Source organism: Elgaria multicarinata, chromosome 1, assembly GCF_023053635.1.
Source record: "Elgaria multicarinata webbii isolate HBS135686 ecotype San Diego chromosome 1, rElgMul1.1.pri, whole genome shotgun sequence".
NCBI classification, from domain to species: Eukaryota; Metazoa; Chordata; class Lepidosauria; order Squamata; family Anguidae; genus Elgaria; species Elgaria multicarinata.
In genome coordinates, this window is record NC_086171.1 from 96,963,133 (window position 1) to 97,251,490 (window position 288,358).

The 288,358-nt window shown below is 44.3% G+C and overlaps 3 protein-coding genes across 6 annotated transcripts; all 3 read right to left on the minus strand.

Annotated features, from left to right (window-relative positions):
- Positions 1-12,020: 12,020 nt before the first annotated feature.
- On the minus strand, positions 12,021-77,182 carry UHMK1 (U2AF homology motif kinase 1). Its single transcript, XM_063129377.1, has 8 exons — positions 76,921-77,182; positions 67,318-67,607; positions 65,555-65,746; positions 63,201-63,295; positions 47,302-47,378; positions 46,548-46,646; positions 28,612-28,700; positions 12,021-12,341 (listed from the first exon to the last, which is right to left on the minus strand). Exons 1-8 carry the CDS (start codon positions 77,180-77,182, stop codon positions 12,195-12,197), a joined length of 1,251 nt encoding a protein of 416 aa, XP_062985447.1. The 3' UTR covers positions 12,021-12,194.
- Positions 77,183-92,887: 15,705 nt separating this feature from the next.
- LOC134403118 (carboxyl-terminal PDZ ligand of neuronal nitric oxide synthase protein-like) lies at positions 92,888-214,738 on the minus strand. 3 transcript variants are annotated; one of them, XM_063133227.1, is made up of 12 exons: positions 214,545-214,738; positions 186,326-186,397; positions 162,427-162,519; positions 158,676-158,734; positions 156,651-156,759; positions 153,319-153,460; positions 152,663-152,805; positions 151,528-151,695; positions 149,451-149,616; positions 145,535-145,687; positions 97,817-98,123; positions 92,888-97,157 (listed from the first exon to the last, which is right to left on the minus strand). In XM_063133227.1, exons 1-12 carry the CDS (start codon positions 214,665-214,667, stop codon positions 96,683-96,685), a joined length of 2,010 nt encoding a protein of 669 aa, XP_062989297.1. In that variant the 5' UTR covers positions 214,668-214,738; the 3' UTR covers positions 92,888-96,682. The 3 variants fall into 3 exon arrangements, with proteins under 3 accessions (XP_062989297.1, XP_062989304.1, XP_062989312.1); XM_063133234.1 differs by lacking the exon at positions 186,326-186,397; XM_063133242.1 differs by lacking the exons at positions 92,888-97,157; positions 97,817-98,123 and having other exon boundaries at positions 143,819-145,687.
- Positions 214,739-276,226: 61,488 nt separating this feature from the next.
- On the minus strand, positions 276,227-277,958 carry LOC134403239 (transmembrane protein 121). 2 transcript variants are annotated; one of them, XM_063133310.1, is made up of 2 exons: positions 277,055-277,958; positions 276,227-276,907 (listed from the first exon to the last, which is right to left on the minus strand). In XM_063133310.1, the coding sequence occupies exons 1-2, from the start codon at positions 277,190-277,192 to the stop codon at positions 276,254-276,256; spliced, it is 792 nt and encodes a 263-aa protein (XP_062989380.1). In that variant the 5' UTR covers positions 277,193-277,958; the 3' UTR covers positions 276,227-276,253. The 2 variants fall into 2 exon arrangements, with proteins under 2 accessions (XP_062989380.1, XP_062989379.1); XM_063133309.1 differs by having other exon boundaries at positions 276,227-277,958.
- Positions 277,959-288,358: the final 10,400 nt, after the last annotated feature.

Genomic DNA, 288,358 nt, shown 5'->3' on the forward strand with positions numbered 1-288,358 from the left:
TACTATTCTATGAAAAAAACCCAACCACGATTGTGCATTTTTGAGGCTCTGAAAAAGAAAATAAAAAACCAGCAGTGAAAGAAAAGAGGTAGCGATCAAAGTGGGGATGGGGAGACAAGTTATGTTCTGCCACAAAGGACGCTGGCATTGCGACTGGAGGACCGATAGGGAAGGAGGGGGAGAACATGCCATGGTGAGACTATTTGTCTGTTGGGTGCACCATGGCTTTTTCCGAGGACAACCCACATTGCAAACCTTGTTCACAGGGTCACTTACTGTGATATACGAACTTTGTCACAAGCCTTGTCTACACCAGCCGTTTATTCCAGAACAATATCAGAGTCGTCCCTACCGGGTCACTTATTGCACAGCGGATCCTGCTGTGATCTTGAGTCCACCCCTCAGTTATTCTGGGATATCCCTGACTGGATTTGCCACATTTCCCCCACCCCTTTCTCAACAATCCTGAGGTCCATGACTAGTGTGCCCCCCCTCCCATGAAGTTGTTGCTATTCATCCTGAGTTCATGACTCAAGTGAACAGCCAACCAGATGTGAGGGGTTGGCTGTGTGGGAGTGAGTTGTGCGGGAGTGGACCAATGTATCTCTGCGCAGGAGCGCATATTCAACACAGTTCATACCCCCCAGGTGTTGTTGCGCATTTGCGCTCATGCGCATGCCTCACGTCAAAAAACCCTGTGCCCCATACGCATCCCCCTAGCTCCACCCACTTCTACCAATATACATGTGCAAGCACCATAAGGGGACATGTGCTCCCGCAACGGCACTCCTGTAACTGCGGGAAAGATCAGTTCTGTGTGCCCCGTGAGCGCAGATCGTGGAAGCGGGAAAATTTGGAAGAGGCCCTCTTCCATTGCGAAAGGGCTGCAGGTGTAGATTAGCCCACTGACTGGGTTTGCATGATCACTGGAATCCATGGTGGCTTATTTAAGCCACAGTGAGTTGTGGCATGTGCTGCCTGCCCTTTTGACTATTCAAGCTACAGGTGAGGGTGGCTTTTGTGAAAGTTAAACAACTTCTGTTAAACAACCCTTGCACAATCCATGGGCTCTTGTAGGATTATGTGAGAGTTGTTTAAGCCACCCTCGCCAAGTTAGCTTGCCACAATAAGCCATGGTGCCTGCCTATTCAAAATAGCCACTGGCACATGCCACAACATACCATGGTTTAAATAAGCCATGTTGGGCTGTTGTGGTCATGCGAACTGGCCCAGTGACTGGCTCAAGGACACCCAGTAAACTTTATGACTGAGTGTCATCAGAAAAATGTTTTATTGCATGCTCATTATCGGCCACTCAGTTTTTTTGCAGATCCTTTTGATGGAGCTGTCTGCCGTCTGCCTCCCTCAGGTCTCATGCTCTTTCTGCTCTATTTTCCATGACAAAATAAGATCCGGTAAATCCAATTGGGTTTTTTTAAGGTGAAATTTGCCACCATTTCCTGCTGTGTGCAGGAAAAGCAGCATGTTAAAAATGCCCACTGAATGGGCCACATGGTCTTTGCTGCTTCCTCTTCCTTCCCCATGTGAAGGAAGACGAAGCGGCTCGTCCCATTGCGGGATAGAAAAGCAATAGTAGGGAAATGCGATTTCCTCCTGTCTGATGACGCTCCGAGTGCCTACTATTGGTCAGCAAACTGGCTTCATAGGAACATCTTGCCCTGATGGGACAGGGAAGAAAAAAACAAGCCATCCCAGAAGGACAATAGATGCAGTGCAAGCCTGAATTCAGTTAATATATTCCCATCCATCTCAGCAACAGAATCAAGATCACCATCATGCTTTATTTATTTTAAAAAATGCCCTCTTTTCCCCCTCTCCCAATCCCTTTCCTCAAATATTTTTAGATTCCGAGCCAGAATCTTATAAGCTGCTTGGGAAGTCTTTTGACTAAAGAGCAGGATAGAAATGTTTTGAATAATATATATTACATTGGATAATAATGTCCAGAAACCAACTTTGCCTCTTTCCAGCCGCACTCCCTCCACTGCCTAACAAACTCTGTATTTGCCTGAGAGTTTGTCATTTACAGTTTTGGTAAATTGGGAAAACCATTACCTTTCAACAAGTCTGTGTGAACTGCACATGTGCTTGCTATTATGGCACGTCCCCTTAGATGGCTTCCACACAGAACCCAGGAGTGTAGTACACTATAATAGCTTTATTAAAAAAACAAACCTAGTAATGATTGTATTGTTCCTTGATTGGACCTTTCATTCTACAGATTCATGAACTGGCCTTTCATTTCAGCACCATTTTCTGGTGCCCAAGGATAATTGATTTCAAGGTTTTAAAACGTCTACATAGAAGCATCAATTAATCTATTTTCAGTTATTTAAAAGAGTACTTAAATACTTGATAATATTGAAATCCACAGAAGGCAATGTCTTTATGAATAATGAACAAGCTTTCATATTCTCCAGGTGAAGAGTTCTGAAGAAAGTGAAAGCTTGCTCACTATTTTGTAACATTTAATTGGTCGTAATAAAAATATTGCTTTGGATTTTGAGGTGAGGTCTGACCAGCACAAAGTAGAGTGGAGCTATTACGTCCTGTGATTATGAAACTATACCTGCAGGTTTGATAAGCCATTCCCCCTGCCCCCTCAGGCCCAGGACTGAACACTGCTAACCTCAGCTCATTTCTGCAATTCCAAGCTATCTGCCTGTACACTTGATTAGTGACCGGTCCCTCCTTCCACCTCCTACAAATGTTTTTTTTTATTATTATTACATTGCTAAGCTTTTTGTGTAGTCACACTGGCTTTGTCTGTGGTGTTCCATTTTTCCTCATTGGGATTGTTTCTCATTGTGCCTTTAGGATCTTTTTTTAGGAAGTTCCATTCCTCTTGAACTCATCTTTCTGTTAGGTTTTCCTGGTATTGAATTGTACTTATCATTGAGCTGAGTTTATTAAAATCACCGTTCCTGAAAATCTAGAACTCAAGCATTACATGGTCATTTCCTCCGATAGTTCTGTACTTCTACCTCATCAACTAACTCTTCCCTATTCTTCACAATCAAGGGCTCGTCCACACAGGAGCTTTGCACCTGCATTGCTTTAGAGTGGCAGCAGGTGATCTACATGATGCAGCTGCCACTCAGAAGCAATCCAGGGGCAAAGTCCCAAAACTCTGCTCTAAAAAAGTTGAGTACTTACTCCAACTTTTTAATTTTATTATTTATTATTGCATTTATATCCCACCTTTTTTCCTCTAAGGAACCAAAGGCGGCATACATAATCCTCCTCCTCTCCATTTTTATCCTCACAACAACAACCCAGTGAGTTAGGCTGGGCTGAGAGTCTGTGACTGGCCCAAAGTCACCCAGTGGGTTTCCATGGCCAAGTGGGCACTAGAACCCGGATCTCCTGACTCCCAGTCCAACACTCTAGCCACTATACCACACTGGCACAGACATTTTTTAGCTTGGAGCAAGGCTCTGTGCCTCTACGGGGCCTTGTTAAGAAAATAAAAATAGGGGGGGCTGGAAATCCCAGCAGGAGGGAGCACCCCATTCTTCCCCCTTGTTTCCCCCCTAGTTAGCTGTAAATGCGATCCTTCGCTTTTACAGCTTTTTTTGAAAAAAACACACACACTCAAGTTAGTCTCAATTTAAAAAAATAATCTACCCTTCAAGGAGGGGGCGCCGATGCTCCCAGGCGCCCCTGGACCAGCTGCGTGAGTGCTCACATGGGTGGGTGCAGCAGTGGGAAAGACCGCAACTGCGCTCCTCCTGATGTAGATGTTGGAAGGAGCATCAATGTGGCTGCATCCGCCACCAGGTGCAGCATTAGCAACATCGTGAAGATGAGGGCCAAGTCATGAATGGCTGATTACCTCGTTCCTTCCTCCACCCTATGAAGGAGAAAGTTGCCAGCAAGGTAAGTCAGGGATTTCCTGGAAATGCCGTGCTTGGGAAAGTTTGTTTCCCAATATTTATCAATGTAATTAAAGTCCCCCGTCACTACTATTGTTTTGCTGACATATCTACAATTTGCTTTTGGAAAGCATCATCTACATAGAATCATAGAACAGCAGAGTTGGAACGGGCCTACAAGGCCATCGAGTCCAACCCCCTGCTCAATGCAGGAATCCACCCTAAAGCATCCCTGACAGATGCTTGTCCAGCTGCCTCTTGAAGGCCTCTAATGTGGGAGAGCCCACAACTTCACCAGGCAATTGATTCCATTGTTGTACTGCTCTAACAGTCAGGAAGTTTTTCCTGATGTCCATCTGGAATCTGGCTTCCTTTAACTTGAGCCCGTTATTCCGTGTCCTGCACTCTGAGAGGATCGAGAAGAGATCCTGGCCCTCCTCTGTGTGACAACCTTTTAAGTATTTGAAGAGTGCTATCATGTCTCCCCTCCATCTTCTCTTCTCCAGGCTAAACATGCCCAGTTCTTTCAGTCTCTCTTCATAGGGCTTTGATTCCAGACCCCTGATCATCCTGGTTGCCCTTCTCTGAACACGCTCCAGCTTGTCTGCATCCTTCTTGAATTGTGGAGCCCAGAACTGGACGCAATACTCTAGAAGAGGCCTAACCAGGGCCGAATAGAGAGGAACCAGTACCTCACGTGATTTGGAAGCTATACTTCTATTAATGCAGCCCAAAATAGCATTGGCCTTTCTTGCAGCCATATCACACTGTTGGCTCATATTCAGCTTGCGATCTACAACAATTCCAAGATCCTTCTCGTTTGTAGTATTGCTGAGCCAAGTGTCCCTCATCTTGTAACTGTGCATTTGGTTTCTATTCCCTAAAGGTAGAACTTGGCATTTATCCCTATTAAATTTCATCCTGTTTTTTCAGTCCAGCACTCCAGCCTATCAAGATCACTTTGAAGTTTGTTTCTGTCTTCCAGGGTATTAGCTATCCCACCCAATTTTGTGTCATCTGCAAATTTGATCAGCGTTCCCTGCACCTCCTCGTCCAAATCATTAATAAAAATGTTGACGAGCACTGGGCCCAGGACTGATCCCTGCTCGTTGCCTCTCCCCAGTTTGAGAAGGATCCATTGATCCCACTGCGATCAGCAGGGCTCAGTCTCAGGTCAGTGTGCAGAGAAGCACAGTTCATTCAACTAAGAATTCTTGATGGACAAGAAAATAAGCATGATTACTCAATACTAAACTAGGGAAATTGTTGTGATCTAGTTAAAATAGGGAAGGGAGGAATCTGGTCAAAGGGGCTTATGGGTTTCATTTAAAAGTAACACCTTTCCAGCACTAGCTGTCTGCCAAACGGATGCCCTTTTAAGAAGCCAATATCCTAAACGCTGAAAACCAAGCTTGTCATCCCCAGCCCTACTCCTGTTTGCTATCGCGAACCCTCCATCCCCACAGTTTGGCAAAATTCCTACAAAACTGTCTGCCCTGTTTTCAGTGAGCATGGGAAAAGGAAGCCGGTTTTGGCTCCTCTCGCCACACAGCCCTCCTCTCTCTGTCCCTCCACACACACACTCCCAACACACAAGCTGCCTCCTCTCCTGGATACTCCCCAGAGCACCACTTGTTCGCCACATCAAATGTTGTTGTTAGGGAGCAGCAATGGCTAAAACAGGTGTGCTAGGGTGGCAGACGTGTGCAGCCCTTCCAAGGACCCTAAGGCGACTGCTGCAGCCGCTACGAACCTATCCACAGTGGCGTATGGCCATGGGCTTGGGGGCGAGTAATGCTGCTTGAAGTTAGGTGGGAGGTAGGGGAGGAGCAGCACCAGGGCACACATCTTTGCTGTGCTCGCTCTCCTTCATCTCACTGCACAGCTCACAGCCCTTCTCCGCCTTCAGGATGGCACCTCTGCAGTTTTTCTTCTAAACGTAAAGCTTCATCACATCTAGTCAAATGCACGGCTCCTGTCGCTTCTTCTGTCGCCACTCCCACGTCGCTTCCCAAAAACAGGAAGTAATTTGCCCCATTCAGTCCGGTAGGAGAGAGCAGCAACCAGACTTAATGAGGGGTTTTTTTGCGGCACAATCGCTGGTCGGATGGAGCTTTTAGTTGCCATGCAGAAGGCGAGGGGAGGGGAGGGGAAGCATTGCAGCATGTGGGAAGGCAGGCAAACCCTTCCCTCCCAAAGCTGCAATTCCCTTTGAGAATTGCTATGACAATTAGAGAAAAAAACCTTCCCTTGGCACCATTGGACACTTAGATCTTTGGGGAATATATCCAGGGCCATGGGAAACAGATTCAGGACTGGGGCCCAATGGGCCCAGGCCTAGCAATGCCCTCATGTCAGCTCTTAAGTTCATGTACATGACATGCTTTGAATACTTCAAAGCACAATGTACATGTTAGGCATTATTTTTGAGCTTAGGACCAAGAGCTGGTTGAACTTCCCCACCATCCAACCTGAATGCAACGTTGACTTCCTTCTCACAACCAAGCCCTGAATAGGGCAGCCTGGTCAACAAGTAATAATATTTCAACACCAGAACAAATTTGTTTATTTCTACTAAAATGGTACTTTGCCATCTTTTTCAAGTAGAGCTCCCCTTAAATAATTTGAAGAAGGCATTTGACTACAGAACAATTTGCAAATGAAACATGTAAACACTCTGAAACAGTCAGATACAATAAGACAGGCAGCGCTGCTATCTATCTCAGGGCAGACAGATGGAGATTAGCTGGGAGCAAAGTTGTCTCCAGATCAGATCTGTGGCTTGGCAAGTGCAAAGCTATACATTGATTTGGTCTTCAAATGCAGCCATTTTCCTTGCATCATAGCAAGAAGACTTTCGTTAGTGCAGCTGTAGCTTCTGGCTTAAAATGTGCTAGGGGGATTCCACACGTCTTACTGAGGGCGCTTCCATGCGCCCCCAGTGTGACCCCAAAGCGATCGTGTAGCTTACCTGGAGAAGAGACGAGGAAGAGGCGTCCTTGCCGCCGCCGCCGCCACCCACCTACTTCCTCGCCGGCCGGCTCGGAGAGCTCGGCAGAAGAAGGCGGTGTGGAAAGCGGAAGAAGCTCTCCACCCCTTCTTCCGCTGAGCTCTCCGACCCGGCCGGCGAGGAAGTAGGTGGGTGGCGGCGGCGGCGGCAAGGACGCCTCTTCCTCGTCTCTTCTCCAGGTAAGCTACACGATCGCTTTGGGGTCACACTGGGGGCGCATGGAAGCGCCCTCAGTACGACGTGTGGAAGGCCCCCTAGAAACATCTGGTCCTCCAGCTATTGTGTGCTATTGCTAAGCCCACAGTATGCTATTGCTAAGCCCACTTTTGTAAACCGCCCAGAGAGCTTCAGCAATGGGGCGGTATATAAATGTAACAAATAAATAAATAAAATAAGAGGAAGCTCAGACAGCAAACACAGGATAGTGGTAGCAAAATATTTGGAAAGGGTGGACCAGGGGGCACCTGAATGAGCTGATCCAACATGTCAGAAGTTCAGAAAGCATAAACAATCCTCTGCATCTCACATTTCATCTTAAAATAATAAAGTCTTCTGAGCTTTTGTCTCAAAAAGGTGCAATCTTGAAATTACATTCCAGGTCTACCAGTAACCAGACCTTCCTTCTCTCGCTCTCTCCATCCTCAAAGCCAGTGCCAGGGGGCTGCCTGGACAAGGGGAAAGCCCCAGGGTCAATCCGCATCGGCCATTGCGGAGCCATCCCAGGGCTTTCCCCTGAAGCTTCGAATTTTAGAAGTTGGAGACTTACCCCGACCTTTTTCTCTTGGAGCGAGGTGGTGACTGCCATCTGTTTCAGAGGCATGTCTGGGCAGATGGTCAACCCTGATTGGTTGTCACCTGCCTGGACGGGGGAAAGGGGGCAGGCCAGTGAGCTGAATGGCCACTGGCCCACCTCTGCACTTCTCTGGCATGGGGAGAAGCTGAAAAAAGGTTAAAAAAAACCCACTGGAACACAAGGAGGCGCAAGCTGAATGGCTGCCTCCACACCTCCTCTGGAAAAAAGGGTATAAACCAAACAAACTGGAGGGACTGAGGAGGCACGGGCGCCACTCCTCCTCGCCGGAAAACCCTGCGCTCATTCCTTTGAGTGGGGATAATGCGAAAGAGTGTGAACACAGGGCTTTGCGGACACACAGCACCAATGCGCCGTCAAGACGGGCCTCAGATCAGGGCAACATGGGGGTTTCTTTCCCTGTCAAGCCACCTTGTCAAGATGTTTGGCCCTCTGTTGGTCCAATGTAAGAGTGCAAGTGTGAACTGTGCATGTGTCTTTGATTGTCCTTTTCATTTTCAAGGAGGCTGGCCATCTTTCCTTGCTACCTGGCAGCTGCCCATTACGCTTATAACTGTATCCAAGTGCACAGGAATATTGTCTTGGTGTGCCTCTTATTCCTAGCCATTTGACAACATACTATTGCATCACCCCACATGGCCACTCTAATTTGCTCCTCCACCTTTCAATTTTGTATTGGCTTGAGACAAGTTGTGTTCATATTTATATGTACATGTGCATTTATAATAAAGAAATGTATCCCATGCATGTATAAACGCCATCTTCTAAGATGTACTCACTGCTCCCCCTCCCCACAAGAACAATGAATTCATACCAAAGGATTAGGAGTATTACCAATATCTGGATGGCAAAAGCACTTCCAGTGTCAGGAAAGTATACACAATGCAGGCATCTACTTTGCCATAGCTAAAGAATGTAGTCAGTGTTTCTTGGTTTATGTCGTGGCTGTTCTTCCAGGGGGCTGTGTATAGGCAACAAATGTCTGGGGTGGTGGTGCAGCTTCAATTACACAAAGCAGCAGCTACCATATAGCCACCCCGGGACTTCCCCTGAAGCTCTGAAGCAAGAAAGTTGGGGCCTTACCCCGACTGTTTTGTACAGAGTGCGGTGAGGACGGCACATCCACAGTCTGTCACCACTACGAGGTCACGGTAAAGGTGTGGCTGGGCAGGTGGCAAGCCCTGATTGTCTGCCGTCCACCCACACAGAGGGGAAGGGGCAGGCCCACCTGCCTGAAATGTGCATTTTGCTGCTGTGTGGGGATTAGCCAGCGCTCCCCCACAGCAGTGAAAATGTGGGGTTTCAATTATCGCAGCAGCAACCAGGCACCAAAAAGACAGCCCCCAGCTGTCAAAGTCAAGATCAATTACAGAGACTCCTATAGAATAAAAAGCTTCTGAGTGCTAATGCTGCGAATACTGGGGCATTCTAGTAGAAGACAGACTTTGTATATGTGAATCATCTGAAGTAGAAGATCTGGCCCACGATTTACTGGAATGTCGGTTATATTCCAGTTGTAGGGAACATTATTTGTCTCCATTTCTTGGGTGTATGAAATTTTATTAAAAGGAATATACTTTTATCTTTTTAAATATTTTATTACCTCAATTTTTGACTTTTTGGGCCCAGATTCATGTACTTATTGTTTGTTTTTAACATATTTATTGTGTGTGAAATGGTCTGACTTATTCAGTAAACTTTATTTTGATTTGAGTGCTAAGAAGAAATAATATGCAGAGCAACACTGAAGATAAAACCAAAGCATCCTTCTCGGCTTAATGGCACTCTGACTGCCTCCAGAGCCAAAGACTAAAGGTCACAGAGAGGTGGCCGTAGTCACTTTTATGGGGTGTAAGAAAACAACTTCAGTTACAAATAAGGAGGCAGGTAAGAATCAGCCCACTTCAGAATCCCAGGTACAAAAGGTAATGTCTGAAATGAGAACTCATAGAAATCGACCACTTCAGTTCTATTAGCCCCCCTCTGATATTGCTTGGTGAGGCTTCTACCATCTATTCTATTTTATCAGGTTATAAATACAGAAATCATTAAGAACCCAGGAGAACTGTGAAGGTATGAAGACACGGCTGCACAAAATCTCACTACAAGACCTGAGGCACTTGGAGGCTAAGAGGGTGGATTTTGCTTCTCCATCCAGAAACAAGAAGGGCACTCCCCCAAGATCTACATCCAAACAAAAAACAGCTAAATCTGTCAGTGCTGCAGACATCATCTCTTCCTGCCTCCCTCCCACCTGCAACCTTAAGGGAGGTCACAGCTCAGAAATCAAAGCAGGAGACAAAAGTCCATTGTGCATCTATGAATGGGAGCAGCTACAGGGAACCTCTGGGCTACAAATCAATGTTCCCTAGGGAAGAGGGGTTGAACTTCTTTCAGACTGAGGGCCTAATTCCATTCTGGAGAAGTTCGGGGGGGGGCACACTCCAGTGGTGGGCAAGGCTGAAGGCACAGGGGCAAGGCCAAAATACCAGACATACCAGCCTATTTTAACTTGCCACAGTAACAAAGCCTTAGGAGAGGCCTTTCAACCTTTTAGAATTGGGGGGGGGGGGGGGAGTACACAAAAGCTGGGAAACCACCTGGTCAGGAGAAAGGGGTGAGGCCCTCTGGGGAACCATGGAGGGCTGTACTGGGACCCTGGGCCTGGGATTCTGCTCTCCTGCCCTAGGGAACCCCCCGCTTTTGGAAAACATGATTCTATTATCATTGATCTTTGGAGTGCTTCCGCGTTGCATGAGAAATTGCCCGTGCAACAGAGACTTGATCCAGAGAAAGGTGAGGGGTATGTGCTCCACGTGCCTCCAAGCATAAGCTGCTGAAGGTTCTGCATACCTCTCATCTTTCCTGTCAGGGAAGGTGAGGGCAGCTACTGCTTCAGGGCAGGCAGAGCACCTCAAAGCACTGGCTCATGAGGAACCTTGCTCCACATGCCCCTCGCCTTTCCCAAAGGCAGGAACATGCAGGGTAGGCTTCCTAAATGTGTGTGTGTATGGGTGTAGAACGTACGTGTTTAAATGTTTTGTTTTTTTAAAAAAATATAGGGGGATGAGAATATATTTAAAAATGAAGAGCCTCTTTCTAGCTTTCTTGTCCTTTCCTAAGCCAGTTCTGCCTAATGTGCAGCATGAGAAGTACTGAAAAACACAAAAAGTAGGAGAGGTATACAAAGGGATGAACAACCACAGGGAGTTGGTGACAACACAGAATAAAGATAGACGAAGTTGCTACCTTGATACATATCCACAGAGCTTCCAGTAAATTCCCAGGGGCGACAGCAAAAGCAGATGGGAAAAATGCATAAAATGCTGAGAAACTTTGAGCTGGCAGGACCAGTTATGAAACCCCAGAAGTGTCAAGGTTTGTACCAGATCAAGGCATTAATTTCACCCCCTAAAATCTTATTTGAATTAGTTCAGGGAAATGACACTATGGAAAGCCTCCCAGGAGGAATCACATTGGACAACACCACAGTCTTCTGAGACACATGGCATCAATACAAGCAGAACGAAATCCTTTGTAGAGGTACCTGCTTAGCTAACAGATGATGCTGGGAAAACCTGACACTGTTGGTATCAAATCTATTCTTAAGAGACTTTTAGCTGCAAAGAATCCCACCTCCTATGCCTCGACTAGTTATAATTTAGTTATGAGCGTCCCTGAAATGGATCTGAATCGCAAACAACCCATTCAGTGTGTCCAACCCCACACTGCCTTTAAAAATGAGGTTTCTCTCTCTAGGAGTATTTTAGAAATAACTCTAGCTTTCTACCACAAGCTCACACATCCAGTTAACTCTAGTCTTGTGCCCAGTAGAAAGGGCTCCTCTTATTACAAAGAATACCTAGAAACTCCAAGTGAAATCAAAATGATCATTGGTCCAGCCACAGCTTCTACAAAAGCAATGAGCTAAAACAGCTTTGCCACATATCCCTGTGCTTAGGACAGCAATCCTATTCATGAAGCAAGAGAGTTTTTTAATCTATTTCTAATGACATTATTAAGAGTCCTTTTAGAGGAAGCCCTACTGGCTCAGATCTACTGTGTGAAAGCACAGAATGCTGGCTGGGATTTGCAGTCTCGTTCCTCTATATCAGGAAAAGCAACTTCTTCTGCTTCTTTGACAAGGAAGAGCTCCAATGATGCTTCATCAACAACAGCTCTCCACAACACTATTCGGTGCTTAGTGCCTGACTTCAAGTTAACCAGCAAAACTGCTTTGAGACTCAATTTTTTTCACACTGAAAACTTCTTTGCTTTCAATCTCAGACATCCATTTCATAGTAAACCAAAGGAGAAAGGGAGGCAGATTTCATATGCAGCAAAATAAAAACATCTGGGCCTTTCCTACAAATCACAAAATGGGAAAGAGGACACAGATGGATTCCATCTCTGGAAAACACTCAAGCAAAGCCAGGCAGCTTTGGGTCCATGCATCTTTCCTGACTGATGCTGCAAACTAAAGCACAGTTTGGTAAAGATATCCCCGCTTATAGGCACTCAGTGGATAAAATGTAGCCACAACAAACTTGCCATCGAATCTCTTCCCAGTCAATGCTCGCTGGGCAGCTTTGGAATCACCAGCATTTGCATACTCAACAAAGACCTGAAAAGAAACAGGAGGAATGTTAATCTCCTTTGTACTGTTTACAGAATCACCTATTCCAGAATGGGAGGGAAGAGGGAAATGCTTGATGGACACCCCGCTAGCAAGTGGTGTGGCTCTGACTCCATGTCTTTGCGTACCCTGCAGTGAAGAAACTGCTACCCTCACTTTCTGCAGGTACTTGGTCAACCTGTCCTTCTGGAACTAGAGGCTGATAGAGGGTGGTTCCCACCTTGAGCCGCTTGAGGCTCAGACCTGGTTGTGATGAGAAAACTCAGCAGCACCAAGCAGAGAGGGGCTTGCCCTTTCAGTAAGCACAAGGCAAAAGTCAGAAACCTTGGATCTTCCTTCTTTTTCAAGTTATGTGATTTTTTTTCTTAATGAAAAATGTTTGGAAGATGCAGCTGTCACATGCTGGAAAGCATTAAGAAACAAAAGATATTAAATATAGTATATACATTTATTTAATAACAAAAGACTGTAACACAATTTCATGCTGCTGTAATCTATTAAGAATCATAGAGTTAGAAATTACCACAAAGATCACAGAGAAAGGATCAGGCATTGCACTGATCAGATCTTTTGCACTGATCTTCCCAACTTTTTTGTTAATATTCATTATGTCATAGAATAGTAGAGTTGGAAGGGGCCTATTAATTTATTTTATTTATTTATTTATTTATTACATTTCTATACCGCCCAATAGCCGGAGTTCTCCTATAAGGCCAACAAGTCCAACCCCCTGCTCAATGCAGGAATCCACCCTAAAGCATACCTTACAGATGGTTGTCCATCTCCCTCTTGAAGGTTTCTAGTGCGGGAGAGCCCACAACCTCCCTACGTAACTGGTTCCATTGTCATACTGCTCTAACAGTCAGGAAGTTTTTCCTGATGTCCAGCTGGAATCTGGCTTCCTGTAACTTGAGCCCGTTATTCTGTGTCCTGCACTCTGGGACGATTGAGAAGAGATCCTGGCCCTCCTCTGCACGACAACCTTTTAAGTATTTGAAGAGTGCTATCATGTCTTCTCTCAATCTTCTCTTCTCCAGGCCAAACATGCCCAGTTCTTTCAGTCTCTCTTCAAAGGGCTTTGTTTCCAGACCTCTGATCATCCTGGTTGCCCTTCTCTGAACACGCTCCAGCTTGTCTGCGTCCTTCTTGAATTGTGGAGCCCAGAACTGGATGCAATACTCTAGATGAGGCCTAATCAGGGCCGAATAGAGTGGAACCAGTACCTCATGCAATTTGGAAGCTATACTTCTCTTAATGCTGCCCAAAAGAGCATTTGCCTTTCTTGCAGCTATACGCACTGTTGGCTCATATTCAGCTTGTGATCTACAACAATTCCAAGATCCTTCTCGTTTGTAGTATTGCTGAGCCATGTATACCCCATCTTGAAACTGTGCCTTTGGTTTCTATTTCCTAAATGTAGAACTTGGCATTTATCCCTATTAAATTTCATCCTGTTGTTTTCAGCCCAGCACTCCAGCCTATCAAGATCACTTTGAAGTTTGTTTCTGTCTTCCAGGGTATTAGCTATCCCACCCAATTTGGTGTCATCTGCAAATTTGATAAGCGTTCCCTGCACCTCCTCGTCCAAATCATTAATAAAAATGTTGAAGAGCACTGGGCCCAGGACTGAGCCCTGCAGTACCCCACTCGTTGCCTCCCCACAGTTTGAGAAGGTACCATTGATAAGTACTCTTTGAGTCTGATTCTGTAGCCAACTGTGAATCCACCTAATAGTTGTTCCATCTAGCCCACCTTTAGCTAGTTTGTTAATCAGAATATCATAGGGCACTTTGTCAAGAGCTTTGCTAAAGTAAAGATATATGACGTCCACAGCATTCTCACAGGTTACCTGAAGAAAAAATGAGATGAAATTAGTCTGACAGGATTTGTTCTTGACAAATCCATGTTGGTTTCGAATAATCACTGCATTGTTTTCAAGGTGTTTACAGATTGACTTCTTGATCATCTGCTCCAGAATTTTCCCAGGGATGGATGTCAGACTGACTGGTCTGTAGTTCCCAGGTTCCTCCTTTTTGCCCTTTTTGAAGATAGGGACAACGTTAGCCCTCCTCCGGTTGTCCAGCACCTCACCCATCTTCCATGATTTCGCAAAGATAATAGTCAGTGGTTCTGAGAGTTCTTCCACTAGCTCCTTCATTACTCTGGAGTACAGTTCATCGGGCCCTGGAGATTTGAACTCATTCAAGGATATTAGGTGTTCCTTGACCGTTTGTTTATCAATCTCAAACTGCAATCTTGCCCCCTCAACTTCTGCTTCACTTTTTCCAAGGGGTTCATAGACTCGCTTTTGGGAGAAGACTGAGCCAAAGTAGGAATTGAGCATTTCAGCCTTTTCTTTGTCATCTGTTATCCATTTGCCATCCTCATTAAGCAGTTGAACCACCATTTCTTTCCTCTGTCTTTTACTACTCACGTATCTGAAGAAAGCCTTTTTATTGCTTTTAGCATCCCTCGCTAATCTCAGCTCATTCTCAGCTTTAGCCTTCCTGACACCATTTCGGCACTTCTGCGCCACCTGTCTGTACTCTTCTTTTGTAGCCTGGCCTTCCTTCCACTTCCTATATGTATCCTTTTTGTTTTCAGGTCATAGAATCATAGAACCATAGAATAGCAGAGTTGGAAGGGGCCTACAAGGCCATCGAGTCCAACCCCCTGCTCAATGCAGGAATCCACCCTAAAGCATCCCAGACAGATGGCTGTCCAGCTGCCTCTTGAATGCCTCTAGTGTGGGAGAGGCCACAACCTCCCTAGGTAACTGTGGGCATCTCGAAGCTTTTTGTGGAGCCACATTGGTTTCTTCTGTTGTCTTCTATCTTTTTTCCTTGTTGCAATTGTTTTAGGCAGCTACAGTAGCTGAAACATATCTAATCATATGTACCAATACATACAATTAGTTTCAAATCAAGATCATGCTGACCAGCCCCACTTTCCTATTTGCATACAAGCCTTTGTACATAGATCTCCTGTATGACACTGGAGTATACATATTAAATGATTTGGGTCTACAATTCTTCCAACTTCTCAACTCACAGACTTCAACTCACAGACTCCTCAACTCACAGACTTGCTAGACCTACCTTAGAATCCGTGTGGGAGGAGGGGCCAAGACTAGAAGTAGCGTGGACTGTAGGCCCCATCCACATGTGAGACGCGACAGGGCCGAGGGAAGCCCCGTCGCGTCCGCCATTTCCCCCCTGCCTTAAAGCAGCCGCAGGAGCACACCAACGGCCAAGGTAAGTTTTTTTTAAAAAAAAAATAGGGACCACTGCCCCCAATTCCCCCCACCACTTCCCCTGTCCCCAATTTCCCCCCCACAACTTCCCCTGCCCCCGATTCCCCCGTCCCCACCTGCTGTGTCCTCTGCTGCCGCCGCCTCCGCCAATGTCCCCAGCCGCCCTGTCCCGCTGCCGCCAGTGTCCCCAGCCGGCTTTTCCTGTTGTTGCCATGTCCAGCCTGTGATTCCTGCTCAGCAGGCATCACAGGCCGGACATTGCAACAGGGATCGCCATGTCCTGCAGGTCGGACATGGTGACAACAGGAAAAGCCGGATGGGGACAGTGGCGGCAGCAGTGGCAGCGGTACAGGGCAGCTGGGGATAGCGGCGGCGGCGGCAGCAGAGGACACAGCAGGTGGGGACAAGGGGGGATGGCGAGACATGCACGTGGGGACAGGGAGGGATCAGAGGCCAGGGGAGGTTGTGGGGGGGAATCGGGGGAAGGGGGGAGGCAGTGCTGCAGCCCGTCCGCCACTTTTCCCGGCTACTCGTGCATAAGTGCAGTAGCTGAAAAAAGCGGTGGAACGCCCATGGTCCCGGCCTCAGCCCAACCTGAGGCCAGGACCGCGGGAAGAACCGCGGTACAAGTGGTTCCTGTTAGCGCGGTGCCAGGGCGGCTCGAGTCCTGGCTGAGGCCGGGATCCCCTATGCATCATCTGGACGCACAGGGACGAACACGGGCCTCGCACCGCACTAACCCCTGGTCTAGCAACGGCTCTAGTATGACTCCATATAACACTTCCCTAACCTGGTGCCCTCCCATCAGCCCCAAACAGCATCACTAACAGTAAGGAATTATGGGAGCTGTAGTCCAAAACATCTGGAGGGTGCCAGGTTGGGGAAGGCTGTCCTATAATGACTTAGGGAATACATTCTACTTCTCAAATTTTCTTGTATCATTACAGTCCTCTTTGGTTCAAGTTTTTATTTTCTTGCCTTTCCTTTTGAGATTTTCTGAAGGGAGCCTTCCAAAGCTGAGCTGATTTCTAAAAGAATTAAGTTCATGTTAAGGCATTCTCCTTACTCATACTTTTATAAACAACCACCATTGGAAGTTGCATCTGGAGGCCTTTGATAACAACTTGCTGCCTCAGGTAACATAATTGATTTGTAATGCTGAAGTAAATTTATATTTATTTTTTTACAGCAACATGAACTTCTGATAGAACTCTCACTTACTGTAAGGGTTATCATGCATTTGGCAAAGTGAAAACAATGATATGGGTTGCCCTCATTTTATTTTTATTTTCTGTCCTGTTTTCATAGAATAGAAGAGTTGGAAGGGGCCTATAAGGCCACTGAGTCCAACCCCCTGCTCAATGTAGGAATCCACCTTATAGTATACCTGACAGATGGCTATCGTACTGCTCTGTCAGGAAGTTTTTCCTGATGTCCAGCTGGAATCTGTTTTCCTGTAACTTGAGCCCAATATTCCATGTCCTGCACTCTGGGATAATTGAGATCTTCTCTTCTCAAGGCTAAACATGCCCAGTTTTTTCAGTCTCTCCTCATAGGGCATTGTTTCCAGACCCCTTATTATCCTCTGAACCCCCTCCAGTTTATCTGAATTGTTCTTGAAGTGTGGTGCCCAGAACTGGATGCAATACTCAAGATGAGAACTAGACAGTGGCAAATAGAAGGGAACCAGTATCTCATGTGATTTGGAAGCTATGCTTCTATTAATGCAGCCCAAGATAGCATTTACTTTTTTTGCAGCCACATCTCACTCTTGGCTCATATCCAGCTTACAATCTACGATTCCAATATCCTTCTCGCTTGTATTGCTGAGCCAAATATTCCACATCTTGTAACTGTGCATTTGGTTTCTATTTCTTAGATGTAGAACTTGGCATTTATCCCTATCAAATTTCATACTGTAGTTTTCATCCCAGCACTCCAGCCTACCAAGATCACATTGAAGTTTATTTCTGTCTTTCAGGGTATTAGCTATCCCATCCAATTTGGTGTCATCTGCAAATTTGATAAACGTTCCCTGCACCTCCTCGTCCAAGTCATTAATAAAAATGTTGAAGATCACTGGGCGCAGGACTGAGCCCTGCGGTACCCCACTCATTACCCCCGCCCGTTTGAGAAGGTACTGTTGATAAGCACTCTTTGAGTCTGATTCTGTAACCAACTGTGGATCTACCTAATAGTTGTTCCATTTAGCCCACATTTAACTACTCTGCTAATCAGAATGTCATGGGGCGCTTTGTCAAAAGCTTTGCTGAAGTCAAGATATATTATGTCCACAGCATTCCCACAGTCCACAAGGGAGGTTACCCAATCAAGCAAGACCCCAAAGACATCCTTACTATAAGACACTCAACACCCACCCAACCACTAGCCCTAGTCATTAGCAGGGTGCACAAAAGTCTTTCTTTTGCAAATGTTTAGAGTAAAGTATTTGTATTCCTTAAGGTAAGGGCGTCTTTCAGAAAATCTTTTAAAATGTCATCCTTGAAACATGTCATCCCTGAAGAAGGGAGTATTTTCAAAACACATTGGGATCAATAAATAATAGTTTTCGGTGCAGCTGCAGCTGTTTCAGTGCTGCCCCCCTTTGTTTCTGGTTCATGTGCCTTCAGACCATGCCCCAAGATCCTTATTATTATAGACACAAGACAAGATTTCAGCCCATCTAACAGCCATTTCACATATTAATTATTATTATTATTATTATTATTATTATTATTATTTATTTATTTATATAGCACCATCAATGTACATGGTGCTGTACAGAGTAAAACAGTAAATAGCAAGACCCTGCCGCATAGGCTTACAATCTAATAAAATCATAGTAAAACAATAAGGAGGGGAAGAGAATGCAAACAGGTACAGGGTAGGGTAAGCAGGCACAGGGTAGGGAAAAACTAACAGTAGAAAGTAACAGTAGAAGTCTGCACAACATCAAGTTTTAAAAGCTTTAGGAAAAAGAAAAGTTTTTAGTTGAGCTTTAAAAGCTGTGGTTGAACTTGTAGTTCTCAAATGTTCTGGAAGAGCGTTCCAGGCGTAAGGGGCAGCAGACGAAAATGGACGAAGCCGAGCAAGGGAAGTAGAGGCCCTTGGGCAGGCGAGAAACATGGCATCAGAGGAGCGAAGAGCACGAGCGGGGCAATAGTGTGAGATGAGAGAGGAGAGATAGGAAGGAGCTAGACCGTGAAAAGCTTTGAAGGTTAACAGGAGAAGTTTATATTGGATATTAAGTCATGGCAAACACATGTTTCCTACCATGTGTGCATGTAGAAGGAAGCTACTGCCAACCATGGCTCCTTAGCACAAGTACCTAAAAGTACATCCTTTTATGCATATACTAAATACTTTGGAGTGCAAACACATTTTACAGATATTTCTCAAAAAACTGTATGTGAGGCAGTCTATAGACTAATGGTCACCAGAATAGAATACAAAGTTCTACAGAGTATGCAAATTATTCAACAGTCAAAAGTAGGATCTACACTGGAGTCCCTTTTCACCATGTTCGTATTTTTGATAATGCAATTGTTTCTTCGTAAGCACGTCAGGAAATACCACACTAAATATCCTTAGTGTTGATCATGTCTTTTTGTGCCACACAACCATTTGTAGGGCTGCAATTGCAGGACAGTGGTGCTATCCAGACTATGCAGGCAGATTTGTAGCACTTTATAGCACAACATTGGCCATAGCTAGACCTAAGGTTTATCCTTGGATCGTCCAGGGGTCAAACCTGTTCATCTAGGTGACACACAGGGGATCCAGTGCTCAGGCAGGGGCGAACCCTGGATGATCCCAGGATAAACCTTAGGTCTAGCTGTGGCCATTGTGTCAAATGTTGCTTTGTATTGCTTCCATTTTGTTTGAAGTGGAAGGTGCATGTAAGATGAAACCTGCTGCTTCAGGTGTTTGTTTTTTTAAAAAATTGTTTTTTTGGTTTTTTTTACCTTTTTTTAAATTATTATTATTAGTTACATTACGTTAAATAAAACAACAGTGCACCCATCACCAGGACCAACTACACCTTCATCCCTTTCCCCAAAATTGTAATATTTCTTGTACAGGTGTACATCCTTTCCCTCTTAACAAAACAAATTCCAAAAATGGTTTTCATATAATCTCAAATTCATTATAATTGCACCTTCCTTTTTCTATTTTAATATTACATGTTAATTTATCATTGATAGCTATATCCCAAAATTCTTTATACCATTCCTCAATCTGATATTTACTTTGTATCTTCCATTTTCTAGCTATTATTAATCTTGCTGCTGTTAATAAGTTCATAATCAAATCCTTAATAGGTTGTGTGCAGTTCACCCCATCGTATATTGACAACAGTGCTACGCTCGGGGATAACTCTAAACTTATTCCAGTTATCTCTTTTATCTCTTTATACACCGATTGCCAAAATTTTTGTACACGTTTACATGCCCACCACATATGAACATAAGTGCCCACCTCCTGACATCCTCTCCAACATAATATTGAATATTTCTTCTCGATTTGATTTAGTTTAACTGGTGTTAGGTACCACCGCCATACCAATTTATAAAAATTTTCTTTTATCCTTACTGATAAGGTTTTCAAATTCCGTGCTTTCCATATCTTATCCCAACTCTGGTTACTTATTTGATATTTAATATTATTTTCCCATACCAATTTATAACCATCTTCCTGATCCTCTCTTGCCATCAATATTCTATATATTTCACTCGTTATTCCCTTTGTAATCAAATTCCCTTCTTTCTCTTGTCTTTGTACTATCATTTTTTCAAAGCTCGTATACTCTCTAACTTGTTTATTTTCTTTTATCCATTTCTTTACCCATTGTTCTAACTGCATATAGTTAAACCATGACAACTTTTCCCCCATCAATATTTCTTTTATTTGATCTAACTCCTCTATTTTAACCACCCTTTCCAACCTGTTTATATTCCGTTCCTTTAATATCTTCCCTACCACCTTTTTTAAATTTACTGGAAAATTCTCCATCATTACCACTGGAGTTAATGGGGAAATGGCAGGTATTAATTTTGTTTTATTTTTAGCCCAAATTTCCATAATATTCTTTAGTAAAGGATTCCCTATTCTTTGTAGAAATTTCTTAGTAATCTTATTAAAATAAATATTATCTAATTCCATTTCTAATTCTTGTGTTTCAGTTTCCAACCAAGTCCTTTCACCTACTCCCAGAATACCCTCCACCACATATCTTATTTGGTTGGCTATATAATATCCTTTTAGATTTGGGAGACCTAATCCTCCTGTCTTCTGTTGTTTATAAAAACTCTCTTGTTTACCCTAACCTTTTTATCTCCATTGCAGAAATTATTCAACATTATTTGCCACTTCTTTAACTCTGTATCCGATATTCTAATTGGCAACATTCTAAATAGAAAATTAATTTTAGGTAATATCTTCATTTTAATTAATGCTATCCTACCAAACCATGACAGTCTTATTTTCCGATACTCCTCTAATTTTATTTTAAGATCCTGCCTTAATCTGTTATAATTTTCTTCTTCTAACTTTCCTACATTCCCTGTTATATATATCCCTAAGTATTTTATTTTATTTTTAACTTTCATATCCCATTTCTTCCTAACTAAATCCTGTTCTCCCTCCTCTTTATAATTAAACAACATCATCTCTGATTTGGACCAATTTATTTGTAACCCTGTCAGTTCCCCAAACTCCTTCAAATGCTTTTGTACTTTCTCCATCGGCTTTTGAATCGTTAATAAGGTATCATCTGCAAACAAACTAATCTTAATTTCTTCTCTTATCCCTATCCCTTTTATACTTTCATCCTCTCTTATTGCATTTGCTAGGACTTCTATAACTATTGCGAATAAAATTGGGGAAAGGGGACACCCTTGTCTAGTACCTCGGGCTAAGGAAATTTGTTCTGTAATACCATCATTCGCTATTACTTCTGCTGTATTTTGCGAATATAACTGATTTATCAATCCCTTAAATTTCTCTCTAAATCCTATAGTGTCTATTAACATTTTTAGTGCTGGCCATTCCACGCAGTCAAAGGCCTTAAAAATATCCAGGGCTATTATACCCGCATGCAAATTATTTTTCTTTATGTTATTTATTATATTCAATACTCTACCACTCAAATCTGACATCTGTCTTCCTGCTACAAATCCACATTGATCCTTTTTAATATATTTAAACATAAATTTATTCAACCTTCTTGCCATTATCGCTGTCAATATTTTAGCATCTTGATTTAATAAGGATATAGGTCTATAAGATCCCGGGTCTGTTAAATCTTTATCCGGTTTTGGAATTAAAATAATTATAGACTGTTCCCATGATGGTGGGGCCTTTTCTCCGTTTATTATTTGATTAAATAACATCTTCAATTTTGGTATCAACATTTTTAATTTTTTTTTATAATATTCTGGACCCAATCCATCCATTCTAGGGGATTTCCTCACTTTTAAATCATCAATTATTCCCTCTATTTCGTTTTCTGTAACCGGCTGTTCCATAACCTCTCTATCTGTATCCTGTATCTTTATTTTCCAATTTTTCTCAATATAATCTTTGATCTCCTTTAAAGGTCTCTTATTTGATGTATATAACTTTTGATAAAAATTTTGGAAGACTTGTAATTTCTCTCTCATTAAATTATGCATTTTACCTGTATTGTCTTTTATTGCCCCAATTTGGTTCTTAATTTTTTTTTTATTGTGTGGATCTGGCCAACATTTTAGAATTTTTATTACTGTATTCAAAATATTCTCTTTTTAAATAAATCAGATTCCTTTGCACTTTCCCTATTTCTAAACTCTCCAATTCCTTCTTTTTTGCCTGTAACTGTACTCCAATATATTTATCCTTCTTTTTTATATATTTTCCTTCTAACTCTATAATATTCACCTCTAAATTTTTCCTAGCTTCTTCCTGTTGTCTTTTTAATTTAGATGACTCCCTGATACCGATCCCTCTCATCACCACCTTCACAGTGTCCCAAACTATTGCATGGGTCAATTGCCCTTTAATATTAATTTCCCATATGTCTTGCATTTCTTTCTCAATTTTCCCTATTGTTTGCTTAGATTTAAAAACCCTAGTATCTAATCTCCATCTTTTAACTACTTTATACTCTTTTTTAATTTTTATATCCATATTAATCAATGCATGATCCATCACTTTAATGACCCCTATCTCTGTATCTATTACTTTTGATAATAAGCTCTTTGATATAAAAAGGTAGTCTATCCTAGAGTAGGTCTTATGTACCGATGAGTAAAATGTGTATCTTCTCTCCTTCCCCTTAATCTCTCTCCAAACATCCACCATTTCTTTTCTTTTCATCCATTTATTCAAACTTGTTATATTTTTACCCCTTTCTTCTATGGTGGGGTTCGATTTATCCTTATTTTTATCCATTACCATGTTAAAATCCCCCACCATTATTATATGACCCTTTTGTATATTTTCCATTTCTTTAAACACTCTACAATAAAAGGTTACTTGGTTTTCATTTGGGGCATAAACATTCACCAATGTATAATATTCATCTGCTATCTTCCCCCGTTTGATTATAAATCTTCCCTTTTCATCTTTTTTTATCTCTATAACATTAAGACCACATTTCTTTGATATTATAACAGCTACCCCTCTAGACTTTGACGTTCCGTATGCTTTCTCATAAATATTCGCCCACCTTAACTTAAGCTCATTAACCCCTTCTCTAATTTGATGTGTTTCTTGCAGGAATACAATATCAGCCTTGTCTCTATTCAGTAGTTTCTATTCTTTTCCGTTTAATTGTTGTCCCTAGCCCTTTAACATTCAATGATGTAACTCTTAATCTACTCTCCATATTGTTGTTGATAAAATTTAATAGTATTTGTTGGTCCCAAATAGTGTCCTACATCCCCTCCCCCCCTCCCCTGCCTCCCCCCCATACAATCCGTACTCCTCTCCCCCTCTCTCCTCCCCGAGGTGGTTAGCCTCACTCATAGATCAATCAGATCCACACGGGGGGGGGAGAAGCTCTTTCGGAATCCCCAGCAGCAGCCGATCTTCTTCTCCCAGTCAATATATCTCTCATCCCCTAAAGTTATTGTCTTTAATATGTGTCTTCTACTCCTTATTTCCTCCGTCTGCTCCCTGTACTTCTTCCTCCGGTTCCAGTAATCCCAGCTTTCGTAATAGTTGTATTCCTTGTTCCAGCGATGTAATTCTGTGTTGTTGTCTCTTCCATTGAAATTTTAGAAAAACTGGGTATCCCCAAGTATATTTTACTTCATTCTTCATCAAAACCACCACACATGGTTTCACACTTTTCCTCCAGTTAATTGTCTCAGGGCAAGAATCATTATATATTTGTACTGGGTTGGATTGGTACATCAGTTGACCCGAAATTTGTCTAACTGCCTTCATCAAGAGTTCTTTTTTATAGTAATTTGCAAATTTAATAATAATGTCTCTGGGCATCACTCCTCTTTTAGGGCCAATACTATGCAGTCTTTCTATATCCGAATCCTCCCATGTGGCATCTGGTGCTATAACTGCAATCCATTGCATAATTTGGTCTCTCAATATTTTAGGTTTCTCGCCAGAGGTTTCTGCAAAGGCACGAAATCGTAGATTTGATCGTCTACCTCGGTCTTCCAAATCAATCAGCTTTAGTTCCCATTGCTGGAACTTAAGATTTTGATCCTGTATAGATTTTTCATTTGCTGATATACTTTTTTCCATCTCTCCCACTTTACCACTCACTTCTTTCAACTGTTTTTGAAGTTCAGAGATGGTTCTTTTCATTTCAATCGATATCTCAGACACAATTTGTTTTTTAAGAATCTCATTATTATCTTGCATCATTTCCTTGATGCTCACCAGCATCTGCTCCATCTGCATTTCCTCCTCTTGCTTTTTAGATCTATTTGCTGTTCCAGGCAGGCTAGCCCCACCTTCTTTCCCCTTTCCAGTTGTTTGTGAGTCCTTGGTATTATTATTATTTTTAGCATTTCCACTTTTCATCTCCGAGTCAATCCTGCCAAGTCTGGCTATTGTACGATCCGTACGAAGTAAAAAATGGTTTTACTTCTGCACAATAGCAAAGGTCGAAATTACTTTAATCAGAGAAAAGGAGGTTTTTACAATGTTTGCCATCTGTTTTGTTGATATGTCCCATTTTAAAATGCCCTCCATCTTTGTCCCACTGTTCTGAGGAGACATAAAAATACGTTGTTTTTGCTGCTGCAGCAGCTTTTCTTTTCATTATCTCAGCTAGAGTTTAAAAACTGTTTTACTCTCTCCTTTGTGGCTGCTCGGAAGCAGTAGCTATTAATGTGAAGAGTTCCCCTCACTCTCCTTTCCTCCAAATTCCCGTCTCCCCTGCACCAAGAAGCTCCTTCCACAAACCGACATGAAAGCCAGTGTGGTCCTTTCCTGGGCCACCACACATAATTGTCATGTCTCAGTCCTCTTGCTTTGTGCACTTCATCCTCACTTACCCCGAGTAGGCATCATTGAAGTCAATGTGACTTACTTTTGAGTAGACACATATATCATTGTGTTGTCAGCTAGAAGATTTTTGAGACTGGGGTGGGGGCGGGGAGAGGTGTAATTGGGAAGGCTTAAAGTTACTCCAAACCCTTATTGTCTTGGAAGGAGGCATGGGGGTGAGGGGAAGTAAGATTGATTTCCCTCCCCATTACACTGCGCAAAGCAGAAAGAGAGAGAAAAGGAGGGGGCATGGGCCTGAACAGCTATGGTGGCCTGGTAAAACGACTGTTTCACCACCTCCACATGACTTATGTGGGCCTTCATTGCAGCAGTGTTCTCAGTGGCATCACGTTCTCTCCCTTTCCTGTACCTCCTCTCCAAGCGGCAAACCTGGATTAGTACATGGAGACCACTAGGAAGCCTTGCAATGTCTCCTGAACATGTATTACAAATGGGATGAAAAACAGCTCATCTTTTCAGGAGTGGAAGGTAGCAATCGGCCTTCCTCCACAGTTTTCCTGTCTCCACTGAGTACAGTGCAGCAATGAAGGCCTACCTAAGTCACGTGGAGGTGGCGAAACAGTCATTTTACCAGGCCACCCTAGCCGCTCAGGCTCATGCTCCCTGTCAGCTTTTTAGAACTTTCAGGGGGCTTTGAGGCACGGCCTCCTCTTTTGATCCTCCAGATTCTCCAGCTCTCTCAGCAGTTCTTTGTGAATAAGGTGGCAACAATATCTGTCACTTTCCCTGCTGATGCCCCTCTTCCCCTCACCCTCCATTTGCTTATCCCCCCGGTGGCTTCCATTTTATTAAGGTCACTGAGGCCCAAGTCTCCCGAATTATTTGTTCCTCCCCAGTCACTACCTGCCCTCTTGATCCCTTCCCTTCATTCCTTTATACTACCCTGTGTCCCCTCTTCTTGACCTTTTTGACTCGCCTGGTGAATTGCTCCTTTTTCACCGGCAGTTTTCCAGGCTCCCTTAAGCTCGACCTTCCTTCATTCTTTGTTGACGAAACCTTCCCTGGACTCTTCCTCTCATGTGAGTTACGGTCCTGTTTCACTTTTACCCTTCCTGTTTAAAATCCTGGAAAGGGTGGCCCTCTTCCAATTGGCCCTTTACCTATCTTCCTATGATTTCAGGGTTCCGAGCTGCCCGTTCAACAGAGACAGCACTGTCTTGTGTATTGAATGATGTCCTCGTGGTTAAGGCACAGCACTGTACATCTGACACAGGATACTTCTGGCTTGGTTGGTTTCCTTGGGCGTTACCGGCACTGCTCTTTCTTGGTTCTCATCCTTCTTGTCAAACAGCTTTTTCTGTCTCCTTTTCTGCAATGGTTTCAGATCCTTTTCCCCTCACTGTTGGGGTCTGTCCTTGGACCTCTTCTTTTCTCTTTCTACCCTTCCTCTGGGCCTCCTCATTTCTGATTCTGGTTTCTAGCATCACATCTATGCTGATGATACCCAGTCCTTCAATCGGCTTGGGGAAGGAGAGGGGGCATCTGTGGGAAATTGCCTGTTGGAGATTTCCTCATGGATGTCTGCTCACCACCTCAAGCTGAACATGGATAAAACTGAAATCTTGGATTTTCCATCCTGACCGCCCTTCCTCCTTCCCCTCTCTTCTGTCTTCAAGTACCCAGTTGGTCCCAGTCCCTGTTGCCAGGGACCTGGGCATCCAGATGGATGATCATCTTTCACTGTGTTCCTTCATTGAGAACACAATGAGGGCCTGAAATTTCCATCTACTGAATATCTGCTGGATTCACAGGTTCCTTTCTCAGGCAACTGCGGACCTCTTGGTTCGGACCTTGGTTGTCTCACTCCTGGATTACTGTAATAGCCTCCTACCGTGTCTTCCTCTTTCCTCTCTCCACCCTTTGATCCTGGCCCAGAACAGTGCTGTTAGAACCATTCTGGGCCTCCCCTAATTTGCCCATACCTCCATTGAAGGCCAGGGCCCAATATTTTGGCCTTTAAGGCCCTTTGGTTGCAGCACCTAGCTTACCTTTCCTTCCTTTTGTCCTGGTATGTTTTGGGCTGGGCCACCAGATCCATGCGTCAGGTCCTCCTGACCCGTTTTACCTCATGGATTGCAGTGTCCCAGTATTGTGCATTCCAGGACTTTGTCCCTCATCTATGGAATTCACTCCCCCTGCCATTGTGGCTGACTGAGAGTTTGGAGGTGTTCAAGAAAGGTTTGAAAACCTTTCTTTTTGAATAGAGGGGGTTGGCTGGCTCTTCCTGAGATAAAAATGCTGATGGTTTTTGTAGTAGCCACGACACATTTTATATGGCTCCGTCCATTTTCTTCTGCTGCCCCTTACGCCTGGAACGCTCTTCCAGAACATTTGAGAACTACAACTTCAATCGCAGCTTTTAAAGCTCAACTAAAAACTTTCCTAAAGCTTTTAAAACTTGATGTTGTGCAGACTTTATACTGTTAGTTTTACCCTACCCTGTGCCTGCTTACCCTACCCTGTGCCTGTTGGCATTCTCTTCCCCTCCTTATTGTTTTACTATGATTTTATTAGATTGTAAGCCTATGCGGCAGAGTCTTGCTATTTACTGTTTTACTCTGTACAGCACCTTGTACATTGATGGTGCTATATAAATAAATAAATAAATAATAATAATAATAATAATAATAATAATAATAATAATAATAATAATAATATGGGTTTTTAAGGTTTTATTGTTATACTCTTTTAATTTCAGCTAGGTCTTTTTTTTAGAACTATTGTACTTATTCCATTTTTGTAAACTCCCTGATGTATTTTAACTCATGTACAGCACTTTGTTAGAAAGTGCTATATGAATCAATAATAATAATAATAATAATAATACATAGTGAAATGGCCCTGATCCTCCTTCCTTCATTGGTGTTCCAGCCACTACTGCTGCTTGTGGCTGGAACAACAACAGCAACAACAGCAGGGGAGGAGGAAGAAAGAGGGAAGGCAGAAAGAAAGGTTGCCAAAACAGCTCTGTAGGCTTCCTCCTTTCTTCCTCTGCTGTTGTTGCTGGTCTGCCCAGTTTTGGGATGGAATCAGCCTTGGTCGCTCTGATGGATGACCTTCTTTGGGAGAGAGACAGGTGGAATGTGACCCTGTTACTTCTTCTGGATCTCTCAGCAGCCTTTGATACGATTGGCCACAGTATCCTCCTGGACAACCTTCATGAGTTGGGGGCACTGTTTTACAGTGGTTTGACTCTTACTTGCGGGGTCAGTTCCAGAAAATACCATTGGGTGACTGCACATCGGCCCCATGGCTGCTGAACTTTGGGGCATCTTGTCCCCAATGTTATTTAATATTTAAATGAAGCCATTGGGGCAGTCATCAGGAGATTTGGGGCAAGGTGTCAACAGTATGCTGATGGATGGACAATTATGGTGCTAAAAAAAAAACCTCGCAAAAATCAGCCCAAGGTAAAATTGCAGATTAGTGCAACCTTAGAGCAAAACAGTACTTCCGTTACACACGTCTCAACTGCCTAATACTCACATGACCTTTGCCTGGATTTTCCTTTGGAACAAAGAGAGAAACAATCTGTCCATATTTGCAACATTCTTCTCTTATGTCACCCACCATATCTGTGTGAAATTAGAAAGACAATGAGAATATAAGGTCAAAGAGCTAGCATAGTGTAATAGAAAGATTACTGAGATGAAAACAGGAATCCTATTTCTAAAATGCCTTCTAAAAAGCCTTGTTGAGTGGCCTTTGGAAAATCACCAGGGTTAGTAGGATGAGTACAAAGCCACCCTAGCTGCATTGCACCATGCTTGGCTTGGACGACATGCCAATCCACGCCACATTGCGCAGAGAAGTATGCCATTGACGGTTGTGTGCACAACATGCTCGAGCAGGGGAGAAGCCACGATCGCTTATTTTATAAACACAATCAACTGAGCCAGTCACTATGTCTCAGCCTAAACTGCTGCATAGCACTGTTGCAAGACTAAACCTTTTATCTGTGTTCATTGGAGGGCAGGATGTACATATAATTAATAAATACATAACATTTACTACACACTACAAACATAATATGATAAATATGTTGTAGTCTACACATTTTGTCCAGTTTTGGTAGCTAGCAATTATTTCTACTAGTCAGCCAGGATGTAGCAAAATGTCCCTGAGCATATTCAAAATGCTCAGCCTCTCTCCCTCACCTGTCTGCCATACCCTGCTCCTCCTCCTATCCCAGGATTAAGAAAGTGCTTACAGTATATCCCTGCATGTCTCTCTTTAGAAACCAAGCATGCCCCCATCTTCCCAGGAAGTATTCCATACATCAGGGAGGGGCAGATCTCAAGCCTGCATGATCTATTTTACATTTTCACTAAAACCCTTCAGTCTACCAATCAGCGCAAAACCCAAAATGGTAGTAGTGTGGCTGGAGCCAATGAGGTACTACATCTCATAAGCCGTACTTTGGGATGACCTGCATATACTACAAATACAAATCACATTTTTTACAGAATAAGGGATTCTAACATCAACCTCATCCTCAAATGCCTCAGAGAACTGGGTAAAGAGCTGAGGGTAATGGCTGCTTGACGCTTTCCAAGTGCTGTTTATGCACTCGGTAAGAACAACTTACTATGACTGTGAGAGAATCTCCAGACATTTATTTCCCCTCGGAAATTTAAGAGGGTTGATCAGAGAGGAGATAGAGGCGGATGCAGCCATGATGGCCCGTTTGTTTGGCTTTTGACGGATGGCAGATAAAGGCTCAAGATTTATAACACCTCAGTTTGTCAGACAGAACTTGCATATTTCAAGGTAAAAGGCAGCATACCTTGAATTTTAATTAGGCTTCACCAGCAATTAACCTTGCAAATCATTTGGGGCAGCTATCATGACAGACGATGGCAAATAATCAACAGAAGACCAGACAGAAATTCTCTGAATCTTACTCAGAGAAGTAGCTACTAACCGAGAGTCTGGAACCCAGATAAATTAATAGAAGATATTTTACCTTTAACTCAGGGCCTTGCTAGACGAGGTCTTAGCGCGCTGTGAGGCCCGGTTGCCCTGCTGTGCGTCCAGATGATGCACAGGGGAATCCGGGGTCAGGCCATGCTCAGATCTCATTTGACGCGCCATAAGCGAAGTCGCTTATGGTGCAGCTTTTCCGCAGCCCCAGCCTGAGGCCGGGGCTGCGGAATGTCTAGCAGGGTCCGTGGCCTTTTGCGGCTAGTTGCTTACTTGCGAGTAGCCAGGAAAAGCCACGGACTGGGCACAGCGCTCATACGAGCGCTGTGCCCATCAGGCTGGGGGGATCCCGGGGGGGGGGGAAGAGAGGGGCAGGGGAAGGCCAGACCCGCCAGGAGAGAGGGGGGAAAGCCGGACATCGGGGATGGCACAAGGTGGGGGGACAGCTGGAGAGGCTGGATGGCACGGGGGGGGCGAGGGACGGACAGCCGGGGATGGGATGGAGACGAGGGACGGACAGCCGGGGACTGGATGGGGGTGAGGGAAGGACAGCCGGGGACGGGATGGGGGCGAGGGAAGGACAGCCGGGGATGGGATGGGGGCGAGGGACGGACAGCCGGGGATGGGATGGGGGCGAGGGAAGGACAGCTGGGGACGGGATGGGGACGAGGGAAGGACAGCCGGGGACAGGATGGGGGCGAGGGAAGGATAATTTTTTTTTTTTAAAAAAAACCACTTACCTTGTCCGGAGTCTTCGGGGCGCACCTGGCCCCTTTAACAAACAAACAAAAATGGCCAACGCTGCAGGGCTTCCGGAGTCCCTGCGCGTTGTGCGTGTAGGAGCCGAGGCGGCGCGCGCTAAAGTTATCGCGCCCTTGCCCCACCTCCCTGCCGGCTTATCCGGCATGGTCTAGCAAGGCCCTCAGTGGCACTGGCTAAACTCCAAATAAGTTAATGGGTATTTTAATCCATCTAAGGGGATTCCTCACAATAGTGGCTGAGACGCATTCCTAACATTCTTTCTGATGACCACAGCAATTATAACAATAAGTAGTGCAATAGCACCAACTGCTGGATAAGTGGAAAATGCCCTGAAATTGATTTTTTTTACTGAATTACTTTTAATGACATAGCCACCTGCTGGGTAAGTGGAGAAGTGCATGAATTGAAATTTTTCTAATATCAACATAGTAATGTCTAGCGCAACACCGGCACCTGCTGGATAAATGGAGAACTGGGTGAACTGAAATCCTTTTATTGAATTATTGTTACTGATACAGTAATAACTAGTGCACCAATGCCACCTGTTGGATAAATGGAAAATTAAGAATGGATCTGAAGAGGCCTTAAAAGTATGTTAAAGAGCTTGTTGAAAAAATGTACTATATCTGGATGCAGGGGTGCAAGACCTAAAAAAGGAGCTACAGCACCACTTGCAGGAGATAGCGATAAGGCTACTGAAAGAGACATTTTATTGAAACAGAATTCATTGGAACAGCCGTTTAGCTCTTTAATGCAAGGAGAGGGTCCTTGGACTCCCCTGACTACAGAGCAATACTAAAAGATAATGAATTCGTTAGAACAGATGATGGATGGGATCGCTGATAAACTACAAACTTTTGAGGACAGACTGGAAAAGAAGATACAAGAAGTCAAAGAAGAAGTTAAGGGGACGAAAGAGGAGCTAACACAAGGAATCAGAAAAATGAACAGTGCCTTAAATAAAGTGACGGAAGAGGTGCAGGCCATCACAAATAGAGTGGACACTCTGGAGACAAAGGCGGACGCAACAACTTTAGCCCTGGAACGTGAACAGGACCAATGGGCGTTACTTGAACTTCGAGCTAAGGAACATATTCTGAGATTTCAATCGGTCCCTCAGGAGATTAAAGATGGCGAACCTAGAGATGAGATAACAATGTGCTTATCAAGGGCAATGGATGAATCTTCAGACTATGTTGAAGAGGAAATAGACAGAGTGTACAGGGTGAATTCAGCTTATGCAAAAACAAGAGGATGGCCTGGAGATGTACTGGTCTACTTCATCAGGAAGATGGTAAGAGATCATAGAATCATAGAATAGCAGAGTTGGAAGGGGCCTACAAGGCCATCGAGTCCAACCCCCTGCTCAATGCAGGAATCCACCCTAAAGCATCCCTGACAGATGGTTGTTCAGCTGACTCTTGAAGGCCTCTAGTGTGGGAGAGCCCACAACCTCCCTAGGTAGCTGATTCCACCGTCGCACTGCTCTAACAGTCAGGAAGTTTTTCCTGATGTCCAGCCGGAATCTGGCTTCCTTTAACTTGAGCCCGTTATTCCGTGTCCTGCACTCTGGGAGGATCGAGAAGAGATCCTGGCCCTCCTCTGTGTGACAACCTTTTAAGTATTTGAAGATTGCTATCATGTCTCCCCTCAATCTTCTCTTCTCCAGGCTAAACATGCCCAGTTCTTTCAGTCTCTCTTCATAGGGCTTTGTTTCTAGACCTCTGATCATCCTGGTTGCCCTCTTCTGAACACGCTCCAGCTTGTCTGCGTCCTTCTTGAATTGGGGAGCCCAGAACTGGACGCAATACTCTAGATGAGGCCTAACCAGGGCCGAATAGAGAGGAACCAGTACCTCACGTGATTTGGAAGCTATACTTCTATTAATGCAGCCCAAAATAGCATTGGCCTTTCTTGCAGCCATATCGCACTGTTGGCTCATATTCAGCTTGTGATCTACAACAATTCCAAGATCTTTCTCGTTTGTAGTATTGCTGAGCCAAGTGTCCCCCATCTTGTAACTGTGCATTTGGTTTCTATTCCCTAAATGTAGAACTTGGCATTTATCCCTATTAAATTTCATTCTGTTGTTTTCAGCCCAGCACTCCAGCCTATCAAGATCACTTTGAAGTTTGTTTCTGTCTTCCAGGGTATTAGCTATCCCACCCAATTTTGTGTCATCTGCAAATTTGATCAGCGTTCCCTGCACCTCCTCGTCCAAATCATTAATAAAAATGTTGAAGAGCACTGGGCCCAGGACTGAGCCCTGCGGCACCCCACTCGTTGCCTCTCCCCAGTTTGAGAAGGTTCCATTGATAAGTACTCTTTGAGTCCGATTCTGTAGCCAACTGTGGATCCACCTAATAGTTGTTCCATCAAGCCCACTTTTAGCTAGTTTGTTAATCAGAATGTCATGTGGTACTTTGTCAAAAGCTTTGCTGAAGTCAAGATATATGACATCCACAGCATTCCCACAGGCCACAAGGGAGGTTATCCTATCAAAAAATGAGATCAAATTAGTCTGACAGGATTTGTTCCTGACAAATCCATGTTGGCTTCTAGTAATCACTGCATTGATTTCAAGGTGTTTACAGATTGACTTCTTTATAATCTGCTCCAGAATTTTCCCAGGGATGGATGTCAGACTGACTGGTCTGTAGTTCCCAGGTTCCTCCTTTTTGCCCTTTTTGAAGACAGGGACAACGTTAGCCCTCCTCCAGTCGTCCGGCACCTCACCCGTCTTCCATGATTTTGCAAAGATAATAGACAAAGGTTCTGAGAGTTCTTCCGCTAGCTCCTTCATTACTCTTGGATGCAGTTCATCGGACCCTGGGGATTTGAACTCATTCAAGGAAATTAGGTGTTCTTTGACCATTTGTTTATCAATCTCAAACTGCAATCCTGCCCCCTCAACTTCTGCTTCACTTTTTCCAGGGGGGTCATAGACCCGCTTTTGGGAGAAGACTGAGGCAAAGTAGGAATTGAGCACTTCAGCCTTTTCTTTGTCGTCTGTTATCAATTTGCCATCCTCATTAAGCAGTTGAACCACCATTTCTTTCCTCTGTCTTTTACTACTCACATATCTGAAGAAAGCCTTTTTATTGCTTTTAGCATCCCTCGCTAATCTCAGCTCATTCACAGCTTTAGCCTTCCTGACGCCATTTCGGCACTTCTGCGCCACTTGTCTGTACTCTTCTTTTGTAGTCTGGCCTTCCTTCCACTTCCTATATGTATCCCTTTTTGTTTTCAGTTCATCAATAAGCTTTTTGTGGAGCCACATTGGTTTCCTCTGTTGTCTTCTATCTTTTCTCCTTGTTGGAATTGTTTGTAACTGTGCCTTTAAAATTTCATTTTTTTAGATACTCCCACCCATCCTGCACTCCTTTTCTCATTAGGCTCCCTTGCCTTACTTATTATAGTTCTGAGTTTATTAAAATCAGCTTTCCTAAAATCCAGAGTACGTGTATGGCTATGCTCGACTTTTGTCTCCTTAATAATCAAGAATTCAAGTATGACGTGGTCACTTTCCCCCAGAGTTCCCGTGACTGCCACTTTATCCACTAAGTCATCCCTATTGGTCAATAATTGGTCAAGGATTGCCGATCCTCTAGTTCCTTCCACCACTTTCTGTAGGAGAAAGTTATCACCATACATGTCAGGAATTTCTTGGAAGGGCCGCTTTTGGCAGTAATGGTCTCCCAACAGATATCAGGGTAATTGAAGTCCCCCATCACTACTACATCACACTTCCTTGAAACACTGGCAATTTGTTTCTCAAAAGTTTTGTCCTCGTCTTCTCCTTGATTGGGTGGTCGGTAGTAGACTCCGATTATCATATTCTTTTTATTCCTAGCCCCATTTATTTTAATCCAGACGCTCTCGACGGGGCTCCCAGTCTCATCCGCCTGTTTTTCTGTGCAGGGATAGGTATTTTTAACATATAGTGCAACTCCACCTCCCTTTCTATTTCTTCTGTTCTTTTTGAACAAGTTATATCCTTCAATTGCTATATTCCAGTCATGGGAGTCATCCCACCAAGTTTCAGTTATACCTATCAAGTCGTATTTGCCTTCATCTAATAAGAGTTCAAGTTCATTCTGTTTGTTTCCCATGCTCTGGGCATTAGTATATAGACATCGAAGACCATGTGTTTTATAGTCTGGCTTTGTTCCTACCTTGTTGCAGACACTATTTTGGGACACTGTTGGAGCTGTCCTCTGTACTGTGGTGCATTGGCCTTCATCCATTGTTGCCTCAAAATTTACGTCTCCCGCCCCCGTAAGATTCAGTTTAAAGCCCTCCTGATGAAGTTCTTCATGCTGTGACTGAACTCATTCTTTCCAGCCTTGTGAGGTGCAACCCATCCCTTGCCAGCAGTCCATGTTCCATGTAGCGTAGCCCGTGGTCCCAGAATCCAAAACTCTCACGACGGCACCACCTTCGAAGCCAGTCGTTCATCCGGAGTATTTTTCTTTCCCTTTGTAATCCTCTTCCAAGAACCGGGAGGATGGATGAGAAAACTACCTGGGCCCCAAAGTTCTTCAGTTTCCTTCCCAGAACTTCAAAGTCTGAAATTATTTCTTCGTAGCTCTGCTTGGCGACATCATTTGTTCCCACATGGATGAGAAGAAAGGGGTATGTGTCCGTGGGCTTTATGAGCTTCGGTAACCCTTCAGTCACATCTCTAATCTGTGCTCCAGGGAGACAGCACACCTGGCGAGTCCATGGGTCTTCACGACATACTTGGGTTTCAATCCCACGCAGCAGGGAGTCTCCCACAATGACTACTCTTCGCTTCTTCTTGGTTGACCTACCTTCTGTCAATAAAACCCTCCAGATACATTAGGAGAAAAAAAATGAAAATTCGTGGCAAAGAAATCATCATAATGAAGGAGATTCCTATCACAATTCTACATAAACGGAAATACTATTTGTTTATAACAAATATTCTTAATGAGAAGATCAGATTCAGATGGGAGTTTCCAGAGGGAGTCGTATTTACCTACAAGGTGGAGAGATTCAAATTGAATTCCATAAAAAAAGTGAGAAATTTTGTGGAAAAAATCAAAGGGGACCTGAAACACACCAAATCAGATGGAGAGGAAGGAGCAAGCAGAGACTCTCTCTTTTTTTTTTTTTAATAATTTTTATTTGTTTTCTACACTATATAAACATACAACATTACAATAGTAATAATAATAAAAAAGAAAAACATCAAACAACTGCTACATACATATTGAATAAATGTTGAGTACATATATGTTGAATAAGTATTACCTATACATTATCATACTACAACATAATCATTCTTAACATAAAAGTGCACCCCCCACCTCGGGATCTATTCCTGAGTCCAAAATCTGATCGTTTCTTCTGCTGGCGGTTTCCCACTTCCCTTAGTAAACACAAATATTAGGAACTGTTTCCAGATTCCTTCAAACTCATTTATTTTAGTTACGCCTTTTCTCCACTTAATATTACATGTCAGTTTATCATTAATGGCTATATCCTATACTTCTTTGTACCATTCTTCAATAGAATATTCCCCTTGAATCTTCCAGTTCCTAGCTACCATCAATCGTGCTGCAACCAACAAACTCGATATCAGCTCTTTAGTTTCTTTTCCACACTTTATATCTTCAAATAGTGACAGCAATGCAATCTTTGGTGTTTGTTCTATTTTCATTCCCACTATTTCTTCAATTTCTGAAAACACCATCTTCCATAATCTTTGTACATATTTGCATTGCCACCACATATGTAGATACGTTCCTTTTTCCCCACAACCTCTCCAACAATTTGCTGAATGCTGATCATTTATCTTATTCAATCTAATCGAGGTTAGGTACCACCTCCACAAAATTTTAAAATAGTTCTCCTTTATTCTCACTGATAAACTTCTTAACACTCTTTGTTTCCATAGTCCCTCCCATCTCTGTCGCCCTATTTGTACCTTCAAATCTGACTCCCATACCATTTTCTCTGAGTTCTCTCTGAACTCTTTTTCTAACAATATTTTATATATTTCACTCATTAACCCTTTTAAAACTATACTACCTCCTTTACCTTTTTCCTTATTTGCTATTAACTCTTCAAACTTCGTCATCTTTCTACAAACTCTATTATCTTTAATCCACTTTTTATTCCATTGTTCTAGTTGCCCATATTCTAACCAAGATAATTTTTCTCCTTTAACAATTTTTCCATATCCTCTCTTGTTTTTATATCTCTTAACCAATCCTTTAATTTCATTTTACTTTTCTCTTTTAATATTTTACATAATCTACCCTTCAGATCCTCTGGGAAATTCTTTAACATTATTATCGGTGCTAAGGGAGAGTTGCTTGGAAGCAGCTTCCCTTTAAATTTACTCCAAATTTCCCATTGAGTCCTCAGGAGTGGATTATCTATACTTCCAACCCACTTTCTCCCTCCATCTTTAAAAAAGACATTATCCAAACTCATCTCTACATTACTTATAGTTTTTTCTTCCATCCAATATAAATCTCCTACTCCTATAATTGCTTCTACAATATGTCTTAATCTATTTGCTGCGTAGTATAATTTTATATTTGGGAGACCCAATCCACCCTTTTTTTGGCTTAGATACCAATTATTTTTATTCACTCTTGCTCTCTTTTCTCCATTACAATATTTATTAATAATATTTTGCCAACTTTTTATCTGTTTCTGATATTTTTATTGGTAACATCCTAAACACAAAATTAATTTTAGCTAAAATCTTCATTTTTATTAAAGCTATTCTTCCAAACCAAGATAAATTTAATCTTTTATATTTCTCCAATTTCTCTAATACCTCTTTCTTTAACCTCGTTAAATTCTCCTTTTCAAGATTCTCTAAATTTTTTGTAATTTTAATTCCCAAATATTTAATCTCCTCCTTAACTCTCATTTCTATTCCCTTATGTTCCCATTCCTTTTCTTCCTTCTTAGTATAATTAAACAACATCATCTCTGATTTAGACCAATTTATTCTTAACCCTGTAATTTCTTCAAATTCCCTCAACTGATATTTAATTCTTTCTACTTTTCTTATTGGGTTCTTAATGGTCAATAAAGTTTCATCCGCAAACATATTTAACTTTATTTCCCTTACCTCTCCAATTCCTTCTAACTCTTCATCCTCCCTTAGTGCCTTCGCCAATACTTCCATAACCATTACAAACAGGACCGGCGAGAGCGAACATCCTTGTCTTGTACCTCTGGCTAGTCGTATCTTTTCAGTGAGTCCATCGTTTACCACCACTACAGCTATATTTTGGGAATATAACTGTTCTATTATGTTTTTAAATTTATTTCCAAATCCCAATTTATCTACAATAATCTTTAATGCCTGCCAGCTCACACAATCAAAGGCCTTAAAACTATCCAATGCCATAATTCCTGCCTTGATATTTGATTTTTTTATTACATTTATTACATTTAAAACTCTTCCCACTAAACTATGCATCTGCCTTCCTGCCACAAATCCACATTGATCTTCTCTTATATATTCTGATATAAATTTATTTAACCGTTTAGCCATAATAGATGAGAAAATTTTGGCATCCTGATTTATTAACGAGATAGGTCTATAAGAATCAGGACTAGTCATCTGGTTATCTGGTTTTGGAATTAGAGTTATCAATGAGTGTTCCCATGTTTCAGGTATCGTCTCTCCTAATAATATCATATTATAAAGTTTCAATAACTTTGGAACTAAAAATTCTTTGAAAACTTTATAATATTCTGGTCCTAAACCATCTGCTCCCGGTGATTTACCAACTTTCAAATTATCAATAACATCTTCAACTTCTCTTTGAGTTATTACCTTCTCCATTAACTCTTTATATTCTGGTTTTATTCCATTCTTTATAAACCTTCCAATATATTCCTCCACCTTTTCTTGTTGTATTTCTTTACCCTTATATAGTTCCTGATAAAATTCCTGGAAAATTTTTATTTTATCTTTCATTATATGACAATAATTCCCTCGATTATCCTTCCCTCGATTATAACAATTTTCTAATTGTTTCTTCTTAGCTTGTATTTTTACTAATTTATATTTATTTTTACCTCGCCAATATTCTTCCTCCAAATTTCTAATTTCTATCTCTAACTTTTCCTGCTCTGCACGTTGTTGTCTTTTTAAGCTACACGTCTCTCTAATACAAATTCCTCTTACTACAGCCTTCATGGTGTCCCAAACGACTGACCCCGCTGTTCCTCCCTTTTCATTAATTTCCCATGACTCCGACAATTCCTTCTGAATTTTCTCTACCACTTTATTATATTTCAGTATTTTTGTATTCAACTTCCATCTATATGCCTCTTTATAGTTCTTCTTGACTGCAAATTCTAAACTTAACAAGGCATGATCAGTTACTTTTATTACCCCCATTTCCATTTTACAAATCTTTGTTGCAAAATCTTTTGAGACAAATATATAATCTATCCTGGAGTATGTATGATGAACTGGGGGAAAATATGAGAACCCAGGCTTAATCCCATTGAGTAAATGCCAAGAATCTGAATAATCATTTTCTTTTACTAATTTATTCAATATAGTTATATTATTCCTCTTTTCAACATTAGTGGGATTCGACCGGTCCCATCTATTCTCCATAACCATATTAAAGTCCCCAGCTAATATGACATACCCCTCCTTGAATTCTTCTATTTCTTTAAATAACTTTATAAAAAACTCTCTATGTCTCTCATTTGGGGCATACACATTAATTAGCGTATATACCTTTCCTTCAATTTTACCTTTTAACATAAGATATCTGCCACTATCGTCCTTTTTTGTTTCTTCTAATATAAACCCACTTTTTTTTGAGATCAAAGTGGCCACTCCATTTTTTTTTGACGTCCCTAATGACTTTTCATAATAAGCTAACCACTTTAATTTTATCATATTCGAATTCTCGGAGCCTTGGTGTATTTCTTGCACCATTATAATATCCGATCCTTCTTTATTAAACATTTGTTCTATTCTCCTCCTTTTCACGACTGCCCCCAGACCTTTAACATTGAGTGTTGATACTTTTATCTTTTTATCCATATTCACCCTTTTGAAGTCTCTTCCGATCCCTTGTGCTCTGCAACTCAAATTTACATACATAAAAACACAAACTCCATACAACTACCCCCACCCCCTTACCCCAACCCCTTCCCTCCCACCTTCCCCCCCTCCCCACCCCCCCACTCTAATCCCCCCCACATCCCCGTGAGTCTAATACTCCAGCCATTAACTTTAAAGGGAGGGGGGGAGGCAGTGCTGCACCTGGCCGGCAAGGTTTCTATGTTTAACATTTCTGTCTACAATTATCTCATAATATGATTAACAATTCTATTACACCCCAGATGTCCCAGCCTCATTCCCCCCCACCCGTTCCAGTCCCACTTACTTCCCCATACAGACCCAGCCTCTTCAGCAACTCTTTACCTTGATCCAGTGAGGTTACTCTGTGTTCCCCCCTTCCATGTGTGAATCTTAAAAAAACAGGATAACCCCACAAATACAGGATTTTGTTCTTCACTAGTGTTTTAGTTATTGGTTTAATACTACGTCTCCAGTTTAATGTGTGCTGAGAAAGATCATTGTAAATTTGCACTGCTTTGCCTTTATACTGCAATTGGACCAGAGATCTCAATTCTTTCATAACTTGCTCTTTTTTATAATAATTACCAAATTTCACCAAAATGTCTCTAGTCCCTTTGTAGTTTTGCCCGCCCCACACGGTGAACTCGATCTAAATCCGCTCCATCTATTGGTAGACTCTCAAACAAGAGTATAACTGCTAAAAAATATGACCAAAATGATGGATCATAAATTTTTAACGTGGAACATCAATGGCATTAATGCCCCCCAAAAGAGGAACAAAATATTTCACCATTTAAGAAAAAGTAAATATGATATCATATGTCTATAAGAGACTTATATTAGGAAAAGAGATATTAATTACTTAATCATCAAGAATCTGGGAGATGAATTTATCTCCACAAGTTTAAATAAGAAAAATGGCATAGTTCTGTATGTAAAGTCACATCTTCACTCAGAATTGATATTGGCAGATGAACATGGACGATTTGTAGGTATAAGGATCACTCTTGATGGAGTGCCAACGATGGTCTTGGGAGTATATGCCCCTAATGACTGTAAAGCGAATTCTACAAAGGGCTCCTGCCCAATTTGACAGATCTACATTATGAGAGCTGGTGTCTGATGGGAGATTGGAATGGAGTGATCCTACCACAGATGGACAGAACATCAGAGAAAAAGATGAAATTAAGCCAAGATAAACTCCCTAAAAGTTTTTTTGACCTGATCTGGGGCTAGTGGACTTTGGGAGATTACGAAATGGCACATCCAAAAAGTATACATTTTTCTCGGAAAGGCACAACTCTTTTTCAAGAATAGACATGATTTTGACAATTAGAGAATTCTTCACCAAAGTCAAAAAAATAGAGATCTTATCTAAATCCTTTTCCGATCATAACCCCATAAAAATGGAATGTAGAAGATAAAGAACTGCTTTCAAACGGAGACTCAGTGAAATGTTATTACATGATAAAAAATATAGTTGATAAAATCAAGAAGAAATTAAAAGAATATTTCGAACTGAATTTGAATAAAGGAATGGAGATGAGAATGGTTTGGGACACAAGTAAAGCATTTGTGAGGGGACAATTTATTCAACAAAATCGTCAACTCAAAAAGAAAAGAGAGGAAAAGACACAGAATATACTGGAGGAGATAAAAAAGAGAACAAGAATTAAAGCAGGACCCAGGAAAGATGAGTATTTTGCAACAAATTAAAATGCTACAGCAACAGCTATCTATGTTAACAACAAGAGAAAAGCAAATAAAGTTAAATTATGTGAAACAGAGAGAATTTGAATCAGCAAATAAACCAGGAAAATAAAAGGGAAAATAAAATGGGTAATCTCATTCAATCTCATGGCCTCCAATATCACCTGTATGCCGATGATACTCAATTATATCTTTCATCTCCGGAACTTTCTCCTGATGTTCACGATCGTGTCTCGGCATGTCTTTCAGATATCTCAGCTTGGCTGCTTCATCGTCGTTTGAAACTTAATATGGCAAAGACTGAATTGCTTGTTTTTCCTCCTAAACCTTCTCCTCATCTCTCATTCTCTCTTACTGTCAATGATGTTACGCTTACTCCGGTCAAGGAAGCTCGTAGTCTTGGCTTTATATTTGATTCCTCGCTCTCCTTTATTCCTCATATTGAGGCAGTAGCTAAATCCTGTCATTTTTTCCTGTATAATATTGCCAGGATTCAATCATTTTTGTCTGTCTCTTCTGCCAAGACGCTTGTTCATGCACTGGTTATTTCTCGGTTGGACTACTGCAACCTTCTTCTCTCTGGCCTTCCTTCTTCTCACATCACTCCGTTGGTTTCTGTTCACCACTCTGCCGCGAAGATAATCTTCTTGGCTCGCCGCTCTGACCATGTTACTCCACTTCTGAAATCTCTTCATTGGCTTACAATTCACTTCAGAATCCAATATAAACTTCTCCTGTTAACCTTCAAAGCTTTTCACGGTCTAGCTCCTTCCTATCTCTCCTCTCTCATCTCACACTATTGCCCCGCTCGTGCTCTTCGCTCCTCTAATGCCATGTTTCTCGCCTGCCCAAGGGTCTCTACTTCCCTTGCTCGGCTTCGTCCATTTTCTTCTGCTGCCCCTTACGCCTGGAACACTCTTCCAGAACATTTGAGAACTACAAGTTCAATCGCAGCTTTTAAAGCTCAGCTAAAAACTTTTCTTTTTCCTAAAGCTTTTAAAACTTGATGTTGTGCAGACTTTATACTGTTAGTTTTACCCTTCCCAGTGCCTGTTTACCCTACCCTGTGCCTGTTTGCATTCTCTTCCCCTCCTTATTGTTCTACTATGATTTTATTAGATTGTAAGCCTATGCGGCAGGGTCTTGCTATTTACTGTTTTACTCTGTACAGCACCATGTACATTGATGGTGCGATATAAATAAATTAATAATAATAATAATAATATGATAATCAAACCTCTATAAAAGACAGGAGATCCCAACAGAGCTAATGGACAAATATTTAAATAAACAAAATTTACCAAGAATAATGACAGAACAAAAACAAAGAATTAATGAATTAATGTGAAATGGTGGAGAAAATAAAAAAGATAAAACTTGGCAAATCTCCAGGACCAGATGGACTCCCTGGCCTCTATTACAAGAAGTGTGAGGAGGAACTGTTGCAACCACTATCTATCTATTTATTTATTTATTTTTTACATTTCTATACCGCCCAATAGCCGAACCACTACAAGCCACAATGAACTATATATTGATGAGTGGGAAGAGTCCGGATTCATGGCAGACTGCATATATAACACTCACACCGAAGGACAAGATCCAACCATGACCAAGAACTATAGACCAATATTGCTACTTAATAATGACTATAAGCTATTTGCAGCAATTTTGGCAGAAAGGCTTAAGAAGGTACTACAAGGTTTCATCCATGAAGATCAAAGTGGCTTTTTACCAAAAAGGTGTATGAGGGACAATGTAGGAGTGGTGTTAAATGTAGTGGAGTATTTGGAAAAACATCCCAAAAAGCAAGTGGCATTGATATTTGTAGACGCAGAGAAAGCATTTGATAATCTTAATTGGAGCTTTCTGTTTAAGATTTTGGAACTAGCTGACTTTGGGGAGAACTTCAGTAAATGGGTGAAATAAATTTATCACCTTCAAAAAGCTCAAATAATTGTTAATGGAGACTTTACTAGTCCATATGACATACAAAGAGGGACAAGACAGGGCTGTCCTTTGTTGCCCTTGCTATTTATTTTGATGTTGGAAGTTTTGAATCAAGAAGAGCGAATTAGTGGAATAAAGATTAAAAAGAGACCTATAAACTGAGGGCTTTTGCAGATGATCTAGTTCTTACATTGGAAGACTCTTTAAAAGGAATTGAGACCTTGATGAGCAAGTTAAGAGTTTGGAATACTAGTGGGTTTCAAGGTCAATAAGCAGAAAACGAAAATACTAAGAATATGGAAATACAAGAACAAAGAAAACTGAAAGAGAAGACAGGTTTCAAAATTGAGAAGAAGGTAAAATATCTGGGAGTTATTTTGACAAATATGAATGTATATTTCCCAATAATTATGTTAAAGTCTGGAATGATGTTAAAAATGACCTAGCAAAATGGGATAAGGTCCAATTGTTTCTTTTGGGAAGAATTGTCATGATAAAAATGAATGTATTGCCAAGAATGTTACTTTTGTTTCAAACAGTGCCTATTGTAATAGGGGATGTACTGTTCAAGCAATGGCAGAGAGAGATATCTAGATTTATATGGCAAGGGAAAAAGCCAAAGGTTAAATTTAAAGTACTACAGGACACCAAAGAAAGAGGAGGTCTGGAATTACCGGATCTGAAACTGTATTTCTCTGCCTGTTGCTTGGTTTGGATGAAAGAGTGGGTTCTGTTGGAGAATAGACGGCTATTGGAGCTGGAAGGCCATGAACTAAGATTCCGGCGGCATGGGTATCTGTGGTATGAGAAAGCTAAGGTCAATGTGAATTTTAATAGTCACTTTGTCAGATGTTCAATTTTAAGAGTATGGAATAAATATAAATCGAGACTCTGTCAGAAAACACCAATGTGGGTATTGGCCCAGGAGGCCTTTAATAGAAGAGAGTTGTCTAGTGGGCACAAATGGCTAAAGTATAGTGACATATTGGAGATGTCCCAAGGAGAATTTAAACTAAAAGCAAGAGAAGGGCTGTTAAAGGAGGGCCATATATGACAGTGGTTTTCTTACCTACAGATCATGGAGAAGTTTAAGAGAGACATAAAAGAATGCGGATTTGAGGAAACAAAGTCAATGTTTGAAGAAGCACTATGTACTAATGCCGAACATGTTCTCTCTAAGGTATATAAGCTATTGTTAAAGCTTGAGACAGAGAACGAACAAACAAAGAAATGTATGGTAAAATGGGATCAAAACTTTGGGCATAAGGTACCAATGGAATTATGGAAAAATATGTGGGTAAAAGGTTTAAAATATACATTAAGTACCAGACTTAAGGAGAATTTTTATAAGATGATGTACAGATGGTATATGTCTCCCTCAAAAGGAGGGAGCAAAATGTAGCAAAAATGTACAGGGCTTGTTTGGGAGACTGTTGGAAATATGAAGAACAAGAAGGAACCTTTTACCATATGTGGTGGTCATGTAAAAAAGCAAAATCTTTCTGGACTAAGATTCATTTTAAAGATAAATATACAAATGAAACCAGAAGCACTTTTGCTGGGACTTATGGACGGTCAACTTAAAGAAAAAGAAGACTACTATATGCGCAATACTGGAAAAAGACACAAATACCATCAATGGAGGAAGGCTGCTGAAGGTTTTGAGTTGGCGGAGATGGTGAAACTCACAGCGTTAGTAAGAGAAAAATCAACAACCTCATTTGTACTGGACTGGAAACCTCTGACATAGTACATACAAGAGTTGCAAAAGAATGATCTACTTGTTTGTGGATTCTATATATAATCTGTGGGGCTTTTTTACATAACACTGGGCTGGCTAAAGGGTAGTAATTGACAGCCTATGTCTGACATGAAGATTGCCTCAAATGGAATATGGCCTTATATGTTTTGTATATGTGTTTTTATTAGAGGTAGTGTACTATATTATTAGTTAAGTATGTGATGTTATGTAATGTGGTTTTTTTTCTCCTTTCCCCCCTTGTGCTTTGCTTTCTGTAGAAAATAATAAAATTGTTAAAACTTGAAAAAAAGGTGCTCCCCCTCTGTAGTAAATCACCCATGAAGATTAGAAACAGGTCATTATAACCAACTACCACAGTCAGTTTGTATGGAAAGCCAGAAATTTAGCAGCTGTATTTCTTTTTCCCCCAGTTTGTCTCTTTGGCTCTAAATTTTATTACAAATGACAAAAACAACAACTAATCTGGTAGTTTTAGGACCCTAGTAGGTGAGGGATATTACCCTCATGTCCTGTTTATGGGCTTTACATAGACTTCTGGTTAGTGACTCTTGGAAAAGGATGCTGGACTACATAGGCCTTTGGTCTGATCCAGTAGGGCCCTGCATATATGTCGGTATTTTTCATAGTACAACAATGGACAGGATCCTTCCTCGCCTGCTGATTCTCCCTTGCAAGCATCCTTCAATCCTAACACACACACAGCCCTAATCCTAACACACACACACCAGGCTACTAGAATCATGCTGAGTTTGGAGGTTTTGCAGAGGAGAATTTACAGGCAAGGAATAAGCACAGCTCCCTTCTACAATTCCCTCCACATTCCAGTGACATGGACAAGCATGGGGTTGGAACCATGCACCTGGTAATGGAACTTCTAATTCTACCCTATGAAGGCTGCTCTTCTGGAGAATGGTCTATTAAAAATGTTGCTAATGTACCTACTTTTTTATGTGATGACACTTTAAATATTCTTGAATGGAGATTATTTGCCGATTCTACCCACTGCAAATAAGCATGTGCACTCGAACATGCATCTCCCTGATCTGAAGCAGAATTTTCCTCCAGAGCTTCTGCCCTTTGGAGCAGGAAAGTCTTGAAAATAGTTGTCTTTTCCAGTCCTTAAGTATCTTAAGTCACCCCCACTTTGCTAGCATATTCTGCTGTGTTCTTCAGAGTAAGGAGCTATATAAAAATTGATAGTGCACTAACCTTCAAATTCTTCTTCACTTTGAAGAGAAGTATCACTCAAAATATTAAGCAATCTTAGCACTGGAGTTGGAAGCATCACCAGATCCTCAATATGGGGAGCTGTTTAAAAAATAATATTATATCAAGGGAAATTGGTAGGCAGAATTGCTAGGTCCTACCAAACCCCATGTTCAGAGTATTGAATGTTCTGCTCTTCTTTACCATGCTTTATCAAGTACAAATCACTGTAAGTCACATTCAGAGAGATGATGATGATGATGATTTATTACATTTATATACCACCCCATAGCCGAAGCTCTCTGGGTGGTTTACAAAAGTTAAAAACCAGTGAACATTAAAAAGAAATATACAAAAGTTAAAACCATAAAAAGCATAAAATACAAACAAAAACAGACAATATCAATTTAAAAACAACTATTCTGGGGTCAGTTAAAAAACTCAGCACATGCTGTTATGTTGTGTTCAAGCATCTATGGTGGAGGGGGGGGAAGCACTGTTACCAACTTTTGCTTCAGAAATGTACAACTGCACCCACTTGATATATGTGGAGAAAATAAGCGTTAGATGAAAATGGACCTCTTAAAGGTCTATAACACTCTTCCCTAACGACAAAGATTTATTCTTTAAATTGTTGGTTGTTAGCCAGTTCATAATGATGGAGAAAAGGGATAGAAAATGTTAAAATAAAAGGAATGAAAGGTTAGGGTTGGTTTGCTTGTGGTTATAAAACACACCAAGATGTTATACAACTTACCAAAAGGAATGCTGAAGAATGGACTACATAAGGCCTTTGAAGCCGTAGCTCTTTTCTCTTGGTCATAATGAAGCATGCTGGAAAGCAAAAGTATGTGAACAGAAGGACCACAGAAGATTTTTTTTAAAATACAATCACAGCTCTAAACCTTGATGGGCCAGACAACAGCTTGTCAGAAAATGCAAATCAATCTTTGGGTACTTTAGTTCTCTTTATGACAAAGGGAGGAGGGGAAAAAAAGATAAAACATTTTTCTTTTTCCACCAATTCCATGATCCACAGTAGGTAATCTGCTAAATCAGTCACAGTCTCTCAGATGGCAATTCAGGATTGGGACCAGTCTGTGTTATTTGACTCTCACACGATGGCATGCCCAGGAGTGTCTCCAACACTGGGTGGCCTTTCTAGAAGAATAGGGTCCTTGCCATAGACAACCATGCCCGACTACTGTTACACACTACAGGCTTCTCAGAGTTTGGGGTTGGGTTGCCCTGTGCATCATTGCCTCACAGGGCACAGTCCCAGTTTATTATCATCCAATGTTTGCCCTGAACTATTTATTAACACATAAGCATTCCCCTCAAGATGCAAAGCCCAGTCAACTTCCTCTGAGAAAAGCATGAGGAATGACTTCCCTGATGTCCTTTTTGGCAGTTGGGATGCAGGGAGCAGGAAATGGGTTAGAGACTTGCATTTCTGGTGGAAGCTGGGCCAGCAACCTGTGGATCCAGGGCAGCATGTGCTCCTCTACCTAATTTCAAAAGCCCCCTACAAGCAATACCTTCAGGGCTCTTCACTTCTCAGGGTAAGAGTGATTTCTCCCTTCACTGGCAGCCCAGTGGATGGTGAGGAAAAGGAAGGAGAAGGGAGGCAGAGAGAGGGAGAGCAAGAGAAGGGACAACCACACTCAATTTTGGCTCTGGCTCCACCCACAATCAGCATGTAAGCCCTGGCAGATTACCCTCAAGGGAATGTGGCCCTTGACAGAGAAAGGCCTTTTACTGTTGTTGGAGATGCCACCACTAGCAACTTCAGCCCAACTCTTGCTTCCCTTTGCTCTAGCGCCAGACCCACCCTTTTACCAGGAGATGGGCCATGTGCCAAGATTGCCACTCTATGACATCAGCATTTCTCCATCACTTCCAACACAGCAGCATTTATCAGGATAGTGGTTGCTAACAGTGACAGAGGTGTTTTTTTTTTTAAAAAAAAACCTTCATTAGGCCAACCCAAAAATCACAAAACTATGCAAGCTTTCAAGCAAGATGCTACAAAAAGTAAGTTGGAATGGGGTTACAACATAAAGAATGTCTAGTTTCTCTCTCTTTTTCACTATACAGGAGCCTGTGTGCTTCACCCATTTCTGAGTAATAGATGGATTTTGTTTTCAAAAATTTAGTTGACTTTCTTGCTCCCAGGCAGCCCTAGGGGAAAGCTCCAGGTAAAACCTGAAACCATCACATCACCTGCTAGTCCCTTATTTGAATGTCTGCAGTTCCTTCCTCCTGCATTCCATTTCAAGACTGTGGTCACACAGACACCATGACTTCAAGACCAATTCAGCTTTTTTCTCTCTCCCCTCCTGCAACCTTGCCCAACGAAGAGGTCTTGAAAGCTTGCACATTTTTTGTGATGTTTTTGGTTGGCCTAATAAAGATGGATTTTGGTATTTTTCTTATGGCCAAGACTGCTACTGTTGCTTTTGTGGAGTTTTTCTGGACACTTTTTCAATGCATTAAAATTTAGCACGTTAATTAGTTTAATAAATAAAACTAAACAAAGTTTGGAGAAGAGTGGTATATCTACCTTACGAAACAAATAATTATGACTAGTAGCTAATGGTAGACTTACCCTCCATGAATTTGTCTAATCCATTTTAAAGGTCATCTAAGCTAATAACTATCACTGTATCTTGTGGCAGCAAATTCCATAAATTATGTGTATACTAAGTACTTTCTTTTATCTGTGCTGTATCTACTGCCAATCCACATGTGCCCCTGAGATCTTGTATTATTAGTGAGAGAATAACTGCTTTTTATTTATTTTCTCCACACCATGAATCAAGTTCCCCACTGTTACATTGCTCCTCCCCTAAACTAATTGTATTTATACAATGGTTTATAAACATTGGGGTCGTCCGGATAAAATTCCCCTCCGGTTGGAGAGATTAGCAAAGTATACAGCGTTCCAGGCAGACTCAGAGAAAGCAAAGACAGCCACAGAGATAATTGACAGCAACAGTATTTTCTTCAGCAATATTTTACTGAGTTAAAGACATAGAGATCATATTTACAATATTATACAGAATACTCACAACGACATCATATTCACACAGGAGAGGTAAAGACACGCTTTTACACAAGACTTATATACACAGCAGTATCTTCCTCTACCAATTTACAACTTAATTGACAATCAATCACACTTGTCAGGTTGTTAACCAATTATCCAAATATCTTCTGACCTTTAAGTGGCTGATGTAACTCCTTGCAACAGTTGCACTAGTCTGGGCTACATAGAAACTATGGACATTAAAAATCAAAACCCGGACACCCCTTCATTTTTATTGGTCCAAATAGTTTCAATATTTACATTAATACAGCAAAAAAATTATTAGCACCACCCAGCTATTTTTCCTTGAAATTTAACATTTCACACAGCTCTGCATGTCTTACCATTCCCAAAGGTTTTGTGAACAAATCTGCCACATTGTTTTTTGTTTCACAGTACACCAACTTAATAACTTTGTTGTTTACATGTTCTTTTACATTCTGGTATTTTATGGCAACATGTTTCGTTTTTGTTTTAAACATATCAGCTTTAGCTAATGAGATACATGACTGTGAATCACAGTACACTGGCATGGGAAGATCGAATACAATACCAAAATCTTTTAACAATTGTATAAACCAAGTTAACTCACTACAAAGTTCAGACAATGCAGCATATTCAGCTTCACAGGAAGAAGTAGATACAAAACTTTGTTTTCTGGCTTTCCAAGCAATCAATGTTTTTCCATACATAATCACTAAACCAGTTGTTGATTTTTGATCGTTAAGACATCCAGCCCAGTCACTATCTGTGAAACTCTCTACTTTTTCATTCTGTTCTCCAGACAGAATAAGACAATGGTCTTGAGTTTCTTTCAAGTACCTCGGGCACAGTTGGAGCTGCAACTAGCCTGCTTAAAATAGATATGGCATTAGAAATATCAGGTCGAGTCCAAAATGCTAAATATAGCAGAGTGCCTATTACAGAATGATATAACTCTTGATTGCTAAAGCTTTCTCCTTCCAAATTTTTTCTTACATCAACTGTTAAAGGACTTTTAACAGTTTTACAGTCTTTCATTCCACAGGACTCTATCAAGTTTAAAATCTTTTGTTTCTGACTCAATCTGTAGTTGCCATCACTGTCTTTTGTGATGTCTACACCCAAGTAATGTTTAACTTCTCCCAAAGATTTTAATTTAAATCTTTTTTCCAACTGACCAGAAACTTTTTCAATTTGATCTGTGGAACTCCCTGCCACTAACAAATCATCAACAAAGGCTAGAATTAACATATAATCTTTGTCTTTTCCTTTGGTATACAGACATGGATCAGCAATACTCCTTTGGAAACCCAATTCATTTACTAAAACAGCATTTAGACACTGGTTCCAACACCTTGCTGACTGTTTGAGCCCATAGACTGCTTTCTTGAGCAACCACGTTTTTCCAGGCTCCCCACTGAATCCATCAGGATGCCTCATGTAGATTTCTTCTGGCAGATCACTATTTAAATAGGCAGTTTCAAAATCAAACTGAGACAGTTTTAAATTTTTCTTTGCAGCCACTGTTAATAACATACGCAAAGATTCTGCCTTGCAGGTAGGAGAGAATACTTCGTCATAGCTTTCTCCCTTTACATGGTTAAATCCTCTGGCAACCAAACGTGCTTTATATTTCAAACCTCCAGACTCTAGATTTTTTCTTTTGAAAACCCATCTACAAGTCATTGCACGCTTGCCCTCAGGTAACTGAGTTTCTACATAGACATTGTTGCGCTTGAAACTATCAAGCTCAGCTTGCATAGCATCTAGCCAACACTGTTTTTCTTTAGCTTCTAAAGACAAAACATCATTGTAACATTGTGGGCTTACTTCTGTAAAAAAGATTTGATCTGAAAAACGTTCCGGAGCAATTCCTTTTGTGGAACGATTAGACCTTCTAACTGACTGAGTTTCTTGTTGCCCTTCCCGCGCAGACTTAGTTAACCCCTCGGGTTCTGGAATTTCCTGCTGCTTGCTATCTGACAACCCTGCTGGCTTAGCAGACTCAGTTAACTCTTTTGCTGCTGGCTCTTCTGCACTGCTCTTTAAATCCATTAACACACTAGGATTAGAATGGATTTTCCCCCAATCCTGTTCAAAGAATTTTGCAGACTTTGTTATCAGGATTCTGCCATTTTTCTGCAAAAACCTCCAACTGGTTCCCTGATAACCAACAAATCTGAGATTTAGTGCATTGGCCCCTTTTTTGTGCCTTTCATTTAAAGGTACATTTACTGCAGCATAACTTCCCCAAACTCTAAGATGATCCAATCTTGGCTTTCTGCCATGCATAAGACAATAGGGAATGTTATTTATCGAGCTGCTCCATGATAAATTACACAACACATTTGCGGCTCTAAAAGCCTCTGCCCACAAACCTTTGTGTGCACCACTGTCTTCCATCAGACAATCTTTCTTGCTTTTTAAATAACCAATTTTTCTTTCAACTGTGCCATTTTCCCAAGGATTTTTTACATTAATAAGCTTATGTTTAATTCCAAGCTTATCACAAAACTTTGTAAAACCTTTGGACATAAACTCCCCTCCTTGATCACTTTGCAGGACATATATTTGAGATTTAAAGAATCTTTCCACATATCTCACCCAAGATTTCAAAGTTTTCAGACAATCACTTTTCTTCTTGAGAAAATACACCCAAGAATACCTTGAAAAATCATCCACAAGCACAAATGCATATTTGGCCTCTCCAAGACTGGTAGGAAAAGGTCCACACAAATCAATGTGTACTAAATCTAATTTTTCTTTAGCTCTCCAATTCCTGGACTTTGGAATATTAGCTAACTTAGATTTAGCCAATTTGCATACTTTACAATCTAGGTAATTTTCACAATTCTTCAATTTAAGTCCTCCAGCACATTCAATAGTTTTATTAAGTGCTTTGAAACCAATATGTCCCATCCTCCTGTGCATCAAATGGACACAGCTATCATGAGGTGATTTGTTGCCGGCCACACGATTCATCTGTGCCACGCACAGCATTTCCCCTTCATCTCCTGGCTCCATGTGGAAAAGACCGTTCTTCTTTATCGCCGTTCCATGCACCACTCCATCTCTCTCCATGCAACATCTGTTTCCTTCAAACTTCACTGAAAAACCGAGCTCCGTTAGCGTTGACACCCCGAGTAGGCAATATTTCAACTCCGGCATGAAAAGAACTTCCTCCAACTTCATCCTTAAAGAATTTACAGCGCAGACTCCTTTGCCAACGACCTTGGCAACGCGCCCGTCCACCAAACTGACTTCTTTTAAAGACATTCCTTCCACATCGTCAAATAAAACTTTCCTGTTGCTTATGGTTCAGCTGCACGCTGAATCTATTAACCAGATTCCATCACGCTTATTGGATTCTGCACCTGAAAGAAAACAAACTTTCCCTTCCTTGGTTTCCACACAAGAAGTTTCAGGCTTCAGATTCACACGGCATTCATATTTCATATGCCCTAGCTTTTCGCAATGATAGCACTTCGGCTTAAACTTTTTCTCTCTCCTTTTGCCACCGACAGATACATTCTCAGCCGTCTCTCCTCTTGGCAATGTATTAACACTCTCCTTTCCAGCCAAATTACGATCCTGGACATCAGCAGTGCTCCTCTCGAGCCTCCTCTGCTCCTCGCCAATCAATCTTCCATAGACATAATTCAATGTCAAATTTTGGACTGGAACATTTTCAAGAGTAGTTACTAATACATCATAGGACTTACGCAAACTTGACAATATAATGTAACACATGTTTTCATCAGACAACCGCATTCCGCTGGCACTTAGCTGGTTAAAACATTCTCTCAACGATTGTAAATGCTTAGTCATGCTTCCGCCTTCTTCCAGCCTGGCACGGTAAATCTGTCTGGTCAGCGTAATTCGACTCCCAGCAGTTTCCCTTACGTATACTGCTCTTAATTTGGTCCATATGACATTGGGAGGATCAGAGCGATCTATGTAAGACAATTGGTCATTACGTAAACATAAAACAATCATTGCTTTGGCACGCTCTGACATTCTGTCCCATTCGGCTTGATTATCTCTCTCCAACGCTCCCGGACGTGGATTAGCCACTGCAAACCATAAACCGTCCTTTTTCAAAGCCATTTCCATTTTAAAGGACCACGCTAAGTAATTGACGTCTGTTAACAGCTCCATAGGAACATTAGTACCCACGTTTTGAGCCATCTCTATGATCTCCTCTCCGCTTGACTCTCCTTCTTCCGACCGGCTCTGTGCTCCAGACACCTCGGCTTTTGAGTCAGCATCTTTTTCCTCACCGGTCAGCATTCAGACCACCGTACCAACTTCACAAGGCAAACAGCCTCCACAGTACGTCGGCTTCCTCGGCACATCCTAGCTGATTCCTGCTGAGAAACACTCACTGTTTTCCTGCTGTTTAATCTCTTTCCGGGCATCCGCTCTCTGACATCCACAGCCTCAGGTTTCTCTGCTCACAGGGGACAGATTTCTCCACTCCACAATCCGAGCACTCCTGGGCTTACTCTCTGGGTAGACCAGCTGGATAGACTTGCCTGGCTAGCACTTGCCTGGGCCCGTAACCCTGTTGGGGTCGTCTGGATAAAATTCCCCTCCGGTTGGAGAGATTAGCAAAGTATACAGCGTTCCAGGCAGACTCAGAGAAAGCAAAGACAGCCACAGACATAACCGACAGCAACAGTATTTTCTTCAGCAATATTTTACTGAGTTAAAGATATAGAGATCATATTTACAATATTATACAGAATACTCACAACGACATCATATTCACACAGGAGAGGTAAAGACACGCTTTTACACAAGACTTATATACACTCATGACAGAGACAGATGCTGATGCAAAAGCAAAGATGTTTCAACAGTCCCCCCAGTCATCAGATGTTCCAACTACAAATGTTGTAGCCTTTCCTCAGAGAGAAAGTTATTGTTGTTGTTGTTGTTGTTGTTATTATTATTATTATTTGTTACCCGCCTCTCCCTCTGGATCGAGGTGGGGCACAACACAAATGCAACATCATACAACTAATTAAAACATTTAAAACCAATACTGAACCTACTGATAATTTTGGTACACCTTTCTGCACCTTTCCCAGTTCTACAATATCTTTTTTGAGATATGGCCACCAGAACTGTATGCAGCATTCCAAGTGCAGACTCACCATAGATTCGTAAAAGAGTATGATACTGCCAATTTAATTTTTAATCCCTTTCCTAATAATTTTTAGCCCAGAACTTGCCTCTTCCACAGCTGCCACAATGGGAAACAACTGGTTACAAATGGAAGATTTGGACACCCCCATTCCCCCCACCCCCACTAAAATCCCGTGTTGCAGGATAAAAGTCTCATTGGGAAGCACTCTTTTCTGTGATTTGGGCAGGAGAGAAATTAGAATTCCCAGTTCTTATCTGAGTATTCAAGGTTTAAGGCAGGAAGTGAAAGGGGGCAGGTTTAATTATGTTAACTTGTTTTAATTGTTTGCCATCATGCCTAAAAGAGGTGGTAGTACAGCCACTTTTAAAAAAGCCCTCCCTGGATCCCCTGGACCTTAATAATAACAGACCAGTATCAAATCTTCCATTTTTGGGCAAAGTGATTGAGAGGGCAGTTGCCTTCCAACTCCAAGCAATCTTAGATGATACAGACTTTCTAGACCCATTTCAAACCGGCTTCAGAGCAGGATGTGGAGTTGAGATCACTATGGTCGCCTTAGCGGATGATCTATGCCTGAGTATTGACAGGGGGAGTGTGTCCCTGCTGGTACTTTTGGACCTCTCAGCAGCTTTCGATACCATCTACCATGGTATTCTTCTGGATCACCTGAGGGGACTGGGAATCGGGGGCACTGTGCTCCGGTGGTTCCGGTCCTACCTCTCAGGCAGGTTCCAGATTGTGATGCTTGGGGATAGCTGCTCCTCAAAGAAGGAGCTGTTGTATGGTGTACCACAAGGTGCCATCCTTTCCCCAATGCTATTCATATTTACATGAAACCGCTGGGAGAGATCATCCGGAGGCATTGGGTGGGGTACTATCAGTATGCTGATGACACCCAAATATATTCCTCTATGCCTTTGACAACAGCATCAGCTAAGGATAGTGTGTCTCCTCTGAATGAATGCTTAGAGGCAGTAATGGGCTGGATGAGGAAAAACAAACAAGCTGAATCCAGACAAGACGGAGGTGCTTGCTGTCAAAGGCCATAACCTGGGTTTGGAGGTGTGTCAACCAGTTCTGGATGGGGCTACACTCCCTCTGAAAGACTGCGTTCTCTGCTTGGGGGTGCTTCTGGATCCGTTGCTCCAAATGACAGGCCAGATAGATGCGACGGCCAGGAGTGCCTATTATCATCTTCAGCTGATACGCCAGCTGCGCCCCTTCCTAGAGTCAGAAGACCTAAAGACGGTAGTGCACGCACTGGTAACTTCAAGGCCCGACTTCTGCAATACGCTCTACATAGGGCTACTTTTGTGCCTAGTCCGGAAATTTCAACTAGTTCAAAATATGGCAGCAAGGCTGCTCACCGGTACACCTAGGGGTGACCACATTACACCAGTTTTAAAATCTCTTCACTGGCTGCCAATTAGTTTCCAGGCAAAGTATAAAATGTTGGTTAGGGTTAGGGTTGGTTAGGGTTAGGGTTCTGTAAACCGCCCAGAGAGCCCTGGCTATGGGAGCGGTATATAGGTGAAATAAATAAATAAATAAATAAATAAATATCACCTTTAAAGCCCTACATGGTTTGAGTCCAGGCTACCTGCAGGATCGCCTTCTCCTATACAATCCGCCCTGCACACTCAGGTCCTCTGGGAAGAATTTACTCCAGTCAACAAAAACAAGGCTGACAACTATTACCCAGAGGACCTTTTCTTCTGCTGCTCCCAGATTATGAAATGATCTACCGGGAGAGATTCGTCAACTTAACAGTCTTCCAGATTTTAAGAAAGCTATAAAGACTGATCTCTTCCAGCAGGCCTACCCAGTTGAATTTTAAGATGCCTTTTAATAATGAGCTGCTTTTAATAATGTATTAGTTTTAAATGTTTTAATTATATGTATTTTATGGCGTTTGAATTTGTGTTGTACGTCGCCTCAATCCGGAGAGAGAGGCGGGTAACACACACACACACACACACACACACACACACACACACATATATATATATATATATATATATACACACACACACATATATTATTATTTATTTATTTATTTAAGGATTTTTATGCCGCCATTCAGCCAAAAAAGGCTCTCATGCGGCTTACAAAAGTATTTCTTGACAGTCCCTGCCCACAGGCTTACAATCTAAAAGACATGACACAAAAGGAAAGGGGATTGGGAGGGAGGAGGAGGGGGGGGGAATTATTAATTATTAATTATTATTATCCCCATCCTGGATATACATGAGATAAATATATGTGATTAGACAGACAGTTACGGAATATCCTCTCTCTCTCTCCCACCTCCTTTCTTAAGAAGCTTTTACCTTCCAAGGCAAAAACAAAACAAAACTGCACAGCACAAGATCTGTCGAAGTAGAGGAAGAGCCACTTTGAATGCAATTTCTGACTTCTGGGCTGTTTCCAGATGAGCATTTATTGCAGAATTGCTATCAATCACCCATATTTTATATAGGAGGTCCACATGATGTTGTCATCTATTTGTAATCCTCCCATATTTTCCCAGTGCAGCGTCAGTCTTTTTTCTTAGTCTGACCTTTATGAGAAGGATGCCAGCCTTGTACCTAGTAGGTAGATTTATTAGGAAATAGTTTGAGAATGTCAGATGTCTCTGCAAGCTTATCTCTGTAAGAAGTTCCCATGGGATCTAGCTTGCTTACTCCCTGTTGCAGCCTTGAAGCTGCTGGTTCTCTGGGAACTTGAGAGTGTTTGGAAAGGAGGAGACCACTCTTAGAAGCTGTGACTCAGATTGTAGCGTCACCTTAGTGGGTGGAGCAGTTCCACCCTGTTGGCACATGGCCATGGGTTACAGGTCAGAGGACCTGTCTGTCAAGTGGCTTTGAATAGGCTTTAAATGCTGGTGCAAAGCTGAAAAAGCTTTGCTAGGTTTCATCTCTCGACGCAAGGCCTGACCTTCCTCCTGCTTGGGATTCCATCTCCAGTTGGGACTTTGAAAGCACTCTGCACATGGACAATTTCCTATTTGGACTTTGGATATCTAAGAACTGTGCCATGAAAAGTACTGTGAGGCTTTTCATAGACTTGGCCTTGCATTTGCTGTGGATTGTGTGTGTGTGGACTCAGGTGGCAAGAGAGCTTCCCTGGAGCTAACGTTATGTGCCAGGGAGCTCCTAGGCCTCAAAAGTTACTTTCCCTGTGGTCATAGTAACCAGGGTCAGTTCAGTTGTGGCAGGCTGAGATTGACTGGCGTGTGACCTATCTTCTCTGCTCGGCTCTGGTGGCTCAGAGCATACCACTCCCTGGGATTTTGTTTTAGGCTAAGGCCGTGTCCCTTGAGGTGCCGGCGTATGCGGTGTCTGGAGAAGCTCAAATCAGATGGTGGCTAACCCTAAAAAACAACAGACACACCCAAGTGATTGCCTTAAGGATCATGTCAGAAAAGGAGCCCAAAGCTTTCTAACCATTGTTCAGCTTCAAGTGTGTTTTGGAGACAATGTCACCATTACACTGCTTACCATGTGATTTCCTCGATAAAAGAAGTCTCACTGATGTGAGTGTCTCGTGCCAGCACACGTGAACGCCAGAGGGAACAGGCATGAACATGACAGTAAGAACAATACAACTTCCTCAGTGCTTACTGTTCCGCCTTTTTTTCAGAGCTGTGATTTTGATGTGGGCAGTGAGCTATTGGGAAAGCGAACCTACTATACCTCAGCACACATTCAGTGCACCTTTTGTGGTTGGTGCCATTTTTATCATCTGTTTAAAAAAACCCACCAACCTTTTAAGTTCACTAAATCAGCTTCTCCTCCTATATACTGGTAAAAATAAAATATTGAAATACTGCTTAAATGGAAGTGTTATAGCTCTATATCCCTATTATGCACTATATACATATTTTTAAATGACAAACACCTTTTTCTAGTTACCGCCATTTTTGCAAAATGATTGATAGTGGTGACAAAAAAAAGTCTTTTAATTTTTTTTTTAAAAAATGGCATTATAACACTATACATGTTAATAGAGCTTATACCCCTATAGTACTGCTTTAGATAAAAAGTATTATAGCACCAAACTTCTAAAATGCTAACATATAATCATTAAAAAATACTTTCCAGTCACCTCTTGCATTACTCAGCTTGCTTAAATGGGGATTTCTTTATATATCTACATTGTATCATAGGAGTATAGTGCTATAACATTTTTTCATTTAAGTGCCATTTTGCTATTTTAATGTTTAATGGCTCCCACTGCAAAAGGATACAGTGAATGTGTGCTGAGCCGTGATAGCTTCAACTATCTAAGTCACTTACATGTCAAAACCAGGTTCCTTAAATAGATGGAAGATGCTCCAATCCATGCAAAGCCTGATCTGGTTTCCGCAAATCAGAGTCATATCTTGTCTGTCAATAAGTGCAATCTTGTGGGAACTGCATTAAATTATGCATTACTACTTTGGAGGCTACAGCTTTTTTAGAGCAAAGTCTTCACAGACATGAGCTCTTAAAAGCTTTGGTTAGTATCCAATGCATGCAGCCAACCCCCACCGGTCCCGACACGCCCATGGCTGTCCCCCCACCAGCACTGGCACAAACACTTCTGGGGGCGAGTGCATTTATGCTAGTTTTGGGGACCAGCAGGGGGCTGGCCACATGCAGGAAGCCCCTTTGGATACTACCTCAGGTGTTTTGCCTGGGGGAGCATTAACTAAGAAATCATACACTTTATATGGAACAAAAATAAATCAAAGCAAATCAAACTTATCATTCTTTAAGGAAACATTAAGAACAATACAATTTGATTTATTCTGCACAAAAAAGAAAATGGAATACATCTATTCAGCTGTTAGGTTTTTAAAAGCGTTAATATTTATTTAGTAAGTTTCTAATATTACTTACAAACCATATAAAGCAAGGGTTGACAACTCATAGCCCTCCAGATGTTTTGGCTTATAACTTCCATCATCCTTCACCATTGGCTATGCTGGCTACGGTTGATGGGAGTTGTAGGCCAAAACAATTGGAGGGCCACAAGTTGCCCACCCACAATTCAAAGCTATAATTCAAAGCAACCTTAATTAAAAGTAAAGCCCACTGAATCTGAGGTAGAATTAGATTTCATAACTAGCTTCTAGAAAAATGTTGTCATTGCTTGTTAGAAGTGATTAAAAAACACAGTAACAAAGATAGTTTCTTTAGAGCATGGGTTCTCAACAAGGGGGGAATTCCCCCCGGGGGGAATTTTAGGGTTCTGGGGGGGGGGAATTGGGACCACTATTCAGCAAAGTATGATGTCCTGTAGATTATGTCTTCCTACACATGCTATTAAAAACGTTCATTGAAGTATGCTTCAGTAACTTCAGTAAAGTTTAGTCTGTTAAGTAATTAGTTTTGAATATTAAAAAAAACTAATTTTATTCAAGTTTTAAATTAAATTCTATCAACATTTTCTATTGCTATTAAATTTGTAAAACTCTACTATAAAAATTATCCAAACTAATATAGAAAAAATATAGTAATATATACTATATATTATATACTAATATACTAATTATATTAGTATATTAGTATAAAAATATACTAATATAGAAAAAAATAAAAGATTTTCAATATTATATGCATATTATTTGGAATGCACCTTTTGAGTTAGACTATCTTGGGAAGGGGGGAATTATATTCTGAACAATGGTGAAAGGGGGGAATGGAGCAAAAAAGGTTGAGAACCACTGCTTTAAAAGAATCATGTACCAATATTTTAAACATGTATGGCTAAATTGACTGACATTGCTAGTAGGGCTGTGCACGGACACCCCAATCTGTTCGGGATCCCAATCCACAACTTCTGGATCAGGTCTGCTCTGCCCCGCACTGATCCGCCTATGGTCTGCTCCAGGGCGGGGATCTGGATCAGAGCTCCATGTCCCCCCCCCCCATAGACTTGCATTGAAAATCAAACACCTATAACTTTTTTACTTTTAACGTTAGAAATCTCAAAATTGGCACCATGAGACCTTATCCATGTATCCACATTCATGCCAAGTTTGAAGCAAATCCGAGCATGCCCTGATTTTTAGTTATTTTTAAAAACTTTTTAATCCTCAACTCTAACTCCAATTAACAAACCTTTCTACATCTCCAGCACTTTTAATGTTAGAAACCTCAAAATTATCACCATGAGAGCTTATCCACATATCCACATTCATGGCCAGTTTAAAGCAAATCTGAGCATCCAGTGTTTTTTGGCAAATACGTCAAAATCCCCCACCCCATTTTCAGAAATGCAAACATCTATGTCATTTTTCAAGATACAAACTTGAAAATTGGCACCATCCCAGCTTCCACCTAGGTCCACATTCATGCCAAGTTTGAAGCAAATCCAAGCATGCCCTGATGATTTTTGGGGAATTTTTAAAAATATTCCCCCACCCCATTTACAGTAATACAAATATCTCAGGGATTTTTCCAGATACAGACCTGTAAGTGGGCACCCTGAGAGCTTCCACCAAAATCATTATTCATGGCCGGTTTGAAGGAAATCCGATCATCCCCTGATTTTTGGCGAACATTTAAAAATAATACTCCCCCACACCATTTTCAGAAATGCATCCATCTCAGGGATTTTGTAAGCTGCAGACAGCTAAATGGGCTTCTAAATAAATAGATCCCTATTCATGGCCATTTGAAAGGAAATCTGAACATGTCCTGAATTTGGGTGAATATTTAAAGGTAAACCTAAATAAGAATCTTCAACACTTCAAAAATTAACAAGGGTGAGCACAGCAGCAACGCAGCTGCCTTTCATCACCAGGAAGGACTAATCCCGAGTCAAAGCAAGACAAGCACAAACCGGCCCTGTGAGGCGGGCACAGAGGAGGAGAGGCAGCAGGCGGCTATGCCCCTGTAGCACTGGGAGCAAGTATTTATTATTTGTGGAAACGGGACAAGTGTGTATGCTTTGTCCAAACTTTGAATGGTCAAACTTTATTTGCTTTTTGCACTTAACAAGCATTGCACAGCAAACACACTCACACAATCACACATAGTCCCAACAAACACACCCACACAGAGTAAGAGAGAGAAATAGAGGATAGATATTTTTTTGTAATTTTCTTTTTTTTAATATTTTTTCATATAGAAGAAATAAAGAAAATGAATAAACACAGTCACAGAACACAGGGTTTAAAAAGACAGGGGTTGGGGGTTGGGAAACAAACAAACAAACACTCCAAAAATGAACAATTATAAATTTATATAAATCAAACTAAGGCAAAACAGAGCACAGGAAAGCTAAGCAAGAAGTCAGAAAAAACACACACAGCCCAAGCTAAATTCTATCTCCTCCAAACAAACACAGCTAACAGCACTAACCCTCCACTCTCTATGAACTCCAAACCCCACAAAAAGAGAGTAAGGAAAGAGTGTCTGGTGTCTCTGGCTTAGTCCCCCCCCCCCAACATTGGGATTGGAGGATGCTTCACATCAGGTGATCACTTCTCATCACGATTGGGAGTTGAATCTGCCTCTCATCGCTTCAAAAAAATGTTACCCCCTCCCGCTAAAGAAATTAACAGCAAGCAAACCGCACAATGAAAACTTCTGAAAATTAGCACAAATGACCCCCAATGATCACTCTCTAAGCACAGTAAGTTTCAAGGATGTAGCTTGAAAAACAAAAAAGTTATATGCATGTAGTTTGCACCATGCAATCCTATGGGGAAAAAGTTCCAAAATGGCAGGTGGATCGCTCCGCTACAAGCAGAGTGCTCTGCTTCGTTATGCTTTGCTAATCTCCCGACTCGCTTCTCCTCTGCCTTTAACGGAAGCGAATCAGGGCACTCTGATGCCGCTTCTACGACCCTAAGTGAAGCGGAGCACAGCCCTAATTGCTAGTCCAGCTTTCCAAATTTTATCTTGTGAGATTTGATTTTCCTACATCCCTAAATCAGCATACCAAACCCCAGTACTAGTTGCCAACTAGGGAAGGTTTGGCCTTGATTAACTTTCATTGGCTAGGAAATTGAAGCAGCAGCAAAAGGCACAACTGAGTTGCTATTTGAAGTGTGAAGACTGCCTGTGCTATTCCTAGATTAGATAGCTTACATATGGTGAGTTCACTAGGTTTGTGATAGCTTAACCAACATAGAGTATGAGGTTGAGAGAAGCAGTCAGAAAAAAATAGTGCAACTAACTTCTCTGAAATCATAGCATGGGACTCACAGGGACTGTAAGGATCATCTCTCTACCTTTCTACTATAACATAACCTGAACCATATTTGTCAGGTGGCTGTCCAACCTCTTCTTCAAAACCTTCAAGAATGACAATTCCACACCCTTAGCAAGTACCTTGAACCTCATTTACAGAGCTGGGCTACTACTGCAGGATGTAATCCTTTAGAAGAAGAAGAAAATTCATAATCAACTTTCTTTTCAAAGTAACAGGGGCAGCATACCTTTTGAGGAGGTCTCTGAGGTGATAGGCTGGGATTGCAGAATTTACCACACTTTTGTTAGCAAAAATGTGATCAATAATAGCAGAATTATTCACCTAAAGACGGAAAGAAAAGAAAGTAAGACAAAATCTCTTTAAAAACCAGGGGTCTATCAGAGCGTAGCAGAGCTTGATACTGCTCCAAGATCTCAAGATTAGGATAATATTGGAATTTTGTTCAACAATACTATTAACTTCTATTAAAGCAAATGAAACTGTAGCACAGGGCCTGGGAAGCTCAGGCCCATGAAACCTCCCTGGATTCCCCTAGTGGATGGGGCTTGGCCTGTTTTTATCTCAGATCTCCAATTGGCAGGGCAAACGCTGCACAGGAAAACACTGCACAGGGAAATCCCTGTTGCTCCTCCTGGAACAGGGAAAGTTCCTTTCTCTATGCCTCCCTCAGCATGGGAAAAGGCAAAATGGGCAGGGCAAATATGATCTCTATTCGGCCCTGGTTAGGCCTCATCTAGAGTATTGCGTCCAGTTCTGGGCTCCACAATTCAAGAAGGATGCAGACAAGCTGGAGCATGTTCAGAGGAGGGCAACCAGGATGATCAGGGGTCTGGAAACAAAGCCCTATGAAGAGAGACTGAAACAACTGGGCATGTTTAGCCTGGAGAAGAGAAGATTGAGGGGAGACATGATAGCACTCTTCAAATACTTAAAAGGTTGTCGCACAGAGGAGGGCCAGGATCTCTTCTCGATCCTCCCAGAGTGCAGGACATGGAATAACAGGCACAAATTAAAGGAAGCCAGATTCCAGCTGGACATCAGGAAAAACTTCCTGACTGTTAGAGCAATTACGACAATGGAATCAGTTGCCTGGTGAGGTTGTGGGCTCTCCCACACTAGAGGCCTTCAAGAGGCAGCTGGATAACCATCTGTCAGGGATGTTTTAGGGTGGATTCCTGCATTGAGCAGGGGGTTGGACTCAATGGCCTTGTAGGCCCCTTCCAACTCTGCCATTCTATGATTCTATGTCACCCGACCCACTCTGCCCACAAAGCCTCTTTGGGAGACAATTCAGACCTCTCTTAAAAGATGTTATCCATCTCTGTGGGTAAAACATGTTACCCACATTATGTATATTTTTCCATTCCTAAAATTAGCCCTTATAATAGATGCTTAGTCTCTGTTCTCTACAGCCACCTGTACTGTTATCTTCCAGTTCAGGCAGCACTAAGGCACACAGAGGAAAACTATGGTTGTGTGGATGGAGGCCTGGGGTCTAGTCGGTGGAGGATTCTACCTTAGGAAAGGGAGCAGATTTGATGACCTTCTGATACTACCCTACGACTGTTAGTATAGGGGTACCCTTGCCCTGCATTGAAGGAAGGCATAACCCTCTCAGCTGAGGAAGCAGTGAGCAGCTTCTGTCACCAAGTTGGCAGACTTCAAACGGTACTCATGAAAGCGGCCCAGGGCTACATTTAAACTATGACTTTATAGCAAAGCCACTGTACGTACACTGCAGAGAAGGGTTATAGTTCCCTGGTAGAGCACCTGTTCTGCATGCAAAAGATCCAAAGTTCAATTTTGACATCTCCAGGGAGGGCTGGGAAATACTCCTGTCTGAAATCCTGAAGCACTGCTGCCAGCCAGTGTGGGACAATACTGAGCTAGAATGGCCTGGCTTTGTATGAGGCAGCTTCCTATGAAGCTGTCTTAATGTTGTCTTTGCCCTGGGGTGGCTCCGAATCCGTGCTGCGCTGGTTATATGACACAGCTGGCAATTCAGAGCCACCCTGGGACAAAGAGCCAAAGACCTGCAGTGGAAAAGTTGATGACTTACCCCGACTTTTCCTGGACAAGTGAGGTCGGTGCAGCGCTTTTCCATCTGTACTCGCTCGGGCACAGTGCCAGGGGGCATTCCCAGGTGGAAGGTGACCTCTCATTGGTTGCTGGAAGCCATGGGAGGGGGTGGGCCCAGTGAGCCAAATGGCTGCCAGAAAGCTCGCACTGCCGTGGGGTGGCAACAAGTAAATAACCTGCCACCACCCCACAGCAGAGATACTGCAGGGTTTGGCAATGGAGCAGTGCCAACTCAGCACTATAAGGACAGCCCCCATGTTAAAATTACAGTTGTGCTGTTACCCCCAAGCTAACTGTTGCTTATTTCACAAAGTGTTACAATACTGGCTCCAATCAGGGTGGCTATCTGCCCATCAAAGCAAATTCAAGCCAGATAAGGTGCTGCCTTCCTTAAAACGGATTTTTTTAAAGTTCCTGAAGAGCAATTGCTGCCAAAGTTAAAGAAATCTTCTGGGGACTAAATCCTCAAATGTTATCTGATTACTTTGTACAGTTACTCACCCTCCATTCCTGAGATTGGACAATATGTTTCAATTTCATTCCTGAGAACATCTCCAGTAATACTATCCCAAGACTCCAAAGATCTACAGCAGAAGTACATTCAGTTCCACTTTGTATTCCAGCCCTGGATAGGTAATTCTGCAGCTCAGCCTCAGGTGCCCGATAACCGTCAGTTTGAATGTATTTCACATCCTGTTGAAGATCAAGGGCTTCTTTAGAACTAAAAAATTATAACCATGTACCATGCTGGTTTTGCAGCATTGGTATAGCCTTTTGTTTCACAGTAGTCCAGAGATCCTGCCTATTTAGCTTGCTTCACACAAAGCAAAAGGTGTTAACAATACATGTCTACCTTCTGCTACTCCCAAGAGTTTGTCAGAAACTGTTTTAGGAGTCTACTCTCCCAAACAGCAGCTGCATAGAAATTCTGTGCTGTGGTTTGTGTGTACATTTTTTCCAGAGGAAGTCAAAAGGAGTATCTTCTTGCCAATGGGGAACTACCGCAGCATAAATTTAAATGGTAATTTATGGGAATCAAATGAACTTCATACTGAAAGATGATTGACTGTACCTGTTGGCATTCTCTTCCCCTCCTTATTGTTTTACTATGATTTTATTAGATTGTAAGCCTATGCGGCAGAGTCTTGCTATTTACTGTTTTACTCTGTACAGCACCATGTACATTGATGGTGCTATATAAATAAATAATAATAATAATAATAATAATAATTGACTGAAATCCAAGTGTCAAGATCTCTGTAACGGGAACAGAGATTAACACTCTCAAACTCAAACATTATAGGGCAGTTAAGCTGAGTGTGGAGAGCATTTTCTCAGTCAACAGATATATCACTACCCCTAATCTACTGCCAGATTGTAGATTGTAGATAGGAGATTGTTTTATTATGGTTTTAATTTTTGTGAACCGCCCAGAGAGCTTCGGCTATTGGGCGATATAAAAATGTAATAAATAAATAAATAAATAAATAAATAAGGGGTTGCAAGTATGGATCTCCAGGTGATCTAAGACAAGACCCAAAATGAACATCACCGTTACCAGTTTCTTTCTTTCCATAAGAATTCAGGATACATTTAATAAAAGAATGTATGTATGTATGCATTGTGGAAGCAACTTAGCCCCATTTCAGAGCAGCATGCCTTCTGTTAAGTTCTTCCATCTGGTTCCCCCAGTACACACACACAACATCCTGTTTCTAGCTGATTGGACTCGATGGCCTTGTAGGCCCCTTCCAACTCTGCTATTCTATGATTCTATGATAAGGACTTGTAAACAGTTTCATGTTTAGATAGATCAAAGCTTTTTACAAGGTTGAACATCATTATCTTTTGAGACGTTTGATTTCCCATAGTGTATATGCATATTTCTTTTACCCAGCAGTTTTTTTAAAAATACAATCACCTGCAAAACTGTTTACCAGAGGCAAAAGTGGGATGAAGTATACACACCCATGCAGCAATCCCTCTTCCTGAAAAGAATAATAGCTCCGGCTATTGGGCAGTATAGAAATGTGATAAATAAATAAATATCATCTGTCTCCTCTTGCAGAGGATGTGGGTTTCCAGGAGGGAAATCCTGGGGAATGCAAGGGTGTGAAACTAGAGTTAAGTTTAAATGTCAGGGGCCACCTGAAAACACACAGCCTCATTTTCTGCATCCATCTTATCTCTCTGTTGAGCTCCTTGCCTCCACAGATAGCTCTCTTGAAATAATGCTGAAGAGGATTTAGGATAGTGTGACCAACCTGATGCCCTTCCTTGAAGCTGAGTCCAAAGTCAATAAGTTTAAAGCATTCCTCTTCTGCACTCCACAGGATGTTGCGCGGTTTCAGGTCTGCATGCACATAACCTTTGTGGTGGAGAAATGCCAGGGCTTCCAGGATGTCCCGGGCACAGTGCTGGGTTTTCCACATGGAACAGCCGTGCTGACTGGAATGCACAAGCAGCTCTGACACACTAACATCCAGCAATTCTAATAAAAGGCAGTATGATGGGCCTTTGGCAGAACAATTGTTGAACACACCATACAGCGTTACTGCAAATAGAAAATATCCAAAAATATTGGAAAGAGTTATACAATGTAGAACCACCATTCCTTGGAAGCATTTCTCTATTTAACCACTGCAGCAATTCCCACAAGAAGCCCTACCCTCTGCTTCTTCGTAGGGACTAACTTTCTAGCTAGGAAGTGAACTCCACCCCACAACTCCCCCACATTGACTGTCGAAGTAAAATTTATTAAGTGCAAATAAGATGAACAGATCAGGTTTTATGTTGCAACAAAAAAACCCTCTACTTTGGATTAGTGCATGGCTACTTTATAGAGAAGGTCAATGTCAGCATGAATCTTGGCAAAGAAGTAAATTAAGAATCCACAAACACATTGGTGGCAAATTGTGGGTTAACCCATCATTTGCTGTGGCATGTGCTCAGTACATGCTGCCACCATTTTTAATATACAACCTCCTATCTGCCTGATTGGACGTTATTTCATGACATGCAAACCTGGACACTATGGGTTAATTGTGAGTTAAACAACCTACCCTTAAACTTAAGAACTAATAGTAGTTTAATTGTGGCTTGGTTAACCCACAGTTAACTCATAGTATCATAGTTACCTAGGGAGGTTGTAGGCTCTCCCACACTAGAGGCCTTCAAGAGGCAGCTGGACAACCATCTGTCAGGGATGCTTTAGGGTGGATTCCTGCATTGAGCAGGGGGTTGGACTAGATGGCCTTGTAGACCCCTTCCAACTCTGCTATTCTGTGATTCTGTGATTCTGTGGGTTCACATATCATGAAATAAGCTCTGATTGGAGGTTACAAATTCAAAGTGGCAGCAGGACATGGCCCTGCAAATCGTGTGGCAATTAACATGTGAACTGAGTCATTGGATATTATGTGCAGATACCAAGCTGTCTGCAGCAACATGGAGACTCACCATTTGAGTCTCATTTCAACTTTTCCTGTTGAAATCCCCCTTCGCCATGGTTTGGCTATTTCCCCCTATAATACAGATACAAATATGCAAGTTGCTTACCTGTAACTGTAGTTCTTCGAGTGGTCATCTGTGCATTCACACTTAATGGGGATCTGCGCCTGTGCGGAGCCTCAGTCGGACTTCAATAGCTGAGAATTTTTGGGCGGGAACTCCTCCCCCACCGTCGAGGTGTATATATATATGGTGTTCCTGCCCACTCCCTCAGTTCCTCGAGACCGAAGTCGATCCCGGGTTTTGGGAGAAACCATCATCGGTATTGACAGAGTTACTGACACCGAAGTGGGGACGGGGGGGGGGGGGGTAGTGTGAATGCACAGATGACCACTCGAAGAACTACAGTTACAGGTAAGCAACTTGCATTTCTTCTTCGTGGTCTCTGTGCATCACACTTAATGGGGCGATTAGCAAGCTGACTTACCGGAGGTGGGTAGGTGTCTTTATTGCAGAATAGATGAGAGAACAGCTTTGCCAAAGCGAGCAGTGGACCTTGCTTGGACATCCATCTTGTAATGTTTGATGAATGTGGAATGCGAAGACCAAGTAGCTGGTCTGCACAGATCGGTGAGGGGAATTCCTCTAGCGAATGCAGTAGAGGTTGCTATCCCTCGTGTCGAGTGGGCTTTAATCCCGGTTGGAAGGTCTCTTCGTGCGATCTTGTATGCTAGTTGGACTGTCTGTCGGATCCAAGCAGCGACGCGTTGTTTTGAAACTGACGTGCCCCTTTTAGGTTCTCCATAACAGATGAATAGTCTCTGTGTGGATCTGAAGGTTTGGGTTCTAGCTTTATAGAATGCAAGAGCCCTGTGTACATCTAATGAATGTAATTGTTTTTCTAGGTCAGAAACTGGATTAGGAAAAAAAGTTGGGAGACATATCGTCTCGTTGATATGGAAGTTGGATGCGACCTTAGGAAGGAAGGAAATGTCTGGGCGCAAGTCTACGGATTCCTTATGGAATATCAGGTAAGGAGGATCAATCCTTAACGCTGAAAGTTCACTAACTCGTCTAGCCGAAGTGATTGCGACTAGGAATGCAACCTTCCAAGAGAGGTATTGGAGGGTGCAGGATGCCATGGATTCGAAAGGGTGAGCGGTAAGTATCTTTAGAACCAGTGGTAAATCCCACGAGGGCGCCCGCTCTCTGAGAGGGGGTGCGAAGTTGTTTAAGCCTTTGAGAAAAGATCTTACTAGAGGGTGGCAAAAAATTGTATAGCCATCCACGGAGGGGCAAGTGTCTGATATGGCTGCCAAGTATACTCTAATTGATGAGGGTTTGAGTCCTGAGTCGAAGAGAGTTGTTAGGAATTGGAGTATATCTGTTATCGGGCCATGGAGCGGATCAAGCGCGTGGTCGGATGCAAATTGTTGAAAAGCTTTCCATTTGGAGCCATATGAGCGTCTTGTTGAAAGTCTTTTAGAGGCGTCAAGTATTCTTTGGACTTTGGTAGGTATCAAAGTCGTCGGTGTACTCTCCATGCCATGAGTTTCAGAGTTTTGAGGTCTGGGTGATGAACCCTGTGGTTGGTGTGGGATATGAGGTTGTGTCGGAGCGGCAGGTTGACGTAATGTCCCTGCGCTAGGCGGAGGAGTGTGTGGAACCAAGTTTGACGTGGCCACCATGGTGCAATGGCAATGGCATCCGTGTTTTCTTTGGCCATCTTTGCTATTCCCCTCGTCAAGAGAGGGAACGGGGGAAATAGATAAAAAAGTGTCCCTGACCAATGGAGAGAGAATGCGTCTCCTAGTGATGCATGGTGCCGTACCCTTGAGCAGAAGTTGTTGCAGGCAGCATTCTGTGGGGAGGCAAATAGGTCTATGGTGGGTTGTCCCCATTTCAGGAATATGGAGTGACAGATGTCGGCTGCTAATTCCCATTCGTGGGAGGTCTTGGGTGAGCGGCTCAGGGAGTCTGCCAAGATATTGGAGGTGCCTGCGATATGCACTGCATTGAGGCGAATATTTTTGGACATTGTCCAGGTTAGGATCTTGATGGTGAGGTTGACGAGTGATGGCGAGTGAGTGCCCCCCTGTTTGTTCAGATGCCATAGGACTGATGTGTTGTCCATTAGGATTTGTATATGTCGGTTCGTAATGTCCAATTCGAACGCCCTCATGGCTTTCCAGACAGCTAGGAGTTCTAGCTTGTTGATGAGGAAGCATGTTTCTGATGTGGACCATTGGCCTTGAGCTTGCAGGGTGCCGCAGTGGGCTCCCCAGCCCGTGAGGGATGCGTCCGTTGTGATAGTCCTTGTGTGTGAGGGGACTAGGAATGGGATGCCCCGAGTCAGGTTCGATAAATCCATCCACCAAAGTAAGGATTGTGCTATGGTGTCTGGGAGAGAAACGCGGATCCGACAGCCGTCGGAGGCGAAGTCAAAGACCGTTGCTAGCCACAGTTGTATGGGTCTCATCTTGAGCCGTGCCCATTCTACTACAGCTATGGTCGCAGACATATAGCCCAGAAGCCTCTGGATGGTGTGTGCAGTTGTGCGCCTTTTGTAGAAAATGGTTGTAGCCAGGGAGAGAAGCTTGGTGGCTCTGTCTCTGGGGAGATATGCTTTTCCTTTTTGAGAATTCAGTTGCGCTCCGATGAATTGTATAGTTTGGCAAGGCTGGAGGTTGGACTTCTCGTAGTTGACGCAAAGACCGAGGGTGTCTAGAAGGCGAAGGGTATAGTTCACATCGGATTGGAGCTTGTGCTTCTCAGTCGCGACGTCCAGTCGTCCAGATATGGGTAAATTTCGAGACCCTGGGTTCTGAGAAATGCACATACGGGTGCCATGCATTTCATAAAAACCCTAGGAGCAGATGAAAGGCCGAATGGGAGGACTTTGAATTGGAAGACCTGTGAGCCGATTGCAAAGCGGAGATATTTTTGGTGGTTTGGATGTATCTGAATGTGAAAGTATGCGTCCTGAAGGTCGATGGATGCGAACCATATTCCTTGACGCAGAAGGGGTAGGATTGTACCTAGTGAATTCATCCTGAATTTTTTGGTTAAGATGAATTTGTTCAGGGGGCGTAGGTCCAAAATGGGGCGGAGTCCTCCATTGCTTTTGGGGACGGTAAAATATCGGGAGAAAAAAACGTTTATGAACGGATTGATAGTGACTTGTTCTATTGCTCCCTTTTGGAGAAGGATGGAGGTCTCCAATTTGAGGACTTGTGTGGGAGGGGTAATTTTTACGAATCCGAGGTTGTCGAATTTTAGACAGTAACCGTTGGTTATAATATCCAATACCCATGCGTCTGTCGTGATGGATGCCCAGGCATGATGGAAAAGGGCCAGCCTGTTGCCAAACTTTATGGGCGCAACCGAATGGTTGTCAAAGATGACGTCTCTGGGGTGGGTCGGTGCGGCCACGAGTTGGGCGTGGTTTCGGTGGTTGGTACTGTTTCCGTTGTTGTTGCGGTTGGTACTGTGGCGTGCGGTCTGTAAATTGTTTGTTATAATATGGGTTTTGCTGTCTAAACCACCTGCGGGGTCTGTTAGCACCTTGTGTTGATGGTTGGCCAATTCCCATCTTTTTGGTTGTGGATCGGGCTTTTTGCACGGAGTCCATTTGGTCATCTGTTTTGGAGTTAAAGAGGCCTTCCCCATTGAAGGGAAGTTCCTCAATTCTGGTTCTGGCTTCCGGGGTGAGGCCTGCTGAACGCAGCCATGCGTGGTGATGCAGTGCTATAGAGCCGACCATGGACTTAGCGTGGCAATCTGTTTGATGCCGAGCTGTATTTATCTGGTGGCGGGAAAGTTTCATTGCCTCTGATTGGAACACTCTTGCCAACTCTCCTTGGTCCTCTGGGAGGTAATCGCAAAGGGATCCCATTTTGTCCCAGAGGAAGAGTTGATATCTCGACATCATTGCTCCATAATTGGAGACACGGAGGCCCAGGGCTGCTGTGGAGTATAGTTTCCTCCTGAGGGCATCGAGCTTACGGCCCTCCTTGTCAATTGGGGCGCTGTGTTGCCTGTGAGTCTTGCCTTGTGCCGATTCCACTATTATGGAATTAGGGCGAGGATGTGAAAAAAGGAAAGAGGCATCTTTTTCCTGTACTCTATACATGGATTCTAGTCGTCTCGATGCCGACGTGATAGTTGACAGAGTGTCCCATGTTTGTTGGATGGTCTGGAGGAGAGTAGGTAGGAGTAGAACAGAAACTGGTACTGCAGAGGCTGTATAGATCACGTCATATACAGGATCCTTGACTTGTTCAACTTGTTGTTGGGCGTCGATGCCCAGACTCTGAGCCATACGAAGCACTTGGTCTGAGAAGATACCAAGCTCTTCAGACGGGGACACTCTTCCCTTAGTCGGTATCGTGTCGGCTGGCGACGGTACGGATGGGGTAGGTGACGCAGTCGAAGAAGAGTCGGACTGGTAGTCGTCCTCCGATGGAGGGGAGATTTGTCTAGCAGGTCGAGATGGGGCCTGCTGGTGGGCTGGTGGAGGTGGTAGAGGTCGGTCCCGTGACGGGGATCTTAACTCTCTCCGAGAGGCAACAAGCGATGCTTTCCTCGGTGGCACCGGTGGAGGAGGTGTAGGGCACCTCGGTCTCGGTGAGCCGGGCGGAGGTTCATAATATCTATCCTGGTATTTAGGACTTGGCCGCTGTGGGTATCCCCTCCAATAATCATAGAAATGATGACTTGGTGGGGGATAGTGCTCATAAAAACGGTCCCAGTCCCGAAGCGGTGACCTGGAGCGGGTACGGTACGGGTCGCAATCCGGGTGTGGGTAGGAGTATCCTCCTCTATCCTTTGAATGGGAATGTGAGGGTGACCGGACCGGTGGGCTTGCACGGGTGCGAGTTTGTTGAGGAGAGCGTCAACTCCGAGGGGAAGTGGCGTATGCTGCCTGATTTGGTGGAACCAGTTGGTCTGGCGAAACCTCTTGGGTTCGAGTAGCTGAAACGGGGGTTCGGTTACGAGGAGGGAATTCCACAATTTCCCCTTCCGATGCAGTCGAAATAGGTTCGATAACCAGAGGTAGTAATGGAGACCGTATCAATACTCGAATTGGCGAGTTGAGTAGAGGTGGAGGTGGCGGCAGCGTTTTCGGTGGACTAGAATTTTTAGTCTTGTCCTTCCTTTTCTTAGGTCGTGTTTCGGCTGGTGGTTTAGGTCTTTTAGCCTTTTTCGCCAGTTTTTTCGCCGCAGTTTGCGCCATGGAACCTCCAGAGTTCAGGGGGCCCATGGGCGGGTTCCTTGAGGTGGACGCGGCGTTTTCGTCGATGGACGCCATATTGGGTTGGAGGCCAGAGTCCACCGCTTGTAGCACTTTTTGCCACAAAAGAGATTTTAGTCTGTCTGCCCTGTTTTTTCTAGCTTGTCTAGAAAAAGACATACAATGTCTACAGGACTCGACGATGTGCGTTTCTCCGAGGCACAGAAGGCAAAGGGTGTGTCCGTCGGAGGGTGGCAGTTTACTGCCACACTGGCTGCACTTTGTAAACGGGGCCTTCGGGGCCACGCACCCAAGGTCGCAGTGGGCGACGTTAATTTTCTAATTTGTCCGTTGTCTTCTTCTTTTTAGGTGATAGAAGAGAAGAAAAAAGGAGAAGGAAGAAGAAAAAAGACGAAAATGGAGAACAGGATCTCAGCACTGGTGAGTATGAACACTCTGGTCCCGACGAGGCGAAGGCGACGGCGGTCAAAGAGGAACTGAGGGAGTGGGCGGGAACACCATATATATACACCTCGATGGTGGGGGAGGAGTTCCCGCCCAAAAATTCTCAGCTATTGAAGTCCGACTGAGGCTCCGCGCAGGCGCAGAGCCCCATTAAGTGTGATGCACAGAGACCACGAAGAAGAACTTGGCTCTCTCATTGCCTTTGCTGGCAACTATATTGCAGAGAAGCAGAGGTGAAACTGCAGCATTTGCAACAAAAAACCCAAAGCTATTCATGGATAGCCTAGTTATGATTTTTCTTGCTTTTTGAATTTGAGACAATACGTCTTCGTTGTTATTCAGTACTGCCTCCCAGAAACGGATGAAAAAAGTTTCCAACAGCTTCAACCACTACAATGGGTTTTCAGTTAGGTTGTGTTGGGATGCCTGTGTGTGAAGACTCTGGTACTAAGAATTAACTTCATTAATTGGCCAGACAGTGATAGACAATGATGTGGTTGCATACAACTTACAAAATCATAGAATCATAGAATAGCAGAGTTGGAAGGGGCCTACAAGGCCATCGAGTCCAACCCCCTGCTCAATGCAGGAATCCACCTTAAAGCATCCCTGACAGATGGTTGTCCAGCTGCCTCTTGAAGGCCTCTAGTGTGGGAGAGCCCACAACCTCCCTAGGTAACTGATTCCATTGTCGTACTGCTCTAATAGTCAGGAAGTTTTTCCTGATGTCCAGCTGGAATCTGGCTTCCTTTAACTTGAGCCCGTTATTCTGTGTCCTGCACTCTGGGAGGATCGAGAAGAGATCCTGGCCCTCCTCTGTGTGACAACCTTTTAAGTATTTGAAGAGTGCTATCATGTCTCCCCTCAATCTTCTCTTCTCCAGGCTAAACATGCCCAGTTCTTTCAGTCTCTCTTCATAGGGCTTTGTTTCCAGACCCCTGATCATCATGGTTGCCCTTCTCTGAACACTCTCCAGCTTGTCTGCGTCCTTTTTGAATTGTGGAGCCCAGATGAGGCCTAACCAGGGCTGAATAGAGAGGAACCAGTACCTCACGTGGTTTGGAAGCTATACTTCTATTAATGCAGCCCAAAATAGCATTGGCCTTTCTTGCAGCCAGATCACACTGTTGGCTCATATTCAGCTTGCGATCTACAACAATTCCAAGATCCTTCTCGTTTGTAGTATTGCTGAGCCAAGTATCCCCCATCTTGTAACTGTGCCTTTGGTTTCTATTTCCTAAATGTAGAACTTGGCATTTATCCCTATTAAATTTAATTCTGTTGTTTTCAGCCCAGCACTCCAGCCTATCAAGATCACTTTGAAGTTTGTTTCTGTCTTCCAAGGTATTAGCTATCCCACCCAATTTTGTGTCATCTGCAAATCTGATAAGCGTTCCCTTCACTTTTTCCAGGGGGGTCATAGACCCGCTTTTGGGAGAAGACTGAGCCAAAGTAGGAATTGAGCACTTCAGAATTTTCTTTGTCATCTGTTATCAATTTGCCATCCTCATTAAGCAGTTGAACCACCATTTCTTTCCTCTGTCTTTTACTACTTACGTATCTGAAGAAAGCCTTTTTATTGCTTTTAGCATCCCTCGCTAATCTCAGCTCATTCTCAGCTTTAGCCTTCCTGACGCCATTTCGGCACTTCTTATTAAATATAAAACACTTCTTACTAAATATTAACAAGCAGCCACTGCATAGTAAATACGCATCTGAAACTAATCTTTGACTAAAACTTTGAGAAGTACCGCCAGTATCCAAGGCAGTAAGCTTGCGCACACCAGTTGCTGGGGGACATGGGTGGGAGGCTGCTGTTGCACTGTGTCCTGCTTTGTTGGTCCCTGGTCAACAGTATGGATCCCCAGCAGCTCTTGGGATTGGCCCCCAACTCATGATAGATGCCTTTGCTTCAGGTCTCAGAGCTGATAATCACTTTGTTTGTGATGCAGATGTGACCCAAAAGATGGGGGGGGGGCTAGATTCTAACTGTTGGAAACCCAAGTTGTGGTTAAGGTTAAGGGAAAGGCTACCCTTAATGTTGCAAATTCGTTTGCAGCAGGAGCCTGTGGATGACACCAGCTCAGGCATCAAGGCTTGCAACATGCAGTCCCCATCCTCCATGCCAGTAATAATCACAACCAGCAGAGAACGGTGTAGGGGTTACACAATCAATGAGTAGTTCTATGACCACCAGTGCAATTCTATGGGAAACAGCCATTGCCCCAAGTGTGGGAAGACAAATTGCTTTTAATCCTGGAATTAAGGATTCCAGGGGATTAAGAAGATTAGACTTTTTTTCTCTTGAGTTTTTAAGGTTTCCTCCCTATAGTCTCAAAAGCGTGATGACAGTGCGGTTTCCCTATAACGAGAAAAGGAGGATGCTTACTCTACGTATGCGTTGAAGCACTTGCTTCTTTGCCATCTGCAGACAGCGCTAGCATTTTAGAAGCAGTTTCTGAACTGACACCAGCCAGCCTACAGCTGAGCTCCACCACCGGTTCCGGGCGGGCCTGAATCGGTCGAAACAACATTCTGCACATGGTCAGAAGCCCTCCTCCGTTTCCACCCACTGCAGGCAGGCAGGCAGGCAAGCAAGCAAGCAAGCAAGCAAGCAGGGCGCACGGGCACAAGTCCAAGCGCGTCCCCTCCCCGCTCCAAAAACACCCTGGCCCGGCTCAGCGGCCTCGCTCGCTCGCTCGCTCTGCCTCTCCCTCACCGATATTGCGGTGGCCCCGCAGCTCCTCCAGCGCAGCGCGCTCCTTGCGGAAGCCGTAATCGCCGCCGCCTCCTGCGCCGGGACTACCCGGAGTCTGCAGCTTGGATCCCGGCAGCAGAAACTCCTTGACGGCGGCCGGTGGAGCCCGGGGGTCGCCGAGGCAGCGCGCTTGGAAGACCGCGGCCGACGAGCCGCTGCCCAGCAGGGCCTCCACCTGCCACAACCGCCCCAGCGCCTCCACCACCGACGGCCCCGCCGCCATCCTGAGGAGAACGGCGGAGCTGCGCTCACATCGCCTGGTTCGTTGCCGTCTGCGCCTTGCAGGCCAGGCGAAGCGCAGGTGGGGAGAATCCTCCTGCGCCCCCCCACCCCGCGCCCGGGCGCGTTCACGTCAGGCGGCAGCTCCGCAGCCCGCTTGCCCGCCCGCCTGGCGAACCCGGGCAGGGGGCGGCGCCCACGCCTCTCTTCAGCTGCCTCCTGCTCGAGGGAAGCCGGGTAGGCGCAGGCGCACCCAAGGCTTGGCAACCGTGGGGACAGTCGGGGGAGGATCCTGGAAGCATTGGGGAAGCCGCTCAACTAAAAGTCTGCCCTCCCCTCTTGTCCGAATAGTCATTCATTCATTCATTTAAAACATTTATATCCCGCCCTATATCAATAAGATCTCAGGGCCGCGTACAGATAAAAGCATTGCGCAATTCTGGCTGGAGGACCATTGCCTTGCTGTGGAACAGAACACTTGTCTGAGAAAGGAGTACGGTGTGGGAGCCAATCTGATTCAAACTTGGGGTGGCTAACAAGTTTGTTACAACCTACAGATGAAATGCATGTTCTGTTTATGTGGAAAGTGCACAAGCAGCAGATTATTTAGCCGTATGCCTTCATAATGAGCAAGGCACTATACTGTCTGCTATCAAATAGCTGCTATCAACATAGTCACTCACACAATTTGTGAAGACAGGGTTGTTTTGTGTGCCAGAATCTTCCCAGGCAAAGATGGCGTATTTGCAGATGAAGTATGTGCACAGTGGCTAGTCATTTCTCAAGTGCCGCATCTTGCGTATGGCAGGGTTTTATGTTCAATGTCTGCGTGTCTTCAACAGCTGCTGCCTGTGACTTCTGGCATGGCAGCAACCACACCTCTCTCGCCACTCTCAATACAAACTGAAAGAATTGTGTCCCTGCATAACGAATATGACAATACTGACAGTTAATGCATGGCTAAACAGAGCTCTGAATGGGATTGGTACAGCCTATTCTGAACCCTGCTCTTCTCCATTTTCTTTCAACTAGAGACAGGAGACAATTCAGCTTGTCCCAGAGATTTATACTGAGCGGGATTTTGCTATCTATCTATCTATCTATCTATCTATCTATATCTTTGAGCATTCTGGACATTTTAGTTAAATTTTAAATGCCAAAATTCTTTAAATTGCAATCACTGGCTATTCAAATACATGTTTCATGATATTTCTTTATTTACACAAATGTGTTTACTTAAAATCAAGATTAAAAATGCCCTTTCACATGATTTTAAAGGGCCGTTTTGAGTTCATTCCCCCTTGGTGAATATTCCTTTTCAAGAGCCCCAGCTCAATGGACAAGTGGTCCAGGTTGGTCCGAGGCAGCTGCCTGTGCTCTTACTGCCTCCATACAAGCACCTACAAACCACCTTGCAGACACTCTGCACAGGCAGATTATCCCGCTGGGCTCCTCTCTAAGGGCTCCACCACACCTATTTTTTTATCCAGTATTCATCTGCATTTCCCCCCTCCGTTTCCTTAGCGAGTCGAGTGCTGGGCACTTTTACGTCTGTGTTAGGGTGACCATATTTTGGAAACCAAAAAGGAGGACAAGAAGGCTGCCTCAAGGGGCGTGCCCACCAACATGCCCAGCCCCCAAGGGAGCGTGCCCACCCAAACATGGCCTTGGTCACATGTCTGGTTTCACAGCACACAATTAAGACAAACCTGTTCTACATGACATCTTAATGTTAAAATTACTGAAATAAAGAACAAGTGAGACATTCAATGTATCTGAACAGATGCCTATTATCGCAATGCTAGTCAAGGAACTTTCCCTCTTTTTATCCAAATATCTCCTGAATTTACACTGCCTCAGTGTGCAGAGAACAGAAATCCCAATCAGGGACCCAAAGAAAACTGCCCAAAGAAATGACAGAAACAAGTCCGGGCTGGAGGGCTGCTGCAGAACCTGAGAGTGTTTGTTTGACCCGCCCACTCCTACAGGTACTAAAGGGACCAGGGTGCTGGAGGCGCGAGCCTGCGACGAGAGACAAAGGGCTCTCGGCCTGAGGCTCTCTGCCGTGGGCAAGAAGCCGTGCAAGAGGAACTGCCTCGTCGCAAATAAAGACGAGTGTGCTTTGCGATCAGCAAACTTGGCTGTGAGGAGGAGAGGAGTGAACACCCATAATATACAAACTAACAAGTCCCTGCTTGGAGGGAAGGGAATCGGCTCATGTTTTATGCTGCTCTAGTTTAATATTTTAATATTTTTAATATCTTAGCCAATATTTTAATATTTTTAATGTCTTAGCTATTTTGACTATTACTCTTATTTTTTATTTTATCTTTCAGCTTCAAGGAAAGAAAACAAAAATGAAATTTTAACGAATTACAGCTGCTTTGATCTTTGGAATTTATTTTCAGAAAGCATACATCTCAACTCTCTGGGACTATAAGCAGAGTTAATTTGTAACTGTTTTAAATTTTCTCATTTTTAGAGTCTGTCTGTCTGTATGTTGCTAGATTTGGGGGTGTGGGTGTAATTAAGTTGCTCGTTCTATTAGTCAGTGTATTTCAGTAATTTAATCTTATTTATTTTATTATTGTCTGATTGACGAGGAACCGTTAACTTCAATGGGTCTGAGAAAGCGTGCTCGTAGTAACTCCAGTTCGAACTATCCTTGTCCCCCCTCCACTAAACAGCTTAGAATTGATAAGTTTTATAAATTAGATACTTGCAAGCCTACTATCCCCACCTCTAACAGATTTAGTGTGTTGGAGGTGGAGAGTTTTGAGCCCCAACCTTTACGTGCTGGAAACAATGTCATAAATCAGAATAGTATAATAGAAAATATAGATGTAGTTAACGATAATGCTGATGAAGCTAAGGGAAAGTCTGCTTCCTTTTGTAATGATAGGCTTCTTTTGGAAGAGCATTATAACTTGGTGGCCCTAACGGTTAAAAAAATATATAAGGAACTTAGAGATATCTCAAATAGAGTTGATAGTCTTGTAACAGTCATGAAGGGGCAAAATTCTGCTCCCTTATTTAAGTCACCTATTAAAAAGATAGATGATACCAGGGCTCCTAATAAGATGGTACCTGATTACTTTTCTCAGTCATCTGCAGTCGTGAGTTCTCAGTTTGCTTCAAATCTTCTTCTGCAGCCTAACAGGATAGCTTTAACTGTATACCTTAACAGAAACCGTATTATCCAATGGAACACCTTGTCTTCTATACAGAGACATCTTAGTTATCTATTACAACTACCACTGAAGGAAATTGATTTAGTGTCTATGGATAAGCTGTATGCCCCTCCACTAGTGCAAAAACGTATTTTACTGTTTAGATCTGATAAAATAACAGTAATGAGTATGAAGGAGAAGGCTCTTTTAGCTAGGTTTGATGTCATCTCTACCCAAGTTTTTTTAGATGCAGTAAGGCTACCTCTTCTACCCCTTTTGTGACTAAAAAATCCCCAGTCCTCAAGAGACTTCCCTGGCCCATCTTCTCTACCAGAAAAGGCTATTTTACATGCTTCTTCATCTAATGCCTCTAGGATTCCAGAAGAAGAGCAGTTAATTAGTTCTTACAAATGCCTTCCTCTGAATGAAAAAAAGGCCATAATCGATAGATTAGATACATTAAGGTCAAGGTTAGCAGCATCAAGTAGTGTGGTGATGAACCCAGACCATGAACCAATGTCCCAGGAGGATTTAATATCCTTTGTGACTCCTTCTAAAATCAGGAATGTTATCTCTGACCACGCACGCCAAACAATGGCAAATTGGCTAGCTATGAGGAAACTAGAGCCACATGAAATGGAAGAACCCAAGATGGGGAAACAAGTCACCTTTACAGCTGATGTACATCAATTAAATGGTAGCCCTTCTCTGACAGAGAATCGATTAATAGCAGCGGAAGAAACTGTCACTGAAACACAGGTTCCAAACTATAATTGACTATTGACTCAACCTAAGACAGATTTTCTTTGCCTTTCTTGGAACATAGCAGGATGGAAAAATAAGCTAGAGGATGCTGATTTCCTATCCTATATTAACCAATTTCAAATTTTATTGTTCCAAGAAACTTGGTTAAATCAAGATATTTGGCTGCCAGGTTATGTGTCATACTCAAGTTCTGCATCCCCTTCTCTAACAAAGGGTAGGTCTAGTGGTGGGCTTGCTATATTGATATCTATCTCCCTTTCAGTTTCTATTATCTATCTTAAAGGGCTGACGCCATTTGCTATGGCCGTCTTTGTTAAAAATTCACAACAATCCTACATTTTTGTTAACATCTATGTCCCCCCCTAGGAGCTCGCCTTATTATGTTGAAGACTGTTGGTCCAAGCTTGAACATTATCTAGGTGAACTAGAACATGAATTTCCAACGGTCCCACTCATAATTGTTGGCGATTTCAATGCGCGCATAGGCTCCTCAAATCAAGCTATTGCTAGGGCTTCAGGCATTCCAACTGAATTGTGTGAAGCTACTGAACATCGGAAGTCCAAAGACAAAAAGATTAATGATTCCGGCCTTGTTCTCTTTGCTCTGGTCCTTAAATTAAGTTTAATGATAATCAATGGCTCACAACTGGACCAGTCAGATGGAGAATTTACTTATATAAACAACGGTGGTGCGAGTATAGTTGACTATGTACTGATCTCCTATGCCTTCCAGTCACTGTGCTCCTTCTTCCTAGTTGATTCCATAGCTGGCAGTGACCATCAACCACTTAGATTCTCTCTTCGGGGACTAAATGAGGTTTCTTCCTCAGTCAGTTATCATTTAGATTCTGATCAAGTGAAATTGACACCAGATAAAAGGATTAAGTGGAGTCCTATATTACAAGCAGAACTTCAGAAGAGGCTTTATTCATCTGAACTTCTGACCCTAAGAAGTGATCTCCTCCAAGCGTCCTCTATTGAGCTAGTGAACCAACTATTTGATAAATTAATACATTTTCTTAGATGTCTTTTTATTGAGGTAAAAAAGCATCCTCAGTCAAGAATCCATCAGACTAAAAAGGGAAATTCATGGTATGATAAGGATTGCAGGGCTCTAAAAAGGCAAATGGGGAGTATTATTAAAGACTATTGTACCAAAAACCTCCTTAAAATACCTTTGGTATTTTACAATTTACGTAGGAAATATAAAAATTTAATTAGAGAGAGAAAAAATAGCTATTATAGGGATCAGTGGAGGGAACTCGGTCTAGCACTTCTCCAAAAAGATACATCTAAATTTTGGAATATAATTGCGAGGTTAGAAAAAAGGTCGCAACCTGTGATAGATGGTTCCATTGCCAAATCTGAGTGGGAAGACCACTTTAGGAGGCTATTTAATTATTGTCTTCTCTGGACTCCCTACTGATGATTGTTTGGACTGTAATTGTGAATGTGATTGGGGTAACATCTCAGTCGAAAGAGCCAAATCTTTAATTTTAACATTAAAAAATGGGAAAGCTCCAGGTGGAGATGGACTCCCACCTGAGTTTTCACTACCTTTCCCAACTGGTGGGCGCCGATTTTCACGTTGCTCTTTTCCCAAATTAATAATTCAGGTATCACACCGTCCAGTTGGTCGTCTGCTATAGTGGTTCCGATCTATAAGAAAGGCTCGAGAAACAACCCATCCAATTACAGGCCAATAAGTCTTCTTGATGTACCAGGGAAGATTTATGCTCGATTTCTCCTTGATAAATTGGAGGATTGGGCTGAGGAACATGCTTTGTTGACCCCAGAACAGGCAGGCTTTCGCACCGGCAGATCCACCCTTGATAATTGTTTTATGCTGAAGCATGTTGTGGATAAGTACTTGGCCGGTATTGTAAAGTATGTTTATGTGGCGTACATTGATCTTAAAGCTGCCTTTGACTCTATCCCACGGGAACGCCTCTGGACCAAACTACAGTCTCTGGGTATTGACCAGAAACTTTTAATATGTATAAAGGCTCTCTATTCTAATACATCTTTGAAAATCAGATTAGATAGAGGACACCTAACAGACTCGATTCCAGTCACAAAAGGTGTGAGGCAGGGATGCTTGCTTGCACCCCTCCTCTTTAACCTCTATGTAAATGATGTCGTTGAGATTTTAAGAGGCGATCAATATTTCCCAGTTAAAATTGGTAGTCAGAAGTTTTCTATTCTTCTATACACAGATGATGCTGTGTTGATCTCCTATACCCAAATTGGCCTTTGCAGATTGCTGAATCAATTTAGTAGTTATTGCAAGAACGAACTTCTCTCCATCAATTATGGAAAGACAAAAACTATGATATTCGGTAAATCAAAAAAATATCTGCAATTGGCAACTTGATGGGAATAAACTAGAGCAAGTCTCCTCTTATAAATATCTTGGTGTGGTGTTTCATTGGACGAGCAACTGGTCCTTTCAGGTTCAAGCAAGTACGTTGCTTGCGGAAATAACTTTGAACGGGCTTTTAAGATTTTACCGGACAAAAGGGGGAAATTTGATTCAGCCCACAATGGAACTTTATAAGCTTAGGGTTTTGCCCATGTTGTTATATGGAGCCCCCTTGTGGGCGCTTACAAATTTAGATCAACTTGAAAAAGCGCAAAACAAATTTTTGTGCAGACTCTTGGCAGCGCCCAGCTCTACAAAGTTGGCACTCCTGCATGCAGAAGCAGGAGTTATGCCAATTAGAGCGGAAGCTCTTAGATTAGCCCTGCTCTTTTGGTTAAAATCCATCTTCCAACAATTGTCAGAGATTCTTCTGATGACATTGGCAGAGGAGGGCTCAGACTCATGGATGCACAGAATGCACGGGATTGTAATGAATCTGGGATTTTCAGTACCCTTTCTCTTATCCCAGGGCCATGATAAAGCTAAAACCCTGCTATTGCAAAGGTTAAAGGATATAGAGATGCAGTCTCAGTCAGAAGAGCTTAAGTTCTGTAAAACTAACCCTTTCTATAATTCTTTCATGCCATTTTATTTATCTCTACCAAGTTATCTGGTGGATATACCAAACATTAAATTGAGGATAATCTTTACACAGGCAAGATTAAATGTTCTCCCTTTAGCAGTTCAGCTAGGACGATATAAGAGATTACCAATTAAAGATCGAGTATGTGGATGTAATGCAGTCTCTATCGAAGACTTAATTCATGTTTTGCTTGAATGTCCTATGTATAACGATCTTAGAAATATTTACATTTCTCCCTTGCTAAAATCGCTGAAGGGCTCCTCTTCACATGTTAAAGTCTGTCATTTGTTATCAGATACACAAAAAAAAATGTTTCTTTTAGAGTGTCGAAATTTTTAGCTAAGTCTATGCAGATACGTTCTTCACAATGCATGAAGGGTTTGGGTAGTGACCCCTTTTATGATGCTCAATTATTTTTATTGTAAACTGTTCTCTTTTATAACTTGTGTATAATGGCTAACTGCTTGTAACACAATAAACTGACTGACTGACTGACCCCAAGTATAAACAAACCACTTCCCAAAGTTCAGAAACAAGCCCCATTGATTTCAATAAATACTCCCAGATAAATGAATATAGGACTGCAGCCTCTTCACATCTGCTCACCTGACTCTAGCAAGTGCAAGCCTCTCCTGTCAAGGATAACTATGCACTCACAGAACCAGGCCTCATGGATCATGCAACCAACAGGCGCTCTCCAGAAGATGCTTTCAGAGAGTAGGAGATCCAGACATACTCAAACAAGTCAAGCCAAGCTTCACTATGTTAGGACAGAACAATTCTGGGATAACACAATACTTTGCAACCAACTAGACATAACAGTCATAAACAAAAAAAGAAAACCACATGTACCTCATTGAAATAGCAATACCTAATGACAAAAATGTTGCAGAAAAGGAAGAGGAAAAGAGAGGGAAATATACACCACTAGCTATGGAAGTTAAAGAACTATGGCAACAGGGGAAAGTTACAATTATTCCATTAGTAACATCAGTCACCAGCATCACATCATTTTTTAATTATTATTTTTTACAGAAAACCTTCAGAAATTAGGCCTACCAAAATACATCCACACATCCAGAAAGCAGCCAAATTTAAAACATGGTCAATAGTCAGGAAATTTCTGAATAAGTAAAAGACAGCATGACTTGGCAAAACCCATCATGTTTATCTAGAAAAAAAACATCATGAATAAGAAAAGAGATAACAGCAACAACAATAGCAAACCTGTTAATTTTATTTTTTTTTCCAAAAAGGATGAACAATTATCAGCAATTGTTACAAAATATATGTCATGCCAATTATATCAAAGCAAATTTTAGAGGAAGGACTATGGGTCAAAATGCATTATATATATATAAAAAATACTATCTTCTAGCACCAGCTAGAGACTGTTGCACTATGGAGCAAGTAGGCACAAGTAACTCAAGGAAATATACATATGGTGTTGTATTTTTTATTAGAATGTGTGTTGTAGAAATCTGCTACTTATGGAGCAAAACTTTATACTTTTGATTAAATGTGTTCATTTGTAAACAATTTTAATCTCTCAGTACATGCAACAAATGGAGCTCCTAAATTAAAAGTGGGTCAAAATAATTTGAATTAGTTGTATGATTAAGTTGTTTCTATCCTGATATTTAATGAATTTTATACACTTGCAAATGTATATATTCAAAACCAAACATATTACAAGTATCTGATTTGCAAAAATGGGAAATTTATATGCATATGTAAAAACAGAGAACAATTAAATTTTGCATTTTTGATATGTTGTTATTTATCATTATTTTGCTGTATCCAATCGTGACTTTGCATTAACAGAAAGTGCTTCTTCATGGGGTATCCAATCTGAGCTTATCCCTCCTACTTATTGCAGTCCTCCACACAAATCCTATATTATTCCAGAGACTCCTCTAATCTAAGAAGTAGCTTTTGGCAGGTTGCCCGTAGTACATGCAACAATTGGAATTGGCAAAAATTAGGTGCCCCACATTTAGGGTGACCATATTTTGTAAACCAAAAAATAGGACATCATGGCCGGCCCTCAAGGAGGCGTGTCCACCCCAACATGTCCAGCCCCTAAGGTGGGTCCAGCCTGACATGACTGATCCCCAAGGCCTTGGTCACATGATTCTACAGCTCACAATTAAGACAAACCTCTTCTACATAACATCTTAATGTTAAAATCACTGAAATAAAGAACAAGTGGGACATTAAATGTACCTGAAATTAACATGTGTTTTTAGTTGCCGTACTGATTTCTTTGAGGTAGGTCTTTTTGCTGTCCTTATAAAAGATCAATAAAAAAGGAAAATCTATTATTTTCCATTTTTCTAAAAAAAAAAAAACCCAAAAAACACAGGTCCTGGATTAGAAAAAAATAAATAACTAAGAAACACTGTGGTTAGGAGGGGGCACAGCAATGCTAGACTAAACAGAAAATGGGAAATATGTGGGAAAGAAAGATTAGACAGGGAGGCAAAAGGTGCAATCCTATGTATGTTCAGACAGAAAAAAGTCCTACAGCTCCCAGCATTCTGCAGGCAGCATGCATAGGATTGGACCCTAAACTGATTTCTACCCAAATCCTAAGCACAAGGACTGAGAAAACGTCTAAATATTATCAATGAAATTTGCTTACCATTTCAACTTTGAACACTCAAGATTCATTTTTTTCTTATCCAATGCAGCCTGATCAAGTGAAACGGCTTGCATGTCTAATCAAAAGCAAGCCTCACTGTGTTTAATAGGACTTATTCCCAGGTAACTATGTATAGGATTGCAACCCCACTATGAAATATGTGACATTTCATTGTGTGTAGCATAATCCTACTCAGAAGCAAGCTCAATTGAGTTCACAGTATTGAGTTTACTTCCAGGTAACCGGGTCTAAGATCACAGCCTAAATAAGTTAAAGTCCATGTAAAAATGAGAAGATGACTTACCCTAAGTAGCTAAGCCGTTGCTGCTGCTGCTGCTGCTGCTGTGGTTCCAGGGCTAGTTGCCATCCAAGGCTGGACTGCAGCTCCAAGGCCAGGCCACACTCTGCGCACCCACCCACCCGGGTGATGTGCCAGGCTGAGCCACGGCTCCATGAGGACCAGGCCGAATGGAGGCTACAGGACCAGGCCGGGCCACCCACCACCACACTCGCCCACCCACCTGGCCGATGTGCCAGACTGCGGCTCCAGGAGACGCAATGCATGCAGAGAAGAAAGCTTTCTTCACTGCATGTATTACCACCCCATAGAAACGAAGATGTTCTCTATGTCGTGTCTTGTCGGATATGAGTCAAGTTTTCTGCCATCAGCACTCTAGTTGTCGTCCTTCCCACTTCAACACCCTGAGATCTTCTATATACCAGGGTGCCCGGTTAGAAGTGGGTCAGAGAGGATGTTTGGCCTGATTGCTGATTGTTGTCGGCCTCCCAGTGACCTCATTCTGCTTCCTGACTTGGAGCTGAGCAGAAGCAGAGAAGAGCAGCTGGCCCAGCTGAACTAGAAGCTAGAAAAGGAAGTCAGCTCCCAGAGAGAGAGCGATCAGAGCAAGCAAACAGGAGTTTGACAGGGGGAGTGTAGAGGGAGAGGAGACCAAGGCAAGGGGGAGAAGAGAGGCCTCAAGGAAATCCAGGAGGCTGCCAATTCAAAGAGGCCGTGTGCTTGCCATGTGCTCCTGAGTGCTGAGTGAAGAAGTGAAGGGGAGTGTGGTGAGAGTTGCTGCAGGGCCTGAACGGGAAGTGGCCTGATTGCTGATTGTTGTCTGCCACCCAGTGACCTCATTCTGCTTCCTAACTTCTCTAAGGGGAAAAATAAACCAAAAACACAAAACAAAAACACTAACAAAAAACAAAGAAAAACATTCTTTTTCTTCTCTTAAGACATACTCTTATTATTTATTTATTTATTTATTTTATTACATTTTTATACCACCCAATAGCCGAAGCTAATTGTGCATCTTCAGAGAGGACAGGACAAAGCACAGGCAATTCCACTATAATCAGCAAGGAAAACAAAACAGTAATAGACAATATGGATGGAAAGGAGTCCCTAGCGGTGGTGACCTGCAAAGGGTGTGCAATGTTTGTGTTCCTGCCTGAGTTCGACATGGCGTATATCTGCAACAAGTGCAAGCTGGTGGCACTTTTGGAAGAAAAAGTGAGAGGACTTGAGCAGCAAGTGTCCACCCTCCAAGGAATAAGTGAAGATAGGAGTTCTTAGACCGAATGGTGGAACTGCAACAGCAACAAGAAGCACACGAGATTGAAGAGCAACAGCCAGCTGAAGCAGAAGTGGAGTATGCTGAGGGGAGGAAAGCCAATGAAGAGGAAACTCCCTGGAAAAAAGTGACAGTTAGGAGCAGAAGACCTAGAAGGCATTCTGCACCGGTGGAACCATTAGAGTTAAGCAACCACTTTCAGCTACTGGAGGATGAGACTGGAGGACAGTTTGCAGAGGAAGAATTACAGGAGATACCGTGCAACAGTGAACAAGAGGCACCATGCAACAAGGAGAAAAGATAGAAGACAAAGGAAGAACCAATGTGGCTCCACAAAAAGCTCAGAGATGACCTGAAAACAAAAAGTATTCATATAGGAAGTGGAAGGAAGGCCAGGCTACAAAAGACTACAGACAGGTGGCACAGAAGTGCCGAAATGGCGTCAGGAAGGCTAAAGCTGAGAATGAGCTGAGGTTAGCAAGGGATGCTAAAAGAAATAAAAAGGCTTTCTTCAGATACGTGCGTAGTAAAAGACAGAGGAAAGAAATTGTGGTTCAACTGCTTAATGAGAATGGCAAATCGATAACAGATGACAAAGTGGGTCTTATGCCTCCCCTGGAAAAAGTGAAGCAGAAGTTGAGGGGGCAGGATTGCAGTTTGAGATTGATAAACAAATGGTCAAAGAACACCTAATTTCCATGAATGAATTCAAATCTCCAGGGCCCGATGAACTGCATCCTAGAGTAATGAAGGAGCTAGCGAAAGAACTCTCAGAACCTTTGTCTATTATCATTGCAAAATCATGGAACATGGGTGAGGTGCTGGATGACTAGAGGAGGGTTAACGTTTTCCCTATCTTCAAAAAGGACAAAAAGGAGGAACCTGGGAACTACAGACCAGTCAGTCTGACATCCATCCCTGGGAAAATTCTGGAGCAGATTATAAAGAAGTCAATCTGTAAGCACCTTGAAATCAATGCGGTGATTACTAGAAGCCAACATGGATTTGTCAAGAACAAATCCTGTCAGACTAATCTGATCTCATTTTTTGATCGGGTAACCTCCCTTGTGGAGTGTGGGAATGCTGTGGACGTCATATATCTTGACTTCAGCAAACCTTTCGACAAAGTGCCCCATGATATTCTGATTAACAAACTAGCTAAAAGTGGGCTAGATGGAACAACTATTGGGTGGATTTACAGTTGTCTACAGAATCGGACTCAAAGAGTGCTTATCAATGGAACCTTCTCAAACTGGGGGAGTGGGGTACCGCAGGGCTCAGTCCTGGGCCCAGTGCTCTTCAACATTTTTATTAATGATTTGGATGAGGAGGTACAGGGAACGCTTATCAAATTTGCAGATGACACAAAATTGGGTGGGATAGCTAATACCCTGGAAGACAGAAACAAACTTCAAAGTGATCTTGATAGGCTGGAGTGCTGGGCTGAAAACAGTGTAACGAAATTTAATAGGGATAAATGCCAAGTACTACATTTAGAAAATAGAAATCCAAATGTACAGTTTCAAGATGGGGGATACTTGGCTCAGCAATACTACAAACGAGGAAGATCTTAGAATTGTTGTAGATCACAAGATGAATATGAGCAAACAGTGCAATATGACTGCAAGAAAGGCAAATGCTATTTTGGGCTATATTAATAGAAGTATAGCTTCCAAATCGCGTGAGATACTGGTTCCTCTCTATTCGGCCCTGGTTAGGCCTCACCTACAGTATTGCGTCCAGTTCTGGGCTCCATAATTCAAGAAGGACGCAGACAAGCTGGAGCGTGTTCAGAGGAGGGCAAGGAGGTTGATCAGGAGTCTGGAAACAAAGCCCTATGAGGAGAGACTGAAAGAACTGGGCATGATTAGCCTGGAGAAGAGAAGACTGAGGGGAGACATGATAGCACTCTTCAAAGACTTAAAAGGTTGTCACACAGAGGAGGGCCAGGATCTCTTCTCGATTATCCCAGAGTGCAGGACATGGAATAATGGGCTGCTCTAACAGTCAGGAAGTTTTTTCTGATGTCCAGCCAGAATCTGGCTTCCTGTAACTTCAGCCCATTAGTCCGTGTCTTGCACTATGTGATGTTCAAGAAGAGATCCTGGGCCTACTGTGTGTGACAACTTTCAAGTATTTGAGAGTGCTGTCATCTCTCCCATCAGTCTTCTCTTCTCCAGGCTAAACATGCCCAGTCCTTTCAGACTCTCCTCATAGGGCTTTGTTTCCAGACCCCGATCAACCTCCTTGCTCTCCTCTCAACACGCTGCAGCTTATCTGCATCCTTCTTGAAGTGTGGTGCCCAGAACTGGATGCAATACTCAGGATGAGGCCTAACCAGTACCGAGTACAGGGGAACCAGTACCTCATGTGATTTGAAAACTATACTTCTATTAATGCGCCCCAAAGTAGCATTTGCTTTTTTTACAGCCATATCGCACTGTTGGCTCATATACAGGTTGTGATCTACAACAATTCCAAGATCCTTCTCGTTTGTAGTATTGTTGAGCCAAGTATCCCCATCTTGACATGATTTCTTCGTAGCTCAGCTTGGCAATATCATTTGTACCGACGTGGATGAGAAGAAAAGGGTATGGGTCAGTGGGCTTTATGAGCTTTGGCAACCCTTCTGTCACATGGCAACCTTCAGTCTATAGGAGAACATGAACAGCATCTAAATCTTCTTTTTTGTTTTCCCCAAATATAAACCAGGAACAAGCAAAATTAAAAGGGCATGGGGGGGGCATTTTGAGTTCACTGGGGAGGGAAAATTCATGAGAGCTGTGTGTGTGTGTGTGGGATATCCCCTGTACCTTTATGTGTTAAAAATGTCCTGCACCAAGTTCAGTGTTGTCTCCACTGACTGCCAGAGGCTCTGCAGGGTTTCCTAGCCCTCTGGAAATGCTGTGGATTGAACTTTGGACCTTCTTCATGCAAAGGCTTCTTCTTGTGGCAGAGCTTCTTCTTGCCCTCTACCACTTCTCTCTGGTCCCTCCTGAATGGTGCTTCAAGGTGTTCTTTAATTACATGCACAAATATAGTGGCCCTGTTCAAGCATCACACTAAGCCATGATGGTTAAGAATTTTGAGCTAACCATGATGGTTTAGCTTGCCACGTGTAGAGTGTTTTTCTAACCATGACTGTTAGGGCAGTACGACAATGGAATCAGTTACCTAGGGAGGTTGTGGGCTCTCCCACACTAGAGGCATTCAAGAGGCAGCTGGACAACCTTCTGTCAGGGATGCTTTAGGGTGGATTCCTGCATTGAGCAGGGGGTTGGACTCAGTGGCCTTATAGGCCCCTTTCAACACTACTATTCTATGATTCTATGGTGGCTACATAACTACAGTTTAAGTATCCTCACTAACCATGCATTACAAAAGGGTTAGTGGCCCTAATAATGGATTAGTGAGTCCTCTGTCTGGCTCCTATTGTTAACCAAGCACACTGCCATAGAGCTCGGCAGCAAGAGTGGCCAAAAGCAGCAGCGCCACTCGTACCATCGTGCAGGATACTGTATGTGAGTGTGAGTTAGTCAGAGTTGGGTTCTGTTAGAGTCTGGAATTAAGTTCTTTTGGAGTCAAGGGTTAGGGTCTGTTAAAGAGAGTTAAGATTTGGGGTTTGTCTGTGAAGGGTCTAGTAAGAGTGTAGGAACAACCACTTTTATTATTTTGGGAACAGAGTGATTGGGAGGAGAGAGTGAAGAACAGGGGGTGGCGCAGGCAGGATCGCAGTTGAAACTGAGTGAAACGAACAAGCATTTGAACCTGATGAAACCATAAACTTTGAAACTGCATAACCTTTCTCATTGTTAATGAAAGTTATTTCTATTTCACAAACTAGAGTGGATTGTTGGAATACCTGAGGTAGGGTACAGTGAACAATGGTGGTAGCAGTGAAGGAATAGGGAAAATATAAAGTGCTGGGCTGGCTGCTGTGACACCAAAAAAGGGCCCGTGAGTCACAGAGTCAGGGTGCAGCATAGTTGGGATCCTTTGATTTAAGAAGAGAAATAAAGGAGGACCAAAGGGGCGGCATCACAGTGAACACGCTGTGGAGTGTGGCTCCATGGTTGTCAGGCGGGAGCGCTCCATGTGCTTATTGCTGACCACCATGCACTGTGGTTAGCCGAACCACCCTTCCCCAAGCTATGTCTTAACAGGGCCAGTAAATGCCTCCTGTTTATAAGAAACAAAATTATTTATGAATTCACTTGCAAAGTGGGTGACATATCAACAAATAATAACTCTTAACTTTTTAAAAAGAAATATAATTAGTAAAGTTTTTACAGACTTCTTAAAGACCTAGAAAATTTGTTCAGATAATCTTTCCTTCGTAGAGTCTAGGACTTGCCCCTACTGTCTGGACATCCCAATATGAGGAGTGTTCTTGGCAGATCTTAGGGAATAAACAGAATTTACAGGAAGCTCCTTTGGATATCCTGGTTCCAGGCTGTTTTAAGTTTAGTCAAAACAACAACAAAAACAACATCCACAAGATGGAAATAACTTTAATTGTGCAATCTGAATAAGTAATTAAGAACTGCACAAATTTATTAACAAATTTAGAATATAGAGCTAAATAAAATCTGCTTTATACTTTGAAAAAAACTATGATTTTCAGGTGCTAGTTCTATTGCAGATTCTCCTTCATTCAATTTTTCTTCAGTTTCTAAAACCAGCATGTTAAAACATAAGAACCGCCATGCTCAGTCAGACCATTCTGTTCCATAGTGGCCAACCAGATGCCTGTGGGAAGCCCACACACAAAACGTAAGTGAAATAGCACAGGGACACTGGCTTACATGCACACCAACATCCCGAATACACAGCCTACACAAGTGCAGGCAAATGGCTGCATGGGGCTACATATATATCTGAAATAGATACATGGGTGACAGCATTAGACATCTGAGGGATGGATACATTTAAACAGAAATGAATTCCAATCTGTCGGTGATTGTTTCCTCACATAAGAACATAAGAAGAACCATCCAGCCCAGAATTCTGTTCATGCAGTGGCCGACCAGTTATTAACAGGAAACGCTCAAGCAGGACATGAATGCAACAGCACCCCCACACCCATGTGCCCCAGCAACTAGTGTACATAAGCTTAATGCATCTGGTTACTGATGGTAGCATAGAGGCATCAGGATTAGTAGCCATTGGTAGCCTTCTCCAGGAATTTGTCTAACCCCCTTTTAAAGCCATCCATATTGGTGGCCATTGTGACGTCTTGTGATAGCAAATTTTAGAGTTTGACTATGCACCATGTGAAGTACTTTCTTTTGTCTGTCCTGATTCTCCCAGTGATCAGCTTTATGGGATGGCCCTGGGTTCTAGTATTATAAGAGAGGGAGAAAAATCCCCACTGAACCCCATGGCTTTCTGAGTAAATACGCATAGGACAATGCTGCATGATGCCCTATTTGACCACTTGCCGTCAACTGTTTCTAAAAGCATTCATGTCCAAATAGTCCAGCAGCTTATAAGTACACTTTGATCAGAGTAGAAGATTTTACTTAGAATCAAACTTCCAAATGGAGGTCTGGATGGCTGACTCAGTCCAGTCTTATGTGGAGTTAGCTTGCTTGAGCTCACTGATTTCAGTGGATTTATTTGTGGAATAAATGCATGGGAATGGACTGTCTTTTATTTATTGTTTTCTTGACAAGAAACTCTGTGCCTTTAACAGCTAAACAGTAACAGTTCAGGAAGTGCAGTTTCCTCAGTACTGCAGCATCAGTGATGGAGAAAGCTTTACCTACTGAATTTCTGTCAGTCATATAGTTATTAGGAGTTCAGAGAAGAGCTAAAATACATTTGCTTCCAAAAATTGTCATAGTTATTCTTTACAAATTTTGCTAGGGAATAAATATTTGTCATCCAGATTTGACATTCAGTGATTTTCTTCTCCTAATAGTTTGATTGATATTGATAGTAAACTTACAGTGTTGTTTAGTATTTGACAGTATTAAGAGCTGAAATGCAACGGGATTCCAGAGTGGATTTCAAACTTTCTTCCCAAATCAACTTGACTGCTATGGAGCCCTACAAGTTGCAGAGGATCTTGGGCTTGTCCTAGGAATGCACAGTCAGTTCACAAGAGAACACTTGTGAGAATCACTATCCCCATCATGGAATGGGAATGTGCTCTCAAACATTCTGTGGTGCCTACACAATGCAGAAGAAGACCAGTGGCAGTGGTTAGCAAGCAGACTTTCAGGAAGCTTGTCTCCATTATGGATCTGTCCCCAATGAGGAACAGTTGAGACATTTCCAAAGAAGGGTGACCTGGAAGACAGTTGGAAAACTTTTTGATCTTTTAATGCCTTTTCTATTATATAGCATTTAACAGGTAACATGCAATCATAATTAGTACTTGGCAGTAATTGATCGCTGACAGCTTATGACATTTCACACCTGAAGACTACTAAATTCAAGAAATGCCAAAGAAGTCTAGAACATTCAAACTTTCAACATCTAAGGGAGGAAATAAAATCCCATGAATTTTAAATATTTGCGCATATTTGTTTCAGCTTTAGTAGAGAACCACTTGCAGAAAAAATGTAGCACAGGAATGATGAGACTAGTTATGGAGGTGCAAAGGCACAAATGAGGTGAAATTCCTTGACAAGGAAATTTTGTGGCCAGATTCCCATTTGAAGCCACCATTTAGATATTGTATGAGTGTCTGCAGTGACTGGAGTTTATCAAAAATTGAATGTTCATATGCATGAGGTTGACACCATTATGCTGGCATTTCCAGAGGGTATTAATGGATATTTATTTATTTATTTCATTTCATTTCTATACCGCCCAATAGCCGAAGCTCTCTGGGCAGTTCACAAAAATATGCACATGCATGTTACATGCAATATGAACATGCCCAGGCATCTGTAGTGCAACTCAGATGGAAGGGGCACTTTTGCAATCTCCCCCCACCCACAGTCCCCAACTCCACAAAGTAATTTAGTTGAAATGAGAGGGGGGAAAGGCCATCACCGCAAGTGTCTACTCCAGCCTTTTCCAACTAGATACCCTCCAGATGTTTTGGACTTCAACTCCCAGCAGCCCCAGCCAGTATGGCCAATGGTCGGGAATGCTCGAAGTTGTGGTCCAAAACATCTGGAGGGCACCAGGTTGGGTAAGTCTGATCTAAGTAAAGTGATTACAGAGAACACGTTAGTTTCAGTACAACCTGCTCAGCCGTCTTTGGCTTCAAAATGCCCACTTTCGAGTCTGGATGGCCAGATTATGGGATGGACTGGACTGGTAATCAAGGCCTAGGTTTCTTGTTCTGCTTACTAAGAACATCAAGTTGGCAAAAAAACACACAAAAAACTAAGGTCCCTGGACTTTTGGATGAAGAGAACTGCACCAGAAGCTCTAGATGGTTGTTATCTGGAGGACTGTGGAGGTCAGGTGCAACTCAGGTACAGAAGGCAGGTTTTGGCCCAGGTGGAGAAAAGGCCAAAATTGGTCTCTTCTCTGAAAGGGTGAAACACCTTTTCTGTTGAAAGGGTGGCTTTCAACAAAATATGCTCTTGCTTCTCAAGTTAAGACATTGAGGGATTTGTTCATGAACCTGATTTAAAGTGCTTCCTTGTGTAGAACTTCAACAGAAGGGACAAAAGTTGAGGATAAAAGCCCCTCAGCCCATGACAATCGGCACCACTGACTAGGAGGGATGCAATACCCCCATGTGTGCAGAGCAAGGCTAGCAATGGAAGGAAAGGGAGCTCTGCTCTTGGAGCAGTGATACCTGTCTCCTGGTGCTTGGATTTTGAATTGCACTTTGGGTCTCCAACAGCTTTACTACAGGTGAAGGCACCTGTAGTGATCAGAATCAAGGAAGGAAGGAAGGACTGGCTTGAAGCACTGCTGTATTCCAGCAAAGGAAGAGCATTATTCTGCTCTGCTCATGGAGCAGATCCAGGGAGAATTCTTTCTGGAATTCCATCCCAGGAATGGATCCTGAGAGAACACCTAGAGGGGTTTAATTAGCTGTGCAATTTCAGCCTCACTAATCCCCACATTCCCCACATTCAAGTTGTGCAGATTATCTTTGCCCATCTTGGTTTCCAGTCAGTCTACATAGAGGGACTGGTGCAGGGCCAGCCCAACTTGTGCATTCCCAATGGTTGGCTATTGCATAGTAAGTTCAAGTATGCTGATGGAAAAGGTAGCTGCTTTTTCTCAGGATACTTCTTGCCATAACATATCCAGAGGATATGCGGATGCGGTTTGTCCCAGCATCTGCCTCAGAACATCTTACAAGGGAACAGTTACAGTGACCTCCTGACTCTGCAACTGAAGCATGGCTACTGGTGAAAGGAGACAATTCTACTCGAAGGACAGCAAGTCTGGGCTGTGCCCTTCCCTTTCTAGAGTGGATGTCTTTGCCTTGGAGGGATCCGTGCTGCTTTGGAACTGGTGTTCAGGAAGGCTCTTGCCAGCACTTGAGTTGAGTTGTAGAGCCAAATTCTCTGGGTAAGGTGGAGAGGATATTCTGTAAGCAATGCTCAGCTTGGGCTCTAGGTTCTCCTCATGAATGAGGTCAGGTACACCAAAGGCCCTGCTGGGACTGCTTCCAACCTCCTCCTGTGCCAATGAACCAGTCTCTTGCCATGCCACCTCTGTCCTGGTGGGTTGGCATGCATGTTCCTGGCTTTCCCCTGGAAAGGAGGCTTCTAAGCTGCCCACCAATGGTTGGGAAGCAATCAGCATATCTTGAGTGGTCTTCAGAGCTCTTGGGGTGCGCTTTTTGGTAATCAGTGGAGGTGGGTTGAGCCGGGGAATGGCATCAGTTGGTGGCTGCCTACAAGCACAAGAAAACGTGTTTACAGGAAGGACAGTGCCAGAATGGTGAATGATCAAATCTTTCAAAAAGTGTGACTTGGAACCAATCCCTAATTTGCAGCTTCTTCCCAAACAATAATATGGTCAGTCTAAAAGCTGTCCCTGGCAGTGAAGAAATGGTTGCTGCTTTCAACAAGGCAAGAACATGAAGCCTTCAGAAATCAACAGTCACCATTTCTCCTGTCAGCATAGCACAGCTTGAAAACTGCCACAGCCCCTCTCTCAGCTCTCCTGAGAACAGCCCTCAAAGAGTGCCAAAAACTTCTTTGCCCCCCATGGAGTATCTCTCCATCTTCACCTAAACGTAGTGTGCTACTTTCTGGTACAAAAGTAATTCAAAGGCAGTGATAGATCGAACTGCTTAGTTCCACAACAACCCTTTCTTTTCACTGGCAGAGTGGAGAAAGCCATAATTCCAGTTTTGGCATGCCCTGAACCTCTAATTGGTTGCACCTGCCACATAACTGCCCATGGCATGTTTATAGCTGTGCTTGGTTTTAGAGGGGACAAGGGAACAGGAAGAGGCCACTGCTTTTCCTGCTGCAGCCCCATTTCTGTACCCCTGACCTGGGAAAGCTGCAAAGAATGGTGGCCAATAAGGCCCCTGGAGCCACTTACCCCTGTGCCCGGCCCTGGACTCCCAGCAGTGCGCCTTGTCCGCATGGCAGTGCTGCCCCTGCGCTCTCATTGACTTCTGTTGCTCCAAAGCTGCTGTGGCTGGTGGGCTCTTTCCTGCGCAGGAAATCGTTGACTTTTGCACCAACAGTCTTGCTGAGGTTCTTGAGGTGGTGGCTGCCACCTCCCCAATCTGGCGGGCCTCTCAGATTCACGCCTGGGGATGATCGGGTGTGCAGCGAGGCAGATTTGGCAACTGGCAGCTTTGGTGCAGAAGTAGTGTTTGAATTCTCAAACATGCTTTGGTCAACTATAAAAGAAAGCAAACAACACCTATATGAGTAGGGCAAGTGTCAGCCAGAGAAATCTGGCATGGAATTCTGAGAATCTCAGGTTCCCCTCCCCACCTTTTTAAAGAAACATTTTTAGCCCTTTTGTTTGTTTGTTTTTAATTTACATTGATATCCTGACTTTTCCCTTCTTGCAAGGAACCCAAGGTAGCTCACATGGCGGTCCTCCTTTCCACTTGATCCTCACAACAACCTGTGAGGTAGGTTAGGCTGAGAGTCAATGATGGCGAAGGTCATCCAGTGAGCTTCATGATCGATCATGGCATGACTAGAACCCAACTCTCCCAAGTCCCAGTCAACACTCTAACCACTACACCACACTGCTTTACAATGATATTTTTTAAAATGTACAAGTGTCTATAACTAGCTCTGGTGTCCAGTGTGTTTTGTGGCTCTCTGTTCCTCCTCCTGCATGTTCTCTGCTAACTTTTTTCTGATTTCTCCATCACTGGAGAACACTTCTCACTGCTGCTTGCAAATACAAAACCTTGAACTTGGTTTTCTGAGCAACACATCCTAAAATAGTTAGGAAAACCCTCTTCTTCTGCCTGAGAAGGACATTACCCTGGCTGAAGGCAAAAAAAAAAAGGCCTTGTGCTTCATAGCTCTGCCCTTCTGCTACAGGTCAGATCTCTCGTATGCCTTGTCAATGTCTCCTCTTCTATCAGCAACGTTCTGCTAAGTGTAAAGGACACTAAATAAACTAACTAATAGTAGTAGAGGTAATTGTAAAGCACATGGTTTCATATACAATACATAGACAAGTGCCAACCCTTGAGGACAACAGGAAAATGGGGAGACAAGGATGGCAAAGGGATACATGTGAGCAAACGTAAATATGTGTGATTAAACCTTGATTATATTTGTGATTTAGGGTTGAGGGGTTAAGCAAAAGGCCTTGTGAAAAGTACGTTTTAAGGAGGGATTTGGAGGAAAGGACAGAGGTGGCTCTATGAACATGTTCAAGGAGAGATTTGAGGCAGTGCAAGATTAGAGATGTGGCATGTGAAATGGTCCAAACAACAGAAGAAAGAAATAATTTTGACAGCAAAGTTTTGGTGGGGGTAAGAGGACTGACATGTGATCAGAGTTGAGAAGGTTGCAGTAGAACCATATACACAAAAAGAAATGTGATGCAATCATACATACAATCATATCAAGTTGCTTTTGCTAGCATGCTGTATAAATTCACACATATATGAATTGGTGCATTTTGATACAGTCACTTGTACAATCTCATAAAGATTGCTTTTTGGCATTTACAGTGGAAGTGGAGCACATTCTAGACATCTTGAGGCAAAGGGAAGAAGGGGCCCTTGCAACTCTGCTATTCTATGATTCTATGAGATTGGCTTGAGGGCGAGAATCAGTCCAGAAGAGTGATGGCTGTTGCTGTTGTTTTGGAAGAATGCACGAGACAGTGGTATGTTTGAACGCAGCAGGAAAAGAGCCAAAGCAGAGGGATACATTGGTAGAGAAGGAGATTATAGTTGGGGAGACGGCAACCAGGAGTTTGGAGAAAATGGGGTCAAGGAGACATGTTGAGGGGTGAGATAGGGTTGAAGTGGAAGGAATAGAGGTGAGGAGTGGAACGACAGGGTGTGGAGGGAGGTGGAGATATTGCACTGGAGAACGTTGCTTTTAGTGCTGAAGAAAGGGGCAAGATGGAAAGTGGGAAGGAAGCCGAGGGTCAGGCCTTAGGTGTGCATCAAAGGTAGAAAAGAGGCACAAAAGATGGTGAGAGTGAGCGTAGATCAGGGTAGTGTAATCTGGCAAGGCAGATGGAAGAGAAGGAGACCTAATTTAAAATAAAGTCAGCCATTGACTTGGGTTTCCTATAGAGGCATTTGGCAACCCAGTAGCACGAATGGAGATAACAACTGAAGGGAGCAAGCTAGGGATGAGAGTTAATGGGATCAACACTTTGATGGGATAGTGAGGCAAGAGAGTCAGGAGTTTAGGACAATGAGAAAATGAAGCTGTAGACTGCAGAGTTTATGGAGTGAGAACAAGTGACATAGAAGCTAAGAGAGCCAGGCTTCTAAGAAAGCCGCTGCATCAATGGTCATAGTAAGAACAAGGGGCAGAACAGGAAAAAGGTGACGAGGTGCTGAAACGGAGATAGTCAGGCACCAAGTGTATTTTAGGGAACACAAGACCAAGAGAGTGGCCATGGCAAGAAGTGAGGTATAAGGTCAAAGGCACAGGCTGGAGGAGCAGGAGGAGGGAGGCGGTGGCTCTATCAGTGAGATTGTGAATGACGCTTGGTGGAGGTGGAGGGAATGAAATCAAGGTCAGACATGAAAGCTGAAATGGCTCCAGGGGGTGGCAATATTGCACAGTGATGCCCGGGGTGGGGGGAATGAAAAGCTGGATAGGGGAAGCCAAAATGGCAGCTGGCTGGAGGAGAGAAGGAGCTTTAGGGGTGGGAGCGATTACTTCAATAGACTCCCCCACTCCCACCCCGCTAGCAAGGGGAGCATTTGAGTAGAGGATGAAATTGAGTAGAGGATGTCCTTGTCACAAGGACACTGACAAGAGGGGGATATTGATGTGCTTGGCTGAGCAGTGGACAAGTGCTCTTGCACTCTTAGGCACTTCTGCAAGACATAGAAAAAAATTGTGAGGGACCAATTTTAATTTTGTAATATTAGATTACTTGATTTTTAATTTTATCAGGTGTTAATTTTGTGTGTGAGCCTCCTTAGGAGTACTTTTCCTCTGAAAGGCAGATACTGGTAAAATATAATACAGTTTCTTCCCAATACATTTCCCTTTTTTCACTCTTAACCCAGATTTGATCTTCTGGCGTTGCTGTTCTGGCTCCCTTCCCCCTCCCCCGCTTCCTCATTTCCCAACAACTGTGAAGGTGGTATTGGGTTAATCACTCACCTTGCTGCTGCTACCTACTATTCTATTCCCTTTCTCTTTGTCGTTTTGAAATTATATTTTATTTTCTACATTAATTATTTGATATAATTTACTCCATTTCAAGTTTCTATAATCTATTGCCCCCCTGGATTTCCCTTCTACTCAGCATTTTCTCTGCTTGGTTTGTCTTGCTTTTTCTGCTCAGTCTGCCGGCCATATGAATGTTGCTTTTCCCCTCCTCTGATCGCTGCATTTCTCTTTTACCCAGGTTTCTTAATTCTTTTCTCTTCCTGACTTTTTGGTGCCTTCCTGTCTATTATTCTTATATCTCATCCTGACTCTGTTCTCTCTTCTTCTTACTTCTGTTCATAACTTTGTCAACCATTTACAATGCATGTCAATGTGGTCATGTCTCCCTTTTTTCCATTGACTTCCTTGTTCATTAAAGATCCACTATGCACTTTATCTTTCGTTACTCCTAGATTATTCGGGCTCAAATCTCCTTGTCAAGTTTAAGATTTCAGCCACTGCTTGCCTTCATCCTTTTCATCTTGGTTGCTCCGTATTACTGAGAGGTGGATGAGTTTCATCCCCTAAACCTCCCCAGTCATTTCATTTATGCATTTATTGCAAAACATCTAGGCTTTCCCTGAAAAACCCTCTTCCATCACCCACCCCCTTACCCTCCTTTCCTTTTGTTTCCTGTCTTTTTGTGAGCATTTGACCTTGATTGCTTCCTATCTTGTTACAGATGATAAATTAGATAGATGAAGCTACGGTGCATCACGAACTCCACCAAACCATCTTAATTAGCATATGCACTGTGAAACTGCAGCCTTCCTACACGTCGCACTTCAGGAAGGTTTCAGCATCAGATCCATTCAGAAATGCCTTTTGAACTTGCCACCACACTAAAATGGTGTGTGATGTCAGCAAATGATATCACAATGCCAGCTATCTGGGTAGTAATTTATACTGAAATATTTTTGCACAACGAAGGAGCCCGTTTAGTTGAGCAGTATCTGAGAGAAAATGGAACAATTTCCCCTGCTGACAATCTCTGGGTCACGTCTCTCCAGCTTTGCCCTGAAGGGTGTACCTGATTTAACACGCTCTTTACACACAACCAGCTTGCCAGGTGAGCTGGGGATGGGGAGAGAAGGGGTACCCAGTAAACCTTGAACAGGAGAAATGCTGTCTGAATGAAATGTGAAGTAATAGCAGGAGTAATCTGGGAAAAGCTTGTTGCTACCTTGGAGCTGTTGAAGCGATTAATTTTATCATTTTGTACCATGGTAGCATCCTTCTGGAAGTACTTTGCTCTTCTGGGAAGCACCTGGTCATTGGCAAGAAGGCTGTGGCCACAGGCCAAGAGAGGAGATGAAGGCTCTGATGCGGGAGCTCACTTCCTGCTCTGTAAGCTCTATTGTCAGGGTCATAGTTAGGCTGGAAGGGCCTCAAACTGACCTTTCCTACATAGCATGAGGTTGACATAGAAAGGCTGACATGGGGATGTGGTCAAACTGAGAGAACTAGGGAGCCCATGCTAGATCTTGAGATAGGTGGGTTCCTTTCTGCTTCTCTGTGGGTCTGTTTTCTCACAAATTAGCAAAAGAGAAGTGAAATGCCCTTCTGCTTTCCTGCTCTACTGTCTTGAGACTGGCAAAAACCCACACCCTTTCATGGAGGACAAAGTCAAAGCCAGAAAGGGGAGTGAGGAGACCTTCCAACCATCGTGTCTAGCCCCAGCAGCCTTAAGAAGCTGACTGGTATGTGTCCAATCAAAAGGCAGTAGGGACCAGGTGACTGGAAAAACTGGTATTCAGGTACAGGTTTATGGAGCTGCTAGTGGTGCTTTAGTTCTTTGACTCCTAAACTCCCAAAGTAGATTTCTAAAAGTTCCCAAAAGGAATGTTCTCAGATTGTATGTTGTCCAATACCACTGCTGGTGCATCAATGGCTTTCCTTGTGCTTGAAACACAGGCATTTCAAAGATATCAATTGTACCTGAGGTGCCCCATTTGGCCTTGAACCAATGTAGGCTGAGCTTGTTTGGTATGGCAACAACTGGTGAGATGTCTATTTTCTGTGGATGACAATCACAGCCCCAACATTTCCACATGTGCCCCAGTATGTGCCTCCTTCCAAGGCAAGGTACTATCTGGTCCATAGCCAGGCACTTCCTTCTTTAGGACCAAGGTGGCTCTAGGGAAGCCCCCGCAAACACATGTGGTCAGCTCAGTCCCTTCCTCTCAGGTGAGGAAGGATGGAAGCAAGATTAGCCTGTCATCCTTTGGTTCTGTGCATTTAGCGATCTTGATATGCTGTGACAAGTTTTTCTTATTTATCCATCACAAATTACAGAGGGCAGCAGAGCAGGGCAGCAAATAGTCCATCTTAATTTTGGGAAACAAATTTGGCCTGAGTGGATATGAATGTGCCTTGTACAACATTTTCAGTTCAGCATCTCTGCCAGCTTCCCCCAACGTAGTGCCCTCCAAATGTTTTGGCCAATGGTCAGTAATGCTGGGAGTTACAGCCCCAAACATCTGGAGGGCATCAGATTGGGGAAGGCTGCTTTGTGCCAGTTGTTGTTGTTTAAAGGGGAACAGCAAGGAAGGCCCTGCTGGTGAAGGTGCACTGAAAGCAGCAGACTGACAGTGTGAGCTGAAGGGAGATAGACGCACAGACTGCCCCACAGCAGAAGAACATAGACCTGAGATTAAAATAAACAAACATGGCTCTTAAACATAGGGCTTTGCTAGACCTACCTTAAAATCCAGCGGTGAGGAGGGGCCAGCCTGTGCTAGAAGTAGCGTGGGCTGTCACTCCTTTCCACACGTCAGACACGACGGGGTAAAGGAAAGCCCCGTTGTGTCCTCCATTTTGTCCGAGCCTTAAAGGGCCGGGTGCGCAGGAGTGCACCAGCAGCAAAGGTAGGGTTGTTTTTATTAAAAACAAAGTTCCCCGCCTCCCTGCCCCCAATTTCTCCACCCTGGCCACAATTCCCCCCAGCGATCTCCGGTTCCCCCTCCCCCGCAATCTCTGATTCCCATCCCCCATGGCTCCGATCCCCCCTGATCTCCCCCCCCCTGCCCTGATGGCCGTAGCACTCCTGTGGAGCGCTGTGCGCGGTCTGCCGCTTTTCCCAGCTACTTGCGAGTAATTGCGGTAGCCGGAAAAAGCGGCGGACCAGTCTACACACCCACGGTCTTGGGCTCAGCCTGAGACCGTAGGAAATATCGGGCCACAAGCGGTGCCGGTTACCCTGGGGCCAGGGAGGTTTGACCCCTGCCTGAGCCTGGGATCCCCTGTGCGTCATCTGGACGCACAGGGATGAGCCCGGGCCTTGCACCGGGCTAACCCCTTGTCTAGCAAAGGCCGAGTTGTTCATCCGTTTTAGAATTGAAGAGTCCCTCGGCATCGAACGGAAGGTCCTCGATGCGAGAGCGAGTCTCTGGAGTAAGGGTAGCTGAGCGAAGCCAGGCATGGCGGCGCAAAGCTATTGATCCAGTCATCAGTTTAGAATAGCAGTCTGCTTGGTGGCGGGTAGAATTAGTCTGGAGTTTAGACAGTCGGGAGGCTTGAGCCTGGAACGCGCGGGCAAGTTCTCGCTGGTCCTCGGGTAGATAGTCGCAAAGCGACCCGATTTTATCCCACAGAAACAGTTGGTAACGGGACATTAATGCTTGATAATTGGTAACTCTGAGACCAAGAGCTGCGGCTGAGTAGGCGCGGCGTCCCATAAAGTCTAAGCGTCTCCCCTCTTTATCTATTGGGGCAGTATGTGTCTTCTGGGACTTAGAGTGGGAGGATTCCACGATAATTGAGTTTGGTTTTGGATGTGAGAATAAGAATTCTACATCTTTAGTTTGAACTTTGTACATAGATTCTAACTTACGTGAAGTCGGTGCCATCGTTGAGGGTGAAGTCCAGGTTTGTTTTATTGTTTGAAGTAAGATGGGTGAAAAAGGAATCTCCACTGGAGTTGCTGATTCCGGGTATATCGCATCGAAAAAGGGGTCCTGGATCTGTTCCTGTTGCTGTTGAGCATCGGCTCCCAATGCTGTAGCCATGTGGAGAATTTGTTCCGCAAAAGACCCCATTTCCTCCGATGGAGATGGGTGGTCTTTAGTTCCGACTGCGTCGTCTGGGGACGGCATCGACGGGGGAGAAGTGGGTGCGGAAGATGCGTCAGAGTCATAATCTTCAATGGAAGGTTGAAGTATAGGTCTTGGTACCGTAGCCGCCGGAAGCTGAGGAAGCCGTTGGGAGGAAACCAGGAGCGAAGTTGAGCGTGGTGGAACTGGAGGTAGCTGTGTATCTTGTTCAACCTCATGAACGTAATGTTGCCGGTGATGTGTATCCGGATATGGATCATGGTATCTTTCTCTCCTATAGTGGGGAGAGTAGTCTTTGTGTGCATAATAGTAGTCAGAATATCTATCCCAATCATGAGGGGATCTAGACCGACTGCGATGTGGTACATGGTAGTACCGGCTGTAATGCTCCCTATAGTGAGGTGGGGAGCGTTGGCGTGATGTCGATCTAGGAGAGTATCGATCACGATAGTATAAGTCGTGCTCTCGTTGTATGGGTACGAGATTGTCTGAATGTGGTGCTTCTCTGTTCGATAGTTGTCGAGTTGGAGAGCGTTGGTGTCCACGATGTGCAGACGTAAAGGAGGGAGGTATTGCCTCGCCTTGCTTATCGTGTTGAGAGGCGGGAGATGGCGGGAGGGGTTCTGCTGTAGACAGAGGTTCCCTCATCTCGCCGTCGGACGTGGAAGAGAGAAGTTCAATGGTCGGGCGTTTAGCCAGGTTTGAACTCTCTGTTACTGCTGGCGATGCTTTCTTTTGTTTCTTCGTACGAGGTTCTGGAGGAGATTTGGCTTTCTTCGCCTTTTTGGAAATCTTCTTTGCTGTAGATACAGTAAGAGATCGCGAGGTCTATGCTGACGGTGGAATTGTTGTCGGTATCGACGTGGTGGTCGATGTCGAAGCTTTAGGTATCGAAGTTGTAGGGGACGCCATTTTTACGGGTTGGAGGGTTTGCTTCCAAAGTTGCGCTTTTAAGCGGTCTGAGCGATGGCGTCTGGTTTGTTTGGAGAAAGCCTGACAATGATGGCAGGTTTCTACAATGTGTGTCTCTCCGAGACAAAGGAGACAAAGAGAATGTCCGTCTGCTGCAGGTAGCTTACTGCTACAGCGGACGCATTTACGAAAAGGGGCCTTAAGGGCCATACAAAGTAGGATTTAGTAGAGGGATAGAGAGAGAATGAATAGCTAACTTTTTTTTTTTTTTAGGAGAAAAAAGGCGTGAGAATATAGAAGAAGATTGGAGTAGGAAAAAAGGAGTAAGATTGGAAGGAAAAAACTCAGCTACTGCAAAAAATCGAGGAGGAAACCTTTCGACGAGGCGCTAGGTAAGGCGGTCGCAAAGGAACTGAGGGTAAGGCGGGAACACGCTACGCATGCGCAGTGGATGGTGGGGGAGGGGTTCCCGCCTAAATAACGCTTTTTCTCAGCTACAAACCTTTCCGAGGCACAGGCTCGGCGCAAGCGCAGAGCCCATAGTGTGATGCACAGAGACCACGAAGAAGAAGGTTACCTGTTTCAATTGCTGAGGGGCAGAGTCAACTACCGGTCATGATCACATGATCCCAAAGTTGGAGGAGGGGATAGGCAAAACGGGTAACTTGGGATTCTGGGAACTTCTCTTTCTTAGTCTGAACGGACTTTTCCCAGTGTTTTTTAAAACAGTAGCCCCACCAAATGCACAAACACAACCTGAAATCGTATACTAAGCCAATAATAAGAGAGCACTGCTACCCACCCTAACTTTGGGGAACAACTGAAAAGATGTGGTGCAAGGGGATGAGCTCCCCTAGGGCATGCCATGTGGACGTGCCCCCACTCTCTCCTGTACTTGGAGGGCTATCAGAGCCCTCCAAAGAGAGTAACCCGGTGGAGCAATGCCTATCATGAGTTGAAGTGAGAGCTTTACTTCTTAGTAGAGCTCTCGTGGTGGAGCAATGGCTTTCATGAGTTGAAGTGAGAGTGTTGCTTCTTAAAAGACTGGTCACTAGGACCAGTCAAATTGGCAGCTGCTTCCCCCTCCCCTGGGCACGTCCCCCTATTACTGGTAAAAGACAGATATAGCCTTTTTAAAAAAGTTCTTGTTGTTTATTCAGCAACACTGCTGCTTTTAATTCCATCCCTCCTTTGTTTATTTATTTATTTATTCCATTTTATATGCATTACTGGCTTGTCCTTGGCTCACTTCCTTATGCCCCCAGAAATGTCTGCTGCCTGCCTGCCTTCCCTCCCTCCTCCCCTGCCCGCCTCGCAGGGATGTTGTGTGTGTCTGGCTTTGACTCAGGGGAGAAGTCCTTCCTGTGCTCAATTAGAGTTTTGGAAGTTCCAAATCCATTTTTCAAGTGTGGAAGAAGATTCATAGGTTTATCTCTACTCCCCAATTCATGGCATGTTGGGATTTCCTTTGAAATGGCCCCATTGAGATTTGCAGGTTTAAGCCCCGCCAAAAAACAGGGGATGATGGGATTGCCTTGTACCTTGGCATGATTGTGGGTCTAGATGGCATCTGTGAGTGTGCTCACTTCCCTTTTTTTTATCTGTCCAAAAGTCACAGAACAGTCCACGTCTGCAAATGGGTTGCCCAATTTTCATAAATTCCCCAAAAATCAGGGGATGATGGGACTGCCTTGAGTCTCAACGTGTGTGTGTATCCCTGGATAAGCTATCATGGTGGCGAGTTTGAGGTTTTTAACATGCACATTGACAGAGCTATCGAAAGGGGGTGCCCGATTTTCATAAATTACCTCCATGAGGTGTCATGGTGCCAATCTTGAGGTTTCTAACTTTAACAGAAAAAAAGTTGTATACTTTTTTAGCTTAATGCAAGCCTATGGGGGGGGGGGGAAACGGATCCGGATCCGGAGCTCCGCAGTGGATTGGAGCGGACATGGGCGGAGTGGGGGTGGAGCGGAGCAGCCCAATCAGCAAATCGCAGATCTGGAAGAGAAGCGGAGCGGGGGGTCCGTGCACACCCCTAGTAAAGAGATGAAACTAGGCTCTGTGAGAGCTCTTAAGTAGGGATTTAGCCATGCTAAGTTGGAAGCTGATCCCTTCATCCCTTATTTTTAAGGAAGTATTTTTTTAAAGTTTGAGGTTTTAAAATATTTTTAAAAAACTGGTCACTTTTAAAGATAAAGAGACAAAACTTGGCACTCTGGTAGCTCTTAAGTAGGATTTAGCCATGCCAACTTGAAAGCAGATCCCTTCAACCCTTGGTTTTTATTAGGATTATTCTTTTTATTAAAAAAATCCCCTAACCCCCACCCCACATCTGAAATTGTGCAGGACCTTTTCTCCTTTATTTTGCTGATGCACAGTTGTGCATCTTCAGTTTATTAAAACTGAGATCTGCTGTGTTCCCTCATCATTTGCTCTAATGGGGTGAAATGGGGGGGGTGTGCTCTCCCTATAAGAGGTCAGGCAAGAACAAACATAAAAATAATACCTTTATTATATATATATTATTCACAGCATATAAACTTGAGTCCTATCTTCAAAACAAGAGATACTAGTAGTAGTAATAGCCGACTTTTCTCTCCCTGCCCCTTCTTCTCTTGAGTTTGAGCTCTATCACATCATTTTTTTCCTGCTTTCCCACCGCTTTCTTACCTCCGATGCATAAGCGTGTTAAGCTTATGGGCCTTTTCACCTGAATATGCTGCTTTTTCGCTTGTTTGCTCTCCCACTCCACTCCGCCCCTTCTCTTTCTCCCTCCATTGGTTGCTCCTCCCCCCCTTTAACAGGACATATACAAGACAGGTCCTGTCAGATGAGTACTTTAATCAGATCGCCTTCCTGCCCGGCAAAAATGGAACAACCCTTTAGTCTAGCTTTTGGGGGGCATTGAGGGAGTACAATCCTGTCTCTGCAAAGATTTGGGCATTGTACGATTTAAAAAAATGCTTTCGAGCCTGAGATGCCAGGTTTGGATTTTATATTGAGGCTTGGAGCTGGCTGCTGCGAGAGATCGCTTTTCCCTGCCAGGACCTGATGCAATCCATTCAAGCCAAAAGTAAGGCTCCTGTCACAGCACATGACCCCACGAAAGGAATAAGTGGGAGTACAGCACTACACAGAGGCTTAAGTAGGGTGACCCTATGAAAAGGAGGACAGGGCTCCTGTATCTTTAACAGTAATGTAGAAAAGGGAATTTCAGCAGGTGTCAATTGAAGAGAGTAAAATTCACTCTTCATCACAACAGTTAAAGCTGCAGAAGCCCTGCCCTCTTTTGTATCTGGCCACTCTACTATAGCTAGTATAGCTTTAACTGTTGTGATGAAGAGGGAATTTCACCTTCTTTAATTGACACCTGCTGAAATTCCTTTTTCTACATTACTGTTAAAGATACAGGAGCCCTGTCCTCCTTTTCATATGGTCACCCTAGCTTAAGGGCACATTAAACATGCTTAGGGAAAATAATCCAGACTTTAGGCATTCTAGGAAAAGACAGAAAAGGCTGGGGAAGAGGCAGGGTGTCAGTAGGACAGGCATGGCATCATGTGAGTACCATGCTGCAAATCCACACACCAGGCATGGTGAGAATGCACTAAATCGTTGGTGTGGTGGAGCCCTTTACACCCAGCTGAGTTGCGTCCATACTTGCAGTACAGAGATCGGCCTTTGGCACAAGGTTCTTTTCCATATCCTAATATTGGCTTGTGAGACTGCATGGGTCTACACTGCCTGCCAGTCACTATCACCTCCTGGGACAACTCATTTACATGGAATGGTTTTCATTATTTTCATAAGCTGAGCCATTTCCCCCTAAATCCTTCCTTTCAGCCAACATCAATTTTTCAAGAAGTGAAGAAAATTGGTTGTAGTTTCATTCTAGTTCAGACACAGCTCCCATAATTTAAACATTTGGTACAAAGTCGACAGACATGGGGGACTTCGATTTTTGCAGGAGGTTAGTTTCTGAAAGTTCTGCAAGCTCTCTTGAGAGGTGAAGAGCATATGGGGAGTGGAACTTGGACTCTTTCTCGCTCCACGAGCTAGCAGACGAATGAGTTCCAGGGTGGGGAAAATGGGTTATATCATTTGCAATCCCTCCCCCTAAGCGCTGTGATTGGAGGGGGGACAGGGAGGAGACTGTGGCTATTGGTTAGCCACAGATGTCAGTCTCAAAACTACCCCTCCCTCACTCCTCGGTGACAGCGTCTTCCTAATATGGAAGCGTTCAGTTAGTTGTCCATCAACATGAAATGAGCCTTCACATCACCTAAAAAACCTTTGGATACCTATGGATCCATTTGGGGCTCTGAATGATCTTCTAATTGCACTGTGGGTTTCTGACAGTTTTAAAACTGCCCCCTAACCGCACCATGATTTTGGAGGTTCATGGGACCCCTGGATTTTTGGTGCGGAGCGCACCCCCCTCCTGCTTAACTATATATTGGTAACAAGAATGACAGTTTTAAGTTAAACATATTATTCAGACACACTTTGCTGCTTTCAAAGCTTCTCAGATTTTTGCAGTAGTTCAAACATTGTTGTACTAAGGACAGCCCCACTTTATGTGGCAAACATGTTTGCTGATTGTATGTTGGTTGTTCCTGCAGGAGAATGGAAGCTCTATGAAGGAGCTTCGGCTATTGAGCAGTATAAAAATGCAATAAATACATAAAATAAATAAATGTGGAGAACATATGTGTGTACAGGTATTTTTAAACATGCTGTACACATGGCTAGGGATCCTGGCCAATCAAGTTTCTGGTGCACAGATGTTTAAAGACAGGTGTATGATGCACACACTTTACATGTTTGCTGTGGAAACACTAATGCTTGCTGAGAAAAGTGTGGAGCAGCCCCAGGGACTGTCCTGACAGTGCCACATTGTTACCACGGGCACGAAAAACCTTGCGGTTCTGCTCCTGTGGGATTGAGCCAGGTAATCCCCACACCAAGGAGCAAGCATGGGGTTTACAGCACCCCCTCCCCTGTCCTTCCCTGGCTTAAAGAGAGTGTCTGTTGTCATAGAGCTGGAGCTGCTTTGCACTCTTGTTTCAAGGCTATGAATACTGGGATAAATAAATACACCTTCGGTTTTCTTCCATTTGTGATTGTCTGGAGAGTCTTCTCCCCACGCCAAAGACAGTGTATGGGTGTTCTGGGGCTATTTGGGTCGCCAATCGGGTCGCCATGTGCTTGGCCGTGCCTCCTTATTTAGGATGGAGCGAGAGGTTAGACAGCCCTGTTTTCCTCGCTCTATCCTGAAAAGTTGGGGTAGGTCCCCGATTTTAAAATGCAGGGTTTCTCTGGAAAGCTTCACAATGACTTCAAGGTGGCCACTGCATCGTATAATTGACACAGCACCACTGCAGAGACACCTCAGGGCTTCAAGAGGGTATAGGCAATCCCCGAGGGTTCTAACTGACTTGGCTGTTAGCTGGCAGTTGATCCTATTAGGGAGAGTTGGGAGATGATATGCCTGATTCCTTGCCAGCTGAAATCCCTTGCCAGCTGCAAAGGGGGTGGGGCTACTGTCCTGCCACCATTCTGCCAATATGGACAGTGCATTCATCTCTGGCTGCAAGAGTTTCCAAAGAGCTGTTAAGCATTTGGTAAAAGTAAAATTAAATTAGAAGCATGTGTGTGTGTGTGTGTGTGTGTGTGTGTGTGTTATGACTTGGAAGCAGAGGTGGTGGTGGGGAACACATATCCCAAAATAGGGTGGGATAGCTAATACCTCAGAACAGCCCTCCAGATGTGTTGGACAACAACCCCAAGAATTTCCCGGCCAGCTTCTGGGAGTTGTAGTCCAACAATTCTGGACGGCCACAGGTTGAGGAAGCTGCCTTAGAAGACAGAAACAAAATTCAAAATTATCTTGATAGGTTAGAAAACTTGGCAGAAAATAATAGAATGAAATCTAAGCTCTTCATTTAGGAGAAAAAAAAATCAAATACAGAGGTATAAGATGGGAGATTCCTGGCTTGGTAGTAGTAGTACAACCCGCCCCGCACACTCAGGTCCCCTGGGAAGAATCTACTTCAGTCAGTCAAAGTTCGTCTGACAAGTATTACCCAGAGGACCTTCTCTTCTGCTGCTCCCAGACTGTGGAATGGCCTGCTGGAGGAGACTCATCAACTTAACAGTCTATCAGCATTTAAGAAAGCTATTAAGACTGATCTCTTCCGGCAGGCCTACCCAGTGGAATTTTAGGGTGTTTTAATAATGTGTACTATGTTTTTAATCAATTTTATGTATTTATACTTATTGTTGTTCCCTGCCTCGATCCAAATGGAGAGGCGGGTAAAAAAAAAAGTATTATTATTATTATTATTATTATTATTATTATTATTATTATTATTATTATTATGGAAAAATATCTTGGGGTTGCAGTTGATTACAAGCTGAATATGAATCAGCAATGTGATGTGGCGACATAAAAGGCAAATGCAAGTTTAGGTTGCATCAATAGAATCATAGAATAGTAGAATTGGAAGGGGCCTATAAGACCATCAAGTCCAACCCCCTGCTCAATGCAGGAATCCACATTAAAGTACATAGTAGTATCCAGTGTGCACAGCCACGATATAGTAGTTCTGGAGGCCAAGGGCCCACGTGAGTGAAAATGTTGCTTTCGGGAAGAAATGGGCGTTTTCACTCACATGGGGGCTCACCCCCAGAAGTGCTGTCAGGACCACATGTGGATATGGGCTGGTGAGGCGCTGGGTGCACTAGACTGGGGCCCAGCAGGGCTGGATGAGCAAGCATGGCTCCTACTACCCATTATTTCTAAATCATGGGAAGTAATAATTCCACTCTACTCTGTGCTCACCTCTAATACCGTCTTCAGTTCTGGACACCACACTTGAGAAGAATTCAGATAAATTAAATGGTTTCAGAGAAGGGCAACAAAGGTTGTCAGGGGACTAGAACCTAAGTCCTACGAGGAAAGATTGAAGGAACTGGGTATGTTTACCCTTGAGAAGACTGAGGAGGGATATGTTAGCACTTTTCCAGTAGCTAAAGGGTTGACACCCAGAAGAGATCTGTTCTCCATTATCCAAGACTGTAGGACACAAAATAACGGGCTTAAGTTACACAAAGGCAAATTTCATCAGGAATAACTTTCTAATGGTCAGAGCAGTCAGACAATGGAACCAAACCAACTGCCTAGGGTGGTGGTGGGTTCTCTGTCATTGTAGATATTCAAGCAGAGACTAGTCAGCCATCTGTCAGGGATGCTTTAAACTGGATTCCTGCACTTAGCAGGGAGTTGGACCTGATAGCCTAAATGGCCTCTTACACAGCTCTGGCTAATTTGCTTATTTAATTACATGCAATTAACTTATTTTTCATAATTTTATGCTACTCTCTGGTAGCAAACTGAAGATGGCACAAATGTAGCACTTGTTTTACAATTTTCCTATTCTGAAATGTTTGTATGAAAATACACGGGATGCCAGGCAATCACTGAAAAACTATATAGGGTGGGAATCTACACTGGTGTTATTCTAACGCTTTGAATGGGTTACTGTGACGCATAGTGTCACGTGACCCTGGGTCTCCCACGTTGTAAATGAGTCGTACTTACAGGTTCTGTTTCTTAGTTCCAGCGTGGCTGCAGATTCATGTGCCTCCTTATACCGGTAATTCTCCTCTCGCAACCCAGAGCTGCTGAGTTTGCTCCGCCCACTTCCTGTTCTCCTTCCTTCGCCCCGTTTGCTATCTTATCTGCTACAGCAGATAAATCGCACCAGCCTTATACTGTGCAATCACTGACAATTGTATGCAAAGGACTCAGAAGTTTTCCACCTTAGAATCTGCTTTTATTGTGAAGTACTCCCATGCATCCTGCCTTAAAATTTGAATCAAATTGGGTCATCGGTTGATTTTTTATGATTTTTTTAAAAAAACATTTCCCCCCTCTTTGCAAAGGAGCTGTAGCTCCCTGCAGGAAAATTAACAAGGGTCCAAAGTCCAAAACTCATGACCAGCGGGGTTTAAATGCGGCTGCTGCTAAAACTTTTCAATTTGGTCTCCCATCCCAACCCTGACCAGACCCGACCCGACCCAGCTTAGCTTCAGCAAAGTGGCTGGCTCCTATGCATTCAGGCAATTCCCTGGGACTTGTGTTAAGATGTTTTGGGAGGGAGGGAGTTTGTGTGTGCTTATGACTATTGCCCTGTATCTTATCTGCTACAGCAGATAAATCACACCAGCCTTATACTGTGCAATCACTGACAATTGTATACAAAGGACTCAGAAGTTTTCCACCTTAGAATCTGCTTTTATTGTGAAGTACTCCCATGCATCCTGACTTAAAATTTGAATCAAATTGGGTCATCGGTTGATTTTTTATGATTTTTTAAAAAACATTTCCCCCCTCTTTGCAAAGGAGCTGTAGCTCCCTGCAGGAAAATTAACAAGGTCCAAAGTCCAAAACTCATAACCAGCAGGGCTTAAATGCGGCTGCTGCTAAAACTTTTCAGTTCGGTCTCCCATCCCAACCCTGACCCGACCCAGCTTAGCAAAGTGGCTGGCTCCTGTGCATTCAGGCAATTCCCTGGGACTTGTGTTAAGATGTTTTGGGAGGGAGGGAGTTTGTGTGTGCCTATGACTTGCCCTGCCCTGCTGGCTAGGAATGAGGCAGGCAGTGGGCGGAGCAAACCCAGCAACGAAAGGATTTAACAATGTGCCGTGCAGTAACATTGCAGCTACAGAGAACCGATACAGAGAACCACGTTAGAAAGGGACACTAGCAACGTTATAAGACTAGTGTAGATCCGGCCAGGGATACTGAAAGTACCGGAGTTGAAAATCAATGAATGTGACCTTTCTGCTTTCTCCCTCGTTTCTAACCCTTTAACATTTTGTATGCTAAACTTTTTAGTGGTTACTATAATGGCTACAAATGTGCTTTGACAAGTGGAACCTCACTGCAGCTCACTGATTACGATAAGCAGATTTCTTTTAAGAGGGTGATTTTCGTTTATATACAATTTTCCCAGTAAGCTGCAAGGGAAATTTCATGTCTTTCAACCACAAAATTGGACTTACAGCCGGCAAGTGATTCTTTAGAAACTAGGTAGCATCAAAAGCCAAACAACGACGTCCAGCCCTGCTTTCTTATGCATGAAGAGGTCTGATGAGCAGAGGCGTATTCGGCTCCCAAGCTCTGGCCAAGCAATGATCAGTTCCTGTATTCCATGGTGCTATGTAACCAGTGCTCCTCTCAACAGGCAGCCTAAGCAGCTCCTCTCAACAGGCAGCTCCTCTCAACAGGCAGCCCCGTACCAGGTCTCTATACACCGAATAAAGTGACAAGCCTGCATTCAGAAGAGATCTTAGGCCCCTGGCCCTTACAAATACCTCTCCCTCCTCAGTAACATGGTGTTCCTCACCTTCTCGCCCCTTCAGTGCTGGCAGGGCTGGGAAACCTAGTGAAGAAGAGCCCTCTTCAGATCTTTCCCTTAACCAATGCATTTGAAGTGGGTGTGGAAGCAGGTCCGAGCCAGCTAGCCCCGCCCAATGTCACACACAACGAGTAGTTTTCCCCCTGGAATCCACAGGTGCAGCATTAATGTCTGCAGGGAGTGGGGTTTCATGTGTATGGTTGTGCATGTGAAGGCAATTTTCACATGATCTTGTTTCAGGTGGCATGGGAGCCTTCACATGCACAGCTATACACACAATGGCCCCCTTCCTGCAGAAGTTCATGTTGCCTGCATCGTTGCCAGGGGGATTACTCAGCACATCTGATATTGGGGAAGGGGCTAGTTGATGTGATCCCCTTCATGTGCTGATCCAACATGTGAGGGAAATGCCTGAAGAGAGCTAATGAAGGACCTCTTTCTGCTGCATCTGACTCATCAGCTCCCTTGAAGTGTCGGGAAGGGATGGAGCCCCACCCAGTGATGTGGTGGTAAATTCATAGTGATTTGGAGGGTAAGGAACAAGCCAAATTTACCCCTAAATGACATCAAACCATGAAGGGTGGCAACATAAATATACAGGACTAGCAGACATGGAAGAGGGTAAATTGCAGAGAATTGTGTCCTTAACAAACAACAAAATGACTCTAAGGGTGCAATCTTATGCCTGTTTAGACAGAAATAAGTCCACAACTCTCAGCATTCCCTAGCACATGCTGGGAATTATAGGTCTTGCACCCTAAATGACAGTCCCCTGAAGAAGAGTCATTGCTTGGGTTTCTTTGCAGTTAAAAGATCTTCTCTAGGGAGTCTCAAATGCGATGGATTGGATTCCTCCCATTGCTGCATATTCACGGTGCAGCCCCTTTTGATTTAGCTTGTCTTTGGAGGCCACAGGGGAGCCCCAGAAAGGAAGGATTACAGCCCTAATGACAGACCACTGAGGAAAACAGAAAGCAGCCAAGTTAAGTACTTGGGCAAGTTTAGCAAAAGCGTGAAGAAACCAGGATAGTGAATATTTCCCCTCTAAAGAAAGCTCAAATTAAAACTTCTAAAACTTCTGATTAAAACCAACCAACCACCAAGCCCTTAAACAATGAGGTAAAAAGACAACAGAGATGTGGTGATATTCAGTCTTTTGCATTGACTGCTACTGCTACATGTATGACTGCTTGCCAGGTGGGTGGATGGAAGTCATGGGTGTGCGATTGGTGTAATGAGTTCCTGCATCTCTGGAAGCAAGTTTGTTTCCTTGAAGAAAGCTGACCCAGAGAAAGTGAGAAATGCAGAAAGGTGTATAAATGAGTCCTTCCAAGACAGGTTCCACTCCCATCCCAACAGCTCTTCTGCTGCCATGGAAAAGTTGGTCTCTTGTTAGCAGAATGCTGCAGAGAGGAAGACGGTCACAATCCCCTATCAAGGAGGGGCCTATTCTTCATGTGATGAACAGTTAACCTTTTACCAGTCATGAATTGGTTAAAGAATAAGATACAAAGGATAGGAATCGTTTTCACAATGGAGAAAGATAAACATTGAGTTCCCAAAAGATCTGTGTGGGGAATAAAGCTATTTAACATATCCATGAATGATTTGGAATAGGGTGAGCAGCAGGATGGCGAAGTAGGAAGAGGGCACTAAATTATTCAAGATGGTGAAAATCCAAACAGATTATGAGGAGCTCTAAAAAGACTACTCCAGATATTGCAGATTGACAACAAAATGGCAAACAAGAGTACCGTTGTTGCCAAAAATAAATAAACCCTATCAAGCATGCACTGATGAGGTCTAAATAGGTGAGAGTCATGGGGGACGGCTTGATGATAGTGTTGTCTCAGTGTGCTGTAGTGATTTAAAAAAGGAAAAAGTATATTCTATATTAGGGATTATTAGGAAAGTGATTGAAAATAAAACTGCCAGTGTAACAATGCCTTTATTTAAATGAATACTTCAGCCATATCTGGAATACTATGTAAAGTTCTGGTTGTCCCATTGGAAAAGGACATCGTTGTAGTGGAGAAGGTGTAGAAAAGGACAACTAAAACTATCAGGAGATTGGGAGCATCTTCTCTATAAAGGAAGGGTGAAGGGTTTGGAGGTATTTAGTATTTTTAAGAATATGAGGTGATAGAAGTTTATAAAATTATACATAATGTGGGCAGAGCGAATAGAGAGAGGGTTTTTATCCCTCATATTATGAAGCTGAATGGTGGGAGATTCAGGACAAAAAAACACCCCCACACAATTAATGTATGGAATTTAATGCCACAAGATGTGGTGATGTTCATTGAATTAGATGGGCTTTAAAAGGGGATTAGACAAATTTAGGGAGGCCAGGCCTTAGCTATGATATCTTCAAGAAGAGACAGTGTGGACTCTGCCCCCCTGAGAAGATGTTGCTCTGAGCTCTCCATGTTAGGTCTGAACATGGAGTTAACGAAACAGGTTCTAAAACCACCATGAGATAACTCTGGCTGGAAATCTCCCCAGATTACAAGGGGAGATAGTGAAGGGAATGCCAAAAAGGAATCAGAACCTCATCTCACGTAGTTCCAGCTGTCAGATGCCAGTGGATGCTGCAAGAGGGGTGAGATTTAATGGCGTTTACATTGTCCCGAGAGAAGTTTTGGAGCCCTATGACACAGCAGAAGCTGACAATTCTTACTTCTAATTAGGTTTGAACTATAGTTTTCTTTCTATCTTTTTGGCTCTCTTCCGGCCACAAATGTGATTGGCTTTAAAGATAACTGGAGAGTTTGAAACTATAATAAACTTGCAAAGAGAAACTAGAAGGGGATTACAGAGAAGAAATAAAATAAAATAAACTGTTACAAAGTATTTCTCTCAGACAAAAGTTTTTAATAGGGACAGTTAGCATTGTGGTCGCAGAAGATATATTACATTGTTGCTGTGTATGTTTTGCAAAACCTCTTTCTGCCTTTTTCTCTTCATACTTGGCTGTGAATATACCCGACCGCAGGAATTTGAAAAATGCATTTTAGAGATTACAGAGCAGTGGAGTGAAGACATCACCATGGAGACCAGTAAAAAGTCAATGGCCGGTTGACTAACGGCTCCTTAGAGACACCTGCTGGACATAATAAGAAAAGTATTGTGTTGGGGGGAACGCCTCCCTTACTGCTGGAAATAATTATGATGATAGATTACAAGTTCTTGACGTGGAATATTAATGGCGCGAATGCTCCTCAAAAAAGGAAGAAAATATTTCATTACTTAAAAAATTTAAAGCAAGATATTATTTGCTTAGACAACAAAAAGACATCAAACAGATAATTAATAAAAAATTAGGTGAAGAATTTATTTCAGCAAGTGGGAAAAAGAAAAATATATATCAAATCATACTTAAGTCCTGAATTAGTATTGACAGACGAACAAGGATGATTTGTGGCAGTAAAAGTTACCTTAAATGGCATGTCAACATTGTTGTGGGTTTATGTTCCCAACGATCATAAAGCGGAATTTTATGAGAAACTCCTGCCCAACCTGACTTATCATATGAAAATTGGTGTTTGATGGGAGATTGGAATGGAGTGATTTCATCACATCTAGACAGGACATCTGATAAAAAGATTAAAAGTCATCAAGGCAAACTACCCCAAAGTTTTTTTGATCTGATGGACAATTTGGGGTTAGTGGATGTATGGAGAAACAGAAATGGTAGCTCAAATGAGTATACCTATTTTTTCAGAAAGGCATAAATCCTTTTCAAGAATAGACATGATTTTGACAACTAAATAATTACTTACAGAAGTCAGTAAAATAGAAATTCTGCCAAAATCATTTTCAGATCATAATCCTATATTGCGGTTATATAGGAAAAGAGGCAATACATTCAGATGGAGATTAAATGAGACTTTACTGCAAGATAAAACGATAGTGGAAAATGGGGAAAAAAATTGAAAGAATATTTTGAACGGAATTTGAATAAGGGAACCAACCTGTGAATGGTTTGAGATGCAAGCAAGGCTGATATCAGAGGATATTTTCTTCAACAAAACAAATGATTGAAGAGGAAAAGAGAAGAGGAAACACAAAACATCTTGAGTGAGATTAAGAAAAAAGAAGCTTGAAAGAAAACGCCTGGAAAAGCAAGTATTATACGACAAATAAAACTGCTTCAACAACAATTATCAATGTTGACAATTCAAGATACGGAAACGAAATTAAATTGATTATAAATTATTTACGGCTTAAGAAAGTGTAACAAGAATTTATACATGAGGATCAAAGTGGATTTCTACCCAAAAGGCAGATGAAAGACAATGTAAGAACAATTTTAAATGTGGTGGAGTATTTTGAAAAACATCCGGGGGGGGGGAAAGCGGCTTTGATCTTCTTAGATGCAGAGAAAGCATTCAATAATCTTAACTGGAACTTGTTATTTAGAACTTTAGAAGAATTGGACTTTGGAGAAAAAATTATAAAATGGGTGAAATCAATCTATACCTCTCAAAAAGTGCAAATAATTATAAATGGAGATGTGTCTAAATCTTGTGAAATACAGAGGAACAAGACAGGGGTGCCCATTGTCACCGCTATTATTTATTTTAGCATTGGAGCTGCTGGGGGGGCAGAGCCAACGTGCCAATGGAGCAGTAGGAGAATCGTTCCTGCCGGTCGGTAGGTTTAAAAAAATCTTATCATCTAAACTATCTGGGCTGGAAATGGTGAAGAACGGTGAATAATGTGTAGGAAGCTTTGAGCTGCAGAAGGGGATTTAAAGAATAAAGCATTTTGCTGTGTAACGAACGAGTATTCAGAGGCAAAGTAAGGGGGGCAAGTGGAGGAAAGTTCCTCTAAGAACTTCAAAGAGTGGTTTCATAAGAAATCTCCCAGACGGAGTGCTTATCTCAAAGGGAATTTTAATGGTAGAAGCCAGCGTCGGGAGAGACTGATTGATAGCCACCCCTTCTTAGCAGTAAATATTGTTAAACACGGCAATAAACCCCTCTGAGCTCGCTGACTGTCTGAGTCAAAAGCGAAACTAACTAACACCAGCCGTATTTGCGGGACTATATGCCACCCAAGAAGCAGCCTTCGGTGAAACCGAAGTGGGTCTCGCATGCTTCAAACAACACGATCAAGAGATTACAAAGAGTAGCTGAATTAGAGCCAGAAGAAGAGGACAATCAAAAAGACAAACAAGAAGAATCCACAAAAGTAACAAAAGAGCTTAAGATGGCTGCCAAAGTTGGCTCAGAGCCAGCAGGGCAGGAAGTGATGATGGAACAAATCTCAGCTCTGTTAAAGGGACTTAAAGATGAGATATTTATGAAAATTGAAACGGAAGTTGGCAAAACTAATAAAAGGGTGGATGATTTGTCTGCAGAAATGGCTATAAGAGACAAGCAATTAGGCTTTTTGAAGACAGAGGTGGACCAGATGAAAAATCAAGTTAAAGAAATTAAAAAGACCCAGAATCAGCAAGAGGTGAAATTTAATGATCATGATAAGAGGCTGATCTCCTTGGAGGACAATTCGAGAAGAGCAAATCTGCTCGTTCGTAATATGGGGGAAAAGAAAGGCGAGGACCTCGGGAAGGACATCCTAAGCTGGTTCAAAGAACTAGTCCCAACCCTGCAACTAAGTGAAGAAGATGTGGAGCACGTTCACAGGGTTGGTGGCTTCAGAAGTGGCTCAACTCCCAGAGATGTTTTGGTGAAATTTTCAAGCTATTACAAGAAAGAACAACTGATGAGGGAGTTAAGAGCATTGGGAGAGCTGAAGTTCCAAGGAGCAACAGTGCAGGTCTTTAATGATCTGTGCCAACAAACTTTGGAATGGAGACGCAGTGTCAAGTCTATAACGGGGGAATTGAAGAAGAGGAAAATCCCCTATGCTTGGGGATATCCGATTTTTCTGCATTTCTCATATAAGGAGGAAAATCATAAGGTTTTTTCCTTTCAGCAAGGCATGGAGCTTCTTGAGAGCTTAGGTTTGGGTCCACAAGGAGAAGCCGGTGGTGACGCAAAGAGTGATGATGAAGAAGAAAGAGGTGCAGCAGGGGGAGTGGTGTAAAGTGGATAATATAATGATGATAAGAAGCATAATCATATTAGATCCTGCTGGCTCTGGGTTCCTGGCTGCCTTCCCCCCCCAGGGTTAAATTAATGGCCGGAGTGTTAGACTCCCGGGGATATAATGGGGGGAAAAGATTTGGGAGGGAAAGGGGAAGTGGGGTGGGAGGGAAGGGTATGTGTGGGTTATTGTATTGTTATGTATGTAAGTTAGGTTTTCAACGCGTATGGGATCGAAAAGAAGATCAAGAAACTGGATATGGATAAGAAGATAAGAATCTCAACGCTCAATGTTAAAGGTCTGGGGGCAGTCGTGAAAAGGAGAAGGATTGAGCAATTGTTAAATAGGGATGGTTCTGATATAATCTTTCTGCAAGAAACGCATCAACCTAATGAAAAAACCAATGCTATTCGCTTGAGATGGCCTGTTTATTATGAAGTGTCATTGGGGACGTAAAAAAAAAATGGAGTGGCCATTTTGATTTCAAAAAGAAGTGGGTTTATGTTGGAGAATATTAAAAAAGATGAGAATGGGAGATATCTCATGATTAAGGGTCAAATGGAAGGGAAAACGTATACTTTGATCAATATGTATGCACCAAATAATAAACAAAAAGAATTTTATGAAGAGGTATTAAGAGAGATAGAAGAATTCAAGGAGGGGTATGTCATTTTGGCTGGAGATTTTAATATGGTTATGGACAATAGAGTAGATAGGTCAAATCCCTCTGAGGTAGAAAAGAGAAACAACATCACTATTTTAAATAAATTAATTAAAGAAAAGGATTTTGTTGACTGGTGGAGAGTTCTTAGAGGGACAGACCCAGGATTTACGTTTTATTCTCCAGTCCATCATACATATTCTAGGATTGATCATATTTTTGTATCTAGAGATTTTGTAACTAAGACATGTAGAATGGAACTAGGGGTAATCAAGGTAACGGATCATGCATTGGTAAGTTTAGAGTTTGCAGTTAGTAAGGATTACAAAGAAGCATTAAGGTGGAGATTGAATACTAAGATATTTAAGTACGATAAAGTAATTGAGAAAATGCAGAAGGAATTATCAGAAACTTGGGAAATAAACGAAAAGGGGGGAACAAGAACTGCAGTGGTCTGGGATACCATGAAGGCTGTGTTTAGGGGGAATTGTATTAGGGAAACGTGTAATCTAAAAAGACAACAGGAGGCAAGGCAGGTTACTTTAGAGAAAGAGATAATAAATTTGGAAAAAGAATATTGGCAAACTAAGAATAAATATAAATTAATAGAATTACAGGCAAAAAAAGGGAATTAGAAAATATTAATTTAGAAGAGGTTCAGAGGAATTTAATTTATATGAAAAGGGAATACTTTCAAAATAGTAACAGGAACTCGAAGTTGCTTGCCAAGCTCACACAAAAGGAAAAGGCTAAAAATGGGATAGGGTCAGTAAAAAATAAGCAGGGCAATTATTGTCACATGATGAAGGATAAAATAAAAAAATTTCAGGAATTTTTTGAAGATTTATATAAGGAAAGAGATACCCAAACGAAGAGGATGGAAGAGTATGTGGGTAAACTTTTGAAGAAAGGATTAAAAAAAGAGCATAAAGAAATAATGGACAATAATATACTGCAAAGTGAAATAGAGGAGGTCATAGACCAGCTTAAAGCAGGGAAATCACCGGGGGTAGATGGTCTAGGACCAGAGTTTTATAAAAAAATTTAAAACATTAATGGTGCAAAAGTTGTTGAAATTATATAATGCAATAATGGAAGGGGAGAAGATTCCAGAGTCATGGGAGCATTCCATAATAATTTTAATTCCGAAACCGGATAAGGACTTGACTCCCCCTGATTCATATAGACCAATTTCGTTAATAAATCAAGATGCTAAAAAAATTTCAACTATTTTGGCTAAAAGGTTAAATAAATTTATAGCTAATTATGTAGGGGAAGACCAATGTGGTTTCATAGCAGGTAGACAGATGCACACATTAATAGGTAGAGTTCTGAATGTAATACAGGGGATAAAAAAGTCAAAGAATAAGGCGGGTATTTTAGCGTTAGATATTTTTAAGGCTTTTGATTGTGTGAGTTGGCAAACTTTAAAGTTGGTTTTAAATAAAATGGGATTTGGTATTAAATTTAGAGCAATAATAGAGCAGTTATATTCTAAAAACACAGCTGTAGTGGTAGTAAACGACAGAATAACGGATAAGGTACGACTAGCCAGAGGGACGAGACAAGGATGCCCACTCTCGCCAGTCCTTTTTGTATTGGTGATGGAATTGTTGGCAAACGCAATAAGAGAAGATGGGGAGAGAGAGGGGATAGGTAGTAGTAATAAAATAAAGTTGAATATGTTTGCAGATGATACATTGATGACTATTAGGGATCCTATAGGTACAATGGAAAGAATTAAACAGCAGTTGAAAGAATTTGAAGAAGTTACGGGGTTAAGAATAAATTGGGCAAAATCGGAATTGATGTTATTTAATTATACCAAAAAGGAAGAAAAAGATTGGGAAGGGAAGGCTTCAGTTTTGAAAAGTAAAGAAAGAATTAAATATTTGGGTATTAAGATCACTAAAAATTTAGAAGATTTAGAAAGTGTGAATTTAAGTGGATTGAAAAAAGAGATAGTAGAAAAGTTAAAGAAGTATAAGAAATTGAATCTTTCTTGGTTTGGAAGAATAGCTTTAATAAAGATGAAAATTTTACCTAGGATCAATTTTTTCTTTAGGATGTTACCAATAAGAATTTCAGATTTAGAGTTAAAAAGTTGGCAGAATCTTATAAATAACTACTGTAATGCTGAGAAGAAATCAAGGATCAATAAAAGTAAATGGTATTTAAGCCAAAAGAAGGGTGGACTGGGTCTCCCAAACCTTGAGTACTATTATATAGCAAACAGGTTAAGACATATTGTTGAAGCAATTGTAGGGATAGGGGACTTAGAATGGATGGAGGAAAATACATTAGGTAATATTGAGTTAAAATTGCAGAATGTATTTTTTAAGGAGAAAGGGAAGGGTAAATGGCTTAATGATTTAGATAATCACTTTTTGAAGTTCCATTGGGAACTTTGGAATAAATATAAAAAGGAACTGCTTTCAAGTAATTCCTCCTTAACACCCGTGATAATGCTAAAGAAATTTCCTGAAAACTTCAAGAATAGATTAAGCAAAGTTTTAAAAGAAAAAAACAAATTGAAACTAAGAGAATGGTTAAGGGGGATGAATACAAGAGAGAGGTTGGAAGAAGTTTTAAAAGATTTGAAATTAACGTGGTTAAACTATGGGCAATTGGAACAATGGACTAAAAATTGGGTAAGAGAAAATGGAGAGTGTGGAGAGAGGACGAAATTTGAGGAATTAATTGGAAAAAAAGAAATTGATAAGGGACAAAATATAGGGACAAAAGGGTTAATGAGTCAACTATATAATATATTAGTTGAGAAAGGAGTGTTGGATAGTGTCGGGAAAGTGGTTTGGGAGACCGATTTGAAGATACAAATAGGACAGCAGAGATGGGAAGGACTATGGAGACAGAGAGTGTTGAGAAATATGTCAGTAAGAATAAAGGAGAATTACTATAAACTTGTACGGAGGTGGTATTTAACTCCGGTTAGATTAAATAAGATTAATAATCAGCTTTCAGCAGATTGTTGGAGGGGTTGTGGTGAAAAAGGAACATATTTACATATGTGGTGGGATTGTAAACATGTGCAAAAGTTGTGGAAGATGGTGTTCTTTGAGATTGAGCAGATTGTGGGATTTAAAGTAGAGGTTACACCAAGGATTGCATTACTCTCACTGCAAGAAGAACTTAAATGTAATAAAGAAACGAAAGAACTGATAACGAACCTGCTGATGGCTGCGAGGCTGATTGTAGCCAGGAACTGGAAGATTCTAAGAGACTATTGTATTGAAGAATGGTATAAAGAAGTGTGGGACATTGCTATGAATGATAAATTGACATGTAATATTAAAATGAAAAGAGGTATAGTAAAAACGAATGATTTTGAGGGTATATGGAAAAAGTTCCTAGAGTTTGTGTTCTCTAAAGGAAGTGGGAAACCACCAACAGATGAAACTATGAGTTTTTGGAAACAGGAATGAGATCCCGAGGTGGGGGGAGCACTGTTATGTTTAGTACAAATGTGTTTAATAGGTTAAATTTGAATATTCTATATTAAGGCAATTTTATGTTTATGTATCAAGTGATTTTTATTTGTTGTTTTTGTTGATGTTGCTTTAAAAATAATTTTAAAAAAAAGCATTGGAGCTGCTGAATCGAGATATAAGTCAAGAAGAACGAATCGGAGGAATAAAGTTTAAAAAGGAGATATATAAACTGAGGGCCTTTGCAGATGATTTGGTGTTTACTTTGGAGGATCCTTTAAAGGGCATTGAAACTCGGATGAGTAAATTGAAAGAATTTGGGGCAGTAGCAGGTTTTAAAGTTAATAAACAAAAAACAAGGATGTTAACAAAGAACATGAATTCTCAAGAACAAGTAAAGTTGATAGAAAGTCAGGTTTCCAAATTGAAAAGAAGGTAAAATATTTGGAGACTGTATTAACAAATATGATTTGTATGTTATTTCAAAATAATTATGTTAAGGTGTGGAATGAGATTAAAAGGGATTTGGAGCGACGGGAAAAGTGGGGAGAATTGCAACAATCAAAATGAATGTACTGCCAAGAATGTTATTTTTGTTTCAAACTATATCTATTGTAATATCGGACTTACCATTTAAGCAGTGGCAGAGAGAGATAACTGAATTTATTTGGCAAGCAAAAACAAGAGTTAAAATTAAAATATTGCAGGATGCAAAAGAAAGAGGAGGACTGGGGTTGCCAGACCTCAAAGTGTATTTCTCTACCTGCTGTTTGTTGTGGATGAAAGAGTGGGTGACATTAAAAAACAGAAGTCTGTTGGAACTTGAAGGACATGAATTGAGATTTGGTTGGCATGGTTACCTGTGGTATGATAAAGCAAAGGTTAATGTGGAATTTAATAATCACTATGTAAGACGTGCTATCTTAATAACATGGATTTGGAATAATTACAAATTAAGGTTTTGCCAGAAAACACCGCTATGGGTATCAGTGCAAGAGGCTTTTCATAGAAGGGAGTTTACAAGTATGCACAAATGGTTGACAAATAATGATGTATTAGAATTGTCGCAAGGTGAATATAAGTTAAAAACAAGGGAAGAATTGTTGAAAGAAGGTTATACATGTCAATGGTTTTCTTACGCACAAATTATCGCAAGGTTCAAAATAAATAAGAAAAATTATGGATTTGAACAAACAAAATCAGAATTTGAAATATTATTATGTACAAATGATGAACATGTTATTGCAAAGATGTATAAATTGTTAAGATATGAGGCGGAAGATGAACAAGTAAAAGATTGTATGATAAAATGGGCACAAAATTTTGGACATAACATCTTAAAGGAAGAATGGGAAAGTATGTGGGAAAAGGGTTTAAAATTTACATTATGTGCAAAACTTAAAGAGAATTTCTATAAGATGATGTATAGATGGTATATGTCACCTGTAAAATTAGCTAAAATGTTTAAAGGTGCCTCGAGAGATTGTTGGAAATGTAAAAAAGAAGAAGGAACTTTTTATCATCTTTGGTGGACTTGTAAAAAAAGCCAGGACATTTTGAACTCAAACACATCCCTTAATTAAAAAAATATTAAAGACAAACATAGAAATGAAACCGGAAGCTTTCTTACTTGGACTAATGGACAAACAAATAAAAGAGAAGGGGGGAACTTTATTTTTGTATATGACGGCAGCAAGATTGCTATACGCACAGAACTGGAAGAATGAAACAATGCCAACAATGGACGAATGGATGTTGAAAATGTTGGAACTTGCAAAGATGGCAAAACTTACAGTGATAATGAGAGAAAGGTCAACAGCTATGTTTATGCTGGAATGGAAACCTTTGATAGAATATCTGAAAGAGATAGAGAAAAATGATGTATTTGTGGATTTTAGTATTAAGATGGGGAAAGAGAGGAAAGGAGGAGGAATTAGAGAGAAATGAAGTACAACTCTGTGAATCCAATGTATGAGACTCAGATAAATCATAAGAAAGAACTGAATTTGACTGACATATAAATGGTAATTAAGAAATTAGTGGCCATTTTTGGCATGAAGAAAAAACCCTTAAATGTTTTTTATTGTAATTGTAGTTGTTTCATGTATACCTTTGTATATAATATGTGATGTCTGTGTTGGTGCTGTTTAAAATATATATATATATATATATATATATATATATATATATATATAAAAAGAAGAGCCAGTGTAGTGGCTAAAGTGTTGGACTGGGAGTTGGGAGATCCGGGTTCTAGTCCCTGCTCGGCCATGGAAACCCACTGGGTGACTTTGGGCCAGTCACAGACTCTCAGCCCAGCCTACCTCACAGGGTTGTTGTTGTGGAGATAAAATGGAGAGGAGGAGGAGGACGATGTACGCTGCTTTGGGTTCCTTGGAGGAAAAAAGGCAGGATATAAATGCAATAATAAATAAATAGGGATATTCTGGGGTCACAAGCAGTATTCCTCTGAATACCAGTGGTTGGGATTACAAGCACTGATGGAGGACGGCCATATTCCTGTTCAGTTGTGGGCTTCACAGAAGCATCTGCCTGATTACTGCTGGCAATAGGATGGTGTGGACCAAAAGTGCTCTTATGTTCTCATATCTTCATTTAAGGGCACATTTTATTCCCGTTATTTTCTCTCCAGATGTTTCCCTTTCTTTTTGAATATACTCTAGATGAGGCCCTGGTTAGGCCTCATCTAGAGTATTGCGTCCAGTTCTGGGCTCCACAATTCAAGAAGGACGCAGACAAGCTGGAGCGTGTTCAGAAGAGGGCAACCAGGATGATCAGAGGTCTAGAAACAAAGCCCTATGAAGAGAGACTGAAACAACTGGGCATGTTTAGCCTGGAGAAGAGAAGATTGAGGGGAGACATGATAGCACTCTTCAAATACTTAAAAGGTTGTCACACAGAGGAGGGCCAGGATCTCTTCTCGATCCTCCCAGAGTGCAGGACACGGAATAACGGGCTCAAGTTAAAGGAAGCCAGATTCCGGCTGGACATCAGGAAAAACTTCCTGACTGTTAGAGCAGTGTGACGGTGGAATCAGCTACCTAGGGAGGTTGTGGGCTCTCCCACACTAGAGGCATTCAAGAGGCAGCTGGACAACCATCTGTCAGGGATGCTTTAGGGTGGATTCCTGCATTGAGCAGGGGGTTGGACTCGATGGCCTTGTAGGCCCCTTCCAACTCTGCTATTCTATGATTCTGTATCACTGAGAGGAGCTCCATCCCTCATGGCAACTCCAAGAGTGCCAACAACAACTATCCCGCCTCCCCCAGCATCCAACCACCATGAAGAACTTGGATGTAGGCACTTCCTATTGCAGAAAGTCAAATGGACTCTAATGATGGAATTTATCAACAGCTTTTGTAAAAATGTGACTTTGGTGCTGCATTTCACCATACAATTATTTCACATTATACTGGCTGCATATCTACTCCACACTGCCCTGTTAGTCCTCTTGGAGTCACTTTCTCGCAGGGACATATTTTGTTGGATCCTGGAACGGATCCTGGTTATGTTTTTCCATTGATTTGTTAATTGCTGAAGATCTGGAGGAACAGAAGACTCAGCAGAAAACTTAAAGGTCAACTCTGCACCTGGACATTGAGTATCATAATTGAATAATTGGTTAACTGATTGTCTTCAATTAAAGGTTGCAAGGAGTTGCATCATTGTACAGGTAGTCTATAAAAGGAAATGTATTTTCATGTGCATGATACATAACTGAACTGATGTGAAGCTGTATTGACTGAACGTTTGTAAGTATTATCTGTTTTGCCATAACTAAATTATATTCTTATATGCCAGTAAAAAGGTTTGTTTTAACCAATACAAATCTCTGTCTTAATTCATGTCTTTGCTGACTTGGCTGAAAACCGCTGTAATACTCTGCTAGTTTCTGTATGGGCCCTAACAAACAGAAACTTAATACAAAAGGTTATTTGCCAGAAGCCCAGTCTGTGCAATAACTAATAAGGTTGTAAAACCCATAACTCAATAGGTTATGGGCCCAGCTCCCCATAACTGAGCCATAACGCAAGAGTTTTTCTCAGCAAGTGCAGTAGGACTGAAGAATTAAGCCGTGGTTGATTAAATTCCTGAGCGTCTTTGTTGAAAGTCGTTGGAACAGACAGCCAAGAAGCTATTTCGTATAGCAGGCATCTGAAAATCACACGGAAAGAACTGGCAAGAGTGGTTTTGAATTTAAGAGGGCACTGAGGAATCTGAATCTGGATAGCTGGTCAGGCCCTAAGAGAAATTAAACCACTGAAGGGGTTGTAAACCAGAAACAACCTACTAAATTGAAAGTATGGCATTAAACGTTGGGAACACTGTCCCTATTGAATTACTTACAGACGAAAATTATATGTCATGGTCATTTAAAATAGAAATGAGCCTAAGAAATCTTGGTCTGTGGGAAGTTGTAATAGATGCCCCAGCAGAAGATTTGAATGCAGCAGGTTTATGTGAATGGGAACGTCGTGCTGAGAGGGCAAAAGCTCACATTGTTTTGTCTATGAGGAACGATCAGCTGTCTTATATAAGCAGAGAAGACACTGTTGACGTTATCTGGACTAAACTCAGAGCTGTATATGTCAGAGAGACCGCAGGAGCTAGAATAAGCTTAACCAGAAAGCTCTACCGTACGCTTATGAAAGAGGGAGAAGATATAAAAGCCCATTTGCAGAAATTAAGAGACTGCTTTGAAAGTCTAAGTGCAGCAGGCTTACCCTTAACTGACGAAATGAAAGTGTACGTGGTTTTGTCCAGCTTACCACCGTCTTGGGACGTGCTGGTGACAACGTTAGAAGCATTGCGGATCCAGGACATGACATTAAATACAATATCTGGCAGATTGATAGAAGAATGTCAAAAGAGGACTTTAAGAAAGTCAGCCCAAAGCAGTTCAGGCGACAAACCAGACGCATTTTCAAAATGGTCTGGGTATGAAGGGGTTAAGGCTTTGGTGAAGAAGGAGGAAGATGAGTCAGCATTTTCAACTTCGAGAAAGCCCAAACCTAAAAAGCTTCTATGGTGCTTCAGGTGCCAAAAGTTGGGGCATATTCAAAAGGATTGTAGAGTCAAATTACAATCAGAGCCCAACAAAGAAGAAAAACCCCGAGGGAAGAATAAATCAGTGCAGCTAGTCACGGCAGAAGTGAGGAGTCAGCTCTGCAAGCAAGCGGAAGGAAAGAGCTTCCGGTGGCTCATAGACTCTGCGTGTTCTACGATAATTTCGAATAGACCTGAGTTCTTCCGGGACTTCAGGGACTCTTCGGAAAAATCTATAACGCTGGCTGATGGCAAGAAGATCCAAGTATCTGGCGAAGGAACGTGCAGCTTACCTTTTTTGAAAGAGTGCTTTGAGAATGCATTGTTTGTTCCCAGTTTAAATTATTCCCTTCTAGGAGTGTCCAGTGTAACAGAAAAGGATTTCTGTGTGTCTTTTGAAAAAGACAAATGCTTTATTCGTAAGCATGGACTCCTAAGAGGAACGGCAAGGCTGGAAAATGGATTGTATTTCATAGATGACAATCCTAATGAGGAAGAAATTTCAGAGGTGCAAGCAGGTTGTATGGAAACTTATGAAAATGTCCCTAACCATGACAATTGCATCCATGTTTTACATAGGAGACTTGGACATTCAAGTTTTAAGGTTCTGAACAAAACTCTGAGTTTTTCAGAGGGTGTAAAAGTTCAGGGGTGCAAGAAATACCTAGATTGTAAGATATGCAAAGTTGCTAAGTCCAAGGTGAAGAATATTCCACGTGTCAGAGACTGGCGGAGTCAACATGTTCTGGGACTGATTCATATGGATTTGACTGGCCCGTTTCCAGAGAGCTATGGAAAAGCCAGATATGCTTTAGTCATCTTAGATGATAAGACCCGTTTCTCATGGGTATATTTGTTAAAGCACAAATCTGAATGTTTAAGCAGGTTGAAAGGATGGGTTAAATTTATAGAGAGAAAACTCCAGAAGCAGGTCCAGGAGCTGTTGACGGATCGTGGAGGTGAATTCCAATCGTTGGACTTCAAGCAGTTTTGTAAAAAGACTGGCATAAATCATAAATTCTGTAATCCGAGGACCCTGCACCAAAATGGCAATATAGAGAGGTGCATCGGCGTGTTGAAAGAGAAGTTGGAATGCCTGATGAAAGACGCAAAGGCAGAGCCACAGCTGTGGGGAGAAGCGTTTGTGGCAGCTAGTTACCTTTGCAACAGGACTTGGTCTAAAACCATTAATAACATTCCTTTCTCTTTACTTTACAGCAAAAAGCCAAACCTCAAGCACTTAAGAACTTGGGGGAGTTTTGCAATTGTAAATGTTCCACTCTCACAGAGACGGCAATTTTCTTCAAATGGGATCAGGTTACGCTTCGTAGGTTATGAATGCAACAACTGGCGGTTCCTGTGCGAAGGGGGTAGGATAGTGGTCTCCAGATCAGCTAAGTTTAGTGAGCAAAATTGGAGAGAGGTGCATGACAACCCGGAAGTCCTGGTGGAACTAGATAGCAGGCGAGAGCCTGAGTTACTAGTAACCAGTCCGAGTATAGAGGCTCAAGAGTTAGCAGAGCAGGAAAAGCAGGAAGAAGCTCCTAGACACAGTCAAAGAGTAAATAAAGGCATACCACCTAAAAGGTACGGCTTTGAAGCCTGCTATGTAAATTATGAGCCTAATTCCTACTCAGAGGTGAAGAAATTGAATTCTTTAGAGAGGCAACAGTGGGAACGTGCCATGCAGAGGGAGCTAGACAGTCTCAAAGAAAACGGAGTGTTTGAGGAGACGAGTTTGCCAGCAGGGCAAAAATCTCTAACTTGCAGATGGGTGTTTAAACGAAAGCAGTTAGAGACGGGGGAGCAAAGGTTCAAGGCTCAACTGGTCGCCCGAGGGTTCAACCAGGTTAAGGAGGTCGACTATGACCAAACTTTCGCTCCAACAGCAAAATCAGAGACTTTGCGTTTGTTTTTGACTATTGCAGCCAAAGAAAACCTTAAAGTGAGGCAATACGATTTTCAGACCGCTTATCTCAACGCGCCAATTGTTGAGAAAATATATTTAAGGAAGCCTGAAGGTTTAGAAACAGATGACAGCACTGTGTGGTTTCTAAAGAAGGCGATTTATGGGTTAAAGCAGAGTGCTAGGTGTTGGAATTCTTTACTAAACAATACTCTGGTGAGTGAAATGGGATTTGTAAGGAGCCTAGCTGACCCTTGTCTTTATACAAAGGGAAAAGGTAAAGCCTACAAGGCTATTTTGATTTATGTGGATGATTTAATAATATCTTGTTCTAGTGACGCTGAAATCAACAAAGTAGCTGAGCAACTGAGTACCAGGTACAATTTAAAATCCTTAGGTGTTGTAAAGAATTATTTAGGAGTAGAAATCAACAGGGCAGGAGATGGAAGTTTTTTGCTAAGTCAAAAGAAAAAAATTCTGAGTCTGCTGGAACGGTGTGGAATGTCTGAATGCAAACCAGCAAAAAGCCCCATGGAATTGGATGCCCTAAAGAATTTACAAGGAGAGGACTTTAGTGATCCATTCAGTGGTGGGAATGTTAATGTATTTAGTGAACTGGTCAAGGCCAGATTTGTCTGCTTCTGTCAACATTTTAAGCAGGTTTGTTGCTAATCCAACTGTGCCTGCTTGGCAAGCAGTGAAAAGGATTTTAAGGTACTTGAAAGAGACCTTAAATCATAGCTTGAAGTTATCTGCCGATGCAGATAAGGAGCTGTTATGCTATGTGGATTCAGACTGGGGTGGCTGTGTCGAGGACCGCAAATCCACGTCTGGATATGTATTGACATTTGGAAAGGCACCAATATGCTGGAAGTCCAGGAAGCAAGTGTTTGTCTCAATATCATCCTGCGAGGCTGAGTATGGTGCTCTATCTGAATTGTGTGGAGAAGTTACTTGGCTAATTCAATTAATAAAAGACTTTAAGGTCTCGGTGGAGAAGCCAGTAACTGTTTACTGTGATTCACAATCATGCATAGGTTTGGCCAACACAGAGATGTTTAAATCTAAGTCCAAACATATAGCAATAAAGTATCAAAACGTGAAGGAACACATAGCAAGTGGAAGTTTGAAACTAGTTTATTGTGAGTCTAAAGAAAACCTTGCAGACATGTTCACAAAACCACTAGGTCCCACCAAACACAGGGAAGTTTGTGAAACATTAGGTTTCAGGGAGGAAAAATGTAAATAACTGTACAATGTGTTGTTTAATCAATGTGTAAACATAAGAAGGGGTGTTGGATCCTGGAACGGATCCTGGTTATGTTTTTCCATTGATTTGTTAATTGCTGAAGATCTGGAGGAACAGAAGACTCAGCAGAAAACTTAAAGGTCAACTCTACACCTGGACATTGAGTATCATAATTGAATAATTGGTTAACTGATTGTCTTCAATTAAGGGTTGCAAGGAGTTGCATCATTGTACAGGTAGTCTATAAAAGGAAATGTATTTTCATGTGCATGATACATAACTGAATTGATGTAAAGCTATATTGACTGAACGTTTGTAAGTATTATCTGTTTTGCCATAACTAAATTATATTTTTATATGCCAGTAAAAAGACAGTTTGCTTACCTGTAACCGTAGTTCTCTGAGTGGTCATCTGTGCATTCACACACATATGGGCTCTGCGCCTGCGCTGAGCCAACCATCGGAACTTCTAAAGCTGAGAACGTTAATTTTGGCGGGAACCCCTCCCCCACCACCGAGTGCGCATGCACCGCGGGTTCCCGCCTACCTCCTCAGTTTCCGAGACCGACTTGCTGGTCCCAGATACTAGGAGATAGTATCTCTATCGATGCCAAAGCAGTCGACACCGAAGAGGGGATGGTGGGGGGGGGGGGTTGTGTGAATGCACAGATGACCACTCAGAACTACGGTTACAGGTAAGCAACCTGTCTTTCTCTTTCGTGGTCTCTGTGCATCAAACACATATGGGAGATTAGCAAGCTGACTTACCGGAGGTGGGTTGGTGCTGGCTGTAGTCATTGAAGGATCGCGGATAGTACAGCTCTGCCGAAGTTAGCGTCACTTCTGGATCTGGTATCCAATCTGTAGTGTGTGACGAACGTGGCTGGCTTCAACCACGTCACTGCCCTGCAGATCTCTGGAATAGAGACTCCCCTCATAAAGGCTGTCGATGTCGACGTTCCCCTCATAGAGTGGGCCCTCACTGGCTGTGAGAGCTGGAGGTGTTGGGATTTGTACGCCAGTTTTATAGTTTATACGATCCAGGAGGCGAATCTTTGAGTGGATACGGGTAGTCCTTTTTTAGGACCGCCGTAGCAAACGAAAAGCTGTTTAGTTTTTCGGTATGAAGCCGTTCTTTCTTTATAGAAAGCTAGTGCTCATGTCCTTTCTAACGGTGAAGAAGGAGATGGAAAAAAAGTTGGTAAAATTATCTCTTGGTTAATGTGAAAATCAGAGATTATTTTGGGACGAAACGTTGGGTCTGTCTGGAGCACTACTTTGTCGTTGTGAAATATGAGAAAAGGTGGATCTATGCGGAGAGCTGTAAGCTCACTGGCCCTTCGTGCAGTAGTGATTGCGATTAAGAAGGCTACTTTTAAAGTAAGCAGTCTTATATCTACTGTCGCTAATGGTTCAAAAGGAGCGTCCAGAAGAGCTTTTAGGACTACTGAAAGGCTCCACTGCGGGGTGAAGTCTTTTAGTGGTGGGACTAGGTTGTTAACTCCTCTGAGGAACTGTCGTACCAATGGGTGTGAGAAGACAGAGTATCCGTCGACTGTAGATCAGTTGGCAGAAATTGCGGCTAGGTAGACCTTCAGCAATGTCAATCGTAGGCCTTTTCGGAATAGCATATTTAAGAAGGTGAGTATTCCATGGATAGAGCCATGATGTGGGTCGATATGGTTTTCGATAGCGAAACGGAGGAAGCTGTTCCATTTGGCTGTATAGGCCTTTCAGGTAGATGGTTTTCTAGCTGCTTCTAGGATTGATCTAACCTCGTGTGGCAGCTGTTGGTTTCTCATTGGATATTCCATGCTGTCAGTCTCAGGGACTGGAGGTCTGGGTGCCGAGTTCTTCCTTAATGACGAGTCAGAAGTGGCATTGATGTCGGTAGGTGGAGGAACCGGTTGTTCGATAAGTTGAGGAGGGGGGCAAACCAGGCTTGTCTGGGCCACCATGGTGTGATCAGTATTCCCTTGGCTTTGTCTGTTATTATCTTGTGTAGAGTGCGGGTTATCAATGGAATTGGGGGAAACGCATAGAAGGGGATCTTGTTCCATTTGATTTGGAATGCGTCTCCTTTTGAGTTTTTTCCTATGCCTCCTCTGGAGCAATAGGTCTCTAGGACTGTGTTGTGTTGAGTAGCGAATAAGTCTATCTCTGGTTGTCCCCATCGACGAAAAAGTTGAATTAAGGTGGAATGGTCCATTTCCCATTCATGGGATGTTGTTATCTGTCTGCTTAGTGTGTCGGCTAGAATATTGTCTTGTCCTGGTATATGTATCGCTGTTATCAAGATTTTTCGTAGGATGCACCAGTTGAGAATTTGTATTGTCTTTCGAATTAGGGATGAGGAATGTGTTCCGCCTTCCTTGTTCAGATGCCACAGGACTGACATGTTGTCAGTAAGAAGCTGTATGTGGTGACCTGTGAGAAGGTCCTGAAAGGTGAGGAGGGCTTTTTGGACTGCAATCATTTCTAGTAGGTTTATATGCATCTTGTGCTCTGCTAGGGTCCACTTCCCTTGTGTCTGTAGATGTGCACAGTGCGCACCCCAACCGAGTGTCGACGCATCGGTTGTCAGCGTGTATGTCGGTAGGGTCTGTGCAAAGGGCATTCCTTGGGTGAGACTGTCCTTGTTTTTCCACCATGAGAGGGACGTTCTGATTTTTGGCGGAATGGTGACATGGAGATTCCTGGCGTCCATGATGTTTGGGAAAGACTTGATGAACCAGTGTTGAAGGGTTCTCATATGCAACCTTGCCCATCGCACCACCGATACCATTGCGGCCATATGTCCCAGGAGGCGCTGGATGTGGAAGGCCGTTGTCGGGGAGGGTTTGGATAGACGATGTGCTAGGGCTATTATTTTGTTTGTCCTGTCGATGGGTAGATAGGCTTTGGCCATCTTGGAATCGATGACTGCTCCGATGAATTGTATATTTTGAGTTGGGTTGAGTTTTGACTTTTCGAGGTTGATGTAAAGTCCGAGGGTTGTCACCGTTTGAATTACCTCTCTTAGCGCTGTTTGAAGTGCAGGGCGTGTATGAGCCATTATTAACCAGTCGTCTAAGTACGGGTAGATCTCTATGCCCTTCTTTCTGAGGGAAGCGCAGACGACGGCGACACATTTTGTGAAGACTCTCGGAGCCGTTGCCAATCCGAAAGGGAGAACTTGAAATTGGTACATCTGGGTTCCTACTAGGAATCTTAGGAAGCGCCGATGTGTTGGATGGATCGCTATATGGAAGTATGCATCCTTGAGGTCTATTGATGCAAACCACATGTGGCGTTGTAGGAGAGGAAGGATCGTGGGAAGAGTGGTCATACGGAATTTCCTGATTTTTATGGAGCGGTTGAGGTTTCTCAAATCTAGAATGGGGCGAAGACCTCCGTCTGCCTTTGGTACCGTGAAATACCTTGAGAGGAAGCTGTTTCTTACGTCTGGATAGACTTTTGTAATTGCACCCTTTTTCAGGAGGGTAGTAATTTCCTTCGCAAGGGGTTGAGATGGTCTGGTAGTTCTTATGGTACCGAAAGGGGGAAGTGTTTCGAATTCTATTTTGTATCCTTCCTGGATGTTCTTGAGGACCCAGGCATCTGATGTTATGTTTTCCCATTCGGTGGCAAAAGGTCGAAGTCGGTGGTTGAAGTCGTATGAGGAGCTGGTTAGGGCGGAAGGATATCCCGAGTCAAAGCCTCCGCTTTGAGGCAGCGTCTGGTTTCCCGCGAGATTGCTTGAAACGAGGGTACTGCTGTTTCCTTTGGCGATGTTGTTGGGTTGTGCGTTGGAATCGGTCAGAGTATTGTTTATTTTGTGGAAAAGGTTTGTTCCAGTATCTTGTTCTAAAAGTTTGGGGTTGGTACTGTGTCATGCCCATTTTCTTCGCAGTTTGTCTGGCTTTTTGTATCGAGTCCATTGTCTCGTCGGTGTTAGCATTAAATACCCTTCTCCGTCAAATGGTAGGTCTTCGATACGAGACCTAGCCTCAGGGGTTATTGAAGCAGACCATAACCATGCGTGTCGGCGTAAGGCGATCACTGCGACCATAGATTTTGCGTTGCAGTCAACCTGGTGCCTGGTGGTATTTATTTGTAGTTTTGCTAAGCGAGTAGCCTCGTCCTGGAAAACGTGAGCGAGCTCTCTCTTTTCTTCCGGGAGGTAGTCGCATAGGGAGGCAATCTTCTCCCAAAGGAAGAGTTGATAACGGGCCATGGTAGCCTGGTAGTTGGCCACCTTGAAGCCCAATGCCACTGAAGAGTAAATCCTTCTACCCATTAAGTCGAGACGTCTTCCTTCTTTATCTGAAGGGGAAGCATGGGCCCTCTGTGACTTTCCCTGTGACGACTCTACAATAATGGAGTTGGGTTTAGGACGTGTAAAAAGGAAACCGACATCCTTGTCTTGTACTCGATAAAGAGATTCTAATTTTCTTGATGTGGGGGCCATGGTAGCTGGAGATTTCCATGAGAGTTTGGCCGTTTGTAGTAGTGTCGGTAGAAAGGGAATAGATACCGGCGCTGCTGCTTCGGTGTAGATGGCGTCAAAAACTGGATCTTCAATTCTTTCTACAGGTTGATGGGTCTGGATGCCCAAGGATTGAGCCATCCTTAAAATTTGGTCGTTGAAGTGGAAGGTGTCCTGCGATGGAGAAGAGCCTTCTGGCTTTTCGACAGCCTCGACAGGAGACGGGATCGATGGCCGTGGTGACGACATCGATGTGGCATCGGAAAGGTAATCATCGTCCGAACCTGAATCCGATTGATTGTCGTTTGTGTGCCGTGGTGATGGTGGAGGGAGTGGACGGTCATCGAAAGATGGTGCCACTGATGCTATGGCCGTTGGTTTGGCTGTGAGGGAAATGCCCCGATGTGGGACCGGTGGTGGTTGGTCCCGTGGTCTCGAGGTGGTGTCCGTGGCGTGTCGGTGTGGAGTGGAGGAGCCCGATCGGGCTGCTCTGGATTCATAAAGATCATGGTCTGAGTCTCGAAAGGCTTGTTGGTTCGATGGGATGTCCGAGGGTCGCATCCAACTTCTGTCTCTTAAAGGGGATCTGTTCCCAGAATCATAAGCACTATGTTGAGGTGTATTAGATGCTATGGATAGGTTAGAGTCATAGGCCCGTTGTCTGGGAGATAGCTGCTGTGGCAAATCAATAACAATAATTGGGCCCGGTGGGGATGAGTTGAATCTCGCCCTCCGAGAGTGATGCGGTGTTGTGCCGGCTTCCTCTCGATGTATGAGGCTGATCCTCCCGCCTCGATGAGTGGTGGCTATAGGTCGGCATAGGTTCTCTCTGTGATTGAGAGACGCTGCCTTCCCGAATAGTCTGTGTTTCTCCATGGTCGACCCTCGACATCGAGCGTATCGATGTCGACGGGGATAGGCGTGGGCGTGGCGGCGAGGTGAAAGGCGCTGGGGATGTAAGAGCGACCCCCGATTTTTTCGCCTTTTCCCCCTCCTGCTTGGAAGTATCTGCCTTCCTCTTCTTTGCCCTCGGTTCGTTGAGGGATTGATGTTTGGTCTTTTTCTTCTTGGGCAGTTTTTCTGTGCCCGTTGAAAGAGGGGCAGGCGCCTCTAGCCCTCGTGAGGGTGTACCCGCTGGGCGTTCTGTCGACATAGTTCTCGGTTGGTCGACTGCGAGTAGTGCGTTCTTCCAAAGGACGGCCTTTAGGCGGTCGGAACGATTTTTTCGAGTTTGTTTGGAGAAACTCATGCAGTGGGCGCAGGAATCAACTACGTGCGCCTCTCCTAGGCATAGAAGGCAGAGGGAATGACCGTCTGCCGGTGGACGTTTGCTGTGGCACTTTACGCACTTCCTGAATGGAGCTCTAAGTGCCATGCGCTACTAGAGAGTAAAGGTAGATGTCGAAGGAAGAGAAGAGTATATAACGAAGGAATGGGAGCAAGTTGAAGAAAGAAGAATAGAAGAATAGAAGAAGAGTACAATAAAAAAACGTTCTCGAAGAGGTTGAATAGGTAAGTATAGGAGCGAAGTCCTGAGCGTGTTGCCAGCAAGGCGGTAGAAAAGAAACTGAGGAGGTAGGCGGGAACCCGCGGTGCATGCGCACTCGGTGGTGGGGGAGGGGTTCCCGCCAAAATTAACGTTCTCAGCTTTAGAAGTTCCGACGGTTGGCTCAGCGCAGGCGCAGAGCCCATATGTGTGTGATTCACAGAGACCACGAAAGAGAAAGGTTTGTTTTAACCAATACAAATCTCTGTCTTAATTCATGTCTTTGCTGACTTGGCTGAAAACCGCTGTAATACTCTGCTAGTTTCTGTATGGGCCCAAACAAACAGAAACTTAATACAAAAGGTTATTTGCCAGAAGCCCAGTCTGTGCAATAACTAATAAGGTTGTAAAACCCATAATATTTATCCCCACCTATGAGAGTACCAACATAGAAGTGAATGTGTTTTTTGTTGAGAAAAGGGGAATGAAGCAGCAGCACACTTCTGCACAGGACAACTCCCAGCCCAGATTTAGTGAAGATATTGTTGGCCTTTTGCTGACAGCCCAGAAAAGGTAATGCATGATCTTATAGACCATTCAAACTAGCACATGCCTTGAGCGAGACTTCTCTGGACAGTTGACTGAATAATGAAGAGTTAACTTGTACGTTGCCTGTGAATTAGAGTGTCAGTGGATCTGGATGGCTGAGGCGCCACAAGAGAGCTTTCCAGCCTAAAGGGGATGGGGACAATTCTAGCCCATAGGGTCTGGTCTCCACCATCAATAGTCAAGTGCCTGCTTGGCACATCTGGTTTTCGCATGCTGTGTTCTTGTGGGGAAACGGAGCTGGTATTTCAGTCTTTGGGTGTGCACAAATTCCTCAGACTTGGCCCCATTATCCATCAGTTCCCATGTGGCCTTTCCTCTTTTCCAGCCACCTTTCGATACTGAAGGTTCCTGCACTGCTGCTGGTCAGGACCCTTGAACAAATCAGCCATCTCTTTTCATGCTCCAGCTCACGGAAAGTAAAAGAGGCAAGTTTGGGAAGAGACAGAGAAAACAAAGGAAGCAAAGAAAGCAGAAACAACAATTTAGCTTTAGAAATAAGGAAGATTTATTTAGCAAAAGCCAAGAAGCTAACACCACTGCCCAGGAATTAAGTGCACTTACATAGAAAATAATTCCATAACAACCACTGCTCTAGTAAAGGAAAGAACAAAAAGATGGAGAAATCCCAAAATGCTTGATGAAGGAACCACCTATGTTGTAAAAGAAAAGAAAGCCAGGAGCCCCAGGCAGCCCATCTGAGAGAAGACACTTCCCTGGGACTAAGTCTTAAAACAAACAGGTGAATGGGGCTGGGGCTACCCCTACACAATACCCCATAACCTGCTAAAATGGACATTGCTGAGCTGAATAGGTGGTTTCCTTTTTGCATTATACATTCTTGTCTGGGGCACCTGCCAAGACTACTGCTGGGCTTGCTGGCATCTCTGCTTTGGCTGCTACCACTTGCAGTCCACATCTTGCTGGGGGCTGCCCTTTCCCTATAGCCACTAATATGTGCTTTCTCACACAGTCAGGCTACACATTCTCTTTCTGTCTCCAAACATTAACTTCACGTATTCCAGCTCATCGCATCTCATCACATCTTCCCTGCCTCACTTTTGTCCTTAGCAAGGCCCTGAGATGGGCATGATGTGAGGGACACCCAGCACTTATTGGGAGCAGTAGTTATCACCTCTCACATTACCTTGGTCACTGCTGTCAAAACACAGAAGTGGCTCTGCTGCTCACTTCCTACCCCTTAAGTAGATGAGCTGTGTAAAGAAGGGGGTGGGGAAATAAGCTCTCCACCCAGTTCATTCAGAAGGCACTTTCTCCCTGAGTTGCATCCCTGAAAATCTAGTTGATGGCCTAATCTACACCTACTGCCCTTTTGCAATGGAGGAGGGATAATAGTGAGGTTTCCTGCTTCCGAGATCGTCCCTCACGGGGCACACACGAAGGAAGTAAAGGAGAGCAGTTGCGGGAGGCCGTGCACCCTGTGATGGCACTTCCGAAGGTGTATCGGGAGAAGTGGGCAGGACTGGACAGATGGGTACAGGTCACGGATTTTTTAAAAAAAATAACTTCTCCGAGATGCACACCAGCGCAAATACACAGAAATGCGGGGGGGGGGGGGATAGGTACTGCGTCAAAGATGCACTCCTGCACATCAATATGGTTGTGTTAAAAAAAAAATACACATGGTCGGTGCCAACACAAGCTGACAGCCAATCAAAATCTGTGCCAAAAATGGCAGCCATATACGTCCAAAACCGCTGGACACGCCCCTCACAAGGGGTTGGCTGTTCACCGAGCCGGGAGCTTGCAGCGAACAGCAACAGCTGTCGTCCCTAGATCACCACGGGAGAAGGTGAACGTCATGTGGCACGGTAGAGACGACCTTGGTACTATTCCGGAATAAACGGCTGGTGTAGATTAGGCTGATGAGCAAACAATGGGCTTGCTGTTATAGTCCCTAATCCCAGAAATGAGCTGTGGGCCTGCATGTCCACTCTTTGCTCCTTCTCTTCCCTCATCCTGTCTCCTGCGAAGCTTCAGCAAAACATGTTTTTTTGAATTGGTTTCCTGTGATGTTCAAACCAGGAAACTGTGTTTTAAGGGCTCAAGATATGAAACCAAGAAAAAGTTTAGCACCACAGGAAACTGTGAATTATAAACCTAAGACAGATTTGTTGACTCCACAAAGGAGTGGGCAGGAAGGAAAGCTGGGGGGGGGGGCAAAGAGCCCGTTCCTGAGATAATAACCCAGACTGGATTATGTCTGAACTGGGCTTGGGGATGGAAGGTGTGGGTGAAGAACTGGGCCTCACAGACACAAAATGCCACTTCTTCCTCAGCCAGTCCCCTGCCCCTCAAGTGGGCAGGAGAATGTCCTACAGAGCAACATATGGCTTCTTACGCCTGCCCTCAGAGCCTCCATGCTACCAGTCACGCTGTCCCTCAAGTAGACCTGCTTAAAAAGCAGTCCCTGTTTCTCAAAGCCCTCCTTTGATATCCACAGTAACCAATGCTGCTCATGGAACACTAGAAACACAGACAACATTTTAGAACCATCTGGATATGGTGTGAAAATTGCTGTCCTTCTGCAAACATCTTTAAGAGCTTTTCAGTCATGTAATTGCACAAAAACTCACACAAATAAATCTTAATGAGAGCTTCATGAGCGTAATGAGAAAGCACTGCATAGCAGCTCAGCTTTGAACATGAAAGGCAACCTCCCTCCCTACGAAGCTGCATGTAGCTTTCCATGCTCACCACTGCAGGTGCACCTTGCGCCACTTCCCATAGCTAGTGCTTGCAAGCCCTGGCAAATGTTAACTGTAGATCTTCCATTATTGGCTAATTTCCCCCCAAGCCGGAAGATTGGAAGCCTTCATTCACTCCTCCATGACTGAAATGATGGCAAAGTTTCACAATAATTCAAGATAAAATTCAGATAGAGCGTTAAAAAAATGTTGAAGGAAAAGTTGGGGAGAAAATACTTGGGAACATTTTATATTTCTCCAAAGGAGTGAGGAGAATATGCAGCCAGGAACAGTTTTAAACTATTGGTGGTTCCAAAGATTACCTGAGCACATCTCAGAGGTCAAATCCAGGTGAGCTTGTAATGTTTGTTTCAAGACTAGAGATGTGAAGGCCTGAAAAAAAAACTGGAAAAATTCAGGGGGAAAACGTTTTTCCCCTGTAGCCTTTTTTTGGGAAAATTGAAAAAAATGAAGAAAAAAAGGATTATGGAATGTTTTATTTTAGCATGCTGAATAAAATGTTTAAGACAAGGTGTTACAGACTACAGGACTGCTGTAGGCTGGGCAGCGATGCCAGGAAGGGAGATGAATCGTTCCGTAAACTGCCCAAGGAGCGGTTTACAGAATGGGGCGGTATATAAATGTAATAAAATAAATAATAAATAAATCATTTCAGTAAGACTTTTCCAGAAACAGAAACAAACATCACATGTGGTGGAGGGAACTGATAGAAGTAGGATCAAAACAAGTTCAGTGTATGCCAGGCCCCGGTGGTGCTCAGACACAGCAATGGAGCAGATGAACTATTTTGCTTCCAAGAGAAAATGGCTGCTTAAGGTTCTGGAGCACTAACTGTTCTAGGAGATCGCGAAGACCAATGCAGAAGCTGCACTGCAAGGGTGGCACCCTGGAGCCCAATGCACTCTGGCCTGAGTGTTTGGAGGCAACAGCCTGCTTCAGACACAAAGGCCCCCTCCATGGACAGCTACTGTGGCACGGAGGCAGCGTCCCTTTGGCATGACTCCACGTTGCTGCAAGAGACATGTGAGGAACACAAGCGTATGAGTGGAGTCATACTCAACTCAGCACCGAGTTGTCAGAGAGAAAAACTCTCCTACTAAAAGCCCTGTTACATCTTTAACACCCAATCTGCAAATGTGTGAGATGAGATGAGGGAGAAGCCGGGCCTATGTCATGGGTGAACCCTGAAAACACATGCCAGTCTCTAAGGCAGCCTTTTTCAACCTGACGTCCTCCAGATGTGTTAGACTACTATTCCATCATCCCCAGTCAGCATGGCCATTGGGGAAGGTTGCTCCAAGGTGTCATGATGAAATACTAGGGTTACTCTTCAGGAATGGGGATGGGCATTACACGAATTCAAACGACCAGGCCCACAGTTCCAACCCATGTTAAACTATTTCTCCACAGACAACGCAGTTTCCAGCTGAACAGCTCACACGACCGTAAGGCTACAGCTCCTGTCTGGAGGCTAAACAGGGAAGGCAGCAAGGTTTGGCTAAGAGCAGGGCTGTGTATACTCAACTCTAAACTCACGCCACAACACACGCAATACAATTCTGTGCCAAAGTCAAACACTTTCTAAACAAAATAACCTCTGAATTCTCGTAATGCAAATTAGGCTAACATGCATTCACTTTCAAGTTCTGCCTAATTTATTCTGTTTCCAGTAGTTATAGGGAGGGGCAACGAGCAATGGAGGGCACTGAAGCCCCCCTTCCCCCTCCTGGTCACTGGCACCTCTGCTAACTCTCACTGCTGGCTTTTGAGATCAGGCTCTGGCCACACACTTTCAAGACAATAGTTTCATCAGCCTTAAGGGCTCAAAACTTGCTTTTTCTAAAAGCAAGCAAGCAAGTTGAGATTCTGAGGATGCCAAAATTGCACACTTTTGTGGAATTCCTAGGAAACAGGACTCCAACTCCCAACTGTCAACTTCGTACACCAGCCTGGGGAATTGCCACCTGTCACTGAAACTTTGTTTCCCAAGAGGATGCTCTCCTTCTCCAGTGAGGAGCCTGCTCTCAGACTTAGAAAACAGGCTTGTTCGGGCCTATCTGCAAGGAAACCCAAACCCCGGGTGCTCTCTGCCCTGTTTGCCACAGACCTAAGACATCTTGGCTTCCTTTCATATGGCAACCTCTTCACCCAGGCTATCTCCCAGCCCCTGCTTGTTCAGGACATGGATCAGGCGAAGCGGTTCCTCCTGGGCCCATGGGTCCCACTCCTCGCTCTCGTCTGTGGTGGACTCGTACTCGGAGGCGATCCCAGACTCACGGAACTTGATGAGCTCCAAGCTGCCCAAGGGAGGAGCTGTGCTGGGAAGGAAGCGGAAGCATTCCAGCTTCGCCAAGCAGTCACTCCTACCTAAGGGGCTGCCCAGAGAGCTGGCGACATTGGAGAAGCTGTGGCTGAGCTGGAGCAGGTGGCTGTCCTCAGGCATCGGAGTGGTGGGGTCACACAGAACGGGCAGGGCTCCGGAGCGGTAGGTGATCTCCAGCAAGCTATCTTGAGAATCCACTGAAAGGCAGGGAGAGAAAGAGCAGCATCCTATCAGTCACCTCTTCTGTTCTCTGGGGAGGGGGAGAGGGAGGGCAGCTCCCCCACCATCATTTGCTTCTTATGGCCTTTGGCACGGCTCAGCACTGAGCAGGGGGTTGGACTCGATGGCCTTGTAGGCCCCTTCCGGTTCTGCTGTTCTATGATTCTATGTGCAAATGCTTGAAGGAGACACATTCCGCACAAATTCTGCGACACGATCCTCCCCTCTTATGGAAATAAAACGTATCTGCTTCTGCCAGCCGCAGGGAAATGGAAAAGCAGAGGTGCAGAGCAATGTAGCCATGCTGATTCTGCCCTGGAAATACCCCCATGCTGCAAAATCTTGCCCAATGCCCTTCTGGTTTCTAAGATCTCACTGGGCTCCACTGACACATTTTAAGGCTCAGTTTTGCACCCCAAAAGACTAGAAAACTAATACTGACATTCCATTATGGAAATAAAGCCAACTGGTGTTATTTGCCATTGTGTATTCTGCTTCTCCCAGCCATTTTGAATCTTGAGGATCTGGAGTGTCAAGCCAAATTCCATGTTTGTGAGATGCAACTGCAAGTGCAAAGAACAGCCAGAGCTTGATCTGCCATTGAGCTGATCTACAGCTCAGAGGCAGAACAACTTTCTTCATGATCACAGTCAGGCTATGACATGAGAGAGGCAAAGAGGGTGTATGTAGACTGCACTGGAACTAAGGTAGGGTGACCTTACGAAAAGGAGGACCCGGCTCCTGTATCTTTAGCAGTTGTATTGAAAAGGGAATTTCTGCAGGTGTCATTTGTATATATGGGGAACCTGGTGAAATTCCCTCTTCATCACAACAGTTAAAGCTGCAGGTGCCCTGCCCTCTTTCAAATCTGGTCACTCTAGTATAGCTCCTGCACGGAGAGAGAAAAAGGGGGGATGATGTCAGGGGGTGAGGGCTATGTCCCTTATTGTTATGTCAAGGGATAGGGCCATGCCCCCAACATCATCTGGCCTATGGGGGGCCTGATGGGAGAAAATCTACCCCCCCAGCAGTTCTGCTCCTGTTATAGCTGATATGGAAATGTCACACTATTATTGGACACACTAAAGGAGGAGATTAAAGGCAAAAATCTGACTTGCCAAATCCTGTATTGTACCCTTTACATTTCTAGATTTCCTAAAAATCTAATACATGTGGAACTGGAATTAGAATGAATGAATATATATATATATATATATATATATATATATATATATATATTCTTTGGGACTGGAACTGGAATTAGAAGAATAGAAATTAAAATGTTTGCATGAAAATTCAAGTTAAGAGGAGGCCCTTTTGTTATCCAGCAGTTTTAGTTCGAATTCCTAAGTGTGCACCAACAATCTCAATCATGCTTTTATGAGTGCTGATTTCATAGGATTAAGGAGTCACCAAGGGTACTATTGTCCCAAAACTTCTTTGGTGAGATGGAAGAACAGGTTCCTTACCTGTAACTGTGGTTCTTCGAGTGGTCATCAGTGCAGTCACACATATGGGCTCTGCGCCTGCACGGAGCCTCGTTCAGGGAATATTATCTAGCTGAGTATTGTTATTTTTGGCAGGAACCCTCCCCCATCACCTAGTGTGCATGCTTCAGCTTGTTCCCGCGTTCCCCTCAGTTCCTTTGTGACCGTACTGATGTCAATGCAGGCACCAAGAGGGAAAAAAAAACCCTTCAATATCAAGCTATACTGTATTACGAGCAATGCAGTTCTCGATTTCGCCAAAGTTATCGGGACTGATCCAGATCACCTAGACGCGATTGGGACCGATATTCCAAATGGTTTTATCAGACGTCACTATGAGATTATAATCCTGACTACACCATGGGAAGGGAGAAGGATAGCTGTCGAGCTAGAGATAGACTACACTATATCCGACCACTACCTCAACATGAACTGCATGCCTCCCTTTACGCCCTGTTTTGCTACCGATGTCAACTCAACCTGTACATCCACAACCTTCTCTCGCATCTCAACAGGACAAGCCTACAGCCATGATGTCGAGACGACCACCATCCCCCACCTCCGTTATGGTGGTCAGGGGCAGCACTGCCAGCGGAGCCTGCATTGTTTCACGTCTCTTTTTCTTCTTTTTGGAATGCAAGTCGGGGGGTGATTTCGCCTTCTTAGCTTTTTTTGGTAATTTTCTTAGCGGTCAAGATGGCAAGGGAGCGGCCTATAGTAGGAGGGTCCGATCTAGCGATCGACGTCGAAGGCTCAGTCGATGTCAAAGCCTGTAAAGACGCCATCGTGATAGTGGCAGATCCTGTATTTTTTTCCATGATGGGGGTTGGGCTGTCCACCTTTTGAAGGGTCTGTTTCCACAGCTCTACTTTGAGCCGGTTGGACCTGTGTCTTCTTGTCTGCTTGGAGAAGGACTGGCAGTGGTGGCAAGTCTCCACTATGTGTGCCTCTCTGAGGCACAAAAGACAAAGTGAGTGACCGCCCGCCATGGGCAGTTTACTACCACAGCAGACGCATTTTTGAAATGGGGCCTTTAAGGCCATGCAAAAAAAATAGTAATCTATGCAGAGTAGAATTTTTTAAATTTATTTTTTTTACTTTTATAAGAAATATAGAAGAAAGACTACTAAGAAGAATGAAGGAAAATAGAGAATTTTGAAGCAAAAACACTCAGCTAACACAATCTCCAACACAGAAAACCTCCTTATGAAGCACCAGCTAAGGCCATCGCAAAGGAATGGAGGAGAAATCAGGAACGTGCTGGAGCATGTGCACTAGGCGGTGGGGTAGGATTCCGGCCAAAAATAACGGTACTCAGCTAGATAATATTTCCGGAACGAGGCTCCACGCAGGCGCAGAGCCCATATGTGGAATGCACAGAGAGCACAAAGAAGAACCAGGCCAATTTTTATAGTCTCAGCTGAATTTCAAGAATCTCGCTCAGGCAAAACAACCATAAGAATTTCCAGGGGAAGAATATTTTTTCTTAGCCAATGACCTAGGGTGGTGACAAATTTTATGCAGTTCTCAGCTACTACATAATTTTGATAGGATTACTGCAATTTTTCAGAGACGTTTCAGCACATCTCCATTTTAAAATGGCAAAGGGTCAGTTAAGGCAGAAATTGGAGTAAAATGTTAAATACAGGACTGACTGCTATTGTCAAGTCACACACTCTAGGCTTTGGTGACCTCTCTATGAAATGGCAATATGAACATAAGCAGCTAACCCTTATACTGAATCTGATCATCAGTCCAGAGAACCCAATATGGTCTACACTGATCGCAATGGGATCTTTCCCAAACTCACCACCTAATAGTATTTATCTGGAGGTGGGGGCTGAATCTGAGAACTCTACAAGCAAAGTGACATCATTAGAGGTCATTTATCTTTTTGGTTTCTTTATATAAGGGTTGTAAGGCCAATTTCTTTGGGCTAGCTTTCGAGTGAAGACTCTGTGACTTTTGATTACCAAATGTTATTGAGGTTTTATTGCTTTGTAAACTGCTTTTAGCAACCAGAAAAACTGTATAGAAATATTTTGTTTCCATCTGTGTCTACCTATCTGCCATAAAGAAAGATGGATATTTAGATAGATGCCCAAGCTCTACCACTAAGCTATAGTCTCCTCTCTACAAAAATGTCTGGAAGAATACGAAGACTGAAAAGGACCACCGCTATCAAATGAAAAGTATGCTATAAATGAGAGATGGAAGCAACAAAATAAAATGGTTCTACATGGATTGCTCTTACTGGTGCCAGATCTCAACAGCTTTGCTTCCAGTTCTTGCACCTGCTTCACTAGAAGTGAGATATGCTGGAGGAGGCCCTTATTCTGCATTAAGAGCTGGTGCACTCGAGCCTGGGCCTCAAGTCGGGCAGCTGCCTCTGTTGCCAGCTGTTCCTTCAGCAAATGCACCTGCAGGACAGAAACAAGAAAAGGCCTTGGTCATATGCAGCCATGTGGAGGAGGAAGTGGCCAGCAAGGGAGACTTTTCCCTGACAAAATCCTACGCCCATGCTGGTAAGTATATGCTGGGGCTGGATGTAACCTCTCCTGTGTTCCCAGATTACTAGTTCTCCAAATTGGGGGAACCGTTTTAAGGGGGTGGAGTTCCTGAAACATTGGGAATAATTGGGAAGGTTTCTTTCTGTAATGGCTTCCTTTTGTTGTTGTCTTCTTTTATAGTTTAAAAAATGTGACTTGCTCTGATAGCGGCTGTTCTTTAAAGAAAAAGCAACGTTTTAACATTTAAAAATGGATATATGTGCTATAGCTAGCCAGAGCTCTCCTCTGTCAACTGCCAACTCATACACCCCTTTTTAAAATCTTTAAAAAAGAAGAAGACAAAAGAACTACTACTGCCAGAACAGGCAGCATTTTTAAAGTCTGCCCCCCCCAACATGAGAAGCATCCCATTCCCCCTCAAAACAATTCACAATGTTCCTCCCACAGAAGAAAACAATGCCCTCTCCTCCCATTCATCTGCTCATGTATATGTGTGTGTGTGGAATTCTGGATCAGCCAGTGTGCACATACACACACACACTGTGCAAATGGCACAAACATCAACTACATTTTTCCCACCTGGCCACATCTCTGCCACTGTCCAGACAGAAAAAGAATGGATAGACATGGCTTTATTTTAAAGCAGCCTTGCTATGTTTTATGACACCCTAAAGGAACTACCAAATGATGCTAAATTCAGATGCACCAACGCAAAATATTCAGAACTAATAAATCAGGACTAGACAACAGTTAACCATGGCCATTACCACAATGCAAAAAATAGCACTACCCATAATCAAGGAAGCAACATGCAAAAACAGAGATAAATATCCACTCACAGCACAAAAATAGGAGAAGTCTAAGTGTAAAAAAAAAGATTAAAAAAGAACAATAACCAAGTACTTGTTCTGAAGTTATTCTTATTACCACCACTGATATGCCTAGTTGTTTACAGAGTAACGTAATGGCAAATCCCTTCAGATATTTCAAAAGAGGGGAAGACTAGATGGGACGGAAGGAGGAGGCCTGGTAAGGGAGGTGGCAGAAATATTGTGTGAATGCAGTTACATGTTCCTAGAGAGGAAGTACATATAGGTTCAGAAAAACTGGATTTTCACTATGCTGTATAGGACAAAGCAATGTGATGGTGACAGATTCCATGCTGAGAGAAAAAGTGAGTCTTCCATACTAAGAATGGATGGTGATGTTGGCAATGGATACAGGAAGTGACTCAGGAGAAGGTAGCTTAGGAGTAAACCTTATCCATTCCATCTTGGACATCTTAAGTTTGAAATGGTGATGAGATGTCCAAGTACATCAGATAAACAGTTGGAAATGCAAGACCAGTTGGGGAGGGAACGATCTAGGGCAGAGAACAGCTGGGCAATATTGAAAGTTAACAGATTTGTTGAAGTCACCTAGAGAGAAAACAGCAAGGGACCAAAAACAGACCCGTAAGCAACCCCAATGGAGATAATGCAGTTGAACAAGCTGTCCCCTAGTGGAAACATTGAACGATCAATTCAAAATACAAGAAGAAAACAAACTGAGATCAGTGTGATGGAAATTCTATCATGCTCTGTCATGTCACCAAACACCCAAGGCCCCTACATTTTCTGTAAGCTAATGGCAGAGAAGACAAGGGGCCCTCCTGGAGACTATCTGGTGAAGCCAGAGGACACCTTAACGCTCATGCTGGTTCCCAGCTAAAGGGCAGGAACTGAGTGCTCCGCAGACCTCCTTGCTCTTAAGATGTTTAGGTGAGCTCATGTATTGGCTCTGCTCAGATTATCTTTGTTGCCCCGCACAACGGATAGAGACCTGGGCCACAGCAACTTGAGTCTGTTGCTGTTGCTGTTGCAAGAGCTGCTGCAGAAACTGCATCTGGTGGTGAGCAGATAAAGGAACCCCTGGCTCAGGCAACTGGGCAGATGAAGGGAGCAGCATCTTGGGAGAAGCTGTCAGGATACTGTCTTTATGAAGCAAGCCCTGAAAAATACAAGCAGATACTGTTTTTAACTTTTGTAAACCACCCAGAGAGTGTCGGCTATGGGGCGGTATATAAATTTAATAATTAAATAAATTTAATAAAAATAAATAAGAACGGAAACCACAGGGATCAGAAGATAAGATCCCAAAGATCTCACCTGTGTGTCCCAGAGTCACACATAGCTGGAAAAGCAGAATAAGGCTGCCCACTTGCCCTCTTCTCTTTTTACTCCATCAGTAAAGGAGCAGCATCCAGGGTGAACCATGACTGCTCAGGGAGAACGGGATCCAGAGCTTGAATGGGAAGCTCCGAAAGACAGAGGCTTGTTGTCTGGCCAGGTAGCCACTTAAGTACAACTCCTTCCTGCCAGGATCAGGCCTAGAAGGAGCAAAGCATGCCTGGGAATGAGAGGGCGGGGGTTGGGCCTTTTCTCTATCACTTGGGCTGGTGGAAAACATTGCATCCACCTGTCATTGGGGTATCAAGGACAGAGAGAGTTTACTGGTGGAGTGGGATGGAGTGACATGAATCACAATAAAATTCCTTTTGGGGAAAACTCTGCAGAGGTGTTTTGTTCCTCTCACAACCACCTCCACTTTTTTTCCTAGGATTAAAACGATTTGCTACATTGAAGGCATGAAAGCAACTCCCCTCCCTGCTGATCAGATTAACCACTAAACATAAGTTCTTTACTTTCTAGAAAATTGTGTGGCTTGATAGATTTGCTTAAGTAGTTGGAACCCTGTTCTGCAGGTGCCTCCTTTGCTCCTGCTTGTGGCACAATGATGTCTGCTTTAGTGTGTTGGGGCTGGCTGGAGGGTATGTGTGTGGCTAACTTGGTTAGCTCCTGCTCTTTTCCGGAACCCCTGACTGCAGGAATCGGCAGAGTAACAGACACCCCCTGCTCAGTCTTCTCTAGGGTTACCATACTTTGTTCCTGGAAAAGACCAACAGGGATAAATGTACCTCAGTGCAAAGCAGGCCAGGCGACTCTCTACCCACAGCATCAAGGTCTGTCACTCCTCTGTTGAACTCCAAGTGATCGCTCCCTGGTAGTCCAATGTCCACAGCATCAATGTCTGTTTCCTCAGCAGTGCCAACAGGCTCAGCTTCAGGGAGACCACAAGCAGAGAGAGAGAGAGAGAGAGAGAGAGAGAGAGAGAGAGAGAGAGAGAGAGAGAGAGAGAGAGAGGTAGGAGGGGGGATTGTGTCAGCCATCCAGAGTCACTATAGCCCCTTCCTGGGCTGGAGGCCCAGCACCTTCAGTGGGGGCTTCAGACCAACAAGAACCTTTCAGCTGCCTTTCTGAAAGGTTCTTCGGGTTGGGAGTCTCAGTGTGGCCAGTAGCATGCCAAGGGATGAAGGGTAGGTGGAGGTGTTACTGTGCACCCTTTGAACTCTGTGACTGAGAGGTGGGAGCACTTCTCTGCCTGCCAAGGGCTGCCATCATGAGCACATTGCTGGTGCCCATGCTCCACTCCACAGAAGTTTCTGACAACCTTTTTGTGAGGGTCAGGTGGAGCCTCTCTTCAGGGCTTGAGCTCTGCTGTGTGACTACAGAGCCTTAGGAATAAGGACAGCAGGAGCCTCCCCTCCCCCATCCCTCCTACTTGCCCCCATACCTGGTGCCTCCAAATCGTCACTGCCCTTCTCGCTTTGGCTGTCCTCTTGGCCATCAGCATTCTGGTGAGTGTGCTGAAGGCTCAGCTTGTGGCACACCTCAAATGCCTGACCCACAGTTCGGACAATGCGCATGGCCTGACTCTGTGCAGAGAGGAGAGAGAAGGAGATGTTCCTCCTAGGCCAGAGAACAAGACCTCTTTCCAAGCTACTGCTGTGGGTCAGCATCCCCCTGCCAAGCCCCAACTCTAGGTATTACACCAAGGATTCATCTCTGGCTAGGAGTGGTGCAGAGGCCAATGGCAATATGCACCAGAGCCTGATCGGTCAGAACTCTACATAGGCCCAAGTTGCTGCCCTCTCCCATGCTCCTCTCAAGCATTTGATTCCTATGGCCTATGTAGGCCTTGCATAACACACTGACTCAGCAAGTGCCTGCTGTGGAGGCGATCTGGCCTCAGGGCCTCCTTGAAGGTGCATACTGAAGCCATAAGGTTTCATGGCACAATGACCATAGTTGGAAAGGATCATAGCTGGGAGATACCTCCAAAGGTCAGAGACTGGCCCTTGCTGTCTCTTCCTTGTCCTGGCTTCTGAAACCATTTATCTTTTTTGACAGGCTGCTAGCCCACCAAAAGCATAGGAGGCAGGACAAGGGTGATGTCTGAAAGAAAGCTTTGGATGGTCTGGCCACAATCAACTGGAGCAGGCAGGGCCAGCTAACTGGAACTCAAAGCCATGGCTACCACTCCATTCCAGTCTCAGAAGGGGAAGGAGCCATTACCACCCCAGGAACCCCTGTGGATCACTGTCCTAAGAACCCTTTCTTCAAATCATCTCTGCAGCATTCAAAGAAAACTCAATGGCTCAAGTTGGATGTTCTGAAGATTCCAACAGACATCCCTGCATGATTGGGTCTGAGCCCCACTGCAGAGGTTCCATTTATAAGAAAGAAAAACAGAAATTTCTGTTTCTCTCCTAGAATTTAAGAACATAAGAAGAGCCATGCTGGATCAGACCAAGGGTCCATCTAGTCCAGCATTTTGTTCACACAGTGGGCAACCAGCTGATGAGAAACAGCACCCTCCCGCCCATGTTCCCCAGCAACTGGTGTACATATGATTACTGCCTCTGATCATCACTGATAGCCTTCTCCTCTAGGAATTTATCTAAGCCCCTAGCATAGGGATGACAAAGGAGTACAACAGCCTTGGTCACAGCAGTGGCTGACTTATGCTGGGAGCTGGATGGGAGCGTGCTTCCCTATCGGTTCTGCTATACCTCTCGGCAGCTTTCAGTAGCATCAACCACAGTATCCTTCTGAGCTGGTTGGTAGGCATGGACTTTGCAGTGGCTCTACTTCCACCTAATGGGGGAGGTCCCAGAAGGTGCCGCCGGGATCCTGCTACTCAACCCTTTGGCTTTTAGGTTCCGTTCTGTTACCAATGGAACCACTGGGAAAGATCATTTGGGATTGGATGTAAAAAAAAAAAAAAGGAAAAAGGAAAAAAAAGGACCCATTGAAACAAAGTGGTAACGGTCATCAACTTGGATGGGTTTAAAAGAGGTTTAGAAAAAATCACAGAGAATAAGACGAATGTCAGTATGCCTCTGAATACCAGTTGCTGGAGAATACAAACAGAAGGGTACTATTGGTCCTCCTTGTGGGCTTTCCATAAGCACCTGGTCAGCCACCTTGGGAACAGGATGATGGACTAGATAGGCCTTTGGTCTCATCCAGCAGGGCTCTTCTATGAATGGATCCTTTTTTGGCAATGCATATTGCAGGTGGGGGTGGGATCTAGGGGGGGCTGCAGTGGGGTGTGTCAAAGGGTCAAAACCATCCCTACTCTAGGGTCCCAATCCAGATCAGGTTCCCCTATGCCTACTTTTAAGTAAGGGTAAGACATAGGAAGTAGCTACATCTTTAAAGTAATATGTAGTTTGATGGGAGAGTTGGAGGGTCTCTGCAAACCTGGCCAGGGAAACTGCAATGTAGGGAAAGTCTGTCCTGGGCTGGTTTATTTATTTATTTATTTATTTATTACATTTATATACTGCCCTATAGCCGAAGCTCTCTGGGCGGTTTGTCCTGTCAGCTCACCATCCTTCCTCCCTGAATTCTCTAACCCTGCCTAGGAGAACTGGGGCTGTCGGAGACACAGATAAAGAGCAGAGGAGCCCCCTGTGAGATACTTGGGTTTTTCCTCCCTGGAAGATCTGGAAAGTCAGGTCTAAATGTTTTATGTCCCAGTGGAGACTTGCAAATCTGGGAGTTTCCCTCTTTGTTTAGAGGTTTTATTATGCTTATCTCCCTGCCTCTTATGCATAGCAGACAAATGGGAAAATCACACCTGTGGCTACAAGAGCAGGATCCGGAGCAGGTGCAAGTGTGGGCCTCACTTGGCAAGAGTGGATGCAACTCTTTGCACTGCAGTAACCCTGTGGGCTGAAGGAGAGTGTTCTCAGTAGGGGTGGTGGCCGCTGCGGCCGCTGCACTGTCCTTAGAGCAACTGTGGATTAGTAGATCACTTGCTCCAACCTCTAAGAGGGGACTGATCCCTATGAGCTCTGAGAAGACATGGGGCACTCGAGGGGGAGAGCATTTGAACTCCTCATTCTATCTAGCAGGAGAGAAGGGAACAGAGTGGACTGGGATCCTCTCTCCCTGACCGAGAAGGTGGTATTTGTACTTTCCCCTACATGTGCCTTTGTGCTGCCCCCATGCCTCTTGAGAGGCCATTTCTCAGCAACATGACAGGTGAGACCCGCTGCTGAGGGAGGTGGCTGGAAGCAATGCATTGGTTCACAGATGGTCAGGGCAGTACCTGTGCAGCGGCAGCCCGAATATACTCCTTTGTCGCCTTGGTTGTGTGGGGAAAAGAAAAGTGCCCTGAGGGAGCAAGTTCTAATCCCTTGACTGTCAGTTAAAAGAGGGTTGTGGGGGATTTCTCCCTCACTGTTCCTGCTGAGGCTAAGACGCTTTCTGTCCCTGCCCCCAGCTACCCATCCCCAAGTTGGGATCTTGCAAACAGAGTTCTGCTGGAACTCGCATACCAGTGAGAAAGGGAGGAAGTTGTCTGGCGATTGAGAGGAGAGTCCTTTACACCTCTGGACTAGGAGGGGCCCTCCCTTAAGCTAGCTGTGCTTCTCCTCCCAAAGGGAGAAAAATGCATTCCTCATAACCTGATCACAATTCCCATCTAAGTAGGTCTCATCCTGCCTTGGGACACAGAGGCACAAATGCCCCAATATACACCTGAGGGAGATACTCAATTCACTAGGGAGACATCAGAGGCCCCCAAGCTTGTACATTGGTCAGCTTGCAGCTTACCTTCTTCTTGGACTTGAAAACATTGCAGTGGAAGATGTTGCTGGAGCCATCCCTGGCAATGTAACTGAAGATCTTCAGGTCCTGGGAATCGTGAGATACATAGAATATCCTGCAGGAACAGCACAACTGTATGTGTATGTGCATGTCCACACACTGTGTGGGAAACAGGCAACTTTGCCAATGTCTAAATAGGGAGGTCTACACAGGGGACTCCTGATTCCTGCCTTTCGAACTGTTTTGTTGGGCGGACTTTGCAGGTGGGATATCAGGCAGCAATGAAGGGCATCAGGCTCTATGTGAATGGGGCTGCCAAGGGCATGTTCACAAGCAACAGTAAAGGACTTTCTAGACTGTCTGTTTTCACCTCAGTAAATGGCCCATTGTAATGTCACAGCTGCGAAACAGTCCAGATCCCTCAAGGTTACAGTTCTGTGGGAGGAATATCACATTTCCCAGTATTAGATGAGCTATATTTTGACCTCAGAAATTAAAATTTCCCCATAAAAGCCCACCTGCCACTGGCATGAAGGGAAGTCTGAATATCATCAGCATCAATTGGCTCTCATGTCTGGTGACAAGCCAGGCCATTCCTTCTCCAAGCTTGCACCATTTGTTGTTGTCGATCCTTTTTAGAGCCTCTTGCGCCTCTCTTCCACTGCACCAAAAAGTGGTGAACACGAACTATGCCACCCTCTCTCCCTGCGTCGCAAGGCTCTGCTGCTCGTTTGCGGCTGCACGCGGCTATTGTAAGCTTTATTTTATGCTGGTGCCTGTTCTTTTTAGAAGGTTTGCTGCTGTTGCTATTTTTATTCTGTTTATTGGGGTTTAAAACCATTTAATACCACATTGGGTTTTATTAGTGTTTTAACGTTGTACACAGACTTGGGAGGGCTGTCCAGAAAGGTGGCCAAGAAATATTTCAAATATATAAATAAATTTCATCAAGCATACACTTTTAAAACCAGTTAGTTCTGGTTGTAATCTGGTTCCAGCAAAGGGAACTCTCATCTCCCCTGCTTATTTTTTTAAGAGGGCAAAAGGGGAAAAAACCCTCTTTTCTTCCTCATTATTATTTATAGTGATTATCATGTTCTTTTCTTTAATTGGGGCTATATAGCCATCAAGCAAAGACTAAAATGTGTATGGGGCATATATTTACTGATTGTCTGAATAAGTGACCAGGTGTGTTTTTTCGTCTCTCCAGTTTTTGTTTGAATGTGCTAATAGTGTTAGTGCATCTTTGCTACTTTTTAAAATTCAACTACTCCTACCTGTTCCATTAAGAGATATAGCGTTTAAATGGCTATTATTGGTCACTGGATACACAAAGTTACTGATTGTTATCTTGCATTGCAGTGAACAGAGCACCAGGAATTATAATCAGAATTCTAGAATTACATCTGTCAGTTTTCCAGGTTTTTCTGCATGTGTCCAAGGCCTCAAGAACTTGCCTGCAGGCTTCACGTTGTGTATAGAGCCTCCAGGAGAGCTGTAGGAAGAAGGGTTGGTGGGAGGCTGAAGCAGGGCACAAGCCTCTGGCTCCTGTCTCACTGCAATGATATGGCCATCACATCTGGATCTAGATGGCCTCTAGTCAATGCTAGCACTGCCCAGAGGTCCTCATCTAGATGCATTTGGGACTTGACACCAGAGTCCAGATGGCCTGGAGACTGGACCAAATCTAATGGGGGTGGTGGTGTACACCATGTACACTGATGGTGCTATATAAATAATAATAATAATAATAATAATAATAATAATAATGGTGGAGCACAGACCCACATAATCTGACAAAAACTCCCTCGTCTCTATCTGCCCTCAGCCCTTTGTTGTTCCCAACTCTGTGCCTCTATGATACAAGTTCTATCTTGTCTTCATCCTCCAAATCCTTCTTCCAAAGGCTCTTCTGCAAAAAGAGAGCTTCCCCTGGTTCATCAAGGACTTTCCTATTCCATGCAACCTGCTGCTGTAAACAATGCTGCGGCCCAGCTGCAAGCTCACACTCCTTTGCTCACAAGCTCTTACCTGTAGATTGGGTCATGCATCACCAGCAGCTTGCTTTCATTCCAGTCCCATTCTTTCTTCTGCAAAAAAAGAGCTGTGTATAAGCAGGACAGATGCCTCTTTGAGTGGCACAAAGGTTACACCCCCCCCTCCAGATGGTTTAATGTAGTGATCATCCTTCAGACATCAGTATGCTCTTTTTAGAGGCTCTGTTGTGTGGATTCAAGTCCTTTCATTACTACATTTTCCTGAATGCCTTAAAGCATGGAATGCCAACTTCTATATTATTGGGGAGGGTGTGGGGGAGTTGTCTTGTCAAAACAGTGATCCAGGCAGGATATTATTGACAAAACACAAAGAGGGATATAACACAAAGAGAGTTGTGGGGGGAGTGGGTGTTGATGTGGTCTATAGGAACTCCATCCCCCTCTGCAGGCCCACTGTCCATGTGACTACTGGTCTGGAGTGTTTGCACCTTGTGTTGGATCAGCGGGACAGATTAGGGATTCCGTTGGTGTACCGCCCCCGCTCCCCACTGCTCAACAGACTCTCTAGGTGAGCTGACGGAGATGATCTCGCATGCACTGCTGAGATCCCCCAGACTGTTGGTTCTGGGGATGTCAACAATCATGTCAAGGGCACCTTATCCGGGGCAGCTCAGGATTTCATGGTCTCCATGACAACCATGGGACTGTGCCAACATGCCATCGGCCCAACGCGTGTAGCAGGGCATACTCTAGACCTGGTTTTCACAATTGGACATGGAGATGGCGGTCTGAAAGTGGGGGACCTCACATGAGTCCCTTCGTCATGGTCAGAGCACTGCCTGCTGAGGTTTAGACTTACAGCAGCTTTTCCCCTCTGCAAGGGTGGGGGTCCTATTAAGATGGTCCGCCCCAAGATTCGGATGGTTTCCAAAGGGCTCTGGGGAGTTTTATTTATTTATTTATTTATTACATTTCTATACCGCCCAATAGCTGGAGCTCTCTGGGCGGTTCACAAAAATTAAACAGGGCTGTTAGGGCTGGTTCTCCTGTTGAAACAACAAAGTGCACAGTTAAATTATGGAACTCACTGCCACAGGATGTGGTGATGGCCACCAATCTCGATGGCTTTAAAAGCGGGTTGGATAAATTCCTGGAGGCTAAGGCTATCAGTGGCTACTAGCCCTGGTGGTTGTGTGCTTATCTCCAGTATTCGAGGCAATAAGCCTGTGTGCTCCAGTTGCTGGGGAACATGGGTGGGAGGGTGCTGTTGCACCAGGTCCTGCTTGTTCATCCCTGGCAGATGGCTGGTTGGCTACAGTGTAAACCGAGTGCTGGGCTAGATGGACCCTTGGCCTGATCCAGCATGACACTTTTTCTGTTCTTCTGTTCTTATGAACTGTGGAATGCAGAAATGACCTAAGCGGTTGATATGATTGCTCCTGAACACCCTCTCCTGAGTAGATCTCATACAGCTCCATGGTATACAGAATCATAGAATAGTAGAGTTGGAGGGGGCCTATAAAGCCATCGAATCCAACCCCCTGCTCAATGCAGGAATCCACCTCAAAGCATTCCTGACAGACCCCTGATCATCCTTGTTGCTGTCAGGTTCTGCCCTGCAGCACCACCTGGTGGCCGCAGTGCACCTTGCCGGCCGTAGGGTATTTGCAGGATCCAGGCCCATATCAGCAAGCACTCCCAGATGGGCTGATGCGGACCAGCTGGGAGCAGCCGGGAAAGGGCTATATAAGAACAGCATTTCCATTCCAGCCTTTGCCACAGCAACATGGTTTCCTGTGCCTGCTGTAGCCCGTTCCTGACTTCCTGTGACGCCTGGCCTGGCCTTCTGCTTCGCCTGACCATGCCTTTTGCCTCTGGCCCTGCTTGGACTCTGTTTTGCCTTTGGACTTTGAACCCTGCTTGCCTCTGGACTTTACCTCTTGCCTCCGGCCCTGCTTGAACTCTGCTTTGCCTTTGGACATTACCTGGTCATGCCATTACCTTATCATGCCTCTCTTGACATGAACCTACCTGTACACTATGCTCAAAATCTAAGACCCTCCTCAGGGTGCCTGCTCTGTTGAAAGCTTAGATGATGACGACAGGGGAGAGGGCCTTTTCAGTGATACCCCCCACACCCATTATGGAATGTTCTCCTTGATGAGGCTCACCTGGCCTCATCAAGAGGCCTCTTCCCTCATCAAGGGAAGAGTCTTAACCTGGTGCCGAAAAGATAACAATGTTGGTACATTGTTATCTTTTCGGCACCAGGTTAAGACTCTTCCCTTCTCCCAGGCATTTAACAACATATGTTGTGTTGATATGTAATCTGTTTTTATGCTTTTAATGGTTTTAATTTTTGTATATCTGTTTTTAAGGTTCAATATTTGTAATCTTTGTAAACCGCCCAGAGAGCTTTGGCTATGGCACGGTATATAAATGTAATAAATAAATAAATACTTTCACAACTTTTGAAAACTCTGATGTTTTTCACCTTGATTGAAATTTGCTATGGCCATTGAGAGCCAGATAAAACTGTTTCACGGGCCAGATATAGACAAATTTTGTCCACTCTTGCCCTTACAGAGCTGAAAATCCAATCCAATGCCAGTGCCTCATCCTGTGCAGCCCTCAGGACTTGTTAGTAAACTAAAGGGAGAAAAATGCAAGGAAGAGGGCAAGACAAACATTGGGGCTGACAGCAAGAGGCAACACCTCCAGAAAAAAGCAGCACAAAATGCAAGGAAAAGGGCTGGGCACTTGTGCTCCAATGTGCAGGTGATTGATTGCAGGTAAACAATCAGGGGTAGGACTGGTGGAGAAGTGAAACAGGAATACATGCAAAGGCTGGGAAATCCAGCACAGGGATTAGAAGCTACTGTTAGGGAATGGGTCACAGATAACGACACGGAAATCTGTGGACTAGGACACATTGCACACAGCAAAATGCAGAACCCCTAGTAGACAGGTGGCAGCCACCACCTCAAGAACCTCAGCAAGACTGTTGGTGCAAAAGTCAACGATTTCCTGCGCAGGAAAGAGCCCACCAGCCACAGCAGCTTTGGAGCAACAGAAGCCAATGAGAGCGCAGGGGCAGCACTGCCATGCGGACAAGGCGCACTGCTGGGAGTCCAGGGCCGGGCACAGGGGTAAGTGGCTCCAGGGGCCTTATTGGCCACCATTCTTTGCAGCTTTCCCAGGTCAGGGGTACAGAAATGGGGCTGCAGCAGGAAAAGCAGTGGCCTCTTCCTGTTCCCTTGTTCCCTCTAAAACCAAGCATAGTTTGAACTTTTCAGAGGAAGAACCACATTCATTTTCCCATTGTAAGGCTTTGTTAAAGGGCAGAGGAGTTAGTAGGCTGGGAAATGTGCTTTAAGTCTGTGAAGAAAAGAATACGATAGAGATTATTTACATCCAGGTCTCTTGCAAGCGAGATCGAATTATGCCCAATAATCTAAGACAGGCTTGATCCTGTTGTTAGCCTCCTGAGTAGATACAGGCAGGAAAAAAATCACATTACGATTTTCATCATAGAAACAACTTGCAAGACAGCAGCAACAACACAGCATTCGAAGCAACCATCAAGTTACAGGATGGGGGTAAAAAGAGACATGATGTCTGTTAAGCTTTGCTCAGTTTGCAAAGAAAGACTAGTAAGGGCTGCATGGAGAGCCTTCCAGAGTCTAGAATTTGCAGGGCAGTTCCGAAGTCTCTGTCCAATCCACAGGAGGACTTCCCTCTGCAGGGCTCAGGACTGACTGTAGGTTGAGAAATCAGAAACTCACCTTCTTCTTCTTTTTCAGCACCACCTTCACACCATCTACCGACACCATTAGATTCACCTTCTTCTTCTTTATACTTTTGGCTTTGAATTCATACTGAGGGGACCAAAAGACAGTTGGTAGTAAGCTCCTTTTAGCAATGTTCTCCAATTAGATCATAGGGCACAGCAGCCCACATTCTGACTTGCAGCTGAGACCCTTTTCACAGCCCCCAAGTAGTACTTTGCATGCACAGAGCTATGTGTGAGCAGGATCATAAGGTGGGTATGATGTGGACATTGGAAGCCACTGCAAGCATCAGAGAAAGGGATATGTTTAGAGGGAAGGGGGAGGAGTTCAGCACACCCACAAGGGATATTCAAAAGATCTGGCCCACACAGTCTGCCTAATGAGGAAAAGGGTTCCCTCTGATGAGTCAAAATAGAGAGATTCCGCCCTGAATACAAGGTGGATGGTGGCATAATCTGATGGGCCACAGCAGTTCCTGTGCCAGCCATGGTCTGGTCTGGCCCCACTGTCAACTCAGCCCCAGACTACCATATTTCTTCGATTCAAAGACACACTTTTCCCCCCATATAAACATCTCTAAAAACAGGGTGCATCTTAGAATTGCAGGTGTGTTTATTATTTCTTAGAATCAAAGCTTTTTTTCTGTGGGTGGTACTGAAATTAGTGTGTGTCTTAAAATCCAAGAAATACGGATCTTGCAAAAATGTAATAAATAAATAAATAAATAAATAAACTTAGTAGCCCTCACAAATACACCACATTTTCAAAGCAAGACCACGCTACATAAATTTTAAAAAAATCTGGAGCACAAAGCTACAATAAGTCCAGTCCCAATACCAAGGACATCTGACAATACTTCAGGATATCTGTATGGGCCACTAGCAGTAGTGGTGGGGATTAAGTCAGATGTGCATCTACTCCCTGAAGTCCACATTGAGCCTAATATTGACCAACACTAGGCCCTTCTTTCTGTTCCTAGGAAGTACAGACATAACTTCAGTCAGGGGCCATCACAGCACTGCAGTGGAAGTTAGCAGCAGGACCTGATGCTAATCTAATTTGGGACGATGAACAATTCTGTAACTGAACCAACAAGAGGTTCAGTTATGTAGTGAAACAATAGATTGCTCTAATGAACAGCACAGCAATGCCTCCTGTTGCCTTCAGTCTGTGCTGGAAGGTTATCCAAGTATGCTACTTGGGCATTATTATACCATATCCTTAATACCAATTATTAGACAGGTACAAATCCAGTGTGCAGTGTACAAGGCAGGCTTTTAGTGGCTGGCATTAGTCAGGAATAAGGTAACTGTAATCCTGTGCATTATTTTACTAGTTTATCTGGTTGTGTTTCTAAAGTCACCTATCATCTCAGCAGCTGAGTGGGTTAGGAGTTTCATTCTGTTTCCTGACTCCTAACTGAGCAGAACAGAGAAGAACTGCCCTAACTGGACTAGAAGGTACACTTTTAAAAAAGCCCTCCCTGGACCCCCTGGACCTTAATAACTACAGACCAGTATCAAACCTTCCGTTTTGGGGGAAGGTGATTGAGAGGGCAGTTGCCTTCCAACTCCAAGCAGTTTTAGATGATGCAAATTTTCTAGACCTGTTTCAAACCGGCTTCGGGGCAGGATACAGAGGTGAGACAGCTATGGTTGCCTTAGTGGATGATCTACGCTTGAGTATTAACAGGAGGAGTGCGTCCCTGCTGGTACTTCTGGCCCTCTCAGTGACTTTGGATACCATCAACCATGGTATCCTTCTGGAATGCCTGGGGGGGTGAGGAGTTGGAAATCAGGGGCACTGTGCTACAGTGGTTCCGGTCTTACCTCTCAGGCAGGTTCTAGATAGTGATTCTGGGGGATAGCTGCTCTTCAAAGAAGGAGCTGTTGTATGGAGTACCATCTCCAATGCTTTTTAACATCTACATGAAACCACTGGGAGAGATCATCTGGAGGCATAGGGTGGGGTGTTATCAGTGTGCTGATGACACCCAAATATATTTCTCTACACCTTCGACAACAGCGTCAGCTAAGGATAGTGTGTCTCCTCTGAATGAATGCTTGGAGGCAGTAATGGGCTGAATGAGGAAAAACAGACCAAAACTGAATCCAGACAAGACGGAGGTGCTTACGGTCAAAGGCCCCAGCCTGGCTTTGGAGGTGTGTCAAGCAGTTCTGGATGGGATTAAACTCCCTCTGAAAGACTGCATTTGCAGCTTGGGGGTGCTCCTGGATCCGTCACTCCAAATGACAGCCCAGACGGATGTGATGGCCAGGAGTGCCTACTATGAGCTTCAGCTGATATGCCAGCTGCGCCCCTTCCTAGAGTTGGAAGACCTAAAGACGGTAGTGCACGCGCTGGTAACTTCGAGGCTCGACTTCTGCAATGCGCTCTACATAGGGCTACCTTTGTGCCTAGTCCAGAAACATCAACTAGTTCAAAATATGGCAGCCGGGTTGGTCGCCAATACACCTAGGGGTGACCACATTAAACTAATTTTAAAATCACTTCACTGGATGCCAATTAGTTTCCGGGCGAAGTATAAAGTGTTGGTTATTACCTTTAAAGCCCTACCTGGTTTGGGTCCAGGTTACCTGCGGGATCGCCTTCTCCCGTACAATCCTCCCTGCACACTCAGGTCCTCTGGGAAGAATTTACTTCAGTCAGCTAAAACTAGGCTGCCAACCATTATCCAGAGGACCTTCTCTTCTGCTGCTCCCAGACTGTGGAGTGGCCTGCTGGGAGAGATTTGCCGACTTAACAGTCTTTCTGAATTTAAAAAAGCTATAAAGACTGATCTCTTCCAGCAGGCCTACCCAGTTGAATTTTAAGATGTCTGGCCGTTATTTTAATAATCTATTAGTTTTATATGTTTTTAATCAGTTTTATGTGTTTTTTATAATATTTTTGTATTCCATGTTGTTCCCCACCTCGATTCAGAGAGAGAGGCAGGTAATAAATAAATATTATATTATTAGGAAGCAAGCTCCGAAAGAGTGAACAAACAGGGAGAGCAAACAGGAATTTGGCAGGGGAGGTGTAGCGGAAGAGGAAGCCAAGGCAAAGAGGCCTCAAATAAATCCAGGAGACTGCCTATCGAAAGCTTCTATGTGATCCTGAAAGCTGTGATTGAAGGCGTGTGTCCTGAGAGCTGCTGCTGGGCCTGAAGGGGCGTAGCCTGATTGCTCTCAGCAGCTGAGTGGGCTGACTCCTAGCTGAACAGAGCAGAGAATCATAGAATAGTAGAGTTGGAAGGGGCGTATAAGGCCATCAGGTCCAACCCCTTGCTCAATGCAGGAATCCAAATTAAAGCATCCCTGACAGATGGCTGTTCAGCTGCCTCTTGAATGCCTCTAGGGTGAGAAAGTCCATGACCTCCCTAGGTTACTGGTTCCATTGTTGTACTGCTCTAACAGTCAGGATTTTTTTCCTGATGACCAGCTGGAATCTGGGTTCCTGCAACTTGAGTGCATTATTCTGGGTCCTGCACTCTGGGATGATCAAGAAGAGATCCTGGCCCTTGATATCAGGACCTAAAACAACAAGAGAATAGTAGTTGCTGTGGGAGATTCCCTGCTGCATGGGATTGAAATGCAAGTATGTTGCGAAGACCCATGGACTCGCAAGGTATGCTGTCTCCCTGGAGCACAGATTAGAGATGTGACTGAAGGGTTGCCAAAGCTCATAAAGTTCACTGACACATCTTCTCATCCATGTGGGAATAAATGATAATGCCGAGCAGAGCTCTGAAGAAACCATGTCAGACTTGGAAGCTTTGGGAAGGAAATTCAAGGACTTTGGGGCCCAGATAGTTTTCTCATCCATCCTCCCAGTTCTTGGAAGAGGAATAGAAAGAGAAAGAAAAATTCTCCGGGTGAATGACTGGCTACGAAGGTGGTGCTGACCTGAGAGATTTGGATTCTGGGACCACGGGCTATGCTACTTAGAAGATGGATTACTGGCAAGTGGGGGAAATGTGTTTGGCCACAGCATGAAGAACTTCATCAGGAGGGCTTTAAACTTAATCCTACTGGGGAAGGAAACATAAACTTGGAGGCAGCAATGGATGAAGGCTTATGCACCATAACAGAGGGAACAGCTCTAATAACATCCAAAAATAGTCTTCACAATAATGTAGGAAAGAAGCCAGACTATAAAGAACATGGTCTTCGATGTCTATATACTAATGCCCAAAGTATGGGAAACAAACAGAATGAACTTGAACTCTTAATAGATGAAGGCAAATACAACTTGATGGGTATAACTGAAACTTGGTGGGACGACTCCCATGACTGAAATGCAGCAATTAAATGGTATAACTTGTTCAAAAAGAAAAGAAGAAATAGAAAGGGAGCGGAGTCGCACTATACGTTAAAAATACTTATCCCTGCACAGAAATACAGGCGGATGAGCCTGGGAGCCCCATTGAGAGCATTTGGATTAAAATAAATGGGGCAAGGAATAAAAGGAACATGATAGTCTACTACCAGCCACCATTCAAGGAGAAGACGAGGATGAAACTTTTGATAAGGAAATTGCCAGTATTTCAAAGAAGTGTGATATAGTATTGGGGGACTTCAATTACTGTTAGGAGACAAATACTGCCAAAAGTGGCCCTTCCATGAAATTCCTGACATGTGTGGCTGATAACTTTCTCCTGTAGAAAGAGGAGAAAGGAACTAGAGGATCGGCAATCCTTGACTTGATTCTGACCAATAGGGATGACTTAGTGGATAAAGTGGCAATTACAGGGACTTTGGGGGAAAGTGACCAAGTCATACTTGAATTCTTGATTTTAAAAGAAGCAAAAGCTGAGTGTAGCTATAAACGTACTCTGGATTTTAGGAAAGCTGGTTTTAATAAACTCAGAAGTATGATAAGTAAGGTCCCATGGCAAGTGACCCTAACGAGAAAAGGAGTCCAAGATGGGTGGGAGTTTTTAAAAAAGGAAAATTTAAAGTCACAATTACAAACAATTCCAACTAGGAAAAAAGATAGAAGACAACAGAAGAAACCAATGTGGCTCCACAAAAAGCTTAGAGATGACCTGAAAACAAAAAGGACACATATAGGAAGTGGAAGGAAGGCTACAAAAGAAGAATACAGACAGGTAGCACAGAAGTGCAGGAACGGCATCAGGAAGGTTGAAGCTGAGAATGAGCTGAGGCTAGCGAGGAATGCTAAAAGCAACAAAAACGCTTTCTTCTGGTACATGTATAGTAAAAGAGAGAGGAAAGAAATAGTAGTTCAACTGCTTAATGAGGATGGCAAATTGATAACAGATGACAAATAAAAGGCCAAAGTGCTCAATTCCTACTTTGGCTCAGTCATCTCACAAAAGCAGATCTATGACACCCTGGAAAAAATGAAGTACAAGCTGAAGGGGAAGGATTGCAGTTTGAGATTGGTCAAAGAACACCTAATTTCTTTGAACAAGTTCAAATCTCCAGGGCCTGATGAACAACTAGATTAATAAAGGAGCTGGCAGAACTCTCAGAACCACTGTCTATTATCTTTGTGAAATCATGGAAGACGGGTGAAGTGTCGGACGACTGGAGGAAAGTTAATGTTGTCCCTATCTGCAAGAAGGAGGAACCTGGGAACTACAGACCAGTTACTCTGACATCCATCCCTGGGAAAATTTTGGAGCAGATTATAAAGAAGTCAATCTGTAAGCACCTTAGAAACAATGTGGTGATTACAAGAAGCCAGCATAGATTTGTCAAAAAAAATCCTGCCAGACTAATCTGATCTCATTCTTTGATCTGGTAACCTCCCTTGTGGAGTGTGGGAACGCTATGGACATAATATATCTTGACCAGCAAAGCTTTTGACACAGTACCACATGACATTCAGATTAGCAAACTAGCTAAAAGTGGGCTAGATGGAACAAGTATTAGGTGGATTCACAGTTGGCTACAGAATCGGACTCAAAGAGTACTTATCAATGGAACCTTCTCAAACTGGGAGGAGGTAATGAGTGGGGTACCGCAGGGCTCAGTCCTAGGCCCAGTGCTCTTCAACATTTTTATTAATGACTTGGATGAGGCAGCGCAGGGAATGCTTATCAAATTTGCAGATGGCACAAAATTGGGTGGGATAGCTAATACCCTGGAAGACAGAAACAAACTTCAAAGTGATCTTGATAGGCCGGAGTGCTGGGCTGAAAACAACAGAATGAAATTTAATAGGGATTAAGTTCTATACCCAAGTTCTATATCTAAGAAAAAGAAACCAAATGCACAGTTACAAGATGGGGGATACTTGGCTCAGCCATACTACAAGCGAGAAGAATAGCAAATGCTATTTTGGGCTGCATTAATAGAAGTATAGCTTCCAAATCACGTGAGGTACTGGTTCCTCTCTATTCGGCCCTGGTTAGGCCTCATCTAGAGTACTGCATCCAGTTCTGGGAACCACACTTCAAGAAGGACGCATACAAGCTGGACTGTGTTCAGAGGCGGGCAACCAGGGTGATCAGGGGTCTGGAAACAAAGCCCTATGAAGAGAGACTGAAAAAACTGGGCATGTTTAGCCTGGAGAAGAGAAGATGGAGGGGAGACATGATAGCACTCTTCAAATACTTGAAAAGTTGTCACACAGAAGAGTGCCAAGGATCTCTTCTCGACTCTCCCAGAGTGCAGGACACAAAATAATGCACTCAAGTTACAGGAAGCCTGATTCTGGCTGGACATCAGAAAAAAACTTCCTGACTGTTAGAGCAGTACGACAATGGAACCAATTGCCTAGAGTGGTTGTGGGCTTTGCCACACTAGAGGCCTTCTAGAGGCAGCTGGACAACCATCTCTTAGGTATGCTTTAAGGTGGATTCCTGCATTGAGCAAGACGTTGGACCTGATGGCCTTATAGGCCCCTTCCAACTCTACTATTCTATGATAAGTAGAATAGACATTTAGTAAGATAAATAAAATAAATCTCTTTCATACACATCTTTCTCTGTCCCTGTCCCACACACAAAAAGTTTATGGACAAGACTTAGTGAGAGATTGTGTGTGAAGTACAGTATAGTCTTACCCACAAATCTTGAAGTCTGCTCTGTGGGAACTTCCTTTGTCAGTCCCACTGTGATGAATTTCTCAAATTATGGCAGAATAAGCCTTGTGACCAAATAGCTTTATCTCCCGAAATATACAAGCCATTTCAACAGCACTATATCCACAGTACCTTGCACTATATGAAACTGTTTCATTAAATTTCTCCAGCACTTATTAATCTAGACCATGACTCTGTGAAGATGGTAACTGTTACAACTCCTATTTTGCAGGTGAGGAACTGAGACAGACTTGCCCAAATCCACTCAATTAGGAGCTAAAATGAAATTCTGCATTTCCAATCCCAATAGTCTGTCATATATTAACTATGCGAGGGCAGGAAGGGAGAATTACAATGTTTTAAAAAGCTGGATTTCTTTGTGGATAATATCAGTGCCAATAGGCCTTATGCCAAAATAAGTAGAAGGTTCTGTTATCTAAAGGGTAAGGGTAACAGAATCCATCAATTTAAAATGCAATGCTTCCAACATTTCTATAATTTACAAATTATAAAAGAACAAAAGCACACACTTTCCTGCCAGGCAGTTAATTATAAAAGAGCCTATTATTCATTAAAAAAAAACTGAAAGGGGGGGGAGAATCACTTGAGCTCCACTTCAATAATTTTATTTATTGGATTTTATTTAAAATATTTCTTGGCTGCTTTTCAAAACAGAAGCCCCTATCTTCCTTAGTATTTTCCACATAATTATAATATATAATTATTAAAAAGAACAGCAACCCTCTTGTCATTCAGGAGCAGACTGTGAGAAAAGAATGCTGCTTAATCCTAACTGACATCCTGTACAGTCCCTGCACATGCACAGAAAAACATTTCAGAACTTTTAAGACAGAGATGGGAAACTTTGGAGGGGTCCAGGGGCCACTTTTATCTTCCTCTGGTGGACGGCATTCCTCCCGCTGCAACCAGGCCACTACATTTAGCAGTGGCAAAAAAATATGCAGTTTGCCCCTGAAATTTGGCAGCAAACTACCATGTTGTTGTTTTTTGCCAGCACCATGGTAATTTTCAGCAGCAGAGTGGCAGGTGCTGCACTGGGGACCAGTGTACCAAAAACACCAGCATATTTTAACTTAAACCTTTTACTGCCAGCATTTAAGCTTTAGGAAAGCCATTTCAAGCTTTGAGAACGGGGAAAAAATATGGGGAAGCTGGAGAGCCAGTGTGGTATAGTGGCTAAGGTGTTGGACTGGGAGTCGGGAGATCCAAGTTCTAGTCCCCACTCAGCCATAGAAACCCACTGGATGACTTTGGGCCAGTCACAGACTCTCAGCCTAACCTACCTCACAGTGTTGTTGTTGTGAAGATAAAATCATAGAATCATAGAATAGCAGAGTTGGAAGGGGCCTACAAGGCCATCAAGTCCAACCCCCTGCTCAATGCAGGAATCCACCCTAAAGCATCCCTGACAGATGGTTATCCAGCTGCCTCTTGAGGGCCTCTAGTGTAGGAGAGGCCACAACCTCACCAGGCAACTGATTCCATTGTCGTACTGCTCTAACAGTCAGGAAGTTTTTCCTGATGTCCAGCTGGAATCTGGCTTCCTTTAACTTGAGCCTGTTATTCCGTGTCCTGCACTTTGGGAGGATCGAGAAGAGATCCTGGCCCTCCTCTGTGTGACAACCTTTTAAGTCTTTGAAGAGTGCTATCATGTCTCCCCTCCATTTTCTCTTCTCCAGGCTAAACATGCCCAGTTCTTTCACTCTCTCTTCATAGGGCTTTGTTTCCAGACCCCTGATCATCCTGGTTGCCCTTCCCTGAACAAATAGAGAGGAGGATTATGTACGCCGCCTTGGGTTCCTTGGAGGAGAAAAGGCGGGATATAAATGTAATAAATAAATAAATACAATCGCCAAACAGTCAGTGGAAAGGGGGTGGAGCTGCCTGGGGAACCCTAAAGGTCTTGCTGGGGCCTGAGGCTCCCCACCCCTCCTCTACAGCCTAGATGTGTGGAAACATAGCAAAGGGTAGAGAGGTAGTTGGGGCCAGGTGTCCCTCTTCCAGTCACAGCCAGGCAGCCATGGTTCTTTGCTTCCCATTTGAAAAGTCACAAGGGAGCAGAAATCACTTTCCACTGATACTGTATAAGACAGAGACCGCCAAGAGGCACTACAAAATCCTTTCAACATCATTTGCCCTGAATGTAGTGCAGAATAAAGTTTCCAGGCCTGGAACTCGGCAGCAGGTACAGGAGACACAGACAACAAGTCACTGGGAAAAATGCAGCTGCATTAATATCGATATATCCTATCCTGAGCTGCCCTGCACAACAACAGGCAACCCCAGGAATCTGGGAGTGGAGGGTAACAAACCCTGTTCTGTACGGAAGTCCTTGATCTCATGGGACAGTGAGTCCTCCTCTCCTAGGAGCAGGCAAGGGCAAAACTATAAGGGTCACTGACTTGCAAGGAACATGGGCCCAGTGCCCTCCTGTGACCAACACAGCCCTCCTTGCTTTCCCATCCCAATGGCTGCGGCCCCTGCTTTTTGCCTGGCATGTGGAAGGTAAACTGTTACTACATACCACAGCAATTCCAGGCATTCCAGTCAAATGCCAGAAGCCACCCTTTCTCCCCCGCTAGCTGCTCCTCTTCACATCAGGCCACAGGAGGTGGGAGAAACAAGAAGCAGAGGTTGCTGGAAATGAGCTGAGGGAAGGAGGAGCTGTGAAGTGCTCCAGCAGGCAAACCCACACAGACAAAAGAGGCCTGAGCAGAACACAGGCGCCTTCCTGCCCTTTCAAACTGCAGTGGAGACCCACCTGATTTGTTGCTGACTGATGGAGAGGCAGGGTGGGGGTGGGGGTGAAAGCACAAATAGATCAGTTATAGATCGCCCCAGAGCTGCAAAGCCATCACACAAAAGATATGTCTGTGTCAGCAATCCCCAACCCTTTCAGAGCAACCTGAGACTTGAGTCAAGAAACGCTCCCTCAGGATCAGGAGGAGTATCCAGCCTTGTCCCAAACCTGGAGAAGGTTGGTCAGACATTTGCCTGTGGCACTGCCAGGCTGGAATAGGGATCATACACTTGAGCCTCAGACAATTCAGGATCCTAATAAGTATATAGAATTGTTGATTCAGGGGGCTTAAAATTCCTATGATCATTTCTATCCAGCATTGTGTAAGCTTCAATGTACTTAAGAGTCCTCATTTACGGTAAAATGGGGAAAAATACTGAGGTCAAACTATTTGGGTTCAGACAGGTTGGTAGAGCTCAGAAGTAAAACAACTTATGGCACCGTGCCATTTGTAAAGGCTTTGCCAGGGAAAGGAACGAGGCAGCAAAGAAGGACGCCGGGGGGGGGGGAAGGAGCGCATTGCAAATGACACCCCTCCAAAAAGAAAACAGGCTTTTCTCCAAGGAGTGAGACGGGGACTGAACACTAGGGGTGTGCACGGACCCCCCCCCCCCAATCTGCTTCTCTTCCAGATCCGCAACTTCCGGATCGGCTCCGCTTCGCTCCGCCCCGCCTATAGTCCGCTCGGGTTCGCTGCGAAGCTCCAGATCCGGATCAGAGCTCCGCTTTTTCCCCTCATAGGCTTGCACTGAAATCCAAAAAAGCCTACAACTTTTTTTCTGTTAACGTTAGAAACCTCAAATTCAGCACCATGACATCTCATGCACATATACACATGCATGCCAAGCCTCAAGCCAATCCAAGCCTCCCCTGATTTGGGGGGAATTTTTGAAAATCGGACACCCCAGTATCTCAGGGATTTAAAGCTGCAGACAGCTTAATGGGGCCATTTCAAAGGAAATCCCAACATGCCATGAATTGGGGAGTAGATAACCCTAAATATGAATCTTGAAAAATTGATTTGGAACTTCAAAAAGTCTAAGTGAGCACAGGAAGGACTTGTCCCCTGAGACAAAGCACGACACACACAAACCATCCCTGCGAGGCGGGCAGGGGAGGAGGACAGGCGGGCAGAGAGCCAGGCAGAGATATGCCATAGATCTAGTATGGGGGAATCAGTCCCGGCAGATGCCCCACCACAGCAGCACCCAGTGGGGAAGGCAGGCAGGCAGGCAGGCAGCAGACATTTCTGGGGACACAAGGAAGTGAGCCAAGGATTGTTTCAAAGCCAGTAATGCAAACCATCCCTGTGAGGCGGGAGCAGCACAGAGAGATGCCTTTTCTTTTGCATCCCATAACTAGGAGGCTAGGAGGATAAGAGTAAAAAGGCCATTATTCCGTTCTTATTCTCCTTGATCTAACTGCAGCCTTTGACATGGTTGATCATGATCTTCTCTTAGATTCCCTTCATGACCTTGGATTTTGTGGCTCTGTCTATAACTGGTTTGCCTCCTATCTAGCGGGTCGCTCTTTCAGCGTGTTGGCTAATGGCAGCTCATCTTCCTCCTTTCCCCTTTCAGTAGGGGTTCCACAAGGCTCAGTGCTTGGCCCGTTGTTGTTTTCCTTATACATGTTGCCCTTGGGCAAGCTTATTCAATCTCATGGCCTCCAATATCATCTGTACGCCGATGATACACAACTATATCTTTCTTCTCCGGATCTTTCTCCTGATGTTCACGATCGTATCTCGGCATGTCTTTCAGATATCTCAGCTTGGCTGCTTCATCGTCGTTTGAAACTTAATATGGCAAAGACTGAATTGCTTGTTTTTCCTCCTAAACCTTCTCCTCATCTCTCATTCTCTCTTACTGTCAATGATGTTACGCTTACTCCGGTCAAGGAAGCTCGTAGCCTTGGCTTTATCTTTGACTCCTCGCTCTCCTTTATTCCTCATATTGAGGCAGTAGCTAAATCTTGTCGTTTTTTCCTGTATAATATTGCCAGGATTCAATCATTTTTGTCTGTCTCTTCTGCCAAGACGCTTGTTCATGCGCTGGTTATTTCACAGTTGGACTACTGCAACCTTCTTCTCTCTGGCCTTCCCTCTTCTCACATCAGTCTGTTGGTTTCTGTTCACCACTCTGCCGCAAAGATCATCTTCTTGGCTCGCCGCTCTGACCATGTTACTCCACTTCTGAAATCTCTTCATTGGCTTCCAATTCACTTCAGAATCCAATATAAACTTCTCCTGCTAACCTTCAAAGCTTTTCACGGTCTAGCTCCTTCCTATCTCTCCTCTCTCATCTCACACTATTGCCCCGCTCGTGCTCTTCGCTCCTCTGATGCCATGTTTCTCGCCTGCCCAAGGGCCTCTACTTCCCTTGCTCGGCTTCGTCCATTCTCTTCTGCTGCCCCTTACGCCTGGAACGCTCTTCCAGAACATTTGAGAACTACAAGTTCAATCGCAGCTTTTAAAGCTCAACTAAAAACTTTTCTTTTTCCTAAAGCTTTTAAAACTTGATGTTGTGCGGACTTTACACTGTTAGTTTTACCCTACCCTGTGCCTGCTTACCTTACCCTGTGCCTGTTGGCATTCTCTTCCCCTCCTTATTGTTTTACTATGATTTTATTAGATTGTAAGCCTATGCGGCAGGGCCTTGCTATTTACTGTTTTACTCTGTACAGCACCATGTACATTGATGGTGCTATATAAATAAATAAATAAATAAATAAATAATAATAATAATAATAATAAGAGTAAAGCTTTGTGATCCTTGCTTCAGAGTTGATTGACTGCACTGTGATCACAGCCATTATTAAACAACAACAACAACAATAGTAACGTTAATAATAGCAGTACTAATTAATATTAATAGCAATAATAATAACAACAACAACAATAAGGAGTTGAACCACAATGAAAGCCTGCCTGACTTCACTGAAGAGGAAAAGACAGGACAGCTTGGGCTATGGGGTGTAAATATAAAATGGAATAAATAAATAAATAAACAAAGGAGGGGTGGAATTAAAAGCAGCAGTGTTGCTGAATAAACAACAAGAAGATTTTTTAAAAAAACGCTATGTCTGTCTTTTACCAGTAAGAGGAAAGTGGACGTGCCCAGGGGGAAGGGGATATGCCAATTTTTGACTGGCCCTAAGTAAGTACCAGTCTTAAGAAGCTACCTGTCACTTCAACTCATGACAGGCATTAGTCTCCACTTGTTACTGTTTGGAGGGCTCTGATTACCCTCCAAGGGCAGGACACAGTGTGTGTGCACTGGGCATGTCCACATGCCCTAGGGGACCTCATCCCCTTGCACCACAACTATTTAGTTGTCCACCAAGGTTAGGGTGGGTAGCAGTGCTGTGTTTCCTATCTGTTATTTATTTGCTTAGTATATGATTTCAGGTTGTGTTTGTGCATTTGGTGGTGCTACTGTTTTAAAAAACAATGGGAAAAGTCCGTTCAGACTAAGAAACAGAAGTTTCCCAGTATCCCAAGTTACTAAGTATCCCGTTTTGCCTATCCCCTCCTCCAACTTTGGGATTGGAGGATGCTTCATCAGGTGATCATGACTGGGAGTTGAATCTGCCTCTCAGCACTTCAAAAAGGTACCTCTCCCGCTTTTTTTACCCTGTTTTTTAGAAAATTATAGCAAGCAAACTGCACCACGCAGAGTGCTGAGAGTAGGCTCAAAATGACCCCCAGCCATGACTCTCTAAGCACATGAAATTTCAGAAAGATAGCTTTAAAAACAACACAGTTATCCCCTAATCTTTTCCATAATGCAATCCTATGGGCGAAATTATCCAAAATGGTGGGCGGATCGCTCCGCGAAAAGAGAAGCGCTCTGCCTATGGCCGCTTCTCTTCGCCATGCTTCTCCAGGACCCTGGTTCGCTTCTACTCCGCCTTTGGTCAAGGCGGATCAGGCCAATTCGCTCCTGATTCTCCGCTCCGAGGAGAAGCGGCGCACATCCCTACTGAACACATCTCCTCCCTCTGGCTGCCCGTTCCCCACTCTTTGTTTTAATATTATAAACTCTATCTGTGAAGATCCGTAGAATCATATAACTTTAAATGAAAATGGTGGGAAGGAACAAGGGAGCCAGAGGACGCGATAGGTGGGAAGGCGGGAAATCGGCCATTCACTTTGTCCTGCCCTGAAAGCTCCACCCACATGTCAAAATGCAATTTAACTCCCCCAACGACACATAACCATAATGAGGTGCAAGCTGGGACGTTGATCCAAAAGTTGCAGTAAATTGCAAATGCGAATATGCACATTATTGCATTAAAAACCCGGCGCTAAGGTGAATGGGTGGCTGCGTCATGTGTCCTGAAACGCAAATCTGCGCATTTATGTCGGGGTAAAGACATAAAAGACATTTACTGCAACTTTTAGACAAGCCCCAGCACCAAGAAACATTGAAAAAGAAAGAACGAGAGAGACATTTTAAAAAAAGAAAGCAGTAAGATCACACCAGAAGGGGGTGGAGAGTGATATTCTTGAAACTGCCCCCCTCCCCTCCAGCCCCTGCTCAGACTGAGCTGGCCAGATAGGTAAAGATTAAATAGCAAACAGTATAACTTTAGCAAAACTATTATACACTGGGCAAAAGAGGCTGATACCAAAAAGCAACTAAACATTAAAAACCTCAAAACGCTAGTTTGCTGCCAGCACAGAAAGATTCTACTAACCCGATTCAATTCACAAAAAGGCAAAGTGGATTGATGGGGAGAATCTTTTAAAACATACTTAATTTAAACAGGGCGCAGTTGGTGGCCAGGAAAGCAGAGGCAGTGACCTGATGCCTGGTCCCTCTGGCTTGCTTTTTCTCTTTAGTTGGATCTCACTCCAGCAGGGATATAGAAAGGAGTGAGCAAGAAAGGCCTCAGCAGCATCCACTCACCGAGGCTACGCTTTTCATGGGAAGCCTCAGCCTGGCCTGCCTGGCACAAGGCGCTCGCTCTCCTCTTCCCTCTTGCGCACACTCACTCCTTCCTAACCTTCCCACCCCGCCCAACCTCTTTCTAAAACAAGCCACAATTAATCACCATGACAACGAGGCCTCGAAGAACCCCTCCTCCCCACTGCTGCTGCCTTCTTCGCTGTCCCAGAATGCAAGCGCTTACAACAGGAATCGAGCAACTAGGGTGGCAAGCTCCTTGTTTTTTTGGGGGGGGGTTGCCCACCTCTGCCCCCCACCCCCACCCCCAGCACTGCCACTGCAAGTGATAGACCAAGCGAAGGGAAATGACTGCCAGGAATGTGCAGAGTACCATGGAGCTGAGAGTCCTGCATGGTTAATGTACTACCTATTATATTCTTTCATATAAGATATTATATAGGCATGTGCTCCGCTCCGATTAGGAGCGGAGAAGCTGTAGCGAATTGGCCTGCTCCGCCTTACCCAGAGGCGGAGTAGAAGCGGACCGCGGACCCCTAGAAGCAAGGCGAAGAGAACCGGCCATTTTTCAGAGCTCCTATTTCAGGCGGAGCGCTCCGATCGCCATCTTGAAAACATTTCGCCCATAGGATTGCATTGCAGGAAATAATCGCGGATAACTGGGTTGTTTTTGAAGCTATCGTTCTGAAAATTCTTGTCCTCAGAGAGTCATGGATGGGGGTCATTTTGAGACTACTCTCACCTCTCTGCGTCGTGCGGGTCGCGTGCTAGAATTTTTTAAAAATCGGGTAAACAAATGGACAGCGCGGGTCAAACGGCGGTTTTCGCCCATAGGATTGCATTGAGGAAAAGAATTGGGGATAACTGGGTTGTTTTTTAAGCTATCGTTCTGAAAATTCTTGTGCACAGAGAGTCGTGGATGGGGGTCATTTTGAGACTACTCTCACCTCTCTGCGTGGTGCGGGTCGCGCGCTAGAATTTTTTAAAAAATCGGCGGGAAAAATACCTTTTTCAAAGGGCTGAGGGGCAGAATCAGCTCCCGGTCATGATGATCCCAAAGTTGGAGGAGGGCATAGGCAAAACGGGTAACTTGGGATTCTGGGAAACGTCTCTTTCTTAATCTGAACGGACTTTTCAGGGACATGCCGGGTGCCAATTTCCCCCAGAATTTGGGGGGCAGGCCTGGTTGCCCCAGAGACCCTTCCTCTTACTGGAGGTCTCCAGGGTTTTCTGGGTCATCTGGTCACCCTAGGCCGGGAGTGACCTGGAGGGAAGTAGATGTAATCTGGAAACACGGGAGAAAACTAGGGCTGGGGAAGCAGTGGGGAGTGGACTGGGGGTGTTTTGCCTGGTTCTTTTGTGTGTTGTGTGATTTGTGTTTGCCCCTGTGGTTGGTGTGTGGTGTGTGTGTGTGGGTGGGTTGGGGGGTGGGTTGGGGGCTGTGCAGCTGTGTGTTTTGCCCGTAGATTTTTGCATGTGTTTTGTCTTGTTTTGTGTTTTTGGTGTGGTGCATGTGTGTGTTTCTCTAAGCATTACCAGCTTAATTTCAATTAAATGAGTCAATGCCAGGTCCAGTTTTTTGAGGGCCCTTGAGCAAGACATCCTCAATGGGGCCCCTTTCCTCTACCTTCTCGCTGCCATTTGCACCAGTTGCTGTTGCGCTTTCTCATTATTTGCTTGCCTGACAGGCAGAGAGACAGTGAACAAGCAGGCAGCGGCATCTGCTGTTCGTCCTCCTAGCTGTCATAATTGTCTGGGCCAGAGTGAGAAGCAGGTGAACAAACAGTTTGTAATGGCAAAGAGGAGGAGCAAGTCCAGGGGGCTGTTGCCAGCAGGGCCCTGCTAGGTGTGGGTCCTTGGCAGGTGCCCAACCATGCCTACCTTGACCCCAGCTCTGAAAGGAGTATTTTGTAGGCATGTGCTCCGCTCCTATTAGAAGTGCAGAAGCAGGAGCGAATTGGCCTGCTCTGCCTTGCCCAGAGGCGGAGTAGAAGCGGACCGCGGACCCCTAGAAGCAAGGCGAAGAGAAGCAACCATTTTTCGGAGCTCCTCTTTCAGGCGGACTGCTCCGGTCACCAACTTGAAACATTTCGCCCATAGATAACTGGGTTGTTTTTGAAGCTATCGTTCTTGTGCTTAGACAGTCGTGGATGGGGGTCATTTTGAGACTACTCTCACCTCTCTGCGTCGTGCGGGTCGCGCGCTAGAATTTTTTAAAAATCGGGTCAAACGGCGGTTTTCGCCCATAGGATTGCATTGCGGAAAAGAATCGGGGATAACTGGGTTGATTTTTAAGCTATCGTTCTGAAAATTCTTGTGCTTAGACAGTCGTGGATGGGGGTCATTTTGAGACTACTCTCACCTCTCTGCGTGGTGCAGGTCGCGCGCTAGAATTTTTAAAAAAGTAGGGTAAAGGTGGGAAAAAGATTACCTTTTCGATTGCTGAGGGGCAGAGTCAACTCCCGGTCATGATCACATGATCCCAAAGTTGGAGGAGGGGATAGGCAAAACGGGTAACTTGGGATTCTGGGAAACTTCTCTTTCTTAGTCTGAACGGACTTTTCAGTGTTTTTTAAAACAGTAGCCCCACCAAATGCACAAACACAACCTGTGAAATCATATACTAAGCCAATAATAAGAGATAGAAACACAGCACTGCTACCCACCCTAACTTAGGGGAACAACTGAAAAGATGTGGTGCAAGGGGATGAGCTCCCCTAGGGCATCTCATTGTGGACGTGCCCCCACTCTCTCCTGTACTGGAAGGCCATCAGAGCCTTCCAAAGAGAGTAACCCGGTGGAGCAATGCCTATCATGAGTCGAAGTGAGCGTTCTACTTCTCTTAGTGGTGGAGCAATGCCTATTATGAGTTGAAGTGAGCGTTTACTTCTCAGAGCTGTTGGTGAAGCAATGGCTTTCTTGAGCTGAACTGGCAGCTGCTTCCCTCTCCCCCGGGCACGTCCCCCTATTACTGGTAAAAGACAGATATAGCCTTTTTTTAAAAGTTCTTCTTGTTGTTTATTCAGCAACACTGCTGCTTTTAATTCCACCCCTCCTTTGTTTATTTGTTTATTTATTCCATTTTATATGCATTACTGGCTTATCCTTGGCTCACTTCCTTATGCCCCCAGAAATGCCAGCTGCATGCCTGCCTGCCTTCCCTCTCTCCTCCCCTGCCCACCTCGCAGGGATGTTGTGTGTGTCTGGCTTTGACTCAGGGGAGAAGTCCTTCCTGCGCTCACTTGGAGTTTTGGAAGTTCCAAATTTTGCAGGTTTAAGCCCCGCCAAAAAACAGGGGATGATGGGACTGCCTTGAGTCTCAGCGTGCGGCGTATGTATCCCTGGATAAGCTGTCATGGTGGTGAGTTTGAGGGGTTTTTTTAACGTGCAAATTGACGGAGCTATTGGAAAGGGGTGTGAATGGGTGTTGGATTTTCATAAATTCCCCAAAAATCAGGGGATGATGGGACTGCCTTGAGTCTCGGCGTGCGTATGTATCCCTGGATAAGCTTTCATGGTGGCGAGTTTGAGGTTTCTAACGTGCAAATTGACGGAGCTATGGAAAGGGGTGTGAATGGGGTGTTGGATTTTCATAAATTCCCCAAAAATCAGGGGATGATGGGACTGCCTTGAGTCTGGGCGTGCGTGTGTATCCCTGGATAAGCTATCATGGTGGCGAGTTTGAGGTTTCTAACGTGCAAATTGACAGAGCTATGGAAAGGGGTGTGAATGGGGTGCCCGATTTTCATAAATTCCCCAAAAACCAGGGGATGATGGGATTGCCTTGAAACTTGGCATCCATGTGGACACATGGATAAGCTATCATGGTGCCGAGTTTGAGGTTTCTAATGTGCAAATTGACGGAGCTATTGGAAAGGGGTGTGAATGGGTGTTGGATTTTCATAAATTCCCCAAAAATCAGGGGATGATGGGACTGCCTTGAGTCTCGGCGTGCGTATGTATCCCTGGATAAGCTTTCATGGTGGCGAGTTTGAGGTTTCTAACGTGCAAATTGACGGAGCTATGGAAAGGGGTGTGAATGGGGTGTTGGATTTTCATAAATTCCCCAAAAATCAGGGGATGATGGGACTGCCTTGAGTCTGGGCGTGCGTGTGTATCCCTGGATAAGCTATCATGGTGGCGAGTTTGAGGTTTCTAACATGCAAATTGACGGAGCTATCGAAAGGGGTGTGAATGGGGTGCCCGATTTTCAAAAATTCCCCAAAAATCAGGGGATGATGGGATTGCCTTGAAACTTGGCGTCCATGTGGACACATGGATAAGCTATCGTGGTGCCAAGTTTGAGGTTTCTAACGTGCAAATTAACGGAGCTATCGAAAGGGGGGTTATGGGTGGTGCGTTAGAGGTTAGAGCTGCGCCAAAAATCAGGGGATGATGGGATTGCCTTGAGTCTGGGCGTCCATGTGGACACATGGATAAGCTTTCATGGTGCTGAGTTTTAGGTTTCTAACGTGCAAATTGACGGAGCTATGGAAAGGGGTGTGAATGGGGTGCCCGATTTTCAAAAATTCCCCAAAAATCAGGGGATGATGGGATTGCCTTGAAACTTGGCGTGCGTGTGTATACGTCCATGAGGTGTCATGGTGCCAAATGTGAGGTTTCTAACTTGAACAGAAAAAAAGTTGTATAATTTTTTAGCTTTCAATGCAACCCTATGGGGGGAAAAACGGAGCTCCGATCCGGATCCGGAGCTCCAAGCGGAGCGGAGCGGAAGTGGGCGGAGCGGGGCGGGGCGAAGCGGCCCGCTCCGAAAATTGCGGATCTGCAAGTGAAGCGGAGCGGGGGGTCCGTGCACACCCCTAATATTATAAACGGATTAATATCCCCTCCATTTCAAAAAGTAAACAGTATTCTTGGGAAATACTGGCATAGCTGGCAATTTTTCTCCTGAGCAAAATAAGAGTCAATTCTCACTTCATGTGTACCCAATTATAAATAGTAGAATACAAAACCCAGGTGGACCCCATCAAGGGTGGGGATTTTCATGCTTGTCCCCTTAAAATATATGCAAGTGACCTTCCAGTTACTATTCACATGCAATTTAAAGAGGACAAGCACCAAAATGCGTGCACATTTCTTGACTGAAAGGAACACTGGTATATGTTGAATGGGTAAGTTTACAAAAAGTAAAGTGAGACTCAACCCAGGAGTCAAAAACATATACAAGTACATTATATATACTTGCTTGCTTTTATGAAATTCGGACCTGGTAAATTAGAAATAATTGACACTTGCCGTCTGACACGAAGATCGCTTTAAATGGAATGTAGCCTTATTTATTTGTGATCATTTTAGTAGTTGTTTATGTTGTGATGTAGTTTGTACAGTTTGTATTTTTTTTAATCTTTCCTTATGTCTTGTTTTTGTGGAAAATTATTAAAAGTATTAATAGCAAAAAAAATTAAAAAATCCAAGTTTGGATAAACATTATTTTTTATCTTCATGAGCCAGGATTTACACATTTTTTTTAAAAAAAAAATGTTCTTGTGTTAAGATTAGTCCTTCAATTTCTAAACACTTAATTGTTTCTTTCCCATAATAGATTGTAAGCCTGTGGGCAGGGACTGTCAAGAAATACTTTTGTAAGCCGCCATGAGAGCATTTTTTGGCTGAATGGCGGCATAAAAATGCTCAAATAAATAAATAAATAAATAATTAAAAAAAAGATGGAAGAATCTGGACCCATGGAGGGAAGAAAAATACTGAAAGGCCCACCTCTCACCACATTTCCACCCTGTTGGCTTTTGTTGACAGGGCACTGGACGGAGTGGAGCCTTCAAAATGGGAGCCTCTGCTTAGAGAGAGTAGGAGTCCTCTCTAAAATGTCTTTAATTAGGTGAACTTACCTGTATTTCATGTAGAACAGCAAAAAACCCAAGAAGCTGTATTGACTTAGAGCTGTGATTTTTTACCCAGACCCACTTTTCTATTTTAAATGCTTCTTACGTAAGTATTTGATTATATCTTTTGTCCAGCTCTGGAAATTGAACACCTCCCCCTATTCTCTCTCATTCCTCAGCTTGTGACACACAATATGAGTTTGGTTGAGAAGAATTAAGCCCCTACTTTGGTGACCAATTACCTACCTTTCTACATTTACAAAGACTGCTACTGTCCCATTCCGTCCCACCCTTGCCTTGTAACTTCCCCAGCAGCACTTAATTCCAGAAACGGCTAGAGACCCTTCTCTTCCAAGTCTTCCAGGCTATACCCACTTTGCCTACTATCTCAAAATGGGATTCAGAGCAATAGGTTATGGCAGGAATCTCAGGAATTCACATGATTCTGCTTTTCTTTATTTGTACATGACTGAGCAGGGATAGTAAAAAACAGGCTGGATACCACTGATGCAGATCAGACACAACAGGTCAGCAGCCCTTAATTTCCAGGGAGGAAGACACCCCTGCATCAGTATTATACAGAACCATGTTCACTATCATATAGAAATGGAGAATGGCTAAAAACTTCTGAGCCTTCTCCAAAAGCAGATTAAATGTGCTCCTCAAACAAAACAGGTTACGTCACTAAAAATAATATTTATTAATTGACAAATGATATTCAGTAAATACAGATAACAACTCCGGAATGTGTTGTTCGTTTCAATGCTTCATTAGTCAAACCATATCAAGAAAGTGACGGTGCAATGTTACTTTCTTATTGTTTTTCTGGCACACTCTATATCACTCTCATTGATCTGGGAAACTGGGGGAGCAATTCTTTTACCTATCAGATTATCGGCCACCACAAACATGGACATGTAGCCCACAATCCCTTCAGATTAAGGAATTTCTTAATCCAGTGGATAACAAGAAATATCAACTAAGAACCTTTACCAATTGTGGCACACAAAATTTCAATCACATCATTAGTTGTTTTTGTCCAAATTATATGTAGGTTAAACTTCTAGACCACTCAGGATTCGGATCAATATATAGAAGTTCCATTGACTGCTCACTGAAAACAATTTCATCATCCACCTGACTCTTTAAAAGATTTTGTACTGGAACACATGCAACAGATGCCATTTAAACGCATCAAGCTGTCTGAAATCTTATCTAAGAGAGAGGCTTTCTGGATACATAGGTTAAATACATTGTTCCCAAGGGGCCTCAATGAGCATAGAATCATAGAATAGTAGAATTAGAAGGGACCTATAGGGCCATTGAGTCCAACCTCCTGCTCAATGCAGGAATCCACCTTAAAGCATATCTGACAGATGGCTGTCCAGCTTCCTCTTGAATGCCTCTAGTATGGGAGAGCCCATGACCTCCCTAGATAATTGGTTCCATTGTTGTACTGCTCTAACAGTCAGGAAGTTTTTCCTGATGTCCAGCTGGAATCTGGCTTCCTGTAACTTGAGCCCATTGTTCTGTGTCCTGCACACTGGGATGATCAAGAAGAGATCCTGGCCCTCCTCTGTGTGACAACCTTTCAAATATTTGAAGAGTGCTATCATGTCTCCCCTCAATCTTCTCTTCTCCAAGCTAAACATGCCAAGTTCTTTCAATCTCCCCTCATAGGGCATTCTTTCCAGACCCCTGATCATCCTTGTTGCCCTCCTCTAAAGGTGCTCCAGCTTGTCTGCATCCTTTTTTAAGTGTGGTACCCAGAACTGGACACAATACTCAAGGTGAGGCCTAACCAGTGCCGAATAGAGGCAAACCAGTACCTTGCATGATTTGGAAGCTATACTTCTATTAATGCAGACCAAAACAGCATTTGCTTTTTTTGCAGCCACATCACACTGTTGGCTCATATTCAGCTTGTGATCTACAACAATTCCAAGATTCTTCTCGCTTGTAGTATGGCTGAGCCAAGTATCCCCATCTTTAACTGTGCATTTAGTTTCTTTTTCCAGAGGGAGGGGTCATAGACCCACTTTTGGGAGATGACTGAGCCAAAGTAGGACTTTTTTTGTCATCTGTTATCAATTTGCCATCCTCATTAAGCAGTTGAACCACCATTTATTTCCTCTGTCTTTTACTATGCACATACCTGAAAAAAGCCTTTTTATTGTTTTTAGCATCCCTCGCTAGTCACAGCTCAATCTCAGCTTTAGCCTTCCTGACACCATTTCAGCACTTCCGTGCTACCTGTCTGTACTCTTCTTTTGTAGCCTGGCTTTCCTTCCACTTCCTATATGTATCCCTTTTTGATTTCAGGTCATCTCTAAGCTTTTTGTGGAGCCACATTGGTTTCTTCTGTTATCTTCTATCTTTTTTCCTCGTTGGAATTATTTGTAATTGTGCCTTTAAAATTTCTGTTTTTAAAAACTCCCACCCATCATGGACTCCAGGGTACGTGTATGGCTACACTTAGCTTTTGTTTCCTTTAAAATGAAGAGTTCAAGTATGACATGGTCACTTTCCCCCAGAGTTCCCAAAACTGCCACTTTATCCAGTAAGCCATCCCTACCGGTCAGAATCAAGTCAAGGATAGCTGATCCTCTAGTTCCCTCCTTCACTTTCTGTAGGAGAAAATTATCACCAACACGTCAGGAATTTCTTGGAAGGGCCACTTTTGGCAGAGTTTGTCTCCCAACATGGCGGTCATGCAGATATCCTGGACGCACAGACCACACACTATCAAGGAGCCAGCCTTCACAGTGCCAAGTTCCTTCTACACCCCATGGTATCGCTCCTTTGGGGTGACATCAGGGAATCTCCATGCCAGGATGGAGCACAGGGTTTCCAGTGGACATCTGGGTACTGGAGCCACTGCCCCCCTTCCAGGCTTCCAATGACTAATCACCTGTTGCCATCTGCCCAGAATGCCCCCCAGATTGACCACGGAGTGAAGTCAGATAGAGGAAGAGCCAGGGCAACCTCGATCCCATAAAAAAAGTTGGGATAAGTCCCCAACTTTTTAACAGTGCAACTTTGCAGGAAAGTCCCGTGGTGGCTGTGAATTTGCGGCTGCATCATATAACTGACACAGTGCTGATTTGCAGCCATCATGGGGCTTTGAACACGTATAGACAGCTCCCAGATAGATACAGTGAATCAGGCACCCCAAACTCTCTTTGGGATGTAGTAGAGATGTAAAATCAGGCTGGAGTCAAAGCAAAAACAGTGCCACCACTTACCCTGATTCGCCTCATAGCAGTCACAATCTCTACCCTGCTGTTTGGCCGTGGCACATCTAGGCTGCCAATATACTGGAAGGCAAAAGAAGAAGAGAGGTTAGGGCAGAATCCTCTATTACCAAAAACGTCCTGAACAAGAAAAACAACCTTGCAGGCAGCTTCCTTCGATGATAAACAACCATTATTCTCCTCCTCTCTGTACACAGCTTATGGAGAGGTATCTATACAGCAATTTACTTCTATGCTTGATCAATTCCATGCCACAGACCTCTTGTTTTGTGGACTCTACAGATGTTATGGAACAGGAGGGAAATCTTCAACTGGCAATGTGCCAGAACCCAGCTAAGTCTGCCATTGTGAACAATCATTTATCATAGAATCATAGAATCATAGAATAGCAGAGTTGGAAGGGGCCTACAAGGCCATCGAGTCCAACCCCCTGCTCAATGCAGGAATCCACCCTAAAGCATCCCCGACAGATGCTTGTCCAGCTGCCTCTTGAATGCCTCTAGTGTGGGAGAGCCCACAACCTCCCTAGGTAACTGATTCCATTGTTGTACTGCTCTAACAGTCAGGAAGTTTTTCCTGATGTCCAGCTGGAATCTGGCTTCCTTTAACTTGAGCCCGTTATTCCGTGTCCTGCACTCTGGGAGGATCGAGAAGAGATCCTGGCCCTCTGTGTGACAACCTTTTAAGTATTTGAAGAGTGCTATCATGTCTCCCCTCAATCTTCTCTTCTCCAAGCTAAACATGCCAAGTTCTTTCAATCTCCCCTCATAGGGCATTCTTTCCAGACCCCTGATCATCCTTGTTGCCCTCCTCTAAAGGTGCTCCAGCTTGTCTGCATCCTTTTTTAAGTGTGGTACCCAGAACTGGACACAATACTCAAGGTGAGGCCTAACCAGGGCTGAATAGAGAGGAACCAGTACCTCATGTGATTTGGAAGCTATACTTCTATTAATGCAGCCCAAAATAGCATTGGCCTTTCTTGCAGCCATATTGCACTGTTGGCTCATATTCAGCTTGCAATCTACAACAATTCCAAGATCCTTCTCGTTTGTAGTATTGCTGAGCCAAGTGTCCCCCATCTTGTTCTTCTCATTGTGGAATACAGTGTAAAGATACAGGGCTCCCCACCAGGTGGCCCAAATAGGTCATCCAGGAGCACTGGGAAAGGTGAAGTGGCTGCTTGGGGATGGAAGGAAGGAAATAGGAAATGCTTCCCATGGGCCACAGGCATGCACATTCTTTCCTGGAACAGGGACAAGGAAAGAAAAGCAGGAAGACAAGGGATAGTTGAGGAGGGATGTTCAGGAATCTCTCTTGGCACCCATAAAGAAAAGACTTCTGCTCCCAACTCCAGCAAGGAAAGGCCTTTACCCTAGGGGGACATAATGTGCAATGAGAGGAGTGTCCTGGACTCAAAGAGAAGCCATTTCTCCGACCAGAGGTCACTAGCCCTTAGCCTAGATTTCAGCTGTGTGCTCAACTCAGGCCTAGGGGTAGAAAGAACACCCAACCCCCATGCAATAAAAACAGCTCCTCTCTACCATCTGCCTGTGAGGATTTGAGAGACTGAGACAGATAAGGCACAGTCAATCCATGCCAGATTTCCCAACTAGGAAACTCATTTCAAAGACAGAACCACTTTACGAAATTGTTTTCTGTCAATCAATATCTTGCAAGCAGGATTATCTCACAGAACCAAAAAACAAAACCCCATTCAAATTACAGCAAATGGGCCAGTATTTTTTATTGGACTAACTAATGTTCAAACTATGGAAGAAAGGTTTTAGAGATACTTCCAGTCTTTCAGGGCATAAACATTCACAGCAGGACTTTAAATATGTATTAACCAAGTTTGAGCATTCTTCTTTTAATCAATACTTTAACTATTTATTTTCTTTTTTTATAATACATAAAGATGCAACGAAATGGCCAGTTAAAAACCATGTTTTTCTTTGTTACTCTGGGGGTGGGGGGGGTGGCAAGAGGGGGGGAAGTAAAAGAGGGGGTGGGGGAGGTGTCAGGATGGGTAGCCTCGGAGTGGCGGCAGACGAGTTACATGACGCTGCCACTCCGAAGGGATTCAAGGGCACAGCCCCAAATCTCCACGCTAAACAAGACGGGGACTTACCCTGACTTTTTTAGCTCGGAACCAGGCTCCGCACCTCTGGGGAGGCTTTTTAAGAAGAAGAAAAAAACTAGCAAAGGGACAACGAAGTAACCCACCCTCTCCCCAGGCCTGGGGCTCCTCTCCTGCTGTCGCCCGGCCATTACCTTGGATCCAGCCCACGGCCCAGCAACAACATGGTGGCGGATACAAGAGCAGCAGCTCTGGTGGGCGGTTGGTGGAAGGACCAGGGAGCATTCCAGCCCGTTCCTGGCGGTGTTTCTTCTCTCCCCGCCCCAACTTCCAGGCCAGCCAGGCGTGAGGTCTCCCTCGCTCTCCCTTCCCTTCCGAATGGGCTTTCCCCTCCTTCACGGGAAAGGAGGAGAGCTCATTCGGGCCGGCTCGCCCAGTCCCAGGTGCAGTGGTGGGCAGTATCACCTCTGAGCCAAGCCAAAACCATTCACTGTTTTCTGTGAACATTTTCAGTAGTACCCCCCCAAAAAACCACCCTCCATTTTTAGTTCATTTTTAGGACACCATGCAAAATGTTTGGTTATTCATTTCCATTGCCCTCTGTTACACCATCACACTGACAAATATGATTAGTTATGTAATTTTGTAGCATTGTATCCACTGTGTGATTCCCTAATTTGACTAATCTAATTTATTTATTTATTTATTACATTTATATACCGCCCCACAGCCGAAGCTCTCTGGGCGGTTCACAAAAGTTTATTTATTTATTTATTATTTATTTATTACATTTTTATACCGCCCAATAGCCGAAGCTCTCCTAAAGTTAAAACAGTAAACACTAAAAAAGTATACAAAATTTAAAAACTATCAGAAACATAAAAACAACAGTATCCATTTAAAAATGGATATATTAAATGCAACAAATTTATTTCCAAACAAAATGGAGACTAAGTCCTACAACAGAATCTACTTTCTGAGGATACAATTGTAACAGCATTTATTTTTAAGGTGAATGTGTTACATGTTCTTGCTCAATAGGTGTAACATTGCTCTTTTTTTGGCAGTTGTAAGGAGAATAATCTCTCTGCCCATCTCATGAAGTTTATTACATAGCACACAGAATCACAGATTAGCAGAGTTGGAAGGGGCCTACAAGGCCATCGAGTCCAACCCCCTGCTAAATGCAGGAATCCACCCTAAAGCATCCCTGACAGATGGTTGTCCAGATGCCTCTTGATGCACTATGCCAGATTTAGTGAACTAAAATTGAATTCCAAGGGATATACAGAAAGCATATTTTAACTTAAAGTGGGTAGACTCAATTCTCAGGAAATCCAATGTAAATTATAATTAATTTAGACAAGGGGCAAGAACAGTTTCTTGTCTAAGAGCCACATCGATCAGTGTGCTTAATCACATGTAACTGCGATTTCTTTCTTTCCCCGTTACTAAATATATATTTCTCAATCTCTTATGCAAATACTATCATTCTTCCTTCTTCTTTACTTATGCGCACACATGCCAGCAAGCAAAGAAGAAACACAGCAGCAGGAATGAACTCTGCCTCTCTCCTGGACAGGCAAAGCAATGTGGGAAGTAAGAGAAATATGATCCTCTCTGTCTACCAGCAGCAACCACCTCTACTCCCTTGGAGTGAATTACTTGTGAAAATACCTCTTAGGTGTTGATTTAGGGTTTGGAATCTGATAGACCCCAATCCACCAGAATCACAATTGAGTTTTCGGAGTTTTCAGAATCACAACTCAGCTACATACACAGCACCACCATTCTATTCCTTCACACCAAATCTATTATTAATTATTATTATTACAATTGTAAAATCCCTCAAATGTGCCACGAGAATAAAATAGGCTGCCCATACCCTCCAGAAAATTCCGTAAACCTCCTGGGAGAGCTGGGGGTCTGGAGGAACCGGACTTAGGGCCCAAAATACCGGAGTTGTGGTTACTGGGCCCGCAGCAACCCCAGCCCCAACTTACTGGGCCTAAATTTCCCCAGCCAGTGGCGGAGGCCATCTTGAATCTCGCCTGAACTTATGCGAGATCTCGGCAGCTGGCTGGGAGCTCTGTGAGACCCAGCCAACAGCCGAGATCTCGCATGAGTTCGGGCGAGATTCAAGATGGCCGCCACAAGGGGTGGGCGGTGAGAGCGAGGTGAGTGGTTGGGGGCTGCGTGCAGGGATTTCCAGCAACGCAGCCTCCAGCACCCCACCCCCCAGCGCAGAAGCAGAAGCAGCAGCAGCAAGAAGAAGCAAAAAGAAGCAAGCAGCAGCAGGAGGAGAAGATAGAGTAGGAGATAAGACTGAGGTTTGTGTGTGTGTTTGTGTGAGAGAGAGAATGTGTGGGTGCCATGGGGTGCATGGGGTCTTTGAGTGAATGCACATGTGCATGCATATTTTTGGAGTCAGTGATGCTGAGTGTGTGTGTGTGCGCCAGGAATGTGCAGAGCGCATGCCACATGTGCTGGCAGTTTGAGTGTATTGATGTCTGAATGGTATGCCTGGTTGTTTGACTGAATGAATGCATGTGCATGTTTGTAGTGGGGGTGGCTGTAGTTTTCTGTGAGCTGGGGGGATGATTTGGAGGTGATGTTCCTATTAAATAATAGGCATGTGCTCTGCTCCGATTAGAAGCGTAGAAGCAGGAGCGAATTGGCCTGCTCTGCCTTGCCCAGAGGCGGAGTAGAAGCAGACCGCGGACCCCTAGAAGCAAGGCGAAGAGAAGCACCCATTTTCGGAGCGCTCCGGTTTCCGCGTTCCGCTTCTCTCGCCATCTTGAAACATTTCGCCCATAGGATTGCATTGCGGAAAAGAAAGGGGGATAACTGTGTTGTTTTTGATGCTATCTTTCTGAAAATTCTTGTGCTTAGAGACTCGTGGATGGGGGTCATTTTGAGACTACTCTCAGCTCTCTGCGTGCTGCGGTTCGTGTGCTAGAATTTTTTTAAAAACCGGCGGGAAAAATACCTTTTCCGAAGGGCTGAGGGGCAGAGTCAACTCCTGGTCATGATCACATGATCCCAAAGTTGGAGGAGGGGATAGGCAAAACGGGTAACTTGGGATTCTGGGAACTTCTCTTTCTTAGTCTGAACGGACTTTTCCCAGTGTTTTTTAAAACAGTAGCCCCACCAAATGCACAAACACAACCTGAAATCATATACTAAGCCAATAATAAGAGATAGAAACACAGCACTGCTACCCACCCTAACTTAGGGGAACAACTGAAAATATGTGGTGCAAGGGGATGAGCTCCCCTAGGGCATCCCATGTGGACGTGCCCCCACTCTCTCCTGTACTTGGAGGGCCATCAGAGCCCTCCAAAGCAAGTAACCCGGTGGAGCAATGCCTATCATGAGTTGAAGTGAGAGTTCTACTCCTCAGAGCTCTCGTGGTGAAGCAATGGCTTTCATGAGTTGAACTGACAGCGTTGCTTCTTAAAAGACTGGTCACTAGGACCAGTCAAATTGGCAGCTGCTTCCCCCTACCCTGGGCACGTCCCCCTATTGCTGGTAAAAGACAGATATAACCTTTTTAAAAAAGTTCTTCTTGCTGTTTATTCAGCAACACTGCTGCTTTTAATTCCACCCCTCCTTTGTTTATTTATTTATTTATTCCATTTTATATGCATTACTGGCTTATCCTTGGCTCACTTCCTTATGCCCCCAGAAATGTCTGCTGCCTGCCTGCCTTCCCTCCCTCCTCCCCTGCCCGCCTCGCAGGGATGTTGTGTGTGTCTGGCTTTGACTCAGGGGAGAAGTCCTTCCTGCGCTCACTTGGAGTTTTGGAAGTTCCAAATCCATTTTAAGTGTGGAAGAAGATTCATATAGGTTTATCTCTACTCCCCAATTCATGGCATCTTGGGATTTCCTTTGAAATGGCCCCATTGAGATGTCTGCAGGTTTAAGCCCCGCCAAAAATCAGGGGATGATGGGTTTGAGTTTGAGGTTTCTAATGTGCAAATTGACGGAGCTATCGAAAGGGGTGTGAATGGGGTGTTGGATTTTCATAAATTCCCCAAAAATCAGGGGATAATGGGACTGCCTTGAGTCTTGGCGTGCGTGTGCATCCCTGGATAAGCTATCATGGTGGCAAGTTTGAGGTTTTTAACGTGCAAATTGACGGAGCTATCGAAAGGGGTGTGAATGGGGTGTTGGATTTTCATAAATTCTCCAAAATTCAGGGGATGATGAGATTACCTTGAGTCTTGGCATGCGTGTGTATACCTCCATGAGGTGTCATGGTGCCAAACGTGAGGTTTCTAACTTTCACAGAAAAAAAGTTGTTTACTTTTTTAGCTTAATGCAAGCCTATGGGGGGGGGAAACGGAGCTCCGATCCGGATCCGGAGCTCCGGAGCAGAGCGGGCATGGGCGGAGCGGGGGCGGAGCAAAGCAGCCCAATCCGCAAATCGCGGATCTGGAAGAGAAGCAGAGCGGGGGGTCCGTGCACACCCCTATAATAAATAATGCATTTTAGACTCATAGACCTTCCTTTCCAATTTGTTTAGTATAATTGGCATGACGTATATTTTGTAACAGTGGCTGACAATTGTTCATCCTGCTTAAAGAAACTTTTTTAAAATTAACAGGTTTGCTATCATCATCATCATCATCATCATCATCTATCTTTTCTTGCTTGTGGTCATTTTTCTAGATGAACATGATGGGCTTTGCCAAGTCATGTTGTCTTTTACTGATTCAGAAATGTCCTGACTGTTGAACATGTTTTAAGTATGACTGCTTTCTGGATGTTAGCGTGCATGTATTTTGGTAGGCCTAATTTTTGAAGGTTTTCTGTAAAAACGAACACGATGTCATACTGGTGACTGATGTGACTAACAAATTATTGTAAGTTTTTCCTGTTGCCATAGTTCTTTAACTTCCATATCCAGTGGTGTATATTTTTCTTTTCTGCAACATTTTTGTCATTAGGTATTGCAATTTCAATGTAGGTGTGTTTTTCTCGGTTGTTTTTGACTGTTATGTCTGGTTGAAGTTGAAACAAGCTAAGACAAGCTTTAATCCATTTTGTTCCATGGCTAACATTTGCAGGCTAATAGTAGTTTATACTCTTTCTGAATGCTTGGTTGTTTGGTTGTTGTATACGTGTCAACTGCTTCATTTGTTCAGTGGTAGCAGTATGCAGTAAGGTGATGGGGAAACAGTGTTAAATGTTAGGAAAGGTTAGACTATGGTCATCCCATGAAGGATTTGTAGTCAGAAAAGATATTTGAGGGAAGGGAAAACTGTATCACACACAGGGCTCATCTACACCAAGCAGGATAATCCACTTTGAAAGCGGTATAGAAAAGCCAGGAGCCACACTACTGCTTTATAGCAGTATTGAAGTGTACTGACAACTGTTGGGCCCATGACACATACCATATACCACTTTCATAGTGTTATATCCTGCTTGGTGTAGATGTGTCATGGGCCCAACAGCTGTCAGAGCACTTCAGTACCACTATAAAGCAGTAGTGTAGCTCCTGCAGTGCAGCTGAATACTTCTATAACGTAATAGTGTGGCTCCTGCCTTTTATATACCGCTTTCATAGTGGAATAACCTGCTTGGTGTAGCTGAGCACACAGTATAGCAAAAGTGGACAGTGCTACAGAAGTAGGAATGAGTGAAGTTAATTTCAGATACATTGAATGTCTCACTTATACTTTATTCCAGTGATTTTAACATTAAGATGTTATGTAGAACAGGTTTGTCTTAATTGTGTGCTGTGAAATCAGACCTGTGACCAAGGCCATGTTTGGGTGGGCACACCCCTTTGGGGGCTGGACATGCTGGTGAGCACGCCCCATTGGGGGCTGAACATGTTGGTGGGCACACCCCATGGCGCGGCCATGTTGTCCTCCTTTTTGGTTTCCAAAATATGGTGCCCCTAAGCAGGTTTCATTTCTATATATGGAGAGCCTGGTGAAATTCCCTCTTCACTACCACAGTTAAAGCTGCAGGAGCTATACTAGAGTGACCAGATTTAAAAGAGGGCAGGGCACCTGCTGCTTTAACTGTGGTGATGAAGAGGGAATTTCACCAGGTGCTGCATGCATACAAATGGCATCTGCTGAAATTCCCTTTTCTATGCAACTGTTAAAGATACAGGAGCCCTGTCCTCCTTTTCATTGGGTCACCTTATAACCATTAACAATTATTTGGGCTTTCTGAGGGTTATAGATTGATTTCACCTATGTACTGAAGTTCACGCCAAAGTCAGATAGTTCCAGTATCTTAAACAGAAAGCTCCAATTAAGATTATGAAATGCTTTCTCTGCGTCTACAAATATCAATGCCGCTTGCTTTTCGGGGTGTTTTTCCAAGTACTCCACTACACTTAACACCACTCTTACATTGTCCCTCATATGCCTTTTTGGTAAAAAGCCACTTTGATCTTCATGGATGAAACCTTGTAGTACCTTCTTAAGCCTTTCTGCCAAAATTGCTGCAAATAGTTTGTAGTCATTATTAAGTAGCGATATTGGTCTATAGTTCTTGGTCATGGTTGGATCTTGTCCTTCGGTATGAGTGTTATATATGCAGTCTGCCATGAATCCGGAAACTTCCCACTCGTCAATATTGAGTTCATTGTGGCTTGTAGTGGTTGCAACAGTTCCTCCTCACACTTCTTGTAATTGAGGCCCGGAAGACCATCCAGTCCTGGAGATTCGCAGAGTTTGATCTTTTCTATTTTCACCATTTCACATATTGTTATAGTTTCATTCATTCTTTGTTTTTGTTCTGTCGTTATTCTTGGTAGATTTTGTTTCTTTAAATATTTGTCCATTAACTCCATTGAGACCTCCTGTCTTTTGTAGAGGCTTGTGTAATATTGATGTAATATTGACCATATGAAAAGGGGGACAAGGCTCCTGTATCTTTAACAGTTGTATTGAAAAGGGAATTTCGGCAGGTGTCATTTGTACGCATGCAGCACCTGGTGAAATTCCCTCTTCATCACAACAGTTAAAGCTGCAGGAGCCCTGCCCTCTTGAACAGATACAAAAGGGGGTGGGGCTCTTACACCTTTAACTGTTGTGATGAAGAGGGGATTTCACCAGGTGCTGCATGCCTACAAATGACACCTGCTGTAACAACAACAACACACCTCATACATGCTCATCAAAGGCAATAGAAATTAAAATCCACATACCCTTGCCTGCTCACCCAACGTGGAAAAAACTCCACACCTTCCCCAAAACAATCTAAAGAAAAAAACTCCCCACACACACACTTAACCGGGGGGGGGGGAGAATAAAAATCCACCCCACACTCACCCAAAGCAAAATAATAATAATAATAATAATAATAATAATAATAATAATAATAATTCTACACAGGCATCAGCTGTAGGCCTGGATGGGGGAGAGACACAACAACCCAAAGGGAAACAACAAGGCCTGGCCAGGAGGGAGGAAGCAAGCCCGCCACAGCCATGTACCTGGTTCCCTGATCTGACCGGGCTGCTGCTGGTTCTGCTACTGCTGCTGGGCTGTATGCCTGGGCCGCCAGGCTCGAGCCACCACCACCTGAGCCGTCGGGCTCAGAGCGGCTCCAATTGAGGCAGGGAGGGGAGGGGACACATTCCCGGAAGTCCGAGAATGTGTCCCTCTAGCTCCCTCCCCCACGCCGATGGGGACTTCAACTTGGCCTGCGCGATTGCGCAAGCTAAGTAGAAGGCCATATCGGCGCAGGGACGGGGTTAGGGACATGCCGGGTGCCAATTTCCCCCAGAATTTGGGGGGCAGGCCTGGTTGCCCCAGAGACCCTTCCTCTTACTGGAGGTCTCCAGGGTTTTCTGGGTCATCTGGTCACCCTAGGCCGGGAGTGACCTGGAGGGAAGTAGATGTAATCTGGAAACACGGGAGAAAACTAGGGCTGGGGAAGCAGTGGGGAGTGGACTGGGGGTGTTTTGCCTGGTTCTTTTGTGTGTTGTGTGATTTGTGTTTGCCCCTGTGGTTGGTGTGTGGTGTGTGTGTGTGGGTGGGTTGGGGGGTGGGTTGGGGGCTGTGCAGCTGTGTGTTTTGCCCGTAGATTTTTGCATGTGTTTTGTCTTGTTTTGTGTTTTTGGTGTGGTGCATGTGTGTGTTTCTCTAAGCATTACCAGCTTAATTTCAATTAAATGAGTCAATGCCAGGTCCAGTTTTTTGAGGGCCCTTGAGCAAGACATCCTCAATGGGGCCCCTTTCCTCTACCTTCTCGCTGCCATTTGCACCAGTTGCTGTTGCTCTTTCTCATTATTTGCTTGCCTGACAGGCAGAGAGACAGTGAACAAGCAGGCAGCGGCATCTGCTGTTCGTCCTCCTAGCTGTCATAATTGTCTGGGCCAGAGTGAGAAGCAGGTGAACAAACAGTTTGTAATGGCAAAGAGGAGGAGCAAGTCCAGGGGGCTGTTGCCAGCAGGGCCCTGCTAGGTGTGGGTCCTTGGCAGGTGCCCAACCATGCCTACCTTGACCCCAGCTCTGAAAGGAGTATTTTGTAGGCATGTGCTCCGCTCCTATTAGAAGTGCAGAAGCAGGAGCGAATTGGCCTGCTCTGCCTTGCCCAGAGGCGGAGTAGAAGCGGACCGCGGACCCCTAGAAGCAAGGCGAAGAGAAGCAACCATTTTTCGGAGCTCCTCTTTCAGGCGGACTGCTCCGGTCACCAACTTGAAACATTTCGCCCATAGATAACTGGGTTGTTTTTGAAGCTATCGTTCTTGTGCTTAGACAGTCGTGGATGGGGGTCATTTTGAGACTACTCTCACCTCTCTGCGTCGTGCGGGTCGCGCGCTAGAATTTTTTAAAAATCGGGTCAAACGGCGGTTTTCGCCCATAGGATTGCATTGCGGAAAAGAATCGGGGATAACTGGGTTGATTTTTAAGCTATCGTTCTGAAAATTCTTGTGCTTAGACAGTCGTGGATGGGGGTCGTTTTGAGACTACTCTCACCTCTCTGCATGGTGCGGGTTGCGTGCTAGAATTTTTTAAAAAGTAGGGTAAAGGCGGGAAAAAGATTACCTTTTCGATTGCTGAGGGGCAGAGTCAACTCCCGGTCATGATCACATGATCCCAAAGTTGGAGGAGGGGATAGGCAAAACGGGTAACTTGGGATTCTGGGAAACTTCTCTTTCTTAGTCTGAACGGACTTTTCCTAGTGTTTTTTAAAACAGTAGCCCCACCAAATGCACAAACACAACCTGAAATCATATACTAAGCCAATAATAAGAGAGCACTGCTACCCACCCTAACTTAGGGGAACAACTGAAAAGATGTGGTGCAAGGGGATGAGCTCCCCTAGGGCATCTCATTGTGGACGTGCCCCCACTCTCTCCTGTACTTGGAAGGCCATCAGAGCCTTCCAAAGAGAGTAACCCGGTGGAGCAATGCCTATCATGAGTTGAAGTGACAGTTCCTCTTTTCTGTTGTGGTGGAGCAATGGCTTTCATGAGTTGAATGGACAGCCTTGCTTCTTAAAAGACTGGTCACTACTAGGACCAGTCAAATTGGCAGCTGCTTCCCCGTCCCCCGGGCACGTCCCCCTACTACTGGTAAAAGACAGATATAACCTTTTTTTAAAAGTTCTTCTTGTTGTTTATTCAGCAACACTGCTGCTTTTAATTCCACCCCTCCTTCGTTTATTTATTTATTTATTTATTTATTTATTCCATTTTATATGCATTACTGGCTTATCCTTGGCTCACTTCCTTATGCCCCCAGAAATGTCTGCTGCCTGCCTGCCTTCCCTCTCTCCTCCCCTGCCCGCCTTGCAGGGATGTTGTGTGTGTCTGGCTTTGACTCAGGGGAGAAGTCCTTCCTGCGCTCACTTGGAGTTTTGGAAGTTCCAAATCCATTTTTCAAGTGTGGAAGAAGATTCATATAGGTTGATCTCTACTCCCCAATTCATGGCATGTTGGGATTTCCTTTGAAATGGCCCCATTGAGAGGTCTGCAGGTTTAAGCCCCGCCAAAAAACAGGGGATGATGGGACTGCCTTGAGTCTCAGTGTGCATATGTATCCCTGGTTAAGCTTTCATGGTGGCGAGTTTGAGGTTTCTAACATGCAAATTGACAGAGCTATGGAAAGGGGTGTGAATGGGGTGCCCGATTTTCAAAAATTCCCCCAAAATCAGGGGATGATGGGATTGCCTTGAAACCTGGCGTCCATGTGGACACATGGATAAGCTATCATGGTGCCGAGTTTGAGGTTTCTAACGTGCAAATTGACGTAGTTGTAGAATGGGACAATTTGGGGTGAGTTAAGCCGCGCCAAAAATCAGGGGATGATGGGATTGCCTTGAGTCTGGGCGTCCATGTGGACACATGGATAAGCTGTCATGGTGGTGAGTTTGAGGTTTCTAACGTGCAAATTGAGGGAGCTATCCCAAGGGGTCTGAATGGGGTGCCCGATTTTCATAAATTCCCCAAAAATCAGGGGATGATGGGATTGCCTTGAAACTTGGCGTGCGTGTGTATACCCCCATGAGGTGTCATGGTGCCAAACGTGAGGTTTCTAACTTCAACCGAAAAAAAGTTGTTTACTTTTTTAGCTTTCAATGCAGCCCTATGGGGGGGGGGAAACGGAGCTCTGGGCGGAGCAGGGGTGGGGCGAAGTGGCCCGATCCGAAAATCGCGGATCTGCAAGTGAAGCGGAGGGGTCCATGCACACCCCTAGTATTTTGTTGTGCTTTGTGGGGGGAAATAAATGGTTTAGCATTTGGGGCTCAAACCCATCCTCTGCCTTCTACAAGTTATTTGTCCTTTATGACTATACAAGTCTCTAAAGCAGCTATTTAGTGACTGGAGAGTCCCTCCATGGAAGCCATTTTGTGGGGGTGCCCACAATGATGTCTCAAATTTCCAAATATGTCTATTGACCCCAAAAGATTGAAGCCCTCTAGTATCAAACACAGTTGAGAGTGGGGCTAGAAATTATAGCCATTGATCTAAATATGATACAGAAATCCAGCCGTAGCCCAAAGCAGCAATTTCTTTTGCCTCCCCAGCCAATGAATTGAAATGCTACATCAAGTCAAAACGACAATTTCAGGTCAAAATGTAGGAAAATAAGGTTCATTAGTGAACAGAAGACAGATTATCCTGTGACCCTTAGCAAGCCAGACCTTCTCTTTTCCATCATGTGGCTACTGAATCATCCAAGTACAGCTGACATGAAAAATGTACAACCTAGAGTAGCTTCACATGACCAAGAGAAAAGGCAAGAAAACAAAAAGCAGCATGTACAATCTGATGTATCTCTGCACAGCAATTGCTGTTTTCTCCAAGGAACAAGAGGGTTCAAGTGACCAGTTGGCTCACCAGCGTTCTATGTTACTGCAGTTTTTTCAGAAGTGTACATTTATGCACAGCCTCCTCTACAAGACTTTGGAGATCAAGAAATTTACACTATGCTGCATAACGCCATCCATTCTCTTCTTTTTGTCCCCTCCCTTTCTCTTTCACTACATAAGATGATGCTCTGCAAAGAAAGCAGCAGAGACATCATCCACCTATTTCCTTAAGATACTATCAGAAGAGCATCTAAACTGACAGCTTCTCTTGAGTTAACCAACCACCTGCTAATAGAAGTATAGCTTCCAAACCACGTGAGGTACTGGTTCCTCTCTGTTCAGCCCTGGTTAGGCCTCATCTAGAGTATTGCATCCAGTTCTGGGCTCCACGCAGACAAGCTGGAGCGTGTTCAGAGGAGCGCAACCAGGATGATCAGGGGTCTGGAAACAAAGCCCTATGAAGAGAGACTGAAAGAACTGGGCATGTTTAGCCTGGAGAAGAGAAGATTGAGGGGAGGCATGATAGCACTCTTCAAATACTTAAAAGGTTGTCACACAGAGGAGGGCCAGGATCTCTTCTCAATCCTCCCAGAGTGCAGGACACGGAATAACGGGCTAAATACTCTAGATGAGGCCTAACAAGGATCGAATAGAGAGGAACCAGTACTTCGCTCGATTTGGAAGCTATACTTCTATTAATGCAGCCCAAAATAGCATTGGCCTTTCTTGCAGCCATATTGCACTGTTGGCTCATATTCAGCTTGTGATCTACAACAATTCCAAGATCCTTCTCATTTGTACTATTGCTGAGCCAAGTGTCCCCCATCTTGTAACTGTGCATTTGGTTTCTATTTCCTAGATGTAGAACTTGGCATTTATCCCTATTAAATTTCATTCTGTTGTTTTCAGCCCAGCACTCCAGCCTATCACTTTGAAGTTTATTTCTGTCTCCCAGGGTATTAGCTACCCCACCCAATTTTGTGTCATCTGAAAATTTGATAAGCGTTCCCTGCACCTCCTCATCCAATCATTAATAAAAATGTTGAAGAGCACTGGGCCCAGGTCTGAGCCCTGCAATACCCCACTCGGTACCTGTCCCCAGTTTGAGAAGGTACCGTTGATAAGCACTCTTTAAGTCCGATTCCATAGCCAACTGTGAATCCACCTAATAGTTGTTCCATCTAGCCCACTTTTAGCTAGTTTGTTAATCAGAATATCATAGGGCAATTTGTCAAAAGCTTTGCTGAAGTCAAGATATATTATGTCCACAGCATTCCCACAGTCCACAAGGGAGGTTACCCGATCAAAAAATGAGATCAAATTAGTCTGACAGGATTTGTTCCTGACAAATCCATTTTGGCTTCTAGTAATCACTGCATTGTTTTCAAGGTGCTTACAGATTGACTTCTTTATGATCTGCTCCAAAGGATTGCCGATCCTCTAGTTCCTTCCTCCACTTTCTGTAAGAGGAATTTATCACCCATACATGTCAGGAATTTCTTGGAAGGTCCGCTTTTGGCAGTATTTGTCTTCCAACAGATATCAGGGTACTGTATTTCTTCGATTCTAAGACGCACTTTTTTCCCTAAAGTAACAGCTCAAAAAATTGGGTGCGCCTTAGATTCGATGGCGCCTTAGAATCGAAGAAATACGGTAAAATTGCTTTGCTGGCTGATTGGAGCCTACAGGGCGCCCCGTGCAGCTCCGGCCCTCGTCAGCTGTGCCGGGACGACACAAGAGGCTCCAAGAGTCAGGAGGCTCACCCCCCCCAAGCACCGGGTCCCCCCTCCAGCTGCCGCGCTGGGAAGCGCGCGTCCCGCCTTGAACCCCTTACGCCTGCGGAAAAACCTGTTCTGCTCCACCGAAGCTGCTCTCACGCGGCAGCTCCAGCTCCATTGTCTCTCTCCTCCACGTGCAGGCAGGCAGCCAAAAGAGGAAGTTCCTGCAGCAGCCGCGAGCCTGGACGAGGAGCTGGGAGGGTAAGCGCCTGTTTTTTGCTAACCCCTAAGCCCCTCTCAGCCCAGTGGCACCAAAATCCAGCTGCCCAATACGAACTGGGCAGTCTCTCCCGTTGCTCTGCCTGCAATCACTTCCTCACACCCAGGCTATGCCGTAGTCCTTAAAGTGGAGCTTGCTCAGTGACAAGTAGGGTTTTCTGTTGGTGGTACTGAAATTAGTGTGCATCTTTTTTCCCCAAATAAGCAGGTCTAAAAATGGGGTGCGCCTTAGATTCGATGGCACCTTAGAATCAAAGAAATACGGTAATTGAAGTTCCCCATCACTACTATGTCAGATTTCCTTGAAACACTGGCAATTTGTTTCTCAAAGATTTCATCCTCGTCTTCTCCTTGATTGGGTGGTTGGTAATATACTCTGATTATCATGTTCTTGCCCCATTTATTTTAATCCAGATGCTCTCGATGGAGCTCCCAGCCTCATCCACTTGTATTTCTGTGCAGGGATAGGTATTTTTAACATATAGTGCAACTCCACCTCCCTTTCTATTTCTTCTGTTCTTTTTGAACACGTTATATCCTTCAATTGCTATATTCCAGTCATGGGAGTCATCCCACCAAGTTTCAGTTATACCTATCAAGTCGTATTTGCCTTCATGTAATAAGAGTTCAAGTTCATTCTGTTTGTTTCCCATGCTCTGGTCATTAGTATATAGACATCGAAGACCATGTGTTTTATAGTCTGGCTTTGTTCCTACATTGTTGCAGACACTATTTTGGGACACTGTTGGAGCTGTTCTCTGTACTGTGATGCATGGGCCTTCATCCATCGTTGCCTCGAAGTTTATGTCTGCTGCCCCTGTATGATTCAGCTTAAAGCCCTCCTGATCAAGTTCTTCATGCTGTGACTGAACACATTCTTTCCAGCCCTTGTGAGGTGCAACCCATCCCTTGCCAGCAGTCCATCTTCCAAGTAGCATAGCCCGTGGTCCCAGAATCCAAAACTCTCACGTCGGCACCACCTTCGTAGACAGCTGTTCACCTTTAAAAAAGGGAAAGAGTATTTTTCTTTCCCTTTCTAATCCTCTTCCAAGAACCGGGAGGATGGATGAGAAAACTACCTGGGTCCCAAAGTTCTTCAGTTTTTTTCCCAGAGCTTCGAAGTCCGACCTGATTTCTTCGTAGCTCCGCTTGGTGACATCATTTGTTCCCACATGGATGAGAAGAAAGGGGTACGTGTCCATGGGCTTTATGAGCTTCGGTAACCCTTCAGTCACATTCTAATCTGTGCTCCAGGGAGACAGCACACCTGGCGAGTCCATGGGTCTTCACGATACACTTGTGTTTCAATCCCACACAGCAAGGAGTCTCCCACAATGACTACTCTTCTCTTCTTCTTGGTCGACCTACCTTCTGCCTCTTGTTCACTGTTGCCTGGTGTCTGCTGTAATTCTTCCTCTGCAGAGCGTCCTCCAGTCTGAGACTTCAGTAGCTGAAAGCGGTTGTTTAACTCTAATGGTTCCACCATTGCAGAATGTCTTCTAGTTCTTCTGCTCCTAATTTCAGTCGGGTTTTAGACCTGGCTTTGGTAAGGAAACAGCCTTGGTCACCCTGTATGATGGCCTATGTTGGGAGAAAGACAGGGAGAGTGTGACTCTGTTGATTCTCCTTGATCTCTCAGGGCTTTCGATACCATTGACCATGGTATCCTTCTGGGATGACTGTCTGAATTGGGAGTGGGCAGTACTGTGTTGCAGTGGTTCCGCTCCTACTTGGAGGATCGGCCCCAGAAGGTCATGCTCAGGGGAATTGCTTGGCCCTGTGGATTCTCCAGTATGGGGTTGCACAGGGGTCAGTTTTGTCCCCCATGCTGTTCAACATCTACTTGAAACTATTGAATGTGGTCATCCAGAGTTTTGGAGTGCATTGCCATCAGTATGCTGAAGATATGCAGCTGTATTTTTCCTTTTCAACTTCATCAGGTGAGGCTGTGGATGTGCTGAATCGGTGCCTGGCCGTGACAATGGACTGCATGAGGGCTAATAAACTGAAACTCAAACCAGACAAGATTGAAATGCTGTTAGTGGGTGGTTCTGCTGACCAGACGGAGGGTGTTCAACCTGTTCTGGATGAGGTCGTACTCCCCCTGAAGGAGCAGGTTCATAGCGTGGGGGTTCTCGTAGAACCATCTCTGTCACTTGAGGCTCAGGTGGCCTTGGTGGCATGGCGTGCCTTCTACCAGTTCGGTTGGTGGCCCAACTATGCCCCTATCTGGACCTTGCTTCAGTTGTCTATGCGCTGATAACCTCTAAGTTTGATTACTGCAATGCACTCTATGTGGGGCTGCCTTTGAAGATGGTTTAGAAGCTGCAGCTTGTGCAAAATGCAGCAGCCAGAGCGATAATGCGGACCAGAAGGTTTGAACATATAAGACCAACTCTGGCCCACTTGCATTGGCTGCTTGAACGTTTCCGAGCCCAATTCAAGGTGCTGGTTTTAACCTATAGAGCCTTACACAGCTCCGGACCACAATACCTGACAGAACACCTTTTCCAAAATGAACCTACCTGTTCAATATCTAAGGTCCTTCTCTGGGTGCCTACTCCAAGGGAAGCTTGGAGGATGGTAACAGGGGATAGGGCCTTCTCAGTGGTGGTCTCCCCAATTATGGAACGATCTCCCCGACGAGGCCTGCCTAGCACCAATTGGTGCCAGAATAAAACTTTTCTCTTTTCCAAGGCATTTAGCAATATAATGAGCTTCACTGGCCCTAGATGTGTTTTTAAAGTTGTTTATAGTTGTTTTAAATGTATCTTTCTATGTATGTTGTATGTTTTTGTAATTTAAAATTTTGTATTGTAGTTTTAAATTTTGAGAGGTTCCTTTCCTTTCCTCAAACCACCCAGAGAGCTTTGACTATTGGGCAGTACAGAAATATAATAAATAATAATGACTTCTTTTTCCTGGAAAACCTTTAAAGGACAGGATTTCACAACCTCCCTAGGCAGCCAGTTCAAGTGCTACACTCCTTTTTCAAGTTCCTAGTGTTGAATTCAAAAGCATCCTCCCTATAATTTAAAAACAGGAACATTTTCAAATTATAGTCCAAAATGCAAATACTGAATTATCATCAGGAATTTGGCATTGAACAGCACCAGCAAGAGACTAGAAGGTATCACTCACTCACCACCAACTCTAAATATCCTGAAACAGAGAAGGAACTGGACAATGGGAAAAGTGTTTAATGGAATCCTTCAGGTATGTACACTTCTTCCCCTTAGAACACCAACATATCATTTCTGGTGTTTTTTATCCCTCCGCTTTGGATACTTGTATGAGGCCTATAGATATAGAGAGACAGAAATGTTTACATTGAAGGATTGTTGGAAAAGCTGAGTATTGTAAGCCTATGCGGCAGGGTCTTGCTATTTACTGTTTTACTCTGTACAGCACCATGTACATTGATGGTGCTATATAAATAAATAATAATAATAATAATAATAATAATAATAATAATTACTTCCCATAAAGAACCAGCTCTGATTTACTGAAAGAGTAACGAGGTAAACACTACTGATCAAGCAATACCCAACCTATTAGTACCCATAAGGAAATGCAATGGGCTTTGTAAATCTCTAGTCAAGTTAGAAAATAAAACATGAATAATTGCTAAAGGGTTTTAAAGAGCCAGACAGGAACCTAAGTAGGAGCAATGTAATTTTGGCCATGGGTGCCATATATGAAGGCACCATCCTTGACTGCCAAAATAGGGGTGGATCTACACTAGTGCTTATTACCTTATTTCCTACCACTGGAAATGTTTTTATTTGTGTCATTTTTAAATGTCACGGGGCACACTCCACTAATGTCGTGTTACTAACCTTTTGCTTTCCTGGTATTCATTGATTAGAGCAGGACACACTGTTTTATCTCTGTAGCTTGTACTTCTTCTTCGTCGCTGGTCTCTTTGCACTGCCCACTTCCTGATCTCCTGGCTTCGCCCCACCCCCACCCCTGGTTGATTTGTTATGATTTTTTTTAATGGAAATTAAACAAATGCTTACATCTGTGTAAATTTTAAAGATAAAGAGTTCAAAATCACAACAGTACTAGCTATTAAGGAGGGCTTTCAGCATACTAAATTTGAATCAGATTGGGTCATCCATTGATTTGTTATGATTTTTTAAATGGAAATTAAACAAATGCTTACAGCTGCATAGATTTTAAAGCTAAAGAGATCCAAATTGGCACAGTGGCAGGTCTTAACGAGGGCTTTCAGCATACCAAATTTTAATCAGATTGGGTCATCCGTTGATTTGTTATGATTTTTAAAATTTTCTCCCTCAAGCCCTTTGGAGCTTATAGTACACTAGTTTTAGGCGCCAAAAGGAAGTATCCACGCCCCCAGGGACGCAATTGGCTGACAATCGGCAATTCAAAAGTCAGTGAGATACAACTATTACGACGTAAGGGGGCACATAGGAACACTTGCAACGCTATTTAAACATCACAACGGAAGAAATACAATGGAAGAAGGAAGGAAAATATGACGACGATAAAGAACATAGCGTCATGTGACCCAATAAATTATCATAACATAACAAAACATATCTTAACATTTTAAACCATTAGTGTAGATCCCACCTAGGTTTCCCATTAGAAAAAACCCAGTCCCAAACCAGTTATTTTTGGCTGTGTTTTTCCTAGAGTTGGTGGAATGTCTCTTACATATATTAATATAATAATAATAATAATAATAATAATAATAATAATAATTCTTACCCGCCTCTCCATTTTGATCGAGGTGGGGAACAACAGTAAATATAAAATACATAAATACATAAAACTGAATTAAAACATAATATTCATTGTTAAAACATCCTAAAAACATCCTAAACACATTCTAAAACATCTTAAAATTCCACTGGATAGGCCTTTGTCTTGCTTCTGCTGTTTATACAACACACTCACTCATGCTCTCTCTCTCTCTCTCTCTCTCGCTCGCTCGCTCGCTCGCTCGCTCTCTGATACATCATTTGACCAGCACACCCAACTATTTTGTTCTTTGTGAAAACTTCACTTGTCCTGACACCAAACCCTAGAGGTGACATAGTTCATAGGGTGTGTGCATCCCCATTTTCTTTTTGAAGTTTTTGTTGTTGTTCTTTCCTACACAAATCTCAATTGCACAACAATCCAAAACCGGAAGAAATTGGACAGACTAGTAATTAACTAACACCTAATTGGGTGGAGGATATATTCGCCAAAATATTTTAACAAAGACTTTTTGTGAAGTACAGAAGCTGTAGAATAAACCATTGCACACTACCATGAAAAGTTACCTGATTCATGGATGGTATTAAGGATGTGCTTTATTCACAAACACCAAATTACAGAATATTATGCACTCTGGGTCCAGTGGACATGAAGTTGGGCACCAATCTGGAAAATGTGGCTTCAAGCGTGATGTGCCATGAGCTCATTGTGAAGCCTTGGGAAAGTCATTTTCCCACAGCTTTATTTCCAAATTGTGGAGCTGCAGGAACCCAATTGGTTTAAGGTATCATCCATTTTTTAGCATTCTGCCATCTTTAAAGCCTGATTATTATTTTTATTACATGTAAAACCAAATGAAATGGTTTCCTGTTCATGTGAAATTTTAATGTAAAATCTACCTGGTGAATTACGTAACCTGGGCACATAATTTTTTTTAAATGAAAAAGGATCACAAGTTTGCTTTGAACTACAGAAGTCCCATTGTTCGCAACCATTTTTCTGTCATCCCAAAGCTTACTTTCAATGTCTTCATTTATTTAGTATTATTTAGTTAGTTATTAAATTTATATCCCACCTTTCTACAAAAACCACTCAAGTTTTTTTCTAAATTATTAACAATATTTATATCCCACCTTATCAACAAGCTAACATTTGCCATTTTACATTAGGTCCAAAAGAGAAGACATTGCAGTGGTCTGCCATCAGCAGTCTGTTTAAAATATTATGTCTATTCCTAAAGTTATGAGGTTTCAAGATTTCCATTCTAAATGCTAGGTGATATACTTGCAATAGAGTTTGGAGAGCTCAGTTGGGGCCCGCCCCACAGTCTTGCTGAGCCCCGCTTGCGCGGCCCCGCTTCAAGGCGCCGGGCCGTGCAGCCCCCTCAGCAAAGCATGCAAGCCTTCAGCAAAGGTCCCATTTGGCACAAATAGGAGGAGAGGGAGACACCCGCAGTTTCCCCTAGGCTGGGGAAATTGCCTATTTCCCCCCACTACATTAATGGCAGCGACCATTAATGCAGCAGGGGGAAAGGAACAAAGGGCAGAACATGACCTGGAAGGCAGGGTGGACCCATGCCCAAGCACTCTCAAAGGCTTGTGAGCACTCAGGCACGGGCCCCTCCCTAGTCCTGGGTAGGTGCACCTGGGCCAATGCAGGCTGGACACGGAGATGTCCGCTGCCCTCACAAACCCATGTGAATATTGGATACAATGTTAACTGGCAAACACATGCCAGGTAGAAATTCTGTGGTCAGAAAGAGGAGAGGGCAATGTACGGGTGAGTGGTAGATGGAATCTTCCATGGTAGATGGAATGGTAGATGGTGGTAGATGAGTGGTAGATGGAATCTTCCATGGTGAAACCTTGCCCCCAAAGTAAAATGGTTGTTTGCCAGAGCAACTGAATTGTGTGTGTGTGTAAGAGACAGGTGGAGGAGAGATGCTATTACTGTGGAGTGTGTGTGTGTGTAATGTTTAGCTGCCTTATGTTATAAATGTGTATACAAAGTTATTGTTTATATTACATATAAGGTTCAGGAAATAAGTAGGCCTCAAGGTACTTACAATTAGTAGAGGGGGGTTGAATGCCTGCGTGTTGATTGGATGGTTGAGGGGGAGTGCAGATTAAGAGTGGGAGGAGCTAGAGAAATGTATCTATATATAGTTGAGTGAGAGGGAGGGGGTGAGATGAGGTGTCAGTATAGATGGGTTTGTGTAGAAGTGTCAGTGCAAGATGAGTCAGTAGAATATGAGAGTTTGAGTGTTAGAAGATGATCTGTGAAGAGAGTGAGAGATACAGTGTGTAGGTTAGAATTCTGTGAGGTAGAGAGAAGTAGAAGATCTTAGGACTATATAGTGGAACCTAGTAATAAAGATGCAGATGATACTACTTTGATGGCTGAAAGCGAAGAGGAGCTGAGGAGCCTTATGACGAAGGTGAAAGAAGAAAGTGCAAAAGCTGGGTTGCAGATAAACCTAAAAAAAACCAAGATTATGGCAACCAGCTTGATTGATAACTGGCAAATAGAGGGAGAAAACGTGGAGGCAGTGACAGACTTTGTATTTCTGGGCGCAAAGATTACTGCAGACGCTGACTGCAGCCAGGAAATCAGAAGACGTTTACTTCTTGGGAGGAGAGCAATGACAAATCTTGAAAAAATAGTTAAGAGCAGAGACACCACACTGACAACAAAGGTCCGCATAGTTAAAGCAATGGTATTCCCCGTAGTAACCTATGGCTGCGAGAGCTGGACCATAAGGAAGGCTGAGCGAAGGAAGATACATGCTTTTGAAGTGTGGTGTTGGAGGAAAATTCTGAGAGTGCCTTGGACTCCAAGAAGATCAAACCAGTCCATACTCCAGGAAATAAAAGCCAGACTGCTCACTTGAGGGAATGATATTAAAGGCAAACTGAAGCACGTTGGCCACATAATGAGAAGACAGGACACCCTGGAGAAGATGCTGATGCTAGGGAAAGTGGAAGGCAAAAGGAAGAGGGGCCGACCAAGGGCAAGATGGATGGATGATATCCTGGAGGTGACAGACTCAACCTTGGGGGAGCTAGGGGTGGCGACGGCCGACAGAAAGCTCTGGCGTGGGCTGGTCCATGAAGTCACAAAGAGTCGGAAGTGACTGAACAAATAAACAACCATCTATTTTCTCTAAACCAAATGAAAAGAAGGTCAGAGTGCAGGAAGGGTGCTGAGCCTCAGCATTCCCTCACCTGCAGAGGGGAAGGATTGAGCCTGGAAGACCAAGGAAATGCAAGTCATCAATTTGGAATAACTTGAGATTTTTAAAGTTATGAAGGTTATGGAGGAAATAATAATAATAATAATAATAATAATAATAATAATAATAATAATAATAATTAGTTACCCGGCTCTCCCTCTGGATTGAGGCGGGGTACAGCACAAATAAAAACACCATAAAATACATAAAATTAATTCAAATGTTTAAAACTAATGCATCATTAAAAGCAGCACACCATTAGAAAAATATATAAAATATATATTTTTAGAGATTATAATAAAAAATGGGGGGAAGAAATAGAGTACCCCCTTCTAAAAAATCACTGGGAAATATGGCGGGTTTATAAAAAGGAGTTACTTCCAAGTATTTCTCCAATAATACCAGTGATAATGTTAGGAAAATTTCCAGGGAATTTAAAAGATAAATTAGGGAAAATATTAATAGAGAAGTATATAATGAAACTTAAAAATTGGTTAAGGAAGATGAACACTCGAGAAGAAATAGAAGAGGCATTAAAGGAGAAGAATTTAACATGGTCAAATTATTTTCAATTAGCGCAGTGGACGAAGAAATGGTTAAAGGATAATGGAGAATGTAGAGAATTAACGAAAATTGAGGAGATGATTTTAAAGAGAAATTGAGAAAGGAGAAAATAAAATGATAAAAGGTTTAACGAGTGAAATATATAGAATATTGGTTGGGAAGGGGGAGTCAGAGAATATGGGTAAGATGGTGTGGGAAACGGATTTGAAGATACAAATAGGGCAACAGAGTTGGGAGGGAATATGGAGACAAAGAGTGTTGAGAAGTATGTCAGTGAGGATAAAAGAGAATTATTATAAGATTGTATGGAGGTGGTATCTAACCCCAGTGAGACTAAATAAAATAAACAAGCTGAATTCAGCAAATTGCTGGAGAGGATGTAAAGAAAAAGGAACATATTTACATATGTGGTAGGAATGTGTATTTGTTCAAAAAATGTGGATAATGGTGTTTAAAGAGATAAATGATATAGTGGGAATGGAGATTGAAGAGACACCCACAGTGGCATTGCTATCAATATATGAAGATTTAAAATGTAATAAAGAAACAAAATAACTGATAACGAATTTGCTAACAGCAGCAAGGTTGATTATATCTAGGAACTGGAAGCTGTAAGGAGATTATCATGCTGAGGACTGGTATAAAGAGATTTGGGATATTGCTATAAATGATAAATTGACATGTAATATAAAAATAAGAAAAGGGATAACAAAAACAAATGATTTTGAGGGAATTTGGAATCAGTTCCTAGAATATGTATTATCTAGGGGAAGTGGAAGACCACCTCCAGAAGAATCAATGAGATTTTGGAAACAGGAATAGATCCCGGGGTGGGGGAGGTGCACTATATGTTATGTAATGTTGTAAAATATTAATTAGAAATGTTATAAGGATAAATAAGATTGTATCATGTATTTTTTAAATTGTTTTGTTGTTGTCTTGTGTTGTGAATATTGTAGTATTGTATTAATGTATTGTTAATAAAAAAATTTAAAAAAAGAAAAGAAAAGGCATCTTAAAATTCAACCAGGTAGGCCTGCTGGAAGAGATCAGTCTTTATGGCTTTCTTAAATTCTGGAAGACTGTTAAGTTGACGAATCTCTCCCGGCAAGCCATTCCACAAACTGGGAGCGACAGAAGAAAAGATCCTCTGGATAGTAGTTGTCAGCCTTGTTTTTGTTGGCTGCAAAGAATCCCCTGGCATTTCCACTTCCCCCTGGTCCCCAAGCCAAGGGGAAGCAGCGGAGGTGGCCTTCTCCCAGGCAGAAATGACGGAAATAGCAGCAGAGAATAGGTGTGCTTGCTTTTGCAAACACCCCGTTTTGAATGCTCCTGGTATCTGATCCTAGCCCTTACATGTTTTACTGAGCAGATAGTCAGAGTGCATGTTAGGGTACTGTCTGGTTCCTGCAGCAAGCATGAGCAGTTCTTTTTCACAACAATTGATTGTGGTGAAAGGATAGGTAATTGATCTATTGGAGTGGACTAGCATTCCAACGCTATTAGTAACTCTCGTTGACTCATTTGCAAGACTGGCATAATACCCTTATATGCCACCCTAAATTTCAAGTGGAAGGGCAAGATACAAATGTAACAGATAAGTAACATACCATATTAAATATCCAATGTGAGTGGCAACTACAGAACTATGTTGTATAGAAGAATCTGAAAATGAGCCTTCCCTAACTTACATCCCTGTGTGTGTCTGTGTGTGTTTGATGACTGTCACATCTTTATCTGGCCCTGCCACCATGAAACTTAGGATAGCTTGCTTGCTCCTAGCTCACTTGCCCTTATGTTAGTCACTTGCGGCATAAAAGAAAGAACGGCCAACTTCTATCATGCTTCCTTGCCTGGTCACCCAGAGGGAATTCTTATTTGCCATCAGTAACCAACTTTTTACAAGATGCTGCTTCCTTAAAGTGATTCATCATAGTCCATATGGCCTTCTGCTGCTGCTGCTGCAAAAAAAAGCCCCTGGACTGACTAGCAATTACTAATAGTGTTTCATAGGGACAATAGTGACCCTATGAAATTTGTGAACCGCTCAGAGAGCTTCGCCTATTGGGTGGTATAGAAATATCATAAATCAATTAATTCAGACAGGGCTGGCAGTAAGAGAACCCCCATGCTACAAAAACAAGCTGCTGGGGATGAATGAGCAGGTGGCAGTACACAGATAATTGATAATTTCAATTAAAAGAAATCAGATAATTCCACAATCAGATAATTTATCTGATTGTGAAAGGGGTCCAGCTGTCTAATAAGTGATGGATCCAATAGGATACCTGTCAAAATGCCTGTATGGTATTGATACTTTTATCTAACTTGAAAATGGAGCACGAATTTGGATAAGATATGGGACGGGGTATAAATAACGTGAATAGTATGTTTAGATACAAAGTATACAGAAACAGCTGGTATGGACTTTTTGTGGTTGTTTGTGTTGTACAAGTTAAAGGCCCCGAAATTTCCTTGCTGAAATCCATCAACCTTTTAGGAGTCTAGAGAAAATATTAAATCCCTTTCCCTTATATTGGACCCTTAATCTCCTATTTTACTCTGTCCTTAGGTTCTCTAGCAATGGGTAAGTTGTCCTCATAATGAACCCTAAGTCCAGATGTTCTGCTACTCTCTGGTACAACGCATCCGTCCACTGCCCTGCCCATCTCCTGCCCAAAAGTACTCTCACGCTTCCCTTCCTGGTGCCACTAAGCCCTGGTGCCTGCCCCTCTCTGATATTTATTTATTAAAATTTTATTTATTTATTAGACTTATATACCGCTCCCATAGCCAGGGCTCTCTGGGCGGTTTACAGAAATCCTTTCCCTTAAGCCCTCCTGCCTTCCTCTTGCCTGGTTTTCACAGATAACTGGAGCACACATGATATACCAAGGTGCTGAGAAGAAAACCCTTCCCACTTGCTGTTTCAGCAAAGATGCAGTTCTCTGCAAACTGCTGCCCTGCTTGCCTTGTGAGAAGGTCAATCCTGGACACTGTGGAGACTGCATGAGCCATATTCAATTTTTTAAAAAAGCGGTGACTGATCAGCATAAGGTAGATTGAGAGCATTAGGGAAATTAGAATTGTAACTATCTTGCCCTGCATTGCACAAGAAAATTCCTTATCATAGTTAACTATTAATTAGTGTAAGTGATCCCATTTTCTCCCCACAACAACCCTGCAGAGTATATTGGCCTAATCACTCACACTAAGGGAACAAAAGTCCAAGGCTTGAGCACATCAATGTAATTTCAATCAAAGGGATACTTCATTGACATGACAGCGTGGTGCCAAAGTACCAGGCACAGAGAGAGCCCTTTGGAAGGTTTCTGCTGGAGTGGGGATGGGGGGATGCAGTAGGGCAACAATTCAGCATGAGGTCTTTAGAACCCATCGTTCAGTACCATAGTTCAGTTCTGATTAAGTCATGGGATAAAACAATCACTATTATTCCTGCAGTGTTTATTAACATGAAGAAAGAGTGCAGAGCACCTGCTCTAGGAATAAAGACAGCAGATGAGGAGCACCTGTGCCTGGAACTGTAGGCGATGAGTCTGCGTGCAACAAAGGGAGGAAATTCCTGCTCAGTGAAACTAACCTGAAAATGGAATTCCCACAATACAAGGAAGGACACCAGGCTACCAGGAAGGCGAACCAGACTGCCCGCCTTGCTAAGGTAGGGCGCCTTTTGCAACAAGAGCGATACACTACGGGGTCCTCTCCGAAGCAAGCTCTGAGCCTTACCCTGTTCCCAGCCTTAAGGCCGTCCTCAGAAGCAAGCTGTAACTACGCCAACCTAAACCCCACAAAAGCAACACAAGGACACCATTGCAGGGCCGGACAAGGAAGGAGGAGGCAGTCGCCCATGTCAAGCCAATCTTGTCCGCGGCTGGCCTGAAACCTGCTCTCTCTCTCCCTCTCCGAATCCTTTCCAGCAAGCGCCCAGCAGCGCATGCCAAAGCCCCCAAAGCAAGGCTCCATTTGGCCCTAGACCTCACGGCCAGGGTTCCGATGTGACGCCTGTGAAGGCGGCAAGCGTGCTTCCAAGCACACACAGAGTAGATCGTCCTAACGCAAAGCGCAATTGGGAGCCCGACCAAATTGCTCCGTGATTTTGGAGAAAGGCTCCCAGGGCAATGGGGCGGAGGAAGCCCCATAAGACCAGCGAAGCCGGGGTTCACGCCTGCCGAGAGCCTGTCCGAAATTCTCGGATTCCTAAACCCAAGCGCGGAATGCTAGCTAAGCCTTCTTGGGGCTCTCTGCATCCGCATCAAGAGCTCCCAGGAGACCGATGAGCTGTCCGCGCCCTACCTTGGCCTCAAAGCCGATGCCGTGCTGGAAGGCGTCATCGTTGTGTAGCGGGATGCGCAGGTCGTGCCTGTCGTCCACCAGGTTGTACCGGGACTTGGCTGAGGGGGAGGCACCGACGGGCATGGCGGAGAGAAGCCGAGCGGCTCCCGAAGCCAGTTGCGTGAAGTTAGACGAGCCGTACGCCCAGGTGGACGCTGACCAGTGGAGCCTGAGGGACGGCGGCGGGGGCCGCCACCTCCGCCTGAACCCGGAGTGGGGCGGAGCAGAGGCGGGAGGGACGGAGGGCGGGAGGGCGCTCCTGGGGCGCCCCGACTGGGAGCTGCCGGGAGAAGAGGCAGCGCCGCTGCCGGGGCACGCGCCAATCCGGGCGAAGAGGAGGAGAAGCCGCCGCCTGCCTAGCGGGAATCCAATGGCGAAGCAGTTCGGGGGCGGGATTGGAGGAGGCACCTTCGGCCGACCTTCGTTTTTCGCGATTGTTCGCTGCTCCCGAGCAGGCCGAGACGGCCGTCCAGCGGCCCTCCGGCCGTACTCCGCGCAACGCGCAGGTCCAGCAGCCGGAGCTCAGTCCGCCCCGGAGTTCTGTTGTCCTTAAAGCGTGCGTTGACGCTGGCGCTTCGACGGCGAAGGGAAGACAGCCCATCGCAGCTGCTGCTGCTGCTGCTGGTCCACCTCCGTCCGGCACCAGGGCGGGGTGGATTGGGACCACAATGTTGCCCAGAGCAAAGCGCGAACTCCTTTCTTCCGGCCCGTCCCCTGCTCCCCCCCCCCCGCATTTTTCGGAGCTTCCAGAGGGAGGGCCCCAAGCGTTGCCACTCCGAAAGCACGGTGCAACTCTCCCGTCTTCCCCGCCTTGTTAAGAGGATGCTTCCGGACAAGATGGTTATCCCGCGTGGCTCTGCGGGAGGTTTACGGGGCGGGGGGATGTTGTTGTCCTCCTCCATTGCAACTCGGCTGTGTTTTCCCATCGCTACTTCCGAACTCCTTACAGTGGAAAATTGGTTAAAGAAGACGATATGGAATAGCTGCACAATGCCTTCTGATAGTGATAGGATCTCTTAATCTAGAAGCACCTGGATTTTCTTCAGTAAGAGAAAGAAGCAGTGAGAAAACGCAGAAGGTTTTTGACTACAAGCTCCATCGCGCCTACTTTTCCCGCCTGGTTTGCACCCGTGATTTTGACCTCTGTTTCATTAGTGCAGCAAACGCTGGTCACTTTTCACACGCACTCATTGTCGCGCTATTTCATCTCGTTGCTTTTTCGCTATCCCAGTTCACCGCCCTGCCCCAGCCTTTCCCCTTCCCCTTCATTGTTTCCCCCTCCGCCTTGCTTGGGAAACACACCGAAAGGAAATCAAAGCAGAACATAAACCTCTGCTAGCAATCGCCTCCCTTTCGCGCACTCTCCTCTCAAGCCCCCTGTCACGCAAATAGGGCTCCTCTTGACAGCCCCCAAACCCCCGCATTTGCACTCCTTCATGAAGGAGCAAGCATGGGGGGTTGCATGTGAGGAGGAGCCCCGCGCATGGGGCACAAGCGGCACCTGCTGCTGCTCGAGTCTCCACAAACACTTATTGCCAGAGGATTGAGCCTGGCTAGATATTATGATTAGCCTAATGGTTTTGGCTGTAAGGACTCAGAAGCCTTTCTCCGCTGTGGCACCCCGGTTGTGGAACGAGCTCCCCAGAGAGGTCCGCCTGGCGCCTACATTGTACTGCTTTCGTCGCCAGCTGAAGACCTTTTTATTCACTCAGTATTTTAACACTTAATTTTAACTTAAATTTAAGTTTTACTGTTTTAACTCTGTATTTTGCTGTGTGGTTTTATCCTGGTTGCGCTTTTTATACTGTATTTCGTAATTGTGTTTTAACCTGTTGGGTGTTTTACTGTGGTTTTAATTTTTGTGAACCGCCCAGAGAGCTTCGGCTATTGGGCGGTATAAAAATGTAATAAATAAATAAAAATAAATAAAAATAAGCCTTAGAGCCAGCTTCCAATTCCCCCTGCCAGGGTTGGGTGGAGGGAAAAGGAAGGGTGGAGGGGGGAAAGGAGGGGAGGAACACAGCACTCTCAGTTGCTCCTGCTCCTCTGGCTAAGAGGAGCCACATTGCTGTCTAGGGCCAAAGGATGCTTGGAGCTGGAAATACTTTCATTCCCAACCCAACCCATAAATCCATCCAGCCTTCCAGGTCCAACTGGGCAGCAGGGCTCCATTGACATACTGGAGAAGGAGAACCACCCTGCTCTCCTCTTTTGTCAGCAAGACCTCCCTTTCAAAGCACACGCTCCCAAGAAAGGACATAGGGGCAGGATGATGCTTTCATTTTGCATGGAGGGAATAAACCAGACTTTCCCTGCTCCAAAGGAAGATGGAAAACGGGGTGGAAGAGGCGAGATGAGTGCAGGATGGCAACAACATCATGTGAGTACTGTGTTGCAAAACGACAAACAAGACATGACGAGAGTGATGAAACCCTGGTGTGATGGAGCTCTACGATGTTTGCACACATCCACAAAATCCTTTGAAAAGTGATGGTGCCTGGAAGCCCCTTTCTCATGGAACATAAGGCATAGCCATCTCACTTGGCCACCTGAGTTCTCCCTTTGCACAGGGGTGGGGACTCAGCCCAGGTAGCCCAACCCTCTTTGCCAAGCCACCCAAAGATTAGTGGCACGGGCTAGCTGGGGGCGTGGGCTGCTAAATCTTGATTACAAGAGGGAACGCGGGTCTTTCTGGCCAAAAGAGCTGCAGCGCTGGCAGCTATTCAGCTTGTCAAGCCCAGCCTCTGGGCCTTGATCCACCCCAGGAATGCCCGCAGCTTGAACCTGAAGCAAGGTTGATTTGACAGGAAAAGAGAGGCCAAAAAGAGGACAATAAGAACAAACTACAGGAAAAGAACTCAGTTGCAAAAGAGTCCCTACTTGAGCCCCCAGGCCATTAAGTGCCTCAAATTTATTGTCCCCAGGAAGCATCCAGATCCCCCCCCCGCGCGCACACACACACACACACACACACACACTTTTGTTTGTATGCTATCTATTCTTTGGAAGACTTTGGGACTTGCATGATTTCATACATAATTTGTGGTTGGCAGAAAGGGCTACAAATCTGGCAGCACACTTACTTGACAATGGATCATAATAGGGCTGAGCTCCAAGTAGAAATGCTAAGGATCTTGTGCTTGGTGCCTCCTCCAGGGGCAAATCTCGGTAACCAGCGGTTATTCATTTCTCCTGTAATCTCTGCCAGCAGGTTTTCCTTTTATGCATTCCTTGTTCTGCTCTGATTCATTAATCCATGTACATAGCTGCTGCATGGCACTTCAAAGCTGTCATCCTTGCCTTTTTGATTGCAATACCTGCCACACAAATATCCCAGCAGGTTATTATGAGGCTTGAAGGGGTTATTATGTGCCATTTCCTACATGCCCTACCCAAAAAGAAGGCTCTTACAAGGAATATGAATTCGTATCTGCATCACTAATAAGGGAGGGAGGGCAGACATGGCTGACAAACAATTACCTGCCCTAAGTATAGCTCAGTGCTGCCATGCACACAGGCAATCTGCACACTAATGCTTAGTAATCGACAGGTACCGATAGTAAATTGCCTGTATCTTGGGCAAAGAGCTTTGCATTGTTTTCCTTTCCCTCCCGTGGGACTCAATGAAAATGTGTAGAATATTTGCAGCTGCCAAAGCCTATGTAGTTCACTCCAGTGCCCTCTACTTCTCAACAGTGAGTCTGTGGGAGAAGTAGACAATGGCATGGTATGGACATAGTCTCATGAATACATAAGCTTTGCCCAATTAAAACTCATCAGTTTTTTCTTAAAATATATTCAGAATGTATCTCTCAAACATAAGAAGTGCACATTTTACCCATTCCTTCCTCTTTCAACCATATAGTACCTTCATTCAAATCAGTTTGGCCAAAATAGAGCCAGGTTGTTTCTAGCTCATCACACTTCGGTGCCATTCGTAAGAAAGTGGTCGGCTGTCATGGGAACAAGCAGCAAGAGAAAAGGAAAAAACAGCCATACCCAGCCTCGTTTGACAATGACTCAGTCAATATCTGTGCATATTCAAAATATTTGCTGTAAGAAACAGTGCTGCATAACCAAGGTTAAGCACATTGGAAGGTTCAACCTCATGTCTCACTATCCGCATTGAAATCGGTGTGACATAAAAGTGTGCAATTTTGTCTGGATGGTAGACCAAAGACTTGTTGCAGATTTGGCTAGAACAGACTTACATATAATGAGAGGAGTGAATAATTCTGAAAGGTTTAATTGCTCTAGACTAGGGATTTGCAAATCAGTAAAATGTGAGCTCACCGAAGCTCTCTGAATTCCATCTTGAAGCTTGTTCTGACTTGAGTCCATATCAAATTGCAAGTTTTTTTCTCTTTTACATGAAAATCCATATGTATTTTCATGCATATTTCCCCAAATGTACGCATCAGTTGTGCACATTCTTCCGGCATTGATTAAAGTGTTTATTGTGTGTATTTTTCAAATGTATGCATGCTGTTGAACATATTTTTGGGAGTCCACAAATCACATCACAAGCTTTGAAATGTATGGACTTTGAATGTAGAGTGTGTCTAAGTCTGGTCCAGAAGCTGCGAACTGGGTAAATCCTGATAAAAAACAAAACTGAAAAAAAATTCGCATACATCTTTAGTCTAGGATGTATGAAGCATGATGCTCTGATGCCACCTGCTGGACGTCGTTAGAAAATTGGTTAACACACCATTTATTAAGAGGCTACAGGACAAGGAGAGCCTTTCTCCCTGCCCCAACTCCTACTAAATGGGATAAAAGCTGATGAATTGTGAATGGGGGATGCTGGGAGTTCTAGGACTTTTTTTGGTCTAAACATGAACTCTTCATTTTATTTTTTTGTTTTATTTGCTATTATTATTATTATTATTATTATTATTATTATTATTATTAGCGTCTGCTGCTTTGGATGCCCATTGCAAGAAGAAAAATGGGATGTACATACATTTAGCAAAAAATCTTATTTGTCTCTAGTCTACCTTGTGTAAAGCTCTCAGAAATGTCAAAGTGATTGAAATTGTATTATGTTATCTAGGCAGCTGTAGAATTGACTTTCATTCAGAAACTTGTATCGGAGTTGCACTGCCAAGGGTAGTTAGCATGAGAAGTTGTATAAGTTTTTGTTTCTCCACTTCGCCATTTGCCCCCCTGCCAGCCATTTTGGGTGAAACTAGGCAATCAGCAACACAATGTTGGCTGTATTAATGTGACTATACCATCCCTATGAATAACGTGGGCAGAGGGAAGGAATGGAAGGAGACAAATGCAAGGGGAGGCAAAGCTTCACCACTAGCCAGAGGGCCACGTAGCCCATGCCGCTACCATTGCAGAGAAAAATAAAGCCCTGTACCCTGGCCTCAGTTGTTCCACAGACAGCTGGGTCCAGTGATACCCGGACATGACAAGCAGAACAGTAGCCAGAGGAATACCTCAGCTGACTAGATTTCATCAGAACCCCACTAAGGTGAAGAACACCCGTACGGGATGCCAGCTCTGCTATGGCCATGCATTATAGAGCTAGTACCATGCATCCTCACCACCCTGCCATGGAGACTGAATCAGTGGAAGGGGGGTGGACATGTCACCACAAAAGGGAGGCAAATGAAATGATCAATCTGCCTGCCATGTGATACTTCCTCCAACTGTGAAGGCAGTTAGCAAAAAGATCACCCCTCCTTACTACCCTAGTGACTGGCCATGCCAGTGCATGGGCCTCACATCCTGGGCATGGCCACACATCACATGAGCAGGGTTTTTTTTTTAATGTGGCCATGGTGGCGGCAGCTTGCCCAGTACAGTGGTTTGGAAATGTACCAACTCCTGCAGCAGCAGACGGAGCTTTGATTCGATGATTGTCCTCTTTGTCCAAATCCTGGCGCATCTCACTCCTCTGCAGGGCATGCCTCAACTTCTCCAGAAGATTACGAACTCCAATTTCCTATTGGGCCACTTTGTGTTCCAACATCTATGTGGAGCAGGGCACCATCAGTCAGGGCCTGCAAGCCTTGGCCCACCTGCTGTAGGACACCACCCGCCATCGATGTCAGAGTCTCTGTGGGGATGCCTCAAAAGCCTCTAGTTGTGATCATCAGGCAGTTCTACATGGACTAGAATGGAGAAAGAAGAGCCCATTCACTATGTACCACTGGGCACAGCGGTCTTGGTAGCAAGCAGCATTGAAGCAGGATCTTCACTGGTCACCACTGCCAGCCTCCTGCTGTCCATCTGGAACTTCCTGCAAGCTAAGCCCCTTCCTATTGGCAGATTCCCAGTGGCAGATTGGTGTCCGTGTGGCTTACCAGACAGACTAGGTCTGGCCACTTCGGCTCTTGGAGGCTGGGGAGCCTCTGGATGGGGTCTGGAAGTGTAAATATCAAGTTCCATCAAAACAAATAAATTTGCTGACACAATGCTTTTGATGGAAATAGATTCAGGGGTTTGCTGTACAAACATCTGATTTAAACATAATCCTCTGCTATTGTGTTCACATTGATATTCCCATTACTAAGTAGCCAGATGCCATGCAGCTACTGTTTGCTAATATTTCCTAACACTGGCAAATAATCCCAGGTGGCTATTGTCATCTAGCACAACTCTGAACTTGCCCTGACTACTACTCTACCTCCATTTATCCTACAATTAGGAGGTAATTCCTAGACAAGTTTTATTATAAGAACATTGTCTTCAGTCAGGAGCTAGCAAAAGCTTTGTTCTCCTTTGGGAAGGATGTATGGAGGGACTTTGATTTCTAACTGCTCTTTGTGGTAGAACTCTTGTAACAAAGTCATCTATAAACACCTGCTTGTTACATCATCTGGGCTTCAGCTAGTAATAAAGTAGAAATAATGCATTGGTTTTTTTATTTCCTTGACTGCAACTTTATATCCTTTATGAGTGTGTGTTTTCTATTGCTGTTTATTGAATTTTAATATGTTCAAAGTATTAAAATACATCAAAGTATGTACAAAGTATGTACTCAGAGAGAAAGCAGATCCCTTGCTCGCCCTTATCTTCAGCAGAGAGAAAGTCTAGAGAAGCATTCAGAACATTTATTTGTGCAAGATAGTCACACTTCAACTTTATCTTCCTCTTCTAATCATAGCAAGCAGAGGTTTCAACAGTCTTTTGTGTATGTTAAATATTAAATGTAACTTTGTGATTAAGGAAACCTGTCTGTTTGCATGGTGGTGGATTCTGTTAAAAGAGCAGAGTAAAAGAGCTGATAATTTATAAAGGTTTGAAAGAAATTATAACAGGATTGAGACATGCAACATCATATCATTATGATGTTAATCTTCCTCTTCCTCCTCCTCTCCATTTTATCCTCACAACAATAACGCTGTGAGGCAGGTTGGGCTGAGACTCTGTGACTGGCCCAAAATCACTGAGTGAGCTTCCACGGCTGAGTGGGAACTAGAACCCATATCTCCCAACTCTCAGTCTAACACTCTAGCCACTACATCACATTGGCTCTCTTTGTTTTCTTATCTGTAAAACGTTAAAGGCAGTAGCATAGCTGACCTCACAATGCGGTTGTGTGGATGAGAGAGGTACACAATATAAAATTCTGGGCTCCATCCAATGAGTGTTTTATTGCACGTTGTTTACTGGGCACTCACAGATTTTTCACAGGTCCCCGACATGACGTCGTCTGCCTCCCGTGCACCTTCCACCCCTTCTGGTCTTCCTTGCGCTACAAGAAAATCTGCAGAAAGTCCAAAATATTCTTAAAACCAGAAGTTGCTGCTCTCTCATTCTGTGTGCAGAAAAAGCAGTGTGATTAGAGCACCCGACTGAATGGGCCTTGTGCGCGTTGTTCCAAAACAGGAAGTAACTAAGCAGCGAAACCAGGACGGGAGAGGCAACAGTAGGGCGCGCGTTTTCCCACATCTGATGGAGCCTTCTGACACAAACCTCTCCCGACACAAACATACCTTGTAAACTATGTTCAATACCCAAGACTCTGGGTGCCTCTGAGGGAGTCTCAGAAGATAGCAACAAGGGAGAGGGCCCTCTTGGAGGTGAGCCCCCCAATTATGGAATGATCTCCCCTTTTTGTTTTTAAAATTTGAACATCATTTTATTGTTTTAATCTTTTGTAAACCACCCAGAGAGCTAAAGTTATGGGGTGGTATAAAAATGTTAATAATAATAATAATATATTAATAATCATCACATTAAATGTGATAGAAAAATTGTAAACAAATGTCATGATAAAAATGCCAAGCAATACAATTATTTTCCCAGGTATTTGTGAAACTATTTTTGGTTTGTGTAGATTTCTGTCTTGTTTATCCCTACTGCTAGTTTTACTTTTGTTTTTATTATGTTCTGCTACTTTTATCTGATTTGTTTTATTGTCACATTTTTATTTTGTATTTTATGTTTTTAATTGGTACACTGCCCAGAGAACTTCAATTATTGGTTGGTTTACAAATTTAATGAAAAATGGATTTTAATTGAACAAGTATAAATTAACTTATAAAGGTATGAACAAGTCCTGTCAGACTAATTTGATCTCATTTTTTTATTGGGTAACCTCCCTTGTGGACTGTGAGAATGCTGTGGACATAGAATCATAGAATCATAGAATAGCAGAGTTGGAAGGGGCCTACAAGACCATCTAGTCCAACCCCCTGCTCAATGCAGGAATCCACCCTAAAGCATCCCTGACAGATGGTTGTCCAGCTGCCTCTTGAATGCCTCTAGTGTGGGAGAGCCCACAACGTCCCTAGGTAACTGATTCCACCGCTCATATATGATGAGCATCCCTCATCATATATCTTGACTTCAGCAAAGCTTTTGACAAAGTGCCCCATGATATTCTGATTAACAAACTAACTAAAAGTGGGCTAGATGGAACAACTATTAGGTGGATTCACAGTTGGCTACAGAATCGGTCTCAAAGAGTACTTATCAATGGAACCTTCTCAAACTGGGGAGAGGCAACGAGTGGGGTGCCGCAGGGCTCAGTCCTGGGCCCAGTGCTGTTCAACATTTTTAGGAATGATTTAGATGAGGAGGTGCAGGGAACGCTGATCAAATTTGCAGATGACACAAAATTGGGTGGGATAGCTAATACCCTGGAAGACAGAAACAAACTTCAAAGTGATCTTGATAGGCTGGAGTGCTGGGCTGAAAACAACAGAATGAAATTTAATAGGGATAAATGCCAAGTTCTACACTTAGGAAATATAAATCAAATGCACAGTTACAAGATGGGGGATACTTGGCTCAGCAATACTACAAACGAGAAGGATCTTGGAGTTGTTGTAGATCACAAGCTGAATATGAGCCAACAGTGCAATATGGCTGCAAGAAAGGCAAATGCTCTTTTGGGCTGCATTAATAGAAGTATAGCTTCCAAATCATGTGAGATATTGGTTCCTCTCTAAACGGCCCTGGTTAGGCCTCATCTAGAGTATTGCGTCCAGTTCTGGGCTCCACAATTCAAGAAGGACGCAGACAAGCTGGGGTGTGTTCAGAGAAGGGCAACCAGGATGATCAGGGGTCTGGAAACAAAGCCCTATGAAGAGAGACTGAAAGAACTGGGCATGTTTAGCCTGGAGAAGAGAAGATTGAGGGGAGACATGATAGCACTCTTCAAATACTTAAAAGGTTGTCACACAGAGGAGGGCCAGGATCTCTTCTCGATCTTCCCAGAGTGCAGGACACGGAATAACGGGGTCAAGTTAAAGGAAGCCAGATTCCAGCTGGACATCAGGAAAAACTTCCTGACTGTTAGAACAGTGCGACAATGGAATTAGTCGCCTGGTGAGGTTGTGGGCTCTCCCACACTAGAGGCCTTCAAGAGGCAGCTGGACAAGCATCTGTTAGGGATGCTTTAGGGTGGATTCCTGCATTGAGCAGGGGGTTGGACTCGATGGCCTTGTAGGCCCCTTCCAACTCTGCTGTTCTATGATTCTATGATAAAGCACCCTAGCCCTATCAGGGTTAAATCACCACTCTAGAAATTGCTGGAGGGGTTTTGGTGTGTCTGATAGTATGTCAATATAATTACCACATGATGGTCTAGTGTCTTTTTGGGGAAAATTGAATTGCCATACATCTATCAGAAGAGGACGTTTGTTGGCATAACATCAGCAACAACTGGGTAGCCTTGATGAAATTAGATATGGCTACAGGAAAAGAAATTAAATTCAAGGCTATATCTGCTGATTTGCATGGCCCCATGCATACTAATCTGTATTTATTTATGCAATTTATTTATGCAATTTATACCCCACCCTTCAATAAAACTCCCAAGACATGGCCCTCATACATATTAATCTATTATACTTTGACTTGGAAAATATACATGAAAGCATCACAAAATATTAGTGTCTCCCCAAAGACAAATTTGTTATGGGTATCGGAATTCTATTTTGGGCAGACTGACACAAAGTAAGGCAGTGAAGTTGCAGAATACAAACTGAAAAGTTATATCTTAATTTTAAAAGCAAAACTCAAAAAAGATTGTGAGTGTCTGTTCTCTGAAAATTGATTGTACCTTCCCCTACAGTTTATTGGTTGTCATAAGTTGGACAACACCCCCTCCATTCATGCTGTTCGAAAACCTCCCTCCCACTTCCATGATCTGCATGAGTATGGGCATTGTTCTATATGTGTTTACTCAGAAGTAAGACTCTCTCTGTTCAATGGGGTTTCCTCAAAGGTAAGCCAGCATGTGATGTTAGCAGTTGAAATCAATGGGATTTACTTTTGAGTAAGGAAACCAGCACATCTGTAGTTCATGAACTTGAAGATGCAAGCAAGCACACATACACGCACGCCTCCACCACTTTGCTGGCTCGCTTTCTTTCCCGCTTCTCCAAGAGAAGGAGCCATGATCAGTGGCTGCTCATCCTCCCCTCTCCTCAGCTGGGAGTTGGGCCTGACACCCCCCTAGATCTGAGATAAAAGGGGGCATGAAAAAGAAACAGAGGGAGGGGGGCTGGAAAGAATTCCCCGCTCCTTTTCCTAAGGAGGAGCCACAGAGGGAGGGAGCCTCCAGGCAGGGTTAGTGGATTTACCTTACTCAAAAGTAAATCCCATTGATTTCAACTGCTAACATAACATGCTGCCCCTTAGTCTATGCTTAGGAAAAAGGCGCAGAAAGAGGGGAAATCTTTCCAGCCCCCCTTCTCTCCGTTTCACTCCCCTCCAAGCACAGACCAAGGGGCAGCAGGTCATGTTAGCAGTTGAAATCAATGGAATTTATTTTTGAATAATAATAATAATAATAATAATAATAATAATAATAATAATAATAATATATTTTTTACCCACCTCTCCACTTGGATTGAGGTAGGGAACAACAATGAATATAAGACACATTAAAAACTGATTAAAAACATAACATATGTAAGGGATGGGTGAATGGAACTGCGGCTGGCCTGTCTTTTAACGTGTTAATTTTATTATTATGGTTCATAGGAAAAGGGAGATAAGCGGTCCAGCTGCATGGGGGAGAATGGTGATGCCAGGAACCGCCTGAGGCATGTCCACCCAGGCTTGAGAGACATTAACATCTCAGGCGGAGGTGTGAAAAGCCAAGGGGAGGGGGGAAGGAGTGAGAAAAAGAAACTATAAAGCATACTTTGTGGGGGGAGTTCAGCGCGGCTGGCTGACTCCAAGGTTGGGTGATGTATGAACTGTAGTTTTAGTTTTCTGGCTTGCTTTTTCTGGGTTCTTATATATATGCATGTTTTAATAGTTTTAGTATGCTAATCCCATGTAACCTACCCGTTTCCAAATAAATGGTCTTAAACCTCCAAATTGGGAGCTGTGAGCGTTTGTTCTGGGGATTTGTGCTAAATCCAGTCCAAGGGCCGGCTTTTGCTGGTGCATGCTTCCTTTACATGGTGGGCAGCGCTGGGATTCGACACAGATACGGAGGAACAAGGCGCTGGTAGGAAAAGGGAGAGTGACGAAGCATAGGTTTGAACCCAGATCAAGCAAGGTTGAGTAGGCCAGCCAAGGATGTCTCAGAATCGGGGAGCGGAAGCTCCAGGAGTAGAGTTGTTGGGGGCGACCTCTCAGGAGGGAGCGGAAAGGGGGTCCAGTCCGGCCACTGCCAAGTGGGGGATGCAGGGGACACCCGGCTCCGAGGAGAGGGACCGGAGGCGACATGCTGCACGGCTCTGGATGCCAGGCGAGGAGCAGGAGAGGGCGTGGTTCGAGGTTCAACTGAAGATTTCATTTCCCACAGTGATGATGGAAGGAGATACCTCGAGCGTGCAGGTCCCGCACCTGCAGGGAACCCCGCGGCTACAGACCCCTCATCCGCAGGGAACAGCAGATGGAAATGGCATGGGCACGAGGGCCGAAGGGGAGAGTGAGGAAAGGAAGGTGCAGCACATGTATACTGAATGCTTGGAGCTGATGTCCCGCCACCTGAGGATCGTGGAAAGGGAGAGACAGGGAGCGCCGGGACAGCGGTTCGACCGACGGGCCTTCCCGATGTACCATGAGGGAGATGACGTGGGAGCCTTTCTAGCACTCTTTGAAGATGCGTGCGATGAGCTGGGAGTTTTGGAGGCCCAGAGGATGAGTCTATTGCGGCCACAAGTTATTGGAACTTTGAGAGAAATGGTAGCCACCATCCCTCGGGAGTTATGCCACGACTATATGCATTTCAAGGCTATAGCCAAAGAGCAGTTTGCCCTCACGGCAGAGCATTGCCGGCAAAAGTTTCGACAGCTGACTAGAAATCCCTGCTTTCGCTACTCGTATGATGACGGCTATGGAGGCTTGGATGGATGCGGAGGGGGTTAAAGACTTGAAAGGAGCCAAAGACCTGGTGGCCAAGGAGCAGCTCTATCGACAGTTCCCCGAAAAGTACGATGCTTGGGTGGGAGAGAAGAACCCCTCGACTCTGATGGAAGCAGTGAAGACGGCAGATCGTCTACAGGCGTTCGAGCGGAAGGGAGCCAGAGGGACTCCACGGCCTATGGAGAAGGGCCAGGAGAGACGTCCTGGAGGAGTGTCGATGGAAAAGAAAGCGGCCTGGCCTGGCAAGGAGCGCCGGGAGAAAGGGAGTGCACCAGGCGGCGTGGCGGTGACTGGACCCCAGGCAAGTGGGGGGTGCTTCTACTGCAAGGAGCCGGGGCACTTGAAGAGAGAGTGTCCCAAGCTGGTGGCCAAGCATGCGGAAGGAAGTGGTGGTCCAGCTCCTCGGCCGGTGGTCCGGGCAGCAGCAGCCCCACCGGCGCCGACATCCCCGGTGTCTAACTGGAGCGACGACAGCGAGGGGGAAGTGGCTGACCTGGAATGGGAGTATATGCGCACCGAGCCCGCCGGAGTGGCACAGGCGTCGGCGACCCCAGGGAATCCCGGTTCCGCAACAGCTGTCTCCATGCAGTTGGTGACCCCGGCCCAGCTCCAGTGGAGTCGCAGGAAATTCTGTGAGTGCGTAGTGGTCGATGGGAGGCCGGCTTTGGGCTCAAAGAGATACCGACGCGGACCTTAGCAGTGCCCATGTGGGTTTGCTTAAGCCAGTACAGAGACTTGTGGGTCGAACCGTAACCGTGACCCCGTATGGGGCACCTCTGTTCGAGGCACCGCTGACTCGAGTGAACATTGAATACCGAGGGGGGAAGGGGGGAAGGGGGAGATAGTTATCCTCACGCATATGGAAGGGCCAGCCTTCCTTTTGGGTAACGACTTATGTTTTAAAGTTACCCAGCTCGCGGTGACGACCTGGGGGAAAGCGGCGCAACAGAAAGAGGAACTGGGGGGGGGGAGACCCAGAGGGCCCTTTAACAGAACCTTCCAATACCGAATCGTCTAAAAGGGGAGGGGAAGGCAGGAATCCCAACCCTGCGGGCTTGGACACGCCGGAGTTTCGCCAAGAGTTACAGCAGGATCCCACTCTACAGGAGTGTCGGGAGGCGGCGGGTGGCCCGGCGGAGGGGAGAGGGAAAGTGGGGACGGCTGTGTTCACTTGGGAATGGGGAAGGCTCTACCGGCAGTTCTCGCCAAAAGGGGAGGGGGGTAGAAAGGCAACAGCTGGTGGTGCCCCAGTCCTCAAGGGGGAAGGTGTTGGAAGCAGCCCATGAGTTGCTGTGGGGGGGTCATTTGGGGATCCGCCAAACATTAGAACGAGTGAGCAGGGACTTTTATTGGCCTGGGGTCGCCCAAGAGGTACGGGACTTTTGTTCCTTGTGCGACACTTGCCAGCGAGTCGGGTTCCCCAAGGATCATCCAAAAGCCCCCCTCTGCCCCTCACCCATTACGGAGGTGCCGTTTGAAAAGATGGGGGTGGATATATTGGGACCCTTTAGCCCGACCACCCGATCGGGAAAGAAGTACATCTTGACGCTGGTGGACTATGCTACCCGGTACGCAGAAGCAGTGCCCCTCACGGTTGCTTCCACCCCACAATTGGCGAAAGCCATGATGATGATTTTTACCAGAGTGGGGGTCCCCAAAGAGTTGGTACATGATTTGGGAGGGGGATTTATGTCTCAATTGCTGAAGGAGTTGTGGAAGCTAGCCGGAGTGCAACAGTGTACCTCTGCAGCCTATCACCATGAGGGAAATGGGCTGGTGGAACGGTTTAACCAAACTCTGGGAAGGTTGTTGAAAGCGTATGCCACTAAACATACAGCGGATTGGAATCAGGCTCTGCCCTACCTTCTCTTTGCGGCACGGGACGCTAAAAGTGATAGCTTGGGATTCTCAGCCAACGAATTGGTTTTCGGGTGGGAGTTAAGAGGCCCATTAAAATTATTACAAGAGGGTTGGGAAAGACGGACTGCTCCTACTCCAGTCTCAGTGGTGGCCTATATGCAAAATTTACAAAATTTATTGCGGGAGGTGGGGGAGGCAGCCCAGGAGAATCTGGCTCAGGCTCAGCAATCCCAGAAGAGATGGTATGATAGGACGGCAAGACAGCGGGTGTTCCAGGAAGGGGACAAAGTGTTGGTGTTGAAACCGCTGAAGCCGGAAAAGCTGGCGGTTCGGTGGGAGGGACCATTAGTGGTAGAAAAGAAGTTAAATGAAGTCAACTATTTGCTAAGGGACCCTGACCGCCAGCGCCGGGCTAAGGTGTATCATGTAAACACGATGAAGCCGTTCCTCGAGCAAGTGGTGAGTGTGTGCCAAGTGGGGAGGGGGGATCCCCTGGAGGAGGAAGCAGGGTTGGATGTCCTGGCTAACTATCGGGGAAAGGAGGGGCTAGCAGACATTCAGGTCCCGGAGGAATTGAGCCCCAAGCAGAAGAAGCAGCTAAAGCGGTGTTTAGGGGAGTTTGAGGAATTGTTCTCGGGGCTGCCAGGGTGAACGTCATTGACCACACATTCCATCGACACAGGAAAGCACCCATCCATTCAGTCCCCACCCCACCAGCTAAATGAAAAGCAGTTAGAAATAGTGAATAGGGAGATTGAGGAAATGCTGGCCATGGGCATGATTAAAAAGAGCCAAAGCCCATGGTCTTCTCCTCTTGTGCGTGTGGCTAAGAAGGACGGGTCGGTCCGTTTTTGCGTGGACTTCCAGAAACTAAACAGTGTCTCCATGGTGGCGGCCTACCCCATGCCCCGCATGGATGACCTGATAGAAACACTTGGGAAAGCTAAATTCATCTCCACACTTGATTTGACCAAGGGATATTGGCAGGTGCCCCTAGATGAGGATGCGGCTTTGAAGTCCGCCTTTTCCACCCCTGGGGGCACTATCAGTTTACGGTACTTCCGTTCGGGCTCTCGAATGCACCGGGGGCTTTCAAAAACTTATGGACCGGGTTCTGGAGGGCTTGGGGGCTTTTTCATGCATTTACTTGGACGATGTGGCGGTGTTCAGTGACACGTGGGAGCAGCACTTATCACATTTATCCCAGGTGTTAAGCCGGCTACGGGAGGCCGGGTTAACCGTGAAGGCCTCCAAGTGCCAGTTCGGGAGGGGGGAGGTAACCTACTTGGGCCATAGAGTGGGACAGGGAGCGTTAAAACCTATGGAGGCCAAAGTAGAGGCAATCCAACAATGGCCCATCCCCCAGACCAAGAAACAGGTCCAGTCTTTCTTGGGACTGGCAGGGTACTATCGGAGGTTTGTCCCTAATTTTAGCCAGCTAGTAGCCCCCTTGACCGAGTTATGCCAAAAGAGACAACCGATACGGGTGCAGTGGGCGGAAGCCTGCCAGCAGGCGTTTGAAGGGTTAAAGGGAAAACTGAAACAGGCCCCAGTCCTCCGAACGCCCGATTTCAATCGGCCGTTCGTAGTTCAAACGGACGCCTCCGAGGCAGGTTTAGGAGCTGTACTGCTGCAAGAAGGGGAGGGGGGCAGCTGCAGCCCGTGGTGTTTATCAGCAAGAAGCTCTTGCCTCGAGAAAGGGTCCTAGCCACCATTGAAAAAGAATGCTTAGCTATAGTCTGGGCGGTGGGGAAATTATGCCTGTACCTGTGGGGCGCCCGTTTCAGATTCAAACTGATCACTCCCCGCTTTGCTGGTTAGCCCGGGTAAAGAACACCAACCAGAAACTGCTGCGATGGAGTCTGGCCTTACAAGATTTTGATTTTACCATTTCCCATATAAAAGGCAAAGAGAATGTTGTTGCAGATGGACTGTCCCGGAGCTTCAACCGGGAGGGGGGGAACGAGAATCAAGAGGATAAACCCCTGCCCCTGCGTGGGCATAAAAGAGTGAATAAAGTACAGGGGTCAATGTGTAAACGATTAAAACAAGGTATGGGTAGGATGGAATTTTCTAGAAATTCCATCTTAAGGGGGGAGGTGTAAGGGATGGGTGAATGGAACTGGAGCTGGCCTGTCTTTTAACGTGTTAATTTTATTATTATGGTTCATAGGAAAAGGGTTCCTGACTTGGAGCTAAGCAGAAGCAGGGAAGAGCAGCTGGCCCAGCTCAAGTAGGAGCTAGAAAAGTAAGCCAGATTCCCAGGGAGCGAGCGAACAGGGCTAACAGGAAGAGCAAACAGGTGTTTGACAGGGGGAGTGTAGGGGAAGAGGAGACCAAGGAAAGGGGAAGAAGAGAAGCCTCAAGGAAACCCAGGAGGCTGCCAATTCAAAGAGGCTGTGTGCTTGCCATGTGCTCCTGAGTGCTGAGTGAGAGGGTCGGTGTTTATAATTGCTGCAGGAGCTGAAGGGGGAGTGGCCTGATTGTCAGTTGGACTCAGCAATCAGTGCCTAATTGCTGTTGATTGTTGTTGGCATTTCAGTGACCTCATTCTGGTTCCTGACTTGGAGCTAAGCAGAAGCAGGGAAGAGCAGCTGGCCCAGCTCAAGTAGGAGCTAGAAAAGTAAGCCAGATTCCCAGGGAGCGAGCGAACAGGAAGAGCAAACAGGAGTTTGACAGGGGGAGTTCGGCAGGGGAGGCCAAAGGGGAGGCCTCTAAAAATAAATAAAAAATAAATAAATAAATAAATAAATAAATAAATAAAAAAAGAGGTGGGGGAAAAAAAGAAAAACATAAAGAGAAAAAAAAACCCACAAAACCACCACCAAACAAAAGCAAAAAAACCCAAAAGATTACTTTCCCTTAAGACATACTCATATAGTTGTGTACCTTCAGAGAGGACACAACAAAGCAAAGGCAATTCTACTATAATCAAAAAGGAAAAAAACCAAAGCAGAAATCGACAATATGGATGGAAAGGAGTCCCTAGAGGTGGTGACCTGCAAAGGGTGTGCAATGTTCGTGTTTCTGCCTGAGCTCAACATGGCGTATACCTGCAACAAGTGCAAGCTGGTGGCACTTTTGGAAGAAAAAGTGAGAGGACTTGAGCAGCGAGTGTCCACCCTCCAAGGAATAAGAGAAGTCGAGGAGTTCTTGGACTGAACGGTGGAACTGCAACAGCAACACGAAGCACATGAGATTGAAGAACAACAGCCAGCTGAAGCAGAAGTAGAGTATGCCAATGAAGAGGAAACTCCCTGGAAAAGAGTGACAGTTAGGAGAGGAGGAATTAGAGGGCGTTCTGCACCAGTGGAGCCATTGGAGTTAAGCAACTGCTTTCAGCTTCTGGAGTATGAGACTGAAGGACAGTTTGCAGAGGAAGAAGTACAGGAGACACCATGCAACAGTGACCAAGAGACAGAAGGTAGGTCAACCAAGAGGAAGAGAAGAGTAGTCGTTGTGGGAGACTCCCTGCTGCGTGGGATTGAAACCCAAGTATGTTGTGAAGACCCATGGACTCACCAGGTGTACTGTCTCCCTGGAGCACAGATTAGAGATGTGACTGAAGGGTTACCGAAGCTCATAAAGCCCACGGACACATACCCCTTTCTTCTCATCCATGTGGGAACAAATGATGTCGCCAAGCAGAGCTACGAAGAAATCATTTCAGACTTTGAAGTTCTGGGAAGGAAACTGAAGAACTTTGGGGCCCAGGTAGTTTTCTCATCCATCCTCCCGGTTCTTGGAAGAGGATTAAAAAGGGAAAGAAAAATACTCCGGATGAACGACTGGCTTCGAAGGTGGTGCCGTCATGAGAGTTTTGGATTCTGGGACCACGGGCTACGCTACTTGGAACATGGACTGCTGGCAAGGGATGGGTTGCACCTCACAAGGGCTGGAAAGAATGAGTTCGGCCACAGCATGAAGAACTTCATCAGGAGGGCTTTAAACTGAATCTTACGGGGGTGGGAGACGTAAATTTCGAGGCAACAATGGATGAAGGCCAATGCACCACAGTACAGAGAACAGCTCCAACAGTGCCCCAAAATAGTGTCCGCAACAATGTAGGAACAAAGCCAGACTATAAAACACATGGTCTTCGATGTCTATATACTAATGCCCAGAGCATGGGAAACAAACAGAATGAACTTGAACTCTTATTAGATGAAGGCAAATACGACTTGATAGGTATAACTGAAACTTGGTGGGATGACTCCCATGACTGGAATATAGCAATTGAAGGATATAACTTGTTCAAAAAGAACAGAAGAAATAGAAAGGGAGGTGGAGTTGCACTATATGTTAAAAATACCTATCCCTGCACAGAAAAACAGGCAGATGAGATTGGGAGCCCCGTCAAGAGCATCTGGATTAAAATAAATGGGGCTAGGAATAAAAAGAATATGATAATCGGAGTCTACTACCGACCACCCAATCAAGGAGAAGACGAGGACAAAACTTTTGAGAAACAAATTGCCAGTGTTTCAAGGAAGTGTGATGTAGAGTGATGGGGGACTTCAATTACCCTGATATCTGTTGGGAGACCATTACTGCCAAAAGCGGCCCTTCCAAGAAATTCCTGACATGTATGGGTGATAACTTTCTCCTACAGAAAGTGGTGGAAGGAACTAGAGGATCAGTAATCCTTGACTTGTTATTGACCAATAGGGATGACTTAGTGGATAAAGTGGCAGTTACGGGAACTCTGGGGGAAAGTGACCACGTCATACTTGAATTCTTGATTATGAAGGAGACAAAAGGTTGAGCGTAGCCATACACGTACTCTGGATTTTAGGAAAGCTGATTTTAATGAACTCAGAACTATAATAAGTAAGGTCCCGTGGGAAGGGAGCCTAAAGAGAAAAGGAGTGCAGGATGGGTGGGAGTATCTAAAAATGAAATTTTAAAGGCACAGTTACAAACAATTCCAACCAGGAGAAAAGATAGAAGACAACAGAGGAAACCAATGTGGCTCCACAAAAAGCTTATTGATGAAATGAAAACAAAAAGGGATACATATAGGAAGTGGAAGGAAGGCCAGGCTACAAAAGAAGAGTACAGACAAGTGGCGCAGAAGTGCCGAAATGGCATCAGGAAGGCTAAAGCTGTGAATGAGCTGAGATTAGCGAGGGATGCTAAAAGCAATAAAAAGGCTTTCTTCAGATACGTGAGTAGTAAAAGACAGAGGAAAGAAATGGTGGTTCAACTGCTTAATGAGGATGGCAAATTGATAACAGACAACAAAGAAAAGGCTGAAGTGCTCAATTCCTACTTTGCCTCGGTCTTCTCCCAAAAGTGGGTCTATGACCCCCCTGGAAAAAGTGAAGCAGAAGTTGAGGGGGCAGGATTGCAGTTTGAGATTGATAAACAAATGGTCAAAGAACACCTAATTTCCTTGAATGAGTTCAAATCTCCAGGGCCCGATGAACTGCATCCAAGAGTAATGAAGGAGCTAGCGGAAGAACTCTCAGAACCTTTGTCTATTATCTTTGAAAAATCATGGAAGACGGGTGAGGTGCCGGACGACTGGAGGAGGGCTAACATTGTCCCTATCTTCAAAAAGGGCAAAAAGGAGGAACCTGGGAACTACAGACCAGTCAGTCTGACATCCATCCCTGGGAAAATTCTGGAGCAGATTATAAAGAAGTCAATCTGTAAACACCTTGAAATCAATGCAGTGATTACTAGAAGCCAACATGGATTTGTCAGGAACAAATCCTGTCAGACTAATTTGATCTCATTTTTTGATAGGATAACCTCCCTTGTGGACTGTGGGAATGCTGTGGATGTCATATATCTTGACTTCAGCAAAGCTTTTGACAAAGTACCACATGACATTCTGATTAACAAACTAGCTAAAAGTGGGCTAGATGGAACAACTATTAGGTGGATCCACAGTTGGCTACAGAATCGGACTCAAAGAGTACTTATCAATGGAACCTTCTCAAACTGGGGAGAGGCAACGAGTGGGGTGCCACAGGGCTCAGTCCTGGGCCCAGTGCTCTTCAACATTTTTATTAATGATTTGGACGAGGAGGTGCAGGGAACACTGATCAAATTTGCAGATGACACAAAATTGGGTGGGATAGCTAATACCCAGAAGACAGAAACAAACTTCAAAGTGATCTTGATAGGCTGAAGTGCTGGGCTGAAAACAACAGAATGAAATTCAATAGGGATAAATGCCAAGTTCTACATTTAGGGAATAGAAATCAAATGCACAGTTACAAGATGGGGGACACTTGGCTCAGCAATACTACAAACGAGAAAGATCTTGGAATTGTTGTAGATCACAAGCTGAATATGAGCCAACAGTGCGATATGGCTGCAAGAAAGGCAAATGCTCTTTTGGGCTGCATTAATAGAAGTATAGCTTCCAAATCACGTGAGGTACTGGTTCCTCTCTATTCGGCCCTGGTTAGGCCTCATCTAGAGTATTGCGTCCAGTTCTGGGCTCCCCAATTCAAGAAGGACGCAGACAAGCTGGAGCGTGTTCAGAAGAGGGCAACCAGGATGATCACAGGTCTAGAAACAAAGCCCTATGAAGAGAGACTGAAAGAACTGGGCATGTTTAGCCTGGAGAAGAGAAGATTGAGGGGAGACATGATAGCACTCTTCAAATACTTAAAAGGTTGTCACACAGAGGAGGGCCAGGATCTCTTCTCTATCCTCCCAGAGTGCAGGACACGGAATAACGGGCTCAAGTTAAAGGAAGCCAGTTTCCGGCTGGACATCAGGAAAAACTTCCTGACTGTTAGAGCAGTGCGACGGTGGAATCAGCTATCTAGGGAGGTTGTGGGCTCTCCCACACTAGAGGCATTCAAGAGGCAGCTGGACAACCATCTGTCATGGATGCTTTAGGGTGGATTCCTGCATTGAGCAGGGGGTCGGACTCGATGGCCTTTTAGGCCCCTTCCAACTCTGCTATTCTATGATTCTATGATTCTATGAGGGAGATAAGCGGTCCAGCTGCATGGGGGAGAATGGTGATGCCAGGAACCGCCTGAGGCATGTCCACCCAGGCTTGAGAGACATTAACATCTCAGGCGGAGGTGTGAAAGATCTACGTGTGAAAAGCCAAGGGGAGGGGGGAAGGAGTGAGAAAAAGAAACTATAAAGCATACTTTGTGGGGGGAGTTCGGCGCGGCTGGCTGACTCCAAGGTTGGGTGATGTATGAACTGTAGTTTTAGTTTTCTGGCTTGCTTTTTCTGGGTTCTTATATATATGCATGTTTTAATAGTTTTAGTATGCTAATCCCATGTTACCTACCCGTTTCCAAATAAATGGTCTTAAACCTCCAAATTGGGAGCTGTGAGCGTTTATTCTGGGGATCTGTGCTAAATCCAGTCCAAGGGCCGGCTTTTGCTGGTGCATGCTTCCTTTACAACATACATGATTAAAACATCCTAAAAACATTCTAAAATTTAAAGTAAGTTCCATTGAAGATGCACAGTTTCGGTTGTTCGGTTGTTGATCCTACATTCCTCCGCACTAACAGACTATAAGCTCCAACGGATTTGAGGGAAGAAATGTGAAAAAAATCATAAAAAATCAACAGATGACCTAATCTGGCTCAAATTCAGCATGCTGAAAGCTCTCCTTAAGACCTACCACTGTGCCAATTTGGATCGTTTTATCTTTTAAAATGAGGGTGCAGCTGGCAAGGAGGGTGCATTTCCCACATTTCTTTTGAAGTGAAAATGGAGGAGTTAAGATGGAGGAAGCAGGTGGAGGAAGGATTTGAATTGGCAATTAAAAACACCCGCTGGAGACAAGACACACCCCTTTCTTTCATCAGCAGTTCTGCCCCTTGAAAACACACCCACAGAACACTGGATTCAAAACGAGGGATGAAAGTACATGTTGCAGTTTGAGTGATGTACATTCACATGACCGGAAGAACTGTACTTTCTGTGCACCAAAATATTTCACTTCTTTTGGCTAAGAAGCTCAGTTAAAGCAGGATACATGGGAGTACTTCACAATAAAAGCAGATTATAAACTGGAAAACTTCGGAGTCCTTTGCATGCAATTCACAGTATACCACTTGTGTGATAAAGCTCTTAGTGCAGTTCTGGGAAAGTTGGGAAATGCTAATAATATTGGAGCATATATGGACAACACGTGGCCTCAGAGGCCTCCCATGCAGCCCACCGTCAATGCCCACACTGCTGTCACTGCCCCCTTTGATTCTCCAATCCTGTGCTACCATGACTGCACAGGAGAAGAGGGTGTGCGGGAGTGATTCTCCAACTGCAACCTCTTGTTCAACAGAAATATGCCCTCAACAGCCCACCAAACACCTGTTTAGCTGTCTGTCAGGAGTCCAACTGAGTTGTGGAAGAAGGTGTGCAAGGAGCATCATACCCATACACCACCTTCATCAGGAACATTGGGTGGGGCAGAGTTAGAGCCTCCCTCCTTCCCTCCCCCTCAGTGATTCTAATTAGGATCTCTAGCAAGGGTGCGGAGAGGATTCAACCTCCCACAATCCCCCAGCAACCCTTACCAGGATCACTGATTTTCTATCACTATATTGGGATTGCTGGGGAGGGGTTAGGGTTAAAGCCTCTCTCAGCAATCCTGATCTCTGCTTAAAGCAGAAGAGAAACTACTAGTAGTAGAAACTTGTGGGTGTGTAAAAGAAAGAAGTTGGGGTGTCTGTGTATGTTGTGGCTCCAATAGAGATGTGAACGCCTAGAAAAAAACCTGGAAAATGCGCGGGGAAACCTTTTTTTCCAAAGCCCCCCGCAAAACAAAAATGGGGGGGATTAAAAATGAAGAAAAATGGATTATGGAATGTTTTATTTTAGCATCTCTACCTATAAAGTGGAAAGTATGTGTGTGACATGTATGTCCGGAAATGTTTACCTGCTTCCACATATGGTACTGCCTTTACACTGTTCACCCAGACAGGTCTTTTTGTACATAGAGGAGTAAAAAGAAGCCAAAGGCAAAGGTAGAACTAGGCAATCTTCAAAACAGAATATTTACAAAAGTTTATTTACAGTGCCAAGGTGCCGCCTACGTGTTTCGAACGCAAACTGCGCTCTTCCTCAGGGCTGTTATCTAAAATATAAATAAAAAGTCCTTTGAATCATAATATTTACGAATAGAGGCGTTTTACAAGTTTATGTACCTAAAAATACTTTAAAAAACTTATGTATATCCAGACATACAAATTGTAATCAAAAGGTGTAATACATCATCATTCAGTTAATTAAAGTATATATACAAAAACATATACCAACCAGGAGTAAATATCTACGTTACAAATGCAAACATCAGAATTTACTTACAGAGTTCGTTGTTGTCTGCAGAATGCTGCTAGACTGACATAGTAAAGGAGGTGAGATTTATAGATTTATTCGAAATGCGTAGGCGGCACCTTGGCACTGTAAATAAACTTTTGTAAATATTTCATTTTGAAGATTGCCTGGTTCTACGTTTGCCTTTGGCTTCTTTTTACTCCCCCACGGGGTTTTCCTTGCTTTTGCACTTTTTGTACATAGATCAGGGAAAAAAAATCTAAAAACTTGAATTTGGAGGATTTAGGGTTTTTTTTAAAGAATTTAATAAAAACCTAGGTTTATGTCTACAACTCCCAGCATGCCTTGGGTGGGAGGCCAGACTTATTGGCCTTTGATGGCCATTGTGATTCCATTGTGATTCCATTGTGAACCGCCCAGAGAGCTCCGGCTATTGGGCGGTATAGAAATGTAATAAAATAAATAAATAAATAAATAAGGTCAGTCCCGAGCAGTCCTGATATTGCTGTTTTATCAGAAACCGAGGGAAGCACACGTGCACCCTTCACCCTTAAGAGGGAGGGAGAGAGGGAAGGGAAGCGAAGCGAAGTGAAGCACTCTGTGCATTCCAAGAAATAGGTTCAATGAATGGAGGCAAGTAGGTGGGCTGGCCCTGACCCTTCAGTGCAGGCTCCTGATGGAGCACTTGGTGGGCAAAAAGTGCAAGCCGGGGCAGTCCTGGCAGGACTTGGCTGGAGCTGGGCATGTCCACTGACAGCTGCTTACTTCCCCTCCTTTGCAATACTCCTCCTCAATCCTCTATAGAAGGGCAGAATCAGCAATGAGATAAGGGAAGCGCCTCTCAGAGGATGTGGGCACCTGTGGGCCACCAAAGGCATGCTGGGACGTGTAGTACTGGCATGTAGAGTGGCTGATTTTAAATAAAACATGGGTTAGCAAATCATGTCAGTATGTGCAAACCACGTCACTTTCTTTCAGACCTAACTCAGCCCCCACTTTCCTGACCTGTCACTAATGGTCTTTGTTCTCCTTCTAACTGACTTCCCCCAACTGCCACTCACCCCGCCCACCATTCCATTCTAGCCTCAGCTATCAGTCATTCCTCCATTCACACTTCTGTTTCAATTGTATAGTCAGGCATCGTATTCATAAACATTGTATTCATAAACTTGATTCAGCAATTCCTGCATCTGTCTCTGAATGTTGTGGTTTAGTTATAACGCGGTGGGGTGGGGGAACACAGCATAAAAAATCCCATCAAGTAAAAGGCCTTGGAAAATAAAAAAATAATTAAAAAAATTCACTTGGCACTGGAAAGCCATTAATGCAGTCACTAAGCAAGCCTGTCTGGGAAAAAGAAATCCATAAGCATGGTGCTACAACTAAAATGGTATTGAAAAGAGATTAAAACTCTGGTGTTCGACGAAGTAAATAAATGGTTTTAATAGTTTTCTTTCAAAATTAATCCAACGATTAAAACAATAGTAAAAATCGTGTATTGGGAGCTCAATGTTTCAGACCCAAAGTGTCCTTCCTCAGGAGCTAGAAGTCAATACATGGAGGTATTAGAAAGCTGCACATATTCAATATTTTCACAATTAAAAATTAGGGGTGTGCACGGACCCCCTGCCCCGCTTCTCTTCCAGATCTGCGATTTGTGGATCGGGCCACTTCGCTCCACCCCCGCTCTGCCTATGTCCGCTCCGCTCCGCTGCGGAGCTCCGGATCCGGATCGGAGCTCCGTTTCCCCCCATAGGCTTGCATTAAGCTAAAAAAGTATACAACTTTTTTTCTGTTAAAGTTAGAAACCTCAAGTTTGGCACCATGACACCTCATGGATGTATACACAAGCACACAAAGTCTCAAGGCAATCCCATCATCCCCTGATTTTTGGGGAATTTATGAAAATCAGACACCCCATTCACACCCCTTTCGATAGCTCTGTCAATTTGCATGTTAGAAACCTCAAACTCACCACCATGATAGCTTATCCAGGGATACACATGCCCGCCAAGACTCAAGGCAGTCCCATCATCCCCTGATTTTTGGGGAATTTATGAAAATCGGGCACCCCATTCACACCTTTCGATAGCTCTGTCAATTTGCACGTTAGAAACCTCAAACTCGCCACCATGACAGCTTATCCAGGGATACACACGCACGCCAAGACTCAAGGCAGTCCCATCATCCCCTGATTTTTGGGGAATTTATGAAAATCGGGCACCCCATTCACACCCCTTTCGATAGCTCCGTCAATTTGCATGTTAGAAACCTCAAACTCGCCACCATGACAGCTTATCCAGGGATACACACACACGCCAAGACTCAAGGCAGTCGCATCATCCCCTGATATTTGGGGAATTTATGAAAATCGGACACCCCATTTGCAGACATGGGCTGTTCTCCGACGGTTTGACAGATAAAAAAAATTGAAGCGGGCACCCTCCCAGATGCCACCCTAATACTAATTATAATATTATGTATAAGAATATAATACTAATACTAATAATAATATGTATAAGAATATTACTAATACTATATGTAGGGAAATGGGACAAGAAGTGTGCATGCTTTGCCCAAACAGGATTTGAAATGCTCAATCTGTGGCTGTTGCTACTTCACAAACAGTGCACACAGCACACTCACACAATAACACAGTCACACACACAGTCCAAGTAACAGAGAGAAGAAATAGAGAATATTTTTTTTGTGTATTTTTTTGTATTTAGAAGAAAGAAGGAAGATGAAACACAGTCAGGCTTTAATAGAGGGAAGGGGGGGGGAACCAACCAACCAAACAAACAAACACCACAAAATTTAAAAATAAGGTTTATATTAAATCAAAGTAAGGGAAAAACACAGAGCAAACTAAGCAAAAAGTCAGAAAGAAGCAAACAAACACATACACACGCCAAGCTAAATCTAATCTATCTCCAAACACAGCAATAGCACCTAACTAACTCTGCTCCCCACGAACGCAAAACCCACAAGACGCTGAGAGCTCAAAGCTCTGAGGGTGCCTCTGCCTTAGTCCCCCTCTCCAACGCTGGGATTGGAGGATGCTTCATGAGGTGATCAATTCTCATCAGGATTGGGAGTTGAATGTGCCGCCGGTTTACCCGCTGTCCCTGTTTGTTTACCCGACTTTTCCAAAAATTCTAGCAAGCGAACCGCAGCATGCAGAGAGCTGAGAGTAGGCTCAAAATGACCCCCATCCATGACTCTCTAAGCGCAATAAGTTTCAGAATGATAGCTTAAAAAACAACACAGTTATCCCTGATTCTTTTCCGCAATGCAATCTTATGGGCGAAATTTTTCAAAATGGCGATCGGATCGCTCCGCGTAAAGAGAAGCGCTCCGCCAATGGCTGCTTCTCTTCGCCTTGCTTCTACGGGTCCCCGGTCTGCTTCTACTCTGCCTCTGGGCAAGGCGGAGCAGGCCAATTTGCTTCTGATTCGCCGCTTCTAATCGGAGCAGAGCACATCCCTATTAAAAATATATATCAACGTATCTTGAAAAAACTGGAACAACACCCATTGTTTGATGATTTATACAACAATATAGACCTGACCTCATAGTTTTCATACTGAAATGGACTTTGAACATTATGCACATTGTGTGTATGGAGTTGTATATCATTTAAACATTATGCATTTATAACATGATTGAATTTATGGCTTTAATAGTTCTATGTAAATTCTTAATGCCTTCTTTTTTCTATTTAAAAAAGTTTATGCTGCATGTCTTACACATTAGATGTCAATACTGTTCTTAAGCATTGTTAAAATCTACACAGACCTGTGTGTGGAGATTACTTCCATCTATTTACAAGTGAAAGGCAAGATAAACGCTCTTAAAGTCTTCTCTGTTGTTCCATAGTGTTGACACCTTCTGTTGTGTGTAGAAAGTCATACACACTGACTTAATTGTGTAGGAGGAATCTTGGTGGTTTTGTAGAGGGCTAGAAAAAAACATGATTCTGTTAAGACTTATGTCGCAGAGACATTGTGGTGTATTGTTGTTAATAGAGCATAGATGTTTATTTCAATGTGTTCCAATCGAAAGAATTGTTTAATACCTGTGGATGGAGCGACCTTAACGATAGAATTCAGAAGATTTCTCTCCTGCTGAGCAGTGGTTCCCCTCTTGTAATTTTTTCGATAGCCCAGAAGACTAATGATTCAGGTTTGTGTTCTTTTTCTGCAAAATGTTTTACCAGGGGTGCTTCTGTGTCTAAGGTTGTACAAATGTTCCGCTATTCTGGACTTGCATGGTCTAGATGTTTTGCCTATGTAAAAAAGGTTGCATGGACACACAATGGGGTATATGACCCTGCGGTCTGGCAATTTGAAAAGGCCGTAACATGTGTCCATGCAACCTTTTTTATGTTGTGAACGTAAGAGAGGGAAAAATGAAATGAATTTAATTTGTTTAAAGGTTAACTCACAGGTCTAGCAGCCGCCTGTAAGATGATTACTTTGCAGACAGATATCTTAGGGGGTCTGAGCAATGCCGGCTAGAAACGTGAAATTGGGCATGCTGGTTGTACAATGTTCTAGAAAAATCTAAAAAACATGAAATTTTAGATTTAAAGTATTTTTGAAGTATTTAATAAAAAACCAAGGCTTATGCCTACAATTCCCAACATGCCTTGGGTGAAACTCCCAAAAGTCTTCTCTTGCCTTCAAACTATGACTCATGGTCACGACCAGTACAAATTGCTATTATTCCTTCAGGACATTCCATAAATAAAAATTTCTTCAGCAGGACATATTGAAAATTGCTTTATCCTCTATGTGGCTCCATAGCAGTGGCATAATGCCACCAGCACCATAAGGTGGTGGGTTGACCATTTAACTGAAAAAATAAATAAATTAAATAGTGCCATGATGTGTCTTCAGAGCACAGGTATGTCAGATAAAAGGCCAAAGTCACCAGTGGCCTTGACCATCCTGGCTCTCTGCTAAAACCTGTTAAATGTAGATATTACATAGCAAATTATGCCACTAAAGTATTCTGTGTTCTGGCTGCTTTCCTTTTTTCATAATAATAGCTTCAGAGCACATGTATACAACAATTCCCCGTGTCCACTGAGATCTGCTTTCCTACTATACATAATTCAGATATCTGGGCAATGCTGGGTATATTTTGAAAACATTCTTAGGTTTGCATCTTTTTTAGCTGGTAGAAAAGAGTGTTCTGTTTCCTGATAGTTTTTGAAGTTTAGACAGCTGCTCTGGCCAAGACATGATATGAGGTGTAGGCATTTCAGATAGCTTATCCAGGGATACACATGCACACCAAGACTCAAGGCAGTCCCATCATCCCCTAATTTTTGGGGAATTTATGAAAATCCAACACCCCATTCACACCCCTTTCCATAGCTCCGTCAATTTGCACGTTAGAAAGTAAAACCTCAAACTCACCACCATGATAGCTTATCCAGGGATACACACGCACGCCTAGACTCAAGGCAGTCCCATCATCCCCTGATTTTTGGCGGGGCTTAAACCTGCAGATATCTCAATGGGGGCATTTCAAAGGAAATCCCAACATGCCATGAATTGGGGAGTAGAGATAAACCTATGAATCTTCTTCCACACTTGAAAAATGGATTTGGAACTTCCAAAACTCCAAGTGAGCGCAGGAAGGACTTCTCCCCTAAGTCAAAGCCGGACACACACAACATCCCTGCAAGGGGGGCAGGGGAGGAGAGCGGGAAGGCAGGCAGGCAGGCAGCAGACATTTCTGGGGGCATAAGGAAGTGAGCCAAGGATAAGCCAGTAATGCATATAAAATGGAATAAATAAATAAATAAACAAAGGAGGGGTGGAATTAAAAGCAGCAGTGTTGCTGAATAAACAACAAGAAGAACTTTTTTAAAAAGGCTATATCTGTCTTTTACCAGCAATAGGGGGACGTGCCCAGGGGAGGGGAAGCAGCAGCTGCCAATTTGACTGGTGGTCAACCAGTCTTTTAAGAAGCAAGGCTGTCAGTTCAACTCATGAAAGCCATTGCTTCACCACAACAGAAAAGTGGAACTGTCACTTCAACTCATGATAGGCATTGCTCCACCACTAAGAGAAGTAGACCGCTCACTTCAACTCATGATAGGCATTGCTCCACTTGGTTACTCTCTTTGGAAGGCTCTAATGGCCCTCCAAGTACAGGAGAGAGTGGGGGCATGTCCACATGGGATGCCCTAGGGGAGCTTATCCCCTTGCACCACATCTTTTCAGTTGTTCCCCAAAGTTAGGGTGGGTAGCAGTGCTGTGTTTCTATCTCTTATTATTGGCTTAGTATATGATTTCACAGGTTGTGTTTGTGCATTTGGTGGGGCTACTGTTTTAAAAAACACTGGGAAAAGTCCATTCAGACTAAGAAAGAGAAGTTCCCAGAATCCCAAGTTACCCATTTTGCCTATCCCCTCTTCCAACTTTGGGATCATGTGATCATGACCGGGAGTTGACTCTGCTCCTCAGCCCTTCGGAAAAGGTATTTTTCCCTCCGGTTTTTAAAAAAATTCTAGCGCACGACCCGCACCACGCAGAGAGGTGAGAGTAGTCTCAAAATGACCCCCATCCACGAGTCTCTAAGCACAAGAATTTTCAGAAAGATAGCATCAAAAACAACACAGTTATCCCCCTTTCTTTTCCGCAATGCAATCCTATGGGCGAAATGTTTCAAGATGGCGAGAGAAGCGGAACGCGGAAACTGGAGTGCTCCGAAAATGGGTGCTTCTCTTCGCCTTGCTTCTAGGGCTCTGCGGTCTGCTTCTACTCCGCCTCTGGGCAAGGCGGAGCAGGCCAATTTGCTCCTGCTTCTACGCTTCTAATCGGAGTGGAGCACATGCCTACTGTATAGGTTGCCAACCCAGAGAGGTTGCTTGCCCCTGCATTAGAGCATACTCTGAGAGCTGAAAAAATGTTTTATATATTGGAAGAGACAAATCATCAGAATTATTATTATTATTATTATTAATATTTCTTCTTACCCACCTCTCACCCTGGATTGAGGCAGGGAACAACATTGAATACAAAAATATAAAATACATAAAACTGATTAAAAACATAAAACCAATACATTATTAAAATCCTAAAATCTTTTAAGACATTTTAAAATTTGCTTGGGTAGGCCTGCCAGAAGAGATCCATCTTTATAGCTCTTTTAATTTCAGAAAGCTGGCGCATCTCTCCCGGCAGGCCATTCCACAGTCTGGTAGCGGCAGCAGAGAAGGGCCTCAGGGTAACGGTTGTCAGCCTAGTTATGGCTGACTGAAGTAGATTCTTCCCAGAGCATCTGAGTGTGCAGGGCAGATTGTATGGGAGAAGGCGATCCTGCAGGTAATCTGGACCGAAACTATGTAGGGCTTTATTATTTATTTATTATTATTTATTTAGAATATTTATATACCGCTCCCCATTGAAAAATTTCAGAGCGGTGTACAAGGTAAAATGAAAATAAAAACAGAATAAAACAGTTAAAACATTTAAAAAGAAGCAAAAACAGAAATCCAAGGCTGCATGTTAAAGAAAGGCTTCTTGGAATAAAGATGTTTTCAGGAGGTGCTGAAAGGAGCACAAGGTTGGCGCCTGCCTGACCTCCAGAGGCAGGGAATTCCACAGGAGGGGCGCCACCACGCTGAAGGTTCTTCCCCTGGTGGATTCCAATCGGAGGATGGATCATTGGGATAAAAAATCCCAACTTTATATCTGAGCTAGTGTTGACTGACCAAAGAAGATATCTTGGGGTTCTGGTGGACAGCTCAATAGTAATCTTGACTCAGTATGGGCTGCTGTGAAAAAGATGAGGAAGGGAAATATGATAGAGGTGTACAAATTACATGTGGTGTGGAAAAAGGGGGTAGTATTTCTTAGCACAATTGATAATTAAACTATGGAATTTGATACCACAAGATGTAGGCCATAGCTAGACGGGGTGAAACCTCCGGGATCATCCCTGTGAGTTCACATGATGCACAGGGGATCCCGGGATGAGGAAGGGATGATCCCTCCCTTGCCTCAGGATCTCACCCTACCCTTTAGGCCCAATTTTTCCACGGTCTCGAGACCACGGAATGTGTGGCCGGGCACCATGGTTTGTCCCAGCTCCTCGTGGTTCCTAGCGAGGAGCGAAGACCCGTGCATGGGGCGCAGAGCTCCTCAGGAGCACTGCGCCCATCGGGGTGGGGTGGGGTGGGGGGAAAAATAATTATTTTGTGAAAAACACCTACCTTTTGCACATGAGCATTCGTGCGCTGCTGTCCCTTTAAAAATAAAAAATGGTGGGTGTGACGCCTCTCCTTCTGAGGTCGTCATGTGCCACGTGTAAACAGAGGGGGGACTCGCGATAAAACCATTGTGAGATCTTCACCCCTCCGTCGTGGACTAACAGGTAGGTCTAGCTAAGGCCATAGTGACACAAATTGGGTGGGATAGCTAATACCCTGGAAGACAGAAACAAACTTCAAAGTGATCTTGATAGGGTGGAGTGCTGGGCTGAAAACAACAGAATGAAATTTAATAGGGATAAATGCCAAGTTGTACATCTAGGAAATAGAAAACAAATGCACAGTTATAAGATGGGGGATACTTGGCTCAGCAATACTACAAATAAGAAGGAATTGCTGTAGATCACAAGCTGAATATGAGCCAACAGTGCGATATGGCGTTCAAGTTACAGAAAGTCAGATTCCGGCTGGACATCAGGAAAAACTTCCTGACTGTTAGAGCAGTACGACAATGGAACCAGTTACCTAGGGAGGTTGTGGGCTCTCCCACACTAGAGGCCTTCAAGAGGCAGCTGGACAACCCCCTGTCAGGGATGCTTTAGGGTGGATTCCTGCATTGAGCAGGGGGTTGGACTCGATGGCCTTGTAGGCCCCTTCCAACTCTGCTATTCTATGATTCTATGTTTCTATGATTCCTACTAATTTGGATGGCTTTAAAAGGATATTAGACAAATTCATGGGCGATAAGGCTACTGCCTGGGTACTAGTCATGGTGGCTATATATTATCTCCAATATTAGGGGCTATGTACATCAATTGCTGGGGAACATGAGTGTGAGGATGCCACCACATTCATCTCCTACTTGTGGGTTCCCACAGGCAGCTAGCTGGTTGCCAGTTGTGTGAACAGAATGCTGGACTAGATGAACCTTTGGTCTTATCCAACATGGCTCTCCTTAGGTTCCATATCTTAAATTTTAAAAGAGAAAGAGTATTCTCCAAATTATCTTTAATTAAAAATAAATTCAACAGTATTTTTGTCAAGATAGTCATTATCTGTTTTTTGCCATTTTGAAAATGTGCTTTCCATGGGTAATAATTTTATTTCCATAAATAGGGAGAAGGAACACTAATTAGAGTCTACAACTGGACCTACATGTACCAGTAGCCATGGTAACTCCTCAGAGAGCATCAATTTCCTACTCAAGTCATGAATTGATTCACATGAAAATACAGGTGTGGGAGTAATTCAGATCTCTAACACAAAGGTATTTATAGCATTGATCCTTAGGCTTTTTGCAAGCTAAGGAGCCGTATATATTCATTTTTTTTAATGCCACTAGGTAGCGCTTTTCAGCTGATTGTACTTTAACCACCTGATAGACTATTCAATATCACTAACTGAACAGCCCCTTGAACTGCAAGTCATGCTGCAACTTGCTTTTCTTTCCCCTTTAAAAAAAAAGTCTTGAAAGGTAGCAGCAGGAGTAGAGCTCTGGTGTCATTCCAGGGGCACTCTGAGAAGAATGAAACATGGTGTAAGCTGGCATAGCTTTGCTCCTGCTGCTGTCACCTTTCAATCTGTTTGGGGCAGGGAGGGAAAGAATGATGGAATTTGCTGTCACAAAATATGCTGATGGTCATCAGCTGAGATGGCTTTAAAGGGAGTGCTAGACAAATTCATGAAGGACAAGGTTATCAATGGCTACTAGTCATGATGGCTAGATATTAGCTCTGGTATCAGAGGCAGTATGCATCTGGTGAATACAAGCAGGAGGGTGCCATTGTGTTTGTAGTCTGCTTGTGGGCTTCCTATTTGGAAACCTGGTTGGTGGTATGGTTCGCTTTACGCCCTTGCCAGCCATTTGGGGGTGGGTTGGGGGGAAAGGAATAATAGAATAGCAGAGTTGGAAGGGGCCTACAAGGCCATCTAGTCCAACCCTCTGCTCAATGCAGGAATCCACCTTAAAGCATCCCGGACAGATGGTTGTCCAGCTGCATCTTGAAGGCCTCTAGTACAGGAGAGCCCACAACCTCCATAGGTAATTTGATTCATTTAGCTTTTCCTGATGTCTGGCTTCCTGTAACTTGAGCCCATTAGTTCGTGTCCGGCACTCTGGGAGGATTGAGAAGAGATCCTAGCCCTCCTCTGTGTGGCAACCTTTCAAATATTTGAAGAGTGCTATCATGTCTCCCCTCAGTCTTCTCTTCTCCAGGCTAAACATGCTCAGTTTTTTCAGTCACTCTTCATAGGGCTTTGTTTCAAGACCCCTGATCATCCCCGTTTGATTCCAGACCCCTGATCATCCTCGTTGCCCTCCTCTGAGACCCCATTAGCTTATCTTCATCCTTCTTGAAGTGTGGCACCCAATTGGAAAGCTTCTGTATATAAGCACAGTGTCATGGGGCTTTGCTAGACCTACTGGGTGTTCCGTCGTTGAGGAGCGGTGAAAGCGGATTTTCCCGTTCAGCCATGACGCCTCATCATCCACACCTGCCTTCGATTTGTGGCGGAAGTTTGCGCCGGTTGTGCTGCTGCCACCGCGAGCACAGTTGTGCAGCCACACTGGCCTGATTGCCGCGGCTTTTTTTTTCGCTCGGTGCACGGTTTGCGCAAGTCCGAAAGACTGCAAACTTGCGCAGCTGTCAGCGATGCCGCCGCCGGCCCCGCCGGCGGCGGCGGTGCCAGTGCCAGCTGAAGTGCTGCTGGTGCTGTTGAGGGTCAACATTGATGCGGTCACTTCCTGATGGGGGTCGTGGCAGGTGTAATATGACCCGAGGTCAATCGTCTGCATGGGCACTCTGTGCCTACATCTACCATCATGCCTCTGAGGTGTTGGCGCCGATGACCGCCTCTGTGCCCTCTGCCCCATCCCAAGGAGCCAACCCACATCTGACTGTAGCCATGGCAGCAGCCCACAAACAGCTCTGCCCTCTGCCAGCCTGGTACGCCCACCGCGAGGAGTCACCAACTCCCCATGAAGGCGGACTGTGGGATGCCCGGCTTTCCGAAAACTGACCCACGCAGAGGTTGCAGTAGAAAAAACAGGCGCACATGCCCCAGCAGTGCACCAGCCACTTTTCTGGTCCTTCGTTCCTGCGCTAACTGTCACTGTGGAAATAAAATTAAAAAAGCCGCTCTGCCGCGCTGCCCCAGCTGGCGGGCTGGGTGCAAATAGCGGAGGCAGCTTGACTGAAGCCGCTGGCCACTCCCCTTAGCATGCCTTTTCCTGACCAGTGCGGACCGCAGTGATCTCACATCCTCCCACACATACTCCGAATTACCGCGGCCCGGCAGGAAAAGGCGCACTTGAACTCACTTTTTTAAAGTCGGGATAAAGAGGCTTCACCCCAGGATAACGACGGATCGTCATGAACGTCATCTGGAAGCCTCGACGCGACTGCCGAAGGTAACGCGCGCTACAGCCTCGTCTAGTAACGCCCATGGACAGACATAGCTGCAGCTGTGGGAATCTTGTGCAGAAAAACCAACTTACCAACCAAAAGCAACTGGAATGCAGTGAAGAGGTTGGGGAGGTACCTAAATGGAACTGCACACCCAAAACTAAAACTGCCAGTGACTGACAATCCCAAGCTGATAGGTTATGTAGATGCTGACTGGGCTGGAGATAGCACAGACAGAAAATCTACAAGTGGTTATTTATTCTTTCATGGAGGTGGGGCTGTTAGTTGGGCAGGCCAAAATCAAGTAACAGTTGCCCTCTCATCTACTGAAGTGGAATGTGTATTAGCAGTACAAGCATGTCAAGAGCTCATGTAGATATTTCAGCTTTTACTGGATTTTGGAATAGCTGAACCAGAACCCGACTGGTGGGAGACAAGATGGCGATGAGGGAGGTTGCTTCCCCTCTGAGCTCTGCAGTTTGCAGTTTGCTTTTAATTTATTTTTTGTTTTTTAGTTTGATAAGTTTTTAGCCAGTCAATTTTATCCTAGCATTTTTCAGGAGGTTTTGAAAAGCCTGTATTAAGTATACAGCTTTCTCAAGGACAAGGGGTGAAACCGAACAGCTTTGTGAGCAAACGGGAAATATCCACCTTTGACTTGGAGAAGACAAGCAACGTTGAGTAGTATGCAAACACTTAATTAGCCGAGTTGTTCTAACATTTTTTTTTTTTGGCCAGGAGTATACAAGTGGAACTGAAAACAAGAGTTATGGTGGTTACCAGCAGAGCCAGGGCCAGACTATTTTGCACCCTAGGCAAGGCGAGCTACTTGCACACACACCCAGATTGCCAACTTTGATTTTTAAGAACAGATGTTTTGTAGAAAAAATAAGAAGCACAAAACTTGTAAGTCCCCACTGCTTACAGAATAACAATTTAGTGCTTTGAAAAGCAAAGCTCCAAAACGGGCAGAAACACTTGTTTCTGGACTGGGACAGGTTGGTGTGCTATTCTGGTGCTCCCTTATGCAAGCTTTGCCATCATACCCCCTTCCAGAAACTAGCATTTCCACTCACTTCAGCTTGCCTACAGAAACGCTAAACTGCAAGCAGTTCCAGAAGTGGTAGGGGTCGCTTGCAGTCCAGAAGTACTGGGGCTAATTGCACATGCAAGGGCAGTTCTGGATTCTGCCCCAAGAACCAACGATGATGATGATGATTATAATAATAATAATGCTAATATTGCATTCAATCCAGTAAAAATAGAAAAATCAGATAAATTAAAAGTAGATTAGCACCACAAACACAGTAACCCTATAAAGGGAGAAAGGCTGGGAAGGGAGGAGGAAGATTCAACCGACACCCAGGAAGGAAGGGAAGAGAGGAGGCGGAGGAGGAAGGGGTTGCCTCAGCCTCGGGGGAGCCCTTTCCCCTCGGAGAAAGCAGGGCTCACCAGAAGCAACACCAACACAGCAGGAGCCACCCTCAGCCACATCCTGCACTTCCCATGGTGGCCAGCCACTGCCCCACCACCACACTGGGCTCCCGCTGCCTCCTCATCAGCCGCCTCTCAAGCCCTGCCCCGAGGTGCCATCAACCAACCGCATCCGCACAGCCCTCTGCTGCAGCAGCGCGGGGAGTCACCTGCAGCTCGTGGAGGCGGTGTGAGCGTTGAGTGCTCAGAACCTCCCATTCCAGCCACTGACCCTCGTAGACTAGTCGTCATCCCTCGTCGTGTTCCTCCTCACGCGACGCCCGGCATGGGTCTGCTGCTGCTGCTGCTCTTCGCACTGGCTGGTTCATTGCTTCCGTTGCTGTGCAATCAGTTCAGCCAGCCGGAATGCTGCCTGCCCATGCCCCTAAGGGGCGGCGCCCTAGGCGACCGCCTGACTTGCCTACTCCTGGTGCCGACCCTGCTTACCAGGAAGGATTACAAGACCTTGGAAATTGCTAATGACCCCTTACTGGGTAAATGTAAAAAACAGGCAAAAATCACTCAGTTCTTCGAAAATAAAGGGGATGTCTTTGGAGCTGAGAAGAGAGCCTTAAACTTCCCAAGCCCCATTTTGGACCGGACCCTGACTGCTAAAGGGTATATCCAGGTACCAATAGAGGACTTTCTAAGTAAAAACCTAGCAGCTGAGCTGACGCTTGCTGAACAGATATTTCTCTCAGGATGAGTACAGCCAGCTATACACAACAAACAACTAAATGATGCAGTCCTTAGGCAAATACAGGAACTGGCCCAAGATAACGGTTGAGCAGACCAGAACACGTTCCCTGCCCAGACAGAGAAACTTGACCAGGAGCTTCATGAGGAACGATTGCCAGTTGAGTGATGGATTTATTTGCTGATGAAGGAGATTGAACATATAAAATCCTTCCTATCTGCGAGTAACAACCTGAACACCATGACCAGCTTTAATTTGCAAATAAACAAACCATCAAACCTACGTGGAAAACTGAGTAGGACAAAGGACAGGGTGAAAAGGCCTAGAAATTCTAAGAAGAGTGTTATAACTGTAAGCAAGGCAAATAATACCAAATACCCTTTTGGCCATAATTTTTGTGAACCGCCCAGAGAGCTTCGGCTATTGGGCGGTATAAAAATGTAATAAATAAATAAATACCTAAAGACAATACATCGTAAAAAAATGAATACTCCTAAATCATTAGAAAAAGACTCCAAACAAAAAAATGAACAACGCATCAGGCAAATAGCTGATCCAAATACCAGTGAGAAAGCAAAAAGTGAGAAACATGCAGAGGAAAATCATTATGCTTGGAATCAAGCCTGATCTTTCTGTACGCCAAAAGTTATTGATACCAACAGAGGCTCAGCTTGAGCACTTGGGTACACATGATCCTTGGACTATTATTCCATCTGAAAGAAAAGTCTTGTCAAAGTCTACCACTAGTAAAAAAAATGGAAGCTGATTTTAAATCGTCAAACTGGTAATGAGCAACTACCCCAAACCTAAGGGCCTACTAACCCATCATGAACAGAAGTGACATCTTTTAGAGATACTGAGCATAATAAGCCAGGTTCTGTTTACCACAATGGACATAAAACATGTGGAGTATATTTTTTATAATTATACCCACGCACGTGCCATGGTTACCTTTGCCAACCAACGCTTAGCTACTATTGGCTGCCCATACCCTCCAGAAAATTCTGGAAACCTCCAGGGAGAGCTGGGGGTCCAGAGGAACTGGACTTAGGGCCCCAAATAACAAGGTTGTGGTTACTGGGCCCGCAGCAACTGCAACCCCAACTTACCGGGCCTAAATTTCCCTGGCGAGTGGCAGTGGCCATCTTGAATCTCACCCGAACTCACGCGAGATCTCGGCAGCTGGCTGGGAACTCTGCGAAACCTAGCCAACAGCCGAGATCTCGCGTGAGTTCGGGCGAGATTCAAGATGGCTGCCACGAGGGGTGGGCGGTGAGAGTGAGGTGAGTGGTTGGGGGCTATGTGCAAGAATTTCCAGCACCCCACCACACAGCGCAGAAGAAGCAGAAGCAGCAGCAGCAAGAAGCAGAAGCAGCAGCAGCAGCAAGAAGAATAAGCAGAAGCACAAAAAAGAAGCAGAAGCAGCAGCAAGAAGAAGCAAAAAGAAGCAAGCAGCAGGAGGAGGAGAAGATAGAGTAGGAGGTAAGTGTGTGAGAGGTTTGTGTGTGAGAGAGAATGTGTGGGTGAAAGGGGTCTTTGAGTGAATGCACGTGTGCATGCATGTGTGCATGCGTGTTTTTGGAGTGAGTGATGCTGAGTGTGTGTATGTGTGTGTGCGCACGCGCACGCACGCACACGTGTGCTGGCAGTGTGAGTCAGAGTGTATTGATGTCTGAATGGGATGCCTGGTTGTTTGACTGAATGAATGCATGTGCATGTTTGTAGTGGGGGTGGCTGTAGTTTTCTGTGAGTTGGGGCCATGATTTGGAGGTGATGTTCCTATTAAATAATGCATTTTAGTCCCATAGACCTTCCTTTCCAATTTGTTTGCTATAATTGGCGTGACGTATGTTTTGTAACAGTGGCTGACAGTTCTTCATCCTTCTTAAAGAAACTTTAAAAAAATTAACAGGGTTGATATTATCATCAATATCATTATCATCAATCTTTCTTTTCTTGCTTGTGGTGGTTTTTCTAGAAGAACATGATGGGCTTTGCCAAGTCATGTTGTCTTTTACTGATTCAGAAATGTCCTGACTATTGAACATGTTTTAAGTATGACTGCTTTCTGGATGTTAGCATGCATGTATTTTGGTAGGCCTAATTTTTGAAGGTTTTCTGTAAAAACAACCACGATGTCATGCTGGTGACTGATGTGACTAACAAATCATTGTAAGTTTTTCCTGTTGCCATAGTTCTTTAACTTCCATATCCAGTCGTGTATATTTTTCTTTTCTGCAACATTTTTGTCATTAGGTATTGCAATTTCAATGTAGGTGTGTTTTTCTCGGTTGTTTTTGACTGTTATGTTTGGTTGAAGTTGAAACAAGCTAAGACAAGCTTTAATCCATTTTGTTCCATGGCTAACGTTTGCAGGCTAATAGTAGTTTATACTCTTTCTGAATGCTTGGTTGTTTGGTTGTTGTATAGTTGTCAACTGCTTCATTTGTTCAGTGGTAGCACTATGCAGTAAGGTGATGGGGAAACAGTGTTAAATGTTAGGAAAGGTTAGACTATGGTCATCCAGTGAAGGATTTGCAGTCAGAAAAGTTATTTGAGGGAAGGGAAGACTGTATCACACACAGGGCTCATCTACACCAAGCAGGATATTCCACTTTGAAAGCGGTATAGAAAAGCCAGGAGCCACACTACTGCTTTACAGCAGTATTGAAGTGTACTGACAACTGTTGGTGCCCATGACACATACCATATACCACTTTCATAACATTTTCATAGTGTTATATCCTGCTTGGTGTAGATGTCTCATGGGCTCCAACAGTTGTCAGAGCACTTCAGTACCACTATAAAGCAGTAGTGTAGCTCCTGCAGTGCAGTTCAATACCTCTATAAAGTAATAGTGTGGCTCCTGCCTTTTATATACCGCTTTCATAGTGGAATATCCTGCTTGGTGTAGCTGAGCGCACAGTATAGCAAAAGCTTCAATGTACAGCAAAAGCTACAGAAGGAGGAATGAGTGAAGTTAATTTCAGATAAATTGAATGTCTCACTTATACTTATTCCAGTGATTTTAACATTAAGATGTTATATAGAATAGGTTTGTCTTAATTGTGTGCTGTGAAATCAGACCTGTGACCAAGGCCATGTTTGGGTGGGCACGCCCCTTTGGGGGCTGGACATGCTGGTGAGCATGCCCCCTTGGGTGCTGGACATGTTGGTGGGCACACCCCCATGGGGCTGACATGTTGTCCTCCTTTTTGGTTTCCAAAATATGGTCACCCTAAGCTACTATGGCCTTTGCCTCCAGGGACACTTTAGCTGAGCATGGACTCTCAATCTCAAGATTCTTTGAGGACACTGCCTCCCCCCCACGCACTGGCCACTGAAAGGAAAAGAAAGAAACCTCTCGTGCAAGCACTTGAGTCATTACTTACTCCTAGATGGACGCCTGCTTTCGCTGACATTTTCTTGGCAGACTTTGTAGCAGGTTGGTTTGCCATTGCCTTCCCCAGTCATAGTCACCTTTTCCCCAGCTAGCTGATAGAAGGCTGAGTCGACCTGAGTCAGCTGCTTGAGAACCAGCTTCCGCTGGGATCGAACTCAGGCCGTGGGGAAGGCTAAAAATGGGAAAGGTAAGATGTCTTAAAGACACACAAGGGACATAAATGCTGCATAAATACAATAGCTACTGCAGAACTCAATCCACCACCAAACAACAGCCATATTAGGAGCACCATAACTTACCCAACAACAACTGACAACCCTAAAGAAAATGAGCCCATCTCTTGGCTAGGCATGAGATTCCTTGAGGAGAATGAATTAGTCTCACCAGTGAAACAATTAATCCCTGCTGACTGCCAAACAAATAAAATAACCAGGGTAATCTTAAATGTTAGCAGACGGAGCCTGGATAAAATCTAGCTCCTGGAAGAACCAGTAGAAACCACTGACAAGGCCCCCCATAAATACACCAAACATCAGAGAAATTTGGACCATGCAACATGCAACATAGACAGTCAGCACTCTCAAGCAGTAGACTACAAAATTCAAAATAAAATCTCACAAAATGAGAAAGCAGCACAAAATCTCTTGAGATCATCAGTGGACCCTGAGAATCCACCCTCTTTGACATGACAAAGGGTGCACCAGCAAAAATCACACCAACCAAAACAATTCCTGATGCCTTTATCATGGAATATAGCAGGCTGGCAGCATAAAACTGTGGACCCCACTTTCCAAGACTTTATAATCAAGCATGACATCATATTGTTACAAGAGACCTGGGCCACAGAGAGTATGGCTGCAAATGGCTTTTCAACATACTCCTTAGATGCAGAACCCAGCCTTTAAGGGGGGCGACCTAAAGGAGGCCTGTCTGTGCTGATCTCGACCAGTATCAGAGCAAACATCATCAGACCAATCTCCCTATTACATCTAGCGACTGTCCTGGTAATCAATTTTAAGTCAATCAGCTTGCTGATAATTAATGTCTACCTTCCCCCTATGCGTCATAAACAACTGATCAAGAACAACTGGCTAAAGCTAGAAGAGTATATCTCTGAACTAACAGCCCTGTACCCTGAATCTAATATCATCATGGCAAGAGATTTCAATGCCAGAGTAGGGCAGACGGATCTTACACTATACTCTTATTTTCATGAAAACCCGCCTGAACAAGAGGAGGCCCATGTTATACCAGTTAGGCAATCAAAAGATAAGGGCTGCAGGTGTGCCGGCCTCTATTTAATGCAACTGGTAAATAGATTTGATTTGGTAATTCTAAATGGGAGCATTGAAGGTGACAGAATTGGCGAATTTACATTCCTATCAGGAGCGGGAGCCCCTACGATTGATTACTTCACAGCGTCACATAGTTTGCTAAACGCCATACCCAGCTGTAAGGTGACTAAACTCCTCAAGAGTAACCATCTACCTCTAGTTTTAACATTAATCTCACCACTCAGATCCATATACACAGAGTGTATATGGATGCTAAACTTAGAGGCTGAGAAAAGATTTACACGAGTAAAATGGACAAACAAATGAAGTCAAAATATAAGAGAGATAATGTACTCCGAAGGTAGACTTCAGCACTGAAAAGCACTATCAGCAGAGACACCAACAATAGTTTTTACTTTGTTTCAAGACATACTGTAATTATGCTCATGCAAAACCATCTGAAACCAAATGCTCCACCAAAACAATACATTAAAAAATCCAAGCACTGGTTCGACCACAAATGTATTGCCATGAAAAAATCTCTAACAGAACAATACCAACTGTACAGGGAGCAAAATCGGCCAACACTATCCCCCGAATGGTTCATGCTGAAGAAGAGCTATAAATATTTAATCAAAACAAAAAAGATGAAGGCTACAAGAACCACATGGCAAACTTTAATAAATGCAGCAAGAGAGAAAGACTCTGCAACCTTTTGGCGAGTGGTTTCAAGTGCTTGGCCAAAAACAACAGTAAGCATGGAGTACTTTATCTCTCCAAACTCCTGGGAAGCATATTTTAGCACCATCTTTGCGTCGGGACAAATTTACCAACCGTCATCAAAGACTAATACAAATAACTTACCAAAGTGGCCCCCTGTCTCCTCCCAAGAAATCTGATATCTCATCTCTAAATTAAAACCAGGCAGAGCTCCCGGGTGCAACAACATCCCCCCTCAATTGCTGAAAGCAAACATAGATTGGTGGGCTCTTATACTTGCATTATTATTTACATGTATTGACCATACATGTCACATACCTGAGGACTGGGGATTAGCCATTATAATTGCAATTTACAAAAAAGGTGAAAGATTGGATCCAGAAAATTACAGAACAATCAGCCTTCTGAGTATAATCAGCAAATTATATGCCTCCCATCTGCATGAGAAACTGTTAGACTGGTTAGAACAAGAAAACATCCTCGAAGATGAGCAAGCCGGTTTCAGAGTGGGGCGATCCACAGTCGACCAAGGATTAATCCTTCAACATATTGCTTAAAGAAGGTCTGCATGTTGCATTTATTGACTTTAAATCAGCCTTTGACTCAATTCCCAGAGGCAAGTTATGGGGAAAGTTTGAGGCTACTAACATCGATAGGAGACTGCTCACACTCATGCGGAGTCTCTATGAAAACACACATTTCAAGTCAGATGCAGCCGTGCTAGGCATTTAACAGGATTAATACCCACCTATAACGGAGTAAGACAGGGGTGTGTCTTGGCCCCCATTTTTGTTCAATTTTTATATTAATTCTCTGGTTCAGTCCTTGAAAAAGATAAACTCGCATCTTCCTGGACTGGCAAACAGACTTTTGTCAATCCTCCCATATGCAGACGATGCAGCGCTCCTGTCACTGTCAAGCATAGGCCTGAGACGTCTTCTAAGTGCTTTAGCTTCTTATTGTAAAGATGAACTGCTGACAGTAAACTACACCAAAACTAAGGTCCTGATCTTTAACAAAAAGAAAACCAAGCATCGATGGCAGATCAATGGACATCAAATCACGCAGGTTACCGCCTATAAATATCTAGGAGTAACCTTTCAATCATCAGGCTCGTGGAAATCCCAAACAAAGCACGCCATCGCAAATGCTCAAAGGAGCACTAGAGCACGCCTCTCTTTTTTCTATGCTAAAGGTGGCCAATATATCCCTGCAGCCATGCAAGTATTTACTGCTAAAGTAATCTCACAGATGCTGTACGGATGTCAGGTATGTGTTATTGAAGACTGTGCCCCTTTTGAGGTTGCCTCTCTGCCTGCCTGCCTGCCTGCCTGCCCACCTGCCCATGCCCGCCTGCCTGGGAGCCGTCCTTGTGAGGTAGCTGGATCTGCTGGGATTGACTCCCCCAGAGATCTATGGCTTACTTGTGCAAGGTACCAGCTCCTCTGGGCCCTCCCACCCATGCCCGCCTCTCTGCCTGCCTGCCTGCCTGCCTGCCTGCCTGCCTGCCTGCCAGCCAGCCCATGCCCGCCCGCCTGCCTGCCCATGCCTGCCTGCCTGGGAGCCGTCCTTGTGAGGTAGCTGGATCTGCTGGGACTGACAACCCCAGAGATCTATGGCTTACTTGTGCAAGGTACCAGCTCCTCTGGGCCCGCCCACCCATGCCCGCCTCTCTGCCCGTCTGCCTGCCTGCCAGCCAGCCCATGCTCCTGGGAGGAAGCAGCAGCCAGGCACCTCTCCATCGGGCCTGGGTCCAGCTCCAGCTGAGAGCCCCCTCTCTCCTGCTACCAACTGTCTCTGCAGAGGCCACCAGTGAGGGAGGAAGCAGCAGCCAGGCACCTCTCCACCGTGCCTGGGTCCAGCTCCAGCTGAGAGTACCCTCCCTCCTGCTACCAACTGTCTCTGGAGAGGCCACCAGTGAGGGAGGAAGCAGCAGCCAGGCACCTCTCCACTGTGCCTGGGTCCAGCTCCAGCTGAGAGCCCCCTCCCTCCTGCTGTCACCTGTAACTGCTGAACTTTCCAACTAAGATTGTAGTGCCTGAATTTGCTTTCCTTTTTCCCCTCCTCCTCCTCCCTCCCAATCCCCTTTCCTTTTGTGTCATGTCTTTTAGATTGTAAGCCTGTGGGCAGGGACTGTCAAGAAATACTTTTGTAAGCCGCCGTGAGAGCCTTTTTTGGCTGAATGGCGGCATAAAAATCCTTAAATAAAAAAAAAATAAAAAATGCCCACCTGCCTGCCTTGCCGCCTCCCCCAGGGTGCTGCTGTGGTGGGACATCTGCCAGGACCCCATAAATCTATGGCATATCTCTGCCTGCCTCTCTGCCCACCTGGTGCCTGGGAAATGGGCTTTGTGGTTTGTGCCCAGCAACCTCCAGCATGCTTGCTCCCAGTCGTCCTCCTCTGTGCCCGCCTCAATGCGTTACTGCTGGCTTAGAAAGAAACAAGCCATCCTTGGCTCACTTCCTTGCGCCCGCCTTGCAGGGTGGTTTGCAATGAGTTACTGCTGGCTTAGAAAGAAACAAGCCATCCTTGGCTCACTTCCTTGTGCCCGCCTCGCAGGGCTGGTTTGCAATGCATTACTGCTGGCTTAGAAAGAAACAAGCCATCCTTGCTGCACTTCCTTGTGCCCCCAGAAATGAATGCTGCCTGCCTGCCTTCCCTCCCTCCTTCCCTGCCCGCCTTGCAGGGATGGTTGTGTGTGTCTTGCTTTGACTCAGGGGATAAGTCCTTCCTGCGCTCACTTAGACTTTTTGAAGTTCCAAATAATTTTTTCAAGTGTGGAAGAAGATTCATATTTAGGTTTATCTACTCCCCAATTCATGGCATGTTGGGATTTCCTTTGAAATGGCCCCATTGAGCTGTCTGCAGCTTTAAATCCCTGAGATACTGGGGTGTCCGATTTTCAAAAATTCCCCCAAAATCAGGGGAGGCTTGGATTGGCTTGAGTCTTGGCATGCATGTGTATACGTGCAGGAGGTGTCATGGTGCCTAATTTGATGTTTCTAACGTGAAAATTGACGGAGATATCGAAAGGGGTGTGAATTGGGGTTAGGGATGATGTTAAAGCCCCCCCAAATCAGGGGATGATGGAATTTGCTTGAAACTTGCCATGAATGTGGATGTGCCTGCTTCCAAGTTTTTATCTGTCAAAATGTCAGAGAAAAGCCCAAATCTGAAAATGGGGTGTCCAATTTTCAAAAATTCCCCCCAAATCAGGGGAGGCTTGGATTGGCTTGAGGCTTGGCATGCATGTGTATACATGTATAAGCTATCATGGTGCCAAGTTTGAGGTTTATAACATTAACAGAAAAAAAGTTGTAGGCTTTTTTGGATTTCAATGTTAGGAACTGTGAGGTCTCTGAGGATGAGGAGTCTGGGGATGAAGAGCCACAGGCTGGAACCAGTACCAGCATGGTCAAGCAGCAGCCAGCAGAGGCTTCATCTAGCACGAACTTAGAGGAAGAGCTAGCAGATTTGTTACCCGTGCCATCGTTCAAAGAGCAAAGGGCGGAGAAGGAGGCTTTACGCAGATCCAAGCGGATTGCTAATAAACGCCAGCTAAACAGGGAACAGCTGTGACGCTGAGCTGGTGTATTTAGGTAGCAGTGCGCAGGCCAAGAGTTTGTCAGAGCTTATCTGGTTTGCCTGGGAAAGTTCTGGACCGTGAAACCTTGACCGTGCCGTGTTTCTGCTGGATCGTTTGGACTACGGACTTCTTGGACCCTGTGACTCTCTCCTGCCCTTGGAAACCTGGACTGGCTTATGGACTCTCGTGACTCTTTCTCTTGTACCCTTGGAACCCTGGACTGATTTATGACTCTGGCTTGGACTTTTGCGTGAGCACTAAGAAACTGTTCTATTTATGTTTGATTTGTATGTGAACACTACACAGTATTATTTAGCTCATTAAGTGCTGTGTTGTCTGGTTCTTGGCGGGCTTCCCAGTCTGGGCACACTGCCCACGGAGATAAGCGAAAGTGGCTGGTTGCAGACGTGTAATCTCAGGACAGAATAAGCTCTGACCAACGTTTACCAGCACTTTTTCTGTTAAGAAAAATAAGAATGGAAAACCTTCTGGAACAGCAGAATCAGTTAGCTGCGCAGGTGACCCAGCTCACACAATTAATCATCACGCTCCAAGCGCAAGTGAATCAGGCAACGGCTGCGGCTTCTCAGCCTCCGCCGCTGCTCCCGCGTAGGAGTAAATGTTTTGCAGCTATGCCAGAGAGGTTTGCAGGAGAAAAGGGAATGCTGGACAGTTTCATTGCAACTTGCAAACTGCATTTCAAGGTCCGACCAGAGGATTTTGCTACAGACGGGCACAAAGTAGCTTTTATTGTGTCCTTATTGTTTGGGTCTGCGAGCAAATGGGTTATGCCTTATCTCAATCAGGATAGCCCTTTGCTTGACAATCTGCCTGAGTTTCTGAAAGAGATGACAGCCATCTGGGGAGATCCGGTGAAAGCAGAGACAGCTGAGCATTGCATAAGGGAGCTGCGTCAGGGAAAGGGGTCGGTGGCAGAATATGCTACACAGTTCCGTCTCCTGGCACAAGACCTGACCTGGAACGACAGTGCACTCCAATCCCAGTTTCGTTATGGCCTCGCAGAGGAGCTGTTGGATGAATTGGCACGCTCAGCACCGCCTACATTGTTGGCTCTGCTCATCGAACAGGCTACCCAGATGGCGTTTGGCACGGAGAGGAACAACAGGGTGGAAAGTGGAGCCAGTGGTGGAGCCAGCAGCAGCACCTGCAGTCGTGGTCTCGCCCTATACTGGAGAAGAGCCAATGCAGCTGGGAGCTGTGCGAGCACATCTCTCTGCGGCGGAGAAGCAGTGAAGGAGAACGGCTGGCGTGTGCTTGTATTGTGGGCTTGGGGGGCATTTTGCTCGAGTATGCCCTGCCAAGGGACAGAAGGAGTCTATGTCGGGAAACGGGACTCCCCAAGCTTAGGAGGGGTTGCTAGCCTGGGAATTTTTGGGGCAGAGGCAGGTGTGCCTTAGGCAGAACCCAGAAAAGACCCTCTACTGGTCTCAGCAACTCTGTCAGGGGAGCAGGCTCAGGGGTGTGCAGTGGGAGTTATGATTGACTCTGGGGCATCCAGCAATTTTATGGACTGGGCGTTTGCTTCCCAACACAACTTCGCACTAGAGCCGCTGGCAGAGCTGAGGCAGGTGGAGACAATTGATGGGCGTCTTTTAAAATCAGGGCCGGTGACGCATCAGACTACTATGTTGAAGCTGGAGATCCAGGGACATGTGGAGAGCCTACGTTTTTATGTGGCAGCGGTGCCGCATTTTGCAGTGGTCTTGGGGATGCCCTGGCTCACTCAGCATGATCCCCATATCTCATGGGGTCGGCGGGAAGTACTTTTTGCTTCTCCCTATTGCCAGGAACATTGTTGGCCGGAGCGGGTGCAGGCAGCCGTGGCAGCGGTTCCAAGAGCTGTGGCTGTAGATCTCCCAACAAAGTACTCTGAATTTGCAGATGTTTTTGACAAAAAGGAGGCGGATAGGCTTCCACTGCATAGACCATATGACTGTACTATTGACTTGTTACCAGGGGCCTCTATACCAGCGGGGCGCATTTATTCTCTTTCAGAACCAGAGCTGGTGGTTTTGTGGGAATTTTTGGAGACCAACATACAGAAGGGGTTTATTCGCCCTTCTAAATCGCCTGCAGGTGGGCCCGTGTTCTTTGTACGCAAGAAGACAGGAGATTTGCGTCTCTAATGATTATAGAGGCTTGAACCGCATCACGGTGCGTAACCGCTACCCCTTACCATTGATTCCAGAACTTTTGGAGCGCCTGCGACATGCAAATTTTTTTTACGAAATTAGATCTTCGCGGGGCCTGTAATTTGGTGAGGATAAAAGACGGCGACGAGTGGAAGACTGCTTTTCAGACCAGATATGGTCACTATGAATATACAGTTATGTCGTTCGGATTATGTAACGCCCCAGCCGTGTTCCAGCATTTTGTCAACGACGTGTTCAGGGACTACCTGGACCGTTTTGTGATTATTTATTTAGATGATTTTCTGATTTATTCCCCTAATCAGGCGGCGCATGATGCTCATGTTAAGGCGGTGTTGCAGAGACTTCGGGAGCATAGATTATATGCAAAATTGGACAAATGTGCCTTTGACCTCACAGAAGTGGACTTCTTGGGGTATAAGATCTCTGCAAAGGGGGTGGCGATGGATCACTCCAAGGTCGAGGCGGTCCTGTCATGGCAGTCACCTAGAACACAAAAGGAGGTGCAGCGCTTTCTGGGTTTCGCAAATTTTTATCGTCGCTTTATTCCAGAGTTCGCGACTCTGGCGGAACCCATCACACAGCTGCTGAGGGGCAAGATGGGGTTTCAGTGGACGCCAGCAGCGCAGGTCGCTTTTGAGCAGTTGACGCAGCGGTTCACGGCAGCCCCAATTTTGCAGCATCCAGATCCACGTAAACCTTTTGTGGTGGAGATGGACGCGTCTGATGTCGCCGTGGGTGCAGTTCTTCTGCAGGCAAGTACAGCAGACTCTGGGTGGTTGCCTTGTGCGTTTTTTTCCAGGCAGCTTACTCCTCCAGAACGGAACTACACTATCTGGGAGAAGGAACTCTTGGCAGTGAAGGCGGCCTTCGAGGTGTGGTGACATCTGTTGGAGGGGGCAGCGTATCCGGTGGAGGTTCGGACCGATCATCGGAACCTGGAATATCTGCAGACGGCTCGGAAGCTGACACAACGGCAGAAGCGGTGGTCGTTGTTTTTTGGGCGTTTCAACTTTCGGTTGAAATACATTCCCCGGGCCCAAAACCGCCAGGCAGACACCTTGTCCCGCAAGCCAGAGTATGCAGTGCAGACAGAGGGGGAGGTGCTTTCAACGATCCTGCGACCCGAACATTTTGCGGCGGTGCAGGTGCCCCTGACATTGCGGGAACAGATTCGCCAGTTGCAGGGGCAGGACGCGTTGGTGCGGGAACATGCAGAAGAAGTGGCCAATTCGCCGTTCCGCATGAGAGACGGGCTCCTATATCACCGGGGCCGTTTGTATGTGCCAGCAGGGGTGTGTAGGGACTCTGTGTTACAGCTGTGCCATGACAGCCGGCCAGCCGGACATTTTGGCCTGTACAAAACTTTGCACTTGCTGTCTAGAGAATTTTGGTGGCCTAGGGTGCAAGCAGATGTGGCTCGATACGTCCAGAGCTGTCCGGTGTGCCACCGGGCAAAGGATATAAGGGGGCGACCGGCAGGGTTGCTGCATCCGTTGCCTACTCCTGAGGGGCCGTGGCAGGTGATTTCAATGGACTTTATTACGGACTTGCCATTGTCTGTGGGAAACACCACTATATTTGTGGTGGTCGACCTTTTTTCCAAGATGGCGCATTTTGTCCCGTGTCCGGGGTTACCAACCGCTCAGGAGACTGCTCGGTTGTTTGTAAACAACGTCTTTAGGCTACATGGACTGCCGGAGGGGATTGTCTCGGATCGGGGAGCACAGTTTACGGCACGTTTTTGGAAGGCTGTGATGCAGGTTTTGGACATCAAGGCGCATATGTCGACAGCCTTTCATCCGCAGACAGATGGCCAGACAGAACGGACAAATGGCACGTTAGAGCAATACCTGCGATGTTACTCTAACTACCAACAAGACAATTGGGTGGGGTTGCTTCCCTTGGCGGAGTTCGCCTATAATAATTCAGTGCATGCCTCGACACAGCAAACACCATTCTTTGCAACCGGCGGTTTCCATCCACGGTGGTTCCCTGCGGTGGTGCCCGCTACCAAGGTTCCTGCGGCAGATCAATGGTTGCAGGAACTACAGGCGGTGCAGTCCATGGTGCAGGAGCAGCTGCAGGTTGCCAAAGAGGCCTACAAGGTGGGCGCTGATCGGAAGAGGCAGGAGGGGCCGGCAATCACGGTTGGTGACCGGGTGTGGTTGTCAACGTGGAATCTCCCATGGCATCGACCTTGCAGGAAGTTGGATGCGCGTTTCATCGGCCCGTTTCTAGTAACAGCACAGATTAATCCGGTGGCGTTCCGCTTACAGCTGCCTCGGACTTTCTGGATTCATCCAGTATTTCACCGCTCCCTATTGGTCCCAGCACCACGGGTGAGGCCGGATGCTGGTTCAAAGGCGCTTCCAGTCCCAGTGTTAGTGGATGGGGAGGAGGAGTACAAAGTGGCACAGGTCCTAGACTCGCGGAGACATCAGGGGCGGCTGCAGTACTTGATAGACTGGCTGGGTTATGGGCCGGAGGAGCGCTCCTGGGAGAATGCTGGGGATGTTCATGCTCCTCTCTTGGTGCAGGACTTTCACCATAACTACCCTTCCAAGCCGGGCCCGGCTAGGGCGGCAGGAGGGGATTATGGAGAGGGGAGTAGTGTTAGGAACTGTGAGGTCTCTGAGGATGAGGAGTCTGGGGATGAAGAGCCACAGGCTGGAACCAGTACCAGCATGGTCAAGCAGCAGCCAGCAGAGGCTTCATCCAGCACGAACTTAGAGGAAGAGCTAGCAGATTTGTTACCCGTGCCATCGGTCAAAGAGCAAAGGGCGGAGAAGGAGGCTTTACGCAGATCCAAGCGGATTGCTAATAAACGCCAGCTAAACAGGGAACAGCTGTGACGCTGAGCTGGTGTATTTAGGTAGCAGTGCGCAGGCCAGGAGTTTGTCAGAGCTTATCTGGTTTGCCTGGGAAAGTTCTGGACCGTGAAACCTTGACCGTGCCGTGTTTCTGCTGGATCATTTGGACTATGGACTTCTTGGACCCTGTGACTCTCTCCTGCCCTTGGAAACCTGGACTGGCTTATGGACTCTTGTGACTCTTTCTCTTGTACCCTTGGAACCCTGGACTGATTTATGACTCTGGCTTGGACTTTTGCGTGAGCACTAAGAAACTGTTCTATTTATGTTTGATTTGTATGTGAACACTACACAGTATTATTTAGCTCATTAAGTGCTGTGTTGTCTGGTTCTTGGCGGGCTTCCCAGTCTGGGCACACTGCCCACGGAGATAAGCGAAAGTGGCTGGTTGCAGATGTGTAATCTCACGACATTCAATGCAAGCCTATGGGGGGGGGGGAAGTGGAGCTCCGATCCAGATCCGGAGCTTCGCAGCGAACCGGAGCAGACTATAGGCGGAGCGGAGCAGACCCAATCCGGAAGTTGCAGATCTGGAAGAGAAGCGGATAGGAGGGTCCGTGCACACCCCTACAGACAAGTTTGTAATGTTTAACACAGCCAAATTTTCTGTGAAGTCCACTCACCTTAGACAAACGCATATGGCCTGCCTTGAGATGTAAGGTTCTATTTATATGTGCATTGAAATGTAAGGTTTTAATATTTTAACATGTAAGGTTTAAGTTGTATGTGCATGTATGTTTCAACATTTTATAATATTTTATCTATTCTTTTGTATATGCCAGGCTTTTATACTCTGTGTATAACTTTGTGTACGTAATTAGCTAAAACCTGTATTTGATTGACTCCAATAAATTGATGATCATAGAATCATAGAATAGCAGAGTTGGAAGGGGCCTACAAGGCCATCAAGTCCAACCCCCTGCTCAATGCAGGAATCTACCCTAAAGCATCCCTGACAGATGCTTGTCCAGTTGCCTCTTGAAGGCCTCTAGTGTGGGAGAGCCCACAACCTCCCTAGGTAACTGGTTCCATTGTCATACTGCTCTAACAGTCAGGAAGCTTTTCCTGATGTCTAGCTTGAATCTGGCTTCCTGTAACTTGAGCCCATGACTCCATGTCCTGCACTCTGGGATGATCGAGAAGAGATCCCAGCCCTCCTCTATGTGACAACCTTTTAAGTATTTGAAGAGTGCTATCATGTCTCCCCTCCATCTTCTCTTCTCCAGGCTAAACATGCCCAGTTCTTTCAGTCTCTTTTCATAGGGCTTTGTTTCCAGACCCCTGATCATCCTGGTTGCCCTCCTCTGAAAACGCTCCAGCTTGTCTGCGTCCTTCTTGAATTGTGGAGCCCAGAACTGGATGCAATACTCTAGATGAAGCCTAACCAGGGCCGAATAGATAAGCTGCCCATACCCTCCAGAAAATTCCGGAAACCTCCGGGGAGGGCCCAAACTACCAGGGTTGTGGTTACTGGTCCCGCAGCAACCCCAACCCCAACTTACCGGGCCTAAATTTCTCCGGCGAGTGGTGGCGGCCATCTTGAATCTTGCCCGAACTCACGCGAGATCTTGGCAGCTGGCTGGGAACTCTGCATGACCCAGCCAACAGCCGAGATCTCGCGTGAGTTCGGGCGAGATTCAAGATGGCCGCCATGTGGGATGGGTGATGAGAGCAAGGTGAGTGGTTGGGGGCTGCATGCAGGGATTTCCAGCAATGCAGCCTCCAGTACCCCACCCCCCAGCGCAGAAGCAGAAGAAGCAGAAGAAGTAGAAGAAGAAGCAGCAAGAAGAAGAAGAAGCAAGAAGCAGCAGCAAGCACGAGGAGGAGAAAAAAGAGGAGGAGGCAAGACTGAGGTTTGTGTGTGAGAGAGAATATGTGGGTGCATGGGCTCTTTGAGTGAATGCACGTGTGCATGCATGTGTGCATGCGTGTTTTTGGAGTGAGTGATGCTGAGTGTGTGCATGTGTGTGCACGCAAACGTGTGCTGACAGTGTGAGTGTATTGATGTCTGAATGGGATGCCTGGTTGTTTGACTGAATGAATGCATGTGCATGTTTGTAGTGGGGGTGGCTGTAGTTTTCTGTGAGTTGGGGCCATGATTTGGAGGTGATGTTCCTATTAAATAATGCATTTTAGACCCATAGACCTTCCTTTCCAATTTGTTTACTATAATTGGCATGATGTATATTTTATAACAGTGGCTGACAATTGTTCATCCTTCTTAAAGAAACTTTAAAAAAATTAACAGGGTTGCTATTATCATCATTATCATTATCATCAATCTCTCTTTTCTTGCTTGTGGTGGTTTTTCTAGATGAACATGATGGGCTTTGCCAAGTCATGTTGTCTTTTACTGATTCAGAAATGTCCTGACTATTGAACATGTTTTAAGTATGACTGCTTTCTGGATGTTGGCGTGCATGTATTTTGGTAGGCCTAATTTTTGAAGGTTTTCTGTAAAAACAACCACAGTGTCATGCTGGTGACTCATGTGACTAACAAATAATTGTAAGTTTTTCCTGTTGCCATAGTTCTTTAACTTCCATATCCAGTCGTGTATATTTTTCTAATAGTAGTTTATACTCTTTCTGAATGCTTGGTTGTTTGGTTGTTGTATAGTTGTCAACTGCTTCATTTGTTCAGTGGTAGCAGTATGCAGTAAGGTGACGGGGAAACAGTGTTAAATGTTAGGAAAGGTTAGACTATGGTCATCCAGTGAAGGATTTGCAGTCAGAAAAGTTATTTGAGGGAAGGGAAGACTGTATCACACACAGGGCTCATCTACACCAAGCAGGATAGCACTGAGCACACAGTAGAGCAAAAGCTTCAACGTACAGCAAAAGCTACAGAAGTAGGAATGAGTGAAGTTAATTTCAGATACATTGAACGTCTCACTTATACTTTATTCCAGTGATTTAACATTAAGATTTTATGTAGAACAGGTTTGTCTTAATCGTGCGCTGTGAAATCAGACCTGTGACCAAGGCCATGTTTGGGTGGGCACGCCCTCTTGGGGGCTGGACATGTTGGTGGGCACACCCCATGGGGCGGCCATGTTGTCCTCCTTTTTGGTTTCCAAAATATGATCACCCTACGAATAGAGAGGAACCAGTACCTCACGTGATTTGGAAGCTATACTTCTATTAATGCAGCCCAAAAAAAGCATTTGCCTTATCGCACTGTTGGCTCATATTCAGCTTGCAATCTACAACAATTCCAAGATCTTTCTCGTTTGTAGTATTGCTGAGCCAAGTATCTCCCATCTTGTAACTGTGCATTTGGTTTCTATTTCCTAGATGTAGAACTTGGCATTTATCCCTATTAAATTTTGTTGTTTTCAGCCCAGCACTCCAGCCTATCATGATCACTTTGAAGTTTGTTTCTGTCTTCCAAGGTATTAGCTATCCCACCCAATTTTGTGTCACCTGCAAATTTGATAAGCGTTCCCTGCACCTCCTTGTCCAAATCATTAATAAAAGTGTTGAAGAGCACTGGGCCCAGGACTGAGCCCTGCGGTACCCCATTCGTTGCGTCTCTCCAGTTTGAGAAGGTTCCATTGAGAAGTATTCTTTGAGTCTGATTCTGTAGCCAACTGTGAATCCACCTAATAGTTGTTCCATCTAGCTCACTTTTAGTTAGTTAATTAGAATGTCATGTGGTACTTTGTCAAAAGCTTTGCTGAAGTCAACATATATGACATCCACAGCATTCCCACAGTCCACAAGGGAGGTTATCCGATCAAAAAATGAGATCAAATTAGTCTGGCAGGATTTGTTCCCGACAAATCCATGTTGGCTTCTAGTAATCACTGCATTGATTTCAAGGTGTTTACAGATTGACTTCTTTATAATCTGCTCCAGAATTTGTATAGGGATGGATGTCAGACTGACAGGTCTGTAGTTCCCAGGTAACTCCTTTTTGCCCTTTTTGAAGACAGAGACGACGTTATCCCTCCTCCAGTCATCCGGCACCTCACCTTTCTTCCGTGATTTTGCAAAGATAATAGACAAAGGTTCTGAGAGTTCTTCTGCTAGCTCCTTCATTACTCTAGGATGCAGTTCATCGGGCACTGGAGATTTGAACTCATTCAAGGAAATTAAGTATTCTTTGACCATTCATTTATCAATCTCAAACTGCAATTCTCTTTTTCCAGGGGGGTCATAGACCCGCTTTTGGGAGAAGACTGAGGCAAAGTAGGAATTGAGCACTTCAGCCTTTTCTTTGTCATCTGTTATCAATTTGCCATCCTCATTAAGCAGCTGAACCACCATTTCTTTCCTCTGTCTTTTACTACTCACGTATCTGAAGAAAGCCTTTTTATTGCTTTTAGCATCCCTTGCTAATCTCAGCTCACTCTCAGCTTTAGCCTTCCTGACGCCATTTTGGCACTTCTGTGCCACCTTTCTGTACTCTTCTTTTGTAGCCTGGCCTTCCTTCCACTTCCTATATGTATCCTTTTTTGTTTTCAGGTCATCTCTAAGTTTTTTGTGGAGCCACATTGGTTTCCTCTGCTGTCTTCTATCTTTTCTCCTTGTTGGAATTGTTTGTAACTGTGCCCTTAAATTTTCCTATTTTAAATACTCCCACCCATCCTGCACTCCTTTTCTCATTATGCTCACTTGCCATGGGACCCTACTTATCATAGTTCTGAGTTTATAAATGCTTACCTCCCATAATGCAATGGACTGAGGACTTAACAATGCTATGAACGTTTGAATGGGTGTTATATAGGCGAAACTTGCAAGTGGATAAATATATGGATATCTGATCTGCTTTCCTTGAAACGTATGCATAATTCTCCCATTTTTAAAAAAACAAATGGTGTATTTGATGGAAAAAATGACAATATTCCTATATATGTAATTTTTTTGGTTTTCCTTTTCACAATTTATTTTTTATTCTGTTCTGTTAATATTCACAATAAAAATGGGGGGAAAGTTGGAGTGGTAGGCAGTGTCCTGGGAGACAGGAGGGGGTGGGGAGCAAGGATGGTTTTGTGTGTGTGGTATGTGTGTGTATATGTGTTTGTATGTGTTTTGCCCCCTGTGGGTGGTGTTTTGTCTGTTTGTGCTTGTGTATTCCTGAACATTACCAGTTTGCCTTCTGTGAAATGCATATTTTGTTGTTGTCGTGTGCTATAGCTGCTCAGGCGCCCCCAAGGAGACAAAACCAAGGAAAGTTCCTAGGCCAATCCACAAAGCTTTATTGCAAGTAATTAACACTTCTGTAACACAAACTAGGCACCTTTCTGGGAAAATTCCCCCTACGCAATGCTATGAAAACTAAACAAAACAATTGACCGTTCAAAGGAAAGAAAAGGCTTTTCAAATGTCCCCAGCTTCAAGGTGAAGGTTGCGTAGACAACTTCTCACCCAATCTCTCCGGCTGTCTCTTTGCTGCTAATCTCGCTGAACGTTTTAACTTCCTGCAATTCCTAGCATCACACCTGGAAGTTGACTCCCTGTCTCCTAAGAGCGTAGGATCTGGCCTTGAGGAGATAGACTCTGGAGGGGGCGTAGTCGCAGCTGGAGGCTCTCCCGTGTGAACTTCCTCCCCCACTGGCTCGGCATCTTCTGAATCAGAATCTGTTTCTGATTGATTACCTGCGTTACCTGCTCCCAACACAGGAGCAGTAGGGGCATACATGACAGTTGTACTTTATGGGGCAAATATGTGATTTAGCATTGGGGGATGAGACCCCAGCTCTGCCTTGTACTCTGTTTCTTGGTAAAGTTACTTGTCTCTGAGCCACATTAGTTTGCCTTCTCTGAAATGGGACTTGGAGCAGAAAACTGTGGGGGTCAAAACAGTGGTTTGTGTTTGAAGCTCAGAGCCTACCTCTGCCTTGTACTTAGGTTCTCAGTCAAATTACTTTATTTTAGTTTCATCTGTTTGCTTTCTAAGAAATAGGTGTTTTGTGATCTGCTGCACCTTCCATGGCAGCCATTTTGTAAGAGTGCCCCTGAGAATTTTGAGTCTCTCAAAATTCCAAATGTGCCCACTGCCCCAAAATGGTTGGAAACCCCTGAGCTAGCATGTCACAACTAGAGATGATCTACAATGGCCCTAGAAGAATGTCAAAGCTGGTATGGTTAAAAAATGCCATCAGTGGCCACTCCTTTGACCAGAGCTAAAATTAACCCATGGAAGTGTTTATAGGGCAGCCATCAGAGAGTCATGTTGATTGCTTTTAAAGCTGCCCATGTTCATTATTCCTCATGCCCCCCCCCCACCCCAATTTCATGCTGTGCTTCTGAGGTTTCCTTAGCTGTTTAAGCTTTGTCCTTTGAAAGGATTTTTCTGCCAAGGCACTGCAAAACATCACTTTCTAGTTGATTGCTTATTTTTTTAGAAGAAATGGGTCAGCTCTTCTTCCTTCTGGCTCTCCTCCAAAGGAAGCTTCTCTCTCCCTCCATGAAAAACACACCTTTATGGACCATGCTAAGCATGCAGAATGCCCAGCATGATATATTGGATCTTGGACTGATTCTTTGCCTGACACACATCTGTCAAAGGTTCACAGCCTCTATCAAGAGAAAATAAAGGAGTTGCAGCCAGTACAGTTTGTGTGGGATGATATTTGAAGGATGTGGCAGCAAGGACATAAGCGACTGTTAGTTATGGAGCACCACCGGTTCAACTCCCCTCCAAATCTCAGGAATATTCTCCTTCAAAATTCTTATAGTATATCTAAGCTTTACCATGTGAATCACAAATTAATGCTCCTCCTGCTGCAGGTGACTTCCAAAGTTGGGAGCTACCTCCACTGCCCTCCCAGTACCTCCAATTCCCCTCGCAATAATTTAAGAAAGAACCTCCACAAGTTCTGACAAGCCCTCAACTTCTATGTACATAACTGTATCCCATATATTCTTACCTGTTTTATAGCTAACTTTTCCACAAGTTCCAAATTGCAGGCATTTTTCTAGTTGTTGGGGTGCAAAACAGTCGTTCCCTCCCTTCTCTTAGCTATGATATGACAAATTCCAGCAAGATTAGAGTTGGCACTCAAAAACTGAGTTGCGGTTTCAACATTAGGGACAAAATTAGAGGTTCCTCTGTAGGTGAAACATCTGCAGACATTTCAAGGGGAGTTAAAGAAATTTTGATTAAATTTGATAGGTTACTGTCTGCTTTTACAACAACAACAACGTTAATTTTCCCATCACTGAGCTAAGGGAAAGTGAAACAATAAATCCCAGCACAACAATGGAATAAGGTGCTGCATTATTCCAGGCTCAAAAATAAAACAAATCCTTGAAATGAGCTTCCAGTCACTCTAAGAGCTGCTGTCAGCCTTCCTGGTGCAATTATTCTGGGACGTGCCATTCCAGCATGCTCTTTTTTTCCTGCCTCCTTGCCCAGGATGCAGACATGTGAAACATTCACCTCTATTTCTGCAACAAATATACCCTGGTCCAGTTATTCGGCATATGGCCTTGTCCTTAAGGGTAGGGCAGGGGACTGCAAGGGGATAGGGTGGGTTTTGCGATGAGTCTCTGTTGGAGAGGTTCCTGGCAGAGCTTGGCTATATGGATCTTGCCTATCCTTAGCTTTCCCCTCCTGGGAAAGATTGGGAGGAGAACAGAGACTTAACCAGAGACTTCTTCTCCAGGGACTGGACCAATTCCTGTCACTACAAGTGTCCATCGACATCATGTCAACTTCTAGAGGAGGGGAAACAAGAGCGGCAACAAGCAAATAAGGAGAAACACAGACAGCAAGAAGAACTGCTTGGTGGGTGTACAGAACCCTTTATTACATAAAAACAGAATTTCCTTCAAACTAAATAAAAATGGAAAACCCTGTGCAATGACCAAACTATCCTCTAGAGTTGTGTCACTCGCCTGCTCCTCATGTAAGTGACAAAATGATCTGAGAGTGCCCCCTTACAGACAAGAAGAGAGCTCACCACCTTCATGTACTTTCTCTTAAAAGATGGCAACAGCCTGATGACTTCAAGATCAGCTTTTGGGGCCTGGGAGAAGCAGATTCAGAGGAGTAATGATTCAGGGAAGAAGCGAAGCGAAGCAGGGGATAGGTCAATGCCCACGTGGCTCACCCCAGATTGCCACAGAGCCAGATCCTCACAGAGTCACTCTCAATACTGTCCCCTTGAGTCACCCACACTCTCTGGGTTGTGCCATCTCTCACCACCCTCCCTTTCCATCCTTTCGAGCCTTTCGTCTGCACCTGAACCTCCTCGGGGTTCCCTCTCTTCTCCATCTGTACCGAGGCACAAAGTGGAATGAAGTGGGCATTGCCTACTGAGGAGGAGGAATGAGAAGATGCACGGTGTCCTGTGGGCTGAATCCCTGCCCCCTTCCTTTGCCTCTCTCAGCCCAGCCCTATGAAACACCAAGCCCCACCCCCTCAGAGAAGCATTCCATCATTTATTTGCCTATGGAATGAATTCGTGTTTGATTCTCATTGCTTAGCACTGAGGCAGAGTTTTAAAATATATATAGTAAAAAACCCAGCCTGGTGGCAATCCTAACACAGTTTGGAGCCTGACCACTGGGACAAGCCAGCAGAAGGGCAAACTGGTTCCCTTGTCCTGTGCAGTGAATGAGGCAAGTGAGCTTTGGGCAGCCTCAAAGCCTAAGGAGGCAAGGAGGCATGTACATGCAAGGGGAGCAGTGGCTACCAGGCGCAGAAGACCCTGTAAGGCTTGGGGTTGGCAACAGATGCTGCTGGAACAAAAGGCTGTTGGGGTGTGGGAGGGTCAGGAGCAAGAGGCTGGTATGGGGATGGAAGATCTCCGAGAAGGAAGGGGCTGCTGTCACACCGCTCGGCTTGGGTTGCAGCATTAGTCACAGTTTCCAACTAAAAGGGGCAAACTAAAAAAAAAAAAAAACCACTCTTAATATTACTTTTATATTTGTGCCTGACTACTCTCCATCTGTGGTCCCAAGGTCCTATGACCTGCACAGAGATATGGCCCTTCCCATATTTTAAAGAAAGACTGTGTGGTTTGTACAAAAGCAGACCCTTTATAAATGTGGCACCTACTGCTGCTACTGCAATAAAAATGAATCCGCAGCTTCCTCATGTAGCCCTACCTGGCAACTCTGCCCTGCTCCCACACCCCAGGATATTCTGGCAAAATCCTGAAACTTCATGCCCCTAGGAATGAGGGGTATGCATGAGACAGAAAGAGACAGAGAAAGAGATCCTTTTTCTAACAATAGAAATCTTGTGCTGAATCATTTGATAAAGCATCAGAAAGCCTCTTGTAATACTGTTTATTCTCAAATGCTGTTCTTAGAGGCGCTGGCTTAGCCATCTGGCAATACTGGAGATCCTCTTTGCCAGCCAGTTGCTTCGTCTCTTTTGCCCCATGTGTGAGAAGAAGGGTGTGACTGCTTGCTGTGTGCAGGTAAACAGAACAATCAAAGGAGCTACTAGGTAAAGTTTACAAAATTGTCCAAACTCAACTGGAGTTCCCAGCAGATTCAGCAGGTGGCTTTGTCTTTTTAAAAAATAAGAAACTGTAAACACAACCATTTTAAATAAGACACCAATGTTAACTGGTACACTGGTTCAAGTGCCAGTCCTGATTCGCCCACCCATTCCCCTCCCCCACCTTAAAAAAGACTGTGATAACAAAACAAAACAAAACAAAACAAAACCATCCCTCATTCCTTACAGGTTGAAACACAGGTAACAAACAGATAGAAAAGATCAGATGCTGGGGGCGAGGTTCTTCTTGGACGGTTCATTTGGTTTTGTTTTCTTTCTAGAGGGCCCCTAGGAAATACCTGAGATGAAGGGGATGTTCCATCATTTGAGCAAAACTTTGTGCCTGGGGCAGCTCTCCATGCTGGGATGAGAGCAGTATCCCCTCTCCCTTTCCCTCCCCTTAACCCCAAGAAAACGTGAGCAAGTGCTGATGTCTGTCTGAGGAGCCCCGTCATGTGTCCACAATCTCCCTGGTGGGGGACTGCTCGTGAGAAATGCCTTGTGTACTGTGGATGGCCTGGTTGTGGGGCACTGAGTTCTGCTGCAGCTCAAGCGCCATGGCGTTTTGTGGGAATTCCTTCACTTGCTTCTTGTACTCAAGGAAAGTGCAGGCCTTGGTAGCAATGGCAATGATGTTCTTGCCAATAAAGATAGTGGAGACTCTGCTGTCTTGGAACAAGACCATGTTAATGGCCCGGATGAAGATGGTGACAATGTTGATGGTCACCAGACTCAGGACAGGATAGAGCATCATTTTCTGGGGAGCAATGTGCTCCCCTTGCATGCTAATCTCACTGAGGGAAACACAAGGAAGAATCAGGAGCAGAATGTAGCAGTAGAAGAACATGAGCCCTTCTGCCCAGATCGGCAGCCCAGTCTTGTGTGGCTCCCACAGATTGGCTTGAATGTCTAAGATATCAAGTAGGTCTAAGGCCACCCAGAAGAGACGCCCTCGCAAATCCTCTTTCTTCCGGAACGTACGTATGTATTCCATGCTGTCCAAGGCCACGAGCACCAGGTACAGTCCTGGGACGCAGATGGAGAGAAGCAAGGTCAACGCCTTCCTGGCCACCGTCTCCAGGTTTCTCTTATCAGCCTTGTAGTTCTGGAATATAAAATATAGTTTGATTTCCAGCACAAAGATGTAGAGGAACCAAAGGATCATAGCATAGCCACGCTTGGCTGTCTTCACCTCAGCCCCCACCCAGACGGCCACATAGCGCAGCACAATCAGAAAGCAGATGTCTCCTACCAGGACGATGATGCAGACGCCAATCTTACGGGGACCTTGGTTCTGCTCCACCAGATAAGCATCCATGAATGCCATGCTGGTCATGATAACAATTGTGGTGAGACACACATGCCGCTTGTCCGGGGGTGGAAGCACCATGGTGAGATGATGGAACCACCCACCCTCTCCTTGTGGCCTCCTTGTGTTGCTACATGTGCAGGCCTACATTCGTCCCTGATGGGAGTCCCACAATTTGGGGGACAGTAGTCCTCCTCAATTGCAAAAGACGTTCCGGCAAGTCAATGACAGATGAGCTTGCTATTTCGTGTGATATCCTCAGGTTCCAGTAGCCCAAAAGCACATCACACTTGGCACAATCATCAGTCCAGAAGGCTCTGCTGTATATCGAGTGAGGTTCCCACATACAAAGCCATCAGACAAATCCTCCACTGCACCCCACTGTAATAATTGCCTTCTGCTCAAGGCGATTCTCAGAACCTCTGGAAGTATTTTTGTGAAAACTTTTATTTCTTTCAGCTACGATTTTCTTTGTTTGACTTTTCACTATTAATTTCCTTCTTGGGAGATGGGGGAGTCACTCACCAGCCTGTAGGTAAAGTTTCTTATGGGTTTTCTGGCAGCAATTCATCCAGATCCTCACCAGTTAGATAAATTATCAGGCAGCCATATCACCATGACAGAGGAAAAGCAGGCCAAAATGTGTTGTTCTCCAAACGGAGAATGTCTCAGATTTTTCCAGAGTTGCCAACTGGAGTGGGAGTTTTCCAGGGTATCCTCTCTTCTCCTGTGACTTCCCCTGGTCCTCCTGCCACAACCCTATCTAGATCAGTATCCATGGTAACCCAGTGAGGCTTTTCCAAGTGAGGGTTCTGATCCGCCATTTCTTTCCTGGTGACATTCACTCTGATCTGAAAAAAACCAGAGAAGCAACAAGTGAGGGCCATATGTATTAAGAACCGGCATCTCTAAGGATCAGAATTGCTACCATCCAGGAGGGTCCTGAGAGAAATCCTTACCCGTATCTCATTTTCCCATTCATTTAGGCAACATTGCTAAATCCAGAAACGGTCTTTGTTGTCTTGCACATCAGTTTAGCTACACCACAGGGTAAACTTTGTTAAGTAATGCCCCCCTACTGCTTATTCCAGCTACAAGGACTTTCACCTTGTAGCTGGAATAAGTACTGCAAGCCAGAAGTACTGCAAGGAGGCAGTGCAGCTGTGCTGACATCCTGCTTATTCCTGACAGTGACTAGGGGTGAAAGGGCTGCTGTGCCAGGGTTGGAGCAAGCGGCACATGCAACGGAGGATTTGGAGCACTCAAATGGGAAACAACGGTGCTTACCAGAGGATAGCTGCATTTCAACAGTCTTAAACTAAGTGCTGTAACAGGGAAGGAGAGCGAGAGATGGAATAACAGCTCTGCATTTTCCTGCTGAAGGAGAATGCCACCCATGATGACATGTGGAGTCATCTGGAAACTGTCTAGGTAAAGATGTTGGGCATTATCATTCCATTACCAACATACACGGTATCTCCACGTATGTCCCCATTGAACAAGGGTTATCTGAGATTCCAACTAGCTGTTTAGACGCCTTTAGCTTCTACCTCATGTTCTTTGTGTCAGCAGTGCTACAGCATAATCCTGTGCTTCCAACTATCCCAGCTGGAGCATTGTAGGATTTTGGGCTGGTCCCCAATGCCAGCATATCTTGGCTACTGCCCCACAGGAGACTCATGCACTGAGAGGCAAAATATATTACCCCTTCTCCCACTATGCCCATCCAGCTGTAGAACAGCAATAAAATAGAATTTAAAAATACAAAAAAGGAAGATAACTCCAGCTGCCAGCTAAAAGCTAAAAAGCAGACAAAATAAGACAATTCAGTTAGCCAAAGGCCTGCTGGAACAACAAACTTGACACCCACACCCACTCTGCTAAGAGCTTCACCCCTGAAACATCTTGCCGCTTGGGGAAATGGGGTGAGTGTAATACTTTTATTAGGACCAACACCAAATATGCGCAAAATTGTGGGCAAGCTTTCAAGATGGACCACCATCGCTTACTTTGTTTTACATGCAACTTGGAAAATATATTTGGGAGCCGTATTCTACGACTGGTGGAAGATGGGTTTAGCACATCAAGTTCAGACTTTAAACTGAGATCTTCAGCTCTGCCAATTCTTCTCTCTACATACCAAGGAACCTGTATGTTTACAGGAATCACAGTCGTAATTCCTGTAGTTAAGGGCCGTTAGTAAAACGAGCATTCCGCCATGTTAAATGGAATTGCTGGGGGGTGGGTCAACCTAGCAGCCTAAAATAAAAAATATTTCAGGAATCTTTCTGAAACGCAGTACTGCCAGAAAGAAATGCTGGCTTTACATTCCCTGCGCGTTTCAGGGAGATTCCTGCAATATTGAGGGCTGGGTGGGAGTTTAAAGCAGAAAATGGGGGGGCAGTATGTCTGTCCAGATCTGCTTTGTTTTACTTCCTGGTTGGCAACCTTTTTTTGCTCACTTATAGCGCCAAATTGGGACCCTTACCTTCCAATCCATTGATGGGATTGTGTTCTCCTGTCCTCCTCATTGATGGAATGGCCTTTCTTTTTAAAATATCTGCTTCCGTTGATTTTTTATTAATTTATTTGCATCCAATGTTAGCCTATGGGACTCCGATAAGCTCACGCATGCGCCTCAGGTTCCAAGGAGGGAGGGGGGAGAAGGGAGTGAGTGGGAGAGAGTCTGGGAGCAAGCAAGGCCATCCTCTGGGGGGGCAGGGCCTCCTTCTAGCACCCGGGCCTGCAGCCGCGCAAGGAGTTCACCTCAGCTGGGCCCAGGCTTCCTCCCAGCATCTCCGCCCCCTCCCTGCCTCGATGGGGCCTTGTACTTTGCCTGCAAGATCGTGCAGAGCAAGTACAAGGCCCCATTGACGCTGAGGGAGGGGGCTGTGGGACGCATTCTGGGACTTCCTGGAAGTGTCCCCCCCCACTCCCTGCCTAGGCCGAGGGGAAGAAGAAGAAGAAGAAGAAGAAAGCTGCAAGCAAGCAGGAGAAGAAGCAATTAGAAGGTAAGACTGAGGGGGGTCGGTGGGGGGGATGGTGGCTAGGTGAATGGAGGGGGCTGGCTGCTTAAGAGCTTTATTGCACCAGCGCTATACCTTGCAATCACTGCAAATTGCATGCAAAGGACTCAGAAGTTTTCCACCTTAAAATCAGCTTTTATTGTGAAGTACTCTCATGCATCCTGCTTTAATTGTGCTTAATTTGCAAAAAAAAATTGCAATTTCCCCCTTAAACTCACATGGTGGTTTGCAAAGGATTGCTGCAAAACAACAATGTCTAAAGCTGGTAGCTCTGTGCTGCAGCAGCAGTAGCAAGACAACTGCAAAAGCAGGTACATGGGTGCTGGTGTGAACGGTATTTAGCTTGCACGCTTGAAAATTGTACAGATTCCAGCCTTTGCAGTATTAATCTCGAAGTCTTACTGGGGGAGTTTGGGTGTGTGTATGGATAAAACTCTGTAAAAATATTTCTCTTAAGACATTGTCAGGGATGTCTGTCAGGGATGCTTTAGGGTGGATTCCTGCATTGAGCGGGGGGGGGGGGGGGTTGGACTCAATGTCCTTGTAGGCCCCTTCCAACTCTGCTATTCTATGGTTCTGTGTGTCTAGATATTAATTTTAAACAGTTTTAGGCTATTTGCAGTTCCATCCTTTTCTATTATAAGTAAAATGATTCAGACTTTCTTTTTAAAACAAACAAAAGCAGGCATTAGTTTGCAGCAGAAATGTCAGTATTTAGAATCATAGAATAGCAGAGTTGGAAGGGGCCTACAAGGCCATCGAGTCCAACCCCCTGCTCAATGCAGGAATATAGTGGCAGTTTCTTTCTTTTCCACTGGAGATTGTATTAGAACCTCATCTTTGCTTAGGTGAAGGAAAAGCAATTAAATTAAAATAATTTATTTATTTATTTAAGAACTTCAATTTTAACTGTGGGAATATTCTTCCTTCAGGAAACATTACTTCATAGACCACCGTGATCCTTCTAGACTCCCTTTGCAGCCTTTTTTATTTTAAAGATTAAAAAAGGCTGTTTCTCTAAGGTTTGAGAAGGCTTTCTTTAAAATACAGTCTTTCTTTAAAAATAGGACACTTTAGACATGTTTGAGCTCTATAGAGGAACCATACTTGTCCATAGGAATCCATGGCAAAGCGCTCTTTGTGATCTGAGGAACTGAGTAAGGGAACCCTGGAGACAATTTAGACTGACCAAAACCCTATTCCCCCTTCTGAAGAGGTCTGGATTAACACTATTCCCTCTTCTGAAGAGGTCTGGATCACATCTCTAGAAGCTGGCTTATCCGCTTCCTAGAATTTGGGATTGTAAAAATTACCCCGATTAATTTATTTGTTTATTTATTGTATTTACATACTGCCCCATGGCCAAAGCTCTCTGGGCAGTTTACAAAAGTTAATGAGCTCTTCATTCTGAAACATGTTGGGCATAATAATAATTAAAATAATACATTGAAAATATTTTCTCTTTTTGCATCCTGTTACTGGAAGCATCACTGGGGTAGATGAAGAAATACTCTTAAGTCCATAAGGGTGTAATCTTATGCATGTTGAGAGGGGTGAGGCCTACAACTGCCAGCATGCCCCAACCCGCAAGACTGGCTGAGGAATGCTGGGAGTTGTAGGATTTTTACTTTTCTGTCTAAAAATGCATAGGATTGCACCATTGGGCCAGGTTCAGATATTATTTAAACCTTATATTCAAGTAATGAGGTAAATGTATTGTAAACCACCCAGAGAGCTTTGTCTATGGGGAGGTATATAAATGTAATAATAAATAATGATTTATTGCTAGTTATGCAAAAAATATTTCATGCCAACTTTTTATCATGGGATGTCTGGATCACATTGTCAATGGAATAAATTTCTAGGTGTTCAGCTATACATTGGGGCACTGAATAGCTGCTGAGAATAAGTTTGATACAATTCTGAAAGTTACTGTACCGTTTCCACTGTTATAAATAAACGAACAAAACTGTCATAGCCCCCTGAATCACAGCAATTCATTTTTAATCATAGAATAGTAGAGTTGGAAGGGGCCTATAAGGCCATCGAGTCCAACCCCTGCTCAATGCAGGAATCCACCCTAAAGCATACGTTACAGATGGTTCTCCAGCTGCCTGTTGAAGGCCTCTTATGTGGGAGAGGCCACAACCTCCCTAAGTAATTGGTTCCATCAATCTTCGCTTCTCCAGGCTAAACATGCCCAATTGTTTCAGTCTCTTCATGGAGTTTCGTTTCCAAACCCCTGATCATCCTGGGTGCCCTCCTCTGAACCTCTCCAGCTTGTCTCCATCATTCTTACTATATCAGCTATATTGGAACATTGAGAGAAAATGGCTGCCTCCTCTAGCAAATATTGTCAGTGTCTTTTCGCAGGTGGGTTACTCTAAAGCCTCCGCCTCCAACCCCAGCGTCCTGGCTTCGAAGCCTGGAGCGGGCGGTGAGTGAAGGGAGGTAAGTGAGCGCGTGGCGGGCGAGGGAGTGCAAGCTGCAGAAGCCCTGACCTTTTTTGTATCTGATTACTCTAGCATAGCTCCTGCAGCTTGCACTGTTGTGATGAAAAGGGAATTTCACCAGGTGTCATTTGTATATATGGAGAACCTGGTGAAATCCCCTCTTCATCACAACAGTGAAAGCTGCAGGAGCCATACTACAGTGACCGCATTTCAAAGAGGGCAGGGCTTTCGTCATCCTTTACAAAAAGCCATGAAATTCAATGAACAAAAAACCTACGGTTTATAAAACAACGTTAAGGACGTACACTTTTCCACCAAGCACCAAAAAGAGGGGAAATTGGGAGTTAAGGCTCGCCAGCCTTAACGCCACATCCTCCCTAAGGAGGCAGAAAGTACCAGTGAAATTCTCATTCTGCCAAAGCAGATAAACCATGAGGACAGGGTGGAGAATAGGATATGCAGAGGTGACTGTGGGGTTGTGGAAAACTGATGACGAACAACTTAGAGCCACCGACTTCTTTTTTTGTTTAGAGCAGCCCTTCCCCAACCTGGTGCCCTCCAAAGGTGTTGGACTGCGACGACGGAGCAGGGAAGAAACCCCACCCCCTCCTGCCTGGCCCTGCTGCCAGGTAAGCCCCAACCCACTTACGTGTTCCATCGTCACTGGGCCCGGGCTTGAACTGAGCACCCTGGTCCATCCGGAAGCTCAATTCAAGCCTGGGCCCGGGGATGACGGAGCAGGTAAGCAACCCCCTCCCGCCTGGGCCCTTACCTGGATCCGCTGTCGCTGCTGTGCAAACTGCGGCACCTGCTCCAGGCAAGCCCCCACCCCAGCCCACCCCACTTACCTGCTCCGTTGTTGCTGGGCCCCAGCTTGAATCGAGTGCCCTGGTCCACCCGGAAGCAAGACTGCACCTGCAGCCTTGCTTCTGGGTGGACTCAGGGGCTCGATTCAAGCACAGGCCAGGCCATGACGGAGAAGGCAAGTGTTGGGGTGCGGGGGGGCTTGCCTGGAGCTGCCACCGCAACAGTTTGTGCAGTGGCGGCTCCAGGTAAGGGGCCAGGCAGGAGGGGGGTTGGCTGGAGCTGCCGCACTTTGTGCAGCGGTGGCAGCAGGTCCAGGTAAGGGACCAGGTGTGTGTGTGGGGTGTTCTTACCTGCTCCGTCATCGCCTGGCCCAGGCTTGAATTGAGCCCCTGGGTCCACCCAGAAGCAAGGCTGCAAGTGTGGCCTTGCTTCTAGGTGCACCAGGGTGCTCAGTTCAAGCCCGGGCCCAACGACGACAGAGCAGGTAAGCGGGGGGGGGGGGGTAGGGGGGGCTTGCCTGGAGGCGCCGCCCTACGTTCCCCATCCTGCTGTCCCAGCATTCCTGACCATGGGACATACTGACTTGCAATGATGGATCGTCGTAGTCCAACACCTTTGGAGGGCACCAGGTTGGGGAAGGGCTGCTCTAAACAAAAAAAGAAGTAGGTGGCTCTAAGTTGTTCGTCATCAGTTTTCCACAACCCCACAGTCACCTCTGCATATCCTATTCTCCATCCTGTCCTCATGGTTTATCTGCTTTGGCAGAATGAGAATTTCACTGGTACTTTCTGCCTCCTTAGGGAGGATGTGGCGTTAAGGCTGGCGAGCCTTAACTCCCAATTTCCCCGCTTTTTGGTGCTTGGTGGAAAAGTGTACGTCCTTAACGTTGTTTTATAAACCGTAGGTTTTTTCTTCATTGAATTTGATTAAGGTTGGAGACAAATCCAAGTAACTATTGAATTTTATATTTTCAAAAATAGGGGAAATCAGGCATTACATTTTTTTTTGTCCCAACAGTCCTAGGGTATAACCTGAAACATGACACCTACTAGAGCCCAATCCACTTAATCCTGCCACTCTTTCTCTCTTCCATCTTAAGACTCTGACCATGCACATTTCGGGAGTTTCCAGCTGAAGTGCTCCTAACAAAAAGAATCAAAATATATTGGATATTTTTATTGTACAAAAAAGGCACACACACACACACCCAATTTGTAACATCTTGCCTGATAAGGTAATCTGGAGATCTTGAAAGCTTGCCCACAATTGTGGGCATATTTGGCTTGGTCTATTAAAGGTATTGCCTGACTGTGGATTTTGGATTTTTTCTCACAGATCAACATAGCTAATTTGTTCATGAAAGACACAATAATAATAACAGTAATAGTAATAATAATAATAATAATAATAATAATAATAATAATAATAATAATATTTCTACCCACCTCTCCATTTTGATCGAGGCAGGGAACAGCAGTAAGTATAAAATACATAACACACTGATTAAAAAAATAGTATACATTGTTAAAACATCCTAAAAGCATCCTAAAATTTCACTGGATAGGCCTGCCAGAAGAGATCAGTCTTTATAGCTTTCTTAAATGCTAAAAGACTCTTAAGTTGATGAATTTCCTCCGGCAGGCCATTCCACAGTCTGGGAGCAGCAGAAGAGAAGGTCCTCTGGGTAATATCTGTCAGCCTAGTTTTGGCTGGCTGAAGGAAATTCTTCCCAGAGAACTTGAGTGTGCGGGGCGGATTGTACGGGAGAAGGCGATCCCGCAGGTAGACTGGACCCAAACCATGTAGGGCTTTAAAGGTGATAACCAACACTTTATACTTCACCCTGAAACTAATTGGCAGCCAGTGGAGAAATTTTAAAACTGGTGTAATGTGGTCACCCCTAGGTGTGCCGGTGACCAGCCTGGCTGCCATATTTTGAACTAGTTGAAGTTTCTGGACTAGACACAAAGGTAGACCTATGTGGAGCGCATTGCAGAAGTCAACCTTCAAAGTTATCAGCGGGTGCACTACCGTCTTTAGGTCTTCTGACTCTAGGAAGGGGCGCAGCTGGTATATCAGCCGAAGCTGATAGTAGGCACTCCTGGCCATCACATCTATCTGGGCTGTGATTTGGAGCGACATATCCAGAAGCACCCCCAAGCTGTGAACACAGTCTTTCAGGGGCAGTGTAACCTCATCCAGAACTGGTTGACACACCTCCAAACCCAGGTTGTGGCCTTTGACAGCAAGCACCTCCATCTTGTCTTGATTCAGCTTGATTTTGTTTTTCCTCATCCAGCCCATTACCACCTCTAAGCCTTCATTCAGACGAGACACACTATTTGGGTGTCATCAGCATACTGATAGCATCCCACCCCATGCCTCTGGATGATCTCTCCCAGTGGTTTCATGTAAATATTAATAGCATTGGGGATAGGATGGCCAGCCACACGGCAGCTCCTTCTTTGAGGAGCAGCTATCCCAAAGCATCACCATCTGGAACCTGCCTGAGCGGTAGGACCGGAACCACTGAAGCACAGTGCCCCCAATTCCCAATCTCCTCAGGCGGTCCAGAAGAATACCATGGTCGATGGTATCAAAAGCCGCTGAGAGGTCCAAAAGTATCAGCAGGGACACACTCCCCCTGTCAATACTCAGGCGTAGATCATCCGCCAAGGTGACCATAGCGGTCTCAACTCCGTATCCTGCTCTGAAGCTGGTTAGAAATGGGTCTAGAAAATCTGTGTCATCCAAAACTGCTTGGAGTTGGTTTGCAACTACCCTCTCGAGCACCTTGCCCCAAAATGGAAGATTTTATATTGGTTATTAAAGTCCAGGGGATCCAGGGAAGACTTTTTAAAAGACATACCCTATAATCAATAATAAACAGATCAGTAGCTGTGTTACTTGGATGTAGCAAATTTCTTTGAGGACGCTACTTTCATTCAGCTCTAGCATTTCTAAGCATTAGTATGGAAGAAGCTATTAAAATCAAAATAAAGAGTGGAAAAGAAATCTAATAAAAGTTGCTCAGAGCCTTTGTTTGGCGCAAAGCAAGCGGCACAGTAGGCCCACTTCTCTTTCTTGCTCCCCAGAGGCCCTGCTTCCTTGTGTACAGTCAGGAGGGCTGGGAACAAGAGACCATCCCAAACTTTAAGTCCTCTGAAACTCCCTTGCCTAAATCCAGAGCAGGTCATACAGAACCTTTCCCCGATCCTTTTTCACACTGATGAGCAGCAGGTGCTGCAAAACAATAAGCTGCTCAAAGAATGACAAATGAACAATCTATGAGACAATACAGTTGCCTTCTATTCCTCATCAAGGACCCTGATAGCTCCTTCAGCAGCAGCTGCTAGCTTTGTTTCCTTCAGTATGACAATGAGAGATTACTGGGCATTTCAGATACCAGAAGCAGCCATTATAGTATCAGTCATGCAATACCAGGCTGTGTAATTGCAGATGAGGGAAGGATTTTGAATACAACACTGCTACTTTTATTACCATTTCTTCTTGCCCAAGTAGGCAGTTTTTGAAAGTGCTTCATCAACTCTTCATAGTGCAGGTCTACTTAGGTTAGTTATGAATGTTCAGAGTGTTTGAAGTGCCCACTTGAAATGCTCAATTCCCTTTGCTAACTGCTACATTGACCTCCTCGAGGGGAAAAGCAGGCCTTGATCTAGTAGATGGGCAAAGGGCTTTCTTGAGGATGAGACAGTCCTGCTGCGCCTCTTCTTCTTCTGGACTGCTGGCAGCATCTTTTCCCACTGGGCTCATGGGTTTTGTGACAGTCTCACTCTATATAGGCAGCATCCTTACTTCAGTACAATCCTAGACCTGAGCATTTATAGGCACATAATGGAGGGGACATTTTGCACTATGGGAAAGGTGGGGGACCCTACTAATTTTGGGGTGGGTGATCTGAGGTTTCAGCTTTCCCCCATTATTTTGTAATGTAGATGACCTAAGAATGTGTCATGTTTCCTCTTCATAGCTTGCGTGGAAGATCACTGAAAGATATATATATAGGGCCGATCTACACCAAGCAGGATATAACACTTTTAAAACAGTATGAAACGGTATATGTAATGTGTCCTGGGCCTGATCAGTTGTCATAACCCTTATAAACCGTTATAAGCAGTAGTGTAGATCCTGCCACATTCTCATATACATAAGAAGCAGAAATTTAGAGAGGTTCTCCCTTTCTCTGTGAAGCTAGGGGCTACCACAACTAGGGATGTCTCAGTGGAATTTCCCTTGGTAAGGTTTACTGCTCATATTCAGAGTATAATTTTCAAATATTTAGTAGGACAGATATATGGGTTGTTTTGCACTGTATGAAGCTGGAATAGTTTGTTTGGTCCTTTCAAAACCTGATCTCTTTGTGCCATCGTTTTAAAAATAAGTAGGTTCATTGAATTTTGGGGGATGGACCAAAGATTATCAAGCCAAATCACCTGGTATAAGGCAGGATAATTTATCCAGAGGGGGTGAGGTAAAGGGATAGGATGGTGATGATGGGAAAATGTCTAATTTTGTCATGCATAAAAGCATTCCCTGCATAAAATGCAGACCAGGTAGCTTGATTCCAGAAGTTAGGAAAGTCCTAAGATCACCATGGTTGCTCAAGTCCTAAGATCACCATTTTGGTGAGGAATATTATTATTATTTCTTTGATAATCTGAGTATGCATTGTTTCCTTTCCAAATATCAGCTTACTGCCTAGCATAAGCTTATAGACCTCCTTTGCTTGCTGTAACCAGCCACAGAACATGGTTATGCAGTGTATGTGTGTGTGTGGGGGGGGGGGAATGATTGATCTATCATCTGAGACTGTTGAGGACTAGCAAAATGGAAGGCATGGATATTGCTACCATATCATGTCTGTGGCTTTCCCTGTAGCATCTGGCAAATCAGTGTCAGGATGCTGAGCTAGATGATCATGATCATTCCTCTCCTGCAGT

Bases quoted from the DNA above. Each gene is read 5' to 3' on its own strand.
- LOC134403118 (XM_063133227.1), bottom strand. From the start codon at position 214,667: ATGCCCGTCGGTGCCTCCCCCTCAGCCAAGTCCCGGTACAACCTGGTG. The intron at 151,696-152,662 runs GTACATTTATCC...TGTATTTTTCAG, and splicing joins CTGGCCTGCTTTGCACTGAG to GGCTTGCTTCATAAAGACAG. The intron at 145,688-149,450 runs GTAAGAGCAATC...CCTGCCTTTCAG, and splicing joins GCTGTTGAGATCTGGCACCA to TGGATTCTCAAGATAGCTTG.
- LOC134403239 (XM_063133309.1), bottom strand. From the start codon at position 277,192: ATGGTGCTTCCACCCCCGGACAAGCGGCATGTGTGTCTCACCACAATT.
- UHMK1 (XM_063129377.1), bottom strand. From the start codon at position 77,182: ATGGCGGCGGGGCCGTCGGTGGTGGAGGCGCTGGGGCGGTTGTGGCAG. The intron at 67,608-76,920 runs GTGAGGGAGAGG...TTCTATTTGCAG, and splicing joins GCGGGGCCACCGCAATATCG to TAACGCTGTATGGTGTGTTC. The intron at 46,647-47,301 runs GTAAGTTGTATA...TTTTTTAAACAG, and splicing joins ATTCTTCAGCATTCCTTTTG to CTCCCCATATTGAGGATCTG.